The 243,793-nt window shown below is 42.4% G+C and overlaps 1 protein-coding gene across 1 annotated transcript; it reads left to right on the top strand.

The window, feature by feature from the left end:
* The first annotated feature begins 41,751 nt into the window (after positions 1-41,751).
* gpc6a (glypican 6a) lies at positions 41,752-243,514 on the top strand. Its single transcript, XM_055230406.1, has 9 exons — positions 41,752-42,160; positions 91,154-91,312; positions 149,865-150,256; positions 176,500-176,665; positions 208,066-208,196; positions 210,313-210,456; positions 235,651-235,781; positions 238,398-238,573; positions 241,590-243,514. Exons 1-9 carry the CDS (start codon positions 41,998-42,000, stop codon positions 241,808-241,810), a joined length of 1,683 nt encoding a protein of 560 aa, XP_055086381.1. The 5' UTR covers positions 41,752-41,997; the 3' UTR covers positions 241,811-243,514.
* The last annotated feature ends 279 nt before the right edge of the window (positions 243,515-243,793 follow it).

Here is a 243,793-nt window from a genome sequence, read left to right on the forward strand (position 1 = left end):
TTTCTCAAAGCTGGGAGCGCCGTTTGGCCAGATGGTTTGGCAGAATCAGCCTTGAGATTTCAACTACAAGAATGAAGACTAAAGACACCATTTTAAACTGATATGACTCTTGGCTTCAGGCTTCAGCGCAGGCAATTATACCTGCAGAGAAACCTATAGGGGCATCTGCAAAGTGTCGAGCTCCATATTATTTACTGGTCAGAGCGTGTGACAAGTAAATGAGCAAAGTGAGCAATTATGCAAGGGAGCTAACTTGTTTGCTTTTAGTTTAGCATTTAATTTTCTCTTTTTCAGTTAATTTACAAGTTACAAGGTGAATGGTGTGATAGAGAATATGTTCTGCCATATTTGTTTACGGTGAATTTGTGGGTGATAAAGTGCTAAACGTATAAAATGGAGTCGGTGAACGTGGAATGTAATAGTTGTCTCTTTCAGACCTGAGTCGAAGTGGCCACTGGGGTGTATCTTGTATAAAGTCCATATTGAGACAGGATCCAAATGGCTTCAACAAAAGGAAATACTACAAGAAAATACCTAAAAATGTGACACCAATCGTAATTTTACACTAAGACTAAGAATAGCAGACGTTTAGAATCCATTACTTTGTTAACTTTCTTTAACACACCCTTAACACTCCCCTGAATAAATCCCCTGAAAACTAATTGGAAGTCACACTCCACGTCTCCTCTGAAGCAGCTCTTTGGCTCAGTGACACTAAAGGTGTGTCAGTGTGCGGCACTTAGAGGCTGAGCCAGTCTCCGGTGGCACTGATGCATACAGCCCCTGTATAATGGCTCAATAGTGTCTGGAGACTATAGAACTGAAGACTGGGGGAATGGATTGATGATGTGGACCAAGTCTGTGTGTTCAGGTTTCAAACAGAAGCGTTCATTCACTTTTATAATACAGTCCTTTAAAAAAAAAAAAAACTCTGGAAAATACTGTACGTCCATTATTTGTCTGAATATGTCCTGCTGGTCGCCATGACGATGTTATAACTACGCCTGGAACGCACCGTATGACTTATATCCATGGACATAAACATGTGACACTGCCAAGTTACATGTCAGAGCTGTGGAGAGGCAACCCTGCACAGAATAAAACGCTTTTTTGAGCAATAGCAACACCTGTAATTGAATCATACCAATATTTCCAGCTTTAATACTGCGCAGTTAAAGAAACCTACATTCTAGAGAAATGTTGACTGTTTTGTCGCAGTAAAATCTGTCGTAAAGACTGACGGACGACTCGGGGAACAGTTTTTATTTGCAGATACAGGAATGTGAATGAACGTAGACAGAGCAGTCTTGGGTCAGAGGCTGAGGTGTTCATACCGGTCGTGGAGAGCTGGGTCGGAGACGGAGGAGCAGAGCGATTCCAGGGAGCGGGATCACGGTGGATATAAGAACAAAAACAAACTGGAGCGTGACGTGAAGAAAAACTGGAAAACGACAAGACGATTTAGCCCTGAGTGTTGGATCCTCAGTCGTTTTCTACTCACAGGTGGAGGCTCGATCGCTTGATTAGAAGCAGGTGTGTGGAGGTGGTGCCAGAGTCTCCGCCCAGCTCCAGGCTCAAACACAGAAGGGAGGGGGGAAAACAGCACAGGACACACACAAAAAACCCAAATTCTGACAAAATCATGGCTATTACGATCGAAAAATCTCTGTATTCTCTTGTCACGTGTAAATGTCGCATAGCCGCCCTTAAACCAAGACTTCTGTTTAGCTTCTTGCAATACTTTCTCTATCTCAGCGTGGTGAAAGATCAAGTGGCATCTGATATCACTGTTCTGAAAGAATCCCATGCATTGTCCGTAGTGTTTCATGTGCCACCATGTCCTACACGCCGCGTCCATTCTCTCCATTCAGACGGAGATGAGCCGCACACCTGTCAAAGCAGAGGTTTCTCATTAATAGGTTGACCACACGATAAAAGCGTTTCATTTAAATGTAAATCAGAGGGGTAACAAATCCATTACAGCTGCTTGGAAAAGGCCCGCTCTCTGGCACCAGTGGCGTATCTCTCACACTGACAGTGCTCCTGAATCCGCTCCGGCCAATCGCAGGGTCTAAAAGGCTCACTGACAACACATTAGAGCGGGACACTGCTGGACGAAGCTCAGATGACAGACGCTTTTGAAAGTGCAGTTTTAATATGCACCCCCACAGAAAGAGCAGGCGGGGTATTAACCGACCGTGGCCCCGACGCCTTTGTTCTTCTAATGTCAATCTACTGAAAGTGAAATGTATTAGCCTGCGCTGCTGCACATCTCAATAACAGTCACTGTCAATGGACTTTGGGAAAATACAAGTTTTAGCCTTTTAAGGAAACTCTCTTGGTTTCTTAACTTCTTATTGTTGAAAAGTAAAGTAATACTCCAGTGAGAGACGGGGAATCAGCTCTGCCTGTCACATAAGAAACCCTGAAGGACTCTGGATTATTATTATATCAAAGGTTAAATCATATTCTATGTTTATTTTTTGCTTTTCTCTGGAGACGTAGAAAACTAGAACTATTGTATTTTTACACAGTTTTTGTTTTCATATCTTTATAACTTAATATCATGTTTTGGTCAACAGTACTTCTTCGATATCTTTATTAAACTTACTTATATAATTGTCATAAGTTGTTTTCGTTGCTCTTCAGTCGATAGTTCCTGCCTGGTGTAATAATAAGTCCTCGGGTTTATTCAAGGCATGGTTTTTGTCTGCTTCTTTCAGGATTTGGGTTTTTTGTGTCGTTTGTGTGTCTGAGCCCGGAGCTGGGCGGAGATTCTGGCTCCTCCCACAAACACCTGGTCCCCTTTATCAATCAAGCTCCACCTGTGAGGATAAAACAACTGAGGACCCGACACTCAGGGCCGGATCGTCGTGTAATTTTCCGGTATTTCTACAAGTCGTTCTTCATGTATCCACCGTGATCCCCCTCCCTGGAACCACTCTGCTCCTCCGTCTCCGACCCAGCTTTCCACGACCGGTACAAACACCCCAGCCTCTGACCCTGTGCCCCAAGATGACTGCATACGACATTTCTGCATCTGCAAATAAACTCTGTTCTAACTTGTACCCGAGTCTGAATCTTTGGTCTGTCTTTACGACGTTTTCTCTTCTACTTAAGCAGCGAGTTCGTAGCATTCTCAACTCATCTTGGAAGCAAAGCAGGGTTGGTCCTGGTTAGCGTTGGACAGGACAACCCTGAGAACACCAGGTGCCACTATTGTTCTGTCCCGGGACAAGACACTTCACCCATTTTACCTCTAGTGTCCACGTACACTTAATGAAAATGAACCCATACCTCAGCAAAAGCACGTTTACCGTATGCATATCATATCTTTTCATTTGTGTTCTTTAACTTGCACTGTCCCAACCGCATAAAAAAACTGTTTACCGTGTCGGGGTGTTTAAAAACAAGACTCAGCACATGCGGTAAAATCCATCGTTTCCCTCACTGTCTAGTTCATTTTCCATTAACATAACGCTTTGCTCTCATTCCGCTCCTTCTCCTTTCTCCATATTTCAGAATAATTGTCATTGATAGCGCACTAAATGACCTCCACTTTTCATGCTTTATGTTAATTGTGGAATGACTTGCTCTTTCACGCCGTCTGCACACACTCAACAGAGAACCATAACGTTGGACACTAAAGAAAAAACTGGATCCTGTTAATCGGACGTGCAGTGTTTTCCGGTTTTGAAACTGCCTGTAACCGTGAACGTTTGACCCGAACCGCCGCGATTCATGGACGCGTCATTGGGTTTACTCTTAACAAACTGGGAAATGACACTTCTAAGAGTAACGCAGTATCCTAAATCAATTTATTTTACACTTATAAATCCGCCTAACAGTCGTCCAAGTCGATAAACGTGAGGTTATTAGTTTGTGTTCACTGAAATCTGACCACGAGACCATTTTAAAAAACAAAGACGCTGAAGAAGTCGATACTCCACCTCTTCACTCAGTGTATTAGAGCTGCGTGATTGATGGGAAATGGGAATTTAATAACGTAATAACATCTCCATGGTGACATATTTACACCCTACTGCACCTTGTCCCTGTTAATGAGCACTTTGAGTCTTTATTTTCATAGATTGCATAATAAAGAATGGATGGGTACATGCATACATACATTAACAATAATAATGCAAATATAAAAATGAAAGAAGAAAAAAAACAGTCATTATTACCAACAAAAGCAAGACTCATTTATAATCAATTACACAGACTGTTCAGTAAAGAAAATGATTTATACCATATTTTTTACCATAAAATCACAGTAAATTCATACGACAGATAAATAACGAGTTAAAGAGTCACAAAATGCACCACATTATTGCACCGTTATTTAACTTTTTAACATAATCCATGATCTGCTCGACTTTCTAATGTATGATGCAGTTAATATTATGTGTTTACTGCTCCAAACGATGATAAACAACAATCAATATACGTCATGTTTAAACCGATGTCACTTTATCATAACTGCTCCTTCATTAGCCTCACTAAAGCACGAACAGACACTTAAATCATAATGAAAAAACAAAAAACTACATTTAAAAACACCATGTGCAATCCATAAAAACCTCAATAAACTGAATACATTGAATTATTGTGTAGAAATCTGGGGTAATACTTATAAATCTAAGGTAAAATCAATGTTTCTACTCCAAAAGGTCGGGTCATTAGAATAGTTCACCAAGCAGACGATCTCACACCAACAAATCCTATTTTTGTTAAGTTAAAACTAATAAAATGATCTGATCTTGTTGATTTGAGAACAGTCGTACTGATGTATAAGGCAGATAAATATAAACTCCTTGTTTAAAGATGTTATTCAAACAGAGAAAAGGTCAATATCATCTTAAAAGAACAGATATATTCAAAAAAATTAAGACTAGAACCAGTAAAAAACGTCATTGTGTTTGTGTTCGAGGGGTCAGTGTGGATCAACCTGGATGATTCATTAAAAAGCTCCTACACAATAGAAGTATTTAAAAAGAGGTACGGTATAAAACATGACTTTTTTGAACATTTCAGGACTCAGGAATGATTCACGTGAACTACTGTGGTTTGTAGTTTTTCTTTTGTTACGTATTTAGTTATTTGTTGTAGAACTGATGCTGCTTTTCTTGGAATTCCTGTGCGTTATTATTATTTTTACTTCAGCCTAAAGCTTTTCGTTCATGTACGACCTTTATACAAGTTGAATTATGTTTGTTTTTGATGTAATGACCAGATAAAAATACAATACTACGTGTTCACTGTGGCATCCGAGTTTTCCTCTAAACCCCCAGAATCCCCCTCTGCACCACACGGCTCCAGTCCTCCACAGCCGAGCGCCCAGTGCCCTGCAGAAATGTGATCCTGCTCTGAAGGTGTCACTGGCCCCTCCACACTCCAGCAGCTTCAGCACCAGACTCTGCGACTGCTCCCAGCTGTGGCCTTGTACTGTAAAAATGTCCGCCAGACACATCGGCATCACGAGAGACACAAATCGATGCCTCCAAGTACAAACCCGGGGAGGACGAGCGGGGGAGGGCCTCTTTAGCACAGCTCTTATTAATTAAAAGTGTCTCAGGAGGGGATTACATGATATGATTTGTGCTTCTTCATCACAGCAGGCGGACTAATGATATGGGAGGGAGCGCACACACCTCCACTGTATATAAAGAGTATGTGCAACTCTATAGTAGGACATCCTCTGAGCATATTACCAGTATCAGGTGATCGCAGCGCTGTCATCTGCTCCCATTCACGCTCACCTATAAATACAGCATTAAATACAGCATTAAATATAGTAGCACTGATGAAGACACACTCCAACACTCCAAGGATCAGGACATTTATATAATGAACAGAACGGGCGGCCAACACCAGTGTTTTCATCGTAACCTTTTCAAAATAAAAAAGCTTTGCACAGATATACACAGTGAACATTTTACTGTCGATGTGACACAAACCACTACGACCAGTTTTAATCAAATATTGTCCTAACGCTCGGCACAAGACGGGACCAAAGATACAGAACTCGGGGAAGGTTTACAGTGTTTATTTACAAGGTAAAGAACAATCAAACGTGGAACAAGTGGTGAATCGGGAGCAGGGCGTGGGTCGTGGTCCGGGAGCAGGGCGTGGGTCGTGGTCCGGGAGCAGGGCGTGTGAAGCGGAGTCTGAGCCAGGGCGGACTGTACCGGCAGAGTAGAGCTGGGTCTGAGGCAGGAGAGCGGAAAAGGTCCAGGGAACAGGAGCAGGATCTGGAGAGTAAAGTGTCCAAGTTTAGCAGAATCAAAAACAAGACGGGCAAAAAACAAGCGCTGAGCCGAGCGTGAACACCACTGAGGTACGCGGACGATCTGGCGCTGAGTGTCAGGTCCTGGCTCCTCTTATTCTCCTCAGGTGCGGCTGATTAGAGATTTGCCCCAGGTGTGCACGGGGTGGAGTCCAGCTCTCCGCCCCAGCTCCAGACTCAGACAAATACTCAAAATAAGACAGAACAGACCAGGATCATGACAAATTTAAAATAATACCAATAAAATATACTCTCCTGTTCATCAGTATTCATCAAAACAAACAAACTTTTACTGCAGTTTGTTTCCAGGAGAAGTTAGAACATCATAACAGATCTTTACTCTCATGCTCCGGTGTGTAAGTCCATATGAGTTTTTCCAGGAGACAGTCGAGAGGCCCTGGGGTCAGCACAGCTCCACAGATCTGGCCCGACTAAAAGCTTTGCTAAACCCATATTTGTGTTATTTTTGTACATTTATAAAGGAGGTTACATCAACCTTCACCTCGTGGTGTTAATGTCCCATATAGTCATGTTTTCAGGGTGAAATCCCCCAGCTGCCCCGGGCCCCTGTGTTTCTCTCAGGCTGATGGAAGGTCAAAGGTCAGGGGATGCACTTAAGTGGCTCACACTGTTCTCGCTCTTTTCCCATTTTCTCTAACGTGTTTGAAGTGATTTACCTTGATATTAAACAATGTTTTTTATCTTGGCAGTATTACCACTGTGTACACGACATAACGACATATATTTGGTAAAGAAAAGTTATTTTTTGTGTGTTTTGTGCAGTTTACGTCAGTCCACGTCGCTGCTGTCGTGATAAAAGTGTTTTTATTCCCTCTCATATGTACATTTATGGTTCATATTTCACAGGCGGGCTAAATGAAGTGTAGCCTGTGTGGAGCAGAACACATTGGGATAATAAACCATGAAAAGGTCAATTACACGTCATTCTGTGAATGGTGGAGCCCATTTATAATCAGCCCTGTGTCAGAAGCACTTAAACTCCCACATTAGCACATGCAGCATCACAGCAGAGCAAACACAAGAGACGCTCATTTTGGATTCAAAAGTCATGGGCACATTGTCATAATAATGTGCATCGTCTGATTGTGTATCAGGACACGAGTGTGTTTTATAAAGTTTATTAGATCAATCAAGGCAGAAGCTAATACTGGATTTATGTTTTTAAAGCTTTGATTTTATGCAAAACTGACTCTTTTGAGCTTTAAGCCGAGTTAGAATGATGTTATCTCATCAAATACATACAGAGTTGTTTTGTTTCATTCACACATTTGAGTAATCCTTCATTATTAGTCTGTCTGCATCTTTAAAACTCAAAACGCTCTGCTCCTTGAATGAAGTTTTCAAGTTAAGATCGACCTTTTACCTTTAGTTCAGTGGAACATTTCCACGGCTGAAATCATCTACATTTAAATATCCAAATCCAAATACTTTCTTAATTTCAATAAATCAAAAATACCTTTTAAAACAAATGTAAAATGACAGTGTGAGACCCGTCCGCCCCTGACGCGGTCAACGCTGTGTCATTAGTATGCAGGTCCGCTGAGGTCAGTGTCCAGACCCGTCGTCCTTAGACCTGTGTGGGTCCTGGCTCAGACCTTAGCTCAGCTTTTGTCCGGTTGCTAGGCCACTCGAATCTCTTCTTTCACCAAAACAAAAGTGCTTTCGACCTCCCCGGCATTTGAATTCTCCTGCGTTTACCCCCATCACTGAACGTCTGACTCTGATGGAGCAACAACACGGTCATTATCGGTCACAGAGCAACTTTTATATTTACTACCTCAAGAACTTAATGTCTGAGTGAGTCTCTTCTCAAAATATCAGTTGTATTTGTACTGTAGGTTTATGTACGCACACTTATAGCTGGCCTCATTCAGAACATCACGTCAGAGTTGTAAATACTCTGCATAAATGGTAAATATTGACAGATTAAGTGTTTTGGTTCAAATGATGCAGACATAATTGTTTTGTGTATTGTACCAGCAGCAGTCTGAGAGCCCTCATTACACTAATGCATTGTTGACATCATGAGCATTTGCACATAAGCTGCTGCTAAAACAATCGTGGTAATATTTCAGCCCTTAATGTTCACAGTAAACGCTTATTATGATTTTACTGACACTGTTTACTCAAAACTTTGCCATTAACAAATCATATCTTTGAATGTGGTAATAATGCAAATTTGTAAATGTTTTTATAAGCAAGCTGCCCAAATCTGAATAAAACTGATCCTGCAGCTTTAAAGCCCCACTGCGTAACCTTTTAACCAGAAATTAAACTTAAAAGTGTGTTTTTTTGACTGGAAAAAGTCGTGTAAACGTGTCTTTACTGTGGACAGGCTTGCATTTCCACAAACCTGACTCTCTGCTTGTTGTTCCCTTGGCTCTAATGTTCCACGAAATGACACAAAACTCTTAGCTCAGCGGAGAATGTTCCAAACTATGGCTTTAACTTTCATGCAGGTGATGTGCGACCTCCAGAATGTGACGTGGTGCAGTTTTAAGAGGATCCACCTTTGTTTTTCAGACGAGGTTCATTTAACTTTATTCTAACTTTTAACTTTACGTTTTTAACACGTTTTAACTTGGACCACGTCAGACCAAACGTTTGACTCAAAGTTGTGCATAAAACTGACCTTGAGAACATGATCATATATTTTTAAGATTATTAACATTCGCGAGTCACAGGTTTTAAAATCAGTGACAACTTGTTTAATCAAATAAAACAAATGCTGTTTACGCTTTACAGAATGATTTAAGATGCAATCATTTCTGACTTTTACTAAAAACAATAGACACGATATTTGTTTTGTTTTATCGTCTTAAACTCCATCATTGTGAGAAAAGTCAAACTGAAAAACACCATCTGATCAAACCCATAAATATGACAAATCCAGCCTGATTTGAGTTGAGTATTTTCAAGTTTTACAACGTTCACCTCAAACACAAAGACAAACAAGAGCTCACTGTGTCCCACGGTATGAAAAGGGCAAACGCTGGAGCCAGTCAAGACCAAACTGCACAAGAAAATCATTTCAAAAGGCTAAAAGTCTGTGAAAGTCAGTGCTGCAAATGAAAAAGAGCTGGGGAGCCATTTTGTCACTAATTATAACAACTGGCTGCAGTTTAGTAAAAATTATCTGAAAATTGCTGCTGTTCTCCCTGAGTTTAAGTCGACTGAGGCAAAAACAGGTTCAGAAAAACATCAAACTCACCTCTTTTAAATCAGGCAGAGTCAGAAAAGGGCCTGTCCGTCTTCTGTAAGTCGTTATGAATCTAGACAAAGCATCTGGAGCCATAAATGGTTCTTCTGTAAAGTCTAAGTAACTTAAAGAGCAAAAAGTTGGTCGACAAAACACCGAGACAATCACCTGAGTCTAACCTTTATAATCAGAGTTTGGTCTGTTCCACCTCTCCTGTCTCACCTTTAAGAGCCACACATCTCCTCCAAAAGAAACTGATAATTATCCAATTGCTCACAGTCAGGTGTCTTATTCAGGAAGTCTGAGTGTTACTGAAAATTAATCACCATTGATTACGAAGCGTGCGATCTGAATGCGCCCCTTCCCAGATTACTAAGCCATTGATCTGTGACAGCAATTTCACGCTTGTGCTCTGCCCATCGAGCCGGTCATAATGTGTGGCTAGTGTCGCGCCTCTCGGTGACCCCTCATTTGTCAGGTGCCACCTGCGCTAACACTTAGCCTCGAGCAGCTACGCCACAGAGCTGTGTGCAAAAGGCCTGAAACACATCCTGTTTACAGCACACTGACTTCAGCTCACATTAGCATTAGCCCCATTAGCCCGAGTCTGACCCTCTGCTGTTTCACCTGTGGGACGGGGTCCTGAGGGACAGAGAAAAAGATGGCACAGTGGCTAAGGCAACCGCCTCTCAGCGAGAAGGTCCCAGGTTTGAAAGTCCTATAGGTTTCCCTGTGGGACCTGGACGTTTTGTGATGTTCTCACATGCACATGTGTGTGATGATGAGAAAATAAAGCTCTTGTTTCATCTCTTTAGATGCATCTAAGAACAGAGCAACATACAAGCTCCTATTTGAGTTTTCCATCTGAATCTCTGCATAAACAAACACAAACTGCTTTAACAGTAAAGTTCATTGTGTCCTGATTGTGTTAGTGTGTTAGCTTTGGTTTGTGCGTCTTTTATCATTTAGCCTCATGTTGTTTGTAGAAAAACAAACCTGTGATACACATGTACAAACTTTGATGTCCTTTGACCTCCTGAGCTGTTGGTGAATAATTTGAAATGAGTTTGGACGTGGGACTTGCACTAAATTAAACTGTGGAAGCAGGAAACTCATTTCATGGCACATTTTCAGTTGTAATGGGACGATGTAGACGCGTCCTGTGAGTCGTCTGGCTCCGCTGCTACACTGTCATTAGCTTGACCTTTGCTTTGTCTCATTTTGCTTTTACTGCCAAACATGAAAGCTAAAGCTGCTTTTAAACACTAACTACAACACAATGACAAGACATTTTTATCCCGAGACAATAAAGTGCCGCAGTTCCCGACACTCCAGGCAGCGTTGTGTGAGTTCAGTTGATTTAGTCCTGCTTTTCACTCTGATATAAGGGCGGATATTAGCACAAGTCTGTTGTTCATCACCAAAGATGGAGCAGCGTCTCTGAAGCAGATGGATTTTTTAATTAACTCAATGGTGGAGACTGAGTTAAAACATGAGGAGGCCTGTGGGGAGCCGTCATAAAGGCCTCCTCTGATGTGTTCTGCTACATTTCACACATCCAAATAAATCCATTATTTTAACAAAGATTCTAATAATAATGATACATGTTTTAATTGTACTGAAAAATCTGCTTCTTCTGCAACTATCACCCGTGTACGAGCAGGAGGATCAACTACATCTCACAGCGTCTCTACGACTGAAGCTGAAGCTGAAGCTGAAGCCACAGCTCCGACTGTCACACGTCTGAGCCTCTGGTCGTCAGGTGAAACTCTGGTTATTTTTTTAGTTTTGAGTCTTAAATGTGAACATGTTCCGTTGATATTTTTGCAAAAGTCTAAAACTGTCAGCGGATGTTTAGTCGTTCACAGGCAGCATTTCATCTCCTATAACTCTACATGAGGCGTTATGTTTTTGATTAGTTCTTTTCAGCCGTTATTTCCTCTGTTTCGCTCGTGCAGAATGAATTAAACTCCAGTGCGTGTAAGTCCCTGTTGCTTAACACTGCTCCAGAGCATTTGACATTGTGCCTGTGAAAATAACAGCCTTGTATGTGAATAGTCCCAGTGTGGTGACTGAAAGCTTCTGTTATCACACACTCTTCTTATCATTTCAGGAGCTCTACAAAAGTGAGTTTAAACACTACCTTCGTCTCAGCGCGTGACGGCGCCTGGCTAATCTACATGTACACCAGCTTCTGTCAAGGACGCTTTTCACGGCTCAACGGGCAACGACAGGACCTTTTCAATGTGCTTTTTCATGTTGGGAGAAAAGTATTTATTCATAAACTGATTTCATACTTGTATCTTTCAAATCAAATACTCAAAATCACAGTCATAAAATGTGTTTAACGAAAGTCAACTTTGAATTTATGGACTAATAGAGGAAATTCTCCTTTTAAACTTTTTATGGGGTTAAAACAATATTACCTCAGTGAAGTATTCTCTGAAAATGTGAGTAAGATTCTTGTTTTTACTCAGACTACTGCCCCTCTGTCACTGTCTGTTTAGTAAAATATTAGATAAAATATTAGTTGCTGCATTACTTTTTACAGAATCATCTCTCAGACAACAACTAGTTTGAGGTTGTGGAATGTTCTCACTAACGAAGCAACAAAACCGGGAAATAAAAGACAAAATATCTGGTTATTCTTCATTACACGGTTTAGAGATGAGAGATACAATAACATCTTCACTCCAGTTGACAGATTAATGTTTTTTCTTGCTTCAGACGATATGATAAAGTTGAAGATAAAATCGAGTTTGAACTGTACGACTTGATCAGGTCGGGTCTGAGTTTGAGTCGCTCTTTGTAAATATCTCTGCTATCGTCCACTGTGTCACTGTAGATATGAGTAAATAATATATTCCCTTCATAATTTCTTTACTATTTGAACTTTTTATTGAAACCAGACAGCTAAATAAACCCGTCCAAAGGCGCTGCAGGCTGTTTGAAGGCTCCACATCAAGGGACTGGCAAACAAATGTGAAAAGTTGGAGTTACATGAACTCTTGACTTTGTGTGTGGTTGGAGCAGCGTGCCAGCGCCTCCACCGGGGGAGCGGGCCATAGCTGTGGAGAGAGAGTCCTGTTCCTCTAACAGCTTGGCTCAAATTGGACCACCAGATGGCATCTCTGCATCTCTACATCTCTCCAGACGCGTGATTAAGATCTGCGGCCTGCGGTGAATCCTCTCCAGGCTCGGGCCTCTCATGTGGAGTGCAATCAATATTTCATCTGGGCTTTTTAAGTCCCGCACTCTTCAATCGCTTTTTTACACATAAATATTTCTAACTGACCAGGTCCACATGTATCTGCCACCAGACGTGATGAACAAGTGTTTGAGCTGTGAAAAAAAAAAGATAAAAATGTCATTTTAACTGTGGAAAACTGTATTTATAGATGTAAAGATCCACTATGTAACTTTCACCTGCTTGTCTCTATTGATATGCTACTTATTTTCCACAATATTCCACAGTATGGCATTAAGCACATCCATATCGACATAAGCAGGTGATGCAACCAAGTTACAGGTCAGATCTATGGAGAGGCGATCCTGCTCACAGTCTACAACATGGAGAAGCTGAATCAGAATCAGAATCAGAATACATAGTGTGGAAAATTTCAGGCAAAACCGTTAAATCTCCATGGAAACAAGCATTTGATGGTAATATGATTCATGCTAACTCACGTGTGAATATTTTATTATCACCTGTTTGCTTTAAAATAACCATCTATCAAATAAAACCACAGATAAAAGCAGATTTTGTGCGTGTCTGACTCTTTACAGTCAAATTTCTTAAAAAATATAACAACATGATTTGGTTTTGTCCAGTTTTTACTTCCTCTTTTGTAATGAAAACATAATCGCGTGTTATTAGCGTTGACATTTATGCGCTGACCCAAACATTTCATTAATAAACATCCCGGAGCGTGGGCCATTTTGGGGTGACAGACGCAGGTGCAGAGAGTCGTGTGGGGAGGCAGACAGATCAGCCAAAGCTAAAGAGGTTGTACAAGTGCCAAACAAACGCATGGCCCTCTGACTCACAAACACAACAGGATTAACCTCCTCCAGCTCCACCGCAGCTCCAAAATGTCATCTCACCGTCCTCATCGGGCTATTTATGCAGACGTGTAGGTACACCAAGAAATACAACGCAAATATCTACCATTCAAATGTCTTCTTTTAATAGTCGTGTTCATTATCTCTGCAGAGGAGGTGGTGGTGTTTTTGTCGTTTGGCTCTTAACGAGGAAGCAAAAAAGACCGAGGTTTTAAATTTGAAAACATTTCCAACGAATGTAATCGAAACTACGGTTTATGGAGTTTAGCCAGAACGTCCACGTGAGAGTTTCCCATTAGCTGTAAAGAAAAACTCCACATTTACAGGGTTAATATCAGTGGAGGAAGAAGTAAAAGTACAAATACAAGAGCAGAAAAATACTCAAGTAAAAGCATTAAAGCGCCTGTTTGAAAATGTACTTAAAGAGCAAAAGTAAAAGTATTTCCTGCATATTTTGAGTCTTATAAAGCTTCAAATGTGATGATTTTGATAAAGATTTGTGCCAAATTTTGCTCAACAGAAACAAACGATTCAGTCTGGGGTTTTTTATCTGTTTTTATCTGTATATTTTTGTTGCTCAAATGATGAAATTGTTAAAAAATAAACCCTCAGCCTTTTCTGCGGGTCTCAAACAATCACAACAAATACTTTTACTTTGCAATCCTGTTCAAAAATGTTGCAGAAAGTCCAGATACTGCTCTCAAATGTAGTGAAGTGAAAGTAAAACGTAAAAAGTAAAGTACAGATACCTCAAATGTGTTTGTAAGTACAGTTTACTTTGTTATATATGCGCCATCGCTTAATATAAATGACATTTTCTGGCATTTGCACTGGATTTTATGCCATTTTCAATCAAGGAAAGGTAAGATATACTTTATGGATCCCTGTAGAGACGTTATACGGTGCGTTTGACCCATTTCTCAAAGGCGCTGGGTCCGTCTGTCAGGAGGAGCAGCGTCCGGGGACTCATCTCCACGTCTTGACTTGAAGTACACAGGTTCACGTAGGAGCGTCTCAGAGCAGGAGATGTGCACGTTTTAGGTCGATGGAGGAAACGGGAGTCAAAAACGTCAAAGATTTGTCGATTTTGGTTCGTTTTGGAAGTATAAATAGTGCATCCATACCAAACTGCAGCTGTGAATGAAGTACAATACTGCAATACAAGCGTGTACTGCAGGTTTAGTTACTGTTGTGAGTAATTGATGATACGTTTTATCACTGAGCACAAACAGACAGACAGTCAGAGACCCACTAGAACCGCCGTAGAAAGGGAAAATTGCAAAAGTGCCATGTTTCTCTCCGCGAGCACATTTCTTGAAGGCCAAATATTTGTGAGGGGCGAACACCAAAGGAGGTCAATAGATTTTGTAGGTCAGTGCTGTTGAAGTGCAGCTCAGTCCCCGGTGAAGGCAGACTTTGGAAGAGGAGATATTGAGAGACAGGCCAATTACTAATGTGTCTGTAAAGTGCAGTGCCGTTTCATTACCACACACGCTCGGACCACCGCTCTCTCCCGCACACGTCGGGCGCCGCTTTAGTGCGAGATGGTGAGGAAAGACCGCAGCTGCCGTCTTTAACCGTCTCATTCTCAGGATTCGTAGGTTTCAGATGAGTTCAGAGTGAGTAGGTCAGACTTTCAGATGGTGTGAAGGTTCCAGAGCCTGTAACGCATAAAATAAATCCAAAAGTAAATCCTGAAATCAGTCAAAGGTTTTAGAGTGAAGTCGTCTCACTGCTCGGAAACGTCTTCGCTGTAAAACTTTAGTCGACTTGATTAAATTGATTCTTTTCTTTTATACAGTAAATCCTGAAATTCATACGTTTATAGAGTCTTAAATGTCCTCTGTGTAACTTTTAGTGGAGGGTTTGCAGTTTGTCTTCAAAGAAATGTTATTGCTTTGCCCAGAATGTTCCACAGTATGGCATTAAACCAGAGCTGCGGAAGCCACATTGCATCTTCTACTTCCTTTGGATATGTGTTTAAAAACCAGTTTGAAGTAAGCGAACTTTCTCTTCTGCAGAAAAGTTAAGTTTAATTCTGCAAAACAAGGCAAGACAAGTTTATTTGTACAGCAGAATTCAAACACAAAGTAATTCAAATAAGAAGAAAGACTTTAAAATCACAATACAACAAATCAAAACATAAATAATCACAAATAATCATCATGAGATCAACATTAAAGAAGAAAAGTGCAGAATAAACCCCTTTCAGTCGCAGATAAACAGAACAGTTTGAGTCTGGATTTAAACTTTGTCAAAGTCGAGGCCTGAGTCACATCTACAGGAAGAACTGCACAAAAATGAAACGTGATTCACCCGGTTTAGTCCTGGTTTAGTCCTGGTTTAGTCCTGGTTTAGTCCTGGTTTAGTCCTGGTTTAGACCCGGTTTAGTCCAGGTTTAGTCCTGGTTTAGTCCAGGTTTAGTCCTGGTTTAGTCCCGGTTTAGTCCCGGTTTAGTCCCGGTTTAGTCCCGGTTTAGCCCTGCTTTAGTCCTGCTTTAGTCCTGCTTTAGTCCTGCTTTAGCCCTGGTTTAGCCCTGGTTTAGTCCTGGTTTAGCCCTGGTTTAGTGCTGGTTTAGTCCTGGTTTAGTCCTTGTTCAGTCCTGCTTTAGTCCGGCTTTAGTCCTGCTTTAGTCCTGGTTTAGCCCTGGTTTAGTCCTGCTTTAGTCCTGGTTATGTGCAGTACTTCCTGGTTTAGTCCTGGTTTAGTCCTGGTTTAGTCCTGCTTTAGTCCTGCTTTAGCCCTGGTTTAGCCCTGCTTTAGTCCTGCTTTAGTCCTGCTTTAGTCCTGGTTTAGCCCTGCTTTAGTCCTGCTTTAGTCCTGGTTTAGTCCTGGTTTAGCCCTGCTTTAGTCCTGCTTTAGTCCTGCTTTAGTCCTGGTTATGTATGCAGTACTTCCTGGTTTAGCCCTGGTTTAGCCCTGCTTTAGTCCTGCTTTAGTCCTGCTTTAGCCCTGGTTTAGCCCTGCTTTAGTCCTGCTTTAGTCCTGGTTTAGCCCTGCTTTAGTCCTGCTTTAGTCCTGGTTTAGTCCTGGTTTAGCCCTGCTTTAGTCCTGCTTTAGTCCTGCTTTAGTCCTGGTTATGTATGCAGTACTTCCTGGTTTAGCCCTGCTTTAGTCCTGCTTTAGTCCTGCTTTAGCCCTGGTTTAGCCCTGGTTTAGCCCTGCTTTAGTCCTGCTTTAGCCCTGGTTTAGCCCTGGTTTAGTCCTGGTTTAGCCCTGGTTTAGTCCTGCTTTAGTCCTGCTTTAGTCCTGCTTTAGTCCTGCTTTAGTCCTGCTTTAGTCCTGCTTTAGTCCTGGTTATGTATGCAGTACTTCCTGGTTTAGCCCTGCTTTAGTCCTGCTTTAGTCCTGCTTTAGCCCTGGTTTAGCCCTGGTTTAGCCCTGCTTTAGTCCTGCTTTAGTCCTGCTTTAGCCCTGGTTTAGCCCTGGTTTAGTCCTGGTTTAGCCCTGGTTTAGTCCTGCTTTAGTCCTGCTTTAGTCCTGGTTATGTGTGCAGTACTTCCAGGTTTAGTCCTGCTTTAGTCCTGCTTTAGTCCTGCTTTAGTCCTTCTTTAGTCCTGCTTTAGTCCTGGTTTAGCCCTGGTTTAGTCCTGCTTTAGTCCTGCTTTAGTCCTGGTTATGTATGCAGTACTTCCTGGTTTAGCCCTGGTTTAGCCCTGCTTTAGTCCTGCTTTAGTCCTGCTTTAGCCCTGGTTTAGCCCTGCTTTAGTCCTGCTTTAGTCCTGGTTTAGCCCTGCTTTAGTCCTGCTTTAGTCCTGGTTTAGTCCTGGTTTAGCCCTGCTTTAGTCCTGCTTTAGTCCTGCTTTAGTCCTGGTTATGTATGCAGTACTTCCTGGTTTAGCCCTGCTTTAGTCCTGCTTTAGTCCTGCTTTAGCCCTGGTTTAGCCCTGGTTTAGCCCTGCTTTAGTCCTGCTTTAGCCCTGGTTTAGCCCTGGTTTAGTCCTGGTTTAGCCCTGGTTTAGTCCTGCTTTAGTCCTGCTTTAGTCCTGCTTTAGTCCTGCTTTAGTCCTGCTTTAGTCCTGCTTTAGTCCTGGTTATGTATGCAGTACTTCCTGGTTTAGCCCTGCTTTAGTCCTGCTTTAGTCCTGCTTTAGCCCTGGTTTAGCCCTGGTTTAGCCCTGCTTTAGTCCTGCTTTAGTCCTGCTTTAGCCCTGGTTTAGCCCTGGTTTAGTCCTGGTTTAGCCCTGGTTTAGTCCTGCTTTAGTCCTGCTTTAGTCCTGGTTATGTGTGCAGTACTTCCAGGTTTAGTCCTGCTTTAGTCCTGCTTTAGTCCTGCTTTAGTCCTTCTTTAGTCCTGCTTTAGTCCTGGTTTAGCCCTGGTTTAGTCCTGGTTTAGTCCTTGTTCAGTCCTGCTTTAGTCCTGCTTTAGTCCTGGTTTAGTCCTGGTTATGTCCAGTACTTCCAGGTTTAGTCCTTGTTCAGTCCTGCTTTAGTCCTTGTTTAGTCCTGGTTTAGTCCTGGTTATGTCCAGTACTTCCTGGTTTAGTCCTGCTTTAGTCCTTGTTCAGTCCTTGTTCAGTCCTTGTTCAGTCCTGCTTTAGTCCTGGTTTAGCCCTGGTTTAGTCCTGGTTTAGTCCTGCTTTAGTCCTGCTTTAGTCCTGCTTTAGTCCTGCTTTAGTCCTGCTTTAGTCCTGCTTTAGTCCTGCTTTAGTCCTGGTTATGTGTCCAGTACTTCCTGGTTCTAGACCTGAGCAGCCTGTTCTGGTGATAAAACTAAAAGCCAAAATAAATGTGAGTCTGTTCCATCAGTGCCGCCGTCTCTCGACTGTATCATCGCGTCTTGTTTACAGTGACTCTCTGCAGTGAAATGAAGCTCATCTGACGAAGGGCAGACCTCAGATCATTGCCCGTAAGAAGCTCGGCCTAATTTAGCTCAGTGACTGAACTAACCTCAGTCAATAACCATTTTTCCAGCGCAGTTAATGAAAATGAATGGTCTTTTACCATCTGACCCTGTAAACCACGTGCATCTGTCAACGCTCTGCTCCTGCTGCATCCTCCTACACTTTATCTCCGTGATGAACATTTTCTGTGCTAGTCCCTAGTTTCAGACCCGTGTAGAGGGCATCTGATGTGAGCTGCTGCATGTTCTGAGGAAATACAGTTTGTAGTGAATTTCCGTGTTTTCATATTTATGCTAATTAGACACACAGCCTTTGCCTATTCCAAAAGTTAAAACATAGTTAGACAGAGATTGCTACTGACACAAGCACTACTTTTGGATGTTGCCTTGGGGTTTGGAGCTTAGGTTTGTGTTTGCTGTGTTGAAGGAAATCATATTTAGCTATGACAGAGGCTCTGTGCTAAAGCAGTTTATTGTCAGCCCTCAGCCTGCTCCTCTCTCCCTGAATAACACTGCAGTTTGGTGTTCTTTGTGCTGGCATTTAAATGGAAATATTATGAGAGTGGGGCCTGTTGAGGAACATTTCACAGCTGGCTCTGCCCTGAGAGAAGGCAGACAATTTGGCATTAGGCATTCTGTAAATGTGCCGCATGTGTTTATCTCTTCTAATGACCTTAAGAGTACAGCTATTACAGAATACTAATCACCTATGTGCACTGTGCTGCTGCTTTGCATTCAAATGGCTGGGCAGTATCCAGTTCACATACAGTACATGTAGGCGGCTGGCAGCTTTTTCCCTCCACTTACATTTCAGTGATAAAACTCCTGTGGGAGCTGATCCCTCTGTCTTCTGTCTTCTCAGGATGCACGGTACAATTAAGACAATTAGCCGCATTAAACGTCACACGGCTCCTGCTGCTGGAGGAAGAGGCAGTGAAAACATGACTCATATGGAGCGAGAGGAGCTTACTAAACTTTTAAAAACAATTTTTTACTCCCAATTATTTTAGTCTTGGATGTAGTCAACCAAATCCTCCAGCCACGGGAAGATACAAATATTCTGGTATGTGGTGAAAACTTGCAGAAATATTTCTACCATAGAGCACTCGTATACAAATGATTAAAAAGTGCTATATAACTCAAATGCATTATTATTATTATTATTATTATTATTATTATTATTATTATTATTATTATTATTATTATTATTATTATTTTATTTTATTTTTTTATTATGATTTTAGTATTATCATCATCATTATTATTGTTATTATTATTATTATTATTATTATTATTATTATATTTTATTCTAATCATCATCATTATTATCATTGTTATCATTATTATCATTATTATTATTATTATTATTATTATCATTATTATTTTTGCATCTTAAATGACTGATATTAGATTATTATAAAACTGATGCATATTCCTATATTTTCAGAATAACGCACTGCAAACATTAACTTACAACTTACAAGTGGAACAATCCCTGGAAACACAAAAAGAAACAAAAGTGTGTAGATTTTCAGTCATATCGTGCACAGCTCCATAGTTGTAGCTCCTCCCACTTTGTTACAGCCTCCGCCAACACGCTCCACCACACGAGACGCAGATCCATACACATCTGCACCACTCTAATATTTATTAACCTCAAAGGTGCACGCAGATGCTATTGATACACAGGTTCAATTTTAGCCCCTGCAACTTAGCCTTTAGCTTCTATGTTTTATTCATGAGTTTTAGCGGCACAATGAGCAGTTTGTAGATTTCAAACTGACAATCATCGGCATTGTGTGAGTGCTGCGGGTGAGGCGGGAGGGTGGGGTGCTCCATCACTCTGCTCCTCTTCCTCTAAAAGGGCCTGACAGATCTCCCCTGAGGTCTGCCGCCGGCCCGCTGCTTTCTGTACACAACTTAATGGCTGCTGTCACTGCACACTCATCCATGATAGGCCTGGTGCTGCAGCAACCCAATTACCAGCCTCCTCCAGACATTTATGATATACATGTTACTCTGTACTCTGGGCTACAATATGTGTTTTTCTGTTGGAGCTGCTCAGAGGATTCAATACCAGCGCCACCCACAAATACAATTCTGCAATAACACAAGTTTGTATTTTAGTCCTTTTTACGTTTATTGCTTGGGGCAGCACTATGTTGCATCGCATTTATAATAACAAGGTGGTCATTTGGTGTTACTTGTTGTTTATTATGCACCAAAAGCTGAAATATTGACCAAAATAAATCTCTTACGTTGCGTTTTTTCATTTAAATATTTGTCAAATGAAATGATTTGCGTAGAAATGAAAGAACGCTAAGAATCGTGCTTGTGGCGGCTGTACAATCGTTAAAATTTGTTCATCTAAAACGCCGTGATGTAAAATAACAAAAATGTTTGGCCAGTGGGAGCTGACGTCGGCGTAAACGTCATCGCAACAAAACGCCGTGTAGCTGTCGGCTCCTCCTACAGGTCGCTGCACGTCACACACGCGAGAAGCAGATTCTTTTTTTTTTTTTATTTGTACCAAAATGACTTCGTGACACTGACAAATCCGAAGCGAAAATAAAACTCGAAGATCGAAGTAAGTACGTCACAGCGGGCGTGTGCAGGTGGAGGTGAAAACGGGGACTGATCTGCGACATGGCGTCTTGAAAATAAGCGATTATTGGTTGTCAACGAGATCTGCGACATGGAGAGACTGACCTTTTCACCGAGACTTTCTGCTGATGTAAAAGACACTGCGAGAAATGGATTTGTTATATGGAAAAACGAGGTATATGATCATGTAACTAAACTTTACATTGTTGTTTTGTGGTCTGCTGTTTTTCTTTGTTCTAAAATACTTATAAAAATAAAGTATATATCAAAAAAAAAAAGAAAATAAGTGATTAAAGGTCACTCAAACATGCACGAATCCCGTTTTGTGCGTGTGATCTCCGTACTCAGCTGGTTATTCTCGTTTATTCGCCAGATCCCACTCTTTGGAACTACCCTGCACCTCCGCCTCCGACCCAGCTCCACACGACCGCTACGTACACCCCAGCCTCTGACCCCGCGGCCCACGACCAGCTGGACGACGTCAGCCTACGATCCCGCTCTGAACCGTCTGCTCCGTCACCCGTGTTTGTAAAAAAACTGTTCAACTTTTTACCACGAGTCTGAATTTTTGGTCCCAGAATTGCACCAAAAACAACTTCAGGTGAGTAAATTTTGAAGAGAAACAGCTACAAAATGGTTAAACGCTCAGAAACATCCAGATAAAACTGCTTTAAATGGACCGTTTGAGTGAACAGCGTCTAAATTCTTTGCTGACTGTCATGATGTGGGCTTTTCTGTTCCTGTTTTGTCTCCCTGTGTGCTCTTCCCCCTCCCTCACCTGCCTGTACCTGGAGTTGGGCGGAGCTCTTGGCTCCTCCCGCGTGCACCTGCTCTCCATCTGGCTAATCACCACACCTGCCACGGATAAGAGGAGATGGGAGAAGACACTCAGTGCGAGATCGTCTGCGTTTGTCGTGTTCACTTGATTCCTGTTGTCCCTTGATTCCTGTCTGTTCCTGTGTTCCTGTCGTGCCTGTCGTCCCTTCATGCCTGTCGGTTCCTGTGTTCCTGTGTTCCTGTGTTCCTGTGTTCCTGTGTTCCTGCTCACCTGCTCACCTCCGGATCACCCTCTGTTCGTACTTTGTCCTATTTCCACAATAAATACTGTAAATCTGCTCCGAGTCTGCATCCCTTGGTCCGTTCCACCCCACCGTTACGACACTGACTCCTCCTCCTTTACAGTAAGTCGCCGTAAACGTCATCACAACAAAGTGCCTCACTGTCGGACCAAGCTGCGTCTGAGGATAATTACAGATAACGGCGAGCGGTGTCCCATAACTCATCCATCATCGCCTTCAACGGGACGACCCCCCAGCAGCACAGGACGGGAGCAGTGAGACACATTTTGGGAACCTGTCTCCAGACATTGAGGAGTTTGATTCTTCATGTTTTCGATTGAATCCATCGTATTTGTTTTTAAATGTTTATTGTACGTCACTTTACATCGTTAAGAGCACATTACCCTTACGTGTTCTGTGTTTTAGATGTAGCAAAACAAAAATAAAACCGTCTAAGTGCGTTGGGTAAATCCAGGCCAAGGTGAGACATAATTTGCGCGCTGTACTTTCCAAATAGCTGTTTGGTGCTTCACTTTGCTCTCAATCAATACCAGTTAAATCCAGTCTCTCTGTCATCCTTCAGTGGAGACTCATACGTAGAAAATCCCACTGGATACAAACTTTTGATGACTAATACTCGTACAACTCCAGGACAAACTTAAACAGAGCTGCACGGAACAAACCAGACATTGAAAATCTCATGTTCGTGCCGTGCGAGGAGTTTGAATCGACGCCGGAGTCTTTAATGTCCTTTTGCCATAAAAAAAAGAACATTTTCTAAAGACTTGTCTGCACAGAAGCACTTAAGCAATTAAGGTTCCTTCTGATTAATTACTGAAATCCATTATTTCTGCCTGTGCCGTGTGAGTCAACGACAACAAAATGAGTACTTTCACAGCCCGGAGGACACGTGGGTACAGTAGGTCGTCCTGTGCGCGTCATGCATTTATGTATGTTAAAAGGCTCGTTTTTGCATACATTTACTGTAACGGCAGCAGCGTCTTCTACTCAAACGGTCTTTTCGTTTAACATTTGATTTGATTTGTTGCGCACACGGCTGATCCACACTCAGACGTATTCAACGCTCATGTCGTATTTATTTACAGACATTTACAGACGAGTGGCGACAAAAGAACAAATAGCACATTATCGTTTAGTGAAGCAATAATATGTCCATGGAAACAAACTGATTAAACGACAGTAAAGTGGCCAACCTCCCATTGTACAAGAAAAGTACAACAACGTGCCTTTTACGTCTATAGATAAACTGTGTCCTATAATGTAATACACATAATCCAACAGCTCCATAATAAAACCACATTCATCTGATTGTCGGCTTTTCCTGCGTCTGTTGCTTTGCTCTGAGAGAATTCAAATAAGACGCAGTATCTGATGGCTCTTAGTGACTTCATATTTGCAGATTGATATTCCCGGGGCCGGAGCAGGAGGAGGAGGAGCAGGAGGAGGAGCTAATGGGGTGAGGCGAGGGAAAAGGCCTCGTGAGGAGAAGCCAGGAGGACACAGGGCACAGGAGAAACACGGGAGAAACACGGGAGGAACACAGGAGAAACACGGGAGAAACACAGGAGGAACACGGGAGAAAAACAGGAGGAACACGGGAGGAACACAGGAGAAACACGGGAGAAACACGGGAGAAACACGGGAGAAACACGGGAGGAACACGGGAGGAACACGGGAGAAACACGGGAGGAACACGGGAGAAACACGGGAGAAACACGGGAGGAACACGGGAGAAACACAGGAGGAACACGGGAGGAACACGGGAGAAACACAGGAGAAACACGGGAGAAACACGGGAGAAACACGGGAGAAACACGGGAGAAACACAGGAGGAACACAGGAGGAACACGGGAGAAACACGGGAGAAACACGGGAGGAACACGGGAGAAACACGGGAGGAACACGGGAGGAACACGGGAGAAACACGGGAGGAACACGGGAGAAACACGGGAGAAACACGGGAGAAACACGGGAGGAACACGGGAGGAACACGGGAGGAACACGGGAGGAACACGGGAGGAACACGGGAGGAACACGGGAGGAACACGGGAGGAACACGGGAGAAACACGGGAGAAACACGGGAGGAACACGGGAGAAACACGGGAGAAACACGGGAGAAACACGGGAGAAACACGGGAGAAACACGGGAGGAACACGGGAGAAACACGGGAGAAACACGGGAGAAAAACAGGAGTAATGTAAATGTTATTTATGACTCAGTCTCATTATCGAGATCAACTCACTCTGCATCAGCCAGAGGACAGTCTGATTTATTTTAAATGACTTATTTTTGGATATTACAGCTGAACTTTGGGCCGTGTGTGTGTGTGTGTGTGTGTGTGTTGGGGTGGGGGTGTGTTTGTGTGTGTGTGTGTGTGTGTTGGGCTGTGTTTGTGTTGGGGTGTGTGTGTTTGTGTGTGTTATATACGTGTATTTTCCAGTAGGTTGGATGTTTGTTTCTCTGATCCTTTGTGCCGCCGTGTCCTTTGGCAAAGCACCTCACAAACTCAGTGAGATGATACATGAATGTGGGGTGTGGTCAGCAGGGGTCAGCAGTGGTCAGAAGGGGTCAGCAGGGGTCAGGACGCTGCTGTCTAAAAATCTGATCTGACACTGAACTGAAGTGGAATTTACACTTGACTTTTTTCACTCTGTGTGTTTTGTTTCTTTGACCTCGTGACTGAACAGAACAGAAGATCCACTGTGTGAAATAAACACAACAGGAAGAACAGACACAAGTTTAAACCACAATGAACTTTGGACGAGGTTAAAGTGAAAACATTTTCTAGACAGAAGATAAAATAACTGTTACTACCACGAAAACTCATCTAAAACAGTAAAGTACTGCTGACATAAACTAGTACTAACTATTAGTACTATAAGAATATAAGTACTATAGTAAGTACGAGCAGAGGACAATTTTGTTTGTGAAAATCATTTTTAAAATGCTTTTCTCTCTCACTGAACCTTCTCAACAACAGAAATGTAAATGTTGTGTGTTGTATTTTTGTGTGTTTGTGCGTCCGGAGAGTGGACTCGTGCTGATAAAAGTGTGTGCACATTAAGCACAAGCTGAATGAGATTAGCCTCTGAGTGATGCTGTAGATTTATGAGCCCGGTGTCCTCAGACGCCTCACTGGAGTAAGGCTCCTCTGTGTTTTTAAAGATCATGTAGATAATAAACACTCAGCACTTTCACTAATGTCACTGATGGATTTATCCAGATTGTTCTCTCCACTGCAGCAGATTAAGTCTTTTTAAGGATAAATACATGTAAAAACAAAACTACTCCAACTTTAACACACATTTGTGTGAAACACTGACTGTCCTCTTCACTGCAGAGTGTGTGTTTATCTTGTGTTTGACCTCAGTGTGTGTGATGTTCTGGTGTGTGTAATTAGCTCATATACTGTATGTGTAGGTGATGTTCTCGTGTGTCTGCATTAATAAAGGTCACTGTTGAAGCTGATCTGAAGCTGATTTTTAATCATGAGAGAAGCGGGTAAGAAAAGGCCAGTCTTGTCAACACAAAGAAAATGAATCATTCCAGGTGGAGCCACGTTGAGCAGAGAAAGAGCCTCAGATCTGACCCGTGAGCCGTGACACACGCCTGGACTCTCCTTTGGTTTATGTTATTTATACAACGATAATGTGGTGGTTTCTCCATGTGTAACTGTGACAGGTTTTCATTAAAATACTTCAAATATGTGAGAGAATGTAAATACCTCCATACGCCTCGTTCTGCCACAGGTGAAATCATCATCGACTCTGGGATAATAAATATAAAAGTCCTTTATTTGAAGAGAGACGTCTTGATCGAGGAGAAACACAAGGACCCACTGATGCAGCTCTCGTCTTAGATAAACAAGCTCCATGTGTGAGAATGTTCGACGCCGTTATGATTCCACAGAAGATCCATTTTCATCAAGAACATCTCCCTGGAAACAAAGGTCAGTGGAGAAAATGTTACACAACGAGTCTTGGTATGTGTGTTTTTGTTTTTTATCACAGGGACAGACTGTGATCCCCTCGTTTCCTTAAATTAAATGTGAAAAAATGTTAAAACCTTTATAATTTAGCTTTTAGTGATGTGAGAGACGAGTGACAGCAGTAAAACAGTAAAAAAACATCATAAAAGGCCAAACGGGGAAGACTCAAACCATCAAAAACATTAATTTCCTGCTCACAGATGTGTCCTTTAAAATGTCAAAGTGGCAACAACCGAAGGAAACGACCAAGAGCAGAGTTAAAACAGACTCTAAATGTTTTTATATTAACTCATCTCCAGTGACAAATATAAAGAGCTTCATCTAAAAAGCTTTAAGTTTATGAAAGTTTGACCCAGTTTTATTCTTAGTAAATCTTCAGGTCTCACAGTTTCCAAACGTCTGTGAGGAAAAATCAGTAAGAAAAAAAATAAATACAAAAATGGATATTAGATTTTTACAGAATATTGAGATCAGATTTAGTTTTGAGCATTTTTACTCTTCACAAAGTTTTTTTTTTGATAGAAAAGGCAAAGTAAATGTATCTGTAAAGCACAAGTGTTTTACAGAATAAGAAAGACGTTAAAATCACAAAACAACAAATCAAAACATAAATAATCATCATGAAATGAACCTGAAAAGAGAAGAATAAACCCCCTTCAGTCACAGATAAACAGAACAGTTTGAGTCTGGATTTAAACTTTGTCAAAGTCGAGACCTGAGGAAGAGAGAGAGACAGAGAGAGAGAGAGAGAGAGAGAGAGAGACAGAGAGAGAGAGAGAGAGAGACAGAGAGAGAGAGAGAGAGACAGAGAGAGAGAGAGAGAGAGACAGAGACAGAGAGAGAGAGAGAGAGAGACAGGTTTAAACTGAACAGAAGTCAAACACTGATTTAAGAGGTTTAGTCCTGGTTTATTCCTGGTTTAGTCCCAGTTCAGTCCTGGTTTAGTCCCAGTTCAGTCCTGCTTTAGTCCCAGTTTAGTCCCAGTTTAGTCCTGCTTTAGTCCTGGTTTAGTCCTGCTTTAGTCCTGGTTTAGTCCCAGTTCAGTCCTGGTTTAGTCCCAGTTCAGTCCCGGTTTAGTCCCAGTTTAGTCCTGCTTTAGTCCCAGTTTAGTCCTGCTTTAGTCCTGGTTTAGTCCCAGTTCAGTCCTGGTTTAGTCCTGGTTTAGTCCCAGTTCAGTCCTGGTTCAGTCCTGCTTTAGTCCCAGTTTAGTCCTGGTTTAGTCCTGCTTCAGTCCCGGTTCAGTCCTGGTTTAGTCCTGGTTCAGTCCTGCTTTAGTCCCAGTTTAGTCCCAGTTTAGTCCCGGTTTAGTCCTGGTTTAGTCCTGGTTCAGTCCTGCTTTAGTCCTGACTCTAGTATGGTTTGGCTCATGACACAAACATGTGTAGAAATTAATTCATCCAAATAAAACTTTTCCTTGGGTCTTATATTAAATCATATATTATAAATAAATATATATAAATAAATATATATATAAATGATTATTATAGTCTTATATTAAATCTTATATTAAATCCCATTCATTCTCTAAGTGACACGACGCTGCAGATTATTCTTCTCTGTAAAACACAACACAATTTAGAGCTAAACCCTTCACCATCATCACGTCTACATCACGTTTATTCCTCGTGTCCTCGTGTCCAGATGTGTGCGGCGGCGGCTCCTCTGACCATAACGTGATCCCGGCGCTAAACCAAACACCGTGATGAGAGTGCAGGAGAGTGATTTGCTTTTATGGCCTATTAGTTGTTTTATGAGCTTGTTAGCCAACTTTACTATGAGGATGCCCCGCAGTCATTAATCTGAACTGCAGTCCCTGTCCTCACACCATCACCAAACACACAAAAAAAAGGTTTAAACGCATTTGAACTTGTGTTGTCATTGCCTGCATCGGGCCGCTATCGAACAAAGCTAATTATAGGCCGCCATATGGTCTGTACGCCGCACCGGTTGCGTCGGGTTAGGTGCTGAATAAATATAGCGTTTCCTATTTATGATCCATTACAAGTATACATCCATAGCAAATGTTGATTATTAATGAGCGCTAATAGAGTTTTAATGGTAATATATGGATTTTCTTTCAGGTTCTCTGTTGGACAGCACAAGCATGTAAAAGTAACTGTGCCCATTTAGTTTGAGCAAATGACCCACTGACAGTGTGCACTCGTGGTTAATGCAGGATTTATGACTCTGACTCCAGATGAAACGGCCTGTGGAGCGTGTTAGCTAAAACTCACTCATGGAAAATGTAGTAAAAGTAGAAGTTTACATTCATTTCTACCCAAAAACTACCCTGGTGTACAAACCTACAGAGAGAGTCCTAGCTCTGATGTAATAAGTGACAGTTCATCTGTGCAAACTTGACTTTTTTCATTGTAAATTCCACTGAGGGGCAGCTTCAGGAAGGGCATCTAGGGTAAAATCATGAATCTGGTCCATACAGGAGACAGATGATTTGCAGTGGCAAGAGAGTAAAAAAAAAGATGGATGTGTTGTTATCCGTGCTCCTCTAAATCACGATCATAAACTCAGTACATTTATTTTTCATGACAGTGGAGGTGTGTCCTGTGTCGACTTCATCCTCCTGGAAAAGTCACAAAATCTGCACAGACGAAAAGAAAAAACGACATGAATGTGAGAGAATGTGAGTGTGCACGTGAGTGTGCATGTGAGAATGTGAGTGTGCACGTGAGTGTGCACGTGAGAATATGAGTGTGCACGTGAGTGTGCGCGTGAGAATGTGAGTGTGCACGTGAGAATATGAGTGTGCACGTGAGAATATGAGTGTGCACGTGAGTGTGCATGTGAGAATGTGAGTGTGCACGTGAGAATGTGAGTGTGCACGTGAGTGTGCATGTGAGAATGTGAGTGTGCACGTGAGTGTGCACGTGAGAATGTGAGTGTGCACGTGAGTGTGCACTTGAGAATGTGAGTGTGCACGTGAGAATGTGACTCAGCAGAGAGAAACTTTTGAATATACACATTAACACTGAACACACTGTACATTCACACATTAACACGCTCACACTGAACACACTGTGCACATTAACACGCTCATACTGAATATACTTTGTACATTCACACATTCACACTGAATATACTTTGTACATTCACTTGTTCATTTGTTGTTGCTGCAGTTTTGTTTTTCCTGGAGCTGGAGAGAATGAGCTGAAGTTCTAATCTGTATAATCACTATCATTGTCACACTGAGATATGCTCACATTTCTAAAAGTGAATTGGTCTCTGGCCCGAGGCAAATCTGAATTGAGCCCAAAGTGAATCAACTGCAGCTTAAAGATTTGTTGCCCAGGTTCATATCTCAGCTTGACACATTTCCCTTTATCTATTATTAAAACACATAAATAAATGTACAGACAGAAAATCATTTTATGATGAATAACTCTGGTTTAGCCGTGTTGCATCGAGGTGCGTTTACACTGAGATAATACAGGCTGCTGAGTCGTAAAAGCTCCGCCTTTCACAGAGCGCCATTTATCTGTGAGACGGACCAGACGAGACGTTTACACGCAACACACCAGAGCAAGTACTTCACTCGTACTTTTACTTTACTTATTTTTACAACTAATTACTATCAAATCTTTAATAATATTTAGAATTTTTCATATTTTGAATTTCCCCTGTGACTTCTCCAGAGTAAACCTGCTCTGAGGAGATGAACCAGGAGTAAGGGGCCTGTCCTCTCCCTCACACCCTGACCCTGACCCTAAAACCCTACATGACCTTTACACGATGCATCACAGCGTCACCTCAGACCAGTGTCTAATCAACAGCAAACAGCATTTATCCCCCCAGTGTCTAAACTGTACAAAACATAAAACATCCATCTGTTTTATATGAATTACATTTCGACATGAAAGTTTCCATTTGTCCGTTTCATCTGGTGCTGTGATGTAAAAACACAACTGAAGAACAGAATTATTACAGATGGTAGGTTTAATTGTTGTTTTGATTTTTGGATATTGTTTGTGTTTTCTTTGTCCCAGAGTTTTATGAAATGTATAAGTAACATATTGTAATGAAGTAAAGTGGAGCATATGGAGAGTGTGTTTGTGTAAAGACAAACTCCACAGCGGCTCTGGGTTTTGTGCTGCCTTTGCTGCTCTTATCTATTATTCATGCCGTTGATTGAGCGAATCCATTTTTCTGCAACATTATTTTCATCTGTTATCAAACACACTGTCTCAAGCACAAAAGCAGCGCTGTGTCTCTGCCGTAAAGATTAACCGCGCAGACACAGCCGGCTTCTGAATTTTAATGCCGTTCTTTAGGTAAAGGTCAGCGGCGTATGTAGGGGTCCTGCCCGCGCCCGCTGCTGCGTCTTATCGTCATTTTTTCCTCTATTATTTATGTGAGTTGCTCTGAAAATGTAACTGGAATGAACATGACAAAAGGTGAGGTAAGTTTACGCCTTCAGGAGAGCACTTACTCTGAAACTCACTTGTCACTTGTGTTGATGAGCTGTCAGCCGCAGAACACCTCTGCCCCCAAACCTGTTTTGACAGTCACATTTTTACATCATCTCCTTTTATCACCCACTCCTCCGTCACACTCACGAGCATCTGTCTCACTTAGAGCGCGTTTGTCAAGATTTCATAGATTTTTACATTTGAATTTCACATTGAAAATATCTATATTCAATTTTCCAGAACAACGTGTTGATAAACTTTTGTGGCCCAAATGTCAAAAAGGAGCAGTTCACACGACTCATATGGAGAAAATGGAAGAAAAAATGAACTTATTGAACTGTGAGTCGTCCAGTCATCCTTGAGTGATCTTTACACAACTTAACTTTCTCTGAAGATATGATCAAAATGAAGCAGTGAAGGTGCAGCCTGTTGTACATCCATCTGGAACAACGATAAAAGCTGAAGTCAAAGTTTCTCCAGCTGCTTCATGAGATTTCTTGTGTCTGAGGAAGCACATGAACAGAGTGTCCTTCAGACAGAGACAGCCCTGAGAGCGCTCCGCTAGAGACATCAGTCTGAAAAAAATATGAACAAAACTATGAACACGTCTTTCATAAAAGTGTTAAAGAGTCGCTCTGCGTCGGTACAACGCACAGATTTGTCCCTGTTGTTACTCAGTGGAATTACAAATATGTTTGTGACATAAACTCATTCTCAGGGGCAGCTGCCTCCAGGCGGTTATAGAAAAGTACAGCACACACACACACACACGCACACACACACACACACACACACACAACACTGGACGTGCGATAATTATAGCGTGAGGTTCAGCAGTTCAATATGTAACTTTTCTGGTGGGCGGTTCAGCGCCTGCACGTCTCCAAGGAAGTATATATATATATATGTGTGTCCTGCTTTTATAGAATTACATGTGTTTTTACTACAAATAAAACACATATTCTCACTACTGGGTCTCCTCTCCTCAGATCTGACCTGTAACTTCGCCTCACCGTCCTGTTTTTGTGCGAAGCAAAAGTATCTCCATGACGACAAGCAAATGTAAATAAAAACTGACCATGTACTTTTCAGAAACATGCACTGTCTGGACAAAAAAAAAAGTGGATTTCGCTTCTGCAACGTCACAGATTTATTTCCGTCCAGTGTTGCATTAATGTTTCTCCTGTTGTGTTGATGTTTGTTTGTTTAGTTAAATCCAGACGGTGTTTTATCCATATCCTGCGACGCTATAGTGTAAAGTCAAACTCTTCTTCTACTCCCACTTGCAAAACGTTCCCAGATTTAAAAACCTGTGGTCATTATCAATCAGCTAAAACATTTGAAAACCGAACTGTGGCCCTGTTTGAATCATATAAACCACAGGGAGCAGGATTTTCACAAATGGACACTCATGTTTTGTGGAATATCAGATTACTACAAGAGCGAACACTAAGCATCAGAAGGGAAGCCAATTACTGTTAACCTTTTGTGCACGTTGTATGTTTGTGTATGTAGAAACGTGCACGTCGCAGTCGTTCGTCGGGGGTTGTCAGCGGCGGATTGACGCGGCCCTGACGTGACCTTTCCCCTGTTGTGTGTGAATGAGTAAAGAGCGGCCACGCTGTGAGTTTAACATTTGAGCCGGCGGGTTTCGTATCGATTGTTGTTGCACGTGAGCGATCGTTAGCCCGTGTGTGCGTCGTCACGTTTGTTTTACTTGGAGAGCCGCTCGTTCACAGCAGGTCGTCTTATCTTTGCGTTTCAGATTGTAGAACGTGAAGATGATGATGTCAAACTGGTCATTTTTATCCGTGACTGGACTCATAAAGTGTAATGTGTTAAATATTGTGGACTTGTAGAACTTTATTGTCGTCTTAAACCCACTTCTAACCCCAAAAGAGCCACATAAAAACAAATATTAAGACGTTACACTTGTATAACGTCTGTTTGTTAAGCTAAAACCACGAGGAAACCATTCGCCATGAACAAACTCTTTATTAATAGTTGAATAAGAATGACTCAGAGCGTCTGTTTCCTCAAGGGTCAGGGTCAGAAAGTAGTTTCAAGCTTGATTCTAAATAAACTATTTGTTCATTATTCTTTCGTGCTTTATACTTTACCGAGACTTTTCAAATGGAGATATTATAAAGTGTTTCTCATTAAAAGTAAATGAACAGTTGCGATGTAAATATCACACACAACAGAGACCACCGGGATTATCAAAAGTGAGAAAAATCTTATGGAAAACATTGAATCATTTTGAAGTCGCAGGAACGCTGAGACTTCACACCAACATTTAGCAATTAAACGTGTTGTTGTTTTAACACCAATTATAAAGATTCTATTAATAAAACTAAAACCACAAATGCGTTGTTTGTTTTTTTTGTTATATTTTCCTGAGATCTCGTGTTCTGGGATGTGCAGTTTGTACTTTTGAAGCCCAAACGTCACAAAGAGCACTACGTAGCTTTTCTGGAGGGGGTCTGCCACCTTGTCTCCATAGAGATGTTACTTTATCTGGAATGTTCCGCAGTAGATTTAAACCAAAAAGCATGGAATTATCTCGCACGTCGCTCAGTTGCAAATGTTTTAATTGCTCAAAACATAGAAAAAAGCTGCGTTGTTTTTGAAAGCTTTTTTAAACCTTGTGTTGGTTATTTTGTGGTTTGTTTTTAACTTGTTTCTCTGTAGGAATGTGACACAAACTTATTTTAGGATGTCTCCACCAGAACCAGTCGCTTCGGTTACACGATACTGGTTTTATGTTGACAAGAGGCGTATCAATACATCTTTTTAGTGACTGCAGCATCTCTTAGTGACGTATTCTCCCTCTCTGTAAACAGCTAACCACACATTTCTTTGTGACTTTGTACGGACAGTTTGTAAAATTAGTTAAGTCCTTATAAGTCCTGCCTCCTATAGATAGTACCTTGAAAAGGCTTTAAGTACTGGAAAACTCCTCTGAAACGTAACGCATGTGCTGCTCTGTAACTTCATTCATCTGATCAGATAAACTTCTCTCTACCTGGTCTACAATCTCTTCCTTCACGATTTCAGTTTTTGTGAGTGGCTTTCCTCTCCGCAGATCTGAGCTGTATCGTGACTTAGTGATTGTGACAAACTGGGTCTTTGTCTCTTTAATATCATCATTTTGTTTGTATACACGGATTTGTTCTTTTCCAATAATTTTTCAATATGCAGTTAAACACAAAACAGAACTTTCCCAGGTTTGTTTGTTTAGTCTTTTAGTTTAATCCACCTTTAAACATCTGTTACTTTAAAAAGATTTGATTTGGTTCAATGTTTTCAGTTCAGTTTCACTCATACACATCACATTTGCTTTTATTCTCACCTGAATCTCCACATGGTCCAGACACAGAGGGGGCGTGGCCTATGTCGGCCATTTTAAAGCCTTGGGTGTGGTCGTGGGCCGGACCATGTGAAGGGGGAACTTAAGTTGTTTTTTGTTTGTTTATTTCAACATCTTTGTGTATTTTGTTTGAATGTTTAAGTGTTTATATTTTATTTTTAAACACTTTTGAGTTAAAGGGTCTCGGACTCTTCAGACGATGCAGTTTTTGGGTTAATTCTGCTAAAAGTTAAACCTGCAGCAGCGGTGAAGCAGATGGTATAAACCTGGGGGAGGTACTTCCTGTTTAGGAGAGGATTTAAACCAGTCAGTCTGTCAGGAGAATCAGTGTCGTCTGGTACACGTGGAGTTCTTCCTCACTTTTGTTCATTTCTGTTGCTAATTTCTGATAAATATGTTTTAATTTTCTACAGTAAACCGCTGTGACCTGTAACACATTCTGGTATCTGAGAGTCTGCCTTCTGCTTTGACCTCATCGACCATCTTCCCCACAGTGATACTTAAGTCTAACGCCGCACTGTGGAACCTTCAACAACTCACTAACATCTCCATGGAGCCGAGCAGATAACAGACCCTGTGAAGTCCGACCAGAGCCGTCACATTCTGAGACACTGGTGAGTAACATTTACAACAAGTCAAAGTTAAATGTGTCAGTTTGAGTTTTTCCTGTGGATCCGCCCTGAACGACTGAAGGATTAAACAGACGAGTACATTTAGATTTAATTAAAACCGTTTGTTACCCTGATCCAGAAATACGACCGTCTTCTCTGAACCTGAGGCTATTTCACTTGGACACAGTGAATCATGTTTCAGAATTGGGTTTGCGCTCGTGTAAAAAGACGTACGTGTGTGTACGTGCAACGCATCCAGCTGATTAGCAATTAGAAGCTATTTATTTAGCGTTCAGAGGAATCCAGCAGCGATCCATTAATTCTTCAGCATATTGACTTGTGTTGAGTCGAGAGTTAATCTGATTATTTGGTGTCGCACTCGGCCTTAGCAGCCATTACTATGCAGTGATTCCTCGCTTATAGAAGAGCGTGAAATGTAGAACGCAGAAAAGTCATGAGATTTATGTTTATGTCGTTTATTCATTAGGTTTAGGTTTAGTTTAGTTTATGCCCGTGAATATGACATCATGATTCACAGGTAAATGGGTCTGTACTAATCGCTTAAAGAGGAAACCATATTATTTTTATATATCCTGGACGACTGCTTCACAGAATGAGAATAAAACTGAGAGGAAATGACTGGAGCTGGAAGCCGGGGCTGTGCTGTTGGCCACTGTCTAATACGACGCTCATAGACGTGGAATATTTTATTTTAAATCTAATTATAATATGTAACGGCTACGTCTGATGCTGGATTAACGAGCGGGTTTGTGATTGTGAAGGAAGAGATTGAAGATTAAGAAGAGAGCTGGGAAAAGTTTATCCGATCAGATGAAAGTACGGAGTTTTTCCAGTGCTTACCTGGATTTAACTGAGCAAATATGTCGTCTCCTCCTGCAGTTGGTCCAGTCGAGGTTCAGCAGAGTGAGGTCAGCTGACACCTGAATAAACTGAAAGACCAGGTTATTCCATCTGTGGATTTTTGGGCATATTCCAAGACGACAATGTCAGGATTCATCAGGCTCAAACTGTGACAGAGGATCAGGAGCATTTGACTCATTTGATAAAACAGTTTTACGTCGTAAGTTTGGACACACTTTTTCATTTACGGTTCTTTATTTTCATGATTATTTAAACTGTAGATTCTCACTGAAGGCATCAAACCTCTAAGTAGACACATATGGAACAGAGTTAACATAAACGCAACTCAAAATAACTCCAAACTTCTTTTAGATTTTATATTTTTTTAAAAGCCACCCTGTGTTTTGGTCACTGCTTTACACTCTTGGCATTTCTTGACCCTGAAATGGCACAAAGTCAATTCAGTTTATCTTTATTCTAGACTCGTGGTTCATTTTTAAAACAGACAAACACAGTGACAATACAAAAAACAGTAACATTTACGTTTTAAAAAGACAAATACACAGTGTCTCTGAAGAGTATCGCACTGAATCTTACACTGTCCGGACAAAAAATAAAGTCTCCACCTGGATTTAACTAAACAAACAGGTCGTCTCCTGCTGCAGTTGGTCCGGTCGAGGTTCAGCAGAGTGAGGTCAGCTGACACCTGAATATACTGAATGAGCAGGTTATTCCATCTGTGGATTTTTGGGCATATTCCAAGATGATGGTCAGGATTCATCGAGCTCAAACTGTGACAGAGGATCAGGAGCAGAGACGTCATTTTCACACATGGATCGTCCACCACAGAGTCCAGACCTTAACCCCAGTGAGAATCTTTGTGCTGGAGAAGCTTTGAGCAGCGTCAGACTCGACCATCATCAATGCAACAGGTGAAAAATTATGCAACAACTGGATGGAAATAAATCTGTGACATTGTAGAAGCGAAATTTATAATAAAAGCTAAAGGAACAACCAAATATTAGAGAATGGGACCTTTTTGTTTGGCCAGTGTATAAGAACTTAACTCATTTCACATACTGCCCAAACAAGAGCATAAATGTATACACCGTGAAGGTAAAATATGTCACTAAAAGATGCATTACACTCACTGAAAACATGTTTTATGAGGCGTCTTGTCAACCTGAAAATGTCTGGGCTGTGTCATGTGACCAAAGCAGCCAGTTCCAGTGTCGACGTCTTAAAATAAGTGCAGTACGTGTCACATTTTTACTGAGAAACAAGTTCACCTCAATGTTTGTAACGCAGTATTCAACAAAAGGTTTAAGAATAAAGAAATAAAACTGAAAAAAATCATGGTTTCAACGCTCTCACTGCGGCAGAAACGATGTACTCGGTCGTAGTAACTTTATAAAAATGACACTTTTAATGGCGTTAGTAAAGCACAAACAAAAGACTTAACTCATAATGAACAGACTTCTTCAGACTACTTCTACTACTTCTACTACTTCTACTACTACTACTACTACTACTTCATTAATACCTTCATCCCTTTGTGGTAAAATAGATTGAAGCAGCCTGAGAGTCGAACAGAAGACGAGAGACGCTGGAGAAGTTTATTTACGATCAGGACCTGGAGACATGAACCTTCAACACACTGAGATCATGTTGTCCGGTCTGGCACAGTCCAGTCCGGCTGTGCTTCTGTTGTAGGGAGTATTATACCTCAGACGTAGACCAAGATAACAAGAACAGCACTGACAGCAACGACTTCACCCTCAATGACGTAGTTACTAAACCAAAACCTTTATTAAAGCTAATGAAGTTGTTCTAAAGTGGTACAAATGATACCATCTCCTAAAAGCACCTTCTAAAATGAATATTTACTTGTGTACTGTACGCTGACATATTTATCTGCGGCGTCCATGAATGTTGAGTATATGATGCATTATTCATGGCGTCGCTTGCTGTGCTAATGTGAACAAAGTGACCTTATTCCTCATTTGGCCCAGTGTAAGTCGCACACATAACGTCGCATGTGCCGCCTTCAGAGCCGTGCCAACGTCTCTCGTTTGGTTAGAGTTAAGTGGAGGATCTGTGTTGCTGGTGTATTGCATCGTTCTGGCACATGTTGTCGCCGCTTATTTTTGAGAAGTTGGAGTAAATCGTGCAGATGTTGTTTTTGTTTGGGGAAGTTTAATCACAAGATAAAACATGTTTGAATATTAGAGGAATATTAAGCACACATCTGTCCTTTCAATTAAATGTCACGGGCAGAAATAAGTCATTTTATCGTCAGTTTATACAATAATAATAAATATAGAGCAGATTTTGTACAGTGTGTGACAGGTCAAACCCAACGGTGCTGTCCATGGTGCTGAAACGTGGATAAAAACAGGTGAGGCTTTGTAAACCCGAGCAACACGTTTTTATTTACACAACTGGGTTTCAAAAACAGTTGTGAAATCCAATATTTTATTTCACTCGTCCATTTTTTTACCCCCCAGTGTGACGTTGTGACGCCGTTTGATTCAAAACGTTTCATTTTACTATAAGAAGTGTTTTAAAGGTGCGCGATGTCACTTTTCTGGTGAAGGTGTTTGTTAGCGGCTTGTCTCCACGTAAAAGTTATTGTATTACCTGAAATATTCCGCAGTATGGCATTAAACGTGTCTATGATCATGGAGGCAGGTGGTGCTGTAGATCGATTATCAGATCTGTGGAGAAGTGAGCCCTGTAAACAAGTATAATTGAATAAAAAGATAAACATTCCCGGTAAAGCAATAACGTCTCCACGGTGACAAAGGAAATGTGCAGGTGACTTACAGTAAACCAGAAATGTTTCCTGGTAACACTTTATAATAAAAGCCCATGAGTTAACGCCGTGTTTCATCATGAGTTCATTATAAATTAAACATTAAATACAGTTGTTGATTAATGTTTGACTGATTCCTGCTGTTGGGTTCACAGTCGGTTATTTTAATGTAATTTGAGGTTGGGCTTCCTGACCTGCTTCTCCTCTGTGTGTTTTTTACTCTGCCTCCATAACTCACTGCCCATCACTGTGTGGTGGTGTTGGGAAAGTGCTTTTCTTATTGGTTAAGTGCTTTCAAACACAGACCATTATTTGTCAGGCCTGGCTCTCGTGATTTGTGACCTCAAAGTTGAAGCGAGGTTTTCCAGGCAACAGTAGGACAATACAGCTGTGCTCTTTTTCTCCAGCTGAATCCTCTTTCTGTAAACTGTGAGCTGATTTGTAAAAGTCTGTAAGCTGCTTTTTAATTCATGTACATTGTATTTTAATTAATATTTAACTGTTTAAAAGGTTAAGTTTCAATCTGAGTCAAAAACGGATTATGTTTAGATTCAGGATTTTGTTTCATTTTTCCTTTTACGTTCTATATTTCCTAAAAACCTTTCTTCTCCATGTTCCTAAACCCTGACTCCTGCACACGGCGGCTCTTTCCCTCACTCCCATCACAGCACGTGCTCATTTATCTTCATCCATTCTTACACTAATCCATAAGACAATCTATAAATAGATCCAGCAGCCACTTTGTTATCGACCAGATCAGGGTTAAAACATTAAAAAAAAACTCCAGGAACTTCTAAGAATCTCCAGTTTGAGTAAAAGCTGATGTGTAGTTTGCTCCTCGGTGTTGGTCATAGTAAAGCCGGGCCTCCCTCGTGGTGCGGGGTGTTAGTTATGATGAAGCTAACCCCACGTGGAGCGGCGATCGATCGGTAACAGCATCACCTCCTGGTCGTCATCTCCAGGCCTCATTAGCAAAGGCTTATTAGCAGAGTACAGGCTATTACAGCACCGCGGAGCTGAAACCATCGGAGAACGGGCAACACATTTGATCTTGGACTCGTCGTGGCTGACAGACGTTGGCCTGTGTAACTACGACGCGGCGGTTGGATAATTGCATAATTGACTTGAGTCTTGCGTGAGATCAGACGTCTTAAAAGGTGTAAACAGACGCACGAAAGCAGAACAAATATGGAAAATGTATCATGTTTTTTCCCAGTTTTCAACTTGTGAGATGCAACACGTTTGATAGTTTTTACCTCAAATGACTTTTTTACCTGTTTATGTTTATCCTGGATTGGGACCAGTGCTTGTTATTATAATTTAGTTTGTGTAATTTGTAGTTTTATGCACATTTTCTGTCTTAGAGCGCCTCCTGCTGGATCTTTTGGCAAAATACGTACAGTCCGCATTACGCTACGAGGCTTATTCTGCTCATTTTTGCCCCTAAACGCTTTACAGGGATCCAGAACACACACTTTTGCGATACTTTACGAAGATTTGAGCGTGGTTACGGGTGAATCCCCCCAGATTTGAGATTGACCAGTGATTGACAGGAGAATTAGCCAATCAGGGGCAGGCACGGTCAGTCTGTAATGGGGGAAAAAAAGAAGAAAAATATGACAGAAGGCTGAAAAACATCTTGTATTTCTACAGAATCAAACTAAATGTGATGTATTTGTAAAGTGTAGGTGACCAATGAGCTGCTTCGCTTCACATGTGTCACTGAAAAAGCAGATTTGATTGGACGATCCCGTTTGACAAGACTCAAGACGCATATTATATTAGATATTTTGAATTTCCCAGGCGACAAACGCAACTAACCGCACTTTCTTTGTGTCGGCACTTCCACTTGGTCAACGTTCATGTGTCCAACGAGTCGCCGCTGCTCTGGTTCTCTGGGAGGCTTTAAAATGGCTTTGTCGTCCGTATAAAACTTATTTCCTGTCACGATCGGGCGCCGCGCGTAAAGTAACACAACCCGAGTGATGATGGCGGCGCCCGAGGCAACTTCTGGAACAAGGTGAACTGCTCCCACACCGAGTATTTTCTCTTTTTTTTCCTTCGTCATCGCTGCTACTCGAGACACGCACACAGTCTGACCTCTGACCCCAACAACAGTGAATATCTGATGAACTGGATGAAGTTGCAAGAAAAGAAAAACGTGGCAAAATGACTAAATATTTAATTTTGCAGTGAAACTCTCAAAGCTCGACCCTTAATCTTGTGAAAAGCTCGGTGTAGAATAGAAAACCACAGTGTGAAATTAATTACATTTTCCATTTGGTTTAATGAGAGCGTCTTATAGAAGCGCAGAGATTAGGTCCAGATTTGACACTGGGGAGTAATATCCTGCCGCCATCGTCTGTTCCTCTTCTATAATTCTTCAAACATTTTCTTTGGGGCATGACTCATATCAGATCCCTCCATGCTCCAAACTGTCCTCGTGCTCATTGTAAACATATTAGACCGACGCCATTTGTCTCGCAGATCCTCCAGGACTTGTCAAAACATTACAAACGATACGGAAGATTGAGCCGCGCCGACAGACACTCGGAACAACATTTATTATGTATCAGTCAAACGCACATGTACTTATGGAAATGCCTCTAATAGAAGAGAAGAGCTATGAGTCTCAACCTTGATTTGTCTGTCAGATCCGGCGTGCAGCTCCGTGATGTGATCTGCATCTTTTTATTTTTACTTTTAGACTGTGAGAAAAGGGAGGGATGTAAACAGCACGTCTTTGTGACATAAGAGTCACGTCTTTGGACTGAAGTGTCTCACAGATTTGACAAATGAAGGTTGAATGTTTTTAAGAGTTAAGTGGGAAAAAAACACCTGAGTTAGTTTGTACATTTTGTTATTGACCTGTTTTGTTGCGTCATGATACGAAACACTGGTTAAACGGTGGAATCTTTGCACAAATTGTCCCGGTTTATTAGACATGAGTGAACTCTGTTAAATCCTACACTCTGAACTAAAATAACTTGCATTTTGTTCACGAATAAGTCTGGAAAACATCTGCAAACGACATAAATCCACATTTACACGAGATAAAGGTAAAATACTTCAGATGTTTTGCACTTTTTGAGTTATTTATCGCCTTTATGACTTTATATTTTTGCACTAATATCCTGGATTTAAACCTTTTGCACATTGGACACATTTATTTTTGCAAACTGCATCTTTAAAACAGCAGCTCAGACGTCTCCAGTGCAAAGTGTGTGTTGTACTTTGATTACATTCTGACAAAAGCCACATAATACACACTATTAAATATCCAATAGTGGCGCATCTGATCTGCTTCATCTTATTTCAACCTTGGGCCACCTCAGAGCTCGGGTCAGCTTTAAATCTGCTCCTTCACACGTTAAATGAAGCCTTCAACATGTGCCTCCTCTTCCTCTGTGCGCATGTAGCAGGGATGCACCAGGCACCTCACTGCGCGCACTCCCCCCGCTGCAAACCTGACTCCTGCTCACTCCAGTCCACGTTTTGCCCTGTCCTTGCGCCTGTGCTGCTGCTGCTGGTGCGCTCTGCTCGTTGCATCCTCCTTCCCTCTCGCCACAAAACGCAGGGCTGTCTCAGGAGAAGTTATCTGCGCTCAGACATCACGGGAATAACTGGGACTCTCCATGTCTTTTCACTGGGAACCTACGAGCTGCGTTTGGCCATGAGGACGTGTCGTTATCCAAAGTGAGGAGTGGAAAACATCTCCAGTCATTTTAACAACCTCTTGGATTTGTTTTTGGGTTTTTTTTGGTTTGGTTTTCCACATTTAAAGGAGCTCGTTTTTGCCCGTGGCGAGAGCTTGTAAAGGTTCTGACTGATGTATGCGATGTGGAGGCTGCAGCTCGCCTTCTGCACTCTGTCTGCTGTGTCTCTGTCTTACGCTGCTGCTGAAGGCAAAGCGCGGAGCTGTGGCGAGGTTAGACAAGCTTACAGCGCGAAAGGATTCAGCCTCGCCAATGTACCTCATCAGGAAATATCAGGTGAGGAGACACTCATCCAAACAGCGCGCAAAAAACCTCTCCACATCCCCACATCATCTCCACATCATCTCCACATCTCCACACAGCATGCACGTGCCAGAGGAGGCTCCAAACAAGTCAAATCCTGCAAAAAACCCAACGAGGAGACGTGGAAACGGGCGCACACTGGTTTAACTTGTTAGTCTTACTCTAAATTCTGCAGGTTAGCACAAAGTAGCTCATTACAAATTAGCACAGAGACTAAATAATCCAACATGGAGCCAGTTTTCTTGCACAAATCCATTTTAATCAAACACATTTATGCAGGTGATGATGTAAATAAGTGTCTGTTTCTGTCTGTTCTTTTATATCTCGTGCGTAATGACGTTAAAATGGAGTTTTTATAGTTTAAATCTCTTTAATTGCCCCACTTAACCCCATGTCTCCAACCCTAATCTGTTAAATTGACTCCTCCTGTTTGCAGTTTATTGAAAATCTGTTTATTAAATCAGTTGACCTCGTCTTAGTAGAACCATGTGTACAAACTAACAGATAAACGCAGTACTTGTACCTGTTGCTTTATATTCAACAAGAGCACTGAGGAGTTGTAGTTTGGTGTGAGTGGTGAGAGTCCAGTGTGCACCAGCAGGGGGCCCTGTACACTCAAGTGTGTCCTGTGAGTGTGTCCCTCTGCTTATTCCTGGAGGCTGCTGTGATAAACTCATGCTATGGTGAAGCAGCTTATATTAAAGGTGATATTAAACATAACGCAGAGGAAAGAGGCACAGAAGTGAATCCTGAACACTCCTTTAAACCACACGAAGAGTCTGTGTGAGCGTGAGCTGAGGCGGGCCGCTCTGATGAGGCTGAAGTGTGTTGCAGATCGTCTTTCTGTGCATGTTGACACGTAAATCCAATATGTGAAAGGGCATTGGGGAAACTGGAGTTAGCATAAAGCTGCATAATGCACGAGGGGACGGGTACTGTTGAATTTTTTTGCAATAAAGGTGAGATGTAATGCAATTTTCCATCTGGGGATAACAAGGTTTGTAAATTCAGTGAGAAACCATCTGTAATTTGAATATGTGTCTTATTCTGCTTACGGTTCACTGCTCTGTCTGAATATCAACAGACAGAGGAGCATTTTGAAAGTAAAATAACATCTACGAACCATGACAGCCGTGTTTGTCGTGTGTGAAGCTTCTAATATCACGTGAACTTTTGATTTTTGTCATTTTGTACCTCGAATAACAGTATTTTACTCGACTGTAGATGTTTAGCTGATTTTTACTGCAGTCATTTGTGTATAACTGGGTTTATTTGGGTTATATTTACTTCATATTTGTGTAGTCTCTGTCATAGTAATAGTATGAAAAGTGGAAGTAACAAAAACCCAACGTGGCCATGTTTTATGTGTCGCCGGGTCACTTTACTTGAGTAATGTTATTTTGAAGAGCCAGGAGAGATACACAGACCAGATCATTTTTTGTTCTGAGGGGAGCGATGTCGTATTGAGCAATGCTTCATACTTGTGTTTTACAGTTTCTCATGAGGCTTTAGTCTTGCACCATATTTCTGTAATTCATCACGGACACGGCTCATTTCACGATTTACAAAAACATTGTTCTTCGTGAAATGTCGTCGCTCTCCTTCAGAGGCGGCGGTCGTCAGCGGCGACTGATGCACGTTTGTTTGTCGCTTTCTAAATGTTTTTGGGATTGGACCACAGTCGTGTCTTTATTCTCTCAGATTGATGAGATTCAAATGGCCAGAGTCTCGTTCTGTTTAAACAAGTTTGTGTGTGGGTTTAGTTGAAAGCATATTTGTGTAATTGTATAAAGTTTCACAGATCTTTGATTCATTTTTCTCATGAGAAAAGGCAGTTGGTTTGTAACATGAAGAGCTCTGAGCCAAACCCACAGTTTTACACTTAGACCAGGCACAACAAACAACAAACACGAGCAGAGTTAACCACATGTTTATATGTGTGTATCTGTACTTTATACTTTTACTTATACTTTATGTACTGTGCTTAATAGTATCTCTGCACCAGTGGAACGTAACATGGTAAAAGTAGTGAAATACTCTACTTAAGTAACATTTTACTCTACTTAAGTAATATTTTAGGTGTCTGTACTTTTACTTCAGTACATTTTACAGTGGCTACTTTTTACTTTTACTTTACTATATTTGAGAACAGGAATCTATTTTTAACAAGACTGAAAAGTAAAAGTAGTGAAATACTCTACTTAAGTAACATTTTGGGTATCTGTACTTTATTAAATACATTTTACAGTGGATACTTTCTACTTTTACTTTACTATATTTGAGAGCAGGTATCTATTTTTAACAAAACTGAATCACAACATCTGAAGCGTTACTTGATCAAAATCTGTTCAAAATACTTAAGAGTATTAAAGTACCCGCTTAAAAATATACTTAAGTAGATATTTTTGAGCGTTTCTTCCAGTAACTAACTATTTTAACTTTTGAATCTGCAGTACTCCTACTCCTACAGTACTTCTACTTCCTCGTACTTCATCCACGCTCTTTGTGCTTCTTCTTCTGGTTTAAAGTCGCGTTTGTCCAGCAGTTTGCACGTTTATTTCTTTGTTTCTTTGTTGAATAGTTTGACTTCTGCTTGAGTAATCGAAGAACGACTCGTGGAAGAATAATGTCGTTCTATTTTCGTCTTTCCTCACCTCTGCTGAATCACCTACGCGCTCAGACGGTCCGCACATTGTTTTGTTTTTATTTCCTCTGCATAACCTTTTGAACGAGAGTCGAGGTGACGTGGGGCTCCGCAGATCAGATATGTGAAAACTCAATTACGGCGTCTTATTGTGAATGCTAATGCAAACACGTGGACGTCCGTGCGCGGCGGTCATGGCGGCGGCTGCGGGTTAAAGCCGGAGCAGAGCGGTTGAGGACTTAAAGCGGCGGTTTGCATAAGCTAATAGTTTAAACAGAGCTCTGACACGGAGAGCTGGCCATCTTTATTCAAGAGGAGAAAGAGGTTACACACACACCAAACGCACAAAACACACACAAATGGAACGAAATGGCGTTTATCAGTGATTTCTCCTCCTGTTCTCAACGTGGGAAATTAAGGGCGAGTGTTTATTCGTTTTGGAGATATGTTCAACTGCACTGAACTGATGGAATTATAGTTTTGTGAATTACTTTTCTGCATGAACGTACTCAAATCTTTTCATTTGTCACGTTCTGGGGACTAAAATCAACCTTTTTTGGGAGACAAATCAGGTTTTCGTGATGTACGTTTGTTATTATTACATCGAAAAGTTGATTTAAACATCAGAAATGGGTTAAAAAAAGGTTAATTTTCAGGTTTAGGTTAAGTTTAGGTCAGTTGTGGCGATGTCCGAGGCTGAGATCAGTTTCCAGTAAATGAAAAGTCGGTGTAATCTCTGTGTGGTGTTACTTTGACCTCAGCTATTTCTCTTGTCGTTTTTGTTTTTGTGAGTCAAGTGTTTTATTATTGTAGCAGTTTTATCCGCGCACATAGAGGTCATCATTATATCCAGCGTCGCGCCGCAGCAGAAGCATTAAACCCGCTCACGTTTGACACTTTTCTGCTCAAAAATGTGACTTTTATTCAGCTGTGAAGTGCACTGGATTTTACACAACTTCTTAACTTTTTCTCATCAATCCACACGTTTTATTTTCTTATTTTTGAGCCGGTTTGTTGGTCCATATTTCTTGAGCTTGTCCAATATCTGTGCTGCAGCTATATCCTGTGAAATACGAGCGTGGCCCACGTCTCTCCAGGGTCCCGTGTGATGAAAGTGATCCACATCATAAAGAACCTGTTATAAACTATCACCGGCCTCAGATCGATACTGAGACACACCAGTTCAGTCTCTCCTCGCTCCAGTTAGAAGCTGAAAATGATCGGATTAACGTCCTAATTAGAGCGACAGTTAAGTTCATATCCTCTCTGAGCAGGTACGCTATCCTGCTTTTGCATTTTGAGCTTTTAATTACATATCGTTTGCTGTGTTTGAGTTTTTTTCACGGCTGATGTCGATACCGATTGTCTCCAGACCAACCAGCGGCCGATAAACTTCTGGGGCTGATATTTAGACCCAAATTTGATCATTTCCCCCATAAATATATGACATAAAATGAACGCTAACATAATCACTGTCTATATTTTTTACTGCTCTGCTTATTTTAACTATAACAAGGAAAAATTACCTCAATAGAAATCATTTTTAAACATCCACAGCCCTGTTTTTACTGCTAACCCACAATGGAGCTGTGTAATCTCATTTAGTGATTGCCGTCATCGCACTAAAGTGTGAAAATGAAGCTTTATGCAGCGATTGTTGAGCCCAGACCAAATATCAGACCAGACAGGAGAGTTAAAGTCGATAAATGATGTGTAAAAAAGTGTAAATATCGACCTGAGATATCGGCAAACTGGACTATTGGTTTATCTTTGGTGTAAAGTGCTGCTCTCTCACCAAGAACTGAATGTATCACCTGTAAACGATGTTAGATTCACCGATAAATGTAAAGTCTGACCAGTTTGTCCAGAATAAAGACCATCAGTGGAGCTTGTGCTGTTTCTTTCTTTACTTTTCCTTTTGTTTACAGAGACTTTTCCTTTTCTGTTTATTCATTAAGTTGAAATGAGACTGACACCAAAAGATTCCGTCTGGAACAATCCGCCCGGTTTCACCTCTAAACAGAGTCAGTGCAGAACGATGAAAAACAGTTTATCATCGTCTTTACAAACACAGATCACTGCAGACGATGGAAAACTTCTGTTACTTTAGTTTGACTTTCTAATTCTGTGGTGTTTTTATGAAGAAAAGGAAAAAAGAGTGGGTCAAATGAAATAAAATGAAGTGTATTTATTTAAATGTGCGTTCCTTGCGTTTCTAGTTTGTCGTGTTTGATGCACAGACTGAAGGAGCTGCTTATGTAACGTGCCCTGGGTGTGAGGTTAACCATATTACCCATTTGATTTGTGATTGAAAGCTGCGCTGTGTTTTCATCCGGTGAGCCTGGAGTCTTTAGTGTACATGAGGTGTGGGAGGCAGAGGCCAGAAGAAGAATATTACAGCAGCTTTGGACTAAGAGCTTCCCTGGAAGACGGCCAGACCCACACAGGGTTTGAAAGGAGCAGGTGGGATGGAGTGGAGAGAGAGGGGAGAAAGTGTGGGGAGTGGAGAGAGGGGGGAGAGAGGGGAGAGGGGAGAGAGAGAGGGGAGAGAGAGAGGGGAGAGGGGGGGGGGAGGAGAGGAGAGAGGGGGGGGAGGGAGAGAGGGGGGAGAGAGAGGGGAGAGAGAGAGTGAGAGTGGGGAGAGAGAGAGTGAGAGTGGGGAGAGAGAGAGTGAGAGTGGGGAGAGAGAGAGTGAGAGTGGGGAGAGAGAGAGTGAGAGTGGGGAGAGAGAGAGTGAGAGTGGGGAGAGAGAGAGTGAGAGTGGGGAGAGAGAGAGTGAGAGTGGGGAGAGAGAGAGTGAGAGTGGGGAGAGAGAGAGTGAGAGTGGGGAGAGAGAGAGTGAGAGTGGGGAGAGAGAGAGTGAGAGTGGGGAGAGAGAGAGAGAGAGGGGAGAGAGAGAGTGAGAGTGGGGAGAGAGAGAGTGAGAGTGGGGAGAGAGAGAGTGAGAGTGGGGAGAGAGAGAGTGAGAGTGGGGAGAGAGAGAGTGAGAGTGGGGAGAGAGAGAGTGAGAGTGGGGAGAGAGAGAGTGAGAGTGGGGAGAGAGAGAGTGAGAGTGGGGAGAGAGAGAGTGAGAGTGGGGAGAGAGAGAGTGAGAGTGGGGAGAGAGAGAGTGAGAGTGGGGAGAGAGAGAGTGAGAGTGGGGAGAGAGAGAGTGAGAGTGGGGAGAGAGAGAGTGAGAGTGGGGAGAGAGAGAGTGAGAGTGGGGAGAGAGAGAGTGAGAGTGGGGAGAGAGAGAGTGAGAGTGGGGAGAGAGAGAGTGAGAGTGGGGAGAGAGAGAGTGAGAGTGGGGAGAGAGAGAGTGAGAGTGGGGAGAGAGAGAGTGAGAGTGGGGAGAGAGAGAGTGAGAGTGGGGAGAGAGAGAGTGAGAGTGGGGAGAGAGAGAGTGAGAGTGGGGAGAGAGAGAGTGAGAGTGGGGAGAGAGAGAGTGAGAGTGGGGAGAGAGAGAGTGAGAGTGGGGAGAGAGAGAGTGAGAGTGGGGAGAGAGAGAGTGAGAGTGGGGAGAGAGAGAGTGAGAGTGGGGAGAGAGAGAGTGAGAGTGGGGAGAGAGAGAGTGAGAGTGGGGAGAGAGAGAGTGAGAGTGGGGAGAGAGAGAGTGAGAGTGGGGAGAGAGAGAGTGAGAGTGGGGAGAGAGAGAGTGAGAGTGGGGAGAGAGAGAGTGAGAGTGGGGAGAGAGAGAGTGAGAGTGGGGAGAGAGAGAGTGAGAGTGGGGAGAGAGAGAGTGAGAGTGGGGAGAGAGAGAGTGAGAGTGGGGAGAGAGAGAGTGAGAGTGGGGAGAGAGAGAGTGAGAGTGGGGAGAGAGAGAGTGAGAGTGGGGAGAGAGAGAGTGAGAGTGGGGAGAGAGAGAGTGAGAGTGGGGAGAGAGAGAGTGAGAGTGGGGAGAGAGAGAGTGAGAGTGGGGAGAGAGAGAGTGAGAGTGGGGAGAGAGAGAGTGAGAGTGGGAGAGAGAGAGTGAGAGTGGGGAGAGAGAGAGTGAGAGTGGGGAGAGAGAGAGTGAGAGTGGGGAGAGAGAGAGTGAGAGTGGGGAGAGAGAGAGTGAGAGTGGGAGAGAGAGAGTGAGAGTGGGGAGAGAGAGAGTGAGAGTGGGGAGAGAGAGAGTGAGAGTGGGGAGAGAGAGAGTGAGAGTGGGGAGAGAGAGAGTGAGAGTGGGAGAGAGAGAGTGAGAGTGGGGAGAGAGAGAGTGAGAGTGGGGAGAGAGAGAGTGAGAGTGGGGAGAGAGAGAGTGAGAGTGGGGAGAGAGAGAGTGAGAGTGGGGAGAGAGAGAGTGAGAGTGGGGAGAGAGAGAGTGAGAGTGGGGAGAGAGAGAGTGAGAGTGGGGAGAGAGAGAGTGAGAGTGGGGAGAGAGAGAGTGAGAGTGGGGAGAGAGAGAGTGAGAGTGGGGAGAGAGAGAGAGAGAGTGAGAGTGGGGAGAGAGAGAGAGAGAGTGAGAGTGGGGAGAGAGAGAGAGAGAGTGAGAGTGGGAGAGAGAGAGAGAGAGAGTGAGAGTGGAGAGAGAGAGAGAGAGAGTGAGAGTGGAGAGAGAGAGAGTGAGAGTGGAGAGAGAGAGAGAGAGAGTGAGAGTGGAGAGAGAGAGAGAGAGAGTGAGAGTGGAGAGAGAGAGAGAGAGAGTGAGAGTGGAGAGAGAGAGAGAGAGAGTGAGAGTGGAGAGAGAGAGAGAGAGAGTGAGAGTGGAGAGAGAGAGAGAGAGAGTGAGAGTGGAGAGAGAGAGAGAGAGAGTGAGAGTGGAGAGAGAGAGAGAGAGAGAGAGAGAGTGGAGAGAGAGAGAGAGAGAGTGAGAGTGGAGAGAGAGAGAGAGAGAGTGAGAGAGGGGAGAGGAGAAGGGGAGAGAGAGAGAGTGAGAGTGGAGAGAGAGAGAGAGAGAGTGAGAGTGGAGAGAGAGAGAGAGAGAGTGAGAGTGGAGAGAGAGAGAGAGAGAGTGAGAGTGGAGAGAGAGAGAGAGAGAGTGAGAGTGGAGAGAGAGAGAGAGAGAGAGTGAGAGTGGAGAGAGAGAGAGAGAGAGTGAGAGTGGAGAGAGAGAGAGAGAGAGTGAGAGTGGAGAGAGAGAGAGAGAGAGTGAGAGTGGAGAGAGAGAGAGAGAGAGTGAGAGTGGAGAGAGAGAGAGAGAGAGTGAGAGTGGAGAGAGAGAGAGAGAGAGTGAGAGTGGAGAGAGAGAGAGAGAGAGTGAGAGTGGAGAGAGAGAGAGAGAGAGTGAGAGTGGAGAGAGAGAGAGAGAGAGTGAGAGTGGAGAGAGAGAGAGAGAGAGTGAGAGTGGAGAGAGAGAGAGAGAGAGTGAGAGTGGAGAGAGAGAGAGAGAGAGTGAGAGTGGAGAGAGAGAGAGAGAGAGTGAGAGTGGAGAGAGAGAGAGTGAGAGTGGAGAGAGAGAGAGAGAGAGTGAGAGTGGAGAGAGAGAGAGAGAGAGTGAGAGTGGAGAGAGAGTGAGAGTGAGAGTGGAGAGAGAGAGAGTGAGAGTGGAGAGAGAGAGAGTGAGAGTGGAGAGAGAGAGAGTGAGAGTGGAGAGAGAGAGAGTGAGAGTGGAGAGAGAGAGAGTGAGAGTGGAGAGAGAGAGAGTGAGAGTGGAGAGAGAGAGAGTGAGAGTGGAGAGAGAGAGAGTGAGAGTGGAGAGAGAGAGAGTGAGAGTGGAGAGAGAGAGAGTGAGAGTGGAGAGAGAGAGAGTGAGAGTGGAGAGAGAGAGTGAGAGTGGAGAGAGAGAGAGAGAGAGTGGAGAGAGAGAGAGAGAGAGTGGAGAGAGAGAGAGTCCGACTTCTGCCTGTAGAATATGTAAAGTTCTTTTATGTAAACACACGACTTCACCGCTCGTCCAGGTTTATGATGAAAAAAAGGCTGTGACTGAGTTTATATTCATTTAAATTACATCATTTGGGGAAAATGACCAAAATTGGGTCGATACATCAGCTCAAATCGACCTGCAGAGATAAACCGTTCATCAGCCGAGGACAAACCTGCTCGGTCTCTTTTGTCTTTTGTCTTTTTTTGTCTTTTTTAGACGATATTTTAAGGCAATTCTGAAAAAAAAATGTGTTTAAATGTGTCTGGAAGTTTTGGAAGTTTTTTTTTTCCATCACATTGAAGTTCAAATCTTACACAAAAAGTGAATTGACAGAAAATAATCCTGAAAGTTTAGAGAGATTTCACTTATTTTAAAAGTTATTCTGAAGTTTGTTTTTTATGATCCTTATTTTTTCTGTTGGATTTGTTCAATATTCAAACTTTACATCTGCAAAACAACAAACCCAGAGTTAAATCACTCAGTGGTAACAAATAAATATACAAATACTTTTTACTTTAACTTGAGTACATTTGAGAGCAGGATCTGTACTTTCCACTACATTTTTGAACTGGATTGAAAAGTTAAAGTATTTTTTATGACCTGCTGAAAAGGCTGAGGTTTATTTTTAATTCACACTTTGAGCAAAACTAGAAAAAAAACCTAAAACGACTCATTCAATGTTTTGATGCTGAACCAAATTCAGCTCAAAACTTTATCAAAGTCAGTCCATTTTAACCTTTTATCAACCTCAAAATATGCATGAAATACTTAAACTTATTAGTCTCATAGTACATTTTAAACAGGTACTTTAATACTTTTACTTAAGTTACATTTTTTATGTGATACTTTTACGGTTTCTTGAGTATTTTTTGCACTGGTATATGTACTTTTACTTAAATAACAAAATAAAGTACTTCTTCCACCACTGATCACTTACTTTTCCTCAAGTTAAACTGTTTTTATTTGATACTTTTACTGATACTTTTACTTTTTCTTGAGTATTTTTTGCTGATCAGTTGCTCTTAATACTTTTACTTAAGTTAAAATGTTTTTATGTGATACTTTTCCTTTTTTTGAGCTTTTTTTTTTGCACCAGTATCTGCACTTTTACTTAAATAACAAAATAAAGTACTTCTTCCACCACCGATTACTTACTTTTCCTCAAGTTAAAAGGTTTTTTATGTCATACTTTTATGATACTTTTACTTTTTCTTGAGTATTTCGCACTGATTACTTGCTCTTAATACTTTTACTTGAGTTTAAATGTTTTTATGTGATACTGTTTCTTGAGTACTTTTCCCTGATCACTTACTTTTTTATAATTCCACTTCCATTCTTTCTTCTTTCTTCTTTCTTTAAACCCCTGATCTTCACACAAACTCTAATGTGACTGCACTTACCCAGACTTTTGTGCCCGTTACTGCACATTCCTCTCGTTTGCCCCGGTGCATTGTGGGAGGTGGAAGCTTTTGTGAATTAAACTCATTTTCACATAAGCAGCACTAACACATCTGACGTTCATTGTGCTCTTTCTTTTATCATGAAAGCGTTTTAGTTTTAGGAGCGACCAGTATTTTCCGAGTCGATGCCGTTTATGAGTCTGGATGTTTCCGGTCGAGTTGTTGGGGCAGTTTTTGTTTTGTTTTTTTTCCTCCTGCCGCAGCCCGACTATTTGTATTGTTTGTTTTAGGAGAATTGCAAACGCAGAGATGCCTGTGGTGAATGCTTGTTTTTCAGATTGTGAGCCTCGCTCGCAGTCACCAGTGTTTCAAAGTGTACCCCAGACCCACAGAGCGAATGATGACTTTGGGTTGAATGAATAAAATATCAGACTTGTTGTGGTCATGATTTCTCTTGTGTTATTTTATCATTCAGTTTGTGTTTTTATTTCGTCCTCTCTGTAACCCTGTGTGTATTTCATTTGTACTTTCTGCCCGGTGTCTCGTTCTTTGTTCCTCTGTGTGTGTGTGTGTGTGTAGAAACTCTGGCTGTGTTCTGATTCGACAAATACACACTTCAGAGTACACTTCAGAGTACCCTTCAGAGTACCCTTCAGAGTACACTTCAGAGTACACTTCAGAGTACACTTCAGAGTACACTTCAGAGTACACATCAGAGTACACATCAGAGTACACTTCAGAGTACACTTCAGAGTACACTTCAGAGTACACTTCAGAGTACACTTCAGAGTACCCTTCAGAGTACCCTTCAGAGTACCCTTCAGAGTACCGTTTGAAGGGTACTCCTCCATGTAGATGACATCGTGCTGAAATGGGACAGTCCAACCCCACGGAGCGCTTAAGTTACCTTTACGTCGTCCATCAAACATGAAATCTGTTAACTCATGACCTAAACGTGTAAAATGAACACTGAAATAATTTGTTTTAATTTTAATTCTTTATTATTTAATTGAAAAAGAGTCGAGGTAGGCGCCGGAATCTTAAACAAAACATTGAATTTATGTCGTAAATGAAGACACGGGTGGGATTTAAATAAAATTTTCTTCTTCCCGCTCGTTTTTGAGCTTATATAAGGATTAATTTGTGAAATGTACTTTAAGCGAACCCGATACATGTGCTCGAAATGAAAATAAAATAATTTAAAAAGAGGTGTCGTCATCACAGTTGTTTGTTTATACAATTTACCTACGAATATCAATCGACAAATATAATGTTCGAGGTGATTTCTTCCCAATTGTAGCGAGTATTACATAACTTTAAGAAAATATACCTTGTTTCTCCAGTAGAAGAAGTGACAGGAGTTTTGTGTTTTTGAGTTTTACTTCCTGTTGTTGTGTTGCTCCGCCCTGATGCCTCTCACCTGTGTGTCGTTCCTGTGTGTGTGTGTGTGTGTGTGTGTGTGTCGTTCCTCTGTGTGTGTGTGTGTATAAACTGTGTGTTCTCCTGTTCTTTGTTGCTGTATTGTCAGTGTCACGCCCTGTACGTTTCCATTTTGGATTTTTGTGTTTAGTTTTACTTCTGTTCTTTGTTGACATTTACTTTAAAGAACGTTCTGAGCGGCGTCCTGCGTTTGGCTCCTCCCTTTGTTTAAAACGTGACACATTTCCACTTGAAATCCTCCATATTACGCTATTTTCTGAGTTGTGTTTTGTTTCATTCACACATGTTTAACACACAAACCCTTTATTTTTAGCCAGAGTTCTTCTCTCAAACTAAAAACACTCCGTTCCACCTTGTGATGTCATCATGTGGTGATACAGGAAGTGCTCCACGGTGTTTTTAAACTCCACACACCTTCATTTATAGAATCATTTGGATCAGCTTTTTCAGCTTCTGGAATTGCCGCTTGTCTCCACTGAGCTAAAGGTAAAAGGAGGAGGAGTTAACTTGAAAACTACCACTTGATGACATCACAAGGTGGAACAGAGCGTTTTGAGCTTTGTGGGATGTTACTCGAACATGTGTATGAAACAAAACACAACTCCGGGGATGTTTTTGATGAAATAACAACATCATAACACGGTTAAAACCTCAAAATAATACAGGACCTTTAAACACATGACCACAAAATAAAAAAAATAAACGATGCTGCTTATTTATCTTCATTTCTTCCTCTCGCTTTGTAACACGTGCTTAATAATTCTACCTACATCAAGGTTATCCTCATTCAGATATTTCCCTAATAGCGCTTTCACCTTTGAGCACATTGCCATGGAACCCGTCGTATCATTGAAGCTGCTCTCCGCCGCCGTCGGCCTCATCATTTCTATTCAGACATTAAAATAACCTGATATATTTCTGCAACGAGGCGATAGTCCGCTTTACTTAACCCTCTGCACCACGTCTCGCCTTTGCCGCTGTGCAGAAAACGCAATCACCGTGCTATTTACAGGTTCCATACAGCATTATTGACGCACAAGTTATGCTAAATAATCCTAAAACGAGTAATTTGACGCGCGCTCTGGAGCTTAATATCGAAAAACGACGGGAGGCGGCGTCGCGTGGAGGTATATACGGGAATACTGCGAAAAAGCTCTGGCCTCGCAAATATCAGTATGAAAACGCAGTAAGGCGTCGCTGCGCTGGTTTTCAGGGCCCATTAGGACGGGTCTGGTTGTGCCAAATTGGAAACGCGTCCCTCGCCGGCGCGTTGTGTACGTCTTCAGAGAGAGAGAGAGTTTAATGAGACGTGAGGAGATTAGCCCTGTGCAGATCTACGCCGCTGCTGCTGGTTGAACTGCAGGTCTTTGAGGGCCTATTTAAAGACAATGGGGGATTTTGTGTTTCACTTTCCAGCAAAGATCAATAAATAGGGAAAAAAATAACATATAGGATTATAAAGCAGGAGCTGAGGCACTTTGAACCAACACCGTTTTATCAATGTGTTTCATTAATGCAGCGAATGCCAGATGTTTTTATGAATCCGATGAAGTTCTTACGTCGTTTTAACTCGGTGTTTGGAGATTTTCTATGATCTTCTGTTTTATTTTGCTCCTCTGGGATGTTCAGGGTGTTTTTATTCACATGTTAAACTCATGCACGGAGCTGTAAATGTGCAAATGTGCAGAGTTTGTGCTCTTTGTGTTTAGAGGTGATGAAAAAGACCATCGCACAGACAGTGGATCACAAAAACACAACTCTGCCCACACCCGTCCATCTTTCCTACAATCAGGGAATAGTTTAGCTCCTTAAAATGCTTTGTTATAAAATAAAAGTAGATATTTATATAACTACACTGTGTCTAAACAGCAGAAGACGGGGCAGGTTTGAAGGCGGCCGAGCGTTCAGAGCGACGTCGCTTTTTGATCCTTCGACGTCGACTCTTTGTCATTGTCGAATTGCTGAATTGTTCACGAACTAATAGTGACCATGAGCTGGGTTTAGACCGTCGTGAGACAGGTTAGTTTTACTTTTCTGATCATGTGTTATAATAATCTGAATGAATGATCCGAAAATCTATGTATGAATTAATCAGTCAATCAATTAATTCTAATCCAAATGAAACTACATCCTAAGAGCTTTTGTAGACACATTTATCACCGAGACGCTTTAGAACAGCGGCGTCAAACTCATTTTCACAAAGGACCACATCAACAAAATGGATGCTCTGAAAGGGCCAGATGTAACTGTAAGATAACACTACGTTTTTATCTTGTTAATTAACCGTTTCTATATTTATTACTTATTCAAGTTACAAATATTGCATATAAATTTCCATAGATATGAAAAAATAACTGTTTAACTGTGTATTTAATGATAAACTGACATTTTAAAACAGTCAGACGTTTTAATTTACTTTGTCGCGGCCACATAAAATGACGCCGTGGGCCGCATTTAGCCCACGGGCCTTGAGTTTGACACATGTGCTTTCGAAAAATAATATTGGGGCGACAGTCGACTGATCTGAAGGTCGATGCTGCAAATCCTGCTCTCGACATAAACCTTAGTGAGTCAGAGCCGCTGATCCATAGGTTGACGGTGCGATTCTGGCTCCCACAGATGAAAACTGTCCTTGTGTCCTTGGGCAAGACACTTATAAGACACTGTTCTTGATGTAAAGCGCTTTGAGAGACTTGAAGCAGAAAAGCGCTACATAAAAATAAGACGATTTACCATTTTGAGACGTGACCGGTTCAGTTTGTTTTTATTTAGCAACGCGACTTTCGGCTCCTTCTGAATTTTTTGGATCCGTTCATGTCAACGAGCCGTTCAAAAGTCTGGCTCTTTTTTACGATTTCTTAGAAGACAGAAGGCGACGTGAGAACTCATTTAACTAGAGACTAATCACAACGAGAAACGACCACGGCTCAGATCAGTTTAAACGGTTCAAACTGAGAGTGGGAGTGAGTTTACCCTTTGGAATTATGAAAATCCAAATAATGCAGCGCTACAATAATAATAATAACAACAAAGACTGATATTATAATCCCAAACATGTTTTTTTTGTGCACAAATCTCTCCCTCGTGTCGTCTGCTCTGGGTCTGAGCTGATTCTTGTGTTGGTTCAGTGTTAATCAGCGTAAACATGCAAACAGATTTAGTTCTTTTAAAAAATAAGATCCAGATCCAACTGTTCACGTTAAGGAATCGTTCAAAAGAGCCGAATCTTTCGCATCACTCGTTTTAGTTCGTCCGTGCCGTTGTAGTCGCATCTGTTACCGTGACTTTGCTTTAGTTTATTTTGCCGAAAACTTCCTTTTGAAGAAATACAAGAAACATTTCAAATATTGTGCAAATGACTCAGATCTTTTCTTCCTCGCGCTGTGGTCAGTTTCCACGAGTCCCGCTGCTCTTGGCTCTCACCTTTCCCTGGATTAACTCAATAGGAGTGTGTCAGCTCTCTGTATTCATCCAGGCCTGAAATGCATATCCAGCCTCCTCAGCTCCGTCTGCCATGTGCTGTTTTTCTCCACGGTGTAAAAAGCCCGCGGCGAGGGGCTTCGGCTACTGCTCCTGCGCTTTTTTTTCTTCTTTTTTTTCACTTTTCAATCAACTGCTGGCCTAAATCAGTAATAGAGAGGGGGATTAAAGATCTCCACTCTCCAGGGCCTTCAGACAAACTAGAAAATAACAGCCCAAAATAAATAAAGACGGCAGAGATTTGAGGGATTAGTGTGAAGTGGCGGGCAAGAAAACATGAAAAATCAACAGAAGTAGTCCAAGTGTAAAGGCATCGAGCTGCATCCTTGGCTAACCACGTGGTAAAATAGGAACAGGAGAGGAACTTTGAGGTGTGCGGCGCCGTGGGGATGGGAGAGTCAGATAGTCGAGGTAATCCGCCCAAAACTTGAGGGATTAGGGATCGGAGTTTGCAGTTTTTGAAGCAGCGCGGGCATTATTACAAGCCCCCCTTTCATGCAGCATAAGAGCGGATTTGCTGCTATAGGTGGTACTGACAGTGTGGTGCAGAAACGTCAGGAGTATTTTATGATTTTATGATGCTAATCCCGCACGTTACCAGTCAGCTGTTGGTGAAATATCTGCATATATTTTGTTCTGACATGTTTTTGTAAAGAGAAGGTGGGAAATATTCACAAAAAAATGCGAAAATGTGTTTAAATGTGCGTTTAAATCTCACGCAAACGCCGCGGAAACATCATTTTATAATGTCGTTTGAAGGATTACACAACCGGTTTGTTGATCTAAGCGCGCTTTTCCAAACAATATTTTTATATAATCAGTATTTCAATATATTTTCTCCCTCATCACTGACCCGATCTCTTATTAAAAGCTCTAATAATGCACCATTTTAACGACTCTTTGTCACTCTATTCTTACTTAGATCTAGATGAGGTTAATAGGATTTCTTTATCGCAGTTTCCATTAAAATAAAAAAAGATATAGAAGCTTTGTTGAGGAAAAATCTCTCTTATGGGTATTTCTGCAGAGTTGAACCAAGTCAATGGGGGATACAATTCAAAATGGTGCAGGATGTAATTGTTGACACGAAGGAAGACTATAGGCTACACGAGCAATTATACGCCTTCCTGCTAATGTGTTTGTTCTGGCCAGACCCCCTGGACAGACCTAAAGCTAAAAGTATTAAAGATAATGTTTTGCACACGGCACTAATCACTCGTTCTATTTCCGCCCTCCAGTCATCAGAGAACTGTTACGTTACACGCCAAAGAGAACTCTCCTGTTTATTGCCACGCTCTCGTCTGCCCCCCGAGAGGTTTGGGGCCCCCGGAGGTCGGTCCCTGAATAGCAGTCCTGGATCTCAACACCGATGATGAGGCCTGGGAGGGAGATGAGAGCCGCGCAGTGCCGCACCGCTGGGGAAAAGCCACCGGGGGCGCACCAAACACAAGTGTCAAGGATGCAAATACATGTGACACCGGGGAGTTTATATTTTTGTTTTTCCTGACACCAGTGTTCACGGATGAGGTAATTTACTAAAAAAAAAAAAAAGGCGCTTGGGACACGGGTGTAAACAAGCATTAAACGCAGGTAAACACAACATGCCAAAACTGTCATGCTAGCTGTCAACTAGCGCAGTGGTAAAAGCTGTGGAGGTGACAGTGATGTGGTTCATTTAGCTGCATTCTCTGTCACTAAAACGTCTTCAAAGATTTCCTGCAGGGCTTAAGTGATTCATTTAGAAAAAAAACAAACAAAAAAAGCCGAAAAAACCCACAGAAATGTATTTACGTCTCAGCAGATCAAACGTTGACAGTTCAGTTAATTGCATCAAAGTTCAGAACAGGAGGAGTTCACATTTTGGACGTTTAAATGTATTTTTTGTGACGGCGCTGATTCAAAGTGCAGCGTCCGTGTTTCTGAACCTAAACATCAACATTCATTTGTTATTAATAAAGAGTTAATGTTCTATCGATTCACAATATTGACCGTACTGCGCCCCGCCCACTTTTACCTCCGTGATCCAAACCGCACTTTCTTTGTGACGGCGCTTCAGCGGGATTCCCATTCATTCACTTCAGTTGACAAGTTGGAGACGTTCCATCCGTGTTCTTCCTCTTATCCGGGGCCGGGTCGCGGGGGCATCAGTCTAAGCAGGGACTCCCAGACTTCCCTCACCCCAGACACGTCCTCCAGCTCCTCTGGTGAGACCCCACGGCGTTCCCAATCCAGAGAGACATAATCCCTACGGCGTGTCCTGGCTCTTCTCCGGGGCCTCTTCCTGGTGGGAATTTTGAGAAGTTTTGCAGCTAAAATATGATATAAAGTACATAAATTTGTGTAAACCAACAATTCAACACTGCCCTGGTTCTCTGAGGGTGTCAAGTGTAAAATAAAACGACCTGAACGACGACGGCGGCGCCCGATAAGGTGAATCGTACCTCACAAACCCGCAGGACACGGTGTCTGACCCTGTCCAGCAACGGGACTGAGCGACAGTGGCTCAGTCGGTAGAGCGTTCGTCCACTGATCTGAAGGTTGACGGCTTGAATCTCGACTTAAACGTTATTGGTTGAGCGGACAGTGGTTCCAGCTCACACGTGAACGCCGTCGTCGCGTCCTTGGGCAAGACACTTCACTCCTTTCGCCCCCGGTTGATGCAAAACGCTTCGAGTGCCTTGAAAGTGGAAAAGCGCTGTATAAAACTGTGACCATGACCGATACAAATCCACTTTTGACTAATATTTCCAGCGTTTCTGTTGCGTAAACGTCCTCAGTCACAGTCCACACACACACACACACACACACACACCCACACACACACACACACACACACTATAGAACAAATCCTCTGCATAAAAGAATCATGAAAACAAACACAGTACGAGTTTTACACATTGACAGTGATGATCCTGAGCTGATAACATTATTCTGCCGGTCCGTGTGTGGCGTTCTGTTCACCGCGGGGGGACGTTTGAAGTTTGAAACCCAATAGTGTCACCGCCTGGACATGTAAGCACGGAACAACAAAGACACGGCGATGCATCTGCCGCGGACCTGTGATCATCTGTAACTCTAAAAATATACTCCTCCTTTTGCTCCTGAATTATTGAAGCGGGCGAATTTTAATATTTGAGTGCTACAACACCTCATTTGGCCTTAAAAGCAGCCGACGTCGCGAAACAGGAAGTGGATGTGTGCGGCGCTGCATCGTTTACACCGCGGGGTTACTCAGACAGAACCCTGCGTTTGGTTAATCGTGCGACAACCGGCAAATGTGACTGTAAATAACGTGCTAAAAGCTTCGTCTGAGCTGGGTTTAATCTTCACTTTTCGATGTGTTGGATGCGTTTACATTTAGTTTTTGGTTTTTTTTCTCAAGTTTAAACAAAATGGCATTGTTCCTCCTAAATATAAGCCTGCCCTGACACTCCCTCTTGTGTTAAATTTATCTCCGTTCTTATTTAATTATGCATGTTGTGCTTTGAACGTGGGTGTTTGCTAACTCCATTTCAATTTGTACGTCCCTATACTCGCTGTAATTCGCAGTAACTCTATATTTCTTGTAATATATGTACTACTTTTTCACTCTTCCTTATCTTTAAACAACACGCGCAGCCGCCTCATTTGTTGATAGACTTTCTCTCTATTAAGGCGAGTATAAAAAGTCCCACAATGCCATTCTTCACAAAGCGGCCTCTTGTCGTGTTAAGCAATAAGCCGTGCAAAAGGAAGCATGTTGTTCCGTGAAAAATTGGGAAATTAATTGTGATTACGAGGGTTCATGACCTACTTTAGTGTGATCTGGTTTGTGGCTTTGAGGAGCAGGGACTAATTGGTGATAATGGTTGTTTTTATGTTAATATAAAAAAGTAGAGGGCCGTTGTTAACCCGGGGTCATCACGCAGGACGCTAATTATAACGTTAAATAATAGACTCGCTCGCCCAGTTCTGTAGAATGACGCTTCTATGTCTCAGCGGCTAAAGCTCCATCAGGGCATTTTCTGTTACGTTGACTCGATTTTGTTCTGTTTTATTTTTGTAAAGCTCAAATTTACAACAGTATTCAGCTTTTAAAATAGTTAATTTAACCATTTAACACAGTAAATATGTCAATAAATAACAGATAAGTGAAACATTAACAAACATTCAACCTGTGACGATGCTTATACTTTACGATACTGAGGGGTTTTTTTATCGTTTATCGTCGTTTTGTTATTTTTCTGTTCTATAAAACGATTTGAGATGCAGAAGATTGAATAAATAATTAATTAAAGATACAAACGAACCACTAAGAGTTTCATTCTGCTGTTTATTTATTGCAGCTCATGTTTGTTTAACCTTATCGTTGATTTATAATATTTTTTGTTCATAATTCACTTTAAGATGACGTGTCAGTGGCATAAATTAGTCTGAATATTATCGTTTGTCTGTATTTTCTGCAGAAATATATCGAACCTCAAAATTTACTATCGTGACCATTGAGGAGGCGAATTGTGTAGATGAAAAAGGCGTGGAATATGTTTCAAAACGTACTTAACTTCATGTTTTAGGTCATGTGGTTAACTCTGCATTTAAAACAGCTGAAAAACCATGACCTAATTACCGAAGTAAGATAAGATTTTTTGCCTGTATACATTTTAAAATATCACTAATATCAATATCACAGTACTGATATTTTCTAAACCCATAGACACAGTGTGCAGTTATATAAATATCTGTTTTGAAGCATTTTATGAAGCTAAATTATCCCCTGATGGACTGGTGTGGGCGGAGTTGTGTTTTAGTTTTAGTTTTTCCTCGAGTGATGCAGAAAAGAGGAAGTCGCTGTCTGTGTGATGGTCATGTGTGTTTACAATGACCAAAAATAATCCAAAAACCGACATAAAACGCTGCGTCTGTATAAATAACTGCTGTTCGTTGTGGTGCAGTGTCACTATGAGACCACTGCATCACCGAGTCTGAAGTTTCTTTTCACAAATACGTCATAATTCATATAAAAACAGTAGAGAAACAGACAGTTCATGTGTGAGACACTAGCAGGAGATGCACATCACGTCTGACCCGTGGCCGCTGAGTGCGTGTAATAGTGCTGTCTATCAGTTCTGTCTAAGTGTTGCTAGTGAAGTGAAACTAAAGCAATTTGCTGAGGCTAAAACAATGGCTCATTCTCGTCCGCGGCTGATGGCGTGTGGCAGGAGAAGCTATCCAGCCTGAGTGGACTCACCCCATTGACTTCCACGGGGACGATGCGTCTCGTGGGACCGCTGCTGTTCTGACAAATGTGACAAGCTCATATAACCTTAATGACACCAGAGCACCCGTCTGATGTCCCGTCGACCCACGCCAATGTCAATGGGGCTTGACAAGAATATCTCCGGCCTCTGTGTTTCCGCTCTCTGTAAATCAGACAGAGCTGGAACAGAGAAGGAGAGATTTAGACGAGGGTTATCGAGATTAATGGATCGTCAAGAAAACCTCACAATATATTGAAGTGTTATTGTCGGATCATCTGTGTCTGTATCTGTAGAATCGAAGGACAAAGAGACGCTCGTGCACCTGAAACATCCTCAGACTTACATCAGACTTACACATCGTATAAAATCACACACTGTCCAGAAAACTAATCCAAAACGTCATTTGATTTGAAAAGATGTAGTTATGATGTCAGATTAAGTCAAGTAGGACGTGTGCACGGCTGATGTTCTGCTCTGGACACGGTTTTTCAGTCTTTTTCGTCCGTTCTGTGACGTAACGAAGAGTCCTGGGAGTTTGAACTGGGTAAAAAATCACAGTTTAGTCAGAATCAGAATGACTTTTCTTCATCCGCCAGAGGAAATGCTTTTAATAACAGACGTGCGGCGAATAAACAGAAGAAACGTACATGATTTTACAATACGAATATTAAAATATGACGTTACAGTTCAGTTTGACACACGGGCTGGAGTCATGTTCTGTGTCTTTCAGTGGAGCAGATTCATTCAAAATCAAATTATTTCTGATTCTAGATCATTTCAAATTACCAATGACAAGTTTTGATGTTTTTAATGGAGCGTCCTGTGTCGGTGAAAGTCTGTGTTCGACCTGGGACAAAAAAAGGCTGTTTGTTTGTGAAATAATCATTGATATTTCCTGAGTCTTTACATGTAAAACCGTTGCTTTCCCTCACATATCGTGCCGGTTTCGCTCCTGTGTCGACTCCTGGAGGACGCTGAGCTCAGAGGTCGCTGCTCCTCTGTGCCGTAGCCCCCCGCAGAGGCCCGTTCCCTGGGTAAGCTCTGTTAAACGAGCGGGCCGGTCAGCTCGCACCCTGGAGCTCGCACCCTGGAGCTCCACCTGCGGCTCCTCAGACCACCAGCTGCCGTCTCGGGTCTGACTGACGCAGGATTTAACCTCCCCATATGTCTGAGCTTCACGTGTGCAGGTATCGCTCCGAGCAGTTTTCTCAGGAAGTGATTAATCGGAACATGTTTAATTAAAATGTTTCGTGGCTTCTTCAGTGTAGCACATGCGCAGGACTCGAGGTGCTCGGCGTAACTGTTCAGGTGGAGGCAGAACATCTATTTTTACATTTATTACAGGGATTTTAATGCTCAAAAATTCATTAAATACATTGATTTCTCCACAGATCTGACCTGTACCTCGGCCTCGTAGCGTCACCTGCTCGTTAACGTGGACCATGAGATAAATAAATGTAAAGTCACGATTATGGCACGTTATTAAAAAAGCAATATCTCCAAGAAGACAAGCAGAAAAGTTACATAATACTCCTTTAACTGACGCTTTAACCTTGAAATGACCTCATGATCTAGAAGAGCTTGTTAGCGCTAAAAACACTTTACTAAAAACATTCTTACTTCTTAATCGTATTCACATCCTGCAGAATTTCCTACTGGAGAGTTTGTTTGAATCTGATATTTTTCACCTCGTTTATTTTTACATGACGTTCAATTAAAAATGATCTAAAACAGAATCCAGGGTCGACTTCCACGTGTAAAAGTGAAGTGTACGTCTGTGTAATCTGGTATGAGGCTTGGATAAAAAAGTGAGTGACTAAAACTGGACCGAAACAGGACTAAACCAGGACTAAAACAGGACTAAAACAGGACTAAAACAGGACTGAAACAGGACTAAACTAGGACTGAACCAGGACCGAAACAGGACCGAAACAGGACTAAAACAGGACTAAAACAGGACTAAAACAGGACTGAAACAGGACTGAAACAGGACCGAAACAGGACCGAACCAGGACTAAAACAGGACTGAACCAGGACCTAAAACAGGACCTAAAACAGGACCTAAACTAGGACTAAAACAGGACTAAACTAGGACTAAACTAGGACTGAACCAGGACTGAACCAGGACTGAACCAGGACTGAACCAGGACTGAACCAGGACCAAAACGGGACCAAAACAGGACCTAAACTAGGACTAAAACAGGACTAAACTAGGACTGAACCAGGACCGAAACAGGACAGAACCAGGACCGAAACAGGACCGAAACAGGACAGAACCAGGACCGAAACAAGTCTCGAACTGGACTAAAACGGGACTGAAACAGGACTGAACCAGGACTGAACCAGGACTGAACCAGGACTAAAACAGGACTGAACCAGGACCTAAAACAAGACCTAAAACAGGACCGAACTAGGACCTAAACAGGACTAAAACAGGATCATGGACCCCTATGGAACCTACTGCAGCACTGAGCGATACACGGATATAAGACTGCGCCGTTATGTAGAAGAAAATACTATTATTTAACGTTAAAAATCTCACTCTATCATTTAAAGAGTGTTTTTTTAATTATTGTGGTAAATGGTCACTTTTTTATACAGCACTTTTCCACCTTCAAGTCTCAAAACACTTTACATCATCAAACCTCTCACACATTCATTCTAATAAACACTTTAAAACGTATAAAACTGCAGTATACTTCTGTTCTTAGATAAAAAACGGAGTGATTCTTCGTTCTTTCATTGGACGTGTGCGCCTTTAGCTGCTGTTTACTCTGCACCGACTACATCCTGGCTCTGCATTAAACGTGAAAATGAGGAGGTGAGTGAGGTGTGAGAGGGTGAGGGGTGAGGGGTGAGGGTTAAAAAAAGCGGGAGCAGCGAGTCACGTCGTTAGCAAACATTACACTGAACGTTACACTTTGTGAAGGTGACTGTGACGACGTGCAGCTCATGGCCAGACCATAAAAGAGTTGATAAGGTAGTTTTCATATTTTTTTTTTCTTCATGTTGCGCGTTTTATTTTTTATTTCCGCGCTCGTGATGTAAGTCTTGACACTCTGCTGACACATGGACTTTCTTTCCAACTTTATTTCTCTGTGTGACCTTGCCTGCGGTTATTTACAATCCGGGAAACATTTTGGCGGTTGCTATTTGACACTTCCTACGGCGTGTGCATGTCAGGAGTTTTGTCGAGGCAGTGCGTTTCCTCTTTTCTTTCTTGAATATGTTTTTTTCAGTCCCATCGTCCGATTTCTCAGACTTTCACCTGTGTAATAGCTCAGCTTTTCTGTGTCATTGTGCAAAATGAAAAGGTTTTACAGAAGAGTCGGCGTCTGCGGTGAAATCCAGCAGAAGATGGACACAGTGTGAATTCAGAAGGATTTGGACAACAGTGATTAGAGTTTAGTGTGTGTCAAAGTGTGTGACCAAAGTGTGTGACTCAAAGTGTGTGACTCAAAGTGTGTGACCAAAGTGTGTGACCGGTGTGTGTGTCAAAGTGTGTGACCAAAGTGTGTGACTCAAAGTGTGTGACTCAAAGTGTGACTCAAAGTGTGTGACCAAAGTGTGTGTCGAAGTGTGTGTCGAAGTGTGTGACTCAAAGTGTGTGACTCAAAGTGTGTGACCAAAGTGTGTGACTCAAAGTGTGTGGAAGTGTGTGACCAGTGTGTCTCAAAGTGTGTGACTCAAAGTGTGTGACCAAAGTGTGTGACCAAAGTGTGTGACTCAAAGTGTGTGACCAGTGTGACTCAAAGTGTGTGACTCAAAGTGTGTGACTCAAAGTGTGTGACTCAAAGTGTGTGACTCAAAGTGTGTGGAAGTGTGTGACCAGTGTGACTCAAAGTGTGTGACCAAAGTGTGTGACTCAAAGTGTGTGACCAAAGTGTGTGACCAGTGTGTGTCTCAAAGTGTGAGACACACTGGTCACACTCTTTGGTCACACACTTTGAGTCAAAGTGTGTGACCAAAGTGTGTGACCAAAGTGTGTGTCGAAGTGTGTGACTCAAAGTGTGTGGAAGTGTGTGACCAGTGTGTCTCAAAGTGTGTGACTCAAAGTGTGTGACCAAAGTGTGTGTCGAAGTGTGTGACAAGTGTGACTCGAAGTGTGTGACTCAAAGTGTGTGTCAAAGTGTGCGACCAGTGTGTGTCAAAGTGTGTGACCAGTGTGACCAGTGTGACTCAAAGTGTGTGACCAAAGTGTGTGTCAAAGTGTGACTCAAAGTGTGTGACCAAAGAGTGTGACCAGTGTGTGTCAAAGTGTGTGACCAGTGTGACTCAAAGTGTGTGACCAAAGTGTGTGGAAGTGTGTGACCAGTGTGACTTAAAGTGTGTGACCAAAGTGTGTGGAAGTGTGTGACCAGTGTGTCTCAAAGTGTGTGACTCAAAGTGTGTGACCAGTGTGACTCAGTGTGTGACAAGTGTGACTCGAAGTGTGTGACTCAAAGTGTGTGACCAAAGTGTGTGACCAAAGTGTGTGACCAAAGTGTGTGACCAAAGTGTGTGACCAAAGTGTGTGACTCAAAGTGTGACTCAAAGTGTGTGACCAAAGTGTGTGACTCAAAGTGTGTGACCAAAGTGTGTGTCGAAGTGTGTGTCGAAGTGTGTGACTCAAAGTGTGTGACTCAAAGTGTGTGACCAAAGTGTGTGACTCAAAGTGTGTGGAAGTGTGTGACCAGTGTGTCTCAAAGTGTGTGACTCAAAGTGTGTGACCAAAGTGTGTGTGGAAGTGTGTGGAAGTGTGTGACCAGTGTGTTTCAAAGTGTGTGACTCAAAGTGTGTGACCAGTGTGTGTCTCAAAGTGTGAGACACACTGGTCACACTCTTTGGTCACACACTTTGAGTCAAAGTGTGTGACTCAAAGTGTGTGACCAAAGTGTGTGTCGAAGTGTGTGACTCAAAGTGTGTGGAAGTGTGTGACCAGTGTGTCTCAAAGTGTGTGACTCAAAGTGTGTGACCAAAGTGTGTGTCGAAGTGTGTGACAAGTGTGACTCTAAGTGTGTGACTCAAAGTGTGTGTCAAAGTGTGCGACCAGTGTGTGTCAAAGTGTGTGACCAGTGTGACCAGTGTGACTCAAAGTGTGTGACCAGTGTGTGTCTCAAAGTGTGACTCAAAGTGTGTGACCAAAGAGTGTGACCAGTGTGTGTCAAAGTGTGTGACCAGTGTGACTCAAAGTGTGTGACCAAAGTGTGTGACCAAAGTGTGTGACTCAAAGTGTGTGACCAGTGTGACTCAAAGTGTGTGACTCAAAGTGTGTGACTCAAAGTGTGTGACTCAAAGTGTGTGACCAAAGTGTGTGACCAAAGTGTGTCAAAGTGTGTGACTCAAAGTGTGTGACTCAAAGTGTGTGACCAAAGTGTGTGTCGAAGTGTGTGACCAGTGTGACTCAGTGTGTGACAAGTGTGACTCGAAGTGTGTGACTCAAAGTGTGTGACTCAAAGTGTGTGACTCAAAGTGTGTGACTCAAAGTGTGTGACTCAAAGTGTGTGACCAAAGAGTGTGACCAGTGTGTGACCAGTGTGTGTCTCAAAGTGTGACTCAAAGTGTGTGACCAGTGTGTGTCAAAGTGTGTGACCAAAGAGTGTGACCAGTGTGTGTCAAAGTGTGTGACCAAAGAGTGTGACCAGTGTGTGTCAAAGTGTGTGACTCAAAGTGTGTGACCAGTGTGTGTCAAAGTGTGTGACTCAAAGTGTGTGACCAGTGTGTGTGTCGAAGTGTGTGACTAGTGTGATTCAAAGTGTGTGACCAGTGTGTGTCAAAGTGTGTGACTCAAAGTGTGTGACCAGTGTGTCTCAAAGTGTGTGACCAGTGTGTGTCAAAGAGTGTGACCAGTGTGTGTCTCAAAGTGTGTGACTCAAAGAGTGTGACCAGTGTGTGTCAAAGTGTGTGACCAGTGTGTGTCTAGTATATAAAGTATTGATTTCAGCTCTGGATTTGTCGATTCTCGACTGAACTGAAGGTAAAAGGAGCTGTTCACTTCACTTCATGACATCACAAAGTGGAACAGGGAGTTTGGAGATGTAAACAATAATAATAAACAATTACTCAAATATATGAGAATGAAACACAACACAACTGCTGTTTCTTTCTATCTATCTTCCTTTCTGTCTTTCTTTTGGTCTTTTTCTTTCTGTCTTCCTTAATTCTTTTCTTTATCTTTCTTTGTGTTTCTGTCTGTCTGTCTGTCTTTCTTTCTGTTTTTCTTTCTTTCTGTGTTTCTTCTTTTCTTTCTGGTTTTCTTTATTTCTGTCTTTCTTTCTGTTTTTCTTTCTTTCTGTCTTTCTTTCTTTGTGTTTCTGTCTTTATTTATTTTTCAGGGACCATGTTCCTGAATCTCACAAAGTAAAAGTTCATATCAGATTTATCTCTTGTTTTGTTCATATTTGTCCCTGTGCAGTGAACAAACATAAAACACACATTTCATTAAAGTTACATTTTGGCCCTAAATAAATAAATAAATAAATAAATAAATAAATAAACCTGCTCAGTCTGTGTTTTGTCAGTATTCCTCATATTCCTCATATTCCTCATTTACACCTGGGGGAGGATTGTCTAAAGTATCAAAAATCTGATGCTAATTGATGCCAAAATAGTATCGAAAATAGATACTCATTTTACCAGGAATCGATTCTACAAAGAGTCACATCAAACGGACAGAAATGAACCTTTAATGAATCTGTTTAGAACGATACTGAGCATCAGAGCGAGTTTAAGACACAAAGACTAGACCAGGACTAGACCAGGACTAGACCTGGACTAGACCAGGACTAAACCAAGACTAAACCAGGACTAGACCAGGACTAGACCAGGACTAAACCAGGACTAAACAAAGGCTGAACCAGGACTAAACCAGGACTAAACCAAGACTAAACCAAGACTAAACAAAGGCTGAACCAGGACTCAAATCAGGACTAAACCGGGGCTAAACCAAGACTAAACCAAGACTAAACAAAGGCTGAACCAGGACTAAACCGGGGCTAAAACAGGACCACGGACCCTGATGAACCCACTGCACCACTGAGGGACACACAGATATAAGACTGCACTGTTACATAAGAAAATACTTTTATTTAATGTTTAAAATCACATCCTGTCGTGTTTTTATTTTCATCGTGGTTTTTGTAAATGGTCACTTTTTTATTTAGCGCTTTTCCACTTTCAAGGCTCAAAAACACTTCACATCATCAAACCTCTCACACATTCATTAGATCTGAGCGAGATTCAAACCAGCAACCTTCAGATCAGCGGGCAAACGCTCTACCAACTGAGCCACAGTCACTCTACAGATTCAGCACCAGGTCTGTTCCTCGGTGTTGAAATCCTGGTATAATCTGTTTTTATTTGATCCTGTTTTTTGTTCGTTTGGTTCAGTCCTGGTCAAAATTCTCTCGCTCTGGTTCATTACAGGTTTTATGAAAATCAAATATTTTCCGAGGAGGTATTTGGCGTGGAAAAACTGCGAGACTCGTCGGGTTCGGAACAGACAGGAGCACATCTTTGCAAATATCTGTACAAACTGTATCTGTTCATAAAGACGGTTTGAAGGTAAAAGGGCAACGTGTTTTTTTTATTCGGGAAAAGCGGAGGCGGATTTGACATTACAACTCCGACGAGTACATATAATTTGTCCGTGGCGTTCGACGGAAAGGAACTTGACACATTAGCCTCCGCGACAACCGACAACCGTATTTATCTTTCCATTACTGTCAATCACAAAGTTACAAACAGAGAAAAGTTCCACGTCCGCGCGTAAACCGGATAACATATGGTCGGAGTGACGGTGGGAATTATCCATGTCATCTTGTTTGGACATATTTAATTTGGGTCTCGGGGTCCCGGTGGGTGCAGTTGAAAGTGGGTGATTTGGGTGATGGAGGGGAGATCCAGATGGCGGCGCAGCGCTGAGATCAATGGGGCTTGATGTATTTTTCCGACTTGAGCGAGCAGACAGATGTGATTTAACACAGTAATTGGGTTCACTTCCAGTTTGTGAGTTTGTGTCAACACATAATCACACCTTCTGAGGCGAGCGCGGGCCGGAACGTAAAAAAACATTAATTATTGACACGGTTTAAATTCATTATTCAGAGCGGGAGTATTTCACTGTGAATCGCTTGTTTTAATGTGGTGTTTGAGAAAAGGAAATACGGAGCGGCGGAACATTACCACACCGCAGTGAAATAGAATATGATTGTTTGTTTATTTCACCGCTTCGGGTTCTTTAACGGACAAAATGTGAACTTATAAACTCCAATTTACTCAATAACGTGTCTGCGTTTGACCCATTCGTCAGCGTCAAAGCGGCGGACGACCTTTACCTGATCAGTTTACGTAAAAATAACATTAAAAGTGCCGCACAAATAGAAGGAAGTGGAAATTATTGATAAAATAGTGAATCCTGGTTTGAAGATCGTATCATTTATACTCAAATAAACATCTTTTTCTGTCATAACGCGTGTTTTTCTGGCGTGATTTTTGTTTTCGCTCAAATTAAATCACTTCCTTTGACTCTAAACATCCAGACTTTGTGATCTTTCCGTGTAAAAACCGGTCTGAGGTCCGCCCACATGTGCTGGAGTAGAACAAGCGGCGTTCATTTAGCCTATGTCACTCAACACGCTCCAATCTTTGTGCGCCGCCGTTGGTGCAATCTGGATCATGACAGGCGCATAAAGGCCCGTTTAAATGTGGCTCGAGCGAATAAAGAAAGGCCGGGCATTGTCCAGATGTGGCCCGAGCGCCGAGCTGGACCGCGGTCAATAGATGCTTCAGATAGAGGCGTCAACCTTTGCACCGAGCTGAAGCGACGTCAATAACATCAACAGCATCAACAGCATCAACAGCATCAACAGCGTCTGATTAAATGTTCTTCTCTGTCGGAAAAGTATTTACGAAAGGACACAGGGAAACACGGGGCAGGGTTCAAGCACTTTTTTATTTTTATGGCTTCGGTTTCTTGTCAAAACTGAAAAGCAGGTGGAAAAAAAACAAAAAAAAAACCCTTACCAGACCCTGTGCCCGACAAAAAAAAAAAAAAAGTAACAGAGGAAAATGAACACGGTGAGGCACAAAACGAAAAAAAACAACACATAAACTTTATTTACGCAAAATAAATGAGGAAAACAGGACGTCCGGACTCAACAGGACAAACAAAAAGCGAAGAAAAAGCGATACAGACCCAGCGTGGAGGCGCCAGCAGGGGGCAGCGGCGAGTACGTGTGCGCTCTGGGGCGAGGGAGCAGAGACCGGCGGGAATGTTATTTTGATGTTTTAGTACATCAACTAACAAATAATTAACATAAACTAACAAAAATATGCAGGAAAAAAGTAGGAATAACTTATGATTGAAACAAACAAAAATAAACAAATAAAAAATAGAAAATTGAGGAACATGGGGGGGAAAATGTGCCCGAACCTAAACGGTGTCGTCATGTCGTTTAGAAACATTGAGAAGTGTTGAATTTGATGTATGTACTTTATATAAACCAAACTTATTTTTATTTAACATCTGCGTTTCCAGGGACGACACATGAAAATTATAATTTATTTTATAACCTGGCACCAAATGTCTTTCCTGTTTTGTTTTTTTTAAGATCAATCTAAAGTCGTGCACTGTCTCTGTCCAAATAAAAACAGATCGTATCGTTATCATTTTTTTAAAGAACTACAGCTGTTACTTTGCCTCGACTGTTCCAGAGTGTGGCATTAAATATTTATTCAGTTACAGGTGTTTTACTGCTGAACAAAACACCTTAAAAAACCTGCATTTTACTGTGAAAGGGCTCGCCTCTGCACAGATCTGACCTTAACATAATATTAATACTGTATTGTGTAATATTCTGGGCAAAGTAATAACATTTCCATGGAAACAAGCGACTGGCAGATCCTCCAACTGGAAAGCGACATAGTGCAACTTTAAATCTACGTAAAAACTCTGACTTTTAACTTGATTTTATGATTCAGGACGTTTGATTTGACGTACGAGACGAGAGAAACGAGACAAAGTGAGTCAGAGCGAGTGATGGTTTCCTTGTTTATCTGGTGTTAAAAGTCACACCGTCGTAAAATTCTGATGTTCGTTTAACGTCGTGACACAAACGTGCGAAACTGTGACATCTGTGGTTCAGCGAAAGTAAAAAAATGTGACAGGACAGCGTCTCCTGCGTCTCCTGCGTCTCCAAACGATGCGCCGCTCTGATATTTTACCCGTACTTTTAAAAGCAAAGACCACAATAAAAGTATAATTCAATCTGAGATAAAATGGCATCGGTATGGAGCAGCTTTCCAGGTTTAAATTGTTGGCATTTCGGTTTAATCCATTGAAAATAATGACTCCAGACCAGCTGTACAAAGGAAATCCCAACTCCAAATGCCAACCATACATCATTGTCACAACACTAAAGAACAACGCGGGAAAAAACTCCATCGCCGTGGTGATCGTGGGCAGTTTGTGCATAGTAATGTTTTGTGTTTTAGTGAAAGAAGCTGCGTTTGGGAGGGCATCACGTGCAAAGAAAACGCATAAATCTGTTACAAATGATGCTGGAATTCTGCTGTTTTTCAGATGTTTTCGTGTCGTCGAATGATGCAACTGTTTCTAAGTATTAATTAACTGCGTTTTCCACATCACGGGCGGGTTACGCGTTGGCCGTGTGTAGTGCTCTTGGCTCAGGTACATATCTTCATAAATGCTGGCAACAGTGGTCAAGTGCTGCAGCAGATGGCGTGGCCCGTACACAGCGCCCTTTGGCCAGGTACGGGCTAATGAATTCTGGGGGGACCTCCTCACTGCCTGGCACCGGCCCCTCTCTGGGCTCCGCTCCACTGTCCCACTGATGCCATGACATACTTTCCCTGTTTTCCACAAACTTATGTTAGACTTTGGGGAGTTTACTGCCTAAAAAAGTTCTGCATATAAAGTATCTGGCAGATTTTTGGACGTGCGGGACTGAATACTGGAATTAGAATGTATTTTGTGCTACGTGCCGTTACTCTTAGCGATACTTTAACGCCGAGTTGCGTTAATTTACAGTCTAAAAACGTGGCGTACGCACAAACGGCTTTATTTTTGTTGTTGTGCGTTCGTTTACGTCGAGTTACAGACAGAGAATCGCACACGCGCTCACCTCAAGGGCTGCGTTCTCTTTGTTTTTCACTAACACTGTGCAGTTCAAAGCCACAGTTACATGAAGTACTTCCATGTATTCTGTTTAATTAGTATTCGGAATGTGTATTTTCAGTTCAGTTTTGTTTTTTTTAAAGCACAAAATCACCACAGTGCACAAAACTCTTAAGTCTGAACACTGATGATCACTGATTTAACCAACGCGAAGTTAGAAAAGCAACAGTGAAGCAGACGTTTGGTCAATAACAGACGAGGAAATTAAGAGAAAACAGCGCCCCCTGTCTTTAGACCCTCTTTCTCGACTAAAAACTAAATTAATTTACTTTCCAGCCGCTCTCATTCATTCATTCTCACTCTGCGGATGTTTTTCCTGAGTTCGTAGGTGACTCTTGCTGTTTTTTTCCCACTATAGGCCCAAATAACGAAGCTTTGACATTGTGCAACAAATTATGATTCATTCTTGGCGAGATCGTGTCCCAGGAAGTTATATAAGAACATTAAGTAGAGTCACTTTTATATAATTTTATGTTCTTCTCCCGTTGTGACTAAACCCAAAGACAAAAGCTCTGCGCTGTTGACAAAATGAAACGTTTCTGCGCCGCTGTTTTGTGTCGATTCTTTTAAATAAACAGATTGTGCATCGTTCCACGTTTCTGTCGACGTCTGTTTAATAATACTGATTTGAAATGAGACTTATAATTACTCAGTTGTGTCTTCTGTGTTATTTCTTTGTGTTTCGTTGACAGTTTTAGTGACAGAAACCGTGACGACTGTTGTGTAAAGGTCCATTCTTCTCCCGCAGATTTAATTGACCAAACTGGAAGCAGAAGCTGACGTCATTTGTGTGTGATTTGTACATGTTGTTTTGAATTAAACTGCACAAAAACAAAAGAAATGACACAATACGGCGCAACGTTCTGCAAAATGGTGCTGCCCGAGTCTGCACTGGAGCTGCACTATGGGACTTTTTCAGGTTCAGGGTCCATCACCTGCTTGTTTCCGTGGAGATTTGTGCTGTGGAACATTTCAGTCAGCGCAAAAACATCAACAAAAGGCCTGTAGTTCATGAAGGAAACTCCTAGGTTATGTTAAGAAGACAAAAACTCTCAAAACTATTATGTATTTCTGTGTAGCCTGACCCAAACTCGCAAACTATTTATGCAGAAAAAAGGAACAGTGCTGGGTCACGTTCAAAAAATAACCCGCAATACACAAAATCCATGAAGTATCAGCTTTATTTTTTACATTATTCTCTATGTTTTTGTCTGTCAAACCCCTCACCACACACTTTATACACTTTTCTCACACAGGCGTTAACATTTTCTCACATTTCTCTCTCGTTTAAACTCTCTCAAAGTTCAAACCTTCGTAGGCGTCTTTGTCGGTGCAGAACGTTTCATCGACATTGTGGGTTTTGTCGGGGAGAAAACAAATCGCAAACGTACAGCACTTCAGAGTCACACTGAGATCCAACGTTTATGTAAATTTGTCTGAACACATTCTGTACTGGACAGGAGACACGGCACGGAGGAGACTGATGGACAATGGTCTACAGTCCAACAGCCAATCAGGACGCACGACACAATGGTCTACAGTCCAACAGCCAATCAGGACGCACGACACAATGGTCTACAGTCCAACAGCCAATCAGGACGCACGACACAATGCACGTTTAAAAAAAGCACGCAAAACTCCACCCAAAAAAAATAAAAATCTGCGAAACAGTGAGGCCGTAAAAGGTGAAACTGGACTAGGAAACTGTGTATTTATATAAGGACAGATTAAACGTGTGAATAATGAGTTTATTCTGTTCCGTTTGCACATAAATAGCAGCTAGCTCACTCGCTAACGTCTCCTTTCTGCTGTTGTCTCATATAAATCTTTATAATATAACATTTAGTACCAGGTCACATGATTGGACGAGGCTATGGAGACGGGAAAGAGGGTTTTGGTTGTTTTGCTTCAGAAAAATGAAATATACTTTAAGGAAAATCACAATCGCAATTTAATAATCTGGTAGTGAACACCTGCTCCTGTTTGTAATGTTTTATTTGGACTTTTACACTTAGTAGTTTGTTTGTTTTTTGTTTGTATTGTATTTTAAACAGTGCACCCATAAAAAAGTGAGTCTAAACGCTCTAACTGTGTCGAAATTAAGACCAAGACACGATTAAATTAAATGAGTACAGCCCTAACTTTCCACGTTTAATGCGTCTTTAACATCTCCAGAGTCTCATTATCGATCACACAAACTTAGTCGATTGTTTTGTCTTTTCACTTTGAGATTTCACATGTCGCGACTCGTCTGTGTGTCGCCCTTTTTTGACACAAATCGCCTCGTCTCCGCCGCCTCCGATACAGAAATAAAACCAAATCAACACATGAGCGACTTGTTGTTCCACATCTCTCTGATTATTTAAGCGCGGGACACTGTACAGTCGTTATAAAATATACTCTAATCTTATTTTTACTGTATGTCCTGACCTAAATTCGACGTACTCCTTGTTGTAAATTGCTTTGCTTCCTTTAATTAACTGAAAAACGCAGCTGTACTATGAAACATCTCTCTGTAGGATTAGCATTGGACACTTTTAAGTTGCGGGCCACTGGGGCATATAGCTTCCACCGACTTTCATCATGGAGGAGGCTAACAAACCGTACGCTCCTCTGCCGGCTTTAATGAACGCTACGCCACGCACTGGATACGAGTGCGCCGCGCCTAACAGCTGCCCGTTAGCTACAAGTGTCGTGCGTTTCTCCATAAGGAAGCTCCTACATGTGAAGAAATCCACGCTGTTTTAACATCAAGGGACGCGGCGCCACGGGGAATTGAGGCCAAAAGCGCAGTAGCAACAGTCGTATATATATGATGTTCGCTTGGCTTTAATCTCAGCGTGATCACACCTTTAGGTAACGGCTCGCACGCCACTGTACACTGCTCATTTATGTAATATCAGTTTAATATGTGCTATTGGTTAAACACATCTTTCACGTGAATGCAAATGTGGAGCGGGCCTTTCGTTAATAAGGTTTGTTGCTGCGTTGGTTGATTGTTTGTTCGTTCGTTAACATTCCGCGGGGCCGCTGTGTCGTGTGGCTCCCGTCAGCGCTTTCCCCTCGTTACGACGCCACACTTCAGTCCCTGCGTCTTTAACGATGGTCAAGGGCGCCTGGATAATCATGTACGGCTCTGTGCTTTTGTTTGGATGGACGTTGAGTGAAGTGGCGACTGTGGACGACGTGGACTTTTAAAGCAAAGGGGGTTTATGTTACGAGTGTTTTACAGAAAAAAAAACAGTAAAATCACAATATGATAAGTCAAAACATGAATAATCAGAATGAAATTTGCATTAAAGAAAAAAGTGCAGAATAAACCCCTTTAAGTCACAGATAAACAGAACAGAGTCTGGATTTAAACTTTGTCAAAGTCGAGGCCTGAGTCACATCTACAGAGAGAGAGAGAGAGAGAGAGAGAGAGAGAGAGAGACACAGAGAGACACAGAGAGAGAGAGAGAGAGAGAGACACAGAGAGACACAGAGAGACACAGACAGAGACAGACAGAGACAGAGACACAGACAGAGACACAGACAGAGACACAGACAGAGACAGAGAGACAGAGACACAGAGACAGAGACACAGAGAGACACAGAGAGACACAGAGAGACACAGAGAGACACACAGAGACACACAGAGACACACAGAGACACACAGAGACACACAGAGACACACAGAGACACACAGAGACACACAGAGACACACAGAGACACACAGAGACACACAGAGACACACAGAGAGAGACAGAGAGAGGTTTAAACTGAACAAAACTCAAACACTGATTCAACTGGTTCAGTCCCAGTTTAGTCCTGGTTTAGTCCTGGTTTAGTCCTGGTTTAGTCCCGGTTTAGTCCTGGTTTAGTCCCGGTTCAGTCCCGGTTTAGTCCCGGTTTAGTCCCAGTTTAGTCCTGGTTCAGTCCTGGTTTAGTCCCAGTTTAGTCCCGGTTCAGTCCTGGTTTAGCCCTGGTTTTAGTTCCGGTTTAGGCCCGGTTTATTCCCGGTTCAGTCCCGGTTTAATACCAGTTTAGTCCCGGTTTAGTCCTAGTTTAGTCGTGGTTTAGTCCTGGTTTAATCCTGGTTCAGTCCTGGTTTAATCCCGGTTCAGTCCTGGTTTAGTCCTAGTTTAGTCCTGGTTTAATCCTGGTTCAGTCCTGGTTTAATCCCGGTTCAGTCCTGGTTTAGTCCCGGTTTAGCCCCGGTTTAGTCCCGGTTTAGCCCCGGTTTAGTCCCGGTTTAGCCCCGGTTTAGTCCTGGTTTAGTCCTCCTCATGTGAGATGTTCATGTGGCTCATGTGGGAGATGTTCTTTGTTGCTGGTCCATGGAGAGACTTGTGCAGGACACATGTGTGAAGTACTTCCTGGTTCTAGTCCTGACCCGAGCAGCAGTGTTCTGGATGTTCTAGATGTTCTGGATGTTCTGGATGTTCTGGATGTTTTGTTCTGTCTCTCGTTTGGAGAGTCCAGTGATCAGGACGTTACAGTCGTCTAATCTACTGGACACAAACGCAGGATAAGTCTCTGGTTTGGACAGTTTACCTTTGTTTTTTCACGTGTTTTTCGATGTAAAAAGCTGCAGATGTCACTGATTTGACGTGTCTGTTAAAGTTCAAGTCTGAGTCCATTATTACTTTTCTATTTCTATCCTTGTCCGTTGTTCTGAAGTAGTTAACACAATGCGGAACTCACGTTTTTGTTTGTTTTTTTTTGTTGGTATTGCTTTTATTCCAGATACATAGTCCATACTTACTTTGTGCAGTTTCCGTCTTCTATTTTCCGTCCATTTTTCTTTGTAACTGCTCACACTCTCTCGCCTTCTACGATCCTCTTTGCACTGCGTTACATTTGAGAGTGAAGTTTTCTGAAAAATAGGCCAGATGTTTTCTTGTTTTTTTCAGATTGCGTAACCACGAACACCTCAGCTCCGTAGTAAATATTGTATCATGAATGTGTCGAGTGCGGATCCACGGATGTGAGATCAGGACCGGACTAAATCATAGATGGAGCTGCTTTGGCCGACCTCGTGTCCCGTGCCGCCGTTCTCCCGCCACCGACATCGTTCTAATGTAGTGAGCCAGACTGTGGATTATAATTTCAAATAAATCTTGAGATGGTTTCGGTGTAGACGGTGCACACCTGACCGGACGACAGACGCGCTGAGCTCAACCGTTTTAACCCTGTGTGTTCCTCCCAGTCGAGTCACGTTGAAGTTCCTCTGGGCTCAATTTGACCCCAGTTTGTTTCTCTTATAACTCAGCCATAAAATAACATACTTTTTTTATATATATATAATTTGGAGTCTTATTTTCAGTCAAACTTCAGACTAATGTGCTGATACCAAATGTATTTACTTATTTATTTATTAGTAGGCCATATTTTAGTAAAGATTGTGCCTTTTTGAACCTCTAAATCTCCTGCAGCTCTGATTTTCCATCACTGTCCTGTGTTTGTCGAGTGCAGAGGTCGAAATTAAGTCGATCTGAGTTTTAAGAGAAACAAACTGGGGTCAAATTGAACTTTAACGTAACTTGTTTTCCAGACAGTTCTTATTATATAATCAAATGGCCCAATTTTCAACCAATTTGATGAAGAAACGACCGAGTTCTGTGTGAGTGACTTATTTTTTGGGGTCATAAATTACCCCAGGACAAGGGTTAAAACACCGTCTGACTCCGGGTTCACTTTTATTTTACATTTCTATCATGATCCGCACTGTCCGCTCCTGGTTTTCCTCCTGTCCTGCTCTTTCCCTCCCTCACCTGCCGGATCTGGGCTGAGTCCTGGCTCCTCCTGCGCTCACCTGCAGCCCATCAGCGCAATCACCACCACCTGCTGCGTATAAGAGGAGCCAGGACTAGACACTCGGTGCGTGATCGTCGTCGTTCCTTCGTTCTGTCATTCCTGTCGTTGTCTGCGTTTCTACCTTCTGTTTGGTGCCGGATCCTGCGTGTGTCTCCTGTCCTGTCTTGGTCTCCGGCTTGTTTCCCGTCCCGCCCTGGCTCCCGCTCGCTGGATTACTCCTGCTCGGTCCTTCCTGTTCCCGCGCCTTGTCCTGTCGTGCTCCGGCCCTGGATGTCTCCTGCCCGCTCTGGACTACGCCCGTCTGTCCCTGTTTGTGATTTACGAACTTTTGATTATTAACTCTGCACTATTGTAAATAAACACCGTAAATCTGCCCCGAGTCTGCGCTCTTTGGTCCGTTACACCCACCGTTACGACAGTTTCAGCCCCTTTGACCTTCCTCAAGTTAAAAAATAAATCACGAGGGAAGTATTTGTAAAAGCCACATGCATTCACCGTGAGTTTATCCCGCCGTTTGTGCCGTGGCGTTAAGATCTCTGCAAAGGGAGGAAAAAGAAGAAATAGAAAGGAAATAGTTTTGTTCTTCGTCTGTGGGATGGACTCGGACATATTTACAGCAGCTTTTATATCGAAAAAAAAAACCCAACAACACATTGTCACTTGTAAAGTCACGCAGCAGTAACACGGTGATACATTTGGCGAAGCCTCGTGGACCAGATGCTGATGAAAATCTGGGAACGTGACCAAGTTCTTTCACTTCGTCTGGGACCTGCTCTGCTCTGCACAAACCCGTTGTCTTTGATTAATTTGTGTCAGAACTTGTTATCTGCTTTTCTTTTATGTGTTTGAACCGAGCTTTTCGTAGCTCCAGAGTTCGTCACGTTTGATAAAAGTGCACGACGTCACGAGGGGAGGAGCCAAAACCTGCTCCAGGATTTTACTTTTGCTTTTCTTTGTTTTTTTTCTGGCTGTTGTAAAATCAGGAGGCGGTGGAGGTGGTGGTGGAGGGGGTGGAGGGGGTGGAGGTGTTGCCTGTTTTTCTCCAGAGATAAGTTTAATGCCACACTGTAGAACACATGTGTCAAACTCAAGGCCCGTGGGCCAAATTCGGCCCACCACGTCATTTTATGTGGCCCGCGACAAAGTAAATTAAAACGTACGACTGTCTTAAAATGTCAGTTTATCAGGAGATACACAGTTAAACAGCCATTTTTTCATGTCTATGCAAATTCATATGCAATATTTGTAACTTGAATAAGTAATAAATATAGAAACGGTTAGTTAACAAGATTAAAACGTCGTGACATTTATCTTACAGTCACATCTGGCCCTTTGAGAGTGACTGTTTTGTTGATGTGGCCCTCGGTGAAAATGAGTTTGACGCCGCTGCTGTAGAACATTCCAGACAAAGCGCTAACAGCTCCATGGTCCATTTTTAAAACAAACACAGAGACAATACAAACAGATGCACAGTGTCTCCCCCTGTGGCACTGAAGTGTACTGCACCCGCAAAGAGCACCCGCAAAGAGCACCCGCAAAGAGCACCCGCAAAGAGCACCCGCAAAGAGCACCCGCAAAGAGCACCCGCAAAGAGCACCCGCAAAGAGCACCCTCAAAGCGTCATCCCCTCCAGCCTTTGTCTGTTTGTGCTCAGTCCAGAGGTGGGTCGTGTGCAGTGACGTCAGTGTGTGGTTGTTTTTTAGCTTTGGCTGTAGTGATGAGTCATTGTGTAAGTTTAGACAAAGGCAGGAGACAACACAATATACACACACACAACATACACACACGTACACAACATACACACATATACACATACATACACAACACAACATACACACATATACACATACATACACAACATACACACACACAACATACACACACGTACACAACATACACACATATACACATACATACACACCCCTACACAACATACACACACATACACAACATACACACACATACACAACATACACACACACACACCATACACACACACCGTACACACATACATACACAACATACACACACCTACATGCACAACATACACACACCTACATACACAACATACACACACCTACATACACAACATACACACACATGCACAACATACACACACATGCACAACATACACACACGTACACTACATACATACACATACACAACATACACACACACGCACACACATACACACCCCTACATACACAAACACACACACCCCTACATACACAACATACACACACATGCACAACATACACACACATACACACCCCCACATACACAACATACACACACATGCACAACATACACACCCCTACATACACAACATACACACACATGCACAACATACACACCCCTACATACACATACACACCCCTACATACACAACATACACACACAAACATACACACCTCTACATACACAACATACACACACATGCACAACATACACACACATACACAACATACACACACATGCACAACATACTGTAACCCACGTGACTTAGACTTCAGTATCACCTGGGCCCGCCCCTTCAGTATCACCTGGGCCCGCCCCTTCAGTATCACCTGGCCCCGCCTCTTCAGTATCACCTGGGCCCGCCCCTTCACTTCCTGTTTGCTGCTCCCTGTGCTGCTGTTGCTGCTGTTGCTGCTGTTTGTTTCTGGAGTTCTCGTCCTAACTTTTCCGTGGCTCATTCTTCCTCCACTTTCCGTCCATCTGATCTTCCGCTCATCGGTGAGTCATGATCTCACGTTAAGTTTCCGTTGTTTTAGTTAAACAGTTAAACACACGCCACTTTACCGCTATCTTGCGTTTGAGTATTCAAAACTCCCTGGAGGCCGCAGCTAATTCGGCTAATGCTAGCGCATTATTAGCACGACCTATTAGCGCGTTTATTGATTAAATACAGACATTATTTGATTTATTATTTCTGCCGAATTAAAGGCCAAACCTGTAGCATTTAAAGAACACTTTCATTTATGTTATGTGGGCCCGTTTTAGTGTCCGGTTTTGTTATTTTGTGTAACTCTTTTGGCGGCCATGATAGTTTTGTACTGTGATGTATTATGAATGAATGTAGCTACATATTTTGATTTTTTATTTTGCGCAGATGATTCTAAGTGAATTTGATTTGAAAATATTTGAAAAGCTTTTAAAGCTATAGATGAACTGTAAGCTTTACAGCTCATTTTGATTTAAAGGTGCACTTTGACCTGTTATTGAGCTCAGTGTTTTTAATATAACAGTCTAGGAACTTAATTTCTAAATTTATTGAACATTTAAATTTATGCCATTTCAAAATAATTGCTCATTTATATTTATTATTTTTTTCCTTTTTAAGATGGTAACGTTAAGGATTACTATGGTCTTTAGTACTGTGGTTATAGTACTGTGCCCTGTAGTACTTAAGCCCTGTAGTACTTAAGCCCTGTAGTACTCTGGCCCTGTAGTACTCTGACCCTGTAGTACTCTGGCCCTGTAGTACTGTGCCCTGTAGTACTCTGGCCCTGTAGTACTCTGGCCCTGTAGTACTTTAGCCCTGTAGTACTTCTGCCCTGTAGTACTTTAGCCCTGTAGTACTGTGCCCTGTAGTACTCTGGCCCTGTAGTACTTTAGCCCTGTAGTACTTTAGCCCTGTAGTACTGTGCCCTGTAGTACTTTAGCCCTGTAGTACTTTAGCCCTGTAGTACTTTAGCCCTGTAGTACTTTAGCCCTGTAGTACTTTAGCCCTGTAGTACTCTGCCCTGTAGTACTTTAGCCCTGTAGTACTTTAGCCCTGTAGTACTTTAGCCCTGTAGTACTTTAGCCCTGTAGTACTTTAGCCCTGTAGTACTCTGCCCTGTAGTACTCTGCCCTGTAGTACTTTAGCCCTGTAGTACTTTAGCCCTGTAGTACTTTAGCCCTGTAGTACTCTGCCCTGTAGTACTTTAGCCCTGTAGTATTTTAGCCCTGTAGTACTTTAGCCCTGTAGTACTTTAGCCCTGTAGTACTCTGCCCTGTAGTACTTTAGCCCTGTAGTACTTTAGCCCTGTAGTACTTTAGCCCTGTAGTACTTTAGCCCTGTAGTACTTTAGCCCTGTAGTACTTTAGCCCTGTAGTACTCTGCCCTGTAGTACTTTAGCCCTGTAGTACTTTAACCCCGTAGTACTTTAACCCCGTAGTACTTTAGCCCTGTAGTACTTTAGCCCTGTAGTACTTTAGCCCTGTAGTACTTTAGCCCTGTAGTACTTTAGCCCTGTAGTACTTTAGCCCTGTAGTACTCTGGCCCTGTAGTACTTTAGCCCTGTAGTACTTTAGCCCTGTAGTACTTTAGCCCTGTAGTACTTTAGCCCTGTAGTACTTTAGCCCTGTAGTACTTTAGCCCTGTAGTACTTTAGCCCTGTAGTACTGTACCCTATAGTACTTTAGCCCTGTAGTACTTTAACCCTGTAGTACTTTAGCCCTGTAGTACTTTAGCCCTGTAGTACTTTAACCCTGTAGTACTTTAACCCTGTAGTACTTTAGCCCTGTAGTACTTTAGCCCTGTAGTACTTTAGCCCTGTAGTACTCTGGTCCTGTAGTACTTTAGCCCTGTAGTACTTTAGCCCTGTAGTACTTTAGCCCTGTAGTACTTTAGCCCTGTAGTACTTTAGCCCTGTAGTACTCTGCCCTGTAGTACTTTAGCCCTGTAGTACTTTAACCCCGTAGTACTTTAACCCCGTAGTACTTTAGCCCTGTAGTACTTTAGCCCTGTAGTACTTTAGCCCTGTAGTACTTTAGCCCTGTAGTACTTTAGCCCTGTAGTACTTTAGCCCTGTAGTACTCTGGCCCTGTAGTACTTTAGCCCTGTAGTACTTTAGCCCTGTAGTACTTTAGCCCTGTAGTACTTTAGCCCTGTAGTACTTTAGCCCTGTAGTACTTTAGCCCTGTAGTACTGTACCCTATAGTACTTTAGCCCTGTAGTACTTTAACCCTGTAGTACTTTAGCCCTGTAGTACTTTAGCCCTGTAGTACTTTAGCCCTGTAGTACTTTAACCCTGTAGTACTTTAGCCCTGTAGTACTTTAGCCCTGTAGTACTTTAGCCCTGTAGTACTCTGGTCCTGTAGTACTTTAGCCCTGTAGTACTCTGGTCCTGTAGTACTTTAACCCTGTAGTACTTTAGCCCTGTAGTACTGTGCCCTGTAGTACTTTAGCCCTGTAGTACTTTAACCCTGTAGTACTTTAGCCCTGTAGTACTTTAGCCCTGTAGTACTTTAGCCCTGTAGTACTCTGGTCCTGTAGTACTTTAGCCCTGTAGTACTGTGCCCTGTAGTACTTTAGCCCTGTAGTACTCTGGTCCTGTAGTACTTTAGCCCTGTAGTACTTTAGCCCTGTAGTACTTTAGCCCTGTAGTACTTTAGCCCTGTAGTACTTTAGCCCTGTAGTACTCTGGTCCTGTAGTACTTTAGCCCTGTAGTACTTTAGCCCTGTAGTACTCTGGTCCTGTAGTACTTTAGCCCTGTAGTACTTTAGCCCTGTAGTACTTTAGCCCTGTAGTACTCTGGTCCTGTAGTACTTTAGCCCTGTAGTACTCTGGTCCTGTAGTACTTTAGCCCTGTAGTACTCTGGTCCTGTAGTACTTTAGCCCTGTAGTACTTTAACCCTGTAGTACTTTAGCCCTGTAGTACTGTGCCCTGTAGTACTTTAGCCCTGTAGTACTTTAGCCCTGTAGTACTGCGATATTCCGTTGTACTTCTCACCTTCAGTTTGTTGCTTGAGTGCAGGTCTAAATTGAAAACGCCTCAGTTGTTTAACGCCGTGTGAAAATAACACGTTATCCATCACGATGATTAGAAACTTCTTCAATATTGTACCGTTATAATTTTACATCATGGGCCGGAGAAATGAGGTGAGACGTAATCAAAACAAACGAGCAAAATACTGCGTACATTTTATATTTAGTATAATAGTACAACAACAACGAGGGATTTAGAAAAAACTGTATTTGTAACGTGTATTTTACTACTTTAATAAATACTATAAGGTACAATTATCCTGCGCTCAGGTCTGTTTGTTTATGGAAGATACACAGATGATTATTAATTATTGAAGTACGACTTTTACAATTAACACGGAGTAAAAGTTAAATCAGATGTAATAAAAATAACAACAAGATTCTCCTGTGAATCAGCCTCTGTCCATATAAAGGAGAATTAAAGTGAATATATTACACCAAAACTGACTCTTGTGAAGTTTAATCAAAGTTCTAATGAAGTTTCCTCCTCAGAAACAGACCTGGAGTTGTTCCGTTCCACCTTGTGATGTCATAAAGTGGTAGTTTTCAAGTTTACGGCTCCTTTTAGCTTTTGTTTCATAGGATTTAAACTACTACGACAACCTGAAACCATCCAAACGATTGTAGAAATGAAGGTGTGTGGAGTTTAAAAACACAGCGGAGCACTTCCTGTATCACCACACGATGACATCACAAGGTGGAACATGCAAATTAAACAAAACACAACTCCAGGTACGTCGATTAGGAAACAACATTTTAACAATTAACCCAAAAAACGAGCGACGCCGATCGTTCACATTGTTGCTTTTTCTACATCAGACTCACGATATTTTCATCCAGTCCAAATTATTTAAATTTCCTGACCTTGTAAAATATTATACTGTAATTATATTATTCAAATCTTTCAGTACCATTTAAGGTGTAAAAGTGTTTTGTTGTTAAAGATAAAACGTATAATTTGAGACTTTATGGACTCTTTTTTTCTTTATTCTGCCTAATGTTTGAACGACTGGAGTGTTTGGAGTAAAACTGGAATTAACTCTGGATTTACAACAAAAAAGTGTTGATAAATTTAAGTTTTTATATAAAGACGTGATCTGGTTTGATACAGAGTCTTATTGTTGAATTGAATGAGTGTGTGTGTGTGGGTGTGTGTGTATAAAAAGTCACTGACAGTTGAGAAAAATTCATAACTCTTTTGTTTTTAAATATTTTTATTTTATTTTTCCAGAGCGTTTAGAACGACTCCTCCCACATTAATCTGATCAAATCCAGCCCCGAGGAACAAACCCTCATTGTGCAGTGGAACTTTGAGTCACACGGGTCAAATTTGACCCAATACCAGAGACGCCCCGAGAGTAAACGCCATTAAAGGAATAATAAGTGTTTTTCAAAGACAGGGGGCAGTATCTCCACAGACCTGACTCGTCCTGATTTCTTCCTGTGGGTCGATCTTAAAGAAAAGGTGTTTGTGAATAAACCTCAGACGATAAATGACTTAAAACGTGATACCGAGGATCAAATAAGAGCCGGAAATGATTTAAATGTGACGCAGAGTGAGTTGGATCGAGCTGTTCAGGGACAAACACAATTATTTTACTTCCTCTAGTTTAAGTCGTGATAAGTTCAAGTGTAAATTAACAATTATATCCGTTTATATATCGCCAAAAATCTCAGAAGGTTCAGTTTGTCTCCTGCTAAACTTTGGTGAGTTTAACTTAATAATTATAGGAGATATTAAAGATTTAAAAGTGTCAGTGACTTTTGTGCCGCTCTGTGTGAATGTAAATATGATATGTGTGTGTATGTATGTATGTGTATGTGTTTAGATATATATGTATTCTTTTCTTTTTCTCTTTTCCCCTTTTCTTTTTTTCCTTTGCCTGAACAGAAAGCATCAAGTGTTTGATCGAGCTTTTCTTCTTCTCGCTCCTTTTTTGAACCTGTATAAGAACAGTTTGTGAGATACTTTAGGTGTATCTGTGCTTGAAATATAAAAAAAAAAAGTTAAAAAAAACATCAGAAATGACATAATATTGTCCTTTAACCTCCAGAGACCCGAGCTCCTGCAGGACTTTATTTACAAAAACTATGAAGAGCTTGAACACAGACATTTTGTGTAAAAAACTAAATGAGAAACAATTGTGCGTCTAGGAACAATGTGTCTCACCTGTGCTGCTGACAGGTGCAGGAAGACATGTGCCTTTAAATAAAATAAAATAAAATAATAAATCAAAATACAATAAAAAATAAAATAATAAATAATACAAAAATAAAATAAAATAATAAATCAAAATACAATAAAAAATAAAATAATAAATAATACAAAAATAAAATAAAATAATAAATCAAAATACAATAAAAAATAAAATAATACATGATACTAAAATAAAATAAAATAAAATAATAACTCAAAATACAATAAAATAATAAATAATACAAAAATAAAATCAAATAAAATAATAAATCAAAATACAATAAAAAAAATAAAATAATAAATAATACAAAAATAAAATAAAATTAAATAATAAATCAAAATACAATAACAAATTAAATAATAAATAATACAAAAATAAAATAAATAAATATAAATAAATAAATATTCTAAACTCTTAGAAATATTCAAACTTGAACATGTTCTTGTTGCTGTTTTTCTAAAAATTTGCACTGTGGCCTAAACAATCCAAAATGTGTTGTCCACAGATGAGGACACCGGGTCTCAGGAGGTTAAAACACCAAAATCCAACTGGAACTAGGAAACTAAAGCAAATATACCACATGTTCAGAGTTACACGGCCAATCCACTGCACTAAACACATTTACAAAGTTCTTAAAGTTTTAACGAAACCCTGAATGTCTCTCCACTAATGTCTAAATCTGTTGAAAAGTTTTTTGATTATATTTTCTGAAGTCAGACTGTATCATTACCTCATCACCAACACGGCGCGTTGAGAAGCACCTGAGCTCCGCTAAAAATCCCCAAATCGATACTGAGGAGAAGATTAAAAGAGTACGACTGGATGCGTGCGGACTTATTTGGATGTTTTCTAAGGAGGGTCTCGTGGTTGTGAGGTGGTCCCAGGGGAGCAGTGCTGTTGACGGTGTGCCTCATTACCGCAGCCCCGTCTCTCCCAGGACTGATTAGACCCGAGCGTTGAGAATACGAGCGGCGCGTACTCCGCTGTATCCTGTTGTTTCATTATCCGCACAGAGGGGCCGTTTGCAATAAAGCCACTTACCCACAGCTCCACACACTTTGAACTTTCCTTCTCTCAGATTGTCAGGCTCATAACACAACTGCCAAATGGAGTTTTCGTCTTGTTCTACTTTCCAGCCGTGGTAGAAGAAGTACTCGGGTTTGTTACGTAAGCGAAAGTACAGAAAAATACGCAAGTTAAAGTAAAAGTATCACGTGAAGAAATCGACTTAACTACATCTTTAATACTTTTACCGCAATAGGAAGAAGTAAAAATATTTCACGCACATTTTGAGGTCGTACGAGGATTTAAATGTGCGGATTTGGACAAGATTTGTGCTGAATTTTGTTGAGTAGAAACAATTAAATGTTTTTCTTTACTCTAAAAATAAACCCTCAGACTTTTCAGCAAGTCAAGAAATACTTTTACTTTTCAGTCCTGTTCAGAAATGTGGAGGAGAAAATACTGAGCCTGGATTTAGTCCTGGTTTAGTCCTGCTTTAGTCCCGGTTTGGTCCTAGTTTAGTCCTGCTTTAGTCCTTGATTCGGTTCTTGGTTTAGCCCTTGTTTTAGCCCTGGTTTAGTCCTGGTTTAGTCCTGCTTTAGTCCCGGTTTGGTCCTAGTTTAGTCCTGCTTTAGTCCTTGATTCAGTTCTTGGTTTAGCCCTTGTTTTAGCCCTGGTTTAGTCCTGGTTTAGTCCTGGTTTAGTCCTGGTTTAGTCCTGGTTTAGTCCTGGTTTAGTCCTGGTTTAGTCCTGGTTCTAGACCTGAGCCACAGGACACATGTGCTCGTACTTCCTGGTTCTAGTCCTGACCCGAGCAGCAGTGTTCTGGATGTTCTGGATGTTCTGGATGTTCTGGATGTTCTGGATGTTCTGTTCTGTGGTTCGTTTGGAGAGTCCAGTGATCAGGACGTTACAGTCGTCTAATCTACTGGACACAAACGCAGGATAAGTCTGAGTCTGGATTGGACAGTTTACCTTTGATTTTTGACATGTTTTTCGATGTAAAAAGCTGCAGATGTCACTGATTTGACGTGTCTGTTAAAGTTCAAGTCTGAGTCCATTATTACTTTACTACTTTTACTTCGTTATCTTCCGTTACTCGCTGTATCTGTCGCCATCTTTGGCGCCATCCTCAGACACACAAACTGCTCCAGACATTTTGACATGGGCATTTTATTTTTGTATCTTCCCAAAAAGCTTTAAAATGAGTCAATTATGCGATGATCTAGTGAGGAGGGATCTGGAAGCGTGTCAGCGAGAAATTAGTTTAATACAACAATTTGAAAAGTGTCATGAAACAGTATTTTATTGTAGAGTTAATGCAGAACTAACTTTACAGATGGACCTTCTCCTTCAGCTCTTTTCTATTGATATTTAAAACACATAACCTTTCCAAATATAAAAAAGAGCCAGAGTTTCCCACGAGAATTATCTCCAGGTCAGAATTGGTCGTGTTGAAAGGTTGATGTTCCACCCCGAGACAGCAGGGGGCGATGATGGACTCTTCAAAACACCTTTAAATACATATTTAACCATCACAGGGACTTAAAAAGACATTTCATAAGTTAAAATATGACTTTGTTCAACTGTAACACTCACTATTGACGACACTAATAACAAATACAGAATAACAAAACGTCCAAGAGTCAGTTGTCAGATTTGGACGTGTGGAAAGTGGGTTTATTCTTTCTTAATTTGCAGATATTTGCACACAAAAAAGAGCAACCAAAGAAACTCAAGACTTATTTTTATTTCAGCAAGTGTGAAGGATCCATCAGAAAGTCACTTATTCAGAGCGTCTATCCAATCCAGACACTTTTGACTTTCTTTCTCTCAAATGTTAATAACGGCACAAAGGCATCTCTCAGAAATAGCTGCTCATTTATGTGGGTTTCGGACAGACGTTTAAAAAGACGTGTTATAATGATGTCTGCTGCTGTCTGATGGAGGGCGAGAGATAATGCAAAATGTGTTTCTATATTTGCATGTTTTATAATGAGGGTGATTCTGGGACAAGCGCAAAAGGAGAATTTTAGATTTTCACCCCCAGTCAAACGCACGTCTGAGGAGTTATCGCCGCGTTTTCAGTCACATTTGAGCAGAAGATGGTGATAGTTTTGTTTCGACTCATTACGGTTCATATTTGATCTGATGGATGGAGGTTTTGGGGGACGGTTCTGCACGTCTCAGTCTTTAAAAATGTTCAAATACGACAGAAATTTACGCACCATGATCACATTTTTATTCATTATTGTTTCATTTTCATTCATAATTTCATTTATAGTTTATACAAAACACACTACAAACTACTCTACTTCGACAATTCTAACTTAAAATGATAAAGTTGAGTGTGAGACTAGTACAAGTACAAGAGACTGAGGTATAATGTAACTTGTACTTTTGTATTTGTACTTTTACATCAAATTGTGCCCAGTGTAACTATAGAAGACGCACAGACTATGGGCTCAGGTTTATTCACTCTGAGATCGTACAGGGATAAATATATAAATATATAAATATATAAATATATAAATATATCTTTCTCTTTTGGTTGTTTGTCTTTGATAGTTTCACTGAATCAGTCTCAGAATCACAGGAGGCGTTTGATCAAACAGGCTCCTGCACAAAGACACAAGAGAAATGTGCTAAAACCTTTACTCCTCTCTCCCCCCTTTCTCCCTCCTCTCCCCTCTTTCCCCCTCCCCCCATCGCTCCCCTCGCTCTCTCTGCCCCACCCCTCTCTGCTCTCTCTCCTTTTCTCTCTCTGCCCTCTCTCCCAATTGTCTCTCTCTCCTGTCCCCCGTTCACTCCTCTCTCCCCCCTCTCTCTCTCTGCCCCTTCGCCTCCTCCCCCTCCTCTCCTCCTCTCTCTTGGCCCCTCTCCTTTCTCTCTCCCTCCACTCTCCTCTCTCCCTCATCTCCACCGCTCTCTCCCTTCTCTCCCCCTTCTCTCCTTCCTTTCCCTCCTCTCTGCCTTCTTTCTCACCCTTCCTCTACCCTCTGTCCCTCCTCCTCCCCTATGCCCCCCCCTCTTCTCCTCCCTCCCTCCCCCTCTCTCTCCGTCCTAACAGGAGAGCACCTGCGAGTCTGTCCTCAGGGATACACCTGCTGCACCTCAGACATGGAGGACACGCTGCACCTGCAGAGTAAGGTGGAGTTTGAGAGTCTGGTGGAGCAGACGAGTTTGGACATGAGGACGACGTTTGTGTCCAGACACAAGAAGTTTGACGGTAAGAACCACATTTACTGTATTTTGGACTCAGAGGTGTGGAATGTGACTGTCTGGGCTGGAGTCTGTCTTCTGTTTGTCTCCATGGATGTTACATGTTACAGTTTGTCTGGGATGTTCCACAGTGTTTTATTAAACTTATCCATCACCATGGAAACTATTCATTTCACTAAGATACTGCAGCAATGAAAGACGCATCTAAATGAGAAAGTACAAGATCGATATTCTTTCCATTCCAAGCAAAGCAAAAACATCTCCATGGAGACGAACGGGCAGCAACCACTCGCCATGAAAGTTACACAGTGAACCTTTAAATGTGTAAATATGTGACTTTACCGTGTTCTGCTGCATTGAACTGTTCTGCGGTGAATAACTCTACACACAAATATCTCAAAGTTGTTGGATCCATCCTGCGTTTCTTCACTTTCTTTTGTTAAATCCACTTTTTTACTTTTAGTTAATTTAATGCTAATCACTTATTTCCCAATTTACTGCAAATAGCCGAGTGGTAAATCTGAAAAACACCGGGGACAGTTGTTTATTCATTTCATTGTCTGGTGTAGGCTTTGACCGACTGATAATTGCTAAGTCATTATGCTGTTTTATTTTATTTTTATTTGCTGGAGACTTGGCTGAGAGCTAATGACTTGAGAACATCTCTAATTTAAACTTTGAAATGCAGCCGGAGGGAGGTGTCCGCTGGTGCACATAATTTCTTTGAAACCAATGATAATGAGATGAGATATTTTTGCGTCGGATCTGTTTGCGTTTGTCTCTTTGCACACGAGGTTTAGACGTGTCGTTGCTTCTTGAATCGTCGAGTTGTTGTCGCAGAATTGCATCGATCGGGCGACGCACGACTGGTCAAACACATCGAGAGACGCTTTCGTTCACAAACCCCATGGCTCGTGTATTTTTTCTCACTGTTTTCCTTTTGATTGAAAAAGGAGAGAACGTGGCGGATGTTTCGTTTGCAGTTTGGCCTGTGTTCGCGTCAGGTGAGCGCTCGTCTCCGTGGATCTGCTTCTGCTCTTTTAGCTCTCGTTACAACGCACTGGCCTCGAATTACACTTCAGACTCTCTCTACGCTTTAGTCCAGCTCAGAGGACGGCGCCGAGGGGCAGGGATGATTCATATTTCTCTTAAAACTGCTTCTGATAATAGTTTATTCATTTAAACGTCCAGTCCAACATCTCAGGAAACACGGTCAATTCAACAAAACACCATTTAACTCTATTTATCTGAGAAATCCTGCTTTGAAATCTTTGAAAATCAGCGAGGGAGTAAAGGTCTAGAAACTTCTCTGGACAAAGTTTGCTGCTTGTGTAGGAATGTTTTTAATACAACTATTTGAAAAGTAGCATTAAAACAGCATTTGCCTGTAAAGTTACTATCAAAAAGAGCTTCTGGTGGGATGGAGATAAAGCAACAGTAGAAAAACAAAACTCCCATGAGGCGGTTGTCAGTGTTGGTGAACAAACTTGTCTTGTTTTTTTCTTCAGTAAAGTGCAGTTGGAGATATTTGCAAAAAGGGCAACGAAGACTAGCAGAGAAAGTGGAGAAGTTTTTATTTTTAAGAAAGTGGCAGTTTTGTTCGAGCCCCCCCATTGTGACCCATATTCTTCAAGATACAAGTCTGTGTCTGTGTGGGAAATGTGACTCAGGTGACGGATTTCAGGTCGTTTCATGGACTTAGCTAATGTCAGATGTGTCGTTCTGTAAACAAAAACAGTGTGACGGTTTCAGACAGATGTTTGAGACAGTCCCAGACCAGAGAGACACAACTTTCTCCAGCTCAAAGACTCCAAACATCTGTATTTACCACGTTACCTGTTCTAAACGCATTACACCTTGAATACCTTTTGGATTTGCAGTCGTCCTTCAGCTCGTTCTGGTCCCGTCCTGTTAGAGCTTCATCGTCTGTGGGACTCTGACCTTTTAGGCCGATGCAGCCGGATAAATGAAAACCCCATGAATTTCATAGCTGAGAAAATCAAAGCGACGGCAGAAAAATGCGATGAAGACTTGGACCCAAACCAAGGCTTTCGCTTGTAATGTATTTTTGCTAAACTTTACACGAAAAATATCCACTTATTGATTTTTATTTTGAAATGAAACTACACAACTACAGATTTTTACTTGAGAATAAAAAGCCTTGAGAGTTGAAAAGCCTGAATAAGTCCTTACACTTGTCCTAACAAACATTTAAATTAATCTACACGGAGATCTCCCTCAGAAGGGTTATGTTTTTCAGCGTCAGTGCAGTTTATAGTTTATCGTGACAGGACTAAAACAACATCGATGTCCTTCAAAACACAGATGTCCCTCAGAATAACAACGCTGATCTCCTTTAAAACAACAACGATCTCCCTCAGAACAACGGCAAGCTCCCTCAGAACAATGATCTCCCTCAAAATAACAGCGATCTCCTCAGACCAACAACACCGATCTCTTTAGAACAACGCCGTTCTCCCTTAGAATAACAACGATGATCTCTCACAATAACACCAATCTCCCTTAAAACAACAACACCAATCTCTTACAGAACAACAATGCTGATCGCACTCAAAACAGCGATCTCCCTCAGAACAACAGCGTCCATCTTCCTCAAAACAATGACAATCTCCCTCAAAGTAACAACGATCTCCCTCAAAATAACAACGATCTCCCTCAAAATAACGACGATCTCCCTCAAAATAACGACGATCTCCCTCAGAACGATGGCTATCTCCCTCAGAACAGCATCCATCTTCCTCAAAACAACGCCGATCTCCCTCAAAATAACGACGATCTCCCTCAAAATATCGACGATCTCCCTCAAAATATCGACGATCTCCCTCAAAATAACAACGATCTCCCTCAGAACAACGACGATCTCCCTCAAAATAACGACGATCTCCCTCAAAATAATGACGATCTCCCTCAAATTAACGACGATCTCCCTCAGAACAACGATCTCCCTCAAAATAACGACGATCTCCCTCAAAATAACGACGATCTCCCTCAAAATAACGACGATCTCCCTCAAAATAACGACGATCTCCCTCAAAATAACGACGATCTCCCTCAAAATAACGACGATCTCCCTCAAAATAACAACGATCTCCGTCAGAACAACGGCTGTATTCAATTATCTCGTCGCACAGATCATTTCGCTGCCGTCGTGCCCAGAGGCCCCTGACGTCACATGGCTCCTGTGTTAATCTGCGCTTGCTCCTCGTGGGGTTTGACTCCTCCCTCATCCATTTTACATGTCCTCATTTTTGTCCCCAGTTATTTATAGGGAACTATTATGAAAACCTTAACTTACTTTTTGATTACCGCGCGCCCTCCCCAGCGGCTCACTGAGGTTTGATGTATTGGTTGATGTATTATTCAGTAATCCTGCAGCCATAAATGAATGTGGCAAGAATTAAGGTTCATGTCTGCGGAGGTCCAGTCTTTTGACCGACGAATCTTTTAGTTTTCGCCCACTCTGTTTTGAAAGTCTCATGTGCCCCAAGTAGAGAAAGTTTGGTTATATTCAAGTCCAACAGATCAACTTTTGGAGAAACTTCAGAGGTTTTAAGAAACACTGCATGTTTTTGGTGGATGAAATTTGCCTGGGCTGTTTTTGTAGATTCCGATTTGTTTTGTGGCAGAGAGAAAACATGTTCACTTAAGATAATAAAATAACCACATTTTGAGATTTTTGTTTGTTAAAAGGTTTTTGTAACTCTGAAATTTGACTAATCCTTCGACTAATCTCCCCGGTGCGAGTCAAGATCTTTTACCTTCATCAAAGTTTGTCTGATTCTTTTGACGCTCTGAGTGTTTTGTAAAATCTTAAAGTCCGACGTGTTTGTGTAACGCTGTCGTTCACGGGTTTGACCGCGACCACGGTAAGAAAAGTACGATTATTCTCGGCTGGATCTTATTTGAGTCTGAGGTGTGAATAAAACAAACAAACAAAACTGAAAAAAAAGCAGAAATGAAGCGAATTCAAGTGAAAATTGAAGTATAAAATAAGACAAACAGTAACATTGTGAACAGTATTTGTATTGTCGTTATCGTAAACGTTCAATATTCTTCGTATTATTATTAGTTTATGCCAAAGTTCGTTAAATGCAATGTCCAAGTTTGAATCTAAAGTCCAAAAAAATGATAAAAAGATTCCAAAGATAAAACAAATCTGCAGTAAAAAGGAAAGTCAATTTATTTTGTCCGTGTTTCTTTTTTCAGTCGAGGAAAAACGTGACCTATGAAAGTCAAAATAATAAATTAACAGTTGCAGAACAAGCAATAAACATCTGCATTTGCACAATATGTTAAATAAAGATCTATACATGCAGAGACAATACATTTTATCAATATTTATACACGTAATCATCAGTAATTAATTAAACAAAATAATCCATCCGAGGTGTTAATTTATCGTCGATTTCTTGATGTCACAGCGACAGAAAGTGACTTGAAATATACAAACTCTGCACGTTTATGACGCTTCACCTGATCAAAGAGGAAGAGCGATTTTATTTTATTTGATTTAATTAATTGTTAAGTTTGCGTCTTTAAACTGAGACGTCCAAGTTAATCCTCTGTCATTAAAGGAACGTGGTTTGGAGGAAAAAAATGTGATGATCAGGCCACCTCCTCGTGTCAATAAAGAGTTAATTTGCTCTTTGGACAAATCTTTAATTGCGCAAACTTAGTCGCTGATGCTAACGCCACAGACGCCACCGACGCCATTACAATTAGAAATATATAATAATAAAAGACGTAAATAAACACGTGAAATTACAAACACAAACCTCGCTGGTCGACCCAATTTTAGGAGGTAGAATGAGCTTTTAAATACACTGGAATAACTTAATAGTAACTTTAATACACTTTGCCGACATGCTGCACTTTCCGCTATTAAACCAGGCGTGCGTCTTTATCAAGTGGCCCAGCGGAAACAACCAAAACGACAACAGTTCCTACCTGACGACCGAAATAAAACACTAAATATTGTAACGTTATTCTAACATTATTGAAATAAAAGATAAAAATGACGGCAGTAAAAGCGCTTATGTGTTTTTTATTGTTTTTACAAGACAAAATAAACAAAAATCCCGATTAATCAATGTGTGGAAAATATCACAAAAGATCACAGTCTTTATAAACGTCCACGTGCGACGCCTGAACGTCTCCGCCACGATCCGCAGAGTCGTTTTTGTTTCGTGGCTGCTCTGTTGTTTCAAAACGCACGGTCCGTTCTCACACGTTCTGCCCATCTGTCCAGCGCTTTTCTTTTCACCTATTTAAAAGAACACATTTGAATTTACATGAAATTTACATAAGACCTGCGTTTCACCTGCCGCACAGTCGCGTGTCTCAGCTGCGAGGCAATTTCTGTTTCTATATTAAGGATCTATCCGACGTACAAAGGCCAATCCAATACAAAATGAAATTGACCCTGAACATGATTTGAAAACACGTTCCAGTCGCACAAATGCACCGCGTGTACGTCACCGGCTGTTTTCTACATCAGGTGTCGGACGGGACTTTGTTATGAGAAGTGACTTTGGTTTTATAATGTTTAAAACTCCTCCTCGTTTCCGCAGAGATGTTCTTGTTTTGCCTCGATTGTTCCACAGCATCTACTTTTGTCACAATAAATAACGACGCTCAGCTATTCTGCATAAAAACTACCAAAGTTTATGATTGTACACGGCTCATGTGAAGACTCGATTACATCCGTGTGACGCACATACACGCACAAAATATTCCACATCTATTTATAAATCTAATCAAATAACCAAGTAGGGCAGTGACTTATTGATGTTCACGCTCTGACTCATTCCAGTTAAGCTAAACATGCGTCACGGACAACACGGACGCTCAGTCTGTGCACCAACGTGTGTCAAACTCAAGGCCCGTGAGCCAAATTCAGCCCGCCACGTCATTTTATGTGGCCGCGACAAAGTAAATTAAAAGGTCTGACTGACTTAAAATGTCAGTTTATCATTAAATACACAGTTAAACAGTTATTTTTTCATATCTATGGACATTTATATGCAATATTTGTAATTTGAATAAGTAATAAATATAGAAAAAAGATTAAAGCGGAGTGATATTTATCTTAGTTACGTTTGGCCCTTTGAGCATCCATTTTGTTGATGTGCCTGATCTAAACCACGGTGTCCTCTCACTATAGTACACGGATAAAAACTCATTGATTAGACGTAAACGTGGAGTCTCTGCCTGCGAATGTCGTCCTGCTCTTCACTGGTTGATGAAGTAAATTCTTCTTTTTAAATTGTTCGTTTCAAAGAGGACAAAGAGACTGAAACATAAAGTCAGAAGGTTTAATGAATTCCACATAAAGTAAAGTGAACAATGAAGCAACAAAACTCTCCGGAAAAGACAGAAGACGCTCTTGAAATGTGCCTGTTGACAACTTTTATAGTGTCTCCCAGTGTTTGTGAGGCGGGTTTTCTTCTTTTCTTCTTTTCGTGTTACACATTAAGAAACTTTAGAGTGTTTTATGACCCTCTACATCGAACTATAAATCTAATCAAATAACCACGTGGGGCAGTGACTCCACGTACAAGTCCTGCTCTTCACTGGTTGATGAAGTAAATTCATCTTTGAATTTCATCTCTGGGTCACGGTTATTCATCGTTTTAGCAGAAACAAACACGAGAGGAAACTTTCACCGAGACAAGTAGGAGACACCACCCGGCCTCGTTACATGTCAGATCTGTGGGGAAAACCTCACAGACCTCACAGTAAGAATATAAGTTTTTTAAAGCGTTTTTGAGCCACACAAACACCTGTAAATAAATAAACGCTTTATACAAAAGTTCTATTCTCGGCAAAGCAACACCATCTCCATGGAGACTAACAAATGGAAAAGTTCTTTTGCGCATAATTAAGTTATTTCCCGACAAAACGCTCAGCTCTGCTCTTTTATTGATGCATTTGTGTTATAATATTTTGAGGTTTTCATGTCACCTCTGGCCGACAGCTATTCCCCGACTGTAAACTGAGGATGTTGTAATCGCATATTTTGTGCAGCTGCAAAATTCCAAACATCTCGTGGTGAATGTGCTCTGATTGCTCCAAGGCTGTTAGACTCGACCGCTTTCATTTCCTTAAAGAAACCGACGTGACCTGTGTGTTTTTTTTCAAATATAAAGTCTACACCTGCTCGAAAATAAAGCGTAATCGCCTGTAAATGTGGCACAAATCTTCTTTTCTATGCGTCGTGAGATTGTGGCTCTTTCAACTCTGCAAAAGGGAACGCCGCTTAAATAATCAGAAAGTTACAGAAGCAGTTTCATAAAGTACTGTTTTTACTTTTACGTCCGTGCATTAGCAGTATCTGTACTTTCTCCACTACATTTCTGAGCAGGACTGAAAATAAAAGTACTTTTCTTTTAATTTGAGGAGTTATTTTGACCGTGTTCGTGGAAAATCCTGACTAAAGTTTTCGAATTCCAGCTTCAGCTTTGAGTAAAATGAAAATAAATACACGAATTTGATGAGAAAAATTAAGAAATTGATGTAACGCAACAAAAATATGTGTCATTTTTGAATCAATCACTACAATTTAAATCAACACTTGTAGGAAATGATACTTTTTACTCTTGACGTGCATTTTTAAGTGTTTTTTCATGCGTTTTACTTTTACTCGAGTAACTTTTCACCTCTGTATCTGTACTTTTACTTCAGTACTTCATCCACTGCTGCGTAGATGCAAACTCAAATCACTTCTTCTTCTTTTAATGATTTTTCCAAAGCGGCGACATTAAACTTTGAGAAACATTTCGGCTGGTGAACCTTTAGATCAAATCAAAATGTCACATTTTTCAAGTCATGTTTGAAATTCTTCAGACTCGGAAATAAAAGTTGAGGAGATTAATGGACAGAAATAGCTGGATGTCTGCTGCCGTCTCGAAGTCACGTGTCGCTTCCCCATTAGAGTGATGTTTTCTCTTCTCTCCGCTCGCACCAGAAAAGATTAGTGCGTGTGGTTGGTTGACTAAAGTCGGAGTTTTGAGCTGGAGACTTGCTCGACTGACTTCTTTGATCCGTGTCTCGTGTGTTTGCGGAGGAGAGCTGCAGTGGCCTCTCTTTTCCCTCAGACAATCTCCCATTCACACAGGGATAAGGCCGGGACTGACTCGGGCACAGTGGTAATCTGCAGCGCTCGCCACAGACTCTCCCGCTCCGAGTGGACGGCGTTAACGCAACACACGAGTGCGGCTCACAAACACGAGTGCGATGTGTCGTTTGGACCGACACAGGAACACTCTAAAGGAGGGAGCGTTTTGGAGTTGTGTTTTTTGCCAAGATTTGTGCAGTTTTTGATCTTAAGTTTGTTTCGTGGTGTAGAGATTGATTCTAGTCCCGGTGATGAAGGATGCTTTCATGCTCGCACACACACACACACACACACACGCACAAATACATCAAATATGGGACAACGCTGGCACTAAACCCGGAACTAAACCTGAACTTGAGCCAGGACTGAAACGGGACCAAACCAAGTCTAGATCTGGAGTAAAGGGGATCAAATCAGGACAAGAGCGAACCCGTCCTTTCACACATTTAGTTTCTAGAAGCAGTAAAATGAAATAAATGTTTATGTACAGGTTTATATATGATCTAAGACGCTTCATTCATCATTTCCACACAACATGGATCATTTATTTTAACTCCAGTGGGATTGAAGTGCAGCAGTTAAACACAGAATCTCTTAAAGACCCAGTTTTTTTTCCCACGTATTTGAGCAAAAATGTGTCTTTCCCCAGTATAAAGTGTAAATGCAGCTCCTGAGGTCAAAATAAGTCCACTGTGCGCTGTCTGCATCTAATTAGAAGTGCAGTTTGGAGGATAGTTATTGTTTTCATTACTGCGGCTGCAAAAAGTGCTTAGAAACTCATCAGTGAATAATTAATACGCCCGGAATGCATAAGGTAAGTGAGGAATAACCCGTGTGGAGACTTTAAAGTGAGCTAGGTCTGTTTTTTAATGTTTTTAAGGACAAATAGACACATAGGACACAAACACATGCACGTTTTTTTGAGTATCCAGATTACAGCAGTGATGGTAGAAGAGACAAAGCCGATATTCGCCGATATTCACCGATAAAAGTGTAAGAACAAACGTAAAACACTTAACTCATTACACAACAGATCTAATTGTGTTCTGTAACTGTTATTTATCCTTCAAAATAACTCCTGAACAGCTTTGTATGAGTAAATGTTCAAAATCAGCCTGGAAATAATCTGAAATTAAACCGATGCAGCTGATTTTTCAGTATCGGCGCAGATACTCAATACTAGTTCATGTATCGGTGAATCCGACACCAGCTCAGAGCGTTTGTTTTATTTTTTATTTGTGTATTTATTTATTCAGTCATTACATTCAAATCAAACATTATTCAACTTGTTTAAGCTCGTACATGACGTCTCTATCGTGAAGTAAAGACAAAAATACTTAACAAATAAATAAAAATACTTAAAAAAACGCCTTACCCATTTTAATAATAACACAAGAATCGAAAGAAAACATATGATTAAATATGTAAACAAAAGAAAAAATACAAAAAGAAAAACCATTCAAACCCACTTACATGTTTTACTCTGTATTATTTTTCAGCCCTTTCCTAAAATCATTTAAGTTCATTTTTTTCCTCATTATCGTTCACACAGCGCCACATTTTGACAGAGAAACAAGAAATTGTTAAACTTTTTGCAGATTTATTATGTTTTTATGATTTACTATGTGATGTTCTTATTTATTTACAGTCATGGTTTGTGTGACTACTTAATTTATTTATTTTTGTATTATTATCATTATTTTATATAATTTATTTATTTACTTTAGGTTTTAGTTCTTGTTATATAAAAAATAAAAAGGTGTGTATGCATTTCTTGTTGTTTTAAATGACGGCGTACTGTAATACTTGTTCACGCATCAATAAAAATATTAAACAAAACAAAAAAAAGGAGAAAAACTGAAATATCACATAAGTATTCAGACCCTTTGCTGTGACCCTCTTATATTTAATTCTGGTTCGACACTTAACTGTTATTTTCCTTCAAATATCTCCTGAACATCTTTGTATGAATAAAAGTTCAAAATCATCCTGTAAATAATCTTTTTACGTCCAATTCCTGTTCAAATCCTGCTCTTTCCGTAAACATTTATGGGAGAACGGTCAGTTTAGAGCCTTGAACGTTTAAAAACACGACGACACTGGGGACATGGAATGTCACCTCGCTGGGGGGGAAGGAGCCTGAGCTTGTGCGGGAGGTTGAGCGTTACCGGCTAGATATAGTCGGCCTCACCTCCACGCACAGCTTGGGCTCTGGAACCCATCTTCTTGAGAGGGGTTGGACTCTCCATTTCTCTGGCGTTGCCCGCGGGGAGCGGCGGCGAGCTGGTGTGGGCTTGCTCATTGCCCCACAGCTCAGCCACTGCGTGTTGGGGTTCACTCCGGTGAACGAGAGGGTCGCGTCCCTGCGCCTTCGGGTCGGGGACAGGTCTCTCACTGTTGTGTCGGCCTACGGGCCAAACAGCAGTGCAGAGTACCCGGCCTTCTTGGAGTCCCTGGGAGGGGTACTAGACAGTGCACCAACCGGGGACTCCGTTGTTCTCCTGGGGGACTTCAACGCCCATGTGGGTAACGACAGTGACACTTGGAGGGGCGTGATTGGGAGGAACGGCCTCCCCGATCTGAACCCGAGCGGTGTTTTGTTATTGGACTTCTGTGCTAGTCACAGCTTGTCCATAACAAACACCATGTTCGAGCACAAGGGTGTCCATCGGTGCACATGGCACCAGGACACTCTAGGTCGGAGGTCGATGATCGACTTTGTTGTCGTGTCATCTGACCTCCGACCGCGTGTCTTGGACACTCGGGTGAAGAGAGGGGCTGAGCTGTCAACTGATCACCACCTGGTGGTGAGTTGGATCCGCTGGCGGAGGAGGAAGCCGGACAGACCTGGCAGACCCAAGCGTATTGTGAGGGTCTGCTGGGAACGTCTGGCGGAGCCCTCTGTCAGGGGGGTCTTCAACTCCCGCCTCCGGGAGAGCTTCTCCCTGATCCCGGGGGAGGTTGGAGACATGGACTCCGAGTGGGCCATGTTCTCCACCTCTATTGTTGATGCGGCTGCTCGTAGCTGTGGTCGTAAGGTCTGTGGTGCTTGTCGCGGCGGCAATCCCCGAACCCGGTGGTGGACACCGGAAGTAAGGGATGCCGTCAAGCTGAAGAAGGAGTCCTATCGAGCCTTGTTGGCTCGTGGGACTCCTGAGGCAGCTGATGAGTACCGGCGGGCCAAGCGTGCCGCGGCTCGGGCAGTCACAGAGGCAAAAACTCGGGGTTGGGAGGAGTTCGGGGAGGCCATGGAGGAGGACTATCGGACGGCCTCAAAGAGATTCTGGCAAACCGTCCGACGCCTCAGGAGGGGAAAGCAGTGCTTCACCAACACTGTTTACAGTGCGGGTGGAGAGCTGCTGACCTCGACTGGGGATGTTGTCGGGCGGTGGAAGGAATACTTTGAGGATCTCCTCAATCCCACTGTCACGTCTTCCGAGGAGGAAGCAGAAACTGGGGACCCAGAGGTGGACTCGTCCATCACCCTGGCTGAAGTCACTGAGGTGGTTGGCAAGCTCCTCGGTGGCAAGGCTCCGGGGGTGGATGAGATCCGTCCTGAGTACCTCAAGTCTCTGGATGTTGTGGGACTGTCTTGGCTGACACGTCTCTGCAACATCGCGTGGCGGTCGGGGACAGTACCTGTGGAATGGCAGACCGGGGTGGTGGTCCCTCTGTATAAAAAGGGGGACCGGAGGGTGTGTTCCAATTACAGGGGAATCACACTCCTCAGCCTTCCCGGTAAGGTCTATTCCAGGGTGCTGGAGAGGAGAATCCGACCGATAGTCGAACCTCGGATTCAGGAAGAGCAGTGTGGTTTTCGTCCTGGTCGTGGAACACTGGACCAGCTCTATACTCTCCATCGGGTCCTCGAGGGCTCATGGGAGTTTGCCCAACCAGTCCACATGTGTTTTGTGGATCTGGAGAAGGCATTCGACCGTGTCCCTCGTGGTGTCCTTTGGGGGGTGCTCTGGGAGTATGGGGTCCGGGGCTCTTTGCTAAGGGCTGTCCGGTCCCTGTATGACCGGAGCAGGAGCTGTGTTCGCATTGCCGGCAGTAAGTCAGACCTGTTCCCAGTGCATGTTGGACTCCGCCAGGGCTGCCCTTTGTCACCGGTTCTGTTCATTATATTTATGGACAGAATTTCTAGGCGCAGTCAGGGGCCGGAGGGGGCCTGGTTTGGGAACCACAGGATTTCATCTCTGCTGTTTGCAGATGATGTTGTCCTGATGCTTCTTCGAGTCAGGACCTGCAGCACTGGGGCGGTTTGCAGCCGAGTGTGAAGCGGCTGGGATGAGAATCAGCTCCTCCAAATCCGAGGCCATGGTTCTCGACCGGAAAAAGGTGGTTTGCTCCCTCCGGGTGGGTGGAGAGTCTCTGCCCCAAGTGGAGGAGTTCAAGTATCTCGGGGTCTTGTTCACGAGTGAGGGAAGGATGGAGCGGGAGATTGACAGGCGGATCGGTGCAGCGTCTGCAGTGATGCGGTCGCTGTATCGGTCCGTTGTGGTAAAGAAGGAGCTGAGCCGGAAGGCGAAGCTCTCGATTTACCGGTCAATCTACGTTCCTACCCTCACCTATGGTCATGAGCTTTGGGTAATGACCGAAAGGACAAGATCGCGGATACAAGCGGCTGAAATGGGCTTCCTCCGCAGAGTGGCCGGGCGCACCCTTAGGGATAGGGTGAGGAGCTCGGTCACACGGGAGGAGCTCGGAGTAGAGCCGCTGCTCCTACACGTTGAGAGGAACCAGCTGAGGTGGCTCGGGCATCTGCTCAGGATGCCTCCTGGACGCCTCCCTAGGGAGGTGTTCTGGGCATGTCCCACCGGGAGGAGGCCCCGGGGAAGACCCAGGACACGCTGGAGGGACTATGTCTCTCGGCTGGCCTGGGAACGCCTTGGGGTCCCACCGGAGGAGCTGGAGGACGTGTCCGGGGTGAGGGAAGTCTGGGAGTCCCTGCTTAGACTGCTGCCCCCGCGACCCGGCCCCGGATAAGCGGAAGAAAATGGATGGATGGATGGACACAGATGACTCCTGACTCCCCCTAGTGGTTAAACCCGATCAGGACGACACAGATTCACTTATTCCGCAGTGAAAAATCCTCCTGCTCTATCGATCCTTTCCTTTCAAACCTCACTTCCATATCGCCAGTGTCACGTCCGCTCGCTGCTATTTTTGCCGATACCTTCAAACATCGATTACATCTACGTGACGCACACGAGCCAATACATTTATCCCGTTTACCGATAGGTTTGTGTCAGATACGAGCCGCCCGCCGCTTCTCCCCGTGCGTAACCCGATCTGCGAGTGCGCGGCTAAAGAGAAGCCTTCACTCCGCGTTTGTCATCATTTACCCGCTATCGGTTTTACTCTGACGAACGCTCCTTTCACCCCATATTTCTGCTTTTATTTAAACAGCGGGGCGTTTTTGTGGCACTTTGGCGGAGCTCGTCGATAGCGTGCATTTTCTTCGAGACAAAACGAACAAGTGGACACAAAAATATGCTTTTCTTCCCTAAGATGGAGGATTTGCGACGGTCAATTTTCTGTGAAACGCTAATGGTCAATATTGGCCCAGCACAAATGAACATAAATTGACTTTGGGGTTATGTATTGGACATTAAGGCTCGTACAAAGATTTTCCCGTGAGTTCTGGAGCTTTCACTTACGCTTTTTTCCTGATTCTGACTAATATCTCTCCCCGGTCCGTGCTACCGTCCTCCCCGTACAATGAAAAGCCCATTTGGAAGTAGCAAATACCGTCGTACATGTGTTTTTTGTTTGCCAGATTGTGCTTTAGTGAAAAGTGAGGAAGTGGTGCTCTGAGCAGATGGTTCTGTTATATACGCACCAGATGCTGACTGTACGAGCATGTAAGGACAGTAATGGAAATCAAATTTAATAAGAAAAGACTTGTATAAACATTTATTTTTGGAACGGTTTAAAGATTCTCAGGATGGATGACGTAAGAGACACTGTAGAGTCTCGTCAAAGCTGGAAATCTGATTTTTTAAACCTTCAAACTGTTGGTTTATTTCAACTTTTACCCGCAATTGATTTCTCAAAACCTGTAGTAAATCGTTAGTATTCACATGCATAAATTTGAGGCGATTACGCAGGTTTAAAACAGCATTTTCAGACATTTTAAAGTGTGATATCGAGTCTGAAAATATCACGATAAATGATGATATTGAAATTAATTTATACCACAGCAAAATAATCACAGTAAACTCTTTCCAAGTGAATAATTTTAAACATAATCCGGCCAACGATATATAAATGGTACAAAGAAACTCGAGAGGAGTTAGTTTTGTGTCGTGTAAGTTCATTATTGGACCATTAAATCTCATCATGCAGGACAAATACGATAGAAAATGAAGGAATATTCCCCAGTACGGCCAAGAAAAAAGACGATATATATTGAGCCTGAAAAGTATTCTTCATGTAACCCACATTGAACGATAAGTTGATGTAGATCGCCCCAGATCTGCAACACTTTAAACGCGCATTAAGTATTAAATGAAGATTTTCAAAAATGAGACAGCAATAAAAGAAAAAATAAAATAAAAAATCATGTTACGTTTTATAAATTACTACAGGGGTTAAAACTGCAGCCCAAACATAGAGGGAAAGGCACTCGCATCGATATAAGATTAAATGGGAGAAGGGGAAGAAGGGAAAAAAGAGGGAAAAAAGGGAAGAAAGGAAAAAATAAATAAAAGAGAATAGAGACTCAGCCCTGAAACTGAAATGTCAAAATCAGTTATAACTTCATAAATAAACTCACTCATTCTTTCATTTTACCTGATCAATAATAAAACATTAGCTCATTGGAAGACCCCAGCACCGCCCCCTCAACCCGCCCCCTCAACCCGCCCCAAACTCTGATCATTGTTTTATTTCTGTCTGTCTTTTCATTTTCTTGTCTTTGTCTCCTTCATGTTTCTGTCTCTTGTCCTGTTGTGTTTCGTACTGTACTGTTTTTTTTCATAAATAAAATAAAAAGTAAAATATAATAATTAATTAATGCTAAATAGAAACATAAAAAATAAATACAAATAAATAAATATTAAATACATAAAAAATAAATAAATAAATAGATTTTTTAAAAGTATATAAATGAACGTGTTAAGTGAGCCCCCACTGAAGACCTCAGCCCCCCCATCTGGCTCCGCCCCTGATCAGCCCTAAACACGCTCTTTTTCCACAACGAAGCAAAGAAACGTATCAAACTCTGTCGTTTGAGTTTGAGATCAATGAGATGGTTTATGTCCAGACTGTGCATCTGATTTACTCACACTGCCACATTATACAGGGAAAATACAGTTTATTTCTCTTCCAGATCTCTGAACAGATCCATTGAAGTGACCTAACCCTTCAAAACAATCACCACATCATCATCCAAAGAGCTTTCCATTATCTATTCTTGTTATTTTTATTTAAGTCAAAGTTAAAATTTAGAAAGTGCCCCATAATTTATATAACTGACACGGAGCTGCGTCAAAACAGCGTCTCCACGGCCCTCATTATTTCAGCTCGACCTGGTTTAACTCTCGACTGTTGAACTGCGCTCTCTGAACACTTAGATTTGACTTTTCCGTTCATATTTGTGACGTATTTAAAGCGTCTGAGGCGGCGCTCACAGGACGGCGGGGCTGGACTGACTTGTGGCTTGTGTTGCAAACTGATTTGTAATTCCCATTATCCTTTGTGCATAATATAATAACCTGCATTATTCATTTATGGCGTGAATACATTAAATAACGAGGGTGAACTTGATACGCAGCCTCAGATTGGGACAGATTTTGGCCCCGTTCGGACGGAGACTTGGACGTTTCTGCCTCTGTCCAGCTGGGCCATAATTACTGACAGAGGTTAAGTTTCTAATTAGAGGCACAAGTCGCCGCGTCTTGGCAGTGCTCAGTTAACATTGTCGGGAGTCGGTAATGGCCTAATTTATTATGGACATAAACCGCAATTACAGATATAGATGTACAGTGCTACGCCAAGAAATTAGAAGAAACTACGCACTTGGCTCATATAAAGAGGAGTTTACTGCAGATGAAATGCCACTCACTCATTTACTGCTGCGTCTTATTTTGTTTATGCAAAGTCGAAAAGGTTTTAACTGTCACCAAATGTAACGTTATTAAAACTCAGCTGTGTTTGGATTTATCAGACGTGCAGCTTTGTCTCATGTGTCTTTAAGTATCAAAGATGGAAATACTTCTGTTACAAATGGAGTTTAGCAGATCACAATGATTGTTTTTGTGTAGAAAGCTTAAAGACGGAGGCAACAGGAGGTCTGAAAGAGGCAGGAGGAGGTCTGAAAGAGGCAGGAGGAGGTCTGAAAGAGGCGGGAGGAGGTCTGAAAGAGGCGGGAGGAGGTCTGAAAGAGGCGGGAGGAGGTCTGAAAGAGGCAGGAGGAGCTCTGGAGGAGGCAGGATCTCTAGAGGAAGCAGGAGGAGGCAGCAGAGGCTCTGAAGGAGACAGGAGCTCTGTAGGAGGCATGAAGAGCACTGGAGGAGCTCTAGAAGAGGCTGGATGAGGCAGGAGGAGCTCTGGATGAGGCAGGAGGAGCTCTGGATTAGGCAGGAGGAGCTCTGGATTAGGCAGGAGGAGCTGTGGAGGAGGCAGGAGGAGCTGTGGAGTCTCTGGAGTTCACTGCTGCAGTCTCAGTTCTCTCTGTTTTTTTCGGTGAATATTTTCCAGCCTCTTCTCTCGTCGTGAGGAGATGAGGAGCTCGGAGGTGATGAAAGGAGCCACTTACCCAAACCACAAAATGAGGTTTAACTGAGTGGAGTTTGTTTGGGCCATGAAGTAAAAAAGATATTTATAAAGTCGTGATGAGAAATAACACGACCAAACACAAAAGTACAAACTCTATATTTCTACTCGTATTAAAATGTAAAAATGTGTCTCAGATTCACCTCTAACGTGTTTAAACTCACCTGAGATCCAGACGACACAAAGACGACGTATGTGTAACTCAGATGGGCGTGATTGACAGGTGGATCAGCCAATCAGAGACACGCCTGGTCTGTTTGCATCAAAATAAACATGTCCCATATCACAGGACGGGAAAATACTGTAGATTTCTGCAGAAACAAAGGACGAAACTGTTCATCTATTTTGAACAAACTCAGATTTCTCTCACCTCAGATTAACAGTGAGCTCCTTCCCTCTGTCTCTCTCCCCCTCCCTCTCTCCCTCTCTGTCTCCCACTCTCGCTCCCTCTTCTTCTCTTGTCTCCCTCCCTCTTCCTCTCACTCTCTCTCCTTCTTCCCCTCTCTCCTCCTCTCTGTCTCTCCTTCTCTCTTCCTCTTCCTCTCTCACATAGAATCTCATTCCTGATTTAAAGTCATGTGAGCGCTCAGGCGTCAGTTAGCTCTCTATCTCCTGCCCTCTTCCTCCCCTCTTCCTCTCCCTCCGTCTCCCTCCGTCTCCCTCCGTCTCCCTCCGTCTCCCTCCGTCTCCCTCGTTCCTGATTTAAAGTCGTGTGAGTGCTCAGGTGTCAGTTAGCTCTCTGTCTCTCCCTCTTCTCATCCCTCCCTCTTCCTCTCTCCCTCTTCTTCTCTTTCTGTCTCTCCCTCTCTCTTCCTCTCTGTCTCTCCCTCCATCTCCCTCCGTCTCCCTCGTTCCTGATTTAAAGTCCTGTGAGCGCTCAGTCCTCAGTTAGCTCTCTGTCTCCCTCCCTCTCCTCCTCTTCCCCCTCTCTCTGTCTCTCCCTCTCTCCTCCTCTCTGTCTCTCCCTCTCTCTTCCTCTCCCTCCATCTCCCTCGTTCCTGATTTAAAGTCATGCTCGGGCTGTCACTTAGCTCTCTGTCTCTCCTTCTTCCTCCCGCTCGTCTCTTCTGTGACGCACAGAACTGCCTAAACGTGACCTCTGTGACCTCTGTGACCTCTGTGACCTCAAAAAACAAACAAACCTCACACTATTTTCCTGCTCCCAGCTTTAATAATACCTAATAATATTTCTGTCTCTTTCCGTTTTACCTCGTGACTTTCTGCCGCTTCACTTCTGAACTCTACATAACCACTCTCCTTCATCTTAAGTCTTCAAGTGGAGTATTACATTTCCGCGTGTACTTACATCTGCAGTACAATTACACACAAATGTACTTCCGGCAATAGCGGGCGCGGCTTTCCTGGCATCGAACTCAGCCCGTCGCACAAAAGCAGTGAACGCAGAGGACAGAAGAGCGTGTAACTGTAAGACCCGATTACCCCGGGGCAGAACGCGGGGGCGAGCATCGATTTGACCCCTGCCCCTAAACGTCACGTGCAAACCGCCGCGACGGGCCCATGTCCATTTCTGATGAAACGTAAAACCACGACGGCCGCGGTTCCTGGAAGCCGTCATAAATAAATAAGTTGTGTTTTGATGTCCATGTGTTATCCTAAGTGAATGTGAGGAAGACGGGAACGCTCCAGGGACCGGGGAAGAGCGGGACCGGGGGAAGAGCGGGACCGGGGGAAGAGCGGGACCGGGGGAAGAGCGGGACCGGGGGAAGAGCGGGACCGGGGAAGAGCGGGACCGGGGGAAGAGCGGGACCGGGGAAGAGCGGGACCGGGGGAAGAGCCGGACCAGCTGGACCAGGGAATAGCCGTGTGTGGCGCTGTCCCGGTCCAGACAAACGCAGGGTAAAATACAGCGGACGATGGAGCAGGGCGCAGATTTATGCCCGAGCTGGACAAGATCAAAGGCACACGGCTCTTTTCTCAAACACAGCAGGAAATAACTCCCGAGTACTATTTAAAGTACTGCATTCTCTGGAGTATAAGTCGCTCTGGAGTATAAGTCGCACCTGCCAAAAAATGCAAAATAATGAAAAAAAACACATAAGTCGCACTCGACGATAAGTCACATTTTCCTCGTAAACAAACCGCTGAACCCAAAACTTATATTTCACTTTTCACTTGTTTTTCTTAAATCCTGCTCTCATGTCGGGTCAGACGTCACATTAGAGCAAAAGGATGAACCGGAAAACAGGAAGTAGGAAGTAGTTTTGACGACTTTAAACGAAATTTATGATAAACTAAACATTTACAATATTGTTCCAAATGAAAAATGATCAACTTTATGGTTTTATAAATGAAGAGGAAATAAATAATCAGAAATTAAATATTAAGTGTATAAATGAAAACGAGTCTAGTAAATTTTCTTACAGGTATTACAAACATAACAGCTCCATCTACTGGTCAAATAAGTGAACTGTAACGTGTAAAATCCACCGTTACGTAACACATTTATATTTATTCAGCCAAAGACAGAACTGAACACGTGTCTGGTTTGTTAACGTAAGATAGTAATAGTTAATCAGATCTGTGGAGAGGCAAGCCCACTCAATAATACATGTTTTTCAAAGCGCTTTTTTTTAAATTTTCTTTCTATATTCAGTTTAATAAGTTAAATACTGTACGAGTCCACCGTTAGAAAAGTGACATTTTTAACCTTTAAGTCATTTATTTGAGTATTATTTTAAAGTAATTAAAATAAATTACATCGTCTTTTATTGTTGCAAATGTGAGAATTTCCTCAAACATTTATCACTCGACTAAAGAACATTAACATCAGAGTCTAATGGCCTCGTTCTGTGCAGTGGGCGACTCATAAAACTGTAGAAACAGAGTGATATCGGGTGTAACAGTGGAGATTGCAGTTTTAGTCGTTTTTCTGGGACACTCCATCTTTTTTCTTTAATCCAGTCTCATGGTCAGACATGAACCACATAAAAAGTTACTCCAAAATTCTTTTCTATGAGATATTGGGTTTATCGCGGTCACGGCAGGAGAACTCTGTCAATAGAGAAGTATGAAAAATGTCCCGGGCAAAGGAGAGGCTTTCTCCCTCCTTCTTTTCTTTCTCTATAACGTTATCTTTTTTACTTTCTCTCCCACTCTCCCTCCCTATCTCTCCCACTCTCTTTCTCCCTCACTCTCTCTTCCACTCCCCTCTCTCCCTCTATCTCTTTCTTCCACTCTTTCTTTCTTTCTCTCTCTCCCCCTCTCCCACTCTGACTCCCACTCTCCTCCACTCTCGTTCCCTCTGTCTTTCCCTCTTTCCCTCTTTGTCTCTCTCCCACTCTTGCTCCTTCCCGACTCTCTCACTCTCTCCCCTCTCTTTCTTTCTCTCTCTCTCTCCCCCTCTCCCACTCTGACTCCCACTCTCCTCCACTCTCGTTCCCTCTGTCTTTCCCTCTTTCCCTCTCTGTCTCCCCCTCTGTCCCTCCCCTCATCTCTCCATCCCTCCCTCTCTGTCTCCCACTCTCGCTCTCTCTCTTCTTCTCTTGTCTCCCTCCCTCTTCCTCTCCTCCTCCCTCCCTCTCACTCTCTCTCCTTCTTCCCCTCTCTCCTCCTCTCTGTCTCTCCTTTTCTCCCTCCGTCTCTCTCCGTCTCCCTCATTCCTGATTTAAAGTCGTGTGAGCGCTCAGGCGTCAGTTAGCTCTCTATCTCCTGCTCTCTTCCTCCCTCCCTCTCCTCTTCCCTCTCTCTGCCTCTCTCCCTCTCCCTCCCTCCGTCTCCCTCCGTCTCCCTCCGTCTCCCTCGTTCCTGATTTAAAGTCGTGTGAGCGCTCAGGCGTCAGTTAGCTCTCTGTCTTTCCCTCTCTCCCTCTTCTTCTCTCTCTGTCTCTCCCTCTCCTCGTCCCTCCCTCTTCCTCTCTCCCTCTTCTTCTCTTTCTGTCTCTCCCTCTCTCTTCCTCTCTGTCTCTCCCTCCGTCTCCCTCATTCCTGATTTAAAGTCCTGTGAGCGCTCAGTCCTCAGTTATCTCTCTGTGTCTCCCTCTTTCTCCCTCCCTCTCCTCCTCCTCCCTCTCTCTCTGTCTCTCCTTCTCTCTTCCTCTGTCTCTCCTTCTCTCTTCCTCTGTCTCTCCTTCTCTCTTCCTCTGTCTCTCCCTCTCTTCCTCTCCCTCCATCTCCCTCGTTCCTGATTTAAAGTTGTGCTCGGGCTGTCACTTAGCTCTCTGTCTCTCCTTCTTCCTCCCTCTCCTCCTTCTCTCTCTCCTCCTTCTCTCTCTCCCCCTCCCTCTCCCTCCGTCTCCCTCGTTCCTGATTTAAAGCCGTCACTTCTCTCTCATTCTGACTTTAGCGTTCACTTAGGAGTTGTCAGTGAGTCATTGTCGTGTCATGTTTTTACGTCTAAATGGCGTCAGAGGAAAAGTGACACGAGCGGAGCGTCGGTGGAGGGCGTCGGTGGAGGGCGTCGGTGGAGGGCGTCGGTGGAGGGCGTCGGTGCACGGCGTCGGTGGAGGGCGTCGGTGGAGAGCGTCGGTGGAGGGCGTCGGTGGAGGGCGTCGGTGGAGAGCGTCGGTGCAGGGCGTCGGTGGAGGGCGTCGGTGGAGGGCGTCGGTGGAGGGCGTCGGTGCACGGCGTCGGTGGAGAGCGTCGGTGGAGGGCGTCGGTGGAGGGCGTCGGTGGAGAGCGTCGGTGCGGAGCGTCGGTGGAGGGCGTCGGTGGAGAGCGTCGGTGCAGGGCGTCGGTGGAGAGCGTCGGTGTAGAGCGTCGGTGCGGAGCGTCGGTGGAGGGCGTCGGTGGGGGGAGGATGTTGTGATTAGACTTGTTTTCTCTTCATTTTTTCTCGATTTTAAACGACTATTTTATTCACGTAGAGATGCTCTGTGTAACCTTTCCAGTAGGGGGCGCATCACCTAATTTCTGGACATGTCACGAGCGCAAATTTTAAAGTACGATATATATATTTATAAAGTAAATATAAAAAAATAAACGATAATAGTGAAATTAATTTATGGCACTGACACAAAAACTCAAGAACAAGATTTTCCCTGAAATTCTGCTCTAAATATAAAATGTTAATGTAAAAAAAACAAAAAACAAAACATAAACTGCTTTAAATAAACGGCAGAATTTAACATTTAAGTATTTATTTTGTATCGATGTTTCATAAAAGTGATTTATTTAACCCTCTGCAGCTCAAATCGTACCAGAAAAATAAAAACATTCCTCCAGTAGTTCAAAAAAAAAGTCCCTACGATAAAAATTGACGCCCAAAAATTATTGTTCCATTTGTCAAGTGTTGAACGATAAATCGATTTAATTTAATTTATGGTGTTGTTGCTATGGAGATGTTGTTGCTTGGGCTGGAATGTCCCACAGTGCGGCATAAAATCTTCCATTTCTTTTTTTTTTTTTTTTATTACAGATGTTTCCCTTGTTAAAAACACACACATTCTTACAGTGAGTCACAGTTCGCCTCTCCGTGGATCTGAACCGTAACTTTGCCTGGTTGTATCACGTCTTTTTCTTCATGAAGATGGATAAATTTAATGCCAAACGGTGGAATATTCCAGGTAAAGCAGCCAGAGAACCTGTCCGTGAGGAAAGTCCCATCGTGCGGCTTTAATTTGACCATCTGCACTTTTCTTCTTACTTTATATTTTAAATTAAAAGTAAAAACGACATATTCTTGTGCAGATTTGCTCAGATTCCACAGACTTTGCTTCATCAGCTGCGATTTTTACATTGAAACTAAATTATTTCAAACTAAAGTTGTTTTTTTTTCGTATCCTCGTGGCAGATGGTGAGAAAACATAATCTGTGACGCTGCGCTTGGATTCAGATACTTTTTTTTTTGTATTAAATTTGTTTTCTTGTATCAACATCATGTTTTTTGGGGGGGGGTTTTATACTTTTGACGTATCGTAAACATTTGAGGTTTCGTTTGTTGTACATTTGTCCCTCGTTTATCGCGGGGATTATGTTCCAAAAATAACATAAGTAGAAATAAAATACGTACTCAGCTTTATTTTTTTACATTATTCTCTATGTTTTTGTCTGTAAAACCCCTCACCACACACTTTATACACTTTTCTCACACAGGCGTTAACATTTTCTCACATTTCTCTCTTGATTAAACTCTCTCAAAGTTCAAACCTTCGTAGATTTTAAGTTTTATAAAAAAAAAATGAAATACTACACTGTACTGTAAATAAAAATGATGCTTTTAGAAAAACTAACAAATTTCACAGTTCAGTTCCTCTGACCCCGCCTCTTCCCCTGACCCCGCCTCTTCCTCTGACCCCGCCTCTTCCTCTGACCCCGCCTCTTCCCCTGACCCCGCCTCTTCCTCTGACCCCGCTTCTTCCTCTGACCCCGCCTCTTCCTCTGACCCCGCCTCTTCCTCCTGTCTCCGCTGTAATGTCCCGTAATGTTCTTTTTCCTGAGTCACTGATCCTCAAAGCTGAAGCAGACTCCATCTTTACGTCTTGTTGCAGTTTCGTCCCTTTTTGCTCCTTGTTCAAACTTATTGCTGCTGTCGTCCTGATGTTATTTTCCTCCTTCTTTATGCGACGAACCCAAGATTCATTTATTCCGTAATGGCGCCCCCTACAGCCGCGGAACTTCTACCTCCCCTCAGCGTGTCCAGAAGTCCAAACATTTTCTGCGACGGTCAGCATCTTCCTCGGTCTTTTAGTGTCTTTGTCGGTGCAGAACGTTTCATCGACAGGTCCACAGTCCAACAGCCAATCAGGACGCACGACACAATGGTCTACAGTCCAACAGCCAATCAGGACGCACGACACAATGGTCTACAGTCCAACAGCCAATCAGGACGCACGACACAATGGTCTACAGTCCAACAGCCAATCAGGACGCACGACACAGAACACTATAATCCATTCAGTGTCTGACTTTTCCTACAGAGCGTTTCATAACTTCGTGTGTCTTATTTTTGTGTTATTTAATCTCTGTTCGCTGAAATCGAGATAATTCGCTAAAACTAACACATTTTGGTGAATTTCCAATAAACCAGCAGTAGTTTCTGGAGAGGTGCTGAAACTCGGTGGCACTTGTCAGAACTCGGGGCGTCTCCGGGTGAAAAAGTGTGTTGCGTTTTTATTGACGGATCGTTTACTTCTGTTGAGACGATTTCAGCTCCCGTCAGCGGCGTCTTTATAATCTGACACGGCGGAAAAGCGTTGGACTGACACGCTGTGATTTCAAACAATAACAACTAATATTTCTCGGAGTTTCCCGTCCGCCCGTCCCAGTTTATCCAACGTTTATCTGGAAAGTGCCCGTTTGAAGCTTTAGTGGACTTTATTTTATTTGTCAATGGGATTTTCACTTGTCATAATCTTTAAATTAACTTTTGCCGAACCAAAACAAACAAAACAAATGATCAATACGAGCGTTTGTGCCTCTGTGGAAAGAAGCGACTGAGCGAGTGACGTCACCACAGGATCCAAATAAAGCTCATCGAGACGAGAAGCTCGAGCGGCGAAGACGAGGACGAGTATCATAGCAACGAAAACGACAATCTCAGGGAAAGACGGCGCCGGATTTGTCTGTTATGAATGTTTAGATTTTGATTTACAGACACTAAAGTGAAATAAAAACCCCAGGATCATGTAGAGGGTTAATACGACTGAACCGGGTCTAAACCAGGTCTAAACCAGGTCTAAACCAGGTCTAAACCAGGTCTAAACCTGGACTAAATCAGGACTAAACGGGGGCTAAGCCAGGTCTAAACCAGGTCTAAACCAGGTCTAAACGAGAGACCAATTCAGGACCAAATCAGGACTAAATCAGGACTAAATCAGGACTAAATCAGGACAGAACCAGGACTAAACCAGAGACTAAAGCAGGACTAAACTGGGACTAAAGCAGGACTGAAACAGGACTAAATCAGGACTAAATCAGGACTAAGCCAGGACTAAGCCAGGACTAAGCCAGGACTAAGCCAGGACTAAGCCAGGGACTAAATCAGGACTAAATCAGGACTAAACCAGGACTAAACCAGGACTAAATCAGGACTAAATCAGGACTAAGCCAGGACTAAGCCAGGACTAAGCCAGGACAGAACCAGGACAGAACCAGGACAGAACCAGAGACTAAATCAGGACTAAGCCAGGACTAAGCCAGGACTAAGCCAGGACTAAGCCAGGACTAAGCCAGGACTAAGCCAGGACTAAGCCAGGACTAAGCCAGGACTAAGCCAGAGACTAAATCAGGACTAAATCAGGACAGAACCAGGACAGAACCAGGACAGAACCAGGACAGAACCAGAGACTAAATCAGGACTAAGCCAGGACTAAGCCAGGACTAAGCCAGGACTAAGCCAGGACTAAGCCAGAGACTAAATCAGGACTAAGCCAGGACTAAATCAGGACAGAACCAGGACAGAACCAGAGACTAAGCCAGGACTAAGCCAGAGACTAAATCAGGACAGAACCAGAGACTAAATCAGGACTAAGCCAGGACTAAATCAGGACAGAACCAGAGACTAAATCAGGACTAAGCCAGGACAGAACCAGGACTAAGCCAGGACAGAACCAGGACTAAACCAGGACAGAACCGGGACTAAACCAGAGACTAAATCAGAGACTAAATCAGGACCAAACCAGGACAGAACCAGAGACTAAATCAGAGACTAAATCAGGACTAAACTAGAGACTAAATCAGGACTAAACTAGAGACTAAATCAGGTCTAAACCAGGACTAAACCAGGGCTAAAGCAGGACTAAAATGGGACCAAAACAAGACCAAAATGACGAGTTTGAAGCAGCAGTTACAGAGGTGACGTTTTTTCAATATAAAGTGAATTGGAGCCACAGTCGATGGAACAGGAAGTCGCCCGTGATCACTTCCTGTTTGGAACGCGGCGGCGAGCTATGGACAGATTAGCTCTGTCCATTTATATAAACAGTCTGTGGGCCTGTCACCAAAAAAAAGTTTATTTTTATAGCACATTTTTATATATATTTTTTAACATTTTTATCTTCAGCCGAACAAAGTGCTTCACACGAACAACAAAAACAAATCTACAGATCGCACGATACATAGGAAAAGAACTTTAAAAAACATCCTGTCGAGCTTGTAGGAATTTTGTATTTATTTTTGTACAGTACGAGTCCATTTTAACAGGAAACTCTTTGAACCACATTGTAAAGAAAAATAAAATAACACAACAAAGGAACAACAAAGACTCATACATCATTATTTCCGCTCTGCAGGGTGTTACAGAAGAACCAAACAAGTGCAAATAAATTGTGCAGATGATAAATATCCAGCCCAAAAGACGTTGTATTCACTGAAGGATAGGTCAGTGTAGTAATTATACGAGTGGTACACGGGCCCCGCGCAGCACAGCGGAGTCGAGCGCAGGATGGAGCAGTGTGACAGAACTCAGCGTGGAGGCTCTCACCGGGAAGAGGCTCCACAGCCCAGACAAAGCAGCTTATCCCCGGGTCACACGCCTCAGCCGCCCCTGCTGTAATGGTGCACGCTGCCAATTTGCTCTGTTCTATTCAGCCGCTGTGAATATGATCCAGAGAGGAAGCTTTGATTTTTTTTGGTGAGCTTCGGTAATTGACTTCAGTGCCTCTTCACTCTGAACTCTGACTGATGTGAACTCGGAGACGCCCTCGGCAACGGTGGCCTTTGTCAACATAATTAAGCCAACAGAGAAGAGCAGAATTACACGGGTTTGGCCCCAAGATCGGGTTCAAAAGCAGCTCTCTACGATATAAGACGAGAGCGTGCGCGGCCGTGAGTAAACAGATCCTACAGAGTCGTAGGTATTTGTCTGGAGGAGTAGTTCATCCAAATGGAGCCGTCCCGCGTTTCTCAATCTTAAAAAGTGAAACTATCAAATGGATCGTTAACTAAAATTCTTCCTAATTGCGAACTTGAATTCTCCACAGCCTGAAATTTTGCGAATGTATCTGCATTTTCACACACGTCAAATCAACATCTGCAGCTTTTTACATCGAAAAACATAAAAAACCAAAGGTAAACTGTCCAAACCAGACTCAGACTTATCCTGCGTTTGTGTCCAGTAGATTAGACGACTGTAACGTCCTGATCACTGGACTCTCCAAACGAGAGACAGAACAGAACATCCAGAACATCCAGAACATCCAGAACATCCAGACACTGCTGCTCGGGTCAGGACTAGAACCAGGAAGTACTTCACACATGTGTCCTGTGGCTCCTGTGGCTCCTGTGGCTCCTGTGGCTCAGAGACTTTAAAGCAGCTCAGTGTGAACAAGTCTCTCCATGGACCAGCACCAAAGAACATCTCCCACATGAGCCACACGAACCATCTCACATGAGGAGGACTAAACCGGGACTAAACCAGGACTAAACCAGGACTAAACCAGGACTAAACCAGGACTAAACCAGGACTGAACCAGGACTAAACCAGGACTGAACCAGGACTAAACCAGGACTGAACCAGGACTAAACCAGAACTAAACCAGGACTAAACCGGGACTAAACCGGGACTAAACCAGGACTAAAGCAGGACTAAACATGTTGAATCAGTGTTTCAGTTTTCTGCAGCTAAAACCTGAACATTCTTCTGTAGATGTGACTTAGGCCTCGACTTTGACAAAGTTTAAATCCAGACTCAAACTGTTCTGTTTATCTGCGACTGAAAGGGGTTTATTCTGCACTTTTCTGTTTTAATGCTATTTTTCTGACAGTTTTTTGTGATTATTTATGTTTTAATTTGTGTGATTTTAATGCCTTTCTTATTCTACAGAGACTTCATGTCGACTCAGGTCAACAGCCCAATATAAACCAACATTATGAAAATATCACACAACACTTTTGTTTGACGTTTCTTTTTTTAATATTTAATTAACCTGCAGCCAGGAAAGTCCCAGTTAAACGAGCGAGTTCTGTTGTACAATATAAGACCGCGTTTGTCCAGACTTGACCGTTCCCTCGTGGACGCCGTGAGCTTTTCCGAGGCGTCCGTCGTGTCTGCAGGTGGACAGAATGTTAATCGTCTGTTTGCCCTTCAGATAGTTTTGTTTTATTGATTCAGCAAAGTGTTTGAACAATGCCAAGTTTTATCCAACGATTGAATAAAGACGCATTTATCATATTTATTTATTGAACGATAAAGATGTTTTTTACGACTCCTCCTGTGCCCGGCAGCGTATGGAAAAAACAATATGACTTTTCTTATGAATTTGATTGAAATTTGATAGTGAGAATTGAGAAAGTGACGAGGCTGATGAAGCTTTTTTTCCTCTGTTCTGTCAGCAGTTCTGTGATTTAGATTTGATTTAACGACTCGAACAGAACAGCTCCAGATCAGGTTACACGGAATCGCTAAACAATTTATCATTTTGAAATACTTGGATCTGTCAAATGAGGTCAAGTTGTGATCCCGTTAACACGTACATCACATTTTGAGATTTAAACTGTGAGTAATTCTATCAGAAACCGCTGCCCGAAGCTGTAAAACAATAAGATTAACGCTGGAAGAGGACAGGCCCGCTCCCGTCGCACGTTTCTGATTACATCTAAAAAAAAAAACGCTGCGGGGTGAAGATTCTGACTTTTGACTGCTCTTTTGGGTTCATGTGTGAAATCTAAAGTTATGTTTAGCGTCGTAACATGTTCTTTCCTGCAGTTGTGTTATTTGAAATCCACAGCTCAGATTACAGCGAAGAGCACGCACTAAAACCCAGCGCCATCCATCACTCGCATTGTGCTTGTAAATACATGTACAAAACAAAGCCATTTATTACGTCTGGGGTGACAAGCTTGTTATGTTTATCTATAAGGACAATCAGTCATTTATTTTCCGGTTTATTTTTGGTTGAAGGGTCTCGAACTTCTGAACAAACACAGGGTTTCATCTTAACAATGGGAAAAATAACAAAGGAAAGTTATTTGACAGATCTGGACCTTGTGCAATCGCAACTTTTTCAGAATGTCAGTGAACGATCGGGCTATATCTGGGAACTTGACCTGAATTCAGTAGGTTAAAAACAACAGGGTGTAGTGACGCGGCGTATTCAGGGGTCAGAGGTCACCGTGGCGCTTCATTTACCTCCGTACGATGTCTATCCTGATCTGCATTCACCGTTTCGACATGAGCGTCTGATTAGTTTCGAAAGAACTCGTGGTTTTCAGATTTAGAGCGTTAAACCCCCGCTTTCCCACAGATCTGACCTGTAACTTAGCCTAGCGTCGCCATTTTGGTCTTAAACGTTCCCGCGCTACATGATCCTGGTGTTTTTATTTAGCGATTTTGTCCGTAAATCAAGATATGAACATTAATAACACACGAATAATCGACAAATAAGGGGGAAATAGGCAAACGTTAGCAACGGATTTGATTGACAGCGTTGCTAAGTGCCCGCTTCAACACCCTCGCTCCTGATTGGCTGTTTGGTTGCTATGATACTCGCAGGTTGAATTCCTAATATCGCTAAACTCGCTTGTGTATCTGTTTCGTTTCACTTCTTCATACAGTCTGGAACATTCCTGGCAAACCAATACTTAGTACCTCCCAGCAGAAAAGTTGCACAGTGCAGCTTTAAGGACGAACACGTTGCCACACATTTCCATTTTCCTTTCCGTCCGTCTGTGTCGTCAGCAGTGCGTCGCGTGAAGTAGCCGCGGACACTGCCCTTTTCGGCGCGTTTGTCCAAATAAACGAGGACGTCCCTGTTTTAATATTAAACGCTGCTCTTAAGTTACCGCGCGCTTTACGTTTCTGCTTCACGCCGCTCGTTTCCGTGACCCTGTTGGCGCAGCATGTCTCATTAAATCCAAATCTGTGAAATACGACCTTGGGCTCAAATACTGTCTGTTTATTCTTTACAGCCGAACACGCTGTTAGAATTTGATCTAGTTTCTACATCGCCTAAAACTCTTCGAGGCTCATTATGTACAAAAACAAGCCAAGTATCTGCTGTGAATGGTCGGCGGCGGCGGCCAGGAGAAGGCGAGCTAGCCCCTGCTGAAACGCTCCGCTAGCGTACAGGCAAATTGCATTAGCGTTGTGTTTTGGATGTTCTTTGTGAGCTTGTTTGTTGTGCGCTGCTGAGTCTTGACGTGGGCCTTGATGGCGTGTAATCATTTAGCCGCTGTTTTTATCACGCAGCCCTCGCCGCGCCCACATCAAAACAACTTTCAAATAAGCGATAATCAGACGAGAGTGTCCCCGGCGCCGGACCTCACACCTGATCGCTGCTGTTTTTACGCTTAATGATGAGTTTGTTTAGAGGATCGTCCACTTTGTCCAGTCGGGTTTAACTGTTCACGACATTTAGAACTTTGGAGAGAAAAAGAACAAATTATTTTCAAATCGATAACGAGCCCAGATATTATTCAGCACTAAATGTTTGGAAACGACGTGGAAATGTGGTAACGAGGATGATCTAGTGACGACAAACTGGGATTTATGCCAGAATTCAAAACAAAATGCATCGTCACGTGATCAAATGTGCTCAAACTGGAGATTTTAACAGGAAACGAAAACAAAAACTGTGTTATTTAAATGTTTCCTTAAGTATCAAACCTTTTTATCAAATTTTAGAATCACTATCATGATCATTTTGTGTTTATAAGTCAATGTATTTTTACTTTTACTTGGATTTTTTTTCTTTTTGTGCAAGTTTACATGCTTTTTTTTTTATTTTGCAGTGTATGAATGTGCATTGTGTCGTGCGTCCTGATTGGCTGTTGGACTGTAGACCATTGTGTCGTGCGTCCTGATTGGCTGTTGGACTGTAGACCATTGTGTCGTGCGTCCTGATTGGCTGTTGGACTGTAGACCATTGTGTCGTGCGTCCTGATTGGCTGTTGGACTGTAGACCATTGTGTCGTGCGTCCTGATTGGCTGTTGGACTGTAGACCATTGTGTCGTGCGTCCTGATTGGCTGTTGGACTGTAGACCATTGTGTCGTGCGTCCTGATTGGCTGTTGGACTGTAGACCATTGTGTCGTGCGTCCTGATTGGCTGTTGGACTGTAGACCATTGTGTCGTGCGTCCTGATTGGCTGTTGGACTGTAGACCATTGTGTCGTGCGTCCTGATTGGCTGTTGGACTGTAGACCATTGTCCATCAGTCTCCTCCGTGCCGTGTCTCCTGTCCAGTACAGAATGTGTTCAGACAAATTTACATAAACGTTGGATCTCAGTGTGACTCTGAAGTGCTGTACGTTTGCGATTTGTTTTCTCCCCGACAAAACCCACAATGTCGATGAAACGTTCTGCACCGACAAAGACGCCTACGAAGGTTTGAACTTTGAGAGAGTTTAAACGAGAGAGAAATGTGAGAAAATGTTAACGCCTGTGTGAGAAAAGTGTATAAAGTGTGTGGTGAGGGGTTTTACAGACAAAAACAGAGAGAATAATAAAAATAAAGCTGATACTTAGCGGGTTATTTTTAGAACGTGACCCCCGCGATAAACCAAGGACCTCTGTAGTCCATTTTTGTTGGAAATCCAGACTGGAATCTTTTTTTTTATACAGATTGATCAGTCTGGTCTGTTTTTTTTTCAGTGACAAATAAAATCACATTTATCTCAGCTCAGATTAACTCAGTTTAGTTCTTTGCTCATTGATTCTGCAGAAAACCACAATAATTTCCAGCCCGCAGTGATATATATTTTTTTATTTTATTATTTCTGATACAGATGGACGATGCCTGTCCCTGATTGGCTGATCCACCTGTCAATCACGCCCATCTGAAAAGAGATTCACAGATATCCAGACTCACATCTCTGTAAAGTATTAAAAATGTGTAGTTTGGATCCCGGGGCAGCCATTTCTGACCTTCATCATACAAATCTCATCGTCACATCGCTTGCGTTTGCCAGATTTTCTCGTTGCGCGGTTAATTCCTGATAATTTGTGAGCTGACACGGTGTTTACTGCGTCTGTCCAAGTCTGGGGCTTACACAGAGCATGTCGTCCAAACACTGAAATATCAAAACAACTAATCCGCTCAAAACGCTGCTCTGTTCCATATTCACGGGTGCAGCCACTTCCTGCGTTGCGTCGTGCAGCTGTTTGCAAAGCACCGGGGACTGGAGCGGTGATCCTCAGGTTTCTACGGAGAGAGAGGAGCAGGCGTGAGAAACGAGCAGCCGGCAGTAAAAGGGAATGAGAAACGCTCTGCATGGATAAGATGCAATGCACAAGAAAAATGAAACCCGCCAAAAGGTTAAACAGGCCAAAGAAATGTCATCAAAATGCCACTTAAACATGATTTGGCCTTTGCATTCTTTCATCGCATCAAACTTTGTGGCAGCAGTGTGGCGAGAATATGAGAGAAAGCGCCGCACGGCCCTCCAAAAGGTCAATCACGATTTGTTTTGAAGCGAAATGTCTGCTTTAAGATAAGGCACGAGGGAATGACGACGTTACACGCATCAGCAGCAGATATATATCACACATTTAAATGAATCTGTAATTAGATTTTATTTATATGAGCGATTTAATAAACAAAACAAGGACAAATTGTGTTAAGAGTGATTGACGTGCAGATCTGTTTTAATCAGAGGATAATGACAGGACCATCCCTCTTCTGTTTGTAATTAGTTCCCAGATACTACAGGGTTTTTATTCCATTAAACAAATGAAAAAAATCTCATTTGAATTATTAACTTTTCACTTTTTGTTCTTATGTTTCCACTCACTTAATTTAAGCATAAAAATATTGTGCACATTCGACCTAAAAGATTTGTATTTTAAAACACATAATAAAGAAAATAAATAAAAATAAAATAAAATAATAAATAAATAAATGAATGGAAATCTTTATAGTTTTTTATCCGATGTCTTTATAATTTAAGTTCGTGTGTGTTTTAGAGTCTGTCCGGAGAACGTTTACCATCATCAAAATTAGGGATGGGACGATTTACGATAATATTGTTAATCGTGATAAAAAAAAAGATCCGCAATTAATCTTAATTTTTAGTAACCGTGATCATCGCACACAATTATAATCTCCTTTACGGCTCCAGACTCATGTTTGCAGTTTCAATACAATGTTTAGATGTTAGTTCAGGTGTTTGTCCACAAGGGGGCGCTCTGTTATAACAGTGACACTCGTTGCTTCTGTGTCTGTTCTGATTTGTCACGTCGTGGCTCATGGGCAGTGGATCTGCATCCGGATGACTCCACACATTTATATCCTCCACTCGAGAAGGTGAAGTCTGATGTGTGGAATTATTATGGATTTGAAAAACAAGAGCAACAAGATGAGCCACCGATCTGCAGAGTCTGAAGGAGAAAAGATACGGCTCCGAGGACAAACACGAGCGACTTACACGAGCGATTTACACGAAACAACTTACACCAGAAACTTACACGAACAACTTACACGAACGACTTACACAAACAACTTACACAAACATCTTACAGACCCACATTTACGACACAAACATCTGCATCGTTTGACAAACTTAAGCCGAAAATCTCCATCATAAGAAACGCACCATGAGAAATAAACTATTGAACGTAGTTTGTGTTAGTTTGGATTTGTTTGAATAATGTCATGTGTTTATGTCGACTTTGCTATCGCTAGGTTAGCACTAGCGAAACAGCATTTTGCACAGCTGATTGCACACTTTCTAAAAGCGGTACATGGTTTTACAAGAATCATTAATTAATCTGAACCTAAAACCTCCGAGAACCTGGTGTCCACAAACGTAAACAGCACATTTTGGGTTGTCTCGGCCACAGTACTTCTTTTTTATTTTCTCTACAAGGTCCTGGTGTCGTGATAATATCGTTAATCGTGATTATTTTAGTCCCAATAATCACAAGTCTAAATTTTAACATAGTCTCATCCGTAATCAAGACATGACTAGGATCGTTTTGTGCCGTCGACTGGTCACGATTATCCGATGAATCATTGCAGTCTTAAAATATATTATAAAAACAAATACTTAAATACGTCCTCAGAGTGTTTAACAAGTACTGCTCACATCTAAATCGTATTCTAAATGTATTTGTACCACTTTGTTTACATCTGGTTGTGCTCATATCGCTGGAGTGACTCACCTTGGCCTTACACTTCATGATCTACCTCCCGCCAGACGTCAATAATGTTCAATGACTTTTCTCTTTCAATCTGTGCTTTTAATCCCCCCCCCACCTGCACCCGAGCCGCCGCCGCCACTGCCGCCGCCGCTCTGCTGTGTACCTGCTACTTTGTCCCACTTCCATTTCAACTCCAATACACTTGATACTAATGAGTTTAGCGCCGGCTCCTCTGGTGTTCCCGCGGCGGCCTGAGTACAGCTCACAGTTCATTTCCCCTCAGACGCCGGGCTGTACTGTCCCTGTGAGCGGGATTTCACCTCTCCATTCTGCTGCTCCAGGCTGATTTACTCTATTCACAACAAATAAGAGGATCAAACTGCAATCTGAGAGCGGCGCAGACAGAGCCGCACTACATTACAGAGAGCAGCACTTTGTTTTCTTCACTGTGACTGCGGCTCGCTCCCAAACCCCACGCTCACTGGTTCTAACTGCATTTGGTTTGGTTTCCTCCAGTAAAACTTAATATTTATGTTTTAATACTTGTCTTTTTTTAATTTTGATGTTTATATTTTGTATTTTAAGGACAAAATGGACATTGCAGCCAAACGTTTGATCGGTTCAGTGACTTTGCAGATTATGGTTGGATTCTTGTTCCAACACTATTTACGTTACGAGTTACTTCACCCACACTGGGAAAAGTACTTGTACTTCGGTTGTAAACGAAATGAAGCCATGTTTGATTAAAAAAAAAAGCGAATTGCCCATTTAAGAGGATTATAAAAGCAGTTACCTGAAGAGCTTGAAGACCAACGCAGTACTTTCACATTTGTTTTGTTTTTTGTTTTACTTTGGGCTAAATGAGGTGTTAAACTGACTTTTCAGGTGTGAGGGTCCGCCGCCTGCTTGTCTCCATGGATACGTCAATGCTTGTCCCGCAGTACGGCATTAAACCGATCCGTTACATCCATAGTTCTGACTTAACGTGCCTCCTTGTCTCTACGTTTAATGTCAAACTTTGAAAAATTCCATGCAAACGATAACATCTCCATGAAGACGAGATGCTTTACTAGAAAAGTTACATGGTATATGTTTTAAACGAGGAGAAGGTGCACGCAGGTTGGAAAAAAAAAGTGAGTTTTGTGATAAAGTGGAACACGTTTGAAAGTCGCCCTGTCAGGAGAATTACATTTACACTTATGGTTCTGTGTATCAAAGCTGGAACAATATATTTTGGGGCTCATTATTTATCGTGGGCACTTTTTCTTTGCAATAATGGGGAGATTGTTATGTAATAAAGTAAGATTTGAGCTGGAGCGAGGAGAAGAATAGCTGCTATGGCTAATTATCGGTTCATTCTGCTGTTTATTTGCTGCAGCTCAGGTCGTTCAATGATTCTGTCAATTAAAAAACTGGTTTGTGTGGACTTTCCTGCTGTGACAGTGGCGTAAAGGAGTTTCACTGTTATCGTTTATCGTGATATATCGTGCTTCAAAATGTGTTCTGACAGGTCTATTTGAAAATACTGTATTTCCTGGACTATGCGTTGCTCTGGAGTTTAAGTCGCACCAGCCAAAAAATGCAAAATAATGAAGAAAAAAAACATAAGTCGCATTTTTGGGGGAATTTATTTTAGAAAATCTGAGACTAAGAACAGACATTTAAATAAAGACGGATAAATAAAGCAGAAAAAACAACAAGTTTACTCTGGATCTCACTCCAAATCACTAAATCCATTGAGTTCTTCGTCTTCGGTGTCGCTTCTGAACAAATCCAGAGGAAAATGAAGCGCTTTTTAGGGGCATTTTTGTTCAGTTTTCTTTCTTTCTGTCTTTTTAATTAGCGTAATGTTGAAATTTTAAACGTTAGTTAGATACTGGTACAAGTCTAGAGCCCCTCGCAGTTATATATTTGAATAATTTCACATATAAGTTGCACCCTTGGACAAACTATGAGGAAAAAGTGCGACTTATAGTTCAGAAAATACGGTAAATTGAAGGATCTTGAGTTTGTAGTTTACAGACCGTGAGCAGGAGTAAGACCAGAGGAGACGTTAGCGAGCTGCTGTGAGAGCCGTGGATCGGGTCAGGTGCAGACGAGCGATTCCTCTGGCTCTAAAGTGACTTGGGGGTCACTGAGGCTGTTGCTCGGAGGTGCCGGAGCAGCTCTCGTTTCATTTGCACACTGTTATCCCTGTACACTTAATTGGCTGAGATAAGAATCCTTATTATGTGCGTGCTTTCAGACTTATCTCCACATCAAAGCGCTTCACGTTCTGCTGACTGCTGCTGCTGATGGAGTCTGGGATCAGCTGGTGCCCTGACAGCTGTGTGGAGCTCTGCATCTTCTATACAATCTTATCTTTATCGTTATAGATTAATGCAATTAACCATGCCTAATAACGCCCTCGCTCTAATTAGGCTTTTTGTTGGAATTGCCCTGAGCTTTAGATGTACATCGTCAGAACAAAGAAGTAACGTTGGTGCGAATATCTAAGGAGAACTATACGTATATTATATTAATTAACCCTCTTTATGGCCACGCACTCTGTTCTTTGTCAGATTAAAACAATTCTGCAATGTCACTGTACCAAAGAAATACAAATAAAATAGATAAATCATGTCAAAATAAATCAGCAGTTTGGATTTAAGTTGTTAAAGCGCCACTGTTTTCTGATGTTTTCTGTTCTAATGTCGTTTTTTTTCATCACAAACAGACCTGGAGTTGTGTTTTGTTGTTTCATTCACACAGACTCGGCAGATTTAGGCTGAAAACACTCTGTTCCACCTTGTGATGTCATCATGTGGTGATACAGGAAGTGCTCCGCCGTGTTTTTAAACTCCACACACCTTCATTTCTAGAATCATTTGGATCTTTTCCGCTCTGGAATTGCCGCTTATCTCGACTGAACTAAAGGTAAAAGCAGGAGGAGCTTACTTGAAAACTACCACTTGATGACATCACGAGGTGGAACAGAGCGTTTTTAGCTTGGGAGATGTTACAGACTGATAATAAAGAGCTACTCAAACATAAAAAATGAAACAAAACACAACTCCGGGTCTGTTTTTCACATTCTAACATGGCTTAAATCTCACAAGTTTGATCAGTTATATGAACATTTTCTGGACCTTAATTTCATTACTGACCTTTGACCTTGTCCGAAATGTTGTTCTATAATTATGCGGCTTAAACTTTGTCACAGAACTTTCCGTGTTGGTGCTGTAGGTTCAGGGGTTACCTCCAGCCCGCCCCAGAGCTGTGCGCCACTGTTGACTTATTAGGCTGAAAAATGAGGGGCGGTGTGAACAATGACAGTGCTTCAGTTTTCATTAACTCCAAATCACTTCCCACAAAGAGTGCATCCGCGCACAAAGGTAATTAATTTCTTCAAGGACAATTATTTTACAGCTACAGATAATGACAAGCACTCCTCCAAGTTTAATCTCCGCACATTTCATAGGTGGGTTGGAACCAAAACGGTCCCCACAGGCTAAAGTCCGGCTTGTTGCGTATCTGATCTTCATTTCCCACATAATTTGAGTCCATCTAAGCAGCGGAGCACTGATAACTGCAGCATCACAAGATATTATTACAACAGCACACAATGCACCAATGTACAAGGCTCATTAGCAAAGACGAGCACTGCCAGAGCTTTGAATCAGCAGCAGATCAGTGCAGCACGACGACTGGAGAATGAGCAGGTGTGTGTAAAAGACTGAAGAACCATCAGGAGTGTATAAAGACGACTGAAGAACCATCAGGAGTGTAGAAAGACGACTGAAGAATCATCAGGAGTGTAGAAAGACGACTGAAGAACCATCAGCCACATGTAAAGACGACTGAAGAACCATCAGGAGTGTAGAAAGACGACTGAAGAACCATCAGCCACATGTAAAGACGACTGGAGAACCATCAGCCACATGTAAAGACGACTGGAGAACCATCAGCCACATGTAAAGACGACTGAAGAACCATCAGGAGTGTAGAAAGACGACTTAAGAACCATCAGCCACACATAAAGACGACTGAAGAACCATCAGCCACATGTACAGACGACTGGAGAACCATCAGGAGTGTAGAAAGACGACTGAAGAACCATCAGCCACATGTAAAGACGACTGAAGAACCATCAGCCACATGTAAAGACGACTGAAGAACCATCAGCCACATGTAAAGACGACTGGAGAACCATCAGGAGTGTAGAAAGACGACTTAAGAACCATCAGCCACACATAAAGACGACTGAAGAACCATCAGCCACACGTAAAGACGACTGAAGAACCATCAGGAGTGTAGAAAGACGACTGAAGAACCATCAGCCACATGTAAAGACGACTGAAGAACCATCAGCCACATGTAAAGACGAGTGAAGAACCATCAGGAGTGTAGAAAGACGACTGAAGAACCATCAGGAGTGTAGAAAGACGACTGAAGAACCATCAGGAGTGTAGAAAGACGACTGGAGAACCATCAGGAGTGTAGAAAGACGACTGAAGAACCATCAGGAGTGTAGAAAGACGACTGGAGAACCATCAGGAGTGTAGAAAGACGACTGAAGAACCATCAGGAGTGTAGAAAGATGACTGAAGAACCATCAGGAGTGTAGAAAGACGACTGAAGAACCATCAGGAGTGTAGAAAGACGACTGAAGAACCATCAGGAGTGTAGAAAGACGACTGGAGAACCATCAGGAGTGTATAAAAACATGTATTTGTATCATGTCTGATGTTTGAGAAATCCTCTGAGGTTCTGCTGATGGAAACGTTTGGAGGAAATACACGTTTAAAAAATACACACGTACAGAGGGACTGGTCCATTATCAACTCTGAATGTAAAATACTACTATTACTACTACTACTACTACTACTACATGTGCTCGTGCCTCCTCAGGTGCTCGCGTCTCCTCAGGCGCCGCTCTGGACTGCTATTTCAACTACATTTTCTTTAATATCTGCCACATATTTTTCATTTGCTAAAATCTGAAGTTTAACCTTGTGACATCACAGAGGAGGAGCGGCTCTGGGGTTTGAACGCCGTGATACAGACCTGATGTTCTGCTTTCTCCGCTGATTAGTTCTGTTCTGTTTCTGTCTTTTACTGTAACATAAAAAGAGAAAACGACAGATTGAATTTCATTTCCCAAGACGTTCATCCTAAAGACTTTTTAACACTCGCTCTCTGACTTTATTTCCAGAGCTTCTGTTAAACTTTATGACGTCACTCACAAGAAACGCTCTGTGTGAAATAAATGTGGGACGACTTCAGAGACGACCGGAGTATTTTACCTGTTTAATCATTGATACAAGAACGTTTAACACCAGATCACATGACCACGTAACCCCAGATCACATGACCACGTAATCCCAGATCACATGACCACGTACAGTGAAGGACGAACCGCATCAGAACTGAGAACTGATTTACTTCACAAAAATGGAATATATTTTAAGGACAAACCAAACTGGAGACTTTGGTGCCATTAAAACAACAACTACTACTACTGCTATTACTGGAACTACTACTACTACTACTACTACTACTACTACTACTACTACTACTACTACTACTACTACTACTACTACTACTACTACGCTTTTTATCTTATGTCTTGTTTTATCAGATATATTACTTCACTTTACATTGCCTTTGTACAGCACTTTGAATGTGTTTTATAAATATATATATATATATATATATATAAATAAACTACTACTACTACTGGTACTAAGACTATTACTGCTACTACTATGATTACTACCGCTATTACTACTGCTACTACTACTATTACTCCTACTACTACTTTTGCTGGATACAAACTGGATACTTTAGTTCCACAGCTGTACTTTAATAATGCTTCATATGGATTTATTTATTTCTCGCCACATGATCTGAATGTTTCACAGTTTTTTGTTTTTGTTTTTTGTCTCTGCCGTCGTGTCCACTCTCACTTTAGAGGTTGTGAGTTCAATTCCTCTTTTGTTTCATGAGTCGTTTTGTTCCTTCATCCAAACACATGAACCTCTGGACAAACATAATCCCTGTCCATCTCTGCTAAACGGTCAGTCCTCTGCCCGAGGCCTGAGGAGATAAACAAGTCGTAAATATCTGAAAAAAAAACACTGTTATTTTTCATATAAAATGACATAAATTGCCTGAGTCTGTGTGTTTTTCTTCCTTGTGGCTCAGTCTGTGTCTCGACTCGTTCTCAGGCCTGTAGTGTCAGTGATGAATGTGAGAACACACTGCTCCACACACACAACAGGAGTGAGTCGGGACACACACTCTGTCTCACTCTCAGCAGAACAGAGAGAGTGCGACGTCTGGAACTAAACACAGACTCTGAGGAAACCAGCGGAGGAACAGCAACATCAGGACGAAACTGAGCTCAGACCAGGGTGAGCTTGGATTCACTCACTCCAAAAAATAAAAAATAATAATAGGTTCATATTTCAAGTGTGCAGATCAAAATACAGAGTTCTGAGTACACACAAAGTGTTTTATATTCAGTATAAAATGTGTAGTAAAAATGTCTTTGAAAGAGCTGATTAAAACACGAGAAAAGCTTCTATTAAAAACGTATAAACTGATATTTCTTCACTTTTATGCATAATTCATTTCTCACTTGTTTAATATTAAAACTCTTGCATGGAATTCAGAATACACACAGATCAATACTTCAGTACTTCAATACTTTATGAAGATGTGATTCTGCCTGTTTTCAAATGGGTGTGATTGACAGGTGGATTAGCCAATCAGGGACAAGCACGCTCCATCCAAACAGAAAAAAAATGACACGGGGCTAAAAAACATCACAGATTTCTGCAGAATAAATGTCTGAAGCAACAAACTGAGATAAATTAGATTGTATTTGTAAATCGCAGGCGACCTTGAGCTCCTTTGTTGATTGGACGATCACGTTTGACCCGAGTTGAGACGCAACAGACGACGTGTGGACCAGACTGACATCAATCTGTATAAAAAAAACACAGAAAAAGATCATTCTAGATTTAAAATTCCATCAAATACATTTAAAAACACATTCCTCTTGGGTTCATCTAATAATCGTCTGCATCTCTTTATCGCGATACTTCAAAAACATCAATAAATTCATTTTTTGCACTCGCCCGAACTCGAATGCTCTTGTTTTGTTTTCTAAATATTTGTGTTATTCGAAGTAAACTTGAAAGTCGATGATCTTATAACAATCTGCGATCGACACAGAACAATAACATGGAGACAGATGACATGATGCTTTTGTTTTGCGTCGCAGGTCCAGGGCTCTCGGATCACTCTCTGCTGCTGCTTTGTTTGTGTTTGCCTGATAATCACACCGCATTTCAGCCAATGTTTGGCCGCCATACTGCTCCACTTTTGTTTGTGTGTTAGAAGCTTGGCTCGTGCTGTTGGGTTTTAATGCTCAGCGGTGGAATAGTGAGTAATGCCAGTAATGTGCTCGCGGTGCCATGTTGATGAAGCAGATTATTATGGTTAAGACTATTTGTTTTGATTGTTTATTCAAAGTGACAAGTTTGTTTCTTGAAATTGTACATGGTTTAGAATAAGGAAATTACTCTTTGCACACACCAGAATGTCAGATGCCCTTCCAAATGTGGCTGAATCATCTGGATTTGGACCTGGCACTAGAAGTTTTCTGGTTTTGACTCTTTTTGAGATGAGATTACGTCATATTTGCGAACTACTTTTGAGAATGTTTGTTATTCTGTATTTAAACTTCTATAAATCACTTTTGGCAATGTGATATTTTTGTCAGGAACAGTGCACCTCAACAACAGCGTACATGTTCTCCTTAGATATGTGTGTGTCCCTCAGTCGTCCAGGTCCGATCCAGAGTAAAAGACAAAGTTAAATCTGTAACTGGACGAAAAGTTGTAGGAGTGAAGCGTCTTTAACTCTCCTCTCAAACGTTTCTTTTCTCTGGCTCAGATCTGAACCTCACTCTCTTCTTCTTCGTGGTTAGTGTCTTTGAGATGGAGATGGACAGCAGATTGTGGTCCTGAGCTGCTCTCACGACGGTGTTGGTACATTCTCTTTCTTTTATTTATGAAAAAACAAAAAGAAACAGTAGAGTACAAAGCGTAAAAGGTCGATAGAAACACACACAGGAGACAAAGAAACAGTAAAATGATAAACCTGGTACGAAACGGAGGACAAGAAACAGAAATAAAAGAATGATCAGAGGTCGGGCGGGTTTTTTTTATTATTATTGAGCAGGAAAAATGAGTGAGTAAAGTTATGAAGTTAAAACTACTTTTGACATTCAGTTTCAGGGTTGAGTCTATTCTCTTTCCTTCCCTTTTTTGTTCTCTCTCCCCCTTCTTCTCTTCCCTTTTCTACCCCTTCTCTTTCCTTCTTCCTTTTTCCTTTTTCCTTGAATACTTGGATAACCTTCCCCACATCATTTCCGCCTCACACTCAAGCGAATACCTTTTTTGTGTATTTGTGTGTGGGGTACGTGACGTCTGAAGTGATTTAAAAGAAGTATTTGTGAGTATTTGTACTTGAGACGGGGGTAAACCATCTCTGCTCTGTCCTGGCGTCTGCGTTTGAGTCTAGAATAATTCACTCTACTATACTGTGATGCATTAAAACACAGAAAAAACACAGAAAATGACACAGCAGCCGCTTTTGTCGCGTCAATATCAGCAGCATCAGTTGGTACTTTCTGTTTTTTTTAACTTGCGATTGTTGAGTTTAATTGGTTTTGGTTGGTTTTACATTTAAAACAGATGCAGGGAGTTGTATTTTTAATCATATTGATACAGAAAAACGCTGATTTTTATTGTTATATGTCAGAGTCTGGGGTTTAGCTTTACCTTTTGGATATTTCTTGACAAAACACAACCGTATCAGTTTGTAAAAGCGTCTCTTTCGCCCCATGTGACCGTTCGACGTTCCATTATAAACCCTGAAAACCACCAGTACATGATTTTTGTGCTTTGTCCTTTACAAAGTACTTTAAAGAACACGTATACTCACTGTGACCCTGTACTGCATCTGTATTGAGATTACAGCCTGAGCACTACAAGGAAACTCTGTCCTTTTTTTTTTTTTTGCGCTGTGCTTTTGGCTGCAGGAGTGTGAAGCGCTGCCTGGTGGGAGCCGCCGTGAGGGGTTGGAGAGAGTGCGAAGGGTCCTCGGAGCGCCGGCTCACCGTGAGGAGTGTCAGGGATTTTGGATGTGCGCTTGAATGTGAATCCTTCCTCTCGTGTCCACGGGCGATTGTACTGGAGGAGGCGATGTCAGAGCGAGGCTGTTTTGATGACTCATTGGTATTCTGCTGTTCACCGTGAGCTCGGCCATCTGATACTGAACAATCGATAACTTAATGCGTTTGAGGGACCTCGACGGAGGGGAAAATGTAACGCTCAGACCTGGATTTGAACGATCGCTAGTTAAAGAGCTCGTATAGCACTATTTTATTATGTTCTAGTGTTGTTTCCTCGTCAAAAAACAGACCTGGAGTTGTGCTTTGTTTCACACTAACCCTTTATTTTTAGCTGGAGTTCTTCTCTCAAACTGAAAACGCTCTGTTCCACCTTGTGATGTCATCATGTGGTGATACAGGAAGTGCTTCGTTGTGTTTTTAAACTCCACACGCCTTCATTTCTAGAATCATTTGGTTGATTTCAGCTTGTGGAAATGCGGATCTCTGCTGAACTAAAGGTAAAAAGGTAAATGTTCACTTGAAAACTACCACTTGATGACATCACAAGGTGGAACAGAGCGTTTTGAGCTTTGCAGATGTTACAGACTAATAATAAAGGGTTAATAATGAAACAAAACACAACTCCAGGTCTACAGGAAGTGCTCCACTATGTTTTTAAACTCTATTGAGCTAAATCGAAATGGAACATGGATGTTTAAGTTTAAAGCCATAATGTGGAACTTTTAAAGGGCTCATATTGACACTGTTTTCTGATCTCCGTTATGACGTTTCCTCGTCACACACAGACCTGGAGTTGTGTTTTTTTGTTTCATTCTCACATGTTCAACACACAAACTGCAGATTTAGGCTGAGTTCTTCTCCCAAACTGAAAAAAACGCTCTGTTCCACCTTGTGATGTCATCGTGTGGTGGTACAGGAAGTGCTTCGTTGTGTTTTTAAACTCCACACACCTTCATTTCTAGAATCATTTGGATCATTTCAGCTCCTGGAAATGCTAATCTCAACTGAACTAAAGCTAAAAGGAGCTGTTCACTCGAAAACGACCTCTTCATGACATCACAAAGTGGAACAGAGCGTTTGGAGACGTAGACAATAATAATAAACACATGCAAATGAAACAAAACACGACTCCACGTATGTTTTTAATGAGGTAACAGGATTATAACATGGATTAAAGCTACAGGAGGCAGTTTTGTGTCGTATAAACTGAAAAAATACGGTTAGTGAAAAGGAAACATCTAAAATATAGTTCAAGGTTTAGCTACACTTTATTTTCTGTCTGTGGAAAAAAAAACACTTCTCTTCTCGTCCTCTGCTTTTGACCCATCCTTCAATGCCGCTGGGGCGCTCTGTCAGGGTCCGTGCGGCGCTGAGGGATCCGTCTCAGGCCTGGTCAGGACTGCCTTAGCTGGAGGATTTTACCTTTTGTGCAGGTTTTGGCCCAGAGGAACTCACTCAGACACGAGGAGAAAGTTACAAACTCCACACGCCGGGTTAAAGGAGGCAAACCTCTTTTTCCTGAGGAGCTTTAGTGACCATGACTCTCACAGATCTAACGGGAAAATCAATCTCCTTTAACTTCCTTTTAAGGTTATTTGATTTCTAACCTGATCATCTCGTTCTGTCCTTCACACACTTTTACATTTATCACAACTTTATTTATGAGAAAAAGGCTTAAGTAGTTAACGTAGGACCGAAAATACACATCATTTCTTCAATATTTTACAAAGCTGTGAGTCTGGTCACTGCTGAATCAATATGTTTTCTGATGAATGTGATTGACAGGTGGATTAGCCAATCAGAGACGTGCATGATTCATCCGTATCACAAAAAATAATGGAAAAAAAAAAACACAGATTTCTGCAGAATCAATGAGCGAAGCACAAAACTGTTAATCTGAGGTGAGATTCATTTTATTTTATTTGTAAATAGTCGACCAATGAGCTCCTTCCTTTCACTGAACAAAGATAAATGTGATTGGACGATGAGCGCGGAGGGCGTGGTCACCAGACTCATGTCCCTCTGTGTGAAAAGACACAGAAATATTCGTCTTTTACCACTAAACTCCTGATTATTCCCCGTGACACAGTGCAGAGTGACATGGAACAGGAAATTGAGTCGTTCACTACAGTCGGGTCATTGTCACTTTTGTGCAGTAGACCCCTCCCCCCCCCTCACTCTCTCACTCTCCTCACTCCCCTCACTCTCCTCCCGCTGTGCCCGCCCCTCCCTGCGTCCTCCTGCGTCCTCCTGCGTCCTCACACAGCCTCCACATCCACCACAGACTTTAAATGCACCAGTGTGTTTCCTGTGGGAGGAGCTTCACTCTGTGACTCCAGTGTGGGCTCTTCATGGTGTTAGACACAAGAGTGAAACAGACAAAGTATAAGAAAGACATTCAAATCACAATAAAAACAAACAAAACATGAATAATCACAAATAATCATCATAAAATTTACATAAAACCCTTTAAGTCACAGATAAACAGAACAGTTTGAGTCTGGATTTAAACTTTGTCAAAGTCGAGGCCTGAGTCACATCTGCAGGAAGAATGTTCAGGTTTTAACTGAACAAAACTCAAACACTGATTCAACAGGTTTAGTCCCGATTTAGTTCTGGTTTACTCCTGCTTTAGTCCTGGTTATATGCTCGTACTTCCTGGTTCTAGTCCTGACCCGAGCAGCAGTGTTCTGGATGTTCTGGATGTTCTGGATGTTTTGTTCTGTCTCTCGTTTGTAGAGTCCAGTGATCAGGACGTTACAGTCGTCTAATCTACTGGACACAAACGCAGGATAAGTCTGAGTCTGGTTTGGACAGTTTAAGTATCTGGGAGTCCATATTGACAGAGATCTGAGCTGGAACACACAGGTGACCACTGTCTGCAGCAGAACACACCAGCGCCTCCATTTTCTGCGCAGGCTCAGATTATTTGGTGTCAGTAGTAATATTATGCTCATTTTCTACAGAGCTACCATTGAGTCGGTGCTAAGATATGGAATCACCAGCTGGTTTGGAAACTTGCTGGTCAAATCAAAAACCCAAATTTTAAATCTGGTGAGGACAGCGGGGAAAATTATGGGCTGTGCTGTCCCTCTGAGCCCTCAAGAACTTTACAAACAGGCCATGAGGAGACAGACCAGGAGCATTCTCTCTGACCCGACACATGTGTTGTACCCTGAGTATGAACTGGAGGTACAGGGCACCACAGTGGAAATATAACAGATATAGACATTCATTTGTACCTGTTTCGGTGGAACTGTTAAATGATAAATGATGTAGAAATGAGTGTGTGTGTTGAGAGAGATGTACTGCACCCTGGGTATGGTTTTGTTTGTTTTTTGTGGTGTGAGCAGCCCATTGGTCCAAGAAAAATTTCTCCTAAGGGAGACAAATAAAGAAATCTTGATCTTGAATCTTGAGTTTACCTTTGATTTTTGATGTTTTTCGATGTAAAAAGCTGCAGATGTCACTGATTTGACGTGACAATAGAAATGATCCACAGAACGTCGCTGTGACTGTCCCATTAAAACATAATAGTATTGAAGAAAATTAAGACCCAAAAAATAAACAAACAAGCGATGAGTGAGTTCACATTTGTTTTATCGACCTGAGTAACTTATTTTTGTCTTGATTTTATTATTATTTGACTGTTGAGATCAAATTTTCCTGCAGATAAAGCCACACTAAACACTGCACTTACATCTGCTAATACCACAAGTTAAGTGATTTATTTAGCTTTTTGGGGATGACGCATTTACTTTTTACCTGATTTTCAAACTGATATCTCGAGCGCTAATGGCCGCGGTCTGTTTGGAGTGAAATCCACAGTTATAAAACAAATAAAAAAATAAATAACTGTTCTTTTCACTCCTGAGATGAATTTATTGTGACTATAATTACTGACAGCGCTCGACTCACCTGAACGCACCGGTAAAGTAAGAGTAATGGCCTTTTTTCATCGCTTCACGTTTTAAAACTTTCACTTTATCTGCAAAACCTTGGACCAAAACCAATAAAGCCATTTTAATGTGTCTTTTTGATTTCTCTTATGGCCGCGTCCGTGTCGTATTTCTCCTGCTGTGTTCTGTGGATATTATGGTTACAGAGCGCAGTATAAATTGAAGGAGCATTGTATCTGTGATAATGACAGCACTATTTCATCAGGGAATAGACAGTAATGTCCCGGGCTCTGCGGCTCCTGAAACACAGTGTAATGGCTGTAAACTGGCTCTGATTAAATGAATAAATTCGATATCATAAAAGCGTAAACTCAGACGCTGTTTCATACGCAAGTCTTTTATACTTCTCACGAATTTGTCCCACGTTTAAAAGCGACACGAGTTTATGCCGAGCGTCAAGTCAGAGCGGTTTGGATTGAAGGTTTTTGTTTTACAGTCTGTGCAAAAACAAAAAAAAAAAGAGAAAAGATCGAGGTTTGAGTCTGGACTCGCATCTGATTCAAACCTGCAATGACTTTTCACTAGTTTAGTCGTGTTTTGCGTCGCTATTTAATGTTAATATAAAGCTTTGTGTGTGTTTTTTTATGCATCAGATTAACTAAAATGAAATATTGGCCAGTTCTGGAGATTTAAGGTCGATAACGATGCACTAAAAAGTCCAGATATGTACGAATCTAACCCACTGCAACATTTAATTTCATTTTTTTAATTTTCCAGGCTGTACATCACTCTGGAGTATAAGTCGCACCAGCTAAAAATGCAAAATCATGAAGAAAAAACACATATAAGTCGCCTCTGAGTATAAGTCGCATATATAATCCAGAAAATACAGCACTTTTATTGAATAACTTGAGTCTACAGACATTATTTCAACATCGCCTTGAAAATCACATCTACGTTACAAAAAATAACATTTCGCTCTGAAAGTTTTTGGATTCCCACCTGAGTATCTCCATCGCCGCTTTATATTTGGGCTTGATTTTGTGTTGTCAGAGAGAAGTAGAAAAGACACCTCCTCCTCTTTTATTTACAGAGCCAGATGGCGCTTTGGACACTGTCAAACCTCTTCCCGATGTTATAATACAACAGATGCCGTGCGCTGAAATCTGACTGTTTTGTCTGGACTCGTGCCACCGTCTGAAAGCCCATTATCCAGGGCAAATATATGGCCCCCACTTTCTCCCGTTTTATCTACAAACATCAAGTTATTTCTCTGGACTTTTCCCTCGTTCACTTTGTCAGACGCCGCGTAAAAGTCCACGCTCAGTTGTCAGAAAACAGTCGTGAAAAGGCTGCGGCGGGTGCGAGTTTAATTTTAAAGATGTTTAAATGAGCTGCCAGGGAGTGATTGATGGACCGTGGGGACCGCTGCCTCTTGTGGTAGATATGTACAACAGGTTTTTAATTACGACGCCTTTGTATCGATGGCGTCCGCTCTCTGTGATATGAATCATGCATGTGGGAGAATAGATTTCACGAGCCGCTCCGTGATCCCGTGCATATTATCTACGTGAATGTCATCAGGTAAAGAACGCGGAGTCATCAAATCAGAGAGAGGGGCCTCCACGGATCAAGCGCGGCGCCAACAATGCGTTCGCTCAGCTGTTTGTGCGGCTATTTATTAGCGCGGGTTTGATGAAGACTGATGGAGCCGTGTTCTTACGCCGCCTTACACCACCTTTCATCGACGAGCTGCCGATGGACCTTTAGCACGGCGGAGTTTTCAAATGACTTGTCTCAGCACTTTAGGAGCAACTGCGCGAGGATTTAGAGCGTATTTTTATGGCAGTAAAGTGACGTGATGTGTCTGAGGGTGCGCCCCCTACTGGTCCTCATGGAGAGCGCATTGATTGTACAGTATTTAACTATTTTGACTCCGTTTCTTTCCCTAAAATACCTGGAAAAACATGTATTCATACTGTGACTGGGCTCATATCTCCACAGATCTGACCTGTAACTTGACCAGGCTTTGTCACCTTGTCTCCATGGAGATTTTATTGATTGTACAGTATTAAACTATGTTGTTTTGTTAGACTACAGCTGTTTTTTTTCTCTAAAATACCTGGAGATGTGTGTATTCATACTGTGAGTGGGCTTGTATCTCCACAGATCTGACCTGTAGCTTTTGCTTCAAAGCATTTACATCTCCATGGTAATAAGGTGTTTTGTGTGTGTGTGCTGTGCTCTTTAAATGGTCTGGGGTCGGTCACTTTTCCTTCACTTTGTCGTTACTTCCTCTGCAGATGTTTCTGGTCTCGTCTGATTTTGAAGAGCCGCCATATTGTTTACACACACAGAATGTTGTGCGCACTGACACACACTGACACACACTGACACACACTGACACACACTGACACACACTGACACACCCCAATCCTCACTATTTCCACTCCCCAAATCTCAGTCCGTCATCAGAGACGTTCAGTGGATAAATGACCCTCCCCCAGCTCTTTAGTCTGAGACATGAACAAATATGGACGATACGTCCAGGGACCCCAGAGCCAAACACTGCAGGAGCCACCGCAGGAGCCACTGCAGGAGCCACTGCAGGAGCCACTGCAGGAGCCACTGAAGGAGCCACTGCTCTGTAGATTTTCTTGGTTTGAGTTTTCCAGTTGTGAACAGGAGACAGATTCTCTGTTTAAAATGAGGTCGATTCTGCTCAATGGAAAACTGATGTTGTGTAGAGGCTTTGACAAGTGTAAGGCATTATTATTATTATTATTATTATTATTATTATTATTATTATTATTATTGTGTTGGACAGATCGATACTTTTTAACCTTGGAAAAGTTCTACTTCTGACTTTATTATTGTCTTGAGTCTTATTCAGTGAATATGTGGGTCATTTAAATGAAGTGATATTTACATTTATCACTTTTCTACTTGATTTAAGTTGGAATATTTCAGCCCTTTATACATTTATATTACATTTATAAATCCAGACATTTATTCTTGTCTCAGTTTAAATGAAACGCAGACGTCACTTTTCACACAGGACAATACACAGACTGAGCTCTGTCAAAACTATTGAACCACTAATTGAATTTTTGTCTTAATTAGCCGCTATAACGTAGAGCTTCTTTTGTTTAAGCCTGAGCATCTTTCATAAAGTCTGAATAAAAAAGTAATGGATTAATGCAGTATTTATTCACTCAGTGGAAAGCTTTGTTCAGTGGAACAGAAAGGTCACCTTTATTAATCATACTAATTATTTACAGTAATTAGGCCACATATCAAAGGAACACTTTGAGAGAAAATGGATTTTGTACGCTCAGAAGGACTCCAAGGGTACGCACACGCCGCACGCCGCCTGTGCGAGACCTGCAGCAGGAGGACACGGTCTCTTTATAATAATAATAATAATAATAATAATAATAATAATAATGACATTTATACATTACACTTTTTATGTAACTTGTTTGTGAGCTGCACAAGGCAAGAGATGATTCTTCTGATTCACACTGACCATGTGACCACGTGCACAGTGACCATGTGACCACGTGCACAGTGACCATGTGACCACGTGCACAGTGACCATGTGACCACGTGCACACTGCACTGTCTGCACACACACACACACACACACACACACACACACACACACACACACACACACACACACACACACACACTGTGACTCTATGACAGAAGTATTTGGTCTCAGTCCCACACACTGTGTGTTTTGGTGCTGATGTTCCAGACGGATGTGACTGATGTGATTTTGGGCGTCGCTCAGATAAAGGCCGTGTCCACAGGGTAAATATGCACCACATGGAGAAATTCAAATCTAAATGCGGTGGAGAAAAGTGTTGGAGGAAGTATTTCCAGGTGAGTGGTCCTGGGCCTGTAGTGCTGTATCTTATTCCCCACACTCTGAGCCGTGTTTGTATGCGGCGCGTATCTCACTGTACGCTCTTATCGGCTTTTTCACAATCACTGAATGTTGTGCCCAGACTCGGGCGATGATTGGACGGCAAATCACTGCTGGAGCTGGAGGAGAGAGCGCTCACACCACCGGAGAGTATCTGTGTGCGAGAGACGCCGAGGACTCGGTGACGTCAAGGAGCTCGGCATTTAACTCATCGAGATCACATCCTCTGCACAAACGAAGAGGAGGAAGGATAAAGCACAAGTACAACACGAGGAGATAAAGGATGTTGAGGTTTATCAGTGAAAACAGCTGATCCATCTAAAAAAACATGTTAAATCTTTGTAATTACATTTAAAAACTGAAACAAAATGAGAATCAGGACATTATTTATCCATATTCCCTCTTATATTTCATTTTAATAGTCTAGTTTCGACTTGTTCCCATTACTTATTTTGACTTTAATTACAGCCGTAGGATCCGTTTTCTAATCGATTTTGAATGTTAATGTTTGACCCTCACGTACTTTCGCTGCGGCGCGTTACATTCTGCTCTGACGTGTTCCCTGCTCCTGAAATCCCCCGGACGGGCTGAGTCCAAGGTCAATAACTCTCCCGGATAATTCCCCATCCAAATATGTGTTTTGGCAGCGGCGGCCGTGTGCAGCTTCCTCGTGTTTGGCTGCGTCTCAAACCCTCCAAACTCTCTTCTGGTTAGTCGACTTTTACGTGTCTTAATGGTCATTCGACAAACTGCAGTAAACAGTTGTGTGTCATTAGTTTAGAGATGATAACTCTGTAATATTTATTTATTATACAGCACGTGGTTAAGCTGCAGGGTAAAAGAGCTTTGTGTTTGGAAGGGCATCTGGTGTAGAACAAATGAAACATGTCTAATCTTAACCCTTTAATTAAAAAACAATCCAAAAAATATGATCAAAGTCTCAGTTGCATAAACGCCTGACATTTTTTTTATAAGAAGAGCTGTAAAAACCAAACCCTCAGCACAATCTGCATAATCTCTTCTATAAATATTGATTATTGTTCAAATATGTTTTATAAAGTGTTTCTGAGCTCACCAGTTTGTTTTTTTCCATCGTTTTCTTGCATAAAAGCTGCTCAAAAGTGCATTCGTTTTTATATTTTTCTTCTACTTAAACTGGAAATACGCATTTATTTGATGCATCATGGGAAAAATAAGGCTGGGTTTGTAAAATAGAGGTAATTGTGTGAAAAGGGGCAAAAGTACAGGCTGATACTTTATTTAAGGTGATTTTTATGGCTAAAAAGAGAAAAAAAAAGTCCAGGCGAGTGTCTATCCTCCTGAGACCTGGTGTCCTCATCTGTGGACAACACATTTTGGATTGTTTAGGCCACAGTGCAAATTTTTAGAAGAACAGCAACAAGAACATGTTCAATTTTGAATATTTCTAAGAGTTTAGAATATTTATTTTTTTGTTTATTTTTATTTTATTTTTTTATTTAATTATTTTTATTTAATTATTTAATTTTTATTTGTTTTTATTATTTTTTTTTTGTATTTTTATTTTTATTTATTTATTATTTTATTTGATTAAAGCTCGGGTCTCAGGAGGATATACTGTTCTATAACGTGCTCAGTCAGTACGACGAAAACGGTTTGTGGTTTATGAAAAAAGTCTTCGTTCGTGTCTTTATATTGCGTCGTTCACTTGAAAACTACCACTTGATGACATCACAAGGTGGAACAGAGCATTTTGAGGTTTGGAGATGTCACAGACTAATAATAAAGTGCGACTCAAACGTGTGAGGATTTATTTTTATACAGACTCATTTCAACGTATTCACATTTTGTTGTTGAATTAAACATTTTAAAGTTTATTTATTTATTTATTTTTGAGCGCCTGACGTCGTCCTCCGACCGTGTTAAGTTGTCGAGATGGTGAAAAAGTCGATCGTATTTGTGCCGCATGACTCTCACGTGTTTATTTATCCTCACGTCTGAATCTGAAACGCCCTTACGTGACTTTGATCTCTCCGCACACCGACACTGTGCCAATTTCACTCGCTATAGAAACGTGTAATCCTAGGAACTTTATATTAATAGCCGCAGCTCCTCCCCTTTTCCATCAGCGCCACAGAGCTGCTAGAACAGAACCGCTCCAATCCACCGGGGCTTCAATGTCCTTGATTCAAATCTAATTAGGAAAAATAGAAAAAAACGCAGCCCTGCAGGCTCTCGGTATTTAAACAAATGTAGTTGTAATGGGAGGTCACTGAGCTGAGAGTAAACTAGAATGACTGACCAGGGACCGCTTGATAGATCATTTAACCCGCCTCTCACATGAATAAACTCCGACGGCATTTGCACAAACCAAACACAAAGGAACGAGAATTTGCCGAAGAAAGTACACACAAGGTGCCCTTTTGTCGCACGGAGCCGATGCCGTTTGAGATCGACTCCAATTAACCCACATGTTGTAATATTAGCCGCCACGAGCAAAGAGTGAGGTGATCCAGAGACTTCAGCGACTCCACCACGGGCAGAACGAGCCGGGACTGACCCACTGGACGCGACTGAAGGATGAAGGATGGACGCGGCGCTCGGTAAAACTCAGTCTGAACACGGCGAGGTTTAAAACTCAAATACACCTGCTCATGTCCTGACTCTTCCTGTGGATTATATTGAGTGCACTGTGGTCTACATAGACTCTATAAAGATGAAAAAGGTGCAGTGTTCACGGTCCACCACCCGCTTGTCTCCATAGAGATGTTATTCCTTCATCTAGAATCTTCCTCATTAAAAGTGTCCATCTAGTATTTCATTCAACAGGGGTTTTTATTGCTTGGAAATAGATTTAGAAACGTGATTCTTACTGTGAATTCTTACAGATATGACCTGTACTGGAGATAGATCACTTTAATGCCATACTGTGGAACTTTTCTGGGCCGTTGTAGAGGGAAAGATGGTTCACTAGTTTCAGAGTCTGCTCCGGAGCCACATGTGACTCTTTCATCCTTATACTGTGGCTCTGTGTGGCTTTGGGGAAATAAATTATAAGTATTTAATTAAATTGTACTTTATGTTGTTTGTAGTTAAATTGTAGTTCTAGTTGTAGTTTTATTTTATTTATTTTTTTACTTTATGCTCTTATTTGTACTTATTCAGTGTTTTTGTTTCACTTTTTCACTGCAGTACATTCTACTTTCTGAGCCGTGTTCACTGACAATGGCAATACAAGTCTTTTGATTCTAAATTGGAACATTATTGTGATCTTGACATATTATATTTTACTATTTTTCGTTGCTCCAAATAAGCATCACACTCGTGGAAGTCGGTACCCGTCAAAACGCCGTGCATTTACCGAGACTTTCCGCGCCAAACGTGACATAAACATGAATAAATCTGCACGTGGAGTCGATGTTCAGATCCACATTTCGTCTGTGAGCAGCTTTTCTCCACCATGAACTATGTGAAAAACAAACCTCAGGCCTCACAGACACAGTCCTGAAACATGAGCCCGACAGACGCAGACGCTGTGCAGACGCTGTGCAGACGCTGTGCAGACGCTGTGCAGACGCAGACGAACATTAACTAGAACTACAATAAAGATGATGCAGAGAGTTTGATAATACTATAGTTGTTTATACAAAAAAAATAAAATAATACTCATTTTTGATATCAAAGTATTTGTAGCTCTGTGTTTTTCTGTTATAGGGAAATGTGCACTGACAGATAAAACCCACAGCGCCCCCTTGTGTCTTGGAGAAAGTTCCATTTTGTCTTTGTCTCTTCCCACAAAGTGCCACAGTGCATCTTTAACGATATGTCGTTTTAGATCCGTGTGTCGTCCTTTGACTCAAAACTACTGAAACATAAACCCTGCAGTTTCATATAAAATACTCCCCTCGTTTTAACCTTTATATTCACGTTAAAGTGTTCCAGCTTTTTCAGTCCAAGGTTAATTTGCTCAGATCAGACGTGGGATTCGTCTTTGACCCGAGTCCAACTGGCAACATCTGGACTGACACCGATCTGGAGTGAACGCAGCGTTTGTTTGAGACGGACTTAACGACGCCGATAAAGACGCTGCAGGTCCACGTGTTTACGGTTTTATCTGCGTACGAGGTTAAATCTGTTTCAATACTGGACTTACACTTCATGTTTATTAGTTTGTTTAGAATGTTTCACCAAATTTGATCAGGAGACACGTTTTCATCTGTTCTCACTCTGAAACAACATCATAACAACAAAATAATGCCATTAAATTATCATTAAATGTGGATTATGTAACATTTCTGGTTGGGGATGTGCCTGGCGCTTGTTTCCATGGTGATATTTCTTTGCCTGGGATGTTCTGTGGTGCGTTTATTCAGTCGTTTTGTGTTTTTAACTTGAAAATAAACGCATTTGTACTTATGGCGCAGTCACCTCCCCACAGATCCGGCTTATAACTTGTCTCCGCGGCGAACAAACCAACACCATCTCCATAGAAACGAGCAGAAAATGTACAGAATACCCCTTTAAAGCGTGCGTTCCGTCAGCGTGACTGGACTTTCATCACGTGTGCGTCTGTTTCTTCGTATTTTTACACCGGTGCACGATATTGTTTTGGATTTTTCTTCACTTTTGCTGCTGGTGCGGCGTCAGTGGCGACAGCGGCGACGGCGGCAACAGCGGCGAGCTCGCTGTGCAGACACCGGGCTGCGTGTGAGCACATTACTCACACCACATGCTTCAGATTAGCACTGAGCAGAGTTGCATTGTGGGAGCTGACTGTGACCGGCGTGTTCCTCTGCCGCCGCTAACTATTCAAGAAAATGTCACCAAACCACAATATCATAGCGGCGTACGGCGTGAGCGAATGCCTTATTAATAAGCCGCTCTCCATTTGAATGTGCTTGTTTACAAAGATGGAGGAGACGAGTTGACATTTAGTGCACGCAGAGCGGATCCTCAGTATTTATGCTTGTGAACTGGAGACATGGGATCCTATTAGCCAAGCTCCAGCGCCGCTCCCGAGATAACACGCCTTTTCCACTTTTCTCTTTGTTGGTTTCCTTCTCACCCCAGAGATCAGAATAATGGAAGAAAGACGCTCGACACTAATAAAGAAACACTGCTGCATTTGGTTAGACGTTAAGTAAATTGTTCTATTGGAGAAATGAGCGTTTAACATGTAAAGTAGAACGTTGCGAATCACCTAATGAAGAGATTTTTCCAGCAGAGGCAGCACCTAAAATGAGAGAGAATGTAATATCCTGTAGTAATGAAGAAAAAAAAGAAAAAAAAACTACTGTTACAACATTTCAGATCTCAGAACGTTTGTCTTACAAATTTATTGCAAAGTTTAAGCGTTATCTTTATGTTTCCTTCTCGAACTTTGAACTTAATGTTTGCAGCTGTAATTTCCTGATTGAAAACAACAAACACATTTACGTTTATCTTCGACGCAAACGAGGCAAAAAATAGAACTAAACACAGAAAATCATCACTTATTTTACATTTATATACAGTAATAACATGTCTGATAATGTGGATGTGGCACCTTTAGATGGATATTTACTTAAAACATTAACAACAAACGTCATTTTCTTCTTTCGTCTTAAGTTTGTTGAAATCCGTTTTAAACCTTTGCTTAATCGTGACATAAATATCTTTGCGTTATTGTCCGAGCTGCCATATTATTAAAAGAATAGGCACATTTGAAATCTGAATATTGTGTACTCAGAGTATTCAAAGCTCTTAGTCTGTAACCTAATATTGAATTAAGGCCCATCTCCGGCTCTGGGCAAATAAACAGTTATGGATCTAATGGAGGATGCAGCTCCAGATGATGACGCTCTGCTTTTGTGTCCGTGTCCAAAACTTATGAATATTTTGTTTCAATGTGCAATCAGAACCTTTGCATTAATCATTCATAGTCTATGTGGCCCATTATTTCTACTGCTCAATTATTAATGCTTTCGACTGGCTTTCGTCACATAATCAAGAGCGTTTGGCTAGCTCCTGGACGTAGCATTATGAGCTGTTAGCGTACGAGCAAACACGGGGATTTAAAAAGTTTGTTCTCTTAATAAGTGCGTTTAGTTCATACATAATACAAATATGTGTCAGTTATTTTCATAATTGAGGATGATTTGTTTGCACAGCGGCAGCAGCTGGGCACAGCGGCGAGCGAGTTAGCGAGCGCGCTGTGTCTCGAAGCTTAAGACGACTTTTATTAAAACCATAAATATAAAATAAACAAATTCCTTTTCAAATTAACTTAAATAAAGACAACCCAAATATCTTTAAATGTAGAATACTTCAGTTTGTGATGTTGTTTTTATATTTATTATGCCTCAAAATTAGCATTAGCGTTAGCACTGACGCACAAACATGTCTCTGTCTAAACACAGAAGTGTCTCTGGTGAAGTTTTCATTTTATTTGTGTAGTTTTTTAACATGTCAGTGATGTCCACCCATAACTCCCTGTCCACTGTCTGACCCTAACCCCCTGACCTCTGACCTCTGACCTCTAATCCATTTGCAGCTCCCTGTCCACTGCCTCTTCTTTAAATATTTATTCATTTTAGCCTGACTCTGCAAAAACCTGCTGACATGAAACTGAACAGGAAGTAGTGACGCTAACAGGAAGTAGTGACGCTAACAGGAAGTAGTGACGCTAACAGGAAGTAGTGACGCTAACAGGAAGTAGTGACGCTAACAGTGAGGTTGGGGGCGCTACAGAGTCTGTTACAACACTGGAAAATCTCACAAATACATCAAATCAAATACAAGACTGTGGATGAACAAAAGTTTGTGTTTTTTTGTGTTGTTTTTTTTTTCACACTAGGGATTGTCAAAGTTAAATGTATCTCCATAAGTTTATTTCATTTTTTTGCTCTCTGTTCTTCTTCTGTGAGGCCAAAGCCGACCCCAGAGACGGACCACCTTTAGTCAGATTGTATCCAAAGGTGCGACCCTGAGAGAATGTCCCGTACTGTTCTTTAAAGCTCACGTGAAAAACTGGTTCCGGTCAAACTGAACATGCTTCATCTGTAGAGGAAATGTGACTTTACCTGTTCTATAGAGACATATTTACATGTTTAGGTCAAATATGAAGGGGGTGGGTTTAAATGTAAATGTCTGAATGAAGCAAACGGATGAAATAATGAGCAGAACGTGCAAATAACAGTGCAGTGATTAGTCGTGTGTGGTTTTTATTTTGTTCGTTTTGTGACCCCAGCCCTCGGGACAAAGGATGTAAATGCTCCTTTGGCTCTAATCCTGTGTGTTTACATCATGTTGTATCGCGTCTGTTGGATTGTCCCAAATCAAATAAATGAATAAATAAAAGCTGGCGCCGTGTCAGACTGTGGCACGTGGCATCGAGTGGTGATAGAACATATAAAAAGTACATATGTCAGCTTTAAATCTAAGAAAAAACACCAGAGTTAATACCATCTGAGACCAAACTTAATCTTAATGGAAGAAGAATGAAAAAAAATCACATAAATACGACAACAACAATCTTTTTTTTGTTATTTTTCAGAATAGTCTGGATTGTTATCAGTCCAGATGGATACCTGTGAAGCCTTAATTAAACTTTTTTGTGTTTATTTTTAATTAGTTTTTAATCAACAATAGTCTAAACTTGGCTAAGCTTCTCGTTTCTTTCTCCCTGTAGAGTTTTTCCTGGAGCTGCTGGACACCTCGGAGAAGTCCTTAAACGGCATGTTCACGCAAACCTACGGGAAACTGTACATTCAGAACTCGGAGATCTTCCAGGACCTTTTCACGGAGCTAAAGCGCTACTACACCGGCGGAAACGTCAACCTGGAGGAGATGCTCAATGACTTCTGGTCCAAACTCCTAGAGCGAATGTTTCAGCTGCTCAACTCGCAGTACCACTTTACAGACGACTACCTGGAGTGTGTGAGCAAATACACAGACCAGCTCAAACCCTTTGGAGATACGCCGCGGAAACTCAAAGCCCAGGTGACCAGGGCCTTCATCGCCGCTCGCACCTTTGTCCAGGGCCTCATGGTCGGGAGAGAAGTGGCCAACCGCGTGGCAAAGGTGAGAGACTCAGCCTGGAGTTTGGTAAAGAGTAAAAATATGTGTCATTAAAGTGTAAACGGATTTAAAAACACCCAAGGACAAGAGACAGAGTGAGGGGAAAACATGAAAATATTTGAAAAAGATGCAACACAAAACTGAAGTGTGATTCGTTATGGAGAGGAGAGAGGAGGAGGAGAGAGGAGGAGAAAGAGGAGGAGAGAGGAGGAGGAGAAAGAGGAGGAGGAGAGAGGAGGAGGAGAAAGAGGAGGACACAGGAGGAGAGAGGAGGAGCGGACAGAGAGAGGAGAGCAGCTGACGGCTCTGGTCTCCATGGAAACGAGACAGGTAGAGGAGGAGAAAGAAGGAGGAGCAGAGAGAGAGAGGGGAGGAGAGGGAAAAGAGCGGCAGAAGGCTCTGACCCCCATGGAGATGAGACAGGCAGAGGAGGAGACGGAGGAGAAAAGGAGAGAGAGAGAGAGGAGGAGGAAGGAGGAGCAGAGAGAGAGAAGAGGTGAGGGAGCAGAGTGGATGAAGGCTCTGACCCCCATGGAGACGAGACAGGCGGAGGAGAGAGAAGGAGAGACGAGGAGAGACGAGGAGAGGAGAGGGAACAGAGGGGTGGAGAGAGAAGGAGGAGTGCAGAGACGGAAAGGAGAAATGAGGAGTGGAAAGAGAGAGAAGGAGAGGGGGCAGAGAGCTGGACAGAGGAGGAGCAGAGAGGAGCAGAGACAGGAGGAGCAGAGGTGGAGAGAGGAGCAGAGAGGAGCAGAGAGAGGAGGAGCAGAGAGAGGAGGAGAGAGGAGGAGAGACGGCGTGGCAGTGTGGAGGAGGTTGGAGTTTCTGTGGCTCTTGGTTCGTGTTGACTCTGGAGGTCGACGTTGTGACTCTGTGGAAGGTTAAAGTTGTGCTTTTTTAATTCTCTTGTTTTAATGTCACGGTTTAAAGGTCCATTATGTAGCTTTTCTTTGGAAGAGCCCGTCATCTGCTTGTCTCCATGGAGATGTTATTGCTTTGCTTAGAATGTTCCACAGTATGTTATTAAACTACGTCCCATTTATTCTGTTACAGGAAACACTTTAAAACATGAATCTTACTGTAAATGTGGGCACCCAGCCACAGATCTCTTATTTTATTTATTTAATCATTTATTTTTAATTAATTAATTTTATTTTATTTATTTATTTTTGTATTTTATTATTTATGTATTATTATTTATTTATTTATTTATTTATTTTATTATTTATTTATTTTTATTTTATTTATTCATTTATTTATTTATATTTTATTTGGAAAAATCATAAACTGTAGAAAAACAAAGTGACACTAAACTTCCTGGTGACAGTTTGTCTGTTTTGCCCCAATGGCTGTTTATTTGCCACAACTGGAGCAGTAAATATTTAATAATCTGTGTGTGTGTGCGTGTGTGTGTGTGTGCGTGTGTGTGTGCGTTTGCTCCTTTACATTCTGTTCTATTGAACTGAGCCCTAATTATTTACACCAGTTGCGTTTCTCTGCTCAGACTCTATATTTTATGAATGTCTGTGGGGTGAATGCAGAAACACGATAAAGAGGTCGTCCACAGAGTCATATCATGTTTTTATACTGCGCTTTTCCACCGTCAAGGCTCAAGAGGAAGGAATCACACACACACACACACACACACACACACACACCCACACACACACACCCCCACACCCACACACACACACACACTGAACCTGAGGGATTTGAACCACTGACCTTGGATCAATGGACAAACCGAGCTCTACCGACTGAGCCACTGCCGCTCAGATATTTACAAATTCAATCTTTTTCGTGCTTATGTTTTCCAAATGAAAATATGTTTATAATACTTGCCCACACTGAAGATTAGAAATGCATTATGGGAGTTTAGTTCTTAAATCCATGTTAAACACTGAAAGTTACGCAACTGTTAAATGATGTAACCAAATGTGTTTACTCGCCAGATGGGGGCGTGAGCTTATGAAAAATGAGAAACATGTCGGCGCCGATAAAGCTCAGACACAAGGAATCATTTATTTAGAATAAAAGTGTAAAATTAATGAGCCGTGCGTCACAGAGCGGGAGTGTTAATGCAAACCTTTATACGGACACTAATGATGCACGGAATGAGCACACGAGCCGCACGAGAGCCAAACGAGAGCCGCACACGAGAGCCGCACACGAGAGCCGCACAAGAGACACACGAGAGCCAAACATGAGCCGCACACGAGACGCACGAGAGAGCCGCACGAGAGCCGCACACGAGATGCACGAGAGCCGCACGAGAGCCAAACATGAGCCGCACGAGAGCCACACAAGAGAGCCACACAAGAGACACACGAGAGCCAAACATGAGCCGCACGAGAGCCACACAAGAGACGCACGAGAGCCAAACGAGAGCCGCACACGAGACGCACGAGAGAGCCGCACGAGAGCCAAACATGAGCCGCACGAGAGCCAAACATGAGCCGCACGAGAGCCAAACATGAGCCACACGAGAGCCGCACACGAGATGCACGAGAGCCAAACATGAGCCGCACGAGAGCCAAACACGAGCCGCACGAGAGCCAAACATGAGCCGCACACGAGAGCCGCACACGAGAGCCAAACATGAGCCGCACACGAGAGCCGCACACGAGACGCGCTAGAGCCGCACTATTATTCCTGTTATTCCTGTTTTTATATGATATTTATTTATAATTTATTTCAGCAAACGCAAAGTGAAGTTAAAGATCATTCAGTTTTGTTTGGATTTAAAATATGAAGCACAGAACAAACACAAAACGACCCGGACACTGATCGATCATAATACTAGAGTCAAAACTGGACACTCATGAAGTATTTTTACTACAGACAAACAAATAAAACAGGATAAGACCACACGGTAAAGGGAAATTATATTATTTTGTGTTTTTCTTAAGTTATTGTTAGCGTCACTGGTCAAAATTGGAATCGAGCATCAAGTTTGACATTTGAGCACGAGGAAAACACAAAAACACAACAAAATGAACCAGGAGAATACAAAGAAAATACTGTATTCTCCGGAGTATAAGCCGCACCAGTTTAAAAAAAGCATAATAATGAAGAAAAAAAGTGTATAAAGTGTGTGGTGAGGGGTTTTACAGCCTTAAAATATCTATACTAATTGTAAAAAAACCCCCAATCTTTCTACTTTACGTTCCAAAAATGAACGAGGGACCACTGGATTTAAATAATTTCACGTATAAGTCGCACCTTCGGACAAAAAAGCGACACTTTTAGTCCTGAAAATACGTTATGTGGCATTTAAAAAGTGCAGTCTGTCAAAAAAGTGCAACAAAAACAGAAGCGACGACACATTAAGTATTAAGTGATTCCTCGTCGCAGCAGATAGTTTGTAAATTGCTTATTTGAACGTCTATATTCACAGATAAATGATAATCAGCGCCATTAACACGAGAAGCTGTTAAATGAGGTGTCACAAATGTTTGCTGTCGCTGGAGTAAACAGACACTTTTTCAATTGAAAATCCAAATCTGTCAGAGTCTTGGCTTTTGGCGCCGAGTCTCCTGCTCCTGTTTGATATATTCTGTGTGTTCACAAACAGCTGGCCTCTGGTAATTACGGTGTGGAGATGTACTGTAGTGAGCCCCGACGCCACCGCCGTACGCCGCGCTCCTCTGCCTCCGACCTCTTCAATTGTTTATCAGCGTCTCTTAAACCGGCTGCACCGCTTGATGAAAAGTTAAACCGAGTACCTCTATACATCTGCCAAGCCACAGTGAAACGGGTCCGAAGGCACCTCCATCGCTCCAGATCAAATCCCACGCTCCCGATCCGTCATAAATAATGGAGCGGGGCGGTAATGCAGGGAACGCCGCGGCCTGTCAGGAAAATGAGCTGCGGAGGAGGAGAGGTGTAAAGTCGTACGACGCGACGCCCGACCTTGACCCACGAGTCGTCTGTCAAACCCGAAAACCGCCCAACGAACGACAGAGCGAAGTCGTTTATAATACAAGAAATCATTTTACTGCCTTTGCCGCCACAATTATGGACATATTTACGTTTTGATCCAGTTCATAGTGAGTAAATGGTGGGACTTAAACCTGCTCTGCGTCAGTGTTTGTCATGGAATGTCCCACAATATGGCATTACACTGGTTTCTGGTGAAATCCGCGAAGTATCAGCTTTATTTTTTACATTATTCTCTCTGTTTTTGTCTGTAAAACCCCTCACCACACACTTTATACACTTTTCTCACACAGGCGTTAACATTTTCTCACATTTCTCTCTCGTTTAAACTCTCTCAAAGTTCAAACCTTCGTAGGCGTCTTTGTCGGTGCAGAACGTTTCATCGACATTGTGGGTTTTGTCGGGGAGAAAACAAATCGCAAACGTACAGCACTTCAGAGTCACACTGAGATCCAACGTTTATGTAAATTTGTCTGAACACATTCTGTACTGGACAGGAGACACGGCACGGAGGAGACTGATGGACAATGGTCTACAGTCCAACAGCCAATCAGGACGCACGACACAATGGTCTACAGTCCAACAGCCAATCAGGACGCACGACACAATGGTCTACAGTCCGACAGCCAATCAGGACGCACGACACAATGGTCTACAGTCCAACAGCCAATCAGGACGCACGACACAATGGTCTACAGTCCAACAGCCAATCAGGACGCACGACACAATGGTCTACAGTCCAACAGCCAATCAGGACGCACGACACAATGGTCTACAGTCCAACAGCCAATCAGGACGCACGACACAATGGTCTACAGTCCAACAGCCAATCAGGACGCACGACACAATGGTCTACAGTCCAACAGCCAATCAGGACGCACGACACAATGGTCTACAGTCCAACAGCCAATCAGGACGCACGACACAATGCACGTTCATACTCTGTAAAAAATCATGTACAATTGTGAAAAAAATAAAATAAAAAAACACGAAATAGCGAGACACATCGAAAAACCTGCATTTAATGGTGTGATAGTGGCTCAGTTGGTAGAGCGTTTGTCCACTGATCTGAACATTAGCAGCTCGAATCCCGCTCTTGACATGAACATCATTGAATGCTGTTGTTGTGTCCTTGGGCAAAACACTCCACGCCCCGTCGCTCCCCGTGTCTGTGAACATTGGTGTGTGAACGTGTGTGTGACGCTTTGAGAGACTTGAAGGTGGAAAAGCGATGTACAAAAATATAACCGTTTACCATTTCTATAAGTGAGTGGGTCGCCTCTGCGCAGATCTGACATGTTATTTGGCGAAGTGGCATGAAACTGACTCAGAGTTTTATCACAATACACTCCGGGCAAAGTCATATTTACACAATCTGTCCAAAAAAAAGGTCACACACTCTGATATTTGGTTTGGCCTGATGAATCCTGACATTGTCGTCTTGGAAAATGCCCAAAAATCCACTGATGGAATAACCTGGTCATTCCGTATATTCAGGTGTCAGCTGACCTCATTCTCCTGAACCTAGACCTGACTCGTACCTATGTCCTCGGACCTATTCGCAAAGTTAACCTCCTGAGACCCAAGCTCTTGCAAGACTTTATTTGCAAAAACTATTAAGAGTTTAAACACAAACATTCTGTGTAAAAAACAAAATGAAAAATAAATAAATAAATAAATAAATAAATAAATAAATAGTAATAAATACATTAATTAAAATACAATAAAAAATACCCAAAATAAATAAACAAATAAAGAAAATAAAACAAAAAATAAAATAAAATAAAATAAAAAAATGAATATTCTAAACTCATGTTCTTGTTGCTGTTAAAAATTCGCACTGTGGCCTAAAAAACCCAAAATGTGTTGTCCACAGATGAGGACACCAGGTCTCAGGAGGTTAAATCCAGGTGGAGACTTAATTTTTGGCTGGGCAGTGTATTAAAATGTAGATAAAATAAATCAGTATCAACCAGGTGTAAGAAATTTGAAAAGCGTCACTGTCCGTCACATAAAATAAACCATAAACTGTAATAATAACGATAAACAACATGATTCCCTGATTTCCTGCCGCTGCACAAACGCCTTTAGCTCCTGTTCCAAACCAGAGTAACTGTAGAAACATCGCTCCGTACAGCGCTGGGCCGTCTCCTTCGTTATTGCGTTTTGTCTCCTGGAGGGTGAACAGAACATTTATCTTCATACATTATAATTTGCTTTGTTATTTTAAGACTCTCGGCTCTGGACCACAGACTTTAACGCCAGTGCAGCCGCAGTTATGAGAAAAAGCATTTTGAAACAGCAACACTGACACACTACATATATTTTAACAGAACCATTTGCAGTGTCTCTTTAAATCCGTTTTGTGATTTCTTGACGGAGCATTTAAATGTTTTTGCTGAGCGGGCAGAGGCTAATAAGAGAATCGTAGCACTGTTCCCCATTGAGGAGCTGTTGGGGAGCGCGGTGCAATCAGAGACTGTATTTCCAACGCAAATGGACTGTGCCCAGCTGGCAGGCAACAGTTATTGGAGCACTTCAGGGGTTTGTCCTTCCACGGCGGCTACAACTCCACATTCAAAGTCTTTTTTAGGACTTACTCTGAGTCCTGCATCACCAATTTACTTGTCAGTTTGATTTCCGCACAATCACGCGTCGTACAAAATGTATTTCATTTGGATAGAGTGAAGTAGACAAAGCTTTCTTCTGCTTGAGTTCTTTCGTACAGCTGGGCTCTCGGTGACAAAATAAACTCTCGTTGGACTAAAGATTCGTCCCGGTCGAAAAGGGGCGTGGAAAAACTTTCAAAACGATAACGTAACTCTGTGTATCTGACCCAAAAGTTCACGCAAAGACGAGTGAACATGTAAATCATGGGTTAAATCTGCTTTTTACGTTTAAGAAGAGCTGAAAGAAGTGCTCCATTTTGTTACTAAAAACACAGATACCAGAGCAAAGAAATACTCTAGTAAAAGTAAAAGTATCATGAAAAAATCTACTTAAGCAAAAGTATTGAAGTTTAAAAATGTAGAGTAAAAAGTTAAGCTTCAAATGCAGCGATTTTACTAAAGATTTGAGCTGAATTTTGAACAGAAACGTCTGAATCGATCATTTGTATATTTGTGTTTACTCAAATTACAAATGTCTTTTCCGCAGGTCTCGGACAAGAATAAAACACTTTCACTTTTCCGTCGAGCCCTACAGCCCTGCAGCCATATCACATGACGGTAACTTTGTAGTAACTTTCTACAGCGGCGCCTCAAGCGAATCTGCCGTATCAAAAGGAAAAAAGTAGTAACGGATTTGAACATTCATTAAAATTTGGTGTTCCCTTCCGGCAGCTCTAGGTGAAGAAGAACCTCCTTAGCAGAGGAAGTACGACTTTAAATGGCACTTCAGCTCCTGTTGAACCCATAGCAGTCTGTTGGTGGTACTTTTATATCAGATACATAATTCATATCAAATTGCATATTGAACACCGCCCCTGGAAGTGTCAGAGCCTCGTGCAAACCTGAATAAGCAAGTCACATATGAAGTCAAGTTGACACGACCTCTTTTACCCATCTGTCCTCTCTATTTTCCATCTTATTTTAAGCAGAAGGGGCAGCTCCGATCACGCAACGCTCATAATTACTTCTATAATAAGCCGCGGCGCTGTCACGTACGTAGACTGTATAAAGTACTGGACCTAGGGAGCGCGATGTCGACCGTAACGTTTGACTTCTGACCACGAGAGCCAATCCGGAGTGAAGCTGGTGAAGGTTAACGCCCCTTAACGCCCCTTAACGCCCACTCGACCTCAGGGAAAAGAAGCAGCTAATTAGTCTGTTTTTAATGTTCACATGTTGTTAGGAAAGAGCGAAATGACGAGCCACGAGTCCGTCAGCGGCAGTTAAGGAGAGAAGAGCCACAGTTTTTCAATAGAAAGTGAATTAGAGCCAGAGTCGACGTGGTTGGAAGCGGCGTCTAGTGGGTTTAGCCGTGTACATTTATATATAAACAGTTTATGGTCACGTAACAACTCAGAATATACAGCATCTCTCCGTAAAAACACCCTTCTTTGACTCGTACCGAACCGTTTCCGGGATTAGACAATATCTTTGGATTAGCGTTCATGATGACCATTAAGAGTAATCCAGTGGTACTTAAAACACAGCTCACATTAAAGTCCGCCGTACATTACAGAGATTTAAACCTTCTGAATGGGTTTAAAGTTGATGATATTGAGAGCACTCATCACTCGGAGAGGCGCCCCGGTGCATGCTGGGATTGAGTCAGGCTGTTTAAAGGGTAGTTTGTGTGGAGAGATTTGCTCTTCCTGATGGCTCATAGTCGTGTCATGTTGATCTCATTATAGACTCGTTTCCTCTGTCTGTCAAATGGCTCCAGCTCCGGGGTTTTTCTCAACAACATTTACCTTGAGTCCGAGCGCTGGCTCAAAGTGAGAGTTTTATGGCTGCTGCGTGGGACAAGCTCTAATTACTACCAGTCTCATAACGATATAATGGTCTTTAGCTTTATTCTTTTCTTTGATTTATGCACTCACCTCACTGCATTCTTCAGACGTTCAGACATGGGCAGAATATTTCACAACTGTAGTAATGGGTCTGTCGAGTGTGTGCGCTTTTAAAGGGGATACAAAACTGCAAATCTTTAAGTGTAATGTAATGTTATCAGGTTACGTTTACTGGTGGACAGTCAGCACTTACATGCCTCCATAGAGAGTTATCGCTCTGCCTAGAATGTTTCTCAGTATGGCATTAGTCAAGTCAAGTTTATTTCTACAGCACATTTAAAAACACCACATCTGCTCAAACTTGTGTATAATGTATATAAAGTGCAATCTTATAAAAGAAAACACGCAAAAACACATTGTTGTTCGGCCCCAGTGGATAAAGATGTTTCTGTTTTGAGTTAATGTGTTTTGTCCACTCAGAGCCACCGTAGCTGTCACGTTGCACTTTTTAACAGTTCAGTCATTTTTCACAGTTTAAGGCCTGTAAACTGTCATTTGTCCTCGTGCAAACATCTGTCTGTGAGTATTGTGAGGTTATACCATGTTAGCTCGCTCTATAAACTCATTTGAGGCACTTTAAGTTGATTTACAGGGTTTATCCGCGCTAAAATAGAAGACGCTAATAGCGCTAGCATGTCTATGGGATTTTCCATTCATGTTAGCATGATGCTAATCAACAGTTTAACACACGTTTCCATTACTTGTCGCTAACTTTAAGCTAATGTTGTGCATATATTATATTATGTTGTTTTTTTGTAGCTCTGCATAATGTTTGTTCAGGAGTATAAAAGCATGATTATAATATAAATGTATTTCTTTGTATGTTACAGTTTTATAATCTGCTCCAGTAAATGTCCAAACAGAAGAGATTTCCTGGTGTTTATTAGAGAAACTGTTCAGTGTCTGTAAAGCCCAAACACTAGTGAAGGCAGAAAACACATAAAAACAATACAATAGCATAGTCCCACTCAGCTCGTGTTAAAAGTAAAGTGCAGACAAATGAGATTTAAAAATGTTTAAAGTCTGGACTGTTCTAATACACAGAGGAAAAGATCCAGAGTCTGGGACCAGCTACAGCAAAAGCCCCTCCAGTTTTTGACCTTGGACCTTGGAACATCCTCTGGTGCTGATCTCAGAAAACCTCAGGCCAAGTTCTAGATCAGATCTGTGGAGAAGCGTCCCAGCGCACAGTAAGAATGTATGTTTTTGGGTTTTTTTGTACAAGGGTTTTGTGAACACGAAAAAAACATCTTTAATGAAATAAATCCAAGACGGATGTTTAAAGCTGTGGAATATTATGCATCTGTGCTTAGTAATTGCTTTCAGAATATAAAATTGTTGAAGTTGAAGCTGTGAGACGACGTTTGGACACAGGGAGAGTGAATTTATATTTGATTATAGGTAAGGTCAGGTACAGCCCGGGTCAAATTGAAAGTTAGATGATGTAAAAGAAAAGGAGGAGTGAAAGTGAAGTAGAAATTGCACCGCTCATTCTCTCACTTGACTGATGAAACTAATGAAAAAGTACATGGAGAAAATTGTCTCTGCAGATTCATACAGTGAACAAAAGTTGTAGAGAGGAGACTTTGGACGCGGCTCGGGGCAGATCAGCTGACCTCCTCCATCAGACTGTGGAGCAGCTCTGTTTCTCAGCACCGTCCACTCCAGAAACAAGCACCAGACGCACAACGCTCCCAAAGCCGGTCTGTCTCTCCACCGCTCCCTCCTGGCGTCTGCTGTATATCCTCCTGTCCGTATCTTTACTCCCTCTCTCCATTTTCTCTCCTCTCTCCCATTCCTCCTCTACGTTTATACTGTTTCCCTCCCCTCTCCTCTTTATGTTCTCTTCTTCTCTCTTGCCCGTCTCTCACCTTGTTCCCTCTCCCCTCTTTCCTCCTCTCCCTCACCCGTCTCTTCTCTGCTCTTGTCTTTGCTCTCACCTTCCCTCTCTCTTCTCTCTTTCCTCTCCTCTTATATCTCCTCTCCGTCTCCTCTCACATCCTCTCTTGCCCCTTCCCCCTCGCTCTCCTCTCTCTCAACTCTTCCCTCTTATCTCCTCCTGTGTTTCGTCTCCTATTCCCCATTCCTGTCTTGGTCTTCTTCCCTCTCTCCCCTTTCTTCTCTCTCTCCCCCTCTTGCTCCGCTCTCTCTCCACCTTCTCATCTCTTCGCTTTGGTCTCCTCCTGTGCTTCTTCTTCTATTCCCTCTCCTGGTTTAGTCTTCGTCTCTCTCCCCTCTCCTCCCCGCCCTCTCCGTTGTCTCTCCTCCTTCTCATCTCTTTCCTTTAATCTCCTCCCAGGTTTCCTCTCCTAATTCCTCTCCTGTCTTCTTCTCTCTCTCCTCTTACCTTCCTTCACCTCTCCTCATCTCTCCCCTCTCCTTTCTCCTGCCTTCTCCTCCCCTCCCCTCTCGTCTCCCCTCTCTCCCCTCCTTGTTCCTCTTTCTTCTCTCTCTCCCCTCTCAACTCTTCCCTCTTATCTCCTCCTCTCCTATTCCCATGTCTTCTCCTCTCACCTTCCTTCACCTCTCCTCTTCTTCCTCCTCGTTCCTCTCTCGTCCCCCCCCTCTTTGCTCCGCTCTCCTCTTTTAACTCTTCTCTCTTGTCTCCTCCTCTCCTTAGTCTCCTATTCCCATCTCGTGTCTTCTTCTCTCTCTTCTCAACTTCCTTCACCTCTCCTCCTCTCCCCTCCCATCACTCCTTCCTCCTCGCCCCTCTCTCATCTCTTCTCTCTTGTCTCCTCTTGTACTTCATCTCCTATTTTCTTCTCTCTCTCCTCTCACCTTCCTTCACCTCTCCTCCTCTTCCCTCCCTCCTGCCCTCTCTCCTCCCCTCTCTCCCCCCTCCTCTCTTTCCTCTCTCGACGCTTCTCTCGTCTCCTCCTCTCCTATTCCCTCTCGTGTGTTCTTCTCTCCCTCGTCTCACCTTCCTTCACCTCTCCTCCTCTCCCTCCTCGTTCCTCTCTCCTCCCTCCTCCCCTCCTCCTCCTCCCCTCCTCCTCTCCCCTCCTCCTCCTCCTCTCGTCTGGCACTAGTCTCCCACAGCTTGCAGGGGATGAGGCCACAGTGGCAGCGCTGTGGCGGCAGATGGCAGCTGGCTCACCACGTTTGGCTCGTCAAAGGGAAATGTGCCGCACCAAAGATGTCCTTTTTAATTAAAAGATTGTGATCAGAGGCGAGCTGCAGAATGTGGAAGAGTGAGAGAAGAGTGAGAGAAGAGTGAGAGAAGAGTGAGAGAAGAGTGAGAGAAGAGTGAGAGAAGAATGAAAGAAGTGTGAAAGAAGAGTGAAAGAAGAGTGAAAGAAGAGTGAGAGAAGAGTGAGAGAAGAGTGAAAGGAGAGTGAAAAAATACTGAAAGAAGAGTGAAAGGAGAGTGAAAAAATACTGAAAGAAGAGAGAAAGGAGAGTGAAAGGAGAGTGAATGAGGAGTGAAAGAAGAGTAAGAAGAATGAAAAAAGAGTGTAAGAAGAGTGAAAGGAGAGTGAAAAAAGACTGAAAGGAGAGTGAAAAAAGACTGAAAGAGTGAAAAAAGACTGAAAAGAGAGTGAAAAAAGACTGAAAGGAGAGTGACAAAAGACTGAAAGAAGAGTGAAAGAAGAGTGAAAGAAGAGTGAAAGAAGAGTGAAAGAAGAGTGAAAAGAGAGTGAAAAGGAGAGTGAAAAGGAGAGTGAAAAGGAGAGTGAAAAGGAGAGTAAAAAGGAGAGTGAAAAGGAGAGTAAAAGACAGCTTGCGTCAGTGCCAGGGCCCATATAAAACACATTATGAGGTGGTATAGTCTGTGCTCTACTTATGGGACTGATTTTATAAGTTGAAGATGAAAGTCTGGACATTTGAATAGAGATGGAGAAAGATCCTTTCAGTTTGTTCTAAACCCAGACATAAGTGCGCCTTTGATTTAGATTTTCAAATTAGTTTTAGTAATTCCATTTGTTCCCCGTGTACAGTACGTCTCTGTGTAGAGTCAGATCTGTTTTGCCTCAGTACATGTGTAATCGCAGCTCGGGGTCTAAACCAGAGCGTCGTGCGCCGTCTGCGTCCAATTATAAAGCAATTTTATCAATGACCCAATAGTAACACTGTTAGCAGGCGAGTTGTAAGACGGGGGTGTCCAAGCTTTTTTCACCGGGGGCCACATACTGAAACATATTTGAAGCAGAGGGCCACAAACCAGTGAGTCAAATACATTTAACACAGAGACATTTTACCGTTAGTGAGACTTGGACGATTATTTTTAGGTCTGTGTCTCAATATAATGTGATGTTATTCAGGTTATAAAGGTAGAATCTCTTCAGTTTGGAGTAAAAAAATACTTCCTGATCAATTGGGCCAGTTTCGGAGGAGGCATGAGGGCCACAAAAATTGGCTTGGGGACCGCTTTTGGCCCCTGAGCCGTAGTTTGGACAGTCCTGTTGTAAGAAAACTCCGCTTTGCCTCCTGAAAGTCGTGAAACGAGCTTATAAACTTATCCCTGTGAAAAATTAGAGTTCACATTGAGTTTGGAGCATTAGGAATAAGTTTGAACCACTGGAAACTGTTTTTTACCTTTAACTACGAAAAAATGAAGCTTTTGTATAGTAGAAACAGTAAATGGATATTATTTATTATTTTTTTGTGATACAGTCAATCATATATCTCTGTTATTCACTGAAACTCATTTGTGCTGGTCCCAAACCTGGTAAAACTGTAAAAAAAACAATACATTTCTCTGTTTGAAACTACACAAATAACTCTTTACGTATCTGAGAGAAAAGTTTATGAGCCAGTGCATTAAAGGTACATTGTTTTGGAGTTGTCCTGATTCCCCACACGATCACGTCTCGTCCCATATTTCCTCGTATGACTCCGGTTTAAAGCGTGCGTCCCATCTTTATTTAAGCAGCACTTAGTCAAGCCTGTCAGCGCCGAGTTGTGACATTTTGAGCAGCACCTTCCCCGGCGGCTCTGGAGAAAAGGTGCTCCGCTCTGACATCCGCGCTGTTCTGTGGCCGTTCTGCGGGGCGGACTGTGTGTGCCGTATCCACCGGAGACTCGGCGAAAGGAGACAGGAAGTCACAACGCCGTGTGTGTGTTAGCTTTTAGCATGTTTGCACTTGTCCATGTGAATCAAACAGAAAGCCCAAACCGCTGCTTACGACTTGTCACAGAACATACATGTCAGAGCGGATCCACGCAGGAGCTCGGAGACGCAGGAGAGCGGCGTAGAAACACTTCTCCGTGCTCCGCTGCTCATATGTGGGCCGCAGTCACCGGGCAACGGTTATGAAAGTGACAGTGGATCACTTTAGTGCAGCCTCTCTGGACTGGTCTTTTGGTCTGTCTACTTTTAACACACAGGGACGACGGGAAGTTCACCCAAACTAACACATCGGGTAGTTTTGCAGAGTAACTTTTCACTGATAGACGAAGGAAAGGCTTAAATCGTGACCTGTTTATGTTACGACGATGTGAATTATGTCAAATATGTGGTTAAAATAGGGACAGTGGCTCAGTTGGTAGAGCGTTTGTCCAATGATCTGAAGCTTTGGGGTTTGAATCTCGCTTTTAGACATAAACATTATTGCTTAAACGGTCAGATCCAGTGACTCGGAGTGTTTTTACTGCCTTGAAGCGTTTAAAAATGTGACCTTTTATCATTTAATATCTGTACAACTATTAATGCTCTTTTATTTCTACTAGTTGTTGTGAGAGTTGCTTGTTTTGTTTATTTCTTTCAGTTCCTCCTTTCTCTCTTGAATCTAAAGACAGCCCAGTGCGTCACCTACAGATATGATTTATTTTCTTGTGTTTCAACAAATGTTTCCTAAGATACAGCAGCATAATTACATTTTCAGTTTTGTTGGAATAAGGTCGTGTCTGTAATTGTGGCTACGGTGCAAAAAAATATTACTTTGTGCTGTCAACACTTTTTATTCGAGAGTATAGACCGTGTAAAGAAGCGTTCAGATCCAAATGAAGCTCATCGAGGCGTCTGATTTGTCTTTTATTAATGTTCATATCTTGATTTACAGATAAAAACGTGAAATAAAACCCCCGGGATCACGTAGAGCGGGTTAATATGAACATTTAAGACCAAAACGACGAGTCTGACAGCAGCAGTTTCCATAGAAAGTGAACTGGAGCCAGAGTCGATGCTGCAGGAACACGCAGGTTCACAGGTTAGGTCCATTTTTATATATAGCCTGTGATTTCTGGTATTTATTTCCGTCGGGCGAGGGCTGTTTGTTTTGTTTTTTCAAGCGCTTGGCTGTTTGTTTCTCTCTTAAAATCGAAGAGCAACCCCGTGCGTCACCTACAGATATGATTTATTTTCTTATATTCCAACAAATCTTTCTTAAAACATCATTGTTTCGCGACATAATTATACCTTGAGGTTTTCTTGGAATGAGATCGTGCTGGTAATAGTCGCTACTGTGCAAAAAACATGACTTTGTTCTGCCCAGACCTTTTATTAGAGACAAAATGATGCATGATTTTTCCAACATTAGCAATTGATGCAACAGTACTATTGGAGTTAGTTATTTTTATACTTGCAGAAATGTGAGAAGCGCTTATTGCCGTGCGCTGCTAGACCTTAGAAAGTTCACAGTCTGACAAAACGCCTGTGAAGCAAAACGCTGAGAAACATAACAATTTATTCTTGTGGATTATAATGACTGAAAGAGTAAAAAGTTCTATGTTTCGGCTTAACTCTGTGTTGTAAATATCAGTAGTTCTTGTTTATTTTCAGAGGTCCTTCTTAAGCCGCCCTTTCTATGCATCATTTTGGCAGTGACAGTGAATGGAGCGTAGGGAAACGTGTGAATATGGAGCGTGCATCAGCGACACCTTCACCGCTGACCCATATAAGCCTTTTCTGCCCTGACACCTTTGTGATTAAGGTGTGACTATGTTTAGAGAACTAACACGACTGGTTAAGATCACCTTCATGCAGAAGCGCTGGTGCAGACCGTCGATATCCCGCCGTGAAGTTCAACGCTTTTGTTTCCCTGGATAACAGTCGTATTAAACTACAAACAGCTCTTAGGGAGTACGTTCGCTTCAAAAGTCAAACAAAGTGCAAAGGAAACGTCCAAGAAATAACGTAAAAATAAGATAATGTTTGAGTAATTGTGATTTTGATTTGTATTTTGAAGTTAAATTAATAAAATAAAGCATTATAACAAAAAAAATTTGGTATTTTCAAAGAATAAACCACAAAAAATGACAAAAAAATAAAAAAATCAACTTGTATCTAAGTGGTGCAAATGCTCAAATTGTTAAATGTTTTTGTCATTTTTCAACGTTGGAACAGTACCCAGAGCGTTTGAGTTCTGTTACGCAGTACAATATTTTGCTGAATTAGGAGTTAAAGTGGTAAAAACTACTCAGAGAAGTAATTTTATTAAAAAATGTAACTGAGAACTGTCCGTCTGCACCAGGCACTTTACTCACTCAAACCCACAAGGCTCATGTTGAAAGTATTGGATTTATAAACAGCTGTACTTCTTTAGGTATCTGTACTTTACTTAAGTACATTTACAGTGTGTACTTTTTACTTTTACTTCAGTACATTTGAGAGCAGCACTTGTACTTTCTCCACTACATTTTTAAACTGGACTAATAAGTATTTTTCATTATTTGAAACGTGCTGAAAAGGCTGAGGTTTATTTTTTATCAAGTTCATAATTTGAGCAAAACGAAAATGTACAAATAAAAAGCAACTGATTGAATTGTTTCTGTTGAACAAAATTTGGCACAAATCTGTATCAAAATAATTACATTTCCAGTTTTATTAGATCTCAGAATCTAGGAGAAGTACTTTTTCTCTTTAAGTACATTTTCAAACAGAATTTTTTTCATGTGATGCTTTACTTTTCCTTGGGTTTTTGCTCCAGTATCAGTTTGTGTAAATCCTCAGTCCTCCAGGTTTGAGCCGAAGTAAAAGAAAAATGTAATTCTCTCACCTGGACAAAACATTTATTTGAGTATTTGTACTTTTACTTTTGTACTTCCTGCTCCTCTGATGACACTGCTCTTTCATCCTTAAACTGCTGCTCTGTGTGGCTTGGGAAAATAAATTATAAGTATTTAATTGAAGTGTATTTTATTTGTGTTAGTTCTTTTTTTAAATGTAGTTTCAATTGGAAAATTATTGTGATCTTGAAATATTAAAATAACATTATATTTAATTATTTTTCATCGCTCAAAACAATCGTCACTCCTTTTCACCGGGTAAAATAAATATTCCTGCAGATATTTTGTGCGTTTTGTGTTTGTGACATAGTGCTTTTTTCCGCGATTAATTTTTTTATTCAGGTCAAGGCTTCACTACACGCTCCAAAAGCCCAAAGGCGACACGAGGATGACGCTCACGGTGTTTTCTGTTTGCTACACGGATCATTTAAGTTCAGCTTTTTAATTCATTTTTAACACTACAGTCGTTTATACAAAGTGCAACGGTAAAAAAACCCCATTATATACAGTGTTATTTTCATTTTAAATATCAAAAGTATGTGCGGCTCTTGTTGTTTTCTTTCGTTTGGGGGTTAAAGGTCGTCGACTCCCGCTGTAAAGAGTCGATCTCTCGTTTGTGCCGTCGATGTGAGAGTCGTGTTTGGATCCAAATAAACCCTCGTTTGTCCGGAATCGTTTGAATATTTCTAAATTCAGACGCTGCAGAAATGGTTCCACGTTTTACAGACTTGTGTTTTTTGACAAAGACGTTCGTGTGTCTTGACTAACTTCATTTTTTCTGTCTTTTTTTTGTTCATAAAGTTGCGCGTCTGCCCCGGAGCACATGCCAGTCTCCGGGAGCAGATGGCGCTCCGATTTGCAGAGTGACTGATTACTCATATTACTATTGACGCTAATGGCGGTAGAATTGCGTGGGGACACTGGGGCACTAATATAGTCTTACACCCTTGTCCAATCAGCTCACTGTACCTCAACCTGTCACAATAATTATTAAAGAGTCATGGAGAGACTTTTTGGCCCCCCTCTCCGCCGGTCCCTCTAGTGCCCTCCGCTGATTGGCCTTGGTATCGCTCACAAAGTCACTGTCATCTCTCACCACTTCATTACCTGGCGACACAAAGCAATTTTCGGTCATCTGTGCGTGTCCCGCGTGCAGGTCCTGAAGGAGCGGTCCATATGCGCACGACAACACCCCGCCGCATACGAGGGGATGACGCAACTGTTGTCTCATGTTAACACACATTACCGACAATATGCCCCGAATCTGCTTCACCAAAACGATTCATAACGTTTGCGTCGTGCGGTTTCCCTCGTCTGTTGTGCACGATCCAGTTCATTAACGCGTTATTTCAAAGCTTATTTTTTGTTAGATGCTTTGAATTTGGTCCTGCTTCAGTTTCAGTCCTGCTTTAAAGGTGCACTATGGAACATTTCTGATTATATTTCTGTACAATGACACAATATCGAGCTAATTCGGTTCATTTTTTTCTCTAAAAGATCTTGCGCAGGGTCAACTCTCGACAAATTTCACCTGTAACTTGCCTGTTTTCTTTCTCCACACATAAGTTTAATGCTTTATGGCGGAATATTACTGAATTTCCAGTGATAGGATGTGCGTAGAAACAACAAAGTGGCAGATCTTCCTCCAAAAAAGTCCCACGCTTCAGCTTAAACTGTTCACTTCTCGTTCAAACTAAACACGTTCATTTGCATCAGTGACTCGATTAACAGGTCGTGCGGTGCGGCACTCGTAAAACTCTTAAAAATATTAAGATCTTTTGCAAAAAAACTACTACAGAGAAGTACTTCAGAAGTGAAACGGCAGATTAAACTTCACAGTCGCTCCAAAAAACTCCAGCTAGCTCATCCCGGGCTCCCTCCTTTCTACTGTTGTCCATTTAAATCCCTTTAATCGAAGAAAGTAATTAGCTGACGGAAAAAAGATTTGGTTGAGTAGGTTCAGTCCGACAAACACAGGCCGGTCTTGACAAGTTTTGAAGCAGCATATACTGAGAAATACCACAAAAAAACACTAATGCCACTGACACAAAGCAGGATTATCCCGGTAAAGCAGTTTTAAAATGTACAGTATCATTAAAAAGCCTGAGCTGTAGCAGATAAACACTAAACTGAAGTGATAATCAGCCATAAAAGTGACTTATTCAACTCTCTACAGCTCAAATCTGATCATGTTGCAACAAAAATAACACTTTTAAATGTGGAAATGCGATGTATTTAAATGAACAGAATGGGAGAATGGATGATTTGACTGTAAAGGGATGGATGTATTTGACCTGCAGATGAAAACTACCTTTAAATCTGCTGTAAAGTGTGTCTCCTTTTATAAGATGAATGTGTTTGCACCTGATCCCTGTGAAACTAAACTAAACTAAATTAAAAATCTGCCCATTATTGCAAAGAAAATATTATTGAGCCTAAAAATATCCAGTTTGAGCGTCCGTGCGTCGTGACTTTTGCACACAGAGACTTTTGTTCTTAAAGTGAAGCCTGTTGCTGTGGGTTTAGTGTTTGGAGCTGCAGCACAGAGCGCGTTTTCAAATAGAGACGTGTTTTTAAAGAAAAGTCTGAAGCTTTTCGAACAGATCTGTAACACACACCCCTGTACACACCTGTATGCCCCTGTATGACCCTTTATGACCCTGTACGCCCACTGTACCCCCCTGTATACCTGTGTACGCACCTGTATACCCCTGTACCCCCCTGTAAGTCCCTTTATGACCCTGTACTCCCCTGTACGCCCACTGTACACCACTACACGCCCTTGTATACCCCTGTACCCCCCTGTATGCACCCGTACACACCTGTACTCCCCTGTATATCACTGTACGCCCACTGTACCCCCCTGTATACCTGTGTACGCACCTGTATACCTGTACGCCCCTCTGTGCTGCTTTACACCCCTGTATTCCCCTGTACGCCCACTGTACACCCACTGTACCCCCCTGTAAGTCCCTTTATGACCCTGTATTCCCCTGTCTTCCCCTGTACGCCTCTGTACACCCCTGTATTCCCCTGTACGCCCCTCTGTGCTGCTTTATGACCCTGTATTCCCCTGTACTCCCCTGTATTCCCCTGTAAGTCCCTGTATTCCCCTGTAAGTCCCTGTATTCCCCTGTACTCCCCTGTACTCCCCTGTCTTCCCCTGTACGCCCCTCTGTGCTGCTTTATGACCCTGTACACCCCTGTGCGTCCACTCTATGCCCACTGTACCCCACTGTAAGTCCCTTTATTCCTCTGTATGTCTCTGTATACCCCTGTACTCCCCTGTATGCCTGTGTACACCCCTGTATTCCCCTGTACGCCCCTCTGTGCTGCTTTATGACCCTGTACTCCCCTGTACTCCCCTGTACTCCCCTGTAAGTCCATGTACTCCCCTGTACGCCCACTGTACACCCCTGTACTCCCCTGTAAGTCCCTGTACTCCCCTGTACTCCCCTGTACTCCCCTGTACTCCCCTGTCTTCCCCTGTACTCCCCTGTCTTCCCCTGTACGCCCCTCCTGCTCTCTGACTCCAGACTGTCACTTTACACATCACTCGTGTCACATCTTTGCACAGTGCGTGTGTTTTCACAGAGACACGGGGCACAGTTATTTGTGGATAATGAGTGTCATTACTCGTGTGCCACGTTTAAACACACAGAGCGAAATGAGCACGCACACGTTTGTACCGCCCACTAAATCATCTCTGATCCAGACCACTATATTTTATGACGCCACATGTACAAGGGGCGTTCTCCACAGGGGAGCGCACGTGGTCGTTGTGTGAAAGAGCACGATGTCACAAAGTACAAACTGTATTATTTTATACTTTTGATTGACAGTTTCTTTAACCGCTTCATCAACTCCACATGATCCTGGTATCGTTATCTCACTATAAGGTCTGTAAATGAAAATATGAACATTAACAGTTAAATGAGGCGTCTAAACCAGCGCTGTGGGCAGGAAGCAGCATTCCCTTCACCGATTGGCTCTTTGGTTGCTATGAAACTCCATGAATAACAAATATGAAGCTCCTTTATAACCGCTCCAGCATCGACAAGCTTCATTTGACTGGAGCTGAACGCTGTGGGCGACGTCGCACTGTGTTACTCCACTTCTTTACACAATCTGTGGGTGACATGCAGATAACGTAACCAGGTCAGATCAGTGGAGAGGCCACCACTCTGACAGGACAAATGCGCGTTTTTAAAGGTATTTGATCAATAAAACACATGTTGTATTGAACACATGCAAGATGAATGACGATATATAAAGTGTCGGGCTTAACATCTCTGTGGAGACCAGCATGTTAAATAAATGTTACACAGTGCAGCTTTAATGAAGATCTGTTGTGTTTGTGTCTGTTACGTACTGTAGTTATAATCTGTGACACCTGGGGATCATTAGGTTGTAATTTTCATATTTAAAATCCAAATATTCATCGAAGAAACAAGTCCGCTGACCTCCACGTTAGAAAAATGTTGTGTCCAATGGGAGCGGACGTCGCCGTAAACGTCATCGCAACAAAACGTCAGCGTCTTCTACGAACAACTGCAGCTCACACTCAGGAATAGTGGATTTTTTATATATATATTTTAATTTGTATGTACGAAATGACTACGCAACGCTGCCGAGTCCCATGTGTATCATCGGTTAAGAAAAATAAAATTGAAGAACGAAGTAAATACAGCGCAAAGATGAAAACAGGGATCGATCAGTGATATGGCGTCTTGAAAATAAGTGATTAAAGATCGCTCAAATATGCACCAATCACTCCAAAACAACGAGGAGATGGTAAATGAGAAGTATATACAACTATAATATGGTTAAACCTCTGAAAAGTCTGCTTTAAGTTATATTTTCTTGGGCCCCTGAAGTCTTTCTAGTACTTAAATCCCTTTTATACAAATGTCGCACGTAAACACACAGAGTACATTTATGACACTTAACGCTGAGATGAGTAGATCCATGTTAATCTGAGAGTGGATCTGAGGCCCACTAAAGCGCGATCGTGCTGTGAAATATTCCCCGCACTCAGCTCCAAATAAGCACTAACAAGATTATCAGATTATCTTTCATCCTGGGCCACTGCTGGGCACAGTATCAGCTACAGGAGGAACGGCTGTAGAATAATTGCACAGGAGCGGGAGCCATTTTAATGCAAATGTTCCACTGGCTCACGAAGCTCAGGGGCAGCTCCAACTTTTCCTATGGAGAGGATGAAATATACTGGTAACTGAAAGGCTGAAAAGCTGTCGGCACTGGACCACAGTTTTTAAAAAAATCCCTGTTTTCTCCATGTTTCTTTAATAAGCTTTCCAAAAAACTAGGCCAACTTTAATTAAATGGACAGTACCTGATTAATCCCACGTTTTTTCCTTCAATTATTCAGTATTCTGATGAAAAACAAGCGTGTATTGTGAAATGTTGTGCTGAAATATGTGATGTTTTTAAGTGGAGCAAACTGACTGATGGTTACTAGATATTTTTCCTTCAACTGAAAAACTGTCACTGTTCATTTCACAACACGGCGCTGCTCCGAGTCCATTTCATTTGAGCTCGTTTCAAAACTGAACTTCAGCTCTTTGCTCAGGTACGAAAAAAAACGTGAACGAGAAATATCATTTAGTACTCGAGACGACGTTTACGCTCCTCGAGGATCTAACCCGCAACCTCTTGGCTCAAGGGCAGATCTGAAACACTCCAAACTCTCAAAAAAAACCTTGTGTCTGTTAAATCTGAGTAACATATTTTAACTGTTGTCATGAAGTGCGGCAACTTTGAATTCTACAACTCGATTTTGGACACACCTTCTCTTGCGATGTTTGTTTTTTTCCTTTTTTTTATTCCATATTTTCTACATTTTTCACATGCAGAAGACAAAACATGCAATGGAAGATATATACATGGAAATATGTAGTAAAGATAAAAAAGTTTAATAAATCAACTACATATTTTCAATCAGATCCTCAAAGTAGCCGCTCTTTACTTTGTCAGAGCTGCAAACGCCTTTTTTCGCCTTTTCTCTGTGATATTCTTGATGAATTCACTTGAAATGGTTTTCCGTTGTACACTTTCCACCTCTGGATTCTTTACAAAAGAGCCAGTGTGCAAAAGCTGCAGGTGGCTTTTAATAACGCTTTACGGGTGCTCTTTGTGGTGGCTCTCTTTGTGGTGGCTCTTTGTGGTGGCTCTTTGTGGTGGCTCTTAAGGACGTGGACTAGTGCGACTGAGATGTTTGTTCCTGCACGAGTGAACACTTTGCAAACTGTACTAACCCGAACTTTAATGTACAGTTTTATTTGCAGCTGAAAAACACAGAAAATGAAATAATAAAGTCACTCACAAATGTGCACTGTCTGGCCAAAAAAAAAAAGGTCTCACTCTCTAATATTTGTTTGTTCCTTTAGCTTTGATCATAAATTTCGCTTCTACAACGTCACAGATTTATTTCCATCCAGTTGTTGCATAATTTTTCACCTGTTTCATTGATGATGGTCGAGTCTGACGCTGCTCAAAGCTTCTCCAGCACAAAGATTCTCACTGGGGTTAAGGTCTGGACTCTGTGGTGGACGTGTGTGAAAATGACGTCTCTGCTCCTGATCCACTGTCACAGTTTGAGCCTGATGAATCCTGACCATCATCTTGGAATATGCCCAAAAATCCACTGATGGAATAACCTGGTCATTCAGTATATTCAGGTGTCAGCTGACCTCACTCTGCTGAACCTCGACTGGACCAACTGCAGGAGACGACCTGTTTGTTTAGTTAAATCCAGGTGGAGACTTTATTTTTTGTCCGGACAGTGTAAGATTCAGTGCGATACACTTCAGAGACACTGTGTATTTGTCTATTTAAAACGTAAATGTTACTGTTTTTTGTATTGTCACTGTGTTTGTCTGTTTTAAAAATGAACCACGAGTCTAGAATAAAGATAAACTGAATTGACTTTGTGCCATTTCAGGGTCAAGAAATGCCAAGAGTGTAAAGCAGTGACCAAAACACAGGGTGGCTTTTTAAAAAATCTAAAATCTAAAAGAAGTTTGGAGTTATTTTGAGTTGCGTTTATGTTAACTCTGTTCCATATGTGTCGACTTAGAGGTTTGATGCCTTCAGTGAGAATCTACAGTTTAAATAATCATGAAAATAAAGAACCGTAAATGAAAAAGTGTGTCCAAACTTCTTTATCAAATGAGCCAAATGCGACGGCGTGAAGTGAGCGCAGTTCCGCAGTCGTCTCGCTTTAATCCGTGCGTCCTTACAGCCTTATTTGTGCGTCTGTGTGGTGAAAGTGTGCGTCTTAAACGGTCAGTGTGGATATAAAGGTTATGGCTGCAGACACAGAGGCTCAAAGGCTCAGTGAAACGGGCCCCGTAAACAGCACCGCCAAATAGTGTGGGATTATCTAATCAACCTGCACTCAAGAACCCATTAGGCCTAATTTACATTTAAACCACTGATGACTTAAAGCTTAAAGACTTCAGGAAAGCACTGGCTCTGAAAATGCACGGAAGCTGTTTTTGTGAGCTACTTTTTGAGTTTGGAGTGTTGTGTAACTGCATCAAACATCAAATGAGCCAAAGGAAAGCTGACGAGAATGTAGATGCGGGCTTTTCCTTGTCGATTTATAGGGTTTATAGTATTTTTAAAGTCCGAAATTTCACACAAAAACATCTATTTAATGTTTTTGCTTTGAATAATTGCACTTATTACTGTTTTGAAGTGGTAAGTAGCACCTTTTTTAATCGGATTCTGTTGGACTGCTGATATTTTAGGTCATTTTAAGAACATTTCAGACCTTTATTTCAGACCTTTGTGCGTTTGTAACCCCGTGTTGGGATCAGATCGTTGGCAGCTGGCCTTTTCTTGTGTCTGATGGTGTCTCTTCTCCACCTGTTTGTGCTGCATCTGTCTCAGTTTGTTTGCTCGGTGTCTGAGGCCTCTGCTCTGTTCAATCTTCCTGTTTGTCTGGAGAGCAAATGGGAGCATAATGGGGCAGAATGGCCTAATAGCATGTGGATACATTCATTCAAGAAAGGTCTCCTCCAGGGTTATAGGAAATAGCGTTTTAGTGGTAGAAAAACAGCACAGTAATCACATTTACAAAGTAGATATCCTTTGATAATGAGATCCCAGGCGGAGGTTACAGGCGTCGTGTAATTGTCATTCAAAACGCACACCCCAAACTTTGAGAGTGGCAGCACAAATTATAACATCACACTTTTTTTTAACAGTTTGTGGAGCTCCCCCTTTTCCTGAATTAATTTAATGTTAAGGTTAAGGTGCACTTTAATGTCCTCTGCTTTTGACCCATGTGGCAACCGACTTATCGTTTATCGCCATAGAGCGGTCGCCGATACAGTGAATACTTCAAATCTGCGTTATTCTTATTAGAAGTTAGACTGAAACACTAGTCTAACTCGCGCTTACATCCTCAGTGGGGCGCATTAAATATTTGATAACGGCTTGTTAAAGTAGATTTTCAGAAATGTACAGTAAAATAAAGTTTAACCCTCTGATGCATGAATTATGAAAGCCTTGGTCAAGTGTTTTTGTTCCTCTCAGGATGTGAAACAACATTGTGAAAACTGCCTTTTGTAAATATACAGACACGTGTTTCTTTTTATGCTTTGAAAAACATTTTAACAGTTTTTGGGAATGTCAACACTATAGCTGCAATGTTTAAGCTTGAATAAGGAAACCAATCCGAGGAAATTTACTTGCAGTTACACCGACTGACCACTGAATTGACCTCAGTGGAGTGTGGCAGCAGAGAGCACTCTTCCACATAAACCAGTGCGTTAAAGAGAAAGTTATGTTTTAGTAGCTTTCCACTGCTGTGACTGCTATGCACCAGAGGGTTAAGGTAACATGGGCCAAGAAAAATTGGTCTGAGGGCTGAATTTGGCCCCAGAGCCACAGTTTGGACATGTCTGATTTAGCGTGTTAAAGCTCAAACAGTGTCTTATTTGTCATTCGTGCATTTGTTGACATTTTCTTTGGGATAATTGAGAGATACGTGTTGTTTTTGTTGTGTTACATTAAGATTTAAGCGGTAGAGGGTTGATTAAGTCACTTCTTTGGATTATTATTGCTTCAGGCGCCTGATTTGTTTGTTATTAACGTTCATATCTTCATTTACGGAGACAAAAGCGAAGTGAAAGAAGCAGGATCGATGTAGAGCGGGTTAATATGAACATTTAAGACCAAAATGACGAGTCTAAAGCAGCAGTTACAGAGAGAGGTGACAGTTTTTTGATGTAAAGTGAACTGGAGCCAGAGTCGATGGAGCAGGAAGTGCGTCCACGATCACTTCCTGTTTACCGTGTTTAGCTCTGTCAGATTTGAGGCTAGTCTGGGTCAGTTACATTTATTTCCTCCGACAGCGGTCCCCTCGCGATGTCGCCAGATGCTTTGGTCAAACTCCAAACTCACTTCACGTTTGGACTGATTTCAGATTCCCTTTTTTCGCCCCCCTTCTGCGCCTCAGAGGTAAACCACAGCTGAGAATCCTGTCGCCGCGGCCGTTCGTCCAGTCCGCTGACCCGACTGAACCGCAAAAAAACACAGCAGCGCCGCACAAACGCTGCACACGGACACGCTTTTAAACCACTTTTTTGTCGTGTGGTTTTATGAACAGGTGATACGCACAAAAAAAGCGCAACGACATCTGGCTTTTCCACAACGGGACTTACCTTCTCCTCACCTCTGCGCCGTCTGAGGTCGTTACCATGGAAACACAGATTGTTTGATGCTCTCTGAAATGTCGCTTTTTTTGTGTGTTTTTTTTTTTTTTCTTTCCCGCGGCATAATGGTGAAACTGTGTGTTCTTTGTCCATAGGTAAACGTGGCGCCGGCTTGCGTGAAGGCGTTGACAAAGATGTTGTATTGTCCGTACTGCCGGGGCCTGCCTGGACTCAAGCCCTGCCACAACTACTGTCAGAACGTGATGAGGGGCTGCCTCGCCAACCAGGCCGACCTCGACGCAGAGTGGAATCTCTTCATAGGTGAGACGAGTCGTTTTGTCACGGCTAGGTTTGTGTTTGGTACGAATTTAGAACGACACTTTAAAAACTCTCTGAGCTTTCAGTCATGTTCTAACGCCGTTTCCTCCTCAATTCACATGTTTGAGTAACACGTTATTATTAATTTGTCTGGATCTTCAACGCTCAAAATGCTCTGTCCCACCTTGTGATGTCATCAAGTGGTAGTTTTCAAGTGAACATCTACCTTTTTAGCTTTAATTCTGTAGAGATCCGCATTTCCACAAGCTGAAATCAACCAAATGATTCTAGAAATGAAGGTGTGTGGAGTTTAAAAACACAGCGGAGCACTTCCTGTATCACCACATGATGACATCACAAGGTGGAACAGCGCGTTTTCAGTTTGAGAGACTCCAGATTTGTTTGTGACGTGGAAACGACATTAAACCAGATCAGAAAATAGCGCAATACGTCTGTTTTTAAAGTGCTCCTATCCTCACTTTAACGTTTCCGTCCACCCACACGAGCCGTTTCTTACCAAAACATTTCTTTTTAAAACATTTCTAGCACTTCCCATCAAACAAATCTCACACAAAACCAGTATATTCAGACACAACTTGGAAAAAAAGAGCTGGTATACGTTTCCAAGGAGACTCCCAATCCCCCACCGCTGTCCGTGGTGCTGAAGATTGCGTTCATGCCTATTTGAGCATTTGTTCTCACCAAACAAGACGCCCTAAGTGTGAACGCACTTTCCTTCACGTGTGCGCTGTCATGTCCTTGTGCACATTCGCCGTAATTGTCTTCTCCGTGTCATTCGTCAATACGCTCAGTGGGACGTGTTGTGTTACATTCGGCGCTAAAGGATTTACTGAGACAAAACTCTGAATCTTATTTGTGCAACCATTGGCTGTTTTTTCTTTTCACGGTCTGAAATGTTTGCTATAGCCGCAGCCCTGGCACGGCGCTTAAAGCTCTGGTCCCTGCTGTTTGGGATTGATAAAGGAGAGCAGATTCTCGGCAAACACATTTTCTATAGCATTTCCAGCTGGGCTACGTGAGTAATACGGCCCTTCAGAGGGACTGGAGGTAGCCGTGTCCATAAGCTGCTCTTGTTCCACAGATACAGAGACAGCGCTCCCTCTGGATCTGCTCGAGGACAATACGTTACTCGTTTTCTGCCTCATTCTTATTCATAATCTTAGTCGTTCGTTTAATGAGCTGCGTGGAAACTGTCGCTCTATAGAAACAGCTTTGTGTTGTTCATGTGTTGGTGTTTTTGTTTATCGCTCCAGTAAAGTTGAAAAAAAAAGGCTCTAGTTTCAGTGTGCAGTATTTAACTTTTCAGGTAGAAGGTTCGTCAGTCTTTACCACGCGTTAGCTTGAATGTTCTGCAGTGTAGCATTAAGTTTAATACCACCAGGTCAGACACAAACCCTCAGTCTGTTTTGTTTTGTTTTTCAATAAAATCACACGTAATTGAATAATAATAATAATACTGATAATAATAATAATAAAATATATAATAATAATAATAAAATATATAATACTAATAATGATAATAATGATAATAATAATAATAATGATAATAATAATAATGGTAATAATAATAATAATAATAATAATAATAATAATAATAATAATAATGATAAAATATAATAATAATAATAATAATAATAATAATAATAATAATACAAAATAATAATAAAATATAATAATAATACAAAATAATAATAATAATAATAATAATAATAATAATAATAATAAAATATAATAATAATAATACGTTTTATTTCACTCAAAGATGCTTTACTGGACACATTAAAACAGTCAAACGATCAATAAAAAAATAAAAATAAAAATAAGACGAGTAAAACACAAACAGGAAAAAGTAAACCATTAAAAACTTCTGAATAGATGCAGAATAATAAAATAAAGACAAAATCGATATGTTTTGTTGTACTGTGGAACACGAGATGAGCAGGTGGTGAACCCTCCACCAGGGAAATTACACAGTGTAGCTTTAAGAAAATATATTTTATAAAATTGTAAGAACATATACAATCAACAAAATAGTTACAGTATTTGAATTTTTCTCCTTTTTGTGTTATTTTCTAATGTCGAGCGATGTAAAATCTGTTACTCAGCACCTCTCAACGTGCAGCAGGATGAAGGAGATGAAGCAGGAATTATATTTTTATAAGGTCAATATTTATCATCTCAACTTTTTCTTTGCACTACAGGGAAATTTGTGGTTATTTTTTGACTATATGATCAGATTTAAGCCGTAAAATGTTGAATTAACGACTTTTATGACTCATTACAGATGCAAAGTAACGACTAAAGTGTTTCATTCTGCTGTTTATTTATTGCAGCTCATGATTTTTAACAATATTGTAGATTTAGTTTAAATCTGCTCCTGGGTTTTTGTGTCAGTGGCGTAAATTAGTTTGAATATCATCGTTTACGTCTATATTTTCTTCAGTAATCTGTGTTTTATCATGACGGGGCCTTCTCCTCCTCCAAAATAAAAAGATTTGACAAACAAAAGAACATCCTCTGACTTTTTCGTAGTGACATAAACATTTGAAAGAAGTCGTAGTTGTTGGAGGAGCCGTACCTTTTATCGGGGTAAACATAAGACGCGCTCACAGTTTTTACCTTGAATTGGCGCCGCACGTTTTAAGCGTCCTCCACAGAAGCGCGTGTCAAATCCTCCGCCTCTTCCAGCTGAGTGAGAATCCCGCAGGAGCGATGACGTAATGCCGAGGCGTCCGCTCCCCTCGCTCTTTGAATGAGGCGTCTGGCAGCTTATGACAAGTGTTAAAAAGTCAGTGTCTTGTTCCGTCGTGAAGAGCCAAATCTCCGGGCGCAGGGGGCCGGGGCTGACAGCGGAGGGACCTGCTGCTTTTGGGCAGAAGAATGAGGAATCTGGTAAAGCACAAACACCCGCGAGCTACACGTAAAGTACATTTTTAATTTTCTGTTTCTGTTCAGACATGTTTTGACTTTAGGAGAAATATGATGATGTGGGGTTTGCAATTAGAAATAATGAACCCAAGGGATGTTTATTTTACCAGCAGAGGTTCATTAATTTGGGACGCTTGGTGATTATTAGGAGCTTTGATTGCTAACTTACTGTGTGGAGTTTGTAAATGGTTTTAAAATGCATTTTTGGAAACTGTTTTCTTGGATATTTGTCGTTCTAATAGATCCAGATGAAATGAGCAGGTGGAAAGGCAAAGTTTTCTTTTGTTTTTTGTTCTAACAAATTGTTCCAGCTTCCAAATATTAAACAATAACCTGAAATAGTCCCATATTTTCTAAACTTATTGCTTGTTTTTTCTGCTTTATTTATCTGATTAACTGTTAATATCTTACGTTAACAAACCAGACACGTGTTCAGTTCTGTCTGTGCTTCATGGAGCTCAATAAATATAAATGTGTTACGTTAGCATTAGCATTAGCGTGATGTACTGATATTCAGCCTGGTGTTCCACATTTTATTATTATTATTATAACTTGACTTTAAAGATAAAACGTCTGTTCTTGGTCACTACTTCCTTTTAGCGTCACTACTTCCTTTTAGCGTCACTACTTCTTGTTAGCATCACAACTTCCTGTTAGGGTCATTACTTCTTTTAGCGTCACTACTTCCTGTTAGCGTCACTACTTCCTGTTAGCGTCACTACTTCCTGTTAGCGTCACTACTTCCTGTCCAATTTTATCTCTGTTTTAGCAGAATCTTGCAAAAATTAATAAATACTGTTGATAGATACTGTTGTTTTCTATTTTATTCTTATTTTTATAACTTGACTTAGAAATGTAAAATGTCTGTTCTTGGTCTCGGATTTTGTAAAATAAATTTCCCCCCAAAAAGCGACTTATATATGTTTTTTATTCATTATTATGCATTTGTGGGCTTGTGCGACCAGTTTAGTCCTGATGTAGCCTCACTTGTGTCTGTTTTAGTCCAGGTTTTGTCCAGGTTTAGTCCAGTTTAGTCCAGATTTAGTCCAGTTTAGTCCAGGTTTAGTCCAGTTTTGATGTGGATAAAGACATGAACACAGATAATCTAATTTAACATTATAAGCTTTACGACTTGTGCTAAATTTGAAGTGTGAATGAAACCCACTCCAAACATCACATCACATATCATAATAGTGGATTTTGCGTGTCTCTGTGTATTTTTATCTGGAACATTTCACTACGTGGCTTGCAAACCGGCTATTTCCATGGAAACAAGGGGCACGTCTTTACCTTCACCTTTAACTCAACATCTCTCGTGCCATATTTTTGTAAATCGAGGTGGCAAAGTCTTAAAATAAACACAAAAACGAGGACGCAAGTCAGAAATTGTGTTGTTATAGCTTCCAGGGCGCCATTACTCAAATTGTTTAGTTCGCCCTTAACATTTTGTTTTGACTTTATATGGAGTTTTTTTTGCTGTTTTTTCTGGTTTTGTAATTATAACTAAAGAACCCGTGGCGTGTTTATTTCCATCTCCAAACATTCATACTCGCAGACGCCCGAGTCTCGTGCGGCTGAAGCGGTTCGATTAGCTTAGCATGCAGCTTGTGAGGAGAATCGATTTGCATTTCAGAAACAACTTCTTAATGCGGAGCGGGTCAGTGGTCGCGCCGCTGTGCGTCTGTGCGGAGCAGAAGTGTATGGATCCAAGCCCCACATAGTCTGTCACTGTCACCCCCCGATGAGTCCTGATTACAGAGGGTTATTATCCAGGCCCGGCGTAAAGAAGCGGCGTTTACGTCTGGAAAGAGACAAAGTGCACACGGCTAAATGTCAAAGTCGATAACATGGATTGATAAAACCACAGGAGCCGCTGCTTTTAAAGTTTATGTGGAACAAACATTTTATCTTTAAATAAATGCAAAGACACATGTTCACCTGGTCCAAACGTTTATGAAGTTTGAACAGAATAAACTGGAGCGACAGATGAACAGTGTGAGGACGCAAAACTAAACCAGGACTAAACCAGGACTACACAGTGTGAGGACGGAAAATATATGAACCTCACTCTGAGGACTGAACCAGGACTGAACCAGGACTAAACCAGGACTAAACCAGGACTAAACCAGGACTAAACCAGGACTGAACCAGGACTGAACCAGGACTAAACCAGGACTACACAGTGTGGGGACAGAAAATATATGAACATCTCACACTGAGGACTGAACCAGGGCTAAACGGGGGCTAAACCGGGACTAAACCGGGACTAAACCAGGGCTAAACCGGGACTAAACCAGGGCTAAACCAGGTCTAAACCAGAGCTAAACTGGGGCTAAACCAGGACTAAACCAGGGCTAAACCAGGACTAAACCAGGACTAAACCAGGACTAAACCAGGACTAAACCAGAGTTGAACTTGGACTGAACCTGGACTGACCCGGGACTAAATCAGGGCTAAACCGAGATTGAAACAGGGACTAAACCAGGACTTTCATAACAGATGAGTTTAAACCATCTCTGTTCTCTTGATGGAAAAGTAGTTTGTCCATCGCTGTGTCAGAAGAACAACACTGTGCAAATGTACTTATAAATGTATTTATAAATGTATTTATCAATGTATTTATAAATGTATTTATAAATGTATTTATAAATGTATTTATAAGAAACTACGAGGACAGACTGACTCTATATGTCACTCACTTGTTGAACATTAATACCAGAACTTTTAATCCAAGTTCTCATGTTTGTAAAAGTCTAAAACTGTCCACACCAAAACTGAAATGGGACAAAAAGCTTTTGGCGATTTTACTTCCCACACAGTTAATACATTTCACACAAAAAGTACACACAAAACTGGAAACTTTAGTGCCACAAATGCACTTTAATAATGTGGTGATGAACAGGGACAATCACATCTGCTCCAGTTTTAAAGTTTAAATGGACTTGTGTTGTTGTGTTGGTTTGTTTTGGGTTTGTTTTGTTTTGCTTTTGTATTTTTACCAGGACGCCCACGATAACGACATCGTGAGCGTCTCATCGGGCTCTGTATAAATAAAGATAAATGAAGTGAAGTACTTTACAGATCATATAATATTACTGTAGTACTAAAGTGTAGCTGGAACAGTGCAGCTCATTAATACATCATTTCACTGTTTTTATTATTTATTGTATTATTTATTTTATTGTCTATTTATTTATTTAATGATTTTATTGTTTAGTGATTGATTTAATTAATTATTTATTTATTTGTATTTTTTATTTATTTATTTTTATTATTTATATTATGTATTTATTTGTTTTATTATTTATTTAATTTATTTATTATTATTATTTGATATGGGCTTTGGAATTGAAATTACAGTTATACTAAACAAACCAAATTAATTGCCGATAGAAAAATATGCAAATTTTCTACACGTGTCCATAGGAGGCTTTTATAAATGAATAAAAATAAACTAAAGTAGGTGCATAACATCAGTAAATCACATTTCATACAAGGCCTGTCATGATTATTTTCTATACTGACTTATTTATGATTCTGTGGCTTTTTATAGATAAAAACTCACTCCTTTTGTGTTGCATTTTGTCATGTGTTTTTGCAGTTTACACATTTAGAAAACATTTTGCGAGTTAATTCAGCTTTATGTTTCGTTTCAATATTATTTTTTATCATTCATATTTACTTCAAGATCGTGTTTTATCGTGACAGGACTATTCGCACGGCGTTTGCACGTATCTGAACCTCCGTAAAGCCGCCACTTTAATCAATCCTCGCCTTTTATTATTAAGTTTTAAAAAAAACGGTGTCGACGTGTGATTGTTTCCGTGACGTAACCGTGTGCAAGACCCGTGGACATCGAAGGCGGCGAAGCGTTGTAAATAAACGCAGGTGCTATTAAAGCGCCGTCTGATGTGGGACAATAACAACAGCGGCGGTAAAATTTACGACCCTCGGCGTGCATTTAAACGCATCAACAAGACGTACAGGGCTCCCAGGACGCTCTGAATCCGTGTAATTGATCGCTGCCAGTCATTTCAATCCGGCGAACAACAGTATTCAGACTTGACTGGATATAAAGCTTTGAACAAACGTGTTTATTCCGACGCAATTGGAAAACGCCGTGACCTTGCGCCGGGGTGTAGCCTAGAGTGTTACGACTAAGGTGTGAAGAATAATAGCGAGGTACGTGTCATCCATTTTTAAAGCGCAGTCGGGGATGAGGAGTTTGCGGCGGGGAAAGGTGACGGTGATGACAAGAGCACTCTGAGAAAAAACATCAGAGTGAGTGAAAAATGAAGCGACGCCAGAGGAGGTGTGGTTAATATCAGAGTGTAGTGTTTTTTTGACCTGTGTGTGCGTCCGTGTGTGCGTCCGTGTGTGCGTCCGTGTGTGCGTCCGTGTGTGCGTCCGTGTGTGTCCGTGTGTGTACATATGTGGAGATGTATTCATGGTCCAGTCCTACAGGATCCCGCAGCATCAGTCTTCTGCCATCGTGACAAATTTACCTACCAGAGCTTCATGACAGACACATCATTATCATTTTTCTTCCATGTACCTTGTTAAAATATCCTTAGAGAGGGACAAAAAGCGAAGGACGACGCTGTAGTGTCCACGCGGGAGAACAAAGAAAAGACCTCCAAAGAAACCGGGAGGAGGAAGACAACTGTGCGTAGGTTTAGGTTGAAGCTGGAGACGCCAAAACGGACCAAACTGCAAAGAAATATTTAAATTTAACGCCGCTGTCCTGTGTCTTTGCGGCGATTCAAATGTATTCTGAACTTTCCTAACGTATCCCGAACACCGTAATCACTCACAGCGATGAGTTTGCAAGAGTTTATAGAGGCCGGTGCGAAGTTTGCCGTCACATCACCGTGAACGACGACTACATGAGCTAACGGCGCACCAGCTTTACGTCATTTGACCTGCGTTATAATATAATATAATTTAACAGTATTTAATTTTACTTTAGGACATGAAACAATATGTGCGGATGAAAAAATGTTTAAATTAAAGTAAATGTAATGTCCTGTAGTGTCCACGCAGAAGAACAAAGACAGCTCCTCCAAAGAAACTGAAAACTGAGAACTTTTGGGTGATTTTAAGGCTTTTCCTTTTACTTTTTGTTTGTTTTATTCAAAGCTGTAAACACCAAAACTTTCCAAACTGAGCCGGACACTTTCCTGTGTGGACTTTGTTTCTGGCCTTGTCTCGGTTAAACCCTAAAAAGTTTATTTGTCATCATAAAGTACAAGGTTCCATAAGCTCTGAAAATGTGTTTGCCTCGACACATCCTCTAGTGAATAATTAGTGAACAATGTGCATAAATCAGCAGAGTAAAAACACAGAGCTCTGGCCCCGGCGTCTGCAGCCTCTGACGGGTTAAAACGCGGCTCTCGGGGTTTGTGCTGCACGTCTTGACCTTGATTAAAATGTCCAGTGCCAAAACAGAAAACATATTCATCATGTTTGGACTGTCAGGTGCGTCTCACGAGAGGCTCGCCGTGTGGAGTCTTTGCCGCCGGTCGGCCGCTCTGTCTTTTATGTCGGGTGATGGTTCACTCATGAGAAAAGTCTCACTCTTTGGATTCACACAGTGTGTGTGATGATAAAAGGCAGCTGTGTTACTGAGGGTGTAATTGAATATGTTATGGATAAAATAGGAGTAATGACCTCCTTCACTTTCACATTAGCAGCCATTTGTACAAATGAATTCCCTTATTGCGCGCGCCGGGCCGCGCCTGTGTACACATTACTTCTCCTAATTAAGATCTAAGCTCATGTTTTCCTCTGTTGAGTCCTGTGACACCACAGTGAAAGAGAATCCGCATTGATTTTATTTGCTCATTTCTTTTTAATTGCGTGGATTGTGTCCCAGTGAAACTGGACCTCCCCACAAGCCTGAAGCCAAGCCAGTATGTTTAGTGTCCTCCAAAAGGATCTGTGATGTCAGGAGGATTATGAAGACGAACATCCTGCCAGGACTCTGCTTTAAATAATATGGATCACTCTGCAGAAACCCAACTCTCTGTGTCCTGGACCAGAGGAACCAGAGGAAGCACAGGCCCGAGCCCGTGTGGGGTAATTATCTCAGAAGGGCAAATAATGAGGATCTGCCCAACTTTGAGTCTAATAAACATCTGTAATTCAACACAAGCTCATGTTGAAAAAGTGTCTCCATATGTCTGATCTTATGGCACAGAGGAGCTGGGTTTACTCAGCCAAGCAGGAAATTATGGTTTTAGATCAGCAAATGAAAAATCACATCCAGCAGCTGTGTATGTAATTAAGACATGGAAGAAGAGTGAAGAAGAGTGAACATGAGGAAGAGTGAACATGAAGAGTGAACATGAAGAGTGAACATGAAGAGTGAACGTGAAGAGTGAACGTGAAGAGTGAACATGTAAAAGTGACGCAGCAGAGATCAGTGTTTCACATCAGTGATGAAAGCCTCATATTCAGTGTGTCGTGTTGTGTGTTGTGTGCACACATGTTGTGTGTTCTGTGCACACATGTCGTGTGTTGTGTGCACACATGTTGTGTGTTGTGTGCACACATGTTGTGTGTTGTGTGTTGTGTGCACACATGTGTGTTGTGTCACATCTGTAGTCACATTTCCTGTTGATTCTTCAGACACATGTTCCTTGAGTCACTTTTGCTGTTGCTTTTTCATGTTTTCATTTATCACATTATGTTAAAATGAATAACTTTTTCTAAACTTTGCTGACATGATTTTCTTTTTCTAACATTATTATGTGAAATGCAGAGATAATATGTTCTTACACTGGGCCGTTTTTCATTACTTTGAGCAGATACAAAGAGCAGTGTGGACATATCCTTTAACTCGCCCTCTTCTCTTTCATATTTTCTAATTCAGTTTCTTCCTTCTGGGCGACTGTGGGGTTGGATTAATTACCGTTTAACACATGCGTGGTGCACGGTCGGGCGGGCGGCTCATCCATCACTGCTCCGTCTCTTCTTTACCATTGGCTTAATTATGAGGCAGTTGTTGGTGGCGTCTCCAAACATGAATCAACACAACAGCCAAGGTGAAGGTTAAACAACGCACAGGGAGCAGTAAACACGGGCTCAAGGGCAACACAGAAAAAACAATATTAATGTTAAATATGAACAGATCAAAAGGAAAAGTTTCAACTTTTAAAGTTTTTTAAGTCATTAGATTGTTATATATTCTTTTGTTTATGTGTTTGTGTCAGTGCATCTTCAGGAAATAAAATGCACTGACCCCGAATTTTACCCAAGGACACGACAGTCTGCGCTAAAAGGAACGACAGTCTGCGCTAAAAAGAACGACAGTCTGCGCTAAAAGGAACGACCGTCTGCGCTAAAAGGAACGACAGTCTGCGCTAAAAGGAACGACAGTCTGCGCTAAAAAGAACGACAGTCTGCGCTAAAAGGAACGACAGTCTGGACTAAAAGGATCGGCAGTCTGCGCTAAAAGGAACGACCGTCTGCGCTAAAAGGAACGACAGTCTGCGCTAAAAGGAACGACAGTCTGCGCTAAAAAGAACGACAGTCTGCGCTAAAAGGAACGACAGTCTGGACTAAAAGGATCGGCAGTCTGCGCTAAAAGGAACGACCGTCTGCGCTAAAAGGAACGACAGTCTGCGCTAAAAGGATCGGCAGTCTGCGCTAAAAGGAACGTCCGTCTGCGCTAAAAGGAACGACAGTCTGCGCTAAAAGGATCGGCAGTCTGCGCTAAAAGGAACGACCGTCTGCGCTAAAAGGAACGACCGTCTGCGCTAAAAGGAACGACCGTCTGCGCTAAAAGGAACGACCGTCTGCGCTAAGAGGAACGGCAGTCTGCGCTAAAAGGAACGGCAGTCTGCGCTAAAAGGAACGACCGTCTGCGCTAAAAGGAACGACCGTCTGCGCTAAAAGGAACGACCGTCTGCGCTAAAAGGAACGGCAGTCTGCGCTAAGAGGAACGAATGTCTGCGCTAAAAGGAACGACAGTCTGCGCTAAAAGGAACGACAGTCTGCGCTAAGAGGAACGACAGTCTGCGCTAAAAGGAACGAACGTCTGCGCTAAGAGGAATGACAGTCTGCGCTAAAAGGAACGACAGTCTGCGCTAAAAGGAACGACAGTCTGCGCTAAAAGGAACGACAGTCTGCGCTAAAAGGAACGAACGTCTGCGCTAAGAGGAACGACAGTCTGCGCTAAAAGGAACGAACGTCTGCGCTAAAAGGAACGAACGTCTGCGCTAAAAGGAACGACAGTCTGCGCTAAAAGGAACGACGTCTGCGCTAAGAGGAACGAATGTCTGCGCTAAAAGGAACGACAGTCTGCGCTAAAAGGAACGACAGTCTGCGCTAAAAGGAACGACAGTCTGCGCTAAAAGGAACGACAGTCTGCGCTAAAAGGAACGACAGTCTGCGCTAAAAGGAACGACAGTCTGCGCTAAGAGGAACGAATGTCTGCGCTAAAAGGAACGACAGTCTGCGCTAAAAGGAACGACAGTCTGCGCTAAAAGGAACGACAGTCTGCGCTAAGAGGAACGACAGTCTGCGCTAAAAGGAACGACAGTCTGCGCTAAAAGGAACGACAGTCTGCGCTAAAAGGAACGACAGTCTGCGCTAAAAGGAACGACAGTCTGCGCTAAGAGGAACGACAGTCTGCGCTAAGAGGAACGACAGTCTGCGCTAAAAGGAACGAACGTCTGCGCTAAGAGGAACGACAGTCTGCGCTAAGAGGAACGACAGTCTGCGCTAAGAGGAACGAATGTCTGCGCTAAAAGGAACGACAGTCTGCGCTAAAAGGAACGACAGTCTGCGCTAAAAGGAACGACAGTCTGCGCTAAAAGGAACGACAGTCTGCGCTAAAAGGAACGAACGTCTGCGCTAAGAGGAACGACAGTCTGCGCTAAAAGGAACGAACGTCTGCGCTAAAAGGAACGAACGTCTGCGCTAAAAGGAACGAACGTCTGCGCTAAAAGGAACGACAGTCTGCGCTAAAAGGAACGACGTCTGCGCTAAGAGGAACGAATGTCTGCGCTAAAAGGAACGACAGTCTGCGCTAAAAGGAACGACAGTCTGCGCTAAAAGGAACGACAGTCCTGCGCTAAAAGGAACGACAGTCTGCGCTAAAAGGAACGACAGTCTGCGCTAAAAGGAACGACAGTCTGCGCTAAGAGGAACGAATGTCTGCGCTAAAAGGAACGACAGTCTGCGCTAAAAGGAACGACAGTCTGCGCTAAAAGGAACGACAGTCTGCGCTAAAAGGAACGACAGTCTGCGCTAAAGAGGAACGACAGTCTGCGCTAAAAGGAACGACAGTCTGCGCTAAAAGGAACGACAGTCTGCGCTAAAAGGAACGACAGTCTGCGCTAAAAGGAACGACAGTCTGTGCTAAGAGGAACGACAGTCTGCGCTAAGAGGAACGACAGTCTGCGCTAAAAGGAACGACAGTCTGCGCTAAAAGGAACGACAGTCTGCGCTAAAAGGAACGACAGTCTGCGCTAAAAGGAACGACAGTCTGCGCTAAGAGGAACGACAGTCTGCGCTAAGAGGAACGACAGTCTGCGCTAAAAGGAACGAACGTCTGCGCTAAGAGGAACGACAGTCTGCGCTAAGAGGAACGACAGTCTGCGCTAAAAGGAACGAATGTCTGCGCTAAAAGGAACGACAGTCTGCGCTAAGAGGAACGACAGTCTGCGCTAAAAGGAACGACAGTCTGCGCTAAGAGGAACGACAGTCTGCGCTAAGAGGAACGACAGTCTGCGCTAAGAGGAACGACCGTCTGCGCTAAAAGGAACGAATGTCTGCGCTAAAAGGAACGACAGTCTGCGCTAAGAGGAACGACAGTCTGCGCTAAGAGGAACGAATGTCTGCGCTAAAAGGAACGACAGTCTGCGCTAAAAGGAACGACAGTCTGCGCTAAAAGGAACGACAGTCTGCGCTAAGAGGAACGACAGTCTGCGCTAAAAGGAACGACAGTCTGCGCTAAAAGGAACGACAGTCTGCGCTAAAAGGAACGACAGTCTGCGCTAAAAGGAACGACAGTCTGCGCTAAAAGGAACGAACGTCTGCGCTAAGAGGAACGACAGTCTGCGCTAAGAGGAACGACAGTCTGCGCTAAAAGGAACGACAGTCTGCGCTAAAAGGAACGAATGTCTGCGCTAAAAGGAACGACAGTCTGCGCTAAGAGGAACGACAGTCTGCGCTAAAAGGAACGACAGTCTGCGCTAAAAGGAACGACAGTCTGCGCTAAAAGGAACGACAGTCTGCGCTAAGAGGAACGAATGTCTGCGCTAAAAGGAACGACAGTCTGCGCTAAAAGGAACGACAGTCTGCGCTAAAAGGAACGACAGTCTGCGCTAAGAGGAACGACAGTCTGCGCTAAAAGGAACGACAGTCTGCGCTAAGAGGAACGACAGTCTGCGCTAAAAGGAACGACAGTCTGCGCTAAAAGGAACGACAGTCTGCGCTAAAAGGAACGACAGTCTGCGCTAAAAGGAACGACAGTCTGCGCTAAAAGGAACGACAGTCTGCGCTAAAAGGAACGAACGTCTGCGCTAAGAGGAACGACAGTCTGCGCTAAGAGGAACGACAGTCTGCGCTAAAAGGAACGACAGTCTGCGCTAAAAGGAACGAATGTCTGCGCTAAAAGGAACGACAGTCTGCGCTAAGAGGAACGACAGTCTGCGCTAAGAGGAACGACAGTCTGCGCTAAAAGGAACGACAGTCTGCGCTAAAAGGAACGACAGTCTGCGCTAAAAGGAACGACTGTCTGCGCTAAAAGGAACGACAGTCTGCGCTAAAAGGAACGACAGTCTGCGCTAAAAGGAACGACAGTCTGCGCTAAAAGGAACGACAGTCTGCGCTAAAAGGAACGACAGTCTGCGCTAAGAGGAACGAATGTCTGCGCTAAGAGGAACGACAGTCTGCGCTAAAAGGAACGACAGTCTGCGCTAAAAGGAACGACAGTCTGCGCTAAGAGGAACGACAGTCTGCGCTAAAAGGAACGACAGTCTGCGCTAAAAGGAACGACAGTCTGCGCTAAGAGGAACGACAGTCTGCGCTAAGAGGAACGACAGTCTGCGCTAAGAGGAACGACAGTCTGCGCTAAAAGGAACGAACGTCTGCGCTAAGAGGAACGACAGTCTGCGCTAAGAGGAACGACAGTCTGCGCTAAAAGGAACGACAGTCTGCGCTAAAAGGAACGACAGTCTGCGCTAAAAGGAACGACAGTCTGCGCTAAAAGGAACGAATGTCTGCGCTAAAAGGAACGACAGTCTGCGCTAAGAGGAACGACAGTCTGCGCTAAGAGGAACGAATGTCTGCGCTAAAAGGAACGACAGTCTGCGCTAAAAGGAACGACAGTCTGCGCTAAAAGGAACGACAGTCTGCGCTAAGAGGAACGACAGTCTGCGCTAAAAGGAACGACAGTCTGCGCTAAGAGGAACGACAGTCTGCGCTAAAAGGAACGACAGTCTGCGCTAAAAGGAACGACAGTCTGCGCTAAGAGGAACGACAGTCTGCGCTAAAAGGAACGAACGTCTGCGCTAAGAGGAACGACAGTCTGCGCTAAGAGGAACGACAGTCTGCGCTAAGAGGAACGACAGTCTGCGCTAAGAGGAACGACAGTCTGCGCTAAAAGGAACGACAGTCTGCGCTAAAAGGAACGAATGTCTGCGCTAAAAGGAACGACAGTCTGCGCTAAAAGGAACGACAGTCTGCGCTAAGAGTTTTTGTTGTGTGTTCATTGTTGTTTTATAAAATTCAGTTCATATCAGACATGCACTTTCATCTTTATTTGCAAAAGTAAAATATATTTAATAAAACAAGTGTTAACGCTTAAAGACACAGAGCTGCTGGTTGTTTAAACATTTCAGTAGATTGTGAGTGCAATTGTGTGTGTGTGTGATTGTGTGTGCGATTGTGCGACTGTGTGATTGTGAGTGTGACTGTGATTGTGTGTGATTGATTGTGTGATTGTGTGTGCGATTGTGCGTTTGTGTGTGCGATTGTGCGATTGTGTGTGCGACTGTGTGATTGTGTGTGCGACTGTGTGATTGTGTGTGTGACTGTGCGATTGTGTGATGTATGTGTGATTGTGATTGTGAGTGTGATTGTGTGATTGTGTGTGTGACTGTGCGATTGTGTGTGCGATTGTGTGATTGTGTGTGTGACTGTGCGATTGTGTGATGTATGTGTGATTGTGATTGTGAGTGTGATTGTGTGATTGTGTGTGTGACTGTGCGATTGTGTGATGTATGTGTGATTGTGTGTGTGACTGTGCGATTGTGTGTGCGATTGTGTGATTGTGTGTGCGACTGTGCGATTGTGTGATTGTGTGATGATATGTGTGATTGTGTGTGCTATGTTCATAATATCTGGTTATAACTTCTTGAATTGTTTGATTGCCAAGTTCCACATAAAGTCACAAAGTTTAGTGAAACTCAGACCCAGATCTGCTCTGACCTTTGAATAACCACGTTTAGTTTTTAAAGTTCAAATCCTCCGTCCTCCCAAACGTGTCAGACTAAACTAATTAGAAGCATAAAGACAGACGCAGAAGTGTGTTATTGTTGTGCGGCTCATTCCAGCAGTGAGCGCAGGAGACAAACTCCCCTCAGACTCTGTCAAATGTTGGCGAGCTTTAAGTCTTTGGTTGGAGCTTCAGCTGCACAGGCAGAGACGCATTAGAAACTCACTTTGACATAAAACGCTCTTGGCTCTGGGCTCACACATGATAAAAGTGCCAGTTATTGTGTTTGCACTAGCGCAGCGTGAGAAGGGAAACGTGCCGACTTTCAACCTGGTTAAGTCTTCAAATCAGACCTGAGAGACACTTCCCATATTTTATCAGAACTGGGTCAGGGGTGAGGAGCTGCAAACATCTGCCAGTTATTTCACGGCGAGTTTCTCAAATATGTCGACGCAACGTGGGATTCATTTGGGGAGACATATTGCAAAATGTAATCTTACTTTTTTTATTTTTTTATTTCTTAGATTCAACCCAAAACAGATTTCGAGCTCGGAGCTGGGACTGACCTCTAGAGTCGCTCGGGTCAGTCTCTGTGGAGCGGTCAGTGCAGACAGACCCGTGTATCGCCAAATTATAGATTTAAATCTGTCAAATTTCAACCCACAATTTGACACATTTCACTGGGACAAAGCCAAATGGAAAATATGAGGCTTCCAGCGATGGATCCTGGACGACTTGGACGACTTTGCTTCACAATCTGTTTCAAAATGTTCAACTTTATGTTTTATACTAACGAAAAGAGTCTACAACTATTCTGATACTAAAACAAAAGAAAAAATCAGACTTTTAACGAGCTTAAGATGCACTGACCCCACACAGTGACGTCTCTGCATCGTAATGACATTTAAACTAATAATAACCCTAAAAATGATCAATTTAACTTATTTATTGATTGTATTTTGTGTATTTTGAGGCTTGTAACTGCAGGTGACGACACAAAATGAGTCCAGCTTCAGTCTAACTTTCCAGGTTTGTACGAAATATGATCTGAGGTGAAATGTTTGAAGAAGAAAATGCCATTCTCTGTCCGTATTGAATCATCTCTAAAACTCAGTCACAACCTTGAGCTACAGGATCGCGCTCTCGGAAAACATTTTAAACTCATTTCATTTCCGCAGTTTGGCGTTTTGTGAGACACTGGTCAATCATCCACGCGCCTCAGGTTTAGTCTGTGACCTTTGAAACTCACAAGACGTTCAAAGAAATGTTACTCATCTCCACAGATTTTACATATTTCATGAATCTGAGACGATCCGAGCGTTTAGGACGGACAAAACTAAAGAACGTTTGAGTATTTATGTGACATGGATGGACATTTGTACCTTTGTCGACTAAAATACGTAAAGTTTCGTCAATGTCATATTTTTGCGTGACTGCGAACGCCTCGGGGACGAGCTGGAGGAAGTGTCTGGGGTGAGGGAAGTCTGAGATTCCCTGCTGTTGCCTCCGGATAAGATGGATCAATATTTTTGTTGAGTAAAACTGACCAAAAAGTATTCATAATGACTCAAACTACGCCTACAGTTACATTTTAGCCAACAAGAACTATGAATAAAAGTACATTTTATTTATTTTATTATTTTTATTTTATTTTTTGTCATCAAATTTTTGTTTTTAAGAAGAATTAGTTTTATATATTTTTATATTAATAATAATAATAGTAATAGTAATAAAAACACATTAAAGCCAAAATAAATACAAAATAAACATAGAAATAATACAATGTAATAATAATAATAATAATAGCAAATAATATAAATAATAATAATAATAATAGCAAATAATATAAATAATATAAAAAGTATGAAAATAATCTCGTCCAGGTTTGAATTCCTTCCGTAAAAATACACATATAAAAATACACATATAAAGTACATTTTATATCAGCTAAAAGTGCTGATATTTTGACAAATTAAAAAACACTCTTCCACCTTTAAGGCTCAAAACGAGGCTCAAAATACAACGGCGTTCAAACCCCTGATCTTCAGATTGGAGGACAAACGCTCTACCGACTGAGCCGCCGTTACCCCACAGTCCATAACTATTTGTAATTTCCTTATTTTTCCAAATTACTCCGTGTTTTCTTCCTCGTTTTCCGTTCCATAGTGCTGCGTTATGAAGCCATCTCGTGCACTAACTATATTATGTGCGACGCAGACAGGGCCCACACGGCGGCGGCGGTGGCGGTGGAGGAGGAGGAGGCGGTGTGTTTAGGTGACACACATTCACAGTGAACAAAGCCCATGTAGTTTCTTCTTTCGTGTTGTCATCCTGTCAAACCTAGTGCCATGTAAACACAGTGCATGTCCCGCAGCATCCGTCCTGACAATGACTCCTCCATGACACACTATTTACTACGAGAGGAGGAAGAGGAGGAGGAAGAGGAGGAGGAGGGCTGCACCATCTCCTGCGCCGAAATAATGGCACCGCTGAGTAATTGTGAAAGCCCCACGCGTGTTTTGGCTTTGGGACGTACAGTAAAGCGTCGGCTGTGTGTTTGTGACGGTTGGCGGCGGTTTGTGGCAGAGCGGCGCTGCGTTCTGTGCTGTGATGAGAGTACTTTTCTCACTCACGGAAAACTCCTCCAGAGGGAACGCAGTAATCATCTGTCTGCAGTAATGTACGCAGGGTGTCATCAGCTGCGATCGTTCTGCGTTTGCATGCAAATAAGTCTCATTACAGATGTTTTAATTTGTTTATTTATTTCTCGTTTTTTCTCTGCGTTTCCGCCGTTTTTTGTTTTTTGGGAAACTGCAGATGATCTTTGTGGGAAAAGTAAAGCCATTAGAGAAGACAAACTTATTGCACACTAAAAATAGATGGTCTTTTCTGTAAAATGGACTTTTATCCGTGTTATAGTTGTTCGTTTAGCATCTTGAAGTTGTTTTGGAGTGATTTTGGAGTATTTTTAAGACGCCATATTGTCGATCAATCCTCATTTTCACACCCACTTCGATGCACTTACTTCGTACTTCAGTTATATTTTCTTAATCGATCATAATACTCGCCGGCGTCATGCAGTCATTTTGCTAAGAATGAAGAAAAATCTACTTGTTAGCGTGATCTGCTGCGACACGGCGCGTTGTTGCGATGGCGTTCACGGCGACGTCAGCTCCCGTTGGACGCCGCAGTTTTCAAACGCAGGAAAAACGGACTTACTTCTTTTATTAAGTCGTTTTAGGTGAATATTTTGATTTAAAATGTGCGTAGATATAGATTATAAGAGCAGACACAAGCACAATCTGTCGTCTAACGTGTTTTAGAGATTCTTTTTCAGCTTTTTTATTCCAGTTCGAGTTCACAAACAGACTTTTTCGGTGCGTACTCCTCGACGGGAGCTGCCAGTTTACATAATTGTGAAAGTGGCGTGTCTGTGGGTGACTTGTAGACTGGGTCACAGTGGGTGAATATCTGACCTAATGCTACGCCTGACTGCGCCGTTTTTCTATTCAATCCATAACACTGCGGGGCCCCATTGACTCCGGTACACTCGAGCAGAACCGGGACGACTCCTCGCCGCCGTGTCATCTGAAAGGAGCTCTTTGACGCCGCTTATACTCGCCGCGCTGACGCTGAAAAGGAACGCGCTTCACTCTCTAACAGTTTGATGTAGATTTGTCAGGTAAACGATCTCTGCTTTAAATAGCCTTTCGATCTTTGGCTAATATCTGCGGAGAGGGGAGTCCTTGGATTATGAGCAGAGAAGTGGGCCCAGCGTCGTCGTATTCACAGTTTTTCTCCTGTGAAAGAAACACAGGTGTCGGTAGAAATGAGTGTCATAGTGAGAGTTTATTGAATCTATCACATCTATGTGCAGTCGACAGGAGTATTTCAGGCTCTGCGCTGTAAAGAAGAGAAAACGCACAGAAAAGACTCGATACTGTGAGAACCGACGCACAGAAAAGACTCGAAACTGTGCGAACCGACGCACAGAAAAGACTCGAAACTGTGCGAACCGACGCGCAGAAAAGACTCGAAACTGTGAGAACCGACGCACAGAAAAGACTCGAAACTAAAAGAACCGACGCGCAGAAAAGACTCGAAACTGTGCGAACCGACGCGCAGAAAAGACTCGAAACTGTGAGAACCGACGCGCAGAAAAGACTCGAAACTGTGCGAACCGACGCGCAGAAAAGACTCGAAACTAAAAGAACCGACGCGCAGAAAAGACTCGAAACTGTGCGAACCGACGCGCAGAAAAGACTCGAAACTGTGAGAACCGACGCACAGAAAAGACTCGAAACTGTGAGAACCGACGCACAGAAAAGACTCGATACTAAAAGAACCGACGCACAGAAAAGACTCGAAACTAAAAGAACCGACGCACAGAAAAGACTTGAAACTGTGAGAACCGACGCACAGAAAAGACTCGAAACTAAAAGAACCGACGCACAGAAAAGACTCGAAACTAAAAGAACCGACTAACAGAAAAGACTCGAAACTAAAAGAACCGACGCACAGAAAAGACTTGAAACTGTGAGAACCGACGCACAGAAAAGACTCGAAACTAAAAGAACCGACGCACAGAAAAGACTCGAAACTAAAAGAACCGACGCACAGAAAAGACTCGAAACTGTGAGAACCGACGCACAGAAAAGACTCGAAACTGTGAGAATCGACGCACAGAAAAGACTCAAAACTGTGAGACGTCGGACGAGGTTTGGGGAAAACCTCACAGACGATGGTGAGATCTGAGCGGGATGTTCTAATTCAGGAGTGAAAGTACAACAGGGACAAAAGTGAGTGTACTATTACTATTACCATTACTACTACTACTAATACCACTACTACAACTACGACCACTATTACTGCTACTTTTCTACCGCAACCATGACCACTACTACAAATACAACAACTACTACTACATTTCAACTACAACTATGACCATTACAACTACTTCAACTAATACTACCACTACTACTACTTTTCCACTAGAACTACAACCACCACCACTACTACTACTAGTACTGTTTATACTACAACCATGACCACTACTATTACTGCTCCTTCTACTTCTGTACTGTTCTACTTCATCAACCATGACCACTACAACTACTTTTCTACTGCATCTACGGCCACTACTACTACTACTACAAATCCAACAACTATTGCTACTGTTTGTACTATAACCTTGACCACTACTACTACCACTAGTACTACCATTAACACTGATTCTACTACTACTGTTTCTATTACGACCACTACTACAACTAGAACTACAACTACTACAAATACGATCACGACTACAACTGTTTCTACTACAACTATGACCGCCACCACCATCACTATTACTACTACTACTACTATTCCTACCATTACATACTATGACATACTGTTACTGTGATACTTGTACACGCTCTTTTCCCTCTCAGTCCTTCTGTCCACAAACCCAAAGACTCTTGTTCTAAATCCACAGTAAAATGATTTTTCTGGGAGCGCCGCCCACCACTGACCTTTCTCCACATTTTTGATTCAGATTTAGAAAAAAACAAAATGTATAATGTGATATTTGGTTAAAGTTATTCTGTTACAACCCACGAAATCCGTCCACAATCCTGCACAGATATTTTATTTTGTCTCCTGGCTCTGCTCTTTCACTGTAACAGGAAACACGGCCCAGACTTTAAAGTGTGCGATGGCTGAGAGCGCCCCCATCGGGTGTTCCCCGGCTCCCACAGAACCCATTGATTTGTCCCATTCTCAGGCTGAACGCTGTGATTCCCTCGGGGGCTCTGCGGGGGGCGGGGGGGAGCAGAGAGAGCGCTCCGAGCCCCCGCGGCCCACAGGAAACGGACTTATTTGAACAGAAGGAGGAGGAAGTGTGCTCCACGCAGACACAGTAAACAAGCTCCACCGCTCCTCCGTCCTCTGGCTAAACTCACACGTTTATACATTTTATAACAAACGCGCGGACCTGAATACTTAAACGACAGGGAAGAGCGAAAAGACATGATTTACGAATACGAACCGACGTGTTTGACTTCACCAACTGCAGCTTTTGTCCATCGAATGTGCATTTGCTGCGCATCTTTTCAGAGTTAAATTTGGCACAAAAATATTTCCACGTAATATTTGCAGATGATGTTTGTTCCGATGCACTGAGGCGGTTTGACCCGAGTGCGAAGCGGCTCGAGCGAGAATCAGCTCCTCCGAATCCGAGGCGCTGGAGGAGTTCAAGTATCTCGGGGTCTTGTTCTCGAGTGAGGGGAGGATGGAGCGAGAGATTGACAGTTCTGTATCGTCTGTTGTGGTGAAGAAGGAGCTGGAGTCCAAAGGCGAAGTGCTCGATTTACAGGTCAAACTACGTTCCTGTCCTCACCTGTGGTCACGAGTTCTGGGTCATGACCGAAAGGACGAGAGCGCGGATACAAGCGGCTGAGATGGGTTTCCTCCGCAGAGTGGACGCTCCCTTAGAGATAGAGGGAGGTGTTACAACCCTGGGCCTTAAGTTCCATTTTATATTTTGTTTATCGTGTGTCCCCAAGTCGTCTTTTCCCCCTTAAACATGGCCGCCAGGTCTCTGGGCCGTGATTGGAGGACCGTCTTCAAGCCTCGCTCATCTCCAGCCGCCTCCCTCCCCATTTAAGAAGATCGGGGCCACCTGCTCGGGGCTGCTGGGGTGGCCCATCTGCCTTTGTGTGTGTCTCTTAAGTTCAGTCACTCCAGGGGCAGTGGCTTTTGTTTTAGGAGAGACTTTGATTTGTCTGTGCGTAAGATTTTTTTGTGTAAAATTCGTGTTTAGTTTCTTTACCTTTGTTTTATTTGGTTTAATCCCTTGCAATGTACCTTTGTTTATACATGTTTAGTTCCCTTTTGTTTAGTTCACCCTTACTTTTCCTGTTAAATACTTCTTATTTTACCATTTATCCATCTTGGTTTTCTTTCTTTTTGTTACTTCCTTTCTCCACATGCGCTGGATTGTAACAGGAGGAGCTTGGAGTAGAGCCGCTCCTCCTCCACATTGAGAGGAACAACTGAGGCTCAGGCATCTATTTAGGACACTCTGGAGGGACTGTGTCTCTCTCTGGACTGGGGACGCCTTGGGCTCCCACTGGAGGAGCTGGAGGACGTGTCTGGGGTGAGGGAAGTCTGAGAGTCCCTGTTTAGAGGAAGAAAATGGATGGACGGATGGATAAAAACATTTTAATATAAACACCTGATTACAGTGGTGGAATGTAACAAAGTAAAAGTGGTGCAGTACTGTACTTAAGTAAAATGTTTATCTGTACTTTACTTAAGTTCATTTTAAAGTGCAGAACTGAAGCGGCTTGGATGAGCAGCGAAAACGTCTTCACTTTTACAACGATTTGTCCAGTTGACAGATTTTAACTTCGCCTTTTAGCTAAAGACCTGGACGACTGAGGGTCTACACAAACATCATTTTAAGGTGGATACTTTTTACTTTCTACTCCACTACATTTTGACCTGGACGTAAAAGTTAAAGTATTTTTGATTATAGTTTGAGACGTGCTGAAAAGGCGGAGGGTTTATTTTTCACACGTTCACAGTTTGAGCAAAAACAAACAAAAACATTAAAACATCTGTTCAGTTTCCGTTGAAAATTCAGCTCAAATCTTTATCAGAATCTCTGTATTTGAAGCGAAGTACTGATACTCTCATATGAAGTTATTTGAGCGTGTCAGAGTAGCCCGTCCTCCCCGTGGCCACTTGTACGGCTGACTCATACTCAACACATCAAATATTCATTAGGCTTTATGAAAAATAGCTTGTCTGAACTCAGCCGAGGCGATCGTTCACATCTCGGGCTCTTTTATGGAACAGAAACATCGCCGCGTTTTTCCCGCCGCTGCCCTCGGATGCAGTGGGTTTTTGTGGCCGTGGCTTTAAGTGGAAGTGCAGTAAACATGGCGGCTGCAGACTTCACAGGACTGAGTCTGACCCCTGCGATGACCTCTGCTCCGCTACTGATGGAAATCTAACCAAGCGTCGCACACAATCTGAGCGCGCGGTGCGAGCAAACAAACAGCGGCGCTCTTCAAACAGGTAGAAAAGAGGCGGACACTTCGCCACATGATTATTTACGTAGAGTCGATCAGGTTTCAGACAGAGCCGTGCAAAATAATGATGTTTCTGCTGTTTTTATGTGACGTGAAAGAGGATGATTCATGTCTTTATGTGCGGCGTTTATGCTCTAGACTGTGACGTCCTGATGCTCTTCTGTACGTGCTGTACCTGGGGTTTGTTTTGACTGTTATTATCATTATTACGGCTGTTTTTAAAGTCTCCAGTGCGGCTTTTTGCACGTTGAGAAAAAAAAAAAGTTTTGTAAAGCATTTTTTGGGTTTTCTTCATCATTAAGTTTGTATTTGACAGTATTTGTTGCACCAAAGAGGACTCATTCTATGGAAATTGTGATTTTTATTCATTTATTTATTTATTTTAGTGTTCATTAGAGCAATCCCATGCATAAAATCGGAAAGAATAATAATAATAATTACACATAAAATGCACCAGAACACATGAAATTACATATAATTTGCTCAAAACCCAGAGACCCCTAAAAACACTTCAAAAAAGTCGACCAACCAACATAAATACAAAATGTTATATATTGTTTATAATGTGCAAACGGTTGATTTACTTAGTTAATTATAAAAATGTCTGGCTCGTTCTGTCTTTCACTTGGTTTGTTGTTAAAGGTTTTTGCAGGATGTGATGATGTCATGCTTCCAGATGGGGGCGCAAGAGCCAGTTTTCCCGATTGATTACGTTGTACTTTGTCATGAAATATGCAAAAGGTAAACACATCATTTTAGCTGCCCCCGTCAATAGAAAGTTGTGACGTCCTTTGAAACACAATACATTTATAAACTTTATTACCGTGAGTGGCGTCTCCTCTCCACAGATCTTAACTTATCCACGTGGTGTTTCTGTGGAAATCTGAAGAAACTTTAATGCCGTACTGTGGGAAATTGTAGGAAACAGAAACAGGGCGTAGCTCCACTTCAGCTCGTGTGGTCAGTGCAGAAACTTATAAATGACAGACCGATAATGAACCTTTATTCCATTTAAATATGAACCACCGCAGACGCTAAAGCCGGAGTCTGCGGGTGTCACCGTCTCAGCGGGTGTCACCGTCTCAGTGGGTGTCACCGTCTGCGGGTGCTGTGGGCGCGCACTCTTCTCTCCGCGGCGCGCCCACTCACCCGTCTGTCAGTGCGACTCTCAAACGTCCAAATGAAACAAAACCAGTCGACTCTTCTAAACGTCGTCTGCGGTGAGTCTGGTGTCTCCGTTTTGGCCTCAGTGAAATCGCCACATGTTTGTATATTATTTGTGTAGCGCCGCACGTTTCAAAACAATGACAAAACGCTGAAATGTGGCGATCGATCAGTTCAGTATGTGCCCGGAATCACATCCAGATGGAGCGAATCACGAACACAAACTGCAACAACTTTATTTCATGAGCTCAAGATGTTTCTTTTATGATGGACAAACAACTAAATACACGCACCAAATATGTAGAATACTCAGTCGACTTTAGTAAAAGGACGACATTGCGGTGCGTGATCATGTGATTTGAGCTTTGAACTGCAGGTGAGAACTGAGAAAAAAACAGAATATAAACTGAAATCGTGAGTATCGAGCTGCAGTGACGTGATCGGACCATGTAAAATCCAGATATTCTTGAACTAAATACATTTTCCGCAAACTTAGGGACTATTTGTGCGGCGCTGACAGTCCGATCTGACGCCTGTAGGTCCAGATGCTTTGCTCCCGCCCCGTCGCTCTCCGTCTCACCCCTGATTTCATGATGTATGTGACAGTACGAGCAGATATGTGTTTAAAACGTGACGTGAACTCAAAGTCTTGTTTATAAGATTTAAGCCCGATTGTCCCATGAACCTTCACGTCTGTTTTAATGAGGAGCGGGCTCGGGAGCTGCACTCACGGCGTGTTTAATTCAGCCGCAGTTATAGCTCTGTGCTGCGTCTAAATCACTTCCTCCGGTCTGGCGCTGGCTTTAATACGGCGCCTGTCGATTGGCCGTGCTCTGTGCTCTCCTGACAGCCGGGTGAATGCTGGGCCCGCGGACACTGTAATTCCACCACCTATACCTGACATTACCACTGATCTTATTTGTCACCTTTGGAAGCCCGGGCCCTATTCACCCAGAACAATCTCCACACACGGCCACAACACAAAATAGTCTAATGGGCTCATAAAGTTGTCAGGCGCTCATTGAAAAGTGACCTCAGTTAAAATAGTGGAGTTTGTTATGGGCTTCAGCCGCGGTCGACCAGGAGCCTATAGAACGGACAATGTTTTATATAAAGGGAGAAAGAATGTTCCAGATTCAGTTAAAAACATTGATTAAATTCATTACTTCTTTAGAAAATAATGCTCCACGGTCTGCACTTGAACATCACTTTCAGACGCTGTGAAAAGCTCAAAGTAAACCTTGTGTTTTGTAAGTAAGAACATTAAAAAATGTTTTCAGAAAAAGCCCGTGTTGAGTTGAGCATTAAAATGGTTAAATGTTTTTTCAGCTGGTATTTGCTGCATGAAACATTCCATAGTTTCAGATAAAATGATGAAAATCCACGTTCTCTGTGTCACTTTCATGCACTTACAGCTGATTCTCCAGAGAACACGACCTGAGCCCAGACACCGGGTCATTTTACTCAAACATCAAAGACGTTGAAATGAATTAAAATGAATCCGAAACATCTGATTCTTCACGATTCATTGAGGCGGACGGATAATCGTAAACTCTCTCAAAGTCAACACTGTACTTTCTGTTTCCAAATAGGTTTTTGACCTAAAATACTTCAACTAAACTCCATAAATATGTACATGTATAAGAGAAAAAGTGAAGGAGCCGATACTTCTCCTGCCGCACTTCGAAATAGAATTTGCTGAGATGAATTCTTAGATGTCGTTTTGGTGAGAGTTTATATTTGGAGAAATATAACATAAAGACACCTGAGGAGAGGAGGAGGAGAGGGGGGAGAGGGGAGGAGAGGGAGGAGCGGATAGGAGAGGAGAGGGAGGAGGGGGGAGAGGGGCAGAGAGGAGGAGGAGAGGGAGGAGAGGGGGATAGGAGAGGAGAGGGAGGAGGGGGGAGAGGGGCAGAGAGGAGGAGGAGAGGAGCGGAGAGGAGGGGAGAGGGGAGGAGAGAGGAGGAGGAGGGGAGAGAGGGGGAGAAAGGAGGAGAGAGGAAGAGAGGGGAGAAGAGAGAGGCACAGAGGAGCAGAGAGGACCACAAAGGAGCAGTAGAGAGGAGGAGGAAAGGGGGAGGAGCGGAGGGGAGAGGGGTGGAGAGAGGAGGAGAGAGCAGCAGAGGAGTAGAGTGCAGCACAGAGGAGCAGCAGAGAGGAGGAGAGAGGAGCACAGAGGAGGAGCAGAGATGAGGAGAGAGGTGCACAGAAGAGCAGAGAGGAGGAGAGAGCAGCACAGAGGAGCAGAGAGCAGCACAGAGGAGCAGAGAGCAGCACAGAGGAGCAAAGAGCAGCACAGAGGAGCAGAGAGCAGCACAGAGGAGCAGAGAGAAGCACAGAGGAGGAGGGAGCAGCACAGAGGAGGAGGGAGCAGCACAGAGGAGCAGAGAGCAGCACAGAGGAGCAGAGAGGAGGAGAGAACAGCGCAGAGAGGAGGAGAGAGGAGGAGAGAACAGCACAGTTCCAGTGGTGTCTCTGTCATGTGAGACTCTGCTCCTCATGACTTCGTGCTCACACTCTGCTCACACTTCACTCTTTCATCGCTCCACTTCGCTCTGAGGGCTCAGTATCGGCTGCTCTGATTGGCTCAAATCTCTACAAACGTTATTTTAGTTGGACTCAGCTCTTCGCTCCAACCTCAGGAGAAATCCAGTCACTTAACCAGAGCGGCTCATGTTTAACAGACACATTATCACCGAGTCCACGTCCTCGTCCTTTTCCCCAAACGCTCGACCGCTCAGTGTTTCCTGACAGTTTTCTGCTAATCACAAGAACCTGCTTTATAATTTAAGTCCTTCAACAACTTTCTTATTATCGTGTGTAATGATGGAGTCAGGTTTTGCAGTGAGTGAATGTGATTTGAAGAGGAAAGAGTAAACACAGAGATGTGACATGTTGGATGGAGACGGTTTTAAATGAGTCGGAGAGAATGAGGTAAAGAACACACCAGAGATGCAGTGTTTCATTTCTCCTGCGCCGCCTGAGGGCCCCACACACTAACAACTCACAGCACTCATCTGTGTTTCTCACTTTAAGTGCATGTGACAGGTTTGTTTTTTATTCTATCATTACTTTGTTTGGTGGAATACTGCTGGTTGTAAATAGATTTATGACAAATAGTTGAAATATACTTGTAGAATGTATTGATGACGTGTGTGTACTGTGTTTTCTGGAGTATAAGTCGCATCAGGTAAAAACATGCATAATAATGAAGAAAAAAACATATAAGTCGCATTTTTGAGGGAAATTTATTTTACGAAATCCGAGACCAAGAACAAACATTTTATCTTTAAAGTCAAGTTATAATAATAATAATAATAAAATAAAGAACAACAGTATCTATTAACAGTATTTATAAATTTTTGCAAGGTTCTGCTAAAACATAGAGATAAAATTGGACAGGAAGTAGTGACGCCAACAGGAAGTAGTGACCAAGAACAGACGTTTTATCTTTAAAGTCAAGTTCTAATAATAATAATAAAATGTGGAACAACAGGCTGAATATCAGTACATCACGCTAACGCTAATGCTAACGCTAACGCTAACGTAACACATTTATATTTATTCAGCTCCATGAAGCACAGACAGAACTGAACACGTGTCTGGTTTGTTAACGTAAGATATTAACAGTTAATCTGATAAATAAAGTAGAAAAGTTTACTCTGGATCTCACTCCAAATCAATAAATCCACTGAATTCTTCATCCTCGGTGTCGATTCTGAACAAATCCACCAACTCCAGAGGAAGATGAAGCGTCGCAGAAAACGACTTTATTTTAGGCTCATTTTTGTTGAGTGTTTGTCTTTGTCTTTTAAATGAGTGTAATGTTGATATTTTAAATGTTGAGTGGTTCAGGAGGAGTAGATACTGGTCCAAGTCTAGAGCCCCTCGCACGACTGTCACTGTGACAAGAACCAACATGTGACTTTATAGATTTGAATCATTTCACATATAAGTCACATCTGAGGAGAAGTCGCACCAACGACAAACTGTCAACAAAAGTCACACTTATAGTCTGGAAAATACTGTACACTTTCTATTCAAACAGATTTCCATTCAGAAGACACTGTTTACTCATAATGGACTTTTTTTCTGGCAGTTTAAACAAAATACATGAATTCATATTTATGTTAGCTGTCAAAAAAATAACAGTTTTGGTGTTTATGGCGTGTTTTTTCTAGGTAAAAGTTATGTAATCTTATGTATCTAAACTAAACGTCACATCTGCGGCTCATGTCCAACACCAGTCAAATTAAACTGGTGAATGAGCACATTTTATATAACAGTTTCCACTAAAAGACACTAAAAGCTCAAAGAACCACACACACAGTCTCACACACACACACACACACACACACACCCACACACATACACACATACACCAGTGTACGCAGACACCAGAGCAAGGGGGGGTTAAGTGTCTTGCCCAAGGACATAATGACAGCATTCATCTGTGGGAAGACTCGCCCCTAAACTTCTCCAAAATTGTTTAACTAAGGATTTTTTGCCAAATCTTGACATAATTCTGTTTTTGTTAAAGCTCGTGTAACTCGTCCTTGTCCCTTGTGTCGTCCTGGGGTAATTTATGACCCCAAAAAATAACTCACTCGCAGCAGAACTTTGACATTTCTTCATCAAATAGGTTGAAAATTGGGCTAATTGAAAAAATGTTGATTGTACAATGAGAACTGTCTGATAAATAAGTTACGTTAAAGTTCAATTTGAGGAACGTCAACGTAACTCAACTGGGAGGAGCACACAATTATGTCATTTTTTGTCATCATAATGTCACCGTGGACCATTTCCTTTTACCACAGACAACGTGCAGACAGTTCCACATCACGCAGACAGTTCCACATCTCACAGGCAGTTCCACATCACGCAGACAGTTCCACATCTCACAGGCAGTTCCACATCGTCCAGACAGTTCCAGATCGTGCAGACAGATCCACGTCGCGCAGACAGTTCCACATCGCGCAGACAGATCCACATCGCGCAGACAGATCCACATCGCGCGGACAGTTCCACATCGCGCAGACAGTTCCACATCGCGCAGACAGTTCCACGTCGCGCAGACAGATCCACGTCTCGCAGACAGATCCACGTCTCGCAGACAGTTCCACATCGCGCAGACAGTTCCACATCGCGCAGACAGTTCCACATCGCGCGGACAGTTCCACATCGCGCGGACAGTTCCACATCGCGCGGACAGATCCACATCGCGCGGACAGATCCACATCGCGCGGACAGATCCACATCGCGCGGACAGTTCCACATCGCGCGGACAGTTCCACATCGCGCAGACAGTTCCACATCGCGCAGACAGTTCCACATCGCGCAGACAGTTCCACATCGCGCAGACAGTTCCACATCGCGCAGACAGTTCCACATCGCGCAGACAGTTCCACATCGCGCAGACAGTTCCACATCGCGCGGACAGTTCCACATCGCGCAGACAGTTCCACTGCAGCGTCCTTCTCTTCAGTCATTGAAATATAGTTTTAATGAAAATGAAAAGTGGCAGTCAGTGGCGTAAGTGGCTAATGTGTTTTGGGCATTGATCTGTGCCAGGCTCTGTGTGAACTAATAAGGTGAGGTCTTCTTTAAAGCTGCTGTCGTGTCTTTATTAAACACAGGGAAGACTCTGGATGAGATTAGAGCCACCAGAAGGAGCCATACTTCTCTCAAAATCAATAACAGCATAACAAAAGTCGAAAATAGCTGATTGCTTTTTGGCAGCATATGAAAGCCTCCGTGGTTACCGATTGTGAGTAGAAACGGTTAACTTTATTTGCAGAGCGGCGCCAGTTTATTAACAAATTAGCCAACGATGAGATATGAAAGACGATTAGCTCTACACAATCTATATTTGATCAAAACAGATGGAAAAGTGCGACTACTTTTTCAAAACATGTGACTTTTCTGCTGGAGGAAAGTGCCATGTGTTTGTCTCCATGAAATGACCTGGTACTGGACTAACTTATGAGGATGTATAAGTTTAAAGCTGTACTGTGGAACATTCTATCCAAAGCAACATAATCTCCAGGAAGAAGAGCAGGGGCAGATCCTTCACCCAAAAAGTGACATAGGGAAGCGTTAATTTGAGAGACTGCATGGTCATGGTTTAATTTCCAGAGAAGGAATGGTAGATATTTTTCAGTTGTGATGAAGACGCCGGCGCAGTGATGAAGACGCCGGCGCAGTGCTGAAGACGCCGGCGCAGTCAGTGGAGTTTCACTAATGCGTCTGACTGAAGGGCAGCTGATCATGGAAAATGAACAAATAAATAAAGTCTATTGCTCATTTGGGAAATAATGACAGTTTTATCTGAACTGATTCAGACACGACGTGAACGACTTTATCAAAAACAAGAGCTTCAATCAAACAGAATATCAAAGAAATGACACTTTTCTGCTCCTCGGTGATCAACAGTGTCTCTGTACTGATGTGTTCTATAAAATGCATAATTGGCTGTGTGTCTGCGCCTGTATGTAGATGAGTTGTTGGCTTATTAATAGGCTGTTTGTACGCCGAGCGCGCTGATATTTAATTACATCTCCCAGTCCCTCTCTGCTGCGTCTCAGCCCTGTTCACTTGTTTACACTGCTCTACATCACGCTGTTTGTTTGGGGCTATCACAGCTTTTCTCCTCATTGTTCCTCACGCGCCACACCTGCGTTCTGTTTATGACTCGTTAAAGTGCGTCTGGTCTGTTGAATGAAGGGTTTCCGTGGCGATGGTTGACACTGTTGTTGTGTTGACAGATGCGATGCTGATGGTGGCCAACAGGCTCCAGGGGCCGTTCAACATCGAGGCGGTGGTCCAGCCGATCGACGTCAAGATCTCCGAGGCCATCATGACCATGCAGGACAACAGCATGCACGTGTCCGCAAAGGTACGCACGCTTTACCCCGCCGTCGCTATGGTAACACTAGGGATTATTACAGTGATATGTTTGGGCGCCTGGTATTTCACTTCAGCCTATAACTTTAAACAACTAGGTGCACCAGGGCCAGTTACAGGGCAGATCTGTGGTGAGGCAACCCCCTGTCAAGATGTTTTTAGAAATATCAGTAATGGAATAAGTACAAGATCAATACATTTAATGCCAAACTGTGAACCATTGCAGGTAAAGCTATAACATCCCCATGGAGACGAGCACATTACTAAATCCCTCATATATTGCAGCTCTAAATATGTGTAGTTTCATGTCTGACAGTATTTCCATCACATAATAGTCTTGTGGTTTGCATGTTGCTCTTCCTCTGCGTCCTCGGAGCCTGTGGATGTGTTTTTGCCTCGGTCCTGATGTTGTTCTCAGTGTAAAACTTGTTGAGTTACTGACAAATGGGAGAGAGCGGGCAGCTGCTTGTCCTGACAGCACTTGAGCACATTAGAGTCCTCCATCACACACAGAGCCAGGGGCCGAGCACCAATCATAATGAGGCGCCGCATTCAGGGACACAGTTCGGAGCCTTAAGCAACTAAACCATCTACATGTAAATATATTTACACAATGAAGTCACTACTCAGACCGAGGGAGATAAATGCTACAACAACATGACATGAATAAAAACATGGGACTTGTTGCTTTTTCCTGTTGTTTTTTCAGATATAATGTGAAGGTCTGTGTGATGTTTGTGTTTCTGTAGCTGCACTAAACAAACACTGTGTCCTGGAGCTTTAACGAGGACGATGCAGGACAGTGATGTGATGATGAAATAATAACATGACACTGCAGTAACCAAACACTGTCACATATTGTGGAGTGTTGATGCTCGTGGTGTTGTGAGCATTATGTGCTTGGCTCTCGCTCTAATCTGGCACATAAGGGGAGTCCGCGATCCAGATGGACTGTTTATTTGCCTGTCTTATCGCACACGAGTGTTGCTGCTGTGAGCTCACGCGGGCCAAAGATATCCGAAGGGAAAATGTCAGTGGTGTAGGCAAAGCGAAAATTTCAGATCAAAATGGAGGTGTATTCTTCAAAGAAATGGACTGGCCTCCGCTCGGCACAGTCACTACGGGCTGAGAATTCTGATAAACTGCCTCAGATGGAGTGTTTGCGTTCGCTCGGCTTTACCTGGGGCCAGGTGCTTTGTAGAAACGGCTCCAGTCACCGGTCACTGATTGGTCAGAGTGCAGCTGTGTCCATGATTGTTTCTTGATTATTGTTATGCTGTGGGCAGACTCCATGCCACAAGCTCTCACCAGATCAAACTGATTTACACACAAAAAAAGAGCTTGTGACTTTTTCCGTGTATGTTTACTTTTACCTTGGTCAAAGAAAGGTTAACTCTGCAGAGTTAGACCAAGAAATGCACAATGTTTTTATTATAACTCATAATCTCGTCTTGTGGATTCAGTCTCGTGTCTCGTCTTTGTCTCGTCTTTGTCTCGTCTTTGTCTCGTCTTTGTCTCGTCTTTGTCTCGTCTTTGTCTCGTCCTGATGGAATCAGATTCTACCAAACACTGTGGAGTTAAGTGGAAGTGGTGACTGTGGAAAAGGACTAGACCCATTCAGCAGTTTTAACCCGGTGCAGCGGGGCATTGTTGTGCCCTCAGGGAGTGGCAGGTGTGCCTGGAAAAAAAATCAAATTTGAGTCAACTAATTGACCAAGTTATTGACTGTAGCTACAAAGCTGAGCACAGGCTTTGTGTAATACAAACACTGCACTAACTCCAGGAAAAAATCATATTGAATTTAATAACTTGCCATTTTCCTGAGTGACCTGAGCAAACCTCTGAAGCAGAATAACACAAATATGACTGCAAAACCCCAAGAACCAGACACAGTGATGTGTCCTGTGTGTTTCTAATTTGAGTTTTTATTTGATGACGGTCTCTAGAATAATGTTTGAGTGGACGGTGTGATGTGGCGTCTTTTCAACACAACAGTTTATCACCAAGATGGAAAAACAAGATGTTTTCAGTCACAGTTGGAAGATTTTTGTATATCATTTTGTCTTTTCGTTGCTGGTTATCTTATTATAGCCGTGTTCTGGTTGCAGGTGTTTCAGGGCTGTGGTTCGCCAAAGCCTTCGGGAGTCGGCCGCTCAGCTCGGGGGATCTCAGACGTGTTCAGTGGACGATTCAAACACTTCAGCCACGAAGAACGACCCACCACCACATCTGGAACAAGCCTGGACAGACTGGTACGGAAACCAACGCAAAACACCACGACTACGAACACATGAATGAAGAAGTGAGGGTTAAAGTGAGAGTCGTACAAAACAGATGAGGTAGTTTTGACTCATTCTCAAAGGTTTTATTTGTAAGTATATAAAGTTACCACAAGCATGATACTTGACAGGCGCTAACAGCAGACAGCGGTGTTTATTATTTGATTAAACGATGTCAGAATTGCTTGATTTAAGTTTGGACAGACCTAAACCAAACAGGAGAGCAGCTGACGAACTCAAAGAGAAAATAAAAGCAGAGGATGAGGTCAGATGGTAGTAAAAATGAGTCACTGTTCAAACAAACTGAAGAAGCTAAACTTGGCTGAGAGAGAAATAAAAATCCTCCAGTTAACAAAATTCAGGTGTTTATTACAACCAACTGGGGCGAGCTAATTTCAGAGTAGTTAGCGTCACTCACCAGAACAGTCACGACTGAAGAAGCTACTTAGACTAAAAAAACTACTAAAAAAAAGTGTGTTCTGTTGAGAATTCAATATTCAAAGGAGCAACTCAGAGATAACCATTGCTTTTTATGTTGTGAAATCAAGTGCAACCAGACCAACTAGTATAGAACAGATAGACCGATATTTACACTTCGTAGCGTATCAGCCATCGGCCTTAAATCTCCAGCAGATGCTGATATTTAGTTTATCCAACCAGCTGCCTCCATATGCACAAAGATTATATGCACAGAGCTTTATTTAAACACTTTAGTCCAGAGAGGCGGCTGGAAAAATGTGACTGCACTGCTCTATTTTCCAGTTTGTAGTAAAACAAGGTTGTGGATGCGATTGTACTAAATTCAAATGAGTTAATTTACCTAAATCAGTCCAAAAATATCGATAGAACTGAACAATCGGATCAGCATCGGCCATGGAAAAACACATAAACACAAAGATCTGTGCTACAAACTCTGCACAAACTGGAGGGGAAAATCTCACAAAGTTTAATCGACGCTATATAAAGTTGCTTTCAAGTTTCCCGTGTCTTTAAAAGCAGCGGTGTAGGAGGAGGCTGCGTCCACGTCGATTATAAAAACACAGTCAAGTCATAACTCTGCAGACTCCAGCGTCTCCCACTGCACGTTAAACATCACCGCAGACGATCAGGCCGAGTCAGAACAATACACAACAACATTTTACAACATTTTATTTATACAGAAAATCGTACTGTTATTTTCTCGTCATATCCAATTAGAAGTGTTAATGGTAAACTGATCTGTGGCTTAAATATAAGTAATTATAAAAGTGGGAAATAGCTGTTTTATTGCAGAGAATAAGGACATTTTTTCTTTGTATAAAATATGTCCCACAGTCAATGTCAAAGCTCATTTGAAAGCAATTAGCGAGTACTCTTAAATTCACTTAACACTGAAGCAAAGTAATTAGTTGACATAAATTCTATGACAGCTTTTATTATTGTGCCTTGTCTTCAGCTTGTCATTTTTACAAGCTGTATTAAGTCTAACAAGGCTGTCTATTCTTAGGCGTGACACATCAAAACCTACATGTAAAGCGAGAAAAACAAGTGAACTAACCAAAAGAAATCGCGCTTTTATGGAAAAATCCTCAGGTTCTTGTTTCCTTTAATAATTTATCTGAACATTTTGTCAGAACCAGCTTCAAATAAAGACAGAGAAAAGCTAGCTGTCAGTCTGAGGCGCGCGGGTTTCATAACTGCTCATGCTTTCGCTTTTTTCACTTGATCGTATTTGACGTCTGAAATAATCAAAAGGTTCTGTCGCATGTGTCACTCCTTCATCGCTCAGAGATGTTTCGGTGAAAGACTCGTGCCACGAAAGTTGGACAATCTCCTTTATTTTTCCCAAGAACCATTTACGATGTTTGTTTTTTGTTTTATCTATATTTACTGTTTATTAATCGTTGCATTTAGCATAATTAGCCGCTCCAGAAATAAAATCTAAATAATTTTCTAGACTTTTTGGGGGGAAATTTTACAACTTACCAAGATTTCAGCCTTTAAGTGTGTTTCTTTTCCCCAAAACATTACCACTTTCTATACATTTTGCAAAAGTTCTATGGGAAAACTGATTGGGAATGTCTTTTCGTTGGGCAGGACGCTTTTCATTCACCTGTTTAGCGTCTCAACAACAACAGAACAGCGCCGTTTATCTCCGTTTCATCTCGATTTATTCTAAGGTCTACCACATGCCGCCCTATAATTACGATCATCTAATATAATTGCAGAGAAGGTTTCATCTGGATGCTGCTTTTTGCAATCACGACGCCCCGGCTTCCACCCAGAGCCGTTTCAGTGCCGTTTTCAACGACTTCTGGACGGGAGCCGAAACATCTTGATTGCAAAAACAGTGTCCAGATGACCATTGATTACACGACTGTTCCTTGTCGCACGGGCCTAATATAAGTTAAGGCCACTTTGCTCGTTACGGTGATTACATCTGATGACCTCCTGTTTTGAGTATTTAAATCTCTCACAGTAAAATACCAGCTCCTGTGTGGCTCCATTTGTCGTGTAACTTTGTGCTTGACTAACTCAGACTCGTGCTCTTGCCCAGATCCTCTCTCTAAATCTCTAAATGACTCCACTGTCCAATTAACCGTCTCTTCTTCATTTCACTGCTGCTCCCAGAGGATAGTGTGGAGGACAATGCAACACAGTGTAAGTCCTCCTTTTTCCTTCTCTTCCTCTCACCACTTTCATTGCACCAGAGCCATTTTCATGCAGGGACATTTTGGTAAATCACTGCACACTGGGGCTGTTTATAGGCCTGTCACGATAATGCATTTTGGAGCATGATGTATTACAACCATAGACTGTATAAAAAAAGTGGACTAAAGGAGTTTGACGCTCCAAATGAAACTCATCGAGGTTAGCGGCTATAGTGGCTAATTTGGAGTAGAGTTGTCTGTGTAAACCCTCGGTCGTCCAGGTCTGATCCAGAGCAAAAGACGAAGTTTAAATCTGTCACTGGTCAAATTGTTGTTGGAGTGAAGACGTTTGGCTGCTCGTCCAAGACACTTCTTCAGTCGTGGTCAGATTACTACAGGACTCTGCCTTATATCTGTCTGAAGGGAGGAGCTAACTACACTGAAACTGTAAACATCTATTGTCTCCAGCAGTTTTAGCCGAAATGACCCTATTCAGCCGCTAACGACCCTGCGATTGTTCTCTTTGTTTGAGTCTGAGGATGGAGTTACAGATGGAGGAGAGATTTTTGTGAAGAGTGCAGTGAGCGTTATATTGGAGAAACCAAACAGCTACTTCGTAAGAGGATGAACCAACACAGAGAGAGAGCAGCTCAGGACCACAGTCTGCTGTTCATCTCCATCTCAAAGACACAAAAAACACAAAAGAAGAAGAGAGAGCAGCTCAGGACACAGTCTGCTGTTCATCTCCATCTCAAAGACACTGACCACGAAAGAAGAAGAGAGAGAGGGTCAGATCTGAGAAAAGAAATGGTTTGAGAGGAGAGTTAAAGAAGATATTTTTTGTTAGGAAAGAGAATCCTTCATTAAACAGGAATGGGGACCTCAGACATCATCTTTCCTCCATCTACAACTCCATCCTCAGACCCAACACAAAGAGAACAATAGATCAAACAATAGATGAGATTCAGACAGATTTAAGGCCGTGTCCAGCAGCAATCTGACCAGAACTGAAGAAGCGGCTTGAATGAGCAGAGAAACATCTTCACTCCAACGATTTGTCCAGTTGACAGATTTAAACTTCGTCTTTTGCTTTGGAGCAGTGTTCCATATTTAGAATTCTGACCATGAGTATCATAGCAACCAAACAGCCAATCCAGAGCGAGGATGCTGAAGGTAACGCCGCTTCCTGCCCACATCTCTGGTTTAGGAGGGAGCAGGCGCTTAGCAACACTGTCAATCAAACCTGTTGCTAATGCTAACAGGAAGGACTTCAGGAAGGACTGATTTGTCTGTTATTAATGTTCATATCTTGATTTACAGACACAAAAGTGAAATAAATAAAAAACAGGATCATGTAGAGGGTTAATACGAACATTTAAGACCAGAATGACATCAAGTCCATGGACCCGGAAGCGCACACACGAGCACTTCCTGTATGAACGGCAGCAGCTAGCAGGTTAGCTACGTCCATTTATACAAACAGTCTAAAATTACAACAGAAAAGGATCTTAATAAAGGATAATATGGACAGTACTTTACCCCACTGCCAAAATAAGTGACATAATAAACCTTTTTTAAGTGAACCATGTTGTAAAAACGTGGCTGCAGTACATTAACGGCCCAATTAAACACTCGCACTTCGCTCTAGTATCTATAATGTGACATAGATGTTAATTATTCAACCAACTGCAGCTCAAATATAGGCTTTAAATTATATTAAAAACAACAGAAATGTCCCTGGTTGTGCAAAAAACTGAACAATAAAAAAGTCGATATATTCATTACGGTGACAGGCCTGGCTGTGTGTGGCTCGCCGTGTTGTGCGTTGGTTATATACACGTACAACGGGACAAAGTAAAACAAATTGATACTGCAGTACACAGGAGGGGTAATGTAGTAGATATAAATCAACATTAACAGAAGAATATGGTGACTAATGACTCTCTAACCGCTTGCACTTTTTAACAGGACTTGCCACCGTTTTGCTAACTTTGGCAGAAGTTTTGGTCAAGTGGGTTTTAATAATGCATGACACAATTTATGTGTTAATGTTAATGAATTCTACTTTAGTTAACTTTTCCCATTCATTTCAATGATCAAACACAGAATGTTTCAACTGTTTGGGGCGACAGTGGTTCAGTTTGTCGAGCGTTAGACCCGCTGAGCTGAAGGTTGCTGGTTTGAATCCCGCTCTTGACGTAAACATCACGAGTCGAGCGGTCAGATCCAGGTTGGCGGTGCGATTCCAGCTCCACAGATGAATGCTGAATGTGATCGTGTCCTTGGTAAAGACACTTAGCCCCCCTCGCCTCCTGTGTCTGTGTACTCTGGTGTGTGTGTGTGAGTGTGTGAGTGTGTGAGTGTGTGAGTGTGTGAATGTGTGTGTGTGTGAATGGGTGAGTGGTTCCTGGATGTAAAACGCTTTGAGCCTTGAAGGTGGAAAAGCTCTATATAAAAACGTGACCTTTTACCCTTATTTTTATATCACAGATTTGGGATCAGTTCCAACGTTGCTGCTTGGAATTTGAGTATTTGAAGCTGCTGGCACAGAAAAGCAGTGGATATAGTGGGTCACACAAGACGCAAGATCGATTCAAATCAGTTTATTTAACACATTTAAATACAACTTGAGCTGACCAAAGTGCTTCACTTAAAAAGACAACAAAAAAACACATGTAGAGCTAATACGATACAAAGGCAACAAACAAAACAATAAAACATCAATAACACCTAGATATATTGTTAAGCTTGTATTAAATACCAGGGAGAAGAGGTGGGTTTCAGTCTTGTCCTATCTGTGTTAAAGACTGAGAGGATCTGACAGGCAGAGGGCGCTGTTCCATAGTCTGGGGGCTGCTACAGAAAAAGATCTTGAGCCTGGTTTTGGGCACAGCAGCAGGAGCTGGTCAGCTGACCTCTGACCTCTGACCTCAGGGCTCTGGGTGCAGTATAGAGCTGCAGTGACTCCCTCAGATAAAGAGGAACCACAGAGAGCAGACAGAGGACACACAGAGTGAGACTGGACCCATAGAGCGCAGACATTTAAACACGATCAATGACATTTTGAATTGGACTGATATAAACAGGAGTCAGTGCCGTCGGCTCAGCTCAGGCTCCTGTCTCTTTTCTGTCTGCAGACAAGCTGCAGCTCGTTGTTCTGGACATTCTGTGAGCGCAGCGGGGAGTCCGAGTCCAGCCCCTCACACAAAGAAATACAATAATCCAGACTCGACGATACAAATGCATGGATTTTACTTTGTCAAAATCCACCTGTGGAAGGCAGCGTTTTACTTCAACTGAAAGAAGCTGAAACAACTTTGATGTTCAAGGCTCTTTTATTACTATAATGCAGAGTGTCTATTATGAAAACAGCACTTATTAGTTTTGTGTGTGTGTCGTTGGGGTTTATGGGCCTGACTGTGCTGTAATATTCAGATGAATCATAATCTGGACGGTTCTTGGTGTATGTAAAATAGTCGTATGAATTATTCCACGTCCCACAGAAGAATATGCTTGCCTTGCCTTAAACTCCTTCTCTTCACTTTTGTAATCTATATTCATAGCAGTAATTCTGACAAATCTGCAGTAAACTCCTTTTAAACAATGTCCATTAGCGTCATTATGAATTTCAAGCACAGCGCCCGAGATCCTGGTAACACATCGATTATCATTCAGTGAGGAAAACGCTCCAGGATTTAGAGGAGCGGGGTTTCTGACACCAAATCTGATTTTAATCATTTTAATGACTTCATCAATATGCTCAGAAATGCTTGTAAGATAACCTATTGGCTCTCCTAATGCAGCTGATCTGTTCTATCCTCACATGAGGCTCAGGCTTTAGCCGTGTGGAAGTTAGACAGAAGTGCACTTAACCCAAAACTGTTTTTATCCGAGAGTGAACGAGACGTGTGTTTATACTTTTATCTCACAAAACATGTTACGATATTTACACCGAGCATTTAAGCAAGTTTGTCTGAGTTTATATAAGTGGTTCATGTCATTCCACATGTTCCACCAGCTCATATTTACTGTGCACGAGGAAAATAGACTCAGATTCAAACATGCAACACACTCAAGCTGCTCAAACTGGGCCCATTTTTTTCTTTTTAAAATGAATCAGATCACGTGTGTTTGATAAAAGTCATAATGGAGCTGTTAGTTTTCAGGAGGAATCAAATAAAATAAGTCAGACTGTAGTTTTTGTCCTTTCCGAGGGCGATGTTGGGTCAGAGCTCGTCTTTATTCGGACAAACCTCGTCAAACTCTGGTCTTGTCACATTTCAGAAGCTGAGCGGGGCAGGGCGAGGTTAGTACTGAGATGAGACGCCGCGGGGAGTTTCAGACGCCACAGTGAGGCGCCAGTGTCAAAAACTGTTGTTGCGTCCTTAGGCAAGACAGTTACCAAAATTGCCTTGTATGAAATAATAATAATACAAGTTTTAAAGTGATTTTGAGCGTCTGGAAAAGCTCTACGTGAGACTAATGCGTCGTAGTTTCTTCCCCGGTCCGTTGCAGTGTGTATTTTTCAGAAGCGGCGGATTCTCCCTGTTACACACTAGACAAATACGCACTGTCAGGAATCCCTCTCTTTAATCGTTTATAAAAAACTGCAGCTTCCAGACGGTTGTTCAAACTGTTAGCGTTATCTGATTTGTTACATTCTTCGCCCTCTGTCCCGGGTTGTTTTTTTGTTTGGGAGCTGAATAGTCGCTGCTCTTAGACAGAAAGTGAATCAGTCATTACCGTGGCCAACCCGCTTCCACGCTCCATTTCACAGCTTCTCTATCAGGCCAGCGCAGCCAGGAAACCAGCCTCTAATGAGCATTTTCAAAGGAAGGCCAAAACTGTAAATAATCATCAGCGTTTTATTCCTTCAATCAATCATGTAACTATATTTCACACAGCACCATTCATCGTAGAAGTGAGAGTGTCATTCTTATGTGTCTGCTGCTCTGCGATTACTGTAAGTGTAAAGTGGGGCCTAATGGCTTTTCAAGAGGTAAAATACACAAAATACACAAAGTACGGCACTATTTATGTGTATTTATGTACTTATGCTAAGGACTTTGTTATTCAATTCAGTTTATTTTGTAAAGCACAAAATCACAACAAATTCGCTTTGCGCTGAACATGAGAATCGATTTAACGAAAAAAAAAGTTAGAAAATCAACAGTGAAAGAGAAACAGATGAGGAAATTTATCAGCAGAGAGCGTCCCCGTCCTTAGATTCTTCTTCTCGATGAGGAAAAACTAAAAAAAAAAAACCTGTGAGGAAAAAGAGAAACCTCCAGGAGAACCACTTACATGAACGATGAGGCTGGAGACGTGTCCAGGACTAACGTGCGTTTACAGAGAGGGTTTGGATGGTTTAACCGATGCAAAATCAAATTATAACTTAAACCAAAATGTAGACGATGTTCACGTGTCAAAGGAGCGTCTCACGTCTTAGATAAAGTGAGATAAACCTCGACTATTTGTTCTTTCCGAGTAGAACTGATGTGTCTCCATGGTGACCAATAATCGTCTTCTCTTTGTCTGTCCATGGTTAGAAGGTAGAAATAAACGCTATGAATGTGATAAATGATACAGTAAATAAAATATCAAATGTATGTTAATAATAATCATAACAACAAACATCTAAATACAGAAAATACAAACACAGGAAACATCAGAAAAATGCTTTATGTAATAATACAAAGCAATAAGGAACTAAAAGTGAGACCGTGGCATTTTCTCGCCTGAAGTACAAAATTCCGCGTGTCCTTGAATGCACCGTGGACAGCAGCAGAGTTGGTCCCTGAATGCATCACTGGCGCAAGTTTCATAACAGCGACGCGAACAAAGGAAACAACGAATTAAGACCAGATCGATGTGATATGAACGACAAATACTAATAATAATAATAATAATAATAGTGACTTACGTTCTGAAGGACACATGAACTATCGTAGAAAAAGTCCAAAGTTGGAAAAAACAGCAGGAGCGACTGTCCCAAACACAACGCTGACGACGACTAAAAGTTCCGCTGGCGGCTGATGAATCCTGATTGGTTGAGGAGTGAAAAGGGCTGATCACTGATTGGTTAAGATGGTCGCCAATATAACCAAATAATAAAAAAAATTGTGAAAACCTAATGCCTAAAAACCGAGGAACGTCATAAACAAATAAAACAACAGAGATAATAAGAATAAAATGACACTCTTGTCAACAAATCCTCTCTTTACATCAACATCATCGGTAGAACGGTCAGATCCAGCGCCCTACAGGTTGGCGGTGCGATTCCAGCTCCTACAGATGAATGCTGCTGTTGTGTCATCGGGCAAGACACTTAACCCGCCTTACTCCTAGTGTCTGTGTGCACTTTTGTATGAATGCATGAGTGGTTCCTTCATGTAAAACGCTTTAAATGCCTTGAATGTGGAAAAGTGTGATATACAGATAGTACCACAGTTTTAGCATAAGGATGTAGCGAAAAATTTAGGCAAACACAAGAGAAAAATGTGTCTTTACCCCAAAAATACATGTTTAAAATGACTGTGTGTCTCCTCCTTCTAGTTTTACTCATGTACATTATCATCTCTGGGTCGTATCTTCCTAAATAAATTGCTGTTTACGAATCACCTGAAAGTCTCTTCTTTCGTTGCCTCTTAAAACAATGGCCCTCGTCTGTATCCGGCGTCCGTGGCAGCCGCAGTGTGTCTGAGCTGAGTGTTAGCGCGCTAGGTCTTAAAGAGATGCATCTGTTAGTGCGACTCCACCGCTGAGACAAGACCAAAGGCTTTTATGCAGATCTGGGGCGCACACTGTGAATCTGAATGGACAAGAAATCACTGTTCCCTCGTCGAACTTTCTGCCCGCGACAGTAATCAGTCCCCCCCGTCCTCCCCCGTCCTCCCCCATCCTCCCCCGTCCTCCCCCAGCTGCCCGAGCCCTCGTCCAGAGTGACCAATGCGACTGCAGCCAAATCTGTTCAGACTTGTGCCATGCGGAAAAAATGGAGGCGCTTTAATGAATCTCTGGCATGTTTTTACAGATTTGTACTGTGGCTCTTTGCTCTTTAATAGCTGCAGTTTTGTGCTAATCAGCAGGCAAAAGAACAGAGTTAAGACCAGTTAATTCTGCTGGCATGCTAATTCAGTAGACTGGGCGTGCTGAGCAGAAGCTTTCTCTGCAGTAGTATCCGTGGGGTGTGAGCGCTGTCGGGCTTTGTATTAGATTGTGCTGACAAAGATTAGGTTAAAAAACTTTACGATGGCGAGACTCGCTTGTTGTAGCTGTGTAAAATAAAGTGCAAGGCGACAGTGGCTCAGTCGGTGTTTGTCCACTGATTCACGGGTTGGCGGTGTGATTCCAGCTCCTACAAATGTGTCGTTCGCCCGAGTGTCTGTGTGCACCGTGTGTGAATGTGTGCGTGTTTTTTTTCTTGATGTAAAGCGCTTTGAGTGTCTTAAAGATGTAAAAATGTGACCATTTGCTAAGAGATGGAGGGTGGGACTTTGATTCCTCGTCATTAGCAGGTACATGATTAAGTAGGTCATAAAAGATTTTACGACCTGCTCAAAAGGCCATCGCTGCAGCTAGGTACTCCCATCAACCTACCATAAGATTTGCAGAAGTGTCCGAGTATTGCACTGGAGTGTGTGGTATAGAAGAGCGGTTATGTTAAGTCCAACGGTCACATTTTTATACAGCGTTTTTCGACTTTCAAGACTCTCGGAGCATTTTACATCAAAGAACCGCTCGCTTATTCACACACGCACGTTCATACTCCAGCGTACGCACACACGGGGAGGGTTAAGTGTCTTGCTCAATGTTACAGACCAGTTCTGTTTGGCGTTGTCTCCGCTTTTTCGCATCCACCCGCCCAGAACCACCTGGAGCGGAGAGCGATCTACTGGGGAATAAAAACCCCAAACGCAAACCACATCGGCAACCAACGGGGTTCTCCACTGCAGCCATTGTTTGGGTTATTTCGTTTATTTTTGTATTATCTAGTTGTTTATCCACTTTTGAACATTATTTTGTAAGAATAAGTCTAATTTATCACTTTTTTACCACGTCTCACGCTCCCGTTTTGTTTTAGCATAATTTTGTTGCGTGTCGCCACCTCTGGAACAACTGGACTCAAGTCTTGCCCAAGAACAGAACAAAACTAAATATTTATTGACGGTAATCATCTGCTGAAATCGCACCGCCAACCTGTGGGTCAGTGTGTCACGCGGGTGAAAAACTGGGCTCACGAGCAACACAAGAAAACACAGCCCAACTCCTTGTCTCGGTGAATACATCAGGTTTATTGTAAATACAGAGTCTGCGTGTCTTCAAAGTCAAGTCAAACTGAACACAGGGAGAACATAAAGGCCACACCCCTGATTAGCAACGAACTTCAGGTGCGGAGAGAAACAGGGAGGCAGCAAACGAAGGACTGGAGCTGTGGAAACGACGCTGGACTGGAGATAAGCAAAACGTCTATGTCGAGAGCGATTTTCGAAATACCAAGCTTCAGATCAGCGACAAACGATCTACCAACGCTGGAGGGGCTATGTTTCTCATCTGACCTGGGAACACCCACTGGAGGAGCTGGAGGACGTGTCTGGGGCGAGGGAAGTCTGGGAGTCCCTGCTTAGACTGCTGCCCTGAACCTGGATAAGAGGAAGAAAATGGATCTAATGGAAAGAGGAGAAACACGAATCGCAGCTGTCAGCATCTTTTGTTAAACCTCTCGTTGCTGTATAACATATTTTCAGATAAATCCCACGATTAAAGAACCTGACGGATGGAGATGTTGCTCCTCTGGACCACGGACACCTCCAGCTCAGTCCTTACCCTCCTCCATCTCACATCTACAGTCTCCTGCGTCTCTTTACATTCTCTGATGAGTGAGTGATCAGTCTTCCACTCTCTTCTTCTACACGTGTCATAAGAGATGGAGACCTGACACAGACTGATGTTTCTGCTCATCCTGCGGTTTTCCACGTGTAGATTAGGATAAACGCTCAGCCACAACAGATCAATGTGCGTCCACACTTTGATACCTGTGTTTCCTGCTCCGCGTCTCACCTCAGCTAAACTCATCGCGTGGGCGCTCGTACTCGAGGGCAGCTCCGGCCCCTCTGAGAAAAGCAATAGTTTTAAAAGGAACAGTGGCCTTTTGCTCTGCTTTCATGTCCAAAGAAAAGCTCATTGTCGTGGACGGCGGCGCAGACGTACTCTCTGTCATTTGGCTCCTTCAGCAGACGTCGCACGAATGAAATAGACGAGAAATCACAGGGAAGATAAGACTTTGTTGTGGCGTTCACTGGGCCCTAGTGGTCAAACGTGGTACTGTCTTCAGAGATGTTAATGAATCAATCAATAATAATGTCATTTTCCAACCAGGACTAGTGCAGTTGGACTTTTATCAAGAAATAAACTGTAAATCATTGTTTTTGGTGTAGAGTGAATATTAGAAGTTTCAGATTAATCAATGACGTTGGTAAATATGTTTTTTTATCCTGCCATCCCAACAAACAAGGCTCTGATTTGTATTTTTTTGTATTTTGGGGGTGAATATATTACTTTTACAAATGTGCAGTGGGTGCAGAGGTAAAAATGTTACTCAAGTAAACTCAAGTATGTGCTTTAAGAGTAAAAAACAAAAGTATTTCACACAAGTGTTGTTCATTTGTTAAATTCTAAATGTAGTGATATTGATTACAGTTAAATTTATTCATTTTTCTCATGAATTTTGTGCGTTTATTTTAGTTTTACTCAAAGTCGAAGCTTAAACTTGAAAACTTTACCACAAACATGTAAAAGTAACTCCTCAGATCATACAGTGGAGGGTGAAGTACTCAGTTTTGTTACTTAAGTAAAAGTACAGATCCAGAGGTAAAAAGTTACTCAAGTAAACTTAAGTATGTGCTTTAAGAGTAAAAAGTAAAAGTGTTGTTTATTTGTTAAATTGTAAATGTAGTGATATTAATTACAGTTAAATTTATTCATTTTTCTCATGAATTTTGTGCGTTTATTTTAGTTTTACTCAAAGTCGAAGCTTAAACTTGAAAACTTTACATGACAAAAACATGTAAAAACAACCCCTCAAATCATAAGAAAAGTACTTTTACTTTTGAGTCCTGTTCACAAATGTATTGGAGTAGAAAGTACAGATACTGTACACACTGTAAAATGCACTGATACCTAAACTACTTTTACTTCATTACCTGCAGTTGTGTCTGTATCTTTAACCGATGTCGTCCGCTCTTTTCGTCGATGGCTTTTATAATGAACACATCACTAAATGTAACCGAATGTCACGTAAAATAAATGTAATTACTTTTTAACTTGTTAAATCACGGTTTCTGTGATAAACTGACATTTTTAAAAGTGTGTATCTGGTCGGGACACACCTCCTCACAAACCTTCTGCTCTGCAAATTCGGCCTTTTACAGACTTTTAATTTTTGGACAGTTTGTTGTTTTTCTTGCAGACTCACTTTTTCACACTTAGCTCCGTGTTTTGTGTCAAAATGTCGACGTAGATTGGACCGACCGCGCCTCAAAACACAAAAAACACACAGGTTTCTCTCCTCAAAGCACAAACTTGCATTCACCTTCTCCTTTCTTCCTCCAAACTTCCTTCCACGCCGACAATTTTCCTCTTCATGAACATTTTCTGATGATCATTTGCAAACATTTCAGACATTTGAAACACTCCACTTGTTGGGAAAATCTCATTAGTTTCTTGTCAGTGCACACGTTAAAGCAATATAGACTTAAAATGCCTTTTAATTTACCTTCTCGCGGGCCACATAAAATGACGTGGCGGGCCGCTTTTGACCCCCGGGCCTTGAGTTTGACACACGTGCTTTATGTGGTCACGGTGAAAAGCTGTGGGTGAATCTGAGGCTGTTTGGTTCATTGTTTTTTCAGACGCAGAGACAGAGACAGACGGGGTAGAGGCTGTTTACCTTCCTTAACACAGCAGAGCCCGGTGAGCCCCATTCATCTGTGCGGGCAGCAGACGGCTTAAATAAATCCTGTTTAGTGCATTATTTAGCAGCAGAAACACGGCATGTACGCGGACTGTGAGTGAACCGACCCCGCCGCACAAAACCCTCACAACAGTATCAGCTTTTTGGAGTTAAACAGGAACGTTATTTTTATCGTGTGGAAAAGAGACTGTGTTTTTGTGTCTTATCTTTATTAAAAAATGGACACGCTGGAGAAATGTCCGGATTCAACCACGACTAAGCTGCTCATTGGTTTATTTACTACAACTACTACTATTTCTACTGCTACTACTACTACTAATAAACCTGATATCATCACCACAGGGAGATAACATAAAAAACGGATTTTGAATCACTGTATGTTACTATGGAAATGTACTGCAGTAAATGATAAAAGTGAAAGTACTTTATGACACTGACACAAAAACAGTGAAGCAGGATTATCCGAGTAAACGTGTTTTTATCTACAGTAACATTAAAAGGTCTGAGCAGCAGCAAATACAGACGTGAAGAGAGAATCAGCGACAGAAATAACTTTTTCAATCATCTGCAGCTCAAATGTTTTTGTGTTACATCAAAAATAACAAATGTGCTCAGTATTGTAACGGAAATGTGTGTATGATAAATACTATAATAAATACTACTACTATAAATACTACTACTATAAATACTACTACTATAAATACTACTACTATAAATACTAACTACTATAAATACTACTACTATAAATACTACTACTATAAATACTAACACCCAAAATATATGGGGACAGATTTTACAGATTGAAGGATCAGTGGATTTAGTGATGATGGCGTGATGATGGCGTGATGATGGCGTGATGATGGCGTGATGATGGCGTGATGATGGCGTGATGATGGCGTGAGGATCATGACGGCCGTAGCTTGGGCACACGCTGGAGGCTCGTGTGATGATGGCGTGATGATGGCGTGAGGATCCTGACATGATCGTGATGGTCGTACCTTGGGCAGATGCTGGAGGCTTGTGTGACGATTGTGTGGTGATGGTGTGATGGTCGGTCGGTTGGCTGATGTGTGTCGTTGCCTCGCCGTGCTCTTGTGTGTCTGGTCAGTCTGTATCTGTTTAAAAGTGTGATTCTGCGGTTTGAACACGGCGTGATTCTGCGGTTTGAACGTGGCGTGATTCTGATCGTCTGCGGCCCGTCCCTCGCTGTCGTTCTCTTTGTGGTTTCTGTTTCTCCCACTGGGTTTTTTGTGTGTTTATTTTGTATTTTTTTGTGTTTATTTTGTATTTTTTTGCCAGTTTTCTCAGAGCGTTTGTGGATCTGCTCGGCTGTTATTGACCAGAAACTGTTTGAGTGATTTTGTAACGCTCTCGTGGTGAAATTAACAGTTTGTTAAGCCGTGCGAGGTGACTGCTGTTGTGATAAAATAAATGGAATTGAATGATAAAACGGTTTTGTGGGTCGTTCCGTGTGGATCCTTGTGCCGTTGGCTCGACTCCACGCCATACGCCTCAAGCTGCTCGTAATTACATTCATTTATTTGCTTCACCTGTACATGACGTTGTTAGTATTCTATGATTATGTTTTTAAAGCTCACATTTTTCCCTAGTTTAGAAAGTAATGGTCCAAACTCTGGAGTAACTTGCCAGAGCATCTGCTTATTGGAGCTGCTTCTCCCAAATGGTGTGATTACCCTTGGGACGGGACACGGAGGCAGCTGTGTGCGAGTCCCATCTGTGCTTACATTAGTCAGGTCATGCTTTGTTTAACATGTGCTACGCTAACGCTAGCTCCTCTCTCCGAGGTTTAGGATGTGGTTCTATATCAGCGGCTCCCTGTTCTATTTATTCACAGTAAATGAACGAAGCAGCGACGGGATCAAGGATCGCACCCACTGATTCTGCTGCATTGTCACTTTGCTAATGGCTAATCTTCTTACTCTTGGCCTTTTTTTCTTAAGGTTAATCCTCTGCTGCAGTGATTTGCATACAGTTTTGACACAGGTTTTATGCCAGATGCCCTTCCAGACTTCATTTATCCACGTCTGGAACTAGAACCAAGTCCACGAGCTTGAGTTAAGATTATTATTTTACTCTTTTATTCCATTATATGTATCTAGAATTGTGACGGCATCTGCATTTTAGCTTTAAGCCGTGTTTTAATGTTTTGTAATGTTTTATTTCATTCACACGGTTGTTTATTATTGGTCTGTGACATCTCCAAACCTCAAAACGCTCTGTTCCACCTTGTGATGTCATGCAGTGGTAGTTTTTCAAGTCAACAGCTCTTTTCTTTTACCTTTACTTCAGTCAAGATCAGCATTTCCAGTTGATTCTAGTGAAGGCGTGTGGAGTTTAAAAACACAGTGGAGCACTTCCTGTATCGCCAGATGACATCACAACGTGTTTTCTTCAGTTTGAGAGAAGAACCCAGTGTAAATATGCAGGATTTGTGTGTTAAACGTGTTTAAATGAAACAAAAAACACAGATATAACATAGATCAGAAAATAGTGTGATATAGGCCCTTTAAATATCAGACACTAGTGCAGTATAATGTTTTTAATCCAGTGCGATCTCGCCGTTTTACCACGTGGCCATAGTCTAACTTCATTCAAACCTGTATCCACACGTTAATTGCGTGAAATCCATCGATTAGAGTTAGTACGAGCACGTCTCTCAGCTTCGGGGTTGATTTTAAGATCCTGTTGATGGTTTAAACGTGCTGCTCGGTGCTTCTGTTCGTCCACGTTTCCAGTAGAACTTTAAAATCAGCACTAGATCATTTTGGATGTTCCTAAAAACTAGAGGAGCCTGGGCTTTTGCTGTGGCTGGACCCAGACTCTCAAACTGTCTTCCTCTGTGTATTAGACCAGCCCCATCTTGAAATATGTTTAAATCTTTGCTGGAAACTCATTTATCTGCACTGGCTTTTTGCACAATCTGAGCGTCACATTTGTTTTGCATTGTTTTATTGTGTTTTTGCATGTTTCGTTTTATAAGATTGCACTTTATATTGACTCGTGAAGTTATTTATACCATAAACACTTTGCAAACTGGGAATAGAGTTTCATCTTAAATATAACTTCATACCTCCTATGTTGTGTAGGTGCATTAGTGTAAATCTTTTTCTCGCGGTGTGTTGCCGGGGGCTGCAGACGGCCGTACATCATGTGAGACCTAATCGAGTCATGATTGCACCGCTGACCCCCACGCTTCTTCTTCTTTGATTTTCTGCCCAAATAATAGATCATTTACAGATTTCTGGTCCCCCCGCTCCGGCCGCATCTCCAGACGGATTATGTTTCACTCAGGTGCAGACTCGGCGCGAGATGCTCAGGTGGAAACTGTCACGTGGAAACAGTTTGTACATATATTGTATTTATTCGTAGCAAAGCACGATGGAAGGAGCACGTGTAAAGATGATTGTAGTTGAAGGTTGCGGTGTACTTTGTCGTCAATTTGTCCTGTAACTCGCTCGGGGGCGGAGTGTAAGAACAGAGCCACGCCCAGGGACCAAATCTAGATCTCAGGCTATAGGTTTGAGCTGGAGGATTAGCTTCATGTAGCGTAGCATTTTTAGTTTGATGGGACAAACCAAGGCGAAAGAAAAGCACAAAACATCCCAGAAGAAATTATATAAACTGTAGACAGTAATAACATTTAAATGAGCTGATGTGCAATGGTAAAATGTCATTAAAATAAACCAAATACAATCATTTTATTACAAACTTTCACAAAAAATCAACCAATTATCCACAGTAGAGACTTGAAGAGGTTTAAGTTCTTGGGCTGCAGTGGGTAATTGGTTACTCACGTCCTCCACTTGATGTTGTCTTGACGTGTTTCACGTTTAAAAAGACGTTCAAAGTAGTACAAGTAGAACAAGTATTCAGCTGAAGCGGACATCTTGACCTGCTCATTTATAGAACCACTTACACTCGTCCCAAAGGCCACAGTGACCACAGTCCTGTCCTCTCATTTATGAGACGCTCTTCAGCTCCTGCTCCGGATCCTGCAGAGTTTAAAATGCTGACGGAGGGATGTGTGGGACATGGGAGCGGTGGACATCTGGGCTTTGGACGGGACTGTGGACGGGACTGTGGACAGGACTGTGGACAGGAGTGTGGACGAGACTGTGGACAGGACTGTGGACGGGACTGTGGACGGGACTGTGGACGGGACTGTGGACAGGACTGTGGACAGGACTGTGGACAGGAGTGTGGACGAGACTGTGGACAGGACTGTGGACGGGACTGTGGACAGGACTGTGGACAGGACTGGACCGGACTGTGGACCGGACTGTGGACCGGACTGTGGACCGGACTGTGGACCGGACTGTAGACGGGACTGTGAACAAGACTGTGGACGGGACTGTGGACGGGACTGTGGACAGGACAGGACTGTAGACAGGACTGTGGACAGGACTGTGGACGAGACTGTGGACAGGACTGTGGACGGGACTGTGGACGGGACTGTGGACGGGACTGTGGACGGGACTGTGGACAGGACTGTGAATGAGACTGTGGACGGGACTGTAGACGGGACTGTGGACCGGACTGTGAATGAGACTGTGGACGGGACTGTGGACGGGACTGTGGACAGGACTGTGAATGAGACTGTGGACGGGACTGTGAATGAGACTGTGGACAGGACTGTGGACGGGACTGTGGACGGGACTGTGGACAGGACTGTGGACAGGACTGTGGACAGGACTGTGGACAAGACTGTGGACAGCACAGGGCCGTTTGGGGGACCGGCTTTGTCCGGCGCCGTCTCTGAGCTCGTTACCTCAATCCAAGGATCAAAAGGATCAGTCTGGTCTCAAACCCACATGTGTGATTATTATTGATGGACAGTGCAGTTTGTGATTCACATCAGATTCACTCTTGTTCCTATAAATTTGTGCTTTTGGTGCAATAATACATTTAAGTCATTCCTCTGGTCACTTTTCAAAGACACTAAGAGCTGACGTGACCCGCTCATCCTCAACTTCTTAACTTTTCCCTCTAAAACGACTCTTTTTGAGCCAATACCAAGTAACACTAAAATGTGTCATCAATTCATCCAAGTTCTGTCTTAAAATACAAAATAAAAATAATAAAATACAAAAGAAACTCCTCGACTATAAAGAATTCTACCTTGGTGTCATCATTTCTACCTCTCCAGCTCCAACTGATCAAATAATTAAATGTACAGTTTGTCCAGATTAACAAAAAAACTGATTTTTAGAAACATTTTAAGCATCTCCAGGTTTGATCTTTTGACTTTAAGGATCAGTGGCGTTTTGCGTGAGAGCTGATCTTTGGAGACATTCTGAGGTTTGATTTTGGCATCTATACATTTGTCAAATTCAAATTCAAAGTGTATAATTGCGTGTTTTGGTGTTGGTTGTGACTCGTTGTGTGTGTGTGTGTTGGGCGTGTGTGTGTGTGTTTTCCGTGTGTGACTCATCCTTTGGAGTGGTGAGACTGGTGCACTGCAGTGTCCGTTTGTACATCAGCCTGAATGAGGTGAGTCACTGTGAGTTCGTTTCTGAATCAAACTGTGCTTTTTTGTCCAAACTGACCTCAATTCAAACAGGAGACTCTTTTCTTTTTGAGTTCGTTTTGTCCGGAGAAGCGTTAACGCCTCACACACTCGCGCTCGTGTACTTTCGCCACGTGAGTTTTGACAGACGTCTGCGTTCAAACCTTTTCCCACGACTCCCGCGCTGTTCGTTCTGCTGTTGTCTCCACGTAATCCCAAATGACAAACATGATTCTAACTAAAACGCATTTGTTTAAACCACAACGACCTTCCCCCTGTGAGTGTTTAGTCTGTAACGTCCCTTTATTCCGTCGTGTTTGTTTACGTCAGCGTCGACCACGGCGGTGTCTGCGCCGCTTAGACTACACAACAACTTGCGCAATCCCGTGTTTACGTCCCTCTTTGTGTCCAAATATGTGGTCAGATTTTCCCCGCAGAATGAGGACGACGCAGATGTTCCGAGGCCGTGTATCAGTGGCAGGTAAGCGTGTGATTCTAACCAGCTTTGGCGTGTGCATAACGGGATTAAACACACAGAACTAAGGCCAGTGTCCAGCCGAGGCGTTCAGGGGCGGCGGGTTCTTTCATGCTCAGTGAGGTTTGTGTAGTGTGTGTGTGTGTGAGGGACACGGTGCACCCGCTGTGGACTGTTGTTACCACAGTGTGTTGTTGTCGTTTTGTGTCATTATCGGCGCTGGCCCTGTTTCCAGAAGAGGTTTAGGCCAAATTCAGAGTTTTTTAACACGGAAAAAAGGTCGACTTTTGCAGAGAGACGTCGGTGTGTGTCCCTCAGGCGTCCAGGTCGGATCCAGAGTAAAAGCTGAAGTTAAATCTGTCACAAAAAGTCGTTGGAGTGAAGACGTTTGGCTGCTCATCCAAGATACTTCAGTTCTGGTCAGATTCCTCCTGGACACTGCCTTATGTCTGTCTGAAGGAGGCGCTAACGACACTGAAACTAGAAACAGCTTTTGTTTAAAGTTTGTTGTGCACACAAACACACAAGCGCAAACAATAGGGGATTTTAGTTTCAGTGTCGTTAGCGAGTTAACCTAAACCCTGAGTCTGTCACCGTGGGAACTCACCTAACCTGGTCCTGAGCAGCTTTAATTAATTGAAATTACTTAATTTTTTTATGTATATAGTTAATGAGTTCCAAAAGTACAAGTCTAAAACTATATTTGTGTTTTAATACTTCACACTAATTATTCATTAAAGTATTACTCAACGTCCCATTTTAATCAAACCTGATTTAGCCTGTCCAGAGTCACATGACTTCCTGTCCACAGTCACATGACTTCCTGTCGCTCTAAGATGGCCGCCTCCTCTGGTTTACCGTTGCCATGGTGATTCCTCTTTCCTTTGATTCACTGATCGTGGCTTTTCTCCTCTGAACTCTGAACTCAAACTGAACAAACTGCTCCAAACCTGCGTCATGCACCTAAACCCTACACCCTAAACCCTACACCCTACACCCTAGACCCTAAACCCTACACCCTAAACCCTACACCCTACACCCTAGACCCTAAACCCTACACCCTAGACCCTACACCCTACACCCTAAACCCTACACCCTAAACCCTACACCCTAAACCCTACACCCTAAACCCTACACCCTAGACCTTACACCCTAAACCCTTCTTCCCTAAACCCTTCTTCCCTACACCCTACACCCTAAACCCTACACCTTAAACCCTACACCCTAAACCCTACACCCTACACCCTACACCCTACACCCTACACCCTTCTGTCTGAGGAGGAAAACTCTGAGTCAGGAGTAATCTCAGTTTTAGTTCAGCCTCTTTGTGAAACAGGAGCATTATCTCCACAGGCATCATGGGAAATCTGATCTGTGAGAGTTAGAGCCTCATCTTCAGCAAATATAACTGTTGTGTTTTGTTCTTTTTAGTAACGCAGTGATACGTTTAGTTTATTTACTACTATGTACTTTATCCCCAGCGTTACTGAAGTGCTCCTCTGTGTTTTTAAAGTCCACACACGTCATCAGACTTTGGTTTATTTATTTATGTTAAAACCGTGTGACTCAAAAATGTGGAAACTTTCTGTCTGCGTCTATTTATATTTTATTTATTTAATCTTTCTTCCTGCATTTTTTTTTGCCAGACTTCTGAATATTTTAGCATTAAATAGAATAATATTAAACCAGAATGGAGATAATGTTTTGTTTTCAGACTGATTCTCTCCTAAAGGTGAGAATCCTAAACCAGGGCTACTCTTTCTGTTCTATTTTAAGCTGTAACATTCACGTCCTCAACCTGGATTCTGAATAATGTTTTATATCTACAGTTAATTTAATCTTTTATAAGTTGGATAATCAAAATCTTTTTTCAGTCAGACTCAAGTCGCTCATCCTCAGAGTCAAACATCACTATAACATAGCACCGTATTATTATATTTTTACAGCTCAGACAAAAGTAAGTGATTATAATCAGTCGGGCATAATTTACCAGAGCGTTTGTGCGTCGTGTGTGAGTGTGTGTGTGTGTGTGTGTGACGTGTGGAGTGTGATGTGTTTATTCTATTCACAGGGAGTTTTATTGAATGAACTGTGTGGCCTGTAGCTACAGCCCAGATAAAGGAGACGACTGCTGCTCCCTGAATTATTACCAGAGGCTAAAGAGCCACCAGCCATAACTGTGTGTGTGTGTGTGTGTGTGTGTGTGTGGGGGGGGGGGGGGGGGGTGTGTGTGTGTGTGTGTGTGTGTGTGTGTGCGCGCCGCTTCACCGCAGCCCGTAGACACAAGCACGGCCTCCCCTGAGAGGTGAGGAAGACTGAGGAAGAGTGAGGAAGAGTGAGGAAGAGTGAGGGAGACTGAGGGAGACCGAGGGAGACTGAGAAAGACGGAGAAAGACCGAGAGAGACCGAGGGAGACCGAGGGAGACAGAGGGAGACAGAGGGAGACAGAGGGAGACAGAGGGAGACAGAGGGAGACAGAGGGAGACCGAGAAAGACCGAGGGAGACCGAGAGAGACCGAGGGAGACAGAGGGAGACAGAGGGAGACAGAGGGAGACAGAGGGAGACAGAGGGAGACCGAGAAAGACCGAGGGAGACCGAGGGAGACAGAGGGAGACAGAGGGAGACAGAGGGAGACAGAGGGAGACAGAGGGAGACAGAGGGAGACAGAGGGAGACAGAGGGAGACAGAGGGAGACCGAGGCAGCAGGGGAAGCACAAAACCTGTTAAATGAAGGAGAGAAACCAGTGTTTTTTTTTTTGTTTTTTTTTTTGACAGACTTCAGAGCTGTTTCCTGGCACAGATAGAGCGTGCAAATTTAGGACCGGTCAAAAGTTGAATGTCCACTGTGTCCACTGTGTCCACTGTGTCCACTGTGTCCACTGTGTCCACTGTGTCCACTGCTCAGTTTTACTCACATCCTGCACGAAGAAGTGACCGAGTGAGTGTGACGTCACCCACAGCGTTTGGCTAAAAATGAATCACATCCAGGCTAACAGTTACAGCGGCTAATTTAGAGCCGAGTTCCACATGTGGAAATCTGACCACGAGCACCATAGCAACCAAAGAGCCAATCAGGAGCGAGGAGCGGAAAGCAGGCGCCTGATTGGTCTGTTATTGATGTTCATATCTTGATTTACAGATACACTTTTCCACCTTCAAGGCAGTTTATGTCAAGAAAACACTCACACATTTACAGCATTCAATAGAGATGTTTATGTCGAGAGCGGGATTCGAACCGCCAACCTTCAGATCACGCTCTACCAACTGAGCCGCTGTCACCCTGTTACTCTTATAATACAAGAAAGTGTTAGAATTAATGTTGTTTTATGTCTTCAAACTGTATTTTAAAGTTTTGCAGCTGCTGGTAAAGTACATTTTGAACGAAAAGCATATCTCAATTTTATTAAACTAAGGGCCTCCCAAACGCCATCGGGCACAGGACCCCCACAAACGCCACAAACGGCCCTGCTGACGGACGGGACGGGGTGAAAGGGGCGGGACGATGCAAAAGGGCGAGAAAAGCAGGTTCACGTTCAGATTCATGGTTTAGTTGTGTGTTGTTTCCAGAGTCTTATGTTGTGATCTGAAAATCGAGCGGAATTCAACACAAAAGCGAGTCCCACGGCGTTTAAACGGCGTTTTGATGGAGCGATTTTATGTAATCATGAGTCATACATCTACATCTCATTATTAATCAGCCGCAGAAGAGATGACTTAACGAAGCAAAGTATTTACACGTGCACCTCAGAATATCACTCATGTTTAACCACAGCAAAAGTAAAAGTATTATTGAGTCTGCGCCTGGAGCTGTGTTTGCCGTAATGAAGAGACCACGCCCCTTTAAGTAACTACAGACCCGCCCCTTTAAGTAACTACAAGCTACAGACCCGCCCCTTTAAGTAAGTACAAACTACAGACCCGCCCCTTTAAGTAACTACAAGATACAGCCCCGCCCCTTTAAGTAACTACAAACTACAGACCCGCCCCTTTGAGTAACTACAAACTACAGACCCGCCCCTTTTGAAGTGAATATGTTTTACTTTTACTTCAGTACTTTGGAGAGCAGTATTTGTACTTTCTACTCGAACAGGACTGAAAAGTAAAAGTATTTTTGTGTTTGTCCAAGACTTGCTGAAAAGACGAGGGTTCGACCTCAAAATCTGCACAAAATACTTTAACTTTTTTTACTTTTTAAGCACATTTTTAAACAGATACATGATTAATTACTAGTACTTTCAGTATTTGTTTGGTGTATGTTAAATAAAATGTTTTTTAAAAGATCATTAATGACATAATGTGCAGATAGAATGAGTTTTTCGGTGCTGCTTTTATTCACGGTCCCTAAGAGCACATTTATTAACGTTGTGGACAGAAACACCGAAGCTTTTTACATGTATTTTTAAAGATTTTACATATTTTCTAAGTTCTCTTGCTGCAGTTTGAATCAGATTTACTCCACACACATATATTTCCCCCTAAATGCTCCGTGGAGAGTATTATTCAGCTCTTCTCTCAAACCCATTTGCTTTTCTGTCAGCTGCCGTCCCGGTGCAGCCCACAGAGTCTTCTTGTCTTCCCGGTGTCTTCCTCACGTCTGTCTCCGCTGCGCTCAGTCTCTCCATCACTGTGTCCAGATGGAAACAGCCGGGGGTCCGTCCAGTGCCAAAGTCTGCTCTCCGGTCTGTTTGGACAAATCACAAATGAGCACAATATGGGCGGAAGTGGACGCTGACAAAGTGAAGAGACTTAAGATGGCGGAGCTGCAGAAGGAACATCACGGGCTCGTAGTGACATAACAATCCAACAATCTGCTCTTTGTGCTTTCTCCTGAACGTAAAAACACACACAATAGTCAAATTTCCTCCTTTTAAAGTCTGAAATTTGCTGTAAATCTCATCTTTTTACTCTCAGAGCTTCAGTTTCATCGATATAAAGTGGGTAAAGTGTCTCGCCTAAGGACCGATCGCAGTACGTGCTTGTCCAAAATGGATTCAAACCGCCAACTTTCACGTTAGTTGTTGAAAACTCCAACCACTGAGCCGCATAAACTGTCCGTGGGATTATATTTGTATCGACACTGATCAGATTATTTAAAAAAAACTGTGAATTGAAGTGTTTTGCTCATGTTTATCCGGGACTTGAACTGTGCGACTGGAGTCTGTGCACATTATTTTACACTTTATATAACAGAACGTCCTCTGCAACAAATACATTTTTTTATAGAGAAATAGAAAAATGTTGTTGTACCTCGTAGACCTTGTATTTTATAGTTCTGTTTGCTCTCAAATCTTATTGCTCCTGGAGTTGTTTACAATGTGCCCTCTGAACAGAATCATACTTCTTAAAAATAAATTGCAAATATTCTTCTTTTTTTATTTGGGGATTTTTTCGTTTTTGTTCAAAATTGTGCGACGCATTTACCCGAGTGATCAGAAGTTGTTTGATATCAGTTTGTGGAGACTTTTCGTCGACTTTTACTCACGCGAATCCGTTTGACGAACTCATTTACGATCCAGCGTTTGGATTAATGTCCGTGTGTTTCTCCCTCGTTCCCTCTGGCAGGTGATCGACATTAAGGGGAAGCTGCTGGAGTCCAAGCGTTTCTGGTCCAAACTGCCCGACGACATCTGCGCCCGGGGACAGTTCAGCGAGCAGGACGACGAGCAGTGTTGGAACAGCCACGCCAAGGCCAGGTCTGAAGCTCATATTCACCCTCACAACTCCAGCGCTATCTCTGCTCTGCTGCCGGGGATTAAAACACACTCACTGCTCGCTCAGATTAGCTCTCCCCTGTAAGTACAATAGTCAGGTTTTAGACTGAGAACTTGAGTCTAAGCTCTGAGGCTCAAATACCCAGAAGGCCGTGCAGTTTCTAACACCTCTCATGAGAGCTGGGGTATCGCGGCGGAGCAGTCTGGGGTGGAGTTTTTTCTGTAATGTGGAAGGAAACGGAGAGAGAGAAACACTAGAGGGATCAAACTGTACATATATATATTTAAAATCTACATATTGAGTCTCGTTTATGTCACATTAACGTGTTCAATGCAAAAAATGTATTAAACGCTCGATGAAATGACCAGATGTCAGAGCGTTAGAGGAAAGATCGGGCCTAAAAAATCCAGCCCGACCCGACCCAGGCCCGCGGGTATTAAAGCCCGACCCAGCCCGAGCCCGAAGTTAACCCGAACTTTCATATTTTATTTGTGAGGATAAATAACAAAAAATTAAGAACCAAACAAAATTAAACATGCGTAAAAATAAGCTACTAATTACACAAAGTAATTCAAAGTGAGAAAGAAAGACATTAAAATCACAAAACAACAAACTAAAACATAAATACGCACTTGTCTGTGAAGAGGTGCGGTCTTTGGGTTTGGGACAAATGATAATATAGATGTTTGATCATCACTTTTGCCAGTACAGCTGTTTAAATGTCTGCTCAGCGTCGAGGTGTCAGTCTTTTTGCTCTCGTATGAAGCAAAGCGCCACATTTACCACATTCAGCGAAGCCAACGCAAGTTTCTGTAGCATTTTCAACAATCAATTTGAAGCCACACCTCACTCTGGCCGGTGCGTGTTTGCCTTTTCAGTTCCCCTGTCTTTAGTTTATCCTTTACTTCTTGCTGCTCCATATCAGGGATACCAGGTCTAAATAGATGTGGACTTGCGGAGGGGAAGATTATTACGAGGGGGCGTTCACGTGTGCAGAGTGTGCTCCTGTTTAGTAGTTAAATAGCAATTACCTTACAGCGCCTTCTCTGTTTTATCCAAATTATTTTTTTATAACAAGTATTCCTAAGTTGAGTATCCACACATCGTTTTAGTATACATTTTTATAAGCATATATTTATTAAAAATATCAGGCTCGGGCTTAAGATCTTACCTCTACAGAGCGTGTGACCCTTGTTTTGTGTCCACGCCGTCCCTCGACCGCCGTGAGATACTTAGAAACTCTCTGTGCCTAAAATTCCCTGAAATCAGTTTGTTCCTCTGATTCACAAACCTGCTCCTGCTAAGATCAACTATCGCAGAAACTGAACACACAAATGATCCAACTGTGTGATTGTTTTGCCCGGAATCACTAATTTGATCTATATCCGAGTTAAACCGATATGTTTGTCGACGTATCAGGGCGATATTTGCATTTTTAAACCTCCAGCACTCGTCCATGTTTTATTTGGTGCATAAATAATCATAAATAATATATGTATGAAGCTTAAGCTCAACACTTTAGTCCAAAAATGATACGAAAAAACAGATTTCTGGACCAATTTGTAGTAAAACGAGATTGTGGATGAGTTTGTACTAAATTAAAATCAAAACGTTTGGTGGAAAATGATCAAAATCAGCTCAAAAATATCACCAAAGCTTCTGGTTTCTTTGGATTTTAAACAATCGGCATCGACCCACTTCAGTTTCTAATGTATATCTATGGATTAGACGTGTTGTACCCCTAAAAACACAGAGAATTCATCACGAGAGTAATTTATAACTATAGCAACGAGGAGAAACAGCGTGAAAGTGTCGGGTAAAGGCATCACCAGTCGCTAAAAACACATGATCCCAGGTTTAAGAGCTGATTACTGATACAATACACATTAAATACAATATAATACACATTTTAGCAAACATTTAACTGTATTTATATTGTTTTTAAGGCTTATTTAAATGACCAAACCTTTTCCCGTTGCATGAAATCACATCATGACTCACATCGCTGAAGAACAGAGCGTCGTATCAGGGGTCAAGTTACAGGTCAGATCTAAGGAGAGGGTCACTTTAAGGTCGATCTGAGCAATAAAAACACACATAATGGAAAAAAAACAACTCTAGATCTTTGTGGAAAACTCCAGTTAAAGCACAAATACCCCAAGTGTAGTCAAAATTTTAATAATAATGTATTTTATCCGTCTGAAACTGTCCTTTTTGAGGCAGGGACCAAAAGGATCCTCTGTGCTTTGGTCCCAAACGGGAAAAGTAAGTGACTTTATTGATTCGTGATGAAATATGGATCGTTTTTGTGCTGCTTGTCCATTTTTTAAACCCTAGAAATCCAAAGCACGTCGCAGAAACAGGCAACACGCTCAGGTTTATTCTAATCCCTCGACCACTGCGAGATACTTGGACGTCGTTTGTGCCGAAAATTCCCCAAAATCACAGTTTGTTCCTCTGATTCTTTAACCAAACACTTTTACAAATCAAAAAAAAAGTGGGTCACATTAACAAAACCTCATGACGGGGTTTTGTGACTCCCGCTGAGGTCGATCGTCGCAGGAAAAAGCACAAACGCCGCTGTTGTGTCTCCGCAGATATTTCCCTGAAGTGGTGAAGGAGGGACTGACGAATCAGATCAACAACCCCGAGGTGGAGATCGACATCACGAGGCCCGACACGCTCATCCGCCAACAGATCATGGCCCTGCGCGTCATGACCAACAAACTCAAGAACGCCTACAACGGCAACGACATCTACTTCCAGGACTCGAGTAAGGACGCGCCCGTTTCACGCAGATTTAAGAGTCAGACGAAGCTGCAGATGTGACCGTTTCGACGCAGATTTGAGCTGAACGACTCGTGACGCTCGTTTTTTTTGTAGATGTTTTTATTTATTTTTCATTTTTTTGCTCAAACTATAAACGTGTTAAAAATAAACCTCAGACGACTTTTACTTTCCACTACAGTTAAGAAATGTAGTAGAGCAGAAAGTACAAATACTTGCTCTCAAATGTAGTGAAGTAAAAGTAAAAAGTGTCCACTATAAAATCAACTAAGTAAAGTACAGATACTTAAGTACACTACTACTTTAATACTTGTACTTTCTGTTCACTGCTCAAATGACATGACTGTGTTTAGTGAAGCAACATTCACACACAAAGTGATTCAAAGAGCTTTACAGAATAAGAAAGACGTTAAAATCACACAAATCCAAACATAAATAATCACAAATAATCATCATAAACTCAACATTAAAGGAGAAAAGTGCAGAATAAACCCCTTTCAGTCACAAACAGTTTGAGTCTGGATTTAAACTTTGTCAAAGTCGAGGCCTGAGTCACATCTTCAGGAAGAATGTTCTGTTTAGTCCTGGTTTAGTCCTGGTTTTGTCCCGGTTCAGTCCCAGTTCAGTCCCGGTTTAGTCCCGGTTTAGTCCTGGTTTAGTCCTGGTTTAGTCCTGGTTTAGTCCTGGTTCTGTCCCGGTTCAGTCCTGGTTTAGTCCTGGTTTAGTCCTGGTTTAGTCCTGGTTCTGTCCCGGTTTAGTCCCGGTTTAGTCCTGGTTTAGTCCTGGTTTAGTCCTGGTTTAGTCCTGGTTTAGTCCTGGTTTTGTCCTGGTTTAGTCCTGGTTCAGTCCTGGTTCAGTCCTGGTTCAGTCCTGGTTCAGTCCTGGTGTAGTCCCGGTTTAGTCCTGGTTTAGTCCTGGTTTAGTTCCGTTCACAGTGACTGAAAAAAGCAGCAGAGACAAATGTAAAGAGCAGAAAACGGAAAAGTTTGTAAATGTGATGAAGTTCATGTAAAATCACATAAAAACCTTTAATCTGGATTTCAAAATAATAATAATAATAAAACGAGCCGAGTTATGACACATGTTTGTAAAATGTTTAAAATCAGATCATTTCTCGTGACTTTAAATGCAGAACTCTGAGGCTCACACTGGCTCTTGTGACTTTTTCCTTTACGCGTCTTATTTTTTTCTTACTTTATGTTTTCAGATCTGGTCTTTTTTCTCTCACACCTTCACCGTTTGCGTCTGACAGAAATAGCGGCGTTAGCGTCGTGCTAACTGTTTGCTAAGGGTTTGTGGATTACTCCAGCGCCGCATCCTGACTCTTTTAAATTGATTTGATTTCACAGTAATTAAACTGAAGCTCGAGCGGTCGTCACTTAATCAACACGTTTTTTAATTTTATGCTTTTGTTTTTGTGACGTGTGAAGTTTGTGCCGTGGAGGAGTCGGGATCGACGCAGCGGGTTAAAAACATTTGTTAGAAAATAAAAACTGTGTCCTTGGGCAAACGTTGATCTTTATTTTATATTTGGGGATATTTTAAAGTGCAATATTGATCTAAAACAACTTAATAAAGCAGTCCAGGGGCTTTTTCTTCCAAAACGACGGAATAAAAATGACTCAAACATGTGAATCACTCGAAACACAACGTCGAGTGGGTAAATGAGAAGTGAAAATAACTTTAACATGGAGAAAAGCTCGTTAAAGTAAATCAGTTTGAGTTTATTTATACAAAGCACAATAAAAAAGAAACACTTCAGCCCAAAGAGTTTCACATTAAAGTCAAAAACAGATTTATATTTGACTGAGCAAAAGTCAAACTCAGACGGACTCGTGTTTATTCGTCCAAACTGTGACTCGCTGATCACAGAAGGTCAGATTCTCCTCGTTTAAATCACATCTGGACTGAAAACACAGAGCAGCAGAGACAAAAGGACAAGGCAAGTTTGAATCTGTTTTGGAAAAAGGAAATAATCTAAAAAAAAACAAAGGTAAACTGTCCAAACCAGACTCAGAGACTTATCCAGCGTCTGTGTCCAGTAGATTAGACGACTGTAACGTCCTGTAACTAGAACCAGGAAGAACTTCACACATGTGTCCTGTGGCTCCTGTGGCTCCTGTGGCTCCTGTGGCTCCTGTGGCTCCTGTGGCTCAGAGACTTTAAAGCAGCTCAGTGTGAACAAGTCTCTCCATGGACCAGGACCAAAGAACATCTCCCACATGAGCCACAAGAACCATCTCACATGAGGAGGACTAAACCAGGACTAAACCAGGACTAAACCAGGACTAAACCAGGACTAAACCAGGACTAAACCAGGACTAAACCGGGACTAAACCGGGACTAAACCGGGACTAAACCAGGACTAAACCAGGACTAAACCAGGACTAAACCAGGACTAAAGCGGGACTAAAGCGGGACTAAAGCGGGACTAAAGCGGGACTAAACCGGGACTAAACCGGGACTAAAGCAGGACTAAAGCAGGACTAAACCAGGACTAAAGCAGGACTAAAGCAGGACTAAACCAGGACTAAAGCAGGACTAAAGCAGGACTAAAGCAGGACTAAACCGGGACTAAACCGGGACTAAACCAGGACTAAAACTGGTGAATCAGTGTTTGACTTCTGTTCAGTTTAAATCTCTCTCTTTCTTCCTGTAGATGTGACTCAGACCTCGACTTTGACAAAGTTTAAATCCAGACTCTGTTCTGTTTATCTGTGAATTAAAGGGGTTTATTCTGCACTTTTCTCTGTTAATGTTAATTTCCTGATGATTATTCATGTTTTGATTTGTTGTATTGTGCATGTAAAGTCTTTTTTGTGTTGCGTTGTGTAACTGTGCGTGTAAAGTCTTTTTTTGCGTTGTGTAACTCTGTGCGTTTAAAGTCTTTTTGTGTTGCGTTCTGTGTGTTTAAAGTCTTTTTTTGCGTTGCGTTGTGTAACTCTGTGTGTGTAAAGTCTTTTTTGTGTTGCGTTGTGTAACTCTGTGCGTTTGCGTCTCAGGTGACGAGGGCAGCGCGTCGGGCAGCGGCAGCGGCTGCACCGAGGGCTGCACCACAGAGTACAGCTACGTCGGGACAGAAGAGGCTCCCGTGATCGGGGCCGACCGCAGCGACGAGCGGGCCGCGGCCGCCGGACACGCCCCCTCCCACAGACCCTCGCCCCGCCTCCTCCTGGTCTCGCTGGCCGTCCCCCTGTGGGCCGTGCGGAGACAGTGCAGATAATACTCCGAACGCGGCTGTGACTGGTTATATGCGCAGTGTGGACAGCAGGAGGCGCTGCTCACTGGAAAAGGTTTACCATGTGGTGTGCTCAAAGTGCTGCATCCACCCCCCAAAGACGCCCAGTGCCATCGCCGACGACTATCTTCACCGGACGGGACAAAATGTGCTGTTTTCGTTACATTCTGGTGGGTTTTGTCCTGAAGTGGTGACGTCCAGACTAAAGGAGATCTATATTTTTGTTTTATGGAAGACGCAGACGACGACACAACGTTTTTACCATTAGTGAACTCCCCTCGAACAAGCTGAAAGTCTTATGTGTGCATGTACGGCAACGATGTAACCCAACTTTGTTTTAGGCTTCAAACGCGGCGGCGGTAGAGGAGGGACGAGCTCGCGGTTCTCCTGGTTTCCTGTCCTGGCGTCTAGTTGCACATATACACTTATCTCTGAGGAAGTTCTGCACAAAGAGGATGTTTTTTTGCACAGATCGCTTTAGTTTACGGCTTCATACGTTGAACAGGTTATAGAGTTCACCCAGTCCGTATATAAAAACTATATTTTCATTTAACTGATTGTATTGGGACTGTACCTGTACTGCAATCTTATCGAGTTTTATATCGTGCTTTTTCATTTTAGTTCATCTCAACATAGCACTACATTAACTGCGTATACTGCTGCCGCGCCGATGGTAAATATGGTTATCCGTTATATCCAGGTAATGCAAAAACGCAGTGGTTCTCAAGCGGTGGGATTAGTTTGGTCGTGCTCTGGGGCGGCTTTTGCGGTTCTGCTTTTGGTTTTCGCTCAAATTAAAGTGAATTCAGATGTTATTCCTCATTAAAAAGCTGATTTTATTGCGATTTTACACCTGATTTGGACCTAATTTAGAGTTTTTAGTCCTGGTTTCGACCCGTAAACTGTGTGTATATATAATTGGACGTACAGAAACGAACCTGCTCGTCGCCACGTTTCAAACAGGAAGTGCTCACATCACGGCTCCAGCTGACGCCGCGCTCACTCGGTCCACTTCTTTACACAGTTTATGTTTAAATCGACACGTTATAGCGCAGAATTGACCGAAAAACTTTGCGCTGATGCTGTTTTTTTTTTCCATAGCTCTGATCCAAATCCTGATCCTGAATCCCCTTTCTACACGACTTCCTTCTTTTAATCACAAGCGCACTTCCCGTGTTGGGTCAGCGCTCGCAGTCTGGAGCGGTGCAGTGGAATTAGCATGTGCGTGTTTGTTTATTCCCCTCACACGCCGCAGCCCGTGGGGTAAAGCGCAGGCGGACGTGTTCTCTCTGAGACGTGCACCGACTCAGCATCTTTGAAACCGATTCCCGTGTCAAGGTTAGCGGCGCTCCTAGAACCGAGGTTACTGTTCATCTTGTTCTTCCGGCTCTCGCCTCCCGTTTGACCTCTGCGCTGTTTTACGACGGAGAAACAGCTTCATCCGCCATGTTGATTTGGAGAAAAAACAGTTACATGTGATGCTTTTCTCACATGTTTAAACACACAAAACCTGCAGATTTAGGCTGAGTTCTTCTCTCAAACTGAAAACACTCTGTTCCACCTTGTGATGTCATCATGTGGTGATACAGGAAGTGCTCCACTGTGTTTTTAAACTCCACACACCTTCATTTATAGAATTATCTGGATCATTTCAGTCCTGGAAAAACTGACAATCTACAACTGAACTAAAGGGAAAAGGAGCTGTTCACTTCGAAACTCCTCTCCTCCTCTTCTCTCCTCCTCTTGTCTCCTCTTGTCTCTTTTACTCCTCTTTTTGTCTCCTCTCCTCCTCTTGTCTCCTCCTCTTGTCTCGTCTCCTCTTGTCTCCTATTGTCTCCTCCTCTTGTCTCCTCTTCTCTTCCTCTCTTCCTCTCTTCCTTCCTCTTTTGGCAGAGCTGTTCACTTGCAAACTCCCACTTGATGACATCACAAAGTGGAACGTCTCATTTTGATCTTTGTAGATGTGAC

Source organism: Periophthalmus magnuspinnatus, chromosome 3 (assembly GCF_009829125.3).
Source record: "Periophthalmus magnuspinnatus isolate fPerMag1 chromosome 3, fPerMag1.2.pri, whole genome shotgun sequence".
In the NCBI taxonomy this organism is placed as follows: Eukaryota; Metazoa; Chordata; class Actinopteri; order Gobiiformes; family Gobiidae; genus Periophthalmus; species Periophthalmus magnuspinnatus.

What these genes read in the sequence shown, in the direction of transcription:
- gpc6a (XM_055230406.1), top strand. Translation starts at nt 41,998, where the DNA reads ATGTATGCGATGTGGAGGCTGCAGCTCGCCTTCTGCACTCTGTCTGCT. An exon ending in GCATGCACGTGTCCGCAAAG is followed by an intron (nt 208,197 to 210,312) that starts GTACGCACGCTT and finishes TTCTGGTTGCAG; the next exon opens with GTGTTTCAGGGCTGTGGTTC. An exon ending in CATCTACTTCCAGGACTCGA is followed by an intron (nt 238,574 to 241,589) that starts GTAAGGACGCGC and finishes TTTGCGTCTCAG; the next exon opens with GTGACGAGGGCAGCGCGTCG.